Source organism: Thamnophis sirtalis, unplaced genomic scaffold, assembly GCF_051295495.1.
Source record: "Thamnophis sirtalis isolate CommonGarterSnake01/CBP01778 unplaced genomic scaffold, rThaSir2_p1.2 scaffold_3, whole genome shotgun sequence".
Lineage (NCBI taxonomy): Eukaryota > Metazoa > Chordata > Lepidosauria > Squamata > Natricidae > Thamnophis > Thamnophis sirtalis.
In genome coordinates, this window is record NW_028261383.1 from 176,597,638 (window position 1) to 176,885,995 (window position 288,358).

General features: G+C 42.7%; 7 protein-coding genes across 9 annotated transcripts in view; 4 read left to right on the plus strand and 3 right to left on the minus strand.

Moving 5' to 3' along the window:
• PLPPR2 (phospholipid phosphatase related 2) overlaps nucleotides 1-2,556 on the minus strand; it is a 26,120-nt gene extending 23,564 nt beyond the window's left edge. For both annotated transcript variants that reach the window (XM_087711060.1, XM_087711061.1), the window contains exon 1: nucleotides 2,358-2,556. The gene's annotated coding sequence lies outside the window, so the exon portion shown is untranslated. The remainder of the gene's footprint in view (nucleotides 1-2,357) is intronic.
• A 3,909-nt stretch (nucleotides 2,557-6,465) lies between these two features.
• Nucleotides 6,466-26,406, minus strand: CCDC159 (coiled-coil domain containing 159). Of its 2 annotated transcripts, XM_087711062.1 has the most exons (12): nucleotides 26,351-26,400; nucleotides 20,705-20,797; nucleotides 18,886-18,913; nucleotides 17,811-17,887; nucleotides 17,643-17,724; nucleotides 16,563-16,734; nucleotides 16,206-16,273; nucleotides 11,631-11,707; nucleotides 9,724-9,812; nucleotides 8,226-8,305; nucleotides 6,990-7,102; nucleotides 6,466-6,557 (listed from the first exon to the last, which is right to left on the minus strand). In XM_087711062.1, the coding sequence occupies exons 1-11, from the start codon at nucleotides 26,372-26,374 to the stop codon at nucleotides 6,999-7,001; spliced, it is 894 nt and encodes a 297-aa protein (XP_087567188.1). In that variant the 5' UTR covers nucleotides 26,375-26,400; the 3' UTR covers nucleotides 6,466-6,557; nucleotides 6,990-6,998. The 2 variants fall into 2 exon arrangements, with proteins under 2 accessions (XP_087567188.1, XP_087567189.1); XM_087711063.1 differs by lacking the exon at nucleotides 20,705-20,797 and having other exon boundaries at nucleotides 26,351-26,406.
• Nucleotides 26,407-28,028: 1,622 nt separating this feature from the next.
• TMEM205 (transmembrane protein 205) lies at nucleotides 28,029-32,813 on the plus strand. Its single transcript, XM_087711064.1, is given in 4 exon segments — nucleotides 28,029-28,059; nucleotides 28,062-28,136; nucleotides 28,993-29,156; nucleotides 32,447-32,813. Coding segments are annotated over 4 exon segments (564 nt in total). The 5' UTR covers nucleotides 28,029-28,037; the 3' UTR covers nucleotides 32,750-32,813.
• Nucleotides 32,814-44,005: 11,192 nt separating this feature from the next.
• On the plus strand, nucleotides 44,006-68,146 carry RAB3D (RAB3D, member RAS oncogene family). Its single transcript, XM_087711065.1, has 5 exons — nucleotides 44,006-44,241; nucleotides 59,309-59,536; nucleotides 61,171-61,289; nucleotides 66,172-66,296; nucleotides 67,411-68,146. The coding sequence occupies exons 2-5, from the start codon at nucleotides 59,309-59,311 to the stop codon at nucleotides 67,599-67,601; spliced, it is 663 nt and encodes a 220-aa protein (XP_087567191.1). The 5' UTR covers nucleotides 44,006-44,241; the 3' UTR covers nucleotides 67,602-68,146.
• A 9,232-nt stretch (nucleotides 68,147-77,378) lies between these two features.
• Nucleotides 77,379-89,435, minus strand: TSPAN16 (tetraspanin 16). Its single transcript, XM_087711066.1, has 8 exons — nucleotides 88,936-89,435; nucleotides 88,082-88,148; nucleotides 85,996-86,202; nucleotides 84,275-84,349; nucleotides 83,545-83,652; nucleotides 81,199-81,333; nucleotides 79,674-79,757; nucleotides 77,379-78,347 (listed from the first exon to the last, which is right to left on the minus strand). Exons 2-8 carry the CDS (start codon nucleotides 88,139-88,141, stop codon nucleotides 78,291-78,293), a joined length of 726 nt encoding a protein of 241 aa, XP_087567192.1. The 5' UTR covers nucleotides 88,142-88,148; nucleotides 88,936-89,435; the 3' UTR covers nucleotides 77,379-78,290.
• Nucleotides 89,436-101,464: 12,029 nt separating this feature from the next.
• On the plus strand, nucleotides 101,465-225,938 carry DOCK6 (dedicator of cytokinesis 6). Its single transcript, XM_087711072.1, has 51 exons — nucleotides 101,465-101,582; nucleotides 116,209-116,299; nucleotides 119,448-119,623; nucleotides 124,061-124,129; nucleotides 129,140-129,269; nucleotides 132,133-132,345; nucleotides 134,412-134,497; nucleotides 135,763-135,829; nucleotides 137,297-137,446; nucleotides 139,168-139,248; nucleotides 140,561-140,717; nucleotides 141,662-141,786; nucleotides 144,568-144,661; nucleotides 146,439-146,601; nucleotides 153,855-153,972; nucleotides 155,826-155,896; nucleotides 157,458-157,596; nucleotides 158,750-158,851; nucleotides 160,023-160,109; nucleotides 162,592-162,823; nucleotides 163,520-163,669; nucleotides 165,402-165,577; nucleotides 169,658-169,762; nucleotides 174,033-174,122; nucleotides 175,908-176,003; nucleotides 177,113-177,253; nucleotides 177,572-177,685; nucleotides 179,208-179,378; nucleotides 180,492-180,631; nucleotides 182,833-183,002; nucleotides 184,006-184,157; nucleotides 185,274-185,456; nucleotides 186,865-186,991; nucleotides 187,454-187,538; nucleotides 189,142-189,238; nucleotides 192,687-192,815; nucleotides 194,232-194,384; nucleotides 197,420-197,578; nucleotides 201,205-201,305; nucleotides 203,109-203,301; nucleotides 204,550-204,693; nucleotides 205,870-206,001; nucleotides 207,398-207,412; nucleotides 213,064-213,189; nucleotides 214,146-214,235; nucleotides 214,847-215,083; nucleotides 216,006-216,149; nucleotides 217,535-217,641; nucleotides 221,478-221,645; nucleotides 224,072-224,323; nucleotides 225,675-225,938. The coding sequence occupies exons 1-50, from the start codon at nucleotides 101,539-101,541 to the stop codon at nucleotides 224,112-224,114; spliced, it is 6,333 nt and encodes a 2,110-aa protein (XP_087567198.1). The 5' UTR covers nucleotides 101,465-101,538; the 3' UTR covers nucleotides 224,115-224,323; nucleotides 225,675-225,938.
• Nucleotides 225,939-244,231: 18,293 nt separating this feature from the next.
• KANK2 (KN motif and ankyrin repeat domains 2) overlaps nucleotides 244,232-288,358 on the plus strand; it is a 63,711-nt gene continuing 19,584 nt past the window's right edge. The window contains exons 1-3 of the mRNA XM_087711074.1: nucleotides 244,232-244,393; nucleotides 274,253-274,370; nucleotides 287,236-287,347. Of these exons, the coding sequence (XP_087567200.1) occupies nucleotides 287,311-287,347 (37 nt within the window). The 5' untranslated portion in view covers nucleotides 244,232-244,393; nucleotides 274,253-274,370; nucleotides 287,236-287,310. The remainder of the gene's footprint in view (nucleotides 244,394-274,252; nucleotides 274,371-287,235; nucleotides 287,348-288,358) is intronic.

Here is a 288,358-nt window from a genome sequence, read left to right on the forward strand (position 1 = left end):
TGCCCACCCAGTCACATGGCTGCCAAGCCACTCCCACCTGATCACATGACCACCGAGCCACTCTCACAAAACAGGCCACACCTACAGAATAGGTTCTAAAAAAATTGGAAACCCATCACTGCTGCAACCGTCATATATACAGTATATGTGTAAGTCAGTTGTCAAGCATCTGAATTTCAATCACATGACTATAGAGATGCTGCAATGGTTGAAAGTGAAAAATGACCATAAGCCACTTTTTTTCAGTAACCGAACAATCATTAAACAAACTGTTGTAAGTTGAAGACTACCTGTAAAATTGGGAAAAATGAATATTTTAAAATACATTTTTTGAAAAAGCAATACATAGACTATTTTTTTTTCCAAAGCTACCTTCCTGCCTTCAAATTTCCACTTCTCCTAAAATTATGTTGTAGAAACCTTGTGCGCATATTACTGTGAGCATGGATCAATGCAGGGATTTCTTCTGAATGAATATGCATTTTAATATCTAATATTCAAAACCAAACCATAAAAGATTCAAGGAACCAGCTAGCCAGCCAGCCAGCCAGCCTCTGATTCTGAGGAGTCAGGGAAAAAGACAAATTAAAGTAGGTATTTTAAACTTCTCTCTCTGAGGGAATATGTGCGGATGTCAGAGTAAGACAATTTTTGTGAATTAATGGAATCAAAGCAGGATTCAGCTCAAGAATTTGGTAAGTATCTTATAGTTCAAAGCAGAGAACAGACATTTTGCAGTCTATAGAAAGAACCGAGCAAACTTTTATCATGGCTGAGAATTTGAACTCCTAAGGAAATCGAAGAGGAACTTGTCCCATCAGTGGTCACTGCAGACCAGATTTATTCAGACTGGAATAAATCTCCTAGACTCAGTTGTCTAGCCAAATCTGTAAAGGATTGTGTTGCATCTTCACTTAAGATTGTGGTCTTGTTATAAAACACAAGCATCTCTGGGAATCCAGAAGCTCCAACCGTTTTCTCCCGCCAGCAGGAGTATGTTTTAATGCAAATTTCATCATAATAAGATGTTACTTAATCACTGATCCAACCATGTTAAGCATATTAATTAAAAAATAAGTACTGTGAATATTTGCTCATACTCAAGTAGCAGAAATAAAAATTGAATTTTACAGTCGATTTGTAGAGAAATTACTTAGCTATGCTTTTTTTTAAACAAATGTCAGCGCAATAGAAATAATACAGCTTTATGTTCATATATAATAAGAAAAAAAGATATGAGATATGAGCCGAGGTGGCGCAGTGGTTAAATGCAGCACTGCAGGCCACTTCAGCTGACTGTTATCTGCAGTTCAGCGGTTCAAATCTCACCGGCTCAAGGTTGACTCAGCCTTCCATCCTTCCGAGGTGGGTGAAATGAGGACCCGGATTGTTGTTGGGGGCAATATGCTGACTCTGTAAACCGCTTAGAGAGGGCTGAAAGCCCTATGAAGCGGTATATAAATCTAACTGCTATTGCTATTGCTATGTCTTTACTTAGTCACAGTCCCTCACTATTTCTCCTAATCTCTGCTCCTTTCTTAATTCTCCTTGCATCACATCCCTCTCTGGCCAAAGAACTGGAAAATTTGAATGCCCTACTTAGAAAGAAGCATGCAAACTCAACTCCAAACAACATGATTAGTACACGTTAATACTGTATTTTGTATTCCTCTATGAGAAAGCCAGCTCATCCCAAATCTGAGTCCCCATAAATGCAACAAGGATTCAAAACTCTCTTCCCTCAGGACAGAGGAGGGTTGAGAGCTGACTGCTCCCCCCCACACACACCTTCCTCTTTCCATGATTTCCTCTTCTTCCAGCACAGATTGCAAGACAGAACCATGCTGCTCGTGGGGCTAGCACAACTTCTCCAGCACTGCAACCCGTGTTGTCAGAATCCAGCGGCAATAAGATCTGTGGGCTGCCTGCCCCCTTTGGCAAGTGACCCACATCCATGGCAACTCATCAGCCCCCCCCCTGAGCCCAACTGAAGAGAAGTGGGGGACCCTCTGTCTCTGTGGCTTCGCCAATGGCATCAGTGACCATTTTGCTGCAAATAGCAATCAGGACAGCGAGAGTGTGTACATGTGTGTAGGCATGTGTGTGTGTGTTGAATTGATGCATTCAGCATTCTAAGAGTGTAGCTTAGCAACACAGTTTTTTAAAACATGCATGAGAGCGTGCACACACAGACACACACACACAGACACGCACGCACACCACTGCAATTGTCAAAACTGCAATAATGCTAGTGTGGATAGGCAATGGAGAAGCAGCAATGAAGAGCCCAGGCAGATATTGCAAGCTACCAGGACAATCCCCCCCCCCCCCCACAGCCCGGCCATTGCATCTCTCACCTTCTGTCTGTAGGAGTGGCTTTCTAGGCAGTAGCCATTGCTTCCTTGGCCCACCTCCTCTTTCTCTTCAGGAAGCAATTTTAACAGTCTGCCAGACGGAGCGAGGAATCCACGCTGATCACGCCAATATCGTAATTAGACCCCGGGTTGCTGGATGAAACGTTATTTTGCATTAGCAGCTGGAACGAGGGGGAGAGAGAGAGAGAGAAGGGGAGTGCAACACATACATATGAATGCACACACGCACGGGCACACACACACACACACACAAAGGGAGGAGATAGAGGGAAGGAGAATGCTTCAAGAGGGGATATTCAATGAAATGCTGGCTGTGTCTCTTCTGGTCAGATGGGTGACACCATCAGCTAAAATCAGTAAATCAAAGCTTCGCTTCCAATTCTTTCTTTTTTTTATCAATTTCATATATACATTCACAATTATATGATCTCATAACTGTTATTAATAATGTGTATTTATAACAATGTTCCCTACTGTTGTCAATATACTTGAAGATTGCTTTTTTATCATCCCATAGATCCATCTTATCTTACAACGGTCCTACTTCTTCTTCCCTCCCTCAAGAAACCAGCTTTGTTGCTGCGAGTCCCATCCGCTGGTCAATGCCGACTGGCAACCACGCGGAGGAGAGCCTTCTCGGTGGTAGCTCCGACCCTATGGAACGATCTCCCCGTGGAGATTCGTACCCTCACCACCCTCCAGACCTTCCGCACAGCCCTCAGAATCTGGCTATCCCGTCAGGCCTGGGGCTAAAGACTTTAACCCACCCGAATGGTATGAATGTTGTGTTTTAATTATGTATTGTCTTATATGGAAAAGTCTGTTTTCCCCCCTTTCCTTTTTGGATTGTGAGCCGCCCTGAGTCCGCCCAGGGAAAAGGGCGGCATATAAATAAACCTTCTAATCTAATCTAATCTAATCTAATCTAATCTAATCTAATCTAATCTAATCTAATCTAATCTAACTGAGCTTCCCTGTAATTCACTGGCCTCATATTTCTACCAATGATTAGTACTACAGGAAAAAATGAAGCCCTAACAATCCAAACGTGTCGCCTAACACGCTTTAACAACAATTATTGAGCGCACACGTTTCAAACTCACAGTCAATTTATACAGGAAAAAAACACGAATTACTAGTTACAGAAAATGTAACTCGGTGTTAACACTAACTTATTGAAATAATTGCAAGAAGAAAGAAATTTGGCTTGCATTTTTACTGTCGATTCTATCAGGAAAGATCTGTTATAAAATTGCTTGAAAGATCCTTGCGCAATTTCAAACATCTGCATTTCCCTCTGTTTATTTTGGCGACAATAAAAGCAAGAGTTTGGATGCTTCGTTGCAGAGGGAAATGGAAATATGGTGATCGTACTGTCAACACCACCAATAGCTTATGCCAGTGTTTCTCAACCTTGGCAACTTGAAGATGTCTGGACTTGAAGTCCCAGAATTCCCCAGCCAGCATTCGCTGGCTGGGGAATTCTGGGACTTCAAGTCCAGACATCTTCAAGTTGCCAAGGTTGAGAAACACTGGCTTATGGCATTTAAAAGCCATCCTTTACATCTGGGGAGAGCAAGTGATGGTCCCTGAATCCTCTTATTGTGGCCCTCAAACCCCTTGAACCTCCCTCAAAGGGGAAATTCATGAATACTGCAGCACAAGCCTTATAAAAGCAAAAACAATAGCAGACTTATATGCTATCCCATAGTATTTACATCACTCTCTGAGCAGTTTGCAAAGTCAGTGTATTGCCCCCAACAATCTGGGTCCAACCTTCAAACATAATTCAGTTCGATACTCAGAAAGTTCCCTCCATGTGAGTCATCCTGTTCACTCTGCAGCCTCCCAGTCCCCACCCACCCACCCATGAGAAATGTGGCCAGGGTCACATTTAGAGCATGTGAGACAAGGAGTACAGCTAAGCCATACCTCGGGGCCAATCAGCTTTTCGGGCCTTCCTTTTGTCTGCAGTCTGTCAGCATTGCCATCCTCTGTTATAGCATCTTTCTTCTTGGGCGTCCCCTGCTTCATCTGCCAAGGTTCAGTAGTCTCCTCTCCAGAGATGGTCTCATCCCCCTCACAGGCCAAGCCAGGCATCTCAAGGAAGCAAGCCAGAGGAGGTGAGAGTGAAGGTGGTATTTTTCTGCACTTCGTAGCAACAAAGGAAACAGGCGTATGGTTTGGAAAGCATCTACGACAGAACCTCTTAAATCAGTGTATCTCAACCTTAGAGACTTGAAGTCCTGTGGACTTCAACTCCCAGAATCCCCCAGCCAGCACAGCTGTGCTGGCTGGGGGATTCTGGGAGTTGAAGTCCACAGGACTTCAAGTCTCCAAGGTTGAGAAACACTGTCTTAAATAGAAAAGGAAAAGGCACCTACAAAGGGTGCCAATTCCCCCTGCTGCCCCCAGTTTGCCTTGGGAATTGTTCAGTAGACAGCTGCAGAATCTCCTGGATTTTATCAACCCTGATACTGGACCTAGAAGACACGCAGGGAAAGGAGGACGCAGCTTTTAATAAGATAATTTAATTACAGATAGTAGAAAAGCCTTTAGTACAAAGAACACCAGTGACTGCTAGACATTTTTTTTAATTAAAAAGGTTTTTTTTATTAAACATTAATTAAAACATTGGGCACAGTGTCAACCATACTGGCAGAATCTATGCCATACATGCTAAGATATTCAGTTATACACTGTAGCCACCCTGTTTTTTTTAACATTTGATCCATACCGTGTTTACAAAAAGGAAGAGAGTCACCTATTTCCAGCCGTTTTGGTTTGTGTTTATCTTGTACATTCTCGCATTTATCATTTCATACATAATTCTAGTCTGCGTTCTATGAATCTTGGCTCATGCCTATTTTGGGCTTTCCCTTTTATATTCCAACCCTCGATAAAATTTATCCCAGATCTTACAATATTCTGATTCATCTTTATTCTTCAATTTATCACATCAATTTATCCATTTCAGTGCATATCAAAATTTTCTTAATTATTTCCCATTTATTTGGAGTTTCCCTGTTTTTCCAATTTTGGGCAAAGACCATTCTTGCTGTTGTGATAATATGTATAGTTAAAAAGATAATCCCCCTGTTGTATTTCTTGTTTATAATTCCTAAGAGAAATAGTTCTGGTGTGAATTCTATTTCCTCTTTGGTTATCTCTGTCAACCATTTTTGGATATTCTGCCAGTATATTTTGGCTTTTTGGTATGACTACCACAGTAGTATGTGGTACGTGCCTGGTTCTTGGTCACATTTCCAGCAATTTGGCGATGAATTTCTAAACATTTTGGTGATTCTTGTGGGTGGAATGTGCCACCTATAAAACATCTTATATAGGTTTTCCTTATACGGTATTGACAAAGTTATTTTCCTGTCCCTTTCCCATAGTTCTTGCCATCTGTCCTGTAAAATGTAATATTTTCCATTTACTTGGTGTTGGTTATATCCTGCTCATACAATACAGAGGGGGGAATCATTGGTGTTCTATTTTTCATCTCTATTCTGTTGCTGCTATGTATCAAAAAAGATTAAAGCACCAAAATACAAAATCCACTCATTTGTCCGTGCTAATTTCCTACAGTATTGTTTTTCTCTGGGAAAGTTCTGTGTCATTTCATTATGATAATGTTAATAAATGATGAAAATGCCTTTTTCTGCCTGCTTTATACTGTTTTTGCCAGATAATTGCTATTTGTACTGATATTTAATAAATAAATGGGGGAGTGTTATTAGCTGAATTACATGGCACGTTTCTGTAGATGGGACTATATTGGGTGCCAAAGTAACAGGAATTGATTCCCAGTAATTGTCCGACATTGGCTGTTCTGGCAGGCCTGAGGCTGTTGAACTATCCAGCCCCATCCGATGTTATGACTGTTGCTGAATTTTTAATTGCTGTTTTTATTTTTGTACTCCCCTTCCCTTCTTATTGTTAGCCGCCCTGAGTCTTCCGGGAATAGGGCGGCATACAAGCTAAATAAATCAAATCAATCAATTAAATCAAATTATTCTAGAATAGATCTATGATCTGACTTAATCTAAGGCAGCTTTCTATCACAGTGATGACAAAAACAAGTGTCTTCCAAGCAGTTTGGTTTAATTTTATCTGCATTGTCAAAAATCCAGCTCCAAAGATGATCCAGCTTCTTTCTTCTTGATTCTCCATCCATACCTAAGAAAGAAACCATGAGGTTGCCTGATATACAGGTAGGTGTATGAGTGGGAGGGGGTCTGTTTGCTTTTATACTGGAAATGGGCAGTTTACAACCAAATGAACAAGGCCTTGCTCCACTCTTGTTGTCTCCAAGAGTAGCTACCCAAAATTCAGGAGCAAAATGAAGATACTTGGCAATGTTACCATTTCTTTCGACTGCTAGCATGAATATTACTCTTTACTTTTACCCCACCCTTCCCAAACCCCAAAATGTCTTGCTTCTTCTACTAACAGTGTCGTGTCTTTTCTGTGTCTTTTGACCCAGAAAGGATGAAAAAAAGGTGAGAGAAAATTCTGTGTAGTCTTCTATGTAATCTGTGTTGAGAATTTCAGGGTAGCCCTGCTCTCGAATGTGAGGAGCAAGAGAAAACAAAAGGGGGGGGGTCTCACCTTGGCCTTCTAGGAACTGTGCTTTGAGCTGCTACGGCGGTGCTGATGGAGAGCAGAGTCAGAGAAATTGGAATCAAACAAATTAGTTTTTGGCTGTTGTCGGCTCCCACGATCTGTAAAGAAGTCCCAGAGAGAGAGATTTCTGGAGGAGTTGAGCACATCATACCCTTCATTTATTTATCTTAAGTTCTCCCCTCCTTTCAGAAAGGTCACGTTAGGAGGCAGGCAAATTAGAAAACACAGTTTCCCATTTTGTCCCACCGCACTCAGCTGTGACCAAGCAAATCTTGCCACGGATATGGGATTCTGTTATGGGATGTCAGAATAATCTTGGAAGACAAGGGAAAAAGCAACAGCCTGCATCACAGTCTGATAAATGAACTCTTGAGTCCAAAGCAGTGGTTGGAATGGAGGAAATGTCTCAGAAGGGAACCCCTCTAATTCTCTGGAAAGTAAAGGAAGGGGAAAGGGGAGATCCTTCAGACTTACAGAATTCTGTTGCTGTAACCTTACCAAAAAGTAGTATTAATACTGATAGTTTTGTTTCCTGCCTGGACTATCCGAGTTCCATCCGCCAGTCAGTGCCGACTAGCGACTACGCGGAGGAGGGCCTTCTCAGTAGCAGCTCTGACCCTTTGGAACGATCTCCCCGTGGAGATTCGCACCCTCACCACCCTCCAGACCTTCCACACAGCCCTTAAGATCTGGCTATCCCGTCAGGCCTGGGGATAAGATTCTAATCCGCCCCACCCGAATGCTGAATGAAAGTTGTGTTTTATTGTTTTATTTTTATTTACGCACTGTCTTATGTTTTATCTTGCACCCCCCTTCCCATGAACTGTAAGCCGCCCTGAGTCCCCTCAGGGAAAAGGGCGGCCTATAAATAACAAATAAATTCAAATTCAAATTCAAATCTCGAAGGGCTGACATATTCACCCCAGAGGAATATTTTAGAGAAATTACGTATATTAGTTTTTCTCTGGTGGGTAACTTCACACAGCTCAACCCTGCACTCCAAATTAATTCCAGAAGTGATAAAATTGGGCTGCCTATAATTCCCAGTTATTTGGGACTTTGATGCTTGTACTTAATTACCTGGGATGGGAAGTTTGAGAAAACACACTGAATATTATTCTGAATCCCAAAGATTGGGAAGCAGGCCCAGTTTTCCATGCATGCCTATTGGTCCATTCCTGTATGCTTCTGTTCAGAGGTGGAGTAACTCGGCCTACTCACCTTTCATTCTTGAAGAATTCCTCTTCTCACTCCATGTGCTGTTGTTCATAATAGAGTTGCGCAAAGTCTTGACAGCTGACCTGTATCAGAAGAAAACCTTATGATTCCCTTTGTGGCTCTCCTGCTAGACTTATATAGACTTATATACCGCTTCATAGGGCTTTCAGCCCTCTCTAAGCGGTTTACAGAGTCAGCATATTGCCCCCAACAACAATCCGGGTCCTCATTTCACCCACCTCGGAAGGATGGAAGGCTGAGTCAACCCTGAGCCGGTGAGATTAGAACCACTGAACTGCAGATAACAGTCAGCTGAAGTGGCCTGCAGTACTGCACCCTAACCACTGTGCCACCTCGGCTATAGATAGATGATAGATAGATAGATAGATAGATAGATAGATAGATAGATAGATAGATAGATAGATAGATGATAGATAGATACATAGATAGATACATAGATGATAGATAGATACATAGATAGATGATAGATAAGAGATATGGATGGATGGATGGACGGACAGACAGACAGAGATATAGAGATAGATAGATGATAGATAGATAGGTAGATAGATAGATAGATAGATAGATAGATAGATAGATAGATAGATAGATAGATAGATAGATAGCAATAGCAGTTAGACTTATATACCGCTTCATAGGGCTTTCAGCCCTCTCTAAGCGGTTTACAGAGTTAGCATATCGCCCCCAACAACAATCCGGGTCCTCATTTTACCCACCTCGGAAGGATGGAAGGCTGAGTCAACCCTGAGCCGGTGAGATTTGAACAGCCGAACTGCAGAACTGCAGTCAGCTGAAGTAGCCTGCAGTGCTGCATTTAACCACTGCGCCACCTTGGCTCTTACCAAAGGAAAGAGACAGAAACAATATTTCCTTGCATCCTTTGATAATATTAAAAGTTAATTGTGCAGGATGAAAGTGTACCTCTGGAACCCTCACCTGGTGGATCTCATTTTACAACTTCATTCTCAGAGATCCAGAACAACGTAGGAGCAATTATATAGATTTATTTATTTTTTCTTTATTTATAATGGATCCAAACATGCTATCCTTTTATTTCCAGAGATAATAGTGCGGGATACAAGCATTTCCTTAGACTCAAATTTGAATCAACTATATCTACTAATACAGTGGTTCCCAAACTTGGCAACTTTAAGACTTGTGGACTTCAACTCCCAGAATTCTCCAGCCAGCTCTGCAGAGCTGGCTGGAGAATTCTGGGAGTTGAAGTCCACAAGTCTTAAAGTTGCCAAGTTTGGGAACCACTGTACTAATAGAAAAAAATGTGGCACAGCTTTAGAAGGTTGACCTTCCTGGTGCAGAAAGTTCAAGCCTCAAAGATTTCTATTCCAACATCCCATAAAATGGAAGAAGGCGCCTGATGCCACGTCCACTGGAGGGAAAGATGTCAAATTCAAAAAATCCCTTCCGCTAACTGAGACAGGAAGAAAGCCAGCAAGAGCTCCCAAGAAGCTGTTCTTACCAGATTTCATTCAGCTCTTCAGGCCCTGGTTTATGATCTTTCTCTTCTAGGGCCTCATCCGGGACTTTGCCCCTCAGCTTGGTCAGGAACTAGAGGAAAATCAAACGTCAAATAAATCCATTGGGGTGCAAAACAGCCTACGGCGGATATCTCCTAGAAAACTCTGGATGAATTGTTGAAACAGTGCCTAGATCAGCCCAAATCCAAGGGTTGCGCTCTACATGGGGCAGCCCCTGAAAAGTGTTTGGAGACTACAATTAGTCCAGAATGCAGCCGCACGAGCGATATTGGGTGTACCAAGGTACCCCCCGTACTACACCTATCCTCCGCGAGCTGCACTGGCTTCCTATTGGTCTCCGAGCACAATTCAAGGTGCTGGTTTAAAGCCCTACATGGCTCAGGACCCGGATATCTACGAGACCGTCTTCTGCCGCACACCTCCCTAAGACCGATAAGATCGCACAGGGTGGGCCTTCTCCAGGTGCCGTCGGCTGGCGGCGCCTCGGAGGAGGGCCTTCTCTGTTGCCGCTCCGGCCCTATGGAATGAACTATCCCCAGAGATCCGGGCCCTACCCACTCTCATGGCCTTCCGGAAAGCTCTTAAAGCCTGGCTATTCCGGCAGGCCTGGGGCTGTTGACCTCTTGACCGAGGTCCAGCCCCACTTAGACTGGGTGCATGGTGTGTTTCTTTTAATCTGTTCTCTTCTGTTTGTCTTTTTAACCTTTTTCTTAAAATTTTATTTCTGTAAGCCGCCCGGAGTCCTTGGGGATTGGGCGGCCTATAAATTTAATAAATAGAATGGAATGGAATGGAATAGAATAGAATAGAATAGAATAGAATAGAATAGAAGGCTTAGGTAAACAGACTACACAAGACCATGCAACCTGTTTACAGAAGATCACACAAGACAGGGAGTTGTCTAATCAGACCTCCTGTCAGCCCTGGGAGCCATCTTTTTCTTTGAATCTTCAGGGCTGCCACCCTTAGCGCTGTGGGAAACTGGGAGGAGGGGTTGCATGGAGTTGCAGGGATATCTAGCCATAACAACGTTCCTTTCTCTGAGAGCCAAGGACATTCAGCCTCCACCTGGAATGGCATGACTGAAAGGCATCTCCAGTTGGGACAGTGTGCATTGATTGGGCCATGTGATGGACATGTGGGTGCAGGGGAAGGGTCTTGGATTTTCTGCTGGGTGGGGGAAACCTGAGAACTTTCAGATTCAGCTTTTCCCAGATGTGCCAATATGACACCTCCTTAGACTCCTTAGAGCCGAGGTGGCGCAGTGGTTAGGGTGCAGTACTGCAGGCCACTTCAGCTGACTGTTATCTGCAGTTCAACGGTTCTAATCTCACCGGCTGAGGGTTGACTCAGCCTTCCATCCTTCCGAGGTGGGTGAAATGAGGACCCAGACTGTGGGGGCGATATGCTGACTCTCTGTAAACCGCTTAGAGAGAGCTGAAAGCCCTATGAAGCGGTATATAAGTCTAACATTGCTATTGCTATCATTACCTCTCTTGTGCCCACTTCTCCCCTGGCTGCCTGCCTCCACAACAACTGATTAGGATTCAGGAGTAGGATTGGCAGAAGGAAAACAACCCTCTGGCCTAGCGAACCCTTTTCTCCTTCTGCCTCCTGTTTCTGAGGTTTCTGACAAACCCCACCTTATTGTGCGGCAAAAGTCAGGGTAGAAATTTCCTAAAATATATATTCTGTCAGACAACAACCTTACGGGCAAGCGGGTGAGAGAGATTTATTTTAATGTGCAATGAGCTGAGTTTTTTAATTGATAAAGAATATGTACAGTTAAATAATGGTTCCTAGAAAAATTGCTAATATAGACGGGGATATATTATCCTCTTCTCATGGGGACTCCAACTCAAGAGTGAAACTGAGTGGAGGAGCTTACCTTGGTGTATTTCATTTGATTCTCTTGCATTTTCTTAATGCTGACAAGGTTTCTAGTGATATCAACCTCCTGGTCCTCTAAGATAAGAGCCAAGAACATCCCCAATCAGGATCCCAATCAGGACTACGCCCATCGTCATCTTTTAAACTCCAACTTCTAACGTCTTCTAATTTCTGTGAAGCACCAGGCACACATGGCTTCCTCTTAGCCTTTGGCTCTGCTGCAAACGTTTCCTTTAAGACCTTGCCTTCAGCAGACAATACTCACATCATTATTTATATCTTCCTTAGCAGATAAAGGAGCAAAAGCAATAACAAAGGGCATATTTATCACCAAAAAGGAGAACAGAGGGGACTATATCTGACACTTAACATGTGGAGTTCTTGGTGTTTTCTGAGCAAAGTTGTTTGCTTGCAGATGTTTCGTTACCCAACTAGATAACATAATCAGTGTACTGATACACTGATCATCAATGCACTGGTGAGGTTAGATATTCAGACATAGAGTAGAATAGAATTCTTTTTTTCCAGAATTTTTTTTTATTCTCTTACATACCATTTTAAGTATACATTCACATAATTATTTTTCTTCTTTACATTTATCATTCTTACACATTTGTTATTTCATTTTATAGGTTATAATATACGGTTTGGGTTGCTTTGTTTACCATCCCTTCCTCCTGTTGTAACACCACCTTATTTTCCCTTTCTTTTCTCCCTCCCTCCCTTCTCTACTTTCTTCCTTCCACCTCTCCTTTCCCTTCCTTCTTCCCTTCCCTTTCTCCTACTCCTACTCTTCCTCTCCCCCTACCTACCCTCTCTCCTTCTCTTCCTCTCCCTTCCATCTTCCTCTCCTTACCTCTTTCTTCTTCCCCCCATCTTCCTTTCATTCTCTCCTCCTCTCTCTCTTTCTTTTCTATTATTATAGGTTCTCTTTCGGGTCTATGTTTCCTTGGGATGGTATTTTGGCAAACCCAAATATAATTCTTCTTGTTCCCTTATCTTTGCTAATCTATCCTAATTATATTCCCCCCCCTTTGTGTCTCGCTCTTGTATATATACTTATATATTTAATATTTTCTTTTCTGATTTCCCCTTCCTCCCCGCCTTTTCCATTTAACAGTGCATCATCTGGGTTCTATATCTTCTCCCTATTTTCTTTTCTAGTTTCCTTTCTCTAGACAATCATAAAATCTTCCCCATGTCTTGAAGTACTCTGATTCTTCTTTATCCTTTATTTTCATTGTCAACCTGTTCATCTCTGCACAATCTAATATCTTTTTTACTATCTCTTCATTTGTTGGTAGCTTATTTAATTTCCAATTTTGGGCAAATATGATTCTTGTTGTTGTAGTTACATCTATAATCAAATAGGTATCCTCTTTCTTAAATGTCTCTGGGACCTAGTAAAAATATCTCTAGTCTTAGCGTCGTTTTGAGGGTAGGAGTTGAAACAATTTATGTCCAGGATGCGAGGGGTAAACATTTTCATGGCCCACTTTTCGACTCGTGCAGTGTCCAGGTCCTCAATGGAAGGCAGGTTGGCAGTAATTGTTTTTTTCTGCAGTTCTGATTGTCCTCTGAAGTCTCCGTCTGTCTTGTTGGGTTGCAGAACCAAACCAGAGTGTTATGGAGGTGCAGATGACAGATTCAATAATTCCTCTGTAGAACTGCATCAGCAGCTCCTTGGCCAGTTTGAGCTTCCTGAGTTGGTGCAGAAAGAACATTCTTTGTTGTGCTTTTTTGATGATATTTTTGATGTTAGGTGTCCATTTTAGGTCTTGAGATATGATCGAACCTAGAAATTTGAAGGTCTCTACTGTTCAGTGGTGGGTTTCAAAAATTTTTAGAACCTCTTCTGTGGGTGTGGCCATGTGACCAGATGGGAGTGGCTTGCCAGCCACGTGACCAAGTGGGAGTGGCTTGGTAGTCATGTGACTGGGTGGGCGTGACCAACTTGTAAAATGTGGTGAGGCTCACTTAACAATGCTCTTGGTTAGCAACCAAATGTTGGCTCAGAAACTCTGGCATTTGAAACATGCAAGTCTTAAAGCTATCAAGTTACAAGACCCTTGCACCCCTAACCCTTTAGAAAAAAAAACCCCAGAGGTGTTCAAACTTAACAGCTTTAAGACTTGTGGACTTCATCTCCCAGAATTCCTCCTCCAGTCATGTTGGCTCAGAAACTCTGGCATTTGAAGCACGCAAGTTTTAAAGCTGTCAAGTCACAAGACCCTTGCACCCCTAACCCTTTAGAAAAAAACCCAGGGGTGTCATACTTGACAACTTTAAGACTTTAAGGTTTAGATAGGACTCTTAGAGGTAGGCGGGGCAATTAGTGAGCCAGCCAATCAGTGAGCGGTGGGCGGTGCAAGCCTGGTGTGGACAGGCGGGGGGAGGGAGCTGGAACCGGTTCTAAATGGCATGGTAGATTTGTGGAACCTCTTCTATAGAAGAGGTTAGAATTGGCAGGAACCCACCCTTGCTACTGTTGATACTGTGTTGTCTAATATTGTAGGAGGTGGTAGTATGGTAGAGTTTCTCCTAAAGTCTTCCACCATTTCTACGGTTTTGAGTGTGTTCTGGTCACACCACGAGGGTAGTTGTTCAACCTCCCGTCTGTATGCGGTTTCATCATTGTCTCCAATGAGACCAATCCCTGTTGTATCATCTGCAAACTTCAGTAGTGTTAACAGATGGATCATTTGAGATGCAGCCATTGATATATAGAGAGAAGTGGAAAGAGCACACAGCCCCGGGGGGGGGGGGGTGTCCTGTGCTAATTATACAGGTATCTGGTGTGATTTTGCCTAGCTTGACCTGCTGCTTCCTGTCTGTTAGGAAGCTTGTGATCCACTTACAAGTGTGTTCAGGTACCGCTAGCTGATTTAGTTTAGTTAGAAGAATGTCCAGTATGATGGTACTGAATGCTGAACTGAAGTTTACAAAGAGGACCCTGGCACAGATCTTTGGAGATTCAAGATATTGTAGGATGTAGTGCCGAGCTTCATCTGTTGATCTATTTGCTCAGTATGTAAATTGCAGGAGATCTAACAGCGGATCTGTGATGGTTTTCAAGTGGGACATTACTAGCCTTTCAAAGGTTTTCATAACCACAGATGTTAGAGCAGCTGGTCTGTAGTCATTCAGTTCCTTGATGGTGGGCTTCTTCGGCACTGAAGTTATAGTAGAGTGTTTGAAGCAGGAAGGAGCGTAGCACATCTCTAGGGATTTATTGAAGATTTGGGTGAAGACGGGGGCCAATTGGACAGCACAGACTTTTAAGCAAGAAGGAGTCGTCTTGTCTGGGCCTGATGCTCTTTCTGGCTTCTGTCTGTGAAATAAATCTTGCACTTCCTTTTCTGTGGTCACCAGGGGTTGTGAACCCAATGGGATGGGGTCAGTTGTAGGAGGGTTGTTGGTGTGTCTGGGATAGGGGTTGTGGAGATAGGTGGCTGTAGTTTCCTTTCAAACCTGCAGTAAAACACATTCAGGTCACCTGCCAGATGTTGATGTCCTTCAGTCTGGAAAGGAGGTTTGCCGTAACCGGTGATATTTATAAGAGTTTTCCACATGTTTGCTGTGGATTCAATTCTTAAGAACTAATTCTTTAGCTTTTCAGAGCAGCTTCCTTTTGCTGCTCTGATTCCCTTGTTAATACATTTCTGGCCTGATTGTACAGCATTCTATCACATTTTCTGTAGGTTTCCTCTTTGGAATGACATAACTGCTTCAGTTTAGCTGCGAACCAAGGTTAATTGTTACTGTATATTCACAAGTTCCTGGTCGGTACACAAAGGTGTTCACAGAAGCTGACATATGAACAGTTCATCCAGGTCTGCAAAGATTTCTTCAAAAATATTCCAGCGAGTGTTTCTTCAAAAATATTCCAGCGAGTGTAGTCAACTTTTCAACTTTCAACTTTAATAACTTTCAACTGTAGCTTTAACTTTGCCTCCTCGGTCCAAGTCCTCACTGATTTAATTATTGGTTTCGTGGCTTTAAGTCTTTGTCTATTAGGTACAAAGTGAATCTTGCCAATTTCCAGGGTATGTGTTGGTGAACAACCTTTTCAGCAGGAGGAAGAAAAATTGGGCTAAATGCTGACAATAGCATGGATGCATATAGAACGTGTCCAGCCCTAGCTGACTGGGGACACCCCCCACCCCCACATTTCTCTGTGCTTCAATGAGAGTTAAATGATCAAGATAGAAACTCGGGAGGCTAATATTGACCTGACTCAAAAACTGATCCAATTTGAACTTGCTTAGTATTCAAGTGGAATTTTTCCAGGTAAGGTTAGAGCTCTAAGCTAATTTGGGCATCTGGAATTCTGACATCTTCAGAGTTCTCCAATTTGAAGGAGATATTGTCTTTTTACAAAGGAAGTTGAATTTGCCTTCAAATTGACGGGATGGTGGTTAAGAGTCTATTGCAGAGAAAAATTCAGAAGATTTGGAGAGCCATGACAATACTGAACATATGATAAATGGGCAAATACAGGTAGAAAAGAACTGCATGTTGGAAGTGAGTATGAACAAAATATTGCAAGGAAATAAAACTAGTAGCTACTTACTCAGTTTTTGATGGATGCGCCGCAGTTCAGCCTGAACTGATTCCAACTCTTCCCAAAGGAATTTTTTGCTGCCAGGGGAAGAAGAAACAGGACAGGAAGCTTTACAATATAGCCCTGGAAATTCAAATCCTAAGATTATTGTTATTAAGCAAAAACATAAAAACTCACTATTATTGTCCTTTAGCCTTTGGCTTCTACACCAGTTTATTACCCGAGACTTCTTCAGTCACAAGAGGAGTGGAAAGACAATTATAGTAAACATTGTAGAGACAAAGTCTATCTTAGCCATTTTTCTACCTATCCAAAATCCACAAGAAAGAGCTCATTTCTTTTTCTGCCCACTCAGCTTTCTCCTACCTCTCAAGGACATCTTGAGATAGATTCTCCACTGAACTTTGTTTCTGGACCATGGAATTCTGGAGCCCTTCCACTTCCTTGGTCATCGTTTTCCAAAGCTCTTGGACTTTTTTCTGTATTAGCTCATCAAACATCTCTCCATGGGGTAAGTGGGCAGCAAATTTTACTTCCTCTGGAACGATGGAAGATATGACATGTTCTTCAGTAATGGAGAGATAGGGATGGTACTCTGCATTCTTGGTTTACCAGTCCTAATTCTACGCAGGTGCTCCTGTACAATTCTTAAAATGGCACTCAAAACAGACCAGGGATTCTAAGATATAACCTCCTTAAAATTCTTCCAGACTGAGCTACATTGAAGATGTTAGAAAATGTCTTCCATTTCCTCTAATTCTGAGCCGAGGTGGCTCTGCAGTGGTTAAATGCAGCACTGCAGGCTACTTCAGCTGACTGCAGTTCTGCAGTTCGGCTGTTCAAATCTCACCTGCTCAGGGTTGACTCAGCCTTCCATCCTTCTGAGGTGGGTGAAATGAGGAGCCGGATTGTTGTTGGGGGCGATATGCTGACTCTGTAAACCGCTTAGAGAGGGCTGAAAGCCCTATGAAGCGGTATATAAGTCTAACTGCTATTGCTATTGCTATTGCTAATCTCACCGGCTCAAGGTTGACTCAGCCTTCCATCCTTCCGAGGTGGGTAAAATGGGGACCCGGATTGTTGTTGGGGGTGATATGCTGACTCTGTAAACCGCTTAGAGAGGGCCGAAAGCCCTATGAAGCGGTATATAAGTCTAACTGCTATTGCATTTGCTATTGCTTCTGCAAGCTGCTTAGGGGTGGGGATGATGTAACCTATCAATCTTGCATCTGCTATGTTTTCATAACCAGAAGAGTCAAAAATTCATAAGAAACCAAGGTCTCTATGGAATTTTGCATACAGACATTTCTATACGATTAATGCTCCAGAGATCCTCTTTTCCCTGCAGAAATTTAAATGCAGGGAGAGGGAAAGCCTTAAATGGTTTAAAGCAGATATGATGGGACTTGAAAATCCACAAAACAGAGCGGTGTTCATATTTCTCACCTTCCAGTGCATTGATCCTACCCTGCTGATAGTTGCTCTCTTGTTCTAACAAAGTAATTGAATGGCTCAGTGCTTGAAAAGCCTGGAAAGAAAATTTGGCACAAATGGGGTTAACGTCAATTATGATACCAAGATAACAAGATCTCCAGGTTTATGCCAGCTACATACCTCTGTTTGAGCAAGGAGCTGTGCTTTGATAAGCTCCACATCATTTTTCAGTACCAATTGGGACTCTGGAATTGAAGCTACAAGAGAGACAACGATTCACATACTTTTGCCACACACAAATGTGTAGCTTTGGATCTGTTTCCTCACTAGATAAATGAACAAGTTCAATGTTTCTGACTCATTTAATTGGGTTCTTTAGTTTTAAGACTTATGTGGAGAATAGATCACATTTTAGGTCATATTTATGCAAAAATACTGAAAATTGAAAAGGCTTCACAAAAGTACCACTCTAGTTCTTTTTTAAGTAAGCCTGTTATTAATAGCAAGCCTTAATTCTAAAAAATGAAAACGCTGAGCTTCATCTTCACGTCTACTTGGAGAATTAATCCCAGACACTACTTGGAAATCTTTTGCTTTAGCAGTTATTATTGCTCAAGCATTTTGAGGAAGAATCCTGCCCTGCAAAAGAAGGAACTGGGATCTATTCCATCTCTAAGGGGCAATAAACATCCCTTTCTAGTGAGTGCGGATTGGTAACTCCCAACAGAAGAGAAGACATTAAGAATTCAAGTGAGAGTAAATTCAAGGAGGGCAGTGAAGAAATCGGATATCTGAATTAATGGCTGGGCCAAGTTCTTTTGTTTAAGGATCTAATTTGACTTTAAAGAAACATTTCTTTGGGCAGTCTTTAGCAAAATAGAAAAAATACCTCACCAGATGGACTCACTTCTCTTTTCACTTCCTTCCTTCCGGAGTGTCCCGGTTTCATCAGCCTAGGGGCTGCCTGTTTACCGTGGGCTTGAAGCACTTCCCTTGGGTCTATCAGGGATTTTGTGATATCCCTGAGACCAGCAAGGCTTTGTCTTCCTGATCACCATCTCTACAGGACGGTTTAGGTCTCAATGGACACCCTCCCAGCAGCAAAAGTGTCAACGGCGGTCTCAGAGTATCGAGACCGCACGTTGTAACATCACGACGTAGCACCTCCCTACCTCTTTTTCAGTTATAATATAAATATTTTAAATAAATAAATTGGTAGATTTAGCAAAAGCTCAAAAAGGACCATGTCACCTACCTTGTGGCTCCAACCCAGCAAACTCCACCTGGAAAAGAAAATTCCCATCACTCAGTTCCAAATAAAGCAACGAGCTGTCCAAAAGTGAGGACTCTTATAGCATAAACTGCTTACTTTCAACAAAACCCCTTCTCATAAACTGTATTCCTTTACCCATACTTGTTTCATTCATGCCTGTTTGGGAATATCACCTTAAAAAAAAAACCCTAAGATCAGTGTTCTCTTTATTGCTCTGCCTGCCTGCAAAAGAAAGACTTCTGGAATTCTGACAGTGGATGATCCAATTCTCTTCAAAAGAACTGGATCATCCTCTGTCAGAATTTCAGAAGTCAGAGGGTAAACAGTCAGGAGTCTGGTAACCCCTTTTTGGACTAACAAATTCCATTAAAAGGTATAAATTTTCATGAGCTGCAGCTCAATTCTCAGCTGCACAGAGCACTACCAGTATTTCTCAACCTTGGCAACTTTAAGGTATATAGATTTCTATTCCCAGAATTCCCCAGCCATCGCAGTCTCCAACAAGGGCACCCATAAGATCAGAGTTGCCTTCATAGGCCCTTCTTCTAATAGGCTACATGCCATCATGTCCATTTGGATTGTACACAGAATAGCAATAGCAATAGCAGTTATACTTATATACTGCTTCATAGGGCTTTCAGCCCTCTCTAAGCGGTTTACAGAGTCAGCATATTGCCCCCAACAATCTGGGTCCTCATTTCACCCACCTCGGAAGGATGGAAGGCTGAGTCAACCCTGAGCCGGTGAGATTTGAACCGCTGAACTGCTGATCTAGCAGTAGCCTGCAGTGCTGCATTTAACCACTGCGCCACCTTGGCTCATTTGCATGTTGACTCTACCATTAGCATACTTCTTAAGCTCATGCATACTATAAAACAATACACTTATTTTGGGTTGTAATTTATTTATTTATTTATTTATTTATTAAATCGATTTATATGCCACCCAATCCCGAAGGACTCCGGGTGGCTTACAAAAAAAAGAGAGAAAAAAAGAGAAAAATTATCAGTTTAAAATCACAACACTACATACATTCATTCTAATCGGGGCTGGACCTTTCAATAAGGTCAACAGCCCCAGGCCTGCCGGAATAGCCAGGTTTTAACAGCTTTTCTGAAGGCCATGAGAGTGGGCAAGGTCCAGATTTCTGGGGGTAGCTCATTCCAAAGGGTCAGAGCAGCCACAGAGAAGGCTCTCCTCCGGGGAGACGCCAGCCGACACTGTCCGGCTGACGGTATCCGAAGGAGGCCCACCCTGTGGGATCTCACCAGCCGTTGGGAGGAGTGTGGCAGTAGGCGGTCTTGCAGGTACGCTGGCCCTAAGCCATGTAGCGCTTTAAAGGTAATAACCAACACCTTGAATTGCATCCGGAGACCAATAGGTAGCCAGTGCAGCTCGCAGAGGATCGGTGTGACGTGGGTGTACCTCGGTGCACCCAATATCACTCCCGCAGCTGCGTTCTGGACTAGTTGCAGTCTCCGAACACTTTTACTTGCTTACTTTTACTTTTACTTTGTAATAAGAGTAATCTGAGTATAAAATGGTATAAAATCAGGATCCAGGATATTAAAGCCTCCACCTCCCCTCACTGCAATCCACAAGATAAACAATTCAAATCGTTTTGATTTCAAGAGCTTAAGTGAGACTGGATGCTCAGAGGTCTGGCCATAGCGATGGATGGGTTGCTTGTCCATTTGGCAGGCTTTATGTTGAAGGAGTAAATATTTACCCCTCATGTCTCTTGAGCAAAACACAAACACTATTTCCTTGCTACACCCTTGTAGTCCAACAAGATACCTACTGCTGATGCTGGGCTCCTGGCCCGAGCTAAGCACCAGTTAGGAGAGTTGATGTGATTCTGTTCATCCTTGGCACGTGTCATTGTAACTGACCTCTAAGACAGAGAAACAGAGAGCTTAATTTAGAAGCAGAAGCAAATATATGAGAGCAACCTGGTGCAGAAAACTGGGGCTTGAAAATGGAGCCCAGCCTTCTTCCAAATCCTTTATTTTGGAAGACCAGCACAAGGTGCTTGTTCCTTTAAAGGGACAATATGAATCCCTTCCTGACTACGGTAGAAACCATCAGGCTATACTTGCAAATGCCCATCCCTTCCCATTAGCCCCTGTAGAGTTGGTCTGAGTGAATTAGGATCTTCAATTATTGACAAGATGTGAAAATATATTTAACCCATAGCTTCTGTTTATTAGCTGGCTATATCTCACATACATTCCGCTGTTAAGAATTTCACTGAGAACGTTAGAGGAATAATTACGTAGGGCACAATACTTTAATCTCACTTTTAAAAATTATTTTAACCCTTGTTGAACCTAAACAGGTATTATTTAGTTACATATTGTATTTTCCTTTTAACTTTCTCTGTGTTTAACTACTCTTGGAAAGGTATACACAATTGGATGGACCCTCTGAAACCATTCATATATATATAAATAAATAAAGGGAGACTAGTATAGATCTATTTCAAGCTATTTAGCTCTCATCAGCTAGCCATACCCTTACTGGGATTTGAACCTGTGCTGTATTACAAATCCCAGTAAGGGTATGGCTAGCTGATGAGAGCTGAATAGCTTGAAATAGATCTATACTAGTCTCCCTTTATTTATCAGCACAAATGCAACACAAATGTAACAAAGGCAACAATAAAAATAATGGCTTTCTGTCGTGATGGTCTCTTGTGACGAGCTGATAGACAGAGAATGGAAGCAGTCTGCTTCCTCCCATATTTGGGCATACCAGGGGTTGTGACACTAAATACATACATACATACATACATACATACATACATACATACATACATACATATAATTTTTGTTAGAGAAAATGTAAGAGAATAAAAACAATACAAATTTTGAAATAAAAAGTTAAAAATGTGAAAAAAATGGAAAATAAGGGGAGAAAAGAAAAGGTTATAAAGAAATAGCTTCTGATCTTGCATTTATATTTACCACCCCCTCTAAGACTACAAAAAAATTTCCTTCTTTCCATAGTCTACCCTTTCTAGTCATCAAACCCATAAATCACTAGTTCATGTTTTCTTTTCAGGAAAAAGTCCCGTAAGATGCTTCCAGTCACTAATAAATGTGGTTATTGCCCTTTCTCTAATCAGACAAGTAAATGTTGCCATTGTTCATTCTGTCATCTTCATCAATCATTCCTTCATTGTGGGTGTATTTGAGTCTTTCTGAAATATTGTTCAGAGTGCGTATACCATAATAACCACACAGCAGTTATCATGGTGTTTATAAAAACAGTGTTCCATAATTCTTTTCAAACTGTTTATCTAACTCTTTGTCCCAACGAAGTTATTAATATTAATATTTAAAACTCTTCTTATCATTGTATGTATATGGACTCAGAGTTTTCTAGCTATTTTACAAGTCCACCAGGCATGATAAAATGACCCTTTATGTTTGACCCTTATCATATACTCTTTACCTGTTCTTCAAATTTCAACAAGTTTAACATTTCAGCAATTACATGTTCATTATTTGTACATAATTCAATTTCAAATGTGCTCTTGTGCTATTCAATTCCAAATGTCCTCTTATCTGCCTTAAATATTTCTCTTAACTGTGCATATGAAAACCATTGAAAGTTAGATCCAGTCAACTGATTTATTGATTTCAACTTATATTCTCCATGTTCTTTTTCTAATAGCTCCCTATATGCTAACTATCCTTCTTTGCTGGCTATTCCTTTTACATAAAATGCCTCTTATGCTGAGATCCTTAAAGGCATTTTTGGCACAATCTGGGTTTATTCCATGTTCTCAATATGGCACTTCTAATGCTGTGATTTTTGAATCTACATTAACATTAACTTTATTCTACCATAGAATATTGTGCCATCCAGAGGTGGTATTCAGCAGGTTCTGACCAGTTCTGCAGAACCTGTAGCAGAAATTTTAAGTAGTTGGGACAGCCAGTAAATACCACCTCTGGTTGGCCCCACCCCCATCTATTCTCTGCCTCCCAAGTCCCAGCTGATTGGGAGGAAATGGGAATTTTGCAGTAACCTTCCCCTGCCATGCCCACCAAGCCACACCCATCAAGCCACGCCCACAGAACCAGTAGTAAAAAGAATTGAATCCCACCACTGGTGCAATCCAAACCTCAGGTCCTCTAAAATTATCTTATTTCTCAGCAGCACCCACTCTGTCATTCAAACTGAGCAGCAGACTGCAAAATATACTTTCTAGCCAGGCAGTTCTGATTCTCATTGTTTCTTTGTGTCTTTGTAGCACATTTTATATTTAACTTTGTCTTGTTCCCTTGCCATACAAACCTAGATGCTATGTAGCTTTTGGTTTTGCTTAAAGGGTCAAACCAAGTGTCATTCATTTTTATCACAGAAACTCCTTCCAACAATGACAATTGTAATTTTTTCCATCTTAGCATGTCCTACTTAATTTGATTATAGGCCTAAAATAATATGCAATTCATGTTAATCATACTAATATCAAGTATTTTACTTTTTTCTAAACATTAAAACAGCATTTTGCTCCTCCCACCCTCACGTTAATTAATATCTTTGTTTTCTCATTAATTTTAAATCCAATTAATCAATGCACCACATCCCTTATTTTTTTCTGTATTTCCATTTCTTCCAAATAATTTTTCAAAATTATCATCAAATATCAGCAAACACCCTTAATTTATATATTCCACTTTTAATCCTCACTCCAGCATTTTTTTTCATCATCTTATGTGTTTATTCAATACCATACTTGCAGAGCTAAGATGAATAATAAGGGGCATCCTTGCCTTGTCCCTTTCTATATCTCACAAGGTTAACTTCTCAATTTACAATTATCTCAATTTACAATTGTCTTTTGTGAAGTAGAAATCAATTTTATCAATTTAAAATCCACTCTCTTGAGATGATACTTCCTAGAATGCTAGCATCCATCCAAGGGTGTGAGGTAGGTATTACCTAGTTCCTCACTCATTATTCCAAAACTGAAAGCTAAGAACAGCATCATGAGAGTATAGGAATAGTATTGGGAGAGGACCAATTGAGGGCATTCAAAATCTTGGAACTGTTTTGCATGAGTTTAGCCTGTGCATTAGCTTCTGAGCCATCCTACAAGGAGTGAGTCCAGTGAATTTGAAATGCCAGTGTCTCTTCTTGGCTCCCCAAGCTAAGAAGGGGACACCCAAAGGTGTTTTTTTTTTCAAGAGGCAACTGAACTTTCTGGTTTTTCTTTGAAGATGTTTCCCTTCTCATCCAAGAAGCTTCTTCAGTTCTGACTGGATGGTGGGGAATGGAAGGATTTATACTCCTTGCAGACAGCTGGATATTTGCACTCTCTTAGCAAGTGGTTAAGATCACCTGGAGGTTTATCTGTGTCACCTGAGCAGTACAAATGGATGGGGAGCCTTCTTGGAACTGTGTTGTAGAGATACAAGATGTCGTATCCCTCCCCCTCTGTTGAGAGAGAGCTGTCCAGTTTTAACATAGATGGGCTCTTTGACCCCTCTTTCAAACCAGTAATTATCTCTCTCCAAAATATGGACTTTGCTGTCTTCCAAAGGGTGCCCTGTGTCTTTTAAATGCAGATGGACTGCTGAATCTAGTCCTGATGGGTTTGTTCTCCTATGTTGTGCCATGTGTTTGTGAAGTGGTTGTTTCGTTTCCCCAATGTAGACCTGCCTACCAGCAAGATGGGAAAGAAAAAGAACGCAAACATATCAAGGAAGCGCTCAGAATGTGTGGCTATCCCAAGTGGGACTTCATCAAAGCTCAAAAAAAGACTCTACAGGAGGAGCTCCTCCATAACAGAGGATGAGAGCAATAAATGAAGCAATGTTGTCATTCCATCTCTAGCGGCGTATCTGAAGAGAGCCAAGGTGGCGCAGTGGTTAAATGCAGCACTGCAGGCTACTGCTAGATCAGCAGGTCAGCGGTTCAAATCTCACCGGCTCAGGGTTGACTCAGCCTTCCATCCTTCCGAGGTGGGTAAAATGAGGACCCGGATTGTTGGGGGCAATATGCTGACTCTCTGTAAACCGCTTAGAGAGGCCTGAAAGGCCTATGAAGCGGTATATAAGTCTACTGCTATTGCTATTGCTATTGCTATTGCTATTGAAAAGCTTCAGTCAACATAACATGCGTGCACTAAATACACTAAGACAGAACCTTGTCCACCCCATGACACAGATTGAGCAATGTGGTATATGCAGTAGAATGCAGTGAGCCATGTGCAGGCCTGTACATCTCGGGAAACGAAACAACCACTTCATAAACACGTGGCACAACATAGGAGAACAAACCCATCAGGACTAGATTCAGCATTCCATCTGCATTTAAAAGACACAGGGCACCCTTTGGAAAGACAGCAAAGTCCATATTTTGGAGAGGAGATAATTACTGGTTTGAAAGAGGGGTTTAAAGAGGCCATCTATGTCAAAACTGGACAGTCCTCTCTCAACAGAGGGGGAGGGATACGACATCTTGTATCTCTACAACACAGTCCTTTCAACAGTTCCAAGAAGGCTCCCCATCCATTTGTACTGCCCAGGTGACACAGATAAACCTCCAGGTGATCTTAACCACTTGCTAAGAGAGTGCAAAGATCCAGCTGTCTGCAAGGAGTATAAATCCTTCTCCCACCATCCAGCCAGAACTGAATAGCAATAGCAGTAGACTTATATACCGCTTCATAGGCCTTCAGGTCTCTCTAAGCGGTTTACAGAGAGTCAGCATATTGCCCCCAACAATCTGGGTCCTCATTTTACCCACCTCGGAAGGATGGAAGGCTGAGTCAACCCTGAGCCGGTGAGATTTGAACCGCTGACCTGCTGATCTAGCAGTAGCCTGCAGTGCTGCATTTAACCACTGCGCCACCTTCTTGGAGGAGAAGGGAAACACCTTCAAAGAAAAACAAGGAGGTCCAGTTGCCTCTTGGGGGAAAAAGCCCCTTTGGGGACAGCCGGGACCTGGAGGACGGAGACTCTCCAGAGACGTTAAGAAGAGGACAGGCAGCAATAGGGTAACCAGAGATCCACTAGACCAGTGTTTCTCAACCTTGGCTACTTGAAGATGTCTGGACTTCAACTCCCAGAATTCCCCAGCCAGCGAATGCTGGCTGGGGAATTCTGGGAGTTGAAGTCCAGACATCTTCAAGTAGCCAAGGTTGAGAAACCCTGCACTAGACGTCTGTTTTCAGACTAAGTCCGCAGAGTTTCTTGCTGGGGGCGGCCTGTCATTCAGCACTCCGGGTTTTGCGCCCTGATTCAGGATCGGCACTTGGGCTTCCGAGGCGGGGAAAGAAGGAGCGGAAGGCTGCGGTGCTTAAAGGAGGCGTGGAGAAAGGTCTGCACCGATCGAAGAGGGGGAGCGGAGGGCTTCGGGGCAGCCCTTCCAGCCCGTCCTGCCTCCCTGTCCTTGGGGTGTCTCCCTCTCCACCACCCCGCGACTCCTTTACCGTTGGGACCATCTTCCCGTCCATCACCCGGCTCTGCTGAGGGTCTCCTGACTCAACCCAGACAGCGGGCAGGGGCGGGGCTGAGCGGCCAGGCAATGTGCGAACAAAGGGGCGTGGCCGGGCGTGGCCACGCCTCCCTTCATGACGCCTCCCCTTCTGAGGGCGGAGGGCGGGGCTTACCTGCTAAGGACCGGTGGGGGGCAAAGCTGCAGCGAAGAGGCGGCGGAGGTGGGTGATCGCGGGAGGAGCCGCGGTTGGGGCGGCGGGGCTTGGGGGGTCCCTTTCCGAGGCAGCGCAGGGAAGAGAGCCGCGTCTGCGCTGCTTGTGCTGGAGGTGGGGGAGCGCATGGGAATCCCGCGGTCTCCGGCCTTTCGGGGTTCAGGGCGAGGCTCGTGCGCGGAGTTGCCCCTTTGGGCTCAGCGCGGAAGGTCTCCCGTGCCAGCTTGGCCATTTCCCCCTTCCCGAGTTGGCCTTGAACCTTGTCCCTTCCTCCCTCCCTCCCTTCCCGGGACGAGAAGAGCCCCGTCGGCTTGTCTGGGCCAACATCTCCCTGCGGGAGGGTGACGGCAACGGGGAGGAGGAGGAGGAGGGGGAGACATGGCTAGGAAAGCGGGGCTGCTGGATTCGTTCCTCTTGCTTTGCCTTCAATCTCCTTGTCCTGATTTCTCTGCCCCGGGAAAGAAGCTCCGGAGGAGCCAGGCGCAAGCCAGCGGGCATTCGCGTGGTGCCCAATCTGTGGGATCTTCCTGGCCGCTGGGAGGTGTGTGGCAGCAGGCGGGCTCTTGGCAATTAAGGCGGCTGCCAGAGGAGCAGGCAGGATTTAGCAAGCGACTTCTTCTGCCTGGTGCCTGCTTGCTTAACTTCCCAACTCTTATCTCTGCCTGCCTGCTGCCCTTTTGAACTGTCTGGCAGTGGAGGTTCTTTGAGAGGGAGATTAATGTTTAGACCAGTGTTTCTCAACCTTGTCAACTTGAAGATGTCTGGACTTCAACTCCCAGAATTCCCCAGCCAGCGAATGCTGGCTGGGGAATTCTGGGAGTTGAAGTCCGGACATCTTCAAGTTGACAAGGTTGAGAAACACTGATTTAAAGCCTCAGATACCTTCATCCTCTTCAGTGGAAAGACAGTGGCTAGGACAGTGTTTCTCAACCTTGGCAACTTGAAGATGTCCGGACTTCAACTCCCAGCGAATGCTGGCTGGGGAATTCTGGGAGTTGAAGTCCAGACATCTTCAAGTTGACAAGGTTGAGAAACACTGGTTTAGACATTCGGTATAGCAAAAAATACGACTGGTTCCCATGATTTATACGTCCATTAGCAAAATGAGATGCATCTTGATAACGCTGTCAGAAGTAACATTGGTACATGTTTGAGGATTTGACATGATGAAACAAATTGTAGTAATTAATCAAAATAGATAGCAAAACAATTACTGTACTTTTTTTTATTTTTAAAAAAAGTCATTTATCTATACATATACAATTCAGGGCCTATACAAAAGTAAACATACTTTTGGTATGTTTTCCATCACAGAATTGTTGGTACCATATCAGGCATTTTCGAGCAATTATCAGATGGGACTTAGCAATATGGCTAAGACCAGGCCTTAGAACACCCACTCTTGAATATGCCTCCTTGTTCTTCCCTCTTCTCACTCCTTTTCTTCCCTAGGAATCTTGCTTCAGAGATGCTGATGGACGCTGAGCCAAGTGCCTCATCAGGATCACCCAGCTTTTTCTCCTCTCTACAGCCTGGGGAATGCAGATATGGGTAACATTCATCGCAGGTATGTCTGTGGAGCAGGAGGGGAGCTTGTTTAGAATGTTGTTGTGTATTTCAAAAGCTGGGTTAAAGGAAGGATGTGTTGGAAGGAGAGAAACGTCCATGTTTTCCAAATTTGCCGGTGCCTTCCTCTAAACATGGTTTTTCTGAACCCAGTACCCTTCAACACTCTTAGACTTCCAGCTCAGTCCACTGCTACCAACATCGTTCTATTGTTTTCTTAGCTGTTGTGGCCCAGCAGGAGCCGTTGGAGCTGCCACCAGACTCCGACAGCGAGGGGCCCTCTGAGTCGGCTCTGGAGGATGTGGAGGACCTTGGACAGGGTTCCGACTCCGAGCAGGGCGCAGAGAGGGTGGTTGGCCACCAGGAGGCGCCAGAGCCTTGGACCAGTGGGGAGGAGACAAGGGAGAGTGAGCCAGAAGCCAGTAGTGAGTTGTTCCTGGATGCACGGCATCAAAGAGCTAATAAGCGTCAGGAACAGTTGCACAGCTACAGGAGGTAATTGCACCCAGCTGGTGGTCATTAGGATCCTCTCCAGACTATAAAAGGACTGCTTGTGCACACGCCCCTTTTGCAGAAGTCAACGCAGGAACTAATGTCGGAGGACATTATTGTGAGCTTGGCAGGCTGGATTGTTGCCACGGCTTATCTATGCCGGTTTGCTGCCAAGGACCTGTCTGTCTGTTAATTAAATGCCATAACTTATCTTTGGCTCGGAGTGTGTTGGTGTGGGACGAGGGTGGGGGTCAGAACAGTTAGCTGTATGAAAGTCCAATGCCCAATTTTTATGTAGAAATCTGAACTCCCACTACTTAAAGGAAAAGGTGTGTTTTCCCACGTAACCCTTCCCTTGTCTCTAGGTTTTGTTCTTTTCCGAAGTGTGAGCCGGCACACCTTTGGCCTGGTACAGAGCAAATTGTTTCCCTTCTATTTCTACACCTTACTTGGCTGCACAATGCTTAATCTTGCCATATTTGCTGCGTACCATCCGTGGGAACTTCTCAGCACCAGAGAAACCGTTCAGGTAAGTAGCAATTAATGATCTGAAACCCTGAAGTTTTACATTCAGGGCAGATGTGCAGGCAGAAAGTATATGGGCATATTCTGAAAATGCCTTGAGCTTGTCATATTATCAGCATCCAAACTCCCTAACATATCTGAGGTTGAAAGAGGTCGTCTTATTCTTAAAAAAGAAATATATTCTTGGCTGTATTGACCTGGCAGTTTCACTGTTCAAATTAGATCTCTTAGGAGACTTCCATTATCTCCTATTTAATAGCGCCTAATAAATCCCTTTTTTTTCTATATCATTTTAATGCTCTGATCCTTTTTCATGTATATTCTTCCATGTTCTTCCCAACTGCTTCAGATTAAATATAGTCATAATGGCATATACTGGTAAATATATTTACATTACAGGTCATACAGACAAGCCATAATTACTTCTTAGCATTCAATTCTGTAGCTACACAAGCTAACTGATGGGGAAAGGCACTGATGCTTGCTTCTCTGGGTAGCAATTTTAGTTTCAGAATGCTTTACATCTATATACAAATGTCCATATGAGACGAACTGTTAGCAGCCTTCTTAGTTAAAGGATTTGGTAAGCAGAATGATAGTGACATAGAGACATTAAGGATGAACAGAGATAATACAATATCTCAAACTGAATAGGTCCCTATTTGTCTGGATCTAGTTGGCTTCTGAATAAACTGGTTTAGGATTGCAATTCTGCTTTTTCTCTCTCTCTCTCTCTGTATTACATTTCTAAATCTTCTACAATATTCCAACTCAGAGAGGATGTATTTAGAACACTATCATATTTGTTCATTCCTTGCATCTTTACTCCCACTTTCAAAGCTATATTTCAGAAGAAAAGCAAAGATTTGTGTAAAATGCTTTGTAATAAATTAATGAATAATTAAAGGGATAGTTATGTATAACCTTTATAGCAGAATATTTTGGGGCACTTTAAATACGCCTTTAATGAGCATATGCTATAATAAATTTGATTGTCTTTAAGATGCCATAAAGCCCTTTAGTATAATTTATCAACTAACCGAAAACTCTACCGAATTAACATATATTTTGTAGTATTTTACTACAGAAAGACATTACAATATTTAGCATGTAATGCTTTTTCATTTTGTCACCATTTCCCTGGGGAAATTGAGTAGCTACTTGAGCCTTACTGTAATTTCTTGCTCAGTGTAATTTTGGTGTGCAGAGTAGATCCCAGGATAATATATGCTACATTACAAGATCTTCCTAAGTCATTCTGGGCATATGTTTCAAATATAGAATGCAATAAATAAATAAATGTTTTTATTTCTTATAAAGCAGCCTTCCCTGTCATGCTAAGAACACAACAAGAGTAAGAACACTGAAAGGACTGTGATGTTATTATTTGAGCAAAGTTTACTGAATTAATCACAATTAACTGGATTCACATAATACATACTAAGTCATAACCCTAAATTTACAGCTTCAGTGGCTGTGTTCATGCAACATGCTAATCTAAAGCCAACCAAACCAGATTCTTGTCTAGCACATCTGAATTCTGGAGAGAAATTCTTAAGGGCAGGTAAGGTGGGGGCTTTCAAAGTACAACTGTAGAGCTGCCTCAAAAGATCCAGGTTTTATTTATATCTTTTCCTCTAAGAAGAACTTTTGGCTAAGAAAATACATGAGGTTGGGACATGAAGCAGAATAATTGCCTGGGGCTTTAAAAGTATTTAGTGAGTGGTGGGAGGTTAAATCAATTTTTTTCACAATCCAATCTGGGTTGGTCCCTGAGACCAGAGGTTTAACTCTTCTGAGCTTTTAGACTCATGCTGGAGGCCATCCCCGGGGACTTTCTCTCTCTTTTTACACCATTCACAGTAAAAAAAGGGTCAGTATAAATCTACTTCCCTGTTTGTTGCACATGACTATCTGAATGTTGTTCAGCACGGGAAAAACCTGTTTTGAGTGGTCATGTAATCACCTTATTGGCAGCTAATTGTACTCAAGATCAACAAAACAAATTGAAATGATAGGATCATAGTGGTTGAAAAAGATACTTAGCCATGCTATCATTTTCTTCTGCTTTTTTGCAGACTTTATCTAGAAAATCATTGCATTTAGCTCCCCAAAAGTTTCTTCTTTTGAAGAAATAAAATAGAAATCTTGGAGTAAGCATTCAGATATTATGTGTAGAGTATATGAACCACATATTTATCTGATAGTGTCCTTAAAGAATTAGTTGAAACATTGCTGAAAACCTACGATTCCTCCCCTTAATTTTTCACCACAATCTGAGAAATAATCTGTGTACTGAGCACAAATGTCAACACAAATGTCTGACAACTGTACAACTCTGCTGGCCAGCAGATTTCGCAATATTTCTGAAGCCCTGGTGTTTTGTTGGAGCTAATCCTAGGCATAGAAAAGCTAGCATTCATATTGCACTAGTTCCCTTAATACAGGGGTCTCCATCCTTGGCAACTTTAAGATTTGTGGACTTCAACTCCCAGAGTTCCTCAGCCAGCTTTGCTGGCTGAGGAACTCTGGGAGTTGAAGTCCACAAGTCTTAAAGTTGCCAAGGATGGAGACCCCTGCCTTAATATATATAGAATAAATAGGGTGTAATGCTGACTGGAGTGGTGGCCTAGAGGTGGAGCTCTCACTTCACAATCAGGAGGATGTGAGTTCGATCCTAGGTAGAGGCAGATATTTCTCTCTCTGGGTACAGTGAGAATGTATCTGCTGAAAACAACTCCGCACTGGAAACAGGAAGGGCATCCAGCCACTAAATACTCTGCTAGCTCCATTTAGTTGTTCAGAATCCACCCCACAAGGGATTATGGACCCCATAAGTTAAAAAAAGATGATGATGAGGAGGAGTAGGAGGAGTTAAAAGATGATGATGATGATGATGATGATGATGATGATGAAGAAGAAGAAGAAGAAGAAGAAGAAGAAGAAGAAGAAGAAGAAGAAGAATTGGAAAGCTGACTCTATCTTTAAGCCAATCACATTCTGTCAGCAACTTACCTCACAGAATTGTGGAGGAAAATTGGTGGGAAGTTAATTTAAAATAAATTTAAAATATATACATCATTTTCATTCATTCTTTTTGGGCTATGTAGCTAATTGACTCTTAAAAAATGAGGAAAACCAGGCTCATCAACTGCCCTTTCGTTTTTCCTAGAAATAAGAACGTGACTCTAAAACCTAAATAAAAAGACTCCCCAAAATATCAATTGGAATTGGAATACGAAAGTGAAAACTGGAATACAAAAGTGTTCATAATGCTTTGTTTCTTCCTTATAGATCGCGCTCTTTTCTATTTGCCTCATTTTGTTTGCCACAAATGCCTCTTGGTTGTCGAAAGTCACCACCGAGACCATGTTTAAGATGCAAGAGATTGAAAGAGAGCATGGGCTCGGACAGGAAGTGGGACATTCGGGTCAGCGAGAGGCTTACCAACTTCTGAAGGAGAAGGACGGCAAATATCAGCACCTGCGCCAGAAGTTCTTCAAGTTTCATGGCTTGTCTTCTCTCTGCAATCTGGCTTGTGTTATCTGCACCGGCGTGAACTTGGCATTCATTGCCTTGCAACTGAAAAGCCTGTAGACCAGTGTTTCTCAACCTTGGCAACTTGAAGATGTCTGGACCTCAACTCCCAGAATTCCCCAGCCAGCGAATGCTGGCTGGGGAATTCTGGGAGTTGAAGTCCGGACATCTTCAAGTTGCCAAGGTTGAGAAACACTGCTGTAGAATCTCCATTGCTCTAGCTGGTTCCCATGCTTTCTCCTAAAATGCTGATTTTGCTCTGAGGAGACGCTTGGAAATGACCAGAAACCAATCCTTTGGAGTGTGTACCGTTCCTCTAGAACAGTGGTTCCCAAACTTGGCAACTTTAAGACTTGTGGACTTCAACTCCCAGAGTTCTCCAGCCAGAAGAGCTGGCTGGAGAATTCTGGGAGTTGAAGTCCACAAGTCTTAAAAGTTGCCAAGTTTGTGAACCACTGCTCTAGAAACAACCAGATACAGAATGCCTTCTCGCAGTATAAATTAGATTGTCTGGTAACTGTGAAGGGATATTTAAATTAGAGCAGATTCTCTGCCTAAATTAATAACATTTCTGTTTTTAAATCTTGATGCACTATTACTTGGGTTGTGTTAAGTGAGGAGATCTTTATAACAATGTTTCATGGTTTGTCATTGTTAGCAGGCTGCCGTATTGTTAACGAGAGTCTAATACCAATTGTATACAAGACCTTAATGGGATTCACTTTTAGCGGTAAGGTACCGTGATTTTGCTACCTTGAAAGAAAATTTAAATATAGAATGCCTTCTTATATCCAAATTCTTATTTACCTGTTAGAATTCTGCTTTTGGAATAAAGAATGTTTATTATTAAAAATGTACCTACTTTGGTGGATTAATAGCCCTCTCCTTCGGTTGCTTATTGAGATACTTTGCGTCTTGCAGTTTCCGGTGGGAATTTTCAGGTTGACAAGTAAATTAATGCAGAACTCCTATTTTTGGATTCATAAACTGTTTAAGCTGCACTCATTTCAATAACTACCCTATTTCTTCTCTTACCTGTTGACTCTAGTTCATGCTACACCATTGTTTATTCCTAAAACGGTTGGTTGGTTTCATATAATACCATGGTTAGAAGGAAGTATTGCAGGCTGACTCTGTCCACTGTCAGAAGTTTGATCCTAACCGGTTCAGTATTAACTCAGTCTTCCATCCTTCAGAGGTCGGTAAAATGAGGACCCAGATTGTTGGGGGCAATATGCTGCTCAGAGAGTGCTGTGAAGCACTGTGGAGCAGTATATAGGTTTCAATCCTATTGCTGTAACATGCTAAAACATAAGCCATGATTCATGAACCACCGCTGTTGAGTTCACACAGGTTAAACTAAAATAGTTTGTATGATATTGGTGTAGTATGCTGCAATAGCAGTAGCAATAGCAGTTAGACTTATATACCGCTTCATAGGGCTTTCAGTCCTCTCTAAGCGGTTTACAGAGTCAGCATATCGCCCCCAACAATCAGATAGATAGATAGATAGATAGATAGATAGATAGATAGATAGATAGATAGACAGACAGACAGACAGACAGATATAGATAGATAGATAGATAGATAGATAGATAGATAGAGACAGACAGACAGACAGACAGACAGACAGGCAGACAGGCAGACAGAGATATAGATATAGATATAGATATAGATAGATAGATAGATAGATAGATAGATAGATAGATAGATAGATAGATAGATAGATAGATATAGACAGACAGACAGAGATATAGATATAGATAGATAGATAGATGATAGATAGATAGATAGATAGATAGATAGATAGATAGATAGATAGATAGATAGAGATAGATGATAGCAATAGCAATAGCAGTTAGATTTATATACCGCTTCATAGGGCTTTCAGCCCCCTCTAAGCGGTTTACAGAGTCAGCATATCGCCCCCAACAACAATCCGGGTCCTCATTTTACCTACCTCGGAAGGATGGAAGGCTGAGTCAACCTTGAGCCAGTGAGATTTGAACTGCCGAACTGCAGAACTGCAGTCAGCTGAAGTAGCCTGCAGTGCTGCACTCTAACCACTGAGCCACCTCGGCTGCATGAACCAGAGATTGTTTTCTTTCGTGATTTTATATGCAAGCTGTTTTATCGTATTATTAAGGAGACTAGGTCGATGGGTGGCAGTCATGTATAACTTGGCCCATCTCTTTGCGCTGTGCTTCCCAGGCCACCAGCCATAAATTAGGACCTAAAGCTTTTGTAAGCTATTGCTTTGAATGCAACAAAACATTTGCAGTTTTTGTTTTTAAAAAGGCCTAGTATTGGATAAATCAGGACAAATGGGTAAGGAGCCTGCTGAATAGCCCATTTAAACGTTAGGTGAACCTAGGGAATATTTAAAATTCTGCTCTGAATATCGAATCCTGAGCACCTCTGAACCTGAGAATACAATCCTGTTCCATCTCGCTGTGCTACTCCACCATCTAGACAACATACTAAAAAGAAAGCTTCATGAGAAAGTGAGTGCATTATTTGCTTTTAGAGAGGGCCTTCACTGCTATCCTCAGATAAATACAAAATTTGACCACTTCTGCCAGGAAGAGATGCAACATTAACAAATATTGGATATATGAGGAAGAAGATATATTTACATAATTCCTGGATGCTCTGGTAGGGATGATAATCCATCCCTAAAAGCACCTTATTGGCCATTTCAACCACAAGCTCTGATCTTAAGCATCATAATAAGATCATAATTTAAGCCACAACCTAAATCATCACATGTATCACTCTAAAGTAACCATGGTTTGCTAAAAACAGTAATTTAGTGAAGTTGACACAACATGCTAAAACATGACCCAAAGAAGCCACATTACCTTTTAATATGTGTGCATTCAACCAATGATCAAATATCAAACTCACTAATTCAAAACTATGACTTGGTCATATTTACTTCGCAGGTTTTACCCAGCTACTTCCTTCTAACACTACTAAAAGTTGTCCTTAGTCTCATCAAATGGCTCTGCTGGCTGGAGAATTCTGGGAGTTGAAATCCACAAGTCTTAAAGTTGCCAAGTTTGGGAACCACTGGTATAGAGGGGGCGGGAACCCTTTTTATCTTTCTGGAAAACTGTCTATGTCCATATATACACTTATATCTTGAGTTAGCCCAGGCTGGTCTGCACAGTGTGTTAAGCCATTGCTTAATTAAGCCCAGTGTGACTTGTAGATCTAGGTCATGGATTACACTGGGGTTGAGAAACATACCTTAATCGCAATTGATACTCGTGTTTAGAAGATTTACTTCTTCAATTATGCCTTTGTGTGTTATACAAACCTGTCAGGGGTGTTTAAGCCACTGTTAAATCCTCCTCCTGGCCTCCAGAATTAGGGATGGGAGACAAGAGAGGCTGCATAAAAAATCCTACTACAGCATTTATTTCAGCTGCTTCTCTGTTATTTGTACATGTTGTTCTTGTACACATTCAGCACATTTGATTAGACTAATATTTCTTATACTTGTGGATGTCCCCATGCAGGCCGGAGAATTCTCAGAGTTGAAATCCATTTATCTTAAAGCAGCCGAGGTTGAGGAAAAAATGGACTAGACTAGTAAATACAGTTCAACTTGTTCTTCCACAGCAACACTTAAAAGTCTTCCCCACTCACTCACTCACTCACTCACTCCTTCCTTCCTTCCTTCCTTCCTTCCTTCCTTCCTTCCTTCCTTCCTTCCTTCCTTCCTTCCTTCCTTCCTTCCTTCCTTCCTTCCTTTCCTCTGGACAAACTGCCACATGTCCCAGATTTTCACTGTGGGCAGAAGCAATCACCTCTGAAAACTTACTGTCATTAGTTGCCTGCTATAAAATCTGCTCACCAACAATACAAAAAAAAAATCTCCCTTTCCCGCAGCAGAATTGGCCTTATAGGGAGATTTTCACCTGTTTTTGGTTATATGGATATACCTATGATAAACTCATTAGATTACAGATTAACAGAGTTCCCTGAAGCCTCCAGAGCAGTGGTGGGTTTCCAAAATTTTTTGGAACCTCTTCTGTAGGTGTGGCCTGCTTTCCGGGTCCACTGGTGGGACCTCTTCTAACCGGTTCGGTAGATTTGACGAACCGGTTCTACCGAATAGGTGCGAACTGGTAGGAACCCACCTCTGCTCCAGAGTGTGAAAAATGGCCCAAACCGGAAGTCAATCCCTGAATTTCCGGTTTGTGCGTTGGGTTGTTTTTTGCCCTCCAGAGGATTTAGGGAAGCCTCTGGAGGGCAAAAAAGGCCTGAAAAAAAGGCCAAAGTCAACTGGCAGGCGTGCGCATGCGTGCTGGAGCTGACAGGGCAACCTCTCGCCGTCCCTAACAAATGGCTCCATGTGCCACCTGTGGCACGTGTGCCATAGGCTTGCCATCATGGTTTTTAGGGTGTTAGCTATTCCTGCCAGCTTAGTATCCCCTTCTGATCCCTCATCTAAGTCATTTATGCAGATGCCTTGTCAAGAAAGCCACAGTTTGATAGTTGGAGGGAGGAAGTGGTTCACACCATAATTCCCCCAAACAAATGGCAGCATAAGTCACCACAAAATGCCAGGCCAGACAGCCGACTGATCCCAGCCAGGATAAAGTGACCGCCACACTGAACGCAGCGCTGCCAACTCACCCCAGGATTACTGACAACAAAGACGTCTTAACAATGGCAGATTCAAAATATACCTTCCTGCCAGTTTGAGGTTAATCGTGTTAACAGCGGAGCCAGGATGCAAAACTAGGAGGCCCCTTTGGGTCCCTAAAAATTCTCCCCATCACCAGATGCCGATTTTGGTGGCCTAGGATGAAAGCAGAAGTGGAGGGCTACGTAAAAAGTTGTGCCACCTGCGCGGCCATGAAAATAAGACTAGACAAGCCCCCTGGGATGCTGCAACAGGTAGCCAGTCCCAGCCGAACCTGGGAAGAGATCGCAATGGACTTTATTGTAGAACTACATGGCTTAGGACCAGCATACCTGCGAGATCGCCTACTGCCACACTCCTCCCAGCGGCCGGTGAGATCCCACAGGGTGGGCCTCCTTCAGATGCCATCAGCCAGACAATGTCGGCTGGCGGCTCCCCGGAGGAGGGCCTTCTCTGTGGCTGCCCCGACCCTTTGGAACGAGCTACCCCCAGAAATCCGGACCTTGCCCACTCTCATGGCCTTCAGAAAAGCTGTCAAGACCTGGCTATTCCGGCAGGCCTGGGGCTGTTGACCTCATTGTTGAGGTCCAGCCCCGACTGAAATGAATGCATCTGTGTCGTTTTAACTTGTCTTATTTTTATTTTATTTTATTTTCTTTCTTTCCCTTCTGTAAGCCGCCCGGAGTCCTTCGGGATTGGGCGGCCTATAAATAAAATTAAACTAAACTAAACTAACTCTGCAACAGTGGCAGGAATTAAGTAATTTGGACACTCATTGACTCATTTTCCAATCAAGCCCACTTTATTGCTTGCTCAGGGTTACCATTAGCGAAGAAGCTAGCAAAGATGTTTGTCAAACACATCTACCACCTACACGGATGTACCCCCAACGGTGGGACTGCACAGTTCTTCTCCTTAGCTATCTACATGAAGGTTCTAGGTTCAAAAGGATCCTGAAAAACATGAACACTGGGTCTTTTTCCAGAAAAATCGAGTTTGATTGGAAGAAATGCAGAGTTATGCACTTAAGACATGAAAGATGTGGAAATGCAAGACAGGTGGCACCTGACTCAACAGTCACTGTATCTGTTTGCAGACAGAACCAGGTTCAAAATTAGGAGTAAATGAGTCATTTTTTGATTGTGGCTGCTATTAAGCAATGGAATAGGCATCATTCAAATAAAAGTTGGACAGCTACCGTATTTTTCGGAGTATAAGATGCACCTTTTCCCCTGCAAAAAAGAGGGTGAAAATCTGATGCGTCTTATACACTGAATACAGCATTTTTGGCCTACTGAAACCCCTCTTTAAAAAAATGGATGTGCAGAGGGCTTGGGAGGCTTGCAAAGTGCTTCTGGGGGCTGGGGAGGGCAAAAATAAGGAAAAAATGGGCCGTTTTTGTTCATTTTTGCCCCCCCGCAGCTCCAAGGAGCACTCTACAAGCCTCCCAAAGCTCTGCATGCCCCTCCCCTCTTTCTTTGCAAAAAAAGTGTGCAGAGGATTTGGGAGGACTGCAGAGTGCAAAAAACTTTTTTTTAAAAAAATTACCTCTTCAAAATCATAGTGTGCCTTATACTCCGGTGCGTCTTATAGTCTGAAAAATACGGTATTTGTGATGGTCAATGATCCCTGGTCAAGAGCACTGGGGGGGGGGGTGCAGTTAGAATGTAGTAATGCAGGCAAACTCTGCCCACAGTCTGGAATTTTATCCTGATGGGCTCAAGGTTGACTCAACTGTCCATCCTTCTGAAGTCGGCAAAATGAGGACCCAGATTGTTGGGAGCAAGATTCTGAGATTGTAAACCACCCGGGGGGGGGGGGGGGCTGTAAAGCATTCTGAAGCAGCATAAAAATCTAAGTGCTATTGTTATTCTTGCTTTCTAGACCTCCAAGCTCCTTTTCCAACATCTTCATGTAGATGTTAGACGACATCTTATATAGATCTGTGAATTGAGTCCTAAAATTGTGTTCAAACAATGGGTTTATCTAAGGGAAACAGAACCAGTTATCCAATTAACCTAATATTTTGAATTTGCCCAACAAAACTGAACCATAAACCCACCACATAGACCGAATTCACTGAACAAATTAGATTAAAATGCAGTTCATTAGTTATTCTGTATGACATGCATATGATCAGTTTTATATTTCTTACTAAAAATTAAAATGTTTTTCAGTCAAAAGAGCACTAGGTGGTGCTACTAGCACAGACTCTTCCAAATTGCTTGAGAGAGCAGCCAATCGTCTCCTTATATCAGTGTTTCTCAACCTTGGCTACTTGAAGATGTCTGGACTTCAACTCCCAGAATTCCCCAGCCAGCGAATGCTGGCTGGGGAATTCTGGGAGTTGAAGTCCGGACATCTTCAAGTAGCCAAGGTTGAGAAACACTGCCTTATATATATATATAAGCTTAGATATGGATATAGATTCCCCCCCCCCCCTCATCTCTTCCTTTCATGATTACCAACAAGGATATGGAGACCTTGGGCCCATTGCTCTCTCAGGCCAAGGAAGAATACATGAGAAAATCACTTCTAAAAAAATCTTGTCAAAAACATGCAGGAACTTATTCATTTAGTTGCCAAGGATCAATACTAACACAAAGGCACATGCGCGCACAGAAATGCCTGACTAAATAAACCACATTGGCATTTTCTGTACAATATATTAAGCCACGGCTAACTAAATGTACTGAATCCAACCAGTTGTCTGGATTCATGTGAATATACTGAACCCTAAATGAATCAACCTTTTAGTCTATTGTGCTGTACAAACTGTACTCTTGCTGCTTAGTGTGATATGTGACTCCAACCATAAAGTCACACCTGTCAACCAAATCTTTATTACAGGAGTAATAAGTAGACCAACAAAATTCAAGCCTAATTTTCTACCAATCACCTAAATCAGGTGTATGGCATGGTCAGATATAAGCTTCAGAGCAAGCACAATAAATTGCTACAACAAATACAAAAAGATTTGGACAATTGGACTAAACTACAGATATCACTATGGGCAGAATCTCAACAATTAAAATGAATGTACTACCCAAAATAATAAAAACATTCTCATGAACGATCTCCATCTAGATAATTTGGAGCAAAGTTGGCTGAAAATATTGCAGCTCGGGGAAAAAAGTTAGTTTGGCTTTTTATAACTCTGGAAGAAAAGGTATGATAAACGTGAAACTTTGTGCATAATAACTTAGCAACACAAGGTTTTCGAATATAAAATTTCATTCTCCCATTGCTTTCCAATAGTTTACAATTTGAGTCTAAAGTTGAGAGTTACAAGTTGAGTGTAAAAATAGGGTATTTTCAGCCCACTAAAAAAAAAAAAAGACGATGACCTTATGGAAACTCTTGTTAAATCACTCTCATTAGAAAGAGCATGCTTCAAACCCCCTAAAAAAGTAGGGTTGGTTTTTCATCGCTGATATATAAAGCCCTAAAAATAGGACAAAGTTGAGGATATTGCTATGGCAACATCACTTGCATTCTATTATTGTTTCATCTTGCTTGTTTTGTATAGACATCATCACTAATATTATATTGCTTTGGTCCATGGTGACATTGTCACTACCAGTTCAGGCACTTAACCCAGCAACCCAGTGGTGGGTTTCAAAAATTGTTCGAACCTACTCTGTGGGTGTGGCCTCCTTTGTGGGAGTGGCTTGGCGCCCATGTGACCGGATGGGAGTGGCTTGCCGCTGCGCAGTGGTTAAATGCAGCACTGCAGGCTTCTTCAGCTGACTGCAGTTCTGCAGTTCGGCTGTTCAAATCTCACCGGCTCAGGGTCGACTCAGCCTTCCATCCTTCCGAGGTGGGTGAAATGAGGACCCGGATTGTTGTTGGGGGCGATATGCTGACTCTGTAAACTGCTTAGAGAGGGCTGAAAGCCCTATGAAGCGGTATATAAGTCTAACTGCTATTGCTATGTGACCGGATAAGAAGATGCCGACGACACTTGTCAGAACCACCTTAAATTACTTCACACAGAGCACTGGCATGCATAAGAATAGGATGTAAGCTTGTTTTTTAAAAGGCATCTTTGGTTTGCGTTAAAACAACTTCAACAAACGCAATGTTCTGATTGCACCACAAACGCAGTAGTCATCCTTACCTTTCACAGAGGCACTGAGGTTTATAAATAGGAGCATGATAGTGTAGAATAATCATATCCAAGGACCAGTGGTGGGTTTCAAAAAAGTTTGGAGCCTCTTCTGTAGGTGTGGCCTGCTTTCCGAGTCCACTGGTGGAACCTCTTCTAAGCGGTTCGGTAGATTTGACGAACCGGTTCTACCGAATAGGTGCGAACTGGTAGGAACCCTCCTCTGCAGCAACCCCATCGCCATAGGGGGCACGCCCAATAGCTGTGCACTACCAGCCACAGGTGCGTTTCTTGGTTCAGGAATCCAAGCCTCTAGTTTGGTTTCTTCCTCGAGGTTCCAAAGCCTTGTGTGGGGTATCTGTCTGGTTTCCAAGCCAACAATTGGGGAGCTTGTCCTAGGTTTCCAAGCCTAAAATGTGCATCTTATATGGTTCCCAGGCTAAAGTCTGTACTGTTGGTATGAACTGCAAAATTCTAACAATCGCTTATTTATTATTGAATTTACATACCACGTTCATTAGTGTCACTTCTAGAATTGATACCGTCGGCCGAACAATGTAACTGAAGGCGCTGGAAGCACACAAATTAGATGTGGTTCTGGGACCCAACAAACATCTTGTCTTTCAGGCCAATAAAATGAAAAGCAGGGCCTCGCGGATAAATGTTCTTCGAAATCAGAAATGCTGAGATACATCGGGGATATAATTACTATTATTTAAATTTATGCGCCTTTCGACTTCCAGCGTATAAAAACAAATGCTTGACGAGTCCTGACTAGGAGCCGTCTTCCACAAAAGCTGGGATGTCACCGCGCAGTCTGCGTCAACGAGATTCTCTGCAAGGAGAAATCTGTTTTTTTTTTAAATAAATCTTTTATTTATTTATTTATTTATTTCCCAAAACAAACATATATTGTAAAAAGTATATCAGCTGGTTACAAAAAGCTTTTGTGCATCTCTTCCACCGTCATCAAATATAATTCATATCAATTCAAATATCTTAACTCAAATATTTACCATATTAACATCATCATGCCTCCACTTTTATTTGACTACAGTTATTTAAACATCCTTCATCCTTAAATATACCAAGGTTCAATACATAACCACATGCTGGCATTTCATTTACTTATTTATAAAATCCTCCATTAACATGAAGTCCTCATATCCTGTTTTAGCTAAACATCCATAATATTTAATACCCAAGTTTTCTAATCCTCCATGTATATAGGAGAAATCTTCATGTACATGTAAACTGGAGTGCAACCAGCTAGGATTTAAGAAACTTGAACAAGGATGTCCACAAGATCATTCTGCTCTTGCTACAATTACTGCACTCTTTACTATAGCTTCAGACTCGATTTCCTTAATCATGTGATGAAAAAAATGTCCTTCTGGGTTCAGCTCCAAGTGGGGGAAAAGACACTGGAGACATGGAGGCTGCTTGGAAAGATGGTTTATTAGTGGACAGGACCACATGGCTTGAGCCCTGAACAGAAAATGTGATCACATGCTTCAATGTTGTTGGAGAAGAGAAGGGAAGGCAAGGAAGGAAGAGAAGCTGAGTCCCTGGTTTTATGCCCTCTCTGGCCTTTGATCTTGATCTTGTATTCTGATTGGTTGTCAGACTCCCAGGGGCCCATGCAGGGGCAACTCTCTAGGCTGCGGTTTGAATCCAGGTTTGGTTGAGTTCTCAGATGCCATGTGGTCAGTTGGGGCCAATATTACCATGCTTTAATCCCATCCCTCTGTAGCTGAAGTGGAGAAGTCTTTATTATGTAAAGTGGCTCCAACTTGGCCTTCTTAATGGCCCATTGACAAAGTGGGGATGGGCAGGAAGCTCCAGGCAGCTGTTCTGTCTCTTAAAACACCTTTCTTCCTTTTCACATCCAGAGAAATATTCTGCTTTTTCAATGTTTCCTAGGGCAGTGTTTCTCAACCTTGGCAACTTGAAGATGTCCGGACTTCAACTCCCAGAATTCCCCAGCCAGCATTCGCTGGCTGGGGAATTCTGGGAGTTGAAGTCCGGACATCTTCAAGTTGCCAAGGTTGAGAAACACTGTCCTAGGGTATTTCATTTTTCTGGGAGAGGGCCGGGTGATAACTTCCTACACAGGTAAATCTAAAATAATAAGTTTGAGGTCCGCAGGATAAAAAGAATCCTAAAATGTATTTTGGAAGAACCTTTTAACCCCAGACGCGAACGAGGCCACCGAGTCCGACCAAACTTTCTCCGGAGCAAGAAGCGGCTACAGAGACTGCAGTCGGAAACCGGGTTATTGTGCTCCCAGCGAGGTCCCGCCACAAGGAAGGGAGGGAGGAAGGAAGGAAGGAAGGAAGGAAGGAAGGAAGGAAGGAAGGAAGGAAGGAAGGAGGGAGGGAGGGAGGGAAGGAGGGAGGTTCTCCCGTAAGAACTCGGGCGCAGCGCCCGGGAAGCCCTCTGCGGAGCTCCCGGCATGCGGCTTCCGCGTTCAGGCCAAGAACCGCCTTGCCATCCCCGGAGCCGGGCGGGGGTGGGGAGAGAGCAGGGCGGGCGGCGGGCGGGCGCTCCGGACCGGCTCCAGGTGGGAGTGGCTGGCTAACGCGGAGCGTCGATTGCTGCGGGAAGACGGCTCGAGCGCCCCTGCCTTTCTCGGGCGTAGCTCCGCTCTCCTCCCGCGCAGGTCCGGCGCTGCCAGGATCGCTGCTTCTCTGGAGCGACTAAATCAGCCCGAAAATCGCAGCCGCAGCAGCTTCCAGCCTGTGGGAGAAACCAGGCTCGGGTCCTTCCGCCCCGGAGCCAGGCGAAGTAAGTCCGTTTTAGTGATCCTGGCTTCTTCTGTAACTCTTTCGAAAGGAGCCCTGCGGGCAATTGCAGTGTCAGGTGGCTGTGCCAGCAGCTGGCGTTGCCCCGCGTGGGAGTCGCCTTTGCGCCTCTTGTTCGCTAAGCGAGGCTGCGACTCCAAATAGCCGGATGCGAACTTCTCCCTTTGAGACTTGGGGGGGGGGGGGCGTTGACGAGAGGGAAGGCGAAGGCGACTGTCTTGGGGTTGATTTATAGCAATAGCAATAGCAGTTAGACTTATATACCGCTTCATAGGGCTTTCAGCCCTCTCTAAGCGGTTTACAGAGAGTCAGCATATCGCCCCCAACAACAATCCGGGTCCTCATTTTACCCACCTCGGAAGGATGGAAGGCTGAGTCAACCCTGAGCCGGTGAGATTTGAACCGCTGAACTGCTGATCTAGCAGTAGCCTGCAGTGCTGCATTTAACCACTGCGCCACCTCGGCTCCTGATTTGACTCTCCTCCATTCCAGAGTCCCGAAGTTGGGTATTGAATTGAATTGAATTGAATTTATTGCATTTATATGCTGCCCTTTTCCCCGAAGGGGACTCAGGGCGGCTCACAATCCAAGTCAGGGAAGGGGGTACAGATAAGGGATAAAAAAAGACGAACAGAACAATACACAATTTAAAAACACACAACAACCATACCATTCGAGGAGGGGGGGGCAAAAGCTCTTTAGCCCCAGGCCTGTCGGAACAGCCAGGTTTTAAGGGCTTTGCGGAAGGCCTGGAGGGTGGTGAGGGTTCGAATCTCCACGGGGAGTTCGTTCCAGAGGGCCGGAGCAGCCACAGAGAAGGCTCTCCTCCGGGTAGTCGCCAGTCGGCATTGGCCGGCGGATGGAATTCGGAGGAGGCCTAATCTGTGGGATCTAATCAGTCTATTGGAGGTGATTGGCAGCAGGCGGTCTCTCAAGTACCCAGGTCCAATACCATGAAGGGCTTATTGGGGAACGACCAGGCATCCATTGCCTTCTCTGGCAACTGAGAACATCAGTTAGAGCTCCTCTTTGAAAAGGAGAGTAATAAAACTAATGGCATGGGATCACTTTCCTTCTTAATGATCGGGGTTTATGTATTTAAATCACGAAGGACTCGACCTCAGCAGAGTTCGGATGGTGAATTTACAACAGTGGTTCCCAAAGTTGGCAACTTTAAGACTTGTGGACTTCAACTCCCAGAATTCTCCAGCCAGCAGAGCTGGCTGGAGAATTCTGGGAGTTGAAGTCCACAAGTCTTAAAGTTGCCCACTTTGGGAACCACTGATTTACAAATCACAGTGTTTTTTCAAGAATGTGTCAAAATATTATTCTGCTCTTTCTCAGTAAAAATAGGGCGAGGGGAGAATTAGGGGACCATCCCTTCATTTGAAACTAGTGGCTATTCAGAAGAGCTATAGGACCCCCCAAAAAGCACCTGCACAGAGTCCCCAGCCTGGCACTTTCAGGATGTGTTTGACTATAATATTCATTATCCACAACTTGCGGGGGTCAATTGGTAAATGCATGTAATCCATTATTTGAAGATCACCAAGTCGGTGCAGACTAGTAGTAGCCTCTCTCATGCAGTTGGATAAGTCTGTGGGGATCTGGTACTGTTCCAACTGTTAAATCAAATGTAGGATATCTATGAAATCTATTCCTTCCACTGAAAGAATCTTTTGAGATCTGCTTAGCTCTGCTACGAGAACAAAACCAATGTGGGAAGTTCCTCCAGAATTAGGAGACGACCATTAAGAGAGCCACAACAATGATTCAAACTTTTTTCTTTCGACCAGTTTCTGTGCTTTTATCAGAACAGATATAGTGAGTCTGAACTCTTATGGCAACCTCAGCTGGCCTCCACATCTGTGTGATGGTCCCGGAATCTGTCAATATTTGCAGTCTTTCCATCCGTGATCATTAGAAGCAGACAGGGCACCTGCATACCTGAATGGCTCTTCCTGGTTTCTGAGCAATGAAACGTGGCATTCCTGGAGTCAAGACTGTTTGGGGTGGAGTGTACAGTTAAGCTGATGGAACAAGGCTTTTATTTTCTCCCACAATTTGTACAGTTGACATTTTCCTTCTGTGTTGTTTTTCTAATCTACCTTGATTTGGGGAACAGAAGAGCGGTATTAAAAAAGCAACCACAAAAGCTGGATTCACAAGTTGCGTGATTGTTTATTTTTGGCTTAGCGTGTTGTATGAAGCCAACTATTAAAAACTTGTGAATCATGGGTATTATAAAAACCTGTCAGTTTATAGTTGCTTAGCATAACATGATAAAGGATGGCTTCACATAAAGTGTAAATCCAAATCAAGTGTGTAAAACCATAGTAGGACTATCCCAATATTAATATAAACCCAATAAAATTATTAGAAACTAAGTTAAGGTCTATTTCTTACTGGAAAAGTAGAGCTGCATCTGAAGCATACTTCACGATGTAACAGGTCAGGATCTAAACAATCAATACTTTCTGTAAAAAAATAATTCCTTGCTTCTCTGCTGGCTAGGGAATTCTGGGAGTGGAGGTCCACACATCTTAAAATTGCTGAGGTTGAAAAAACGTTAGGTTTATGGTTTAGGTTTATTGGATTACGTATTAGCTCGATTTCTCTTTCTTGCATAAAGGAGAAAAATCCTTGCTGGTTCAAATAATATAGTTCAAATATAATTTTATCATGCCATAAGCCTGCTTTGAAACCTCACCTCCAAGCATCACCTGGTGCTGCCACCTGTGGTGCCTTCTTCTGGCTTTCAGGATGTTTGAATTTTACCTCGCCTAGAAACTGCTTGGTCTTACAAGAACTCCTCTGAGTCAGTCTATTTGGAAACATTGTGGTTATTTACAAAAGGAGGAAGAGAATTATAAACATGCTTAAGGGCAATCTTATTCATTATCCCACGTCCTAGCTAAGGACTCAGGGAATTGTATACCTCCTTGAAAGTTAGTTAACTCCTATTACCTCTAATCCTTCTCTTTTATCCCATTGTGCCCTTCCTCCCAAGCATCCTATGATACTTAAATCCCACTATCTTAAAGAAACAATTGATGATAGACAGCAGTCATATTCACTAGCACTTCACTCCTGACAACTATTGAAGTAATCTATAGATAGTAAAGAAGGCCTGAATACTGGTTAAACATTAGAAGGGCAGAGCAGTCCTTTTTTCCATTTTTTTATTCTCTTACGTACCATTTTAAGTATACATTCACATAACTGTTATTCTTCTTTACATTTGTCATTCTTATACATTTGTTATTCCATTTAATAGGTTATAATATAGAGTTTGGGTTGCTTTATTTACCATCCCTTCCACCTGTTGTTATAACACCTTATTTTCTCTTTCTTTTCTCCCTCCCTCCCTTCTCTACTTCCTTCCTTCCTCCTCTCCTTCCCCTTCCTTCTTCCCTTACCTCTCCCCTACTCCTACTCTTCCTCTTCCTCTTCCTACTCTCTCTGCTCTTTCTCTCCCTTCCAACCTCCTCTCCTTACCTCTTTCTTCTTTCCCCTCTCTTCCTCTCATTCTCTCCTCCTCTCTCCCTTTCTTTTCTGTTGTTATAGGTGTCTCTTTCAAATCTCAGTTTATGTTTTCTTTGGATGGTCTTTTAGCAAACCCAAATATAATTTAGTATCTTTTCTTATTCCCCTCCCTTTGCTAATCTATCCTAACTATGTTTCCCCCCCCGTACATCTCGCTCTTGAATATATGCTTCTATATTTAATATTTTCTTTTCTGTTTTCCCCCTCTTCCCTCCCTTTTCCATTTAATAGTCCATCATCTGGGTTCTATATCTTCTCCCTATTTTCTTTTATAGTTTCCTTTCTCTGATCAATCATAAAATCATCTCCATGTTTTGAAGTACACCGATTCATCTTTATCCTTTCTCTTCGGTGTTAGCCTATTCATCTCTGTACAATCTAGTATCCTTTTTTATTATGTCTTCATCTGTTGGTAACTTATTTAATTTCCAATTTTGGGCAAATACAATTCTCGCTGCTGTAGTTATATGTATAATCAAATAAGTATCCTCTTTCTTAAGTTCCTCTGGGATAATACCTAGTAAAATATCTCTAGTCTAAATTCTATTTCTTGTTGTAACATTTTTTTCTAGACATACTCTTATTTTAGTCCAATATTTCCTTGCTTCTGCTCATGTCCACCACATATGATAAGAAGAACCTGTTGCTTGTTGACTTTTCCAACATTTCGCTGACTTGTTTCTAGACATCTTTGCTAATTTTTCCAATGACATGTGCCATCTATAAAACATTTTGTATAAGTTTTCTTTGTAAGCTGTTGACATGGTAAGAGCCGAGGTGGCGCAGTGGTTAAATGCAGCACTGCAGGCTACTTCAGCTGACTGCAGTTCTGCAGTTCGGCTGTTCAAATCTCACCGGCTCAAGGTTGACTCAGCCTTCCATCCTCCCGAGGTGGGTAAAATGAGGACCCGGATTGTTGTTGGGGGCGATAGGCTGACTCTGTAAACAGCTTAGAGAAGGCTGAAACCCCTATGAAATGGTATATAAGTCTAACTGCTATTGCTTGAAGAGCCGAGGTGGCACAGTGGTTAGGGTGCAGTACTGCAGGCCACTTCAGCTGACTGCTATCTGCAGTTCGGCAGTTCAAATCTCACCGGCTTAAGGTTGACTCAGCCTTCCATCCTTCTGAGGTGGGTAAAATGAGGACCCGGATTGTTGTTGGGGGCAATATGCTGACTCTGTAAACTGCTTAGAGAGAGCTGAAAGCCCTATGAAGCGGTATATAAGTCTAACTGCTATTGCTATTAATTTATAGTTGCTTTCCCAGAGTTGTTGCCACTTTTCTAGCTCAATTGTGTAGCCAAAGTTCTTTGCCCAAGTTAACATTGTATCTTTAACCACTTCTTCTTCTAACCTAGTTCTTAATAGATGGCTAGATAGTTTCTTGATTATTATTTCTTCCATTCCCATAAGTATCTTATCCAACTCCGAACTTCCTAAGTTAAAACCATATTCCCTTTTATCTTTTTCATATCTTGATTGTATTTGCAATTGTGAAAACCATCCTATATCAATCCCTTGTTCTTCTGGTTCTTGTTTTTGTTTTAGTTCCCCCTTTTCTGTTAAGATATCTTTGTATCTAATAATATTTTTCATACTGCTAATATTTGAATGTGTCAGTGCTTCCATTGTTGAAAGCCACATTTCTGAATAGTGTTTCCCTTTCACTCTTCCCCATATGGTTAATAACTAAATCTATTCTTTACATAATGTCTTTGGAAATAGCCACGTGCCTTACTTTTACCATACCACAAAAAAGCATGCCAACCTAGTTGCAAATCATGGCCCTCTAATTTTGTAATTTTGTTAATAATTTTGTATTTCTCAATAAAATCCATTCTTTCATCCGTTAGTCCGGCTGCTTCATAATACAGTTCCCAGTTTGGTAATCCAAATCCACCTCGAACTCTTGCATCTTGCAACATTTTATATTAATTCTTGCTTTTTTCCCTTGCCATATATATTTCCCCACTATTTTATTCATACTTTCAAAGTATTTTTTCTCTAATTTTATTGGTATTGTTTGGAATAGGTATAGCAATCTTGGTAATATATTCATCTTTACTATTGCTATTCTTCCCATTAATGATAATTGTAGGTTTTTCCATCTTCCCAAATTTATTTCTATTTTATTTTCTCACCTTATAATAGTTATCCTCCTTTAATGTTACACACCTTGATGTCAATTGGATACCCAAATATTTTACTTTTTCCACCACCTGTGTGTCCAGTTTCCCCATCAGCTCTCTTTTCTGCTTTTCTGTCATATTTTTCACCAAAATTTTGTTTTATCTTTATTAATCTTTAAACCTGTTACTTCTCCATATTCCTCTATTATTTCAATTAGTTTTGGCCCTGTTTCTATTGGATCCTCCATAATAAACACCAAATCATCCGCAAATGCTTGTAATTTATATTCTTCTTTCTTGAGATGTATCCTTTTTAAAATAATTTCTTAGATAAACTATCCTTTAAATCCCTTAGTCACAGTACTACAAATACTAGCTTGATATTGGTAACTCAGCAAAAATGTATGAAAACAATTGTTTTCATATTGGTACTCACTGAAAAAAAGTGAAATTCATTTATTATAATATGACAAATCTATGATTTGTCAACATTTCAGTGCTGATGCTAATATTGCTGAAATTTCTGTTAAGAGAACCCTACATCAATCTATCTTTTATTCCTTAAGCCTACAGTAGAAAGGCTTAATTTGTTGTTATTTATGCTCTAGTTACAATGTTTTGGCATTTTTTCAATTATTCTAATTAGGTTGGAAAGGGAATATCCTAAGAAGACTCAGCAATCAAAAGTTTGATTGACCCTCCATAAAACCCCTCTCAGACAATAAATATGCATTTTTATGACTGCCCATTTTAGTTCCCTTTGTCTGGCTGCCTAGTTGTGGGATAGGGGGAATTGAAGTTTTTCTTCCCATATTTTTATTGCTAGATTAATATATTGTCTACTGCTCTGGAACTTCACTGAGATTGAAGAAAGATTACTTCTATCTACAGTAGAATTACTGTAGTGTTGGAATAAAATCTTAGTTCAGATTTCCACAAAACCTCATTGGATGACTTTAGGTTAATCTTTAACTCAAGCTACAGGTCCACAGGATTCTTGAGAGGATTCAGAGGCTGGGAAGGGAAGGAGAATCTTGGGTACCTTCTAGAGAGCCAGAAGATTAATGTACTTGATGGATCTACATATCCTCCAGAATAACTCACAAATGCATATTTAACATTAAAATATTAGCATCCATTTATTATTGTCAGTGGAGGCTGGTACGTTAAAAGAAAAGTTGGTACTTTAAAGCTTTGAAATGTTATTTTGATGAAGTATCATTTCTATTGAGGCATTTTGTAGAAATGAGACTGCTATGTTTGAGAATTCCAAGTTTTCCAAGAAACCTTTTTTTAAAAAATTGAGAAGAAGAAAACAATATCGTATGGTTTATTATCAAAATGAAGGGAAAGCTTCCTCTTTGGTTTCATGCACCAAGAATCCCGTGCAAGTCTCCCAGACTGTTTGAAGTCTGTAAGATCTGGATGGCAACATGCTAAGTCATGATTTGCCTTTGGGATAGCAATAGCAATAGCAGTTAGACTTATATACCGCTTAATAGGGCTTTCAGCCCTCTCTAAGAAGTTTACAGAATCAGCATATCGCACCCACAGTCTGGGTCCTCATTTCACCCACCTCGGAAGGATGGAAGGCTGAGTCAACCCTGAGCCGGTGAGATTTGAACAGCCGAACTGCAGAGCTGCAGTCAATAGCAATAGCAATAGCAGTTAGAATTATATACCGCTTCATAGGGCTTTCAGCCCTCTCTAAGCGGTTTACAGAGTCAGCATATCGCCCCCCACAGTCTGGGTCCTCATTTCACCCACCTCGGAAGGATGGAAGGCTGAGTCAACCCTGAGCCAGTGAGATTAGAACCGCTGAACTGCAGATAGCAGTCAGCTGAAGTGCTCTGCAGTACTGCACCCTAACCACTGCGCCACCATAATTGCATAGAATTCTGAGGATCCGGTGATAGGACAAGCTGCCAGATACAGAAGTCCTCTCCAGAGCAGGCCTTCTATCAGGTCACACCCTGCTGATGAAGGCCCAGAGATGCTGGGCAGCCTATGCTGCAAGGATGCCAGGCTATTGCATCCCCATCAGCTCCTCTGTGGTGAGCTGTCTCAAAGAAAGCGATCTCACGGGGGAGAAAGGAAGAGATAGAAATAGCAGTAGACTTATATACCGCTTCATAGGGCTTTCAGCCCTCTCTAAGCGGTTTACAGAGAGTCAGCATATTGCCCCCAACAATCTGGGTCCTCATTTTACCCACCTCGGAAGGATGGAAGGCTGAGTCAACCCTGAGCCGGTGAGATTTGAACCGCTGAACTGCTGATCTAGCAGTAGCCTGCAGTGCTGCATTTAACCACTGCGCCACATGTTGAAAGCCTTCTTCCTGGGAAACCCTGGCACAAGACCAACTGACATGGCGCACGCTGATCCGCCAAGGCTGCCAGACATCTGAGGACAGAAGAACAACCACAACACAAGAATAGAGAGCTGCAAATGCTGCAACAGTGCTGCCCACACGTGTCTGTCCAACACATGGCAGAACATTTCCTGCCCGTATAGGCCTTACTAGCCACCTGCGGTGTTGCATTAGGGTCCTGAGGCTGAAGATGAATGAAAGTAAACCAATCCACGGATAGCTGAACCAACAGAAGTTTATTGAGCATCCAGAGTTAACAGAAGAATCAACAGCATTAAGCATTCCATGGATAACAGAATCAACAGCATCTTATTAATTATGAGACATCATTTTTATAGTTTCTCAGATTCTTAGTCCTCAGCTACTTTACGTGTTAGAACAGGTTTGTATTAGCCAATGTAAAAAAAAAACATTTTTCTGTCAGAGAAAGACACTGATAAGATGCTTCTGGTTTCCTTGACATCTCTGTAATACAAGTAGTCCTCAATTTACCATCTCAGTCGGGACCAGAACGTCCATCACTAAAAGATGAGGTTCCTAAGTGAGTCATCATGTGACTGATTTTATAATCTTTTTTCCCTTATAAGCAAATAATGTGGTTGTTAGGTGAATTAGATGCTGTGATGTAATGTGTTAGTCACCATAGTACAGTGTTTCTCAACCTTGGCAACTTGAAGACGTCCGGACTTCAACTCCCAGAATTCCCCAGCCAGCGAATGCATTCGCTGGCTGGGGAATTCTGGGAGTTGAAGTCCAGACATCTTGAAGTTGCCAAGGTTGAGAAACACTGGTTTAGAGAGATTAAGTTGGACTTCAACTCCCAGAATTCCCCAGCCAGCATTCGCTGGGAGTTGAAGTCCGGACATCTTCAAGTTGCCAAGGTTGAGAAACACTGCCATAGTAACTTCATAAAGTCAATAAATGGATGGCTGTAAGCCAAAGATTACCTACACAAGGGAAGTGGTGAGGAAAACTACCAAAGAGCTTAGTCAAGGTTGAGAAACACTGTACTAATGTATATTTGAGATCAGTTTACGTGGAACAATTACATGTTAACGTGACTGAAATATCTCTCTGAAAGCAAAACTTTCTGGGACATTCTAGTGGCTGACATTCAGCAAAAATTAAAGCAATTTGGTTGCACATCAACACAAAAAAAGAGTATATCCTTGTCAGCGTGTTGGGAAATGTGGATATGTGCCTATATATGGTTCCACCACAAATGCGCGAATGACAAAAGCGCGCCTGACTAAACCGCAGTGACAAAACCGCGCCGACAAAACCGTGCAACTAATGAGCGCCGACTACAGCGCGCCGACAGAAGCGCGCTGTAACCTAACTCTAAACCTAACCCTAGCACTGCGGTTTTAGCACTGCGGTTTTGTCGGTGCGCTTTTGACGTACGCGCTTTTGTCGGGTCACGCCTAAATATACTTCACTGGAAGAGAGAGATGGGTGGATTTGTGGAAGTAGTCCTACTTGCCAATTAGGAAAGCATTTGTGGTAGGATTAGTTGTAAATGGCTTCTTTTGAGGGCTGGAGGTATAAGGCAATGGGACCCCGACTAGAGAAAGCAATTGTGCCACAGTTTTCTCTAAGGCCAGCAGGAGACTCACTATGTGATATGTTTAATTGAGAAAGGTGGAAGCAGAAAGTCTGTAGAGTTTAAACCCCAGAACATCAGTATTGTTTTAAATGTTGCTTCCTTGTTTGTCAGGGAAATTTAGACATTCATAGCCCACTAGGCACAGAATATAGATTTCCAAAGAAAAGCTTCATCACTGGAAGCTTTCAAGAAGAGACTGGCGTGCCATCTGTCAGGAATGATGTGGGGTCTCCTGCTTAGGGGGGAGTTGGACTAGATGACCTCCAAGGTCTCTTTTCAACTCTGTTAATCTGTAATCTGTCACATACACGCAGATTAAGATTAAACAGCCCCCTTTGGTTATAGAGACAGATGTTGCTACTTATAAGGCTTTACTCAGCCTGAGACTTTCTGCAACTTGGTTCCACTTGTGTAACCAAGAAATACCTTTCTGGATTTCAATGCTTTGTTCTGCTCTGCTTTGGCCTCAGCGGTGGTCTGTTGTTTCATCTGCACTTGGTCTCCTGCAGCCCTTGATGGATGGATTCCCTTGCTTCTTTTATCTCTTCTGGGCTGATTTAAAAATGTAACAATAAAACTCAGTTCTATCATTGTCACTTGAAAGAGAACTTGGCAGAATTTCAACCAAGCTTAGGTTGTTAGGTTTCTTTTAACAAAATAGTCCACCTCCGCATGTTCCATCAATCAACTTCTAGGAAAAAATGTGGCAGTGCCTGGTCAGGAAATTGCGTTCCCACCATTGTAGTAAGTTGGAGTGGAGGGAATGGCTTGAAGCCCAGCGTCCCAGTGCAAGACGGAAAAGGCTACGTTTGAAATGAAGCCAGAAGACAAGGGTGGAGGGTGAGGATGGGTGGAGGATTGATTGATTGATTGATTGATTGATTACATTTATATGCCGCCCTTTTCCCCGAAGGGGACTCAGGGCAGCTCACAATTCAATCAGGGAAGGAGGTACAGACAGGGGATAAAAAAGACGAACATAACAATACACAATTTAAAAACATACAACAGTCATACCATTCGAGGAGGGGGGCAAAAGCTCTTTAGCCCCAGGCCTGTCGGAACAGCCAGGTTTTAAGGGCTATGCGGAAGGCCTGGAGGGTGGTGAGGGTTCGAATCTCCACGGGGAGCTCGTTCCAAAGGGCCGGAGCAGCCACAGAGAAGGCTCTCCTCCGGGTGGTCGCCAGTCGGCATTGGCCAGTGGATGGAATTCGGAGGAGGCCTAATCTGTGGGATCTAATCGGTCTAGTGGAGGTAATTGGCAGCAGGCGGTCTCTCAAGTACCCAGGTCCAATACCATGAAGGGCTTTATAAGTGACGAGTAGCGCCTTGAAGCGTATCCGGAGACCAATTGGTAGCCAGTGCAGCTCGCGGAGGATAGGTGTTACGTGGGTGAACCGAGGATAACGTCGTTGGTCCCTGCACTCCTGGGTGGCTCGTGCCCATCACTCCAGACTAAGCTGGAAGTGTAGATCTGGAAGCAGAACAGCAGCAGGAATTCTCTCCCTCTCTCTGCCTCGGAAGTTCGTAACATTGGAATTCCCAGAAGGTGGCAAGTCCAGGAAAACTGAACATTTTGGGTAGTCTGATTTCTAGTGGGGGGGAAAGGAGTTTAAAGGTCTAGAAGAATTTGTGTTAGATTTTTTTTTTCTCTGTGATATAAATTGTTCCTCTTTCTGTACAAATTAGGAAATTGTGTGCTTTATATCAGCCGGGTAGCGTGAAGGTATAGAGCAGTGGTGGGTTTCAAAGTTTTTTGGAACCTACTCTGTGGGTGTGGCCTCCTTTGTGGGAGTGGCTTGCCGGCTATGTGGCCTGATGGGAGTGGCTTGCCAGCCATGTGTTTTCTTTCTTTCTTTCTTTCTTTCTTTCTTTCTTTCTTTCTTTCTTTCTTTCTTTCTTTCTTTCTTTCTTTTTTCTCTCTCTCTATCAGTCTGTCTGTCTTTCTCTCTGTGTGAGTGTGGGGGGCAGTGGTGGGTTTCAAAATTTTTTGGAACCTCTTCTGTAGGTGTGTCCTGCTTTCCGGGTCCACTGGTGGAACCTCTTCTAAATGGTTAGGTAGATTTGACAAACCGGTTTTACCGAATAGGTGCGAATTGGTAGAAACCCACCTCTGGTATAGTGCCTGCCTGATGATCCATAATTTACAACAGTATTTGAAGCCTGGCAGTGTTGGCATCTGCATTCCTTACCAAGTGTGTTAAGACTGGGATGTGGAGATATCTCCCTTAGTTTCCTCCTAAAAATGCCACGCATCACACAGCAAAGTGAATATTCCTGATGCTGCGGAAGAGGGGAAGGTTTTCTTTTAGAACACTTTGTGATAATAATATAGCAGTTTCTCCTCTCTTTGTACTCAAATTAACTTATACTCTGCCCTTTTCCAAAGTGCCCGGAGTAACTATACCGGATCTCACCCTGTCTCCATGTCATCTTTTCTTTAATCCTTCGGAGTAGATTAGATTGAGAAACAGGAATGGGCAGGGCTACCTAGTAAATATTTGAGGCTGGGTTTCTTTATTCTTTATCAGGCACTAAATAGACATATAATCCTATGCCTTAACAGGATCTTGCAAGACTAAAAGACTCACCTTTTGGGGAGATGAGCAATAAACAAATGTAATAAATAAACAATAAATTTCTTCCCTCCTTTCCTTTTATTCCCCAGAAAATTAGGGAGGGTCCGTTCCAAAATGCTTTCCGTGCTCTAAATCTTTTTCTGTGGACTGAAATAGTAATCGGGCAGCTCCTTAGGTATATGGATCTCTCTTTCATGTGCAAATTATGCCTATTTCTCCTGGGATGTTTTCAAACTGAAGCTGGTTCCTTCATAGTGAAGTGGAGTCTGGAAAATGTGGCATTTTGTTGGCTGACTCAAGTAACCACTCAACTTTCTTTATAATGTGCTAGAACAGTGTTTCTCAACCTTGGCAACTTGAAGATGTCTGGACTTGCAACTCCCAGAATTCCCCAGCCAGCATTCGCTGGCTGGGGAATTCTAGGAGTTGAAGTCCAGACATCTTCAAGTTGCCAAGGTTGAGAAACACTGTCCTAGAAACTGTTCAGGTTATAAAATGTATAACTGAGGAAGAAATCATCAAAACTTTCCAATGATGGGAACTAAACTAATCAGCTATTTCCCCCCCATGAGATGCCAAATTTTGGAAAACGCTTTCCTGCACTTTGATATAATAAATCTCTAGATGCCAGAGATTCTTTCTGCCACTGTTTCCATAGGTGTTCCAACAAGACTACTGCTTCAATCTGATTCATCATCTTGAATATGCCCTGTTATTGTATCTGATTGAGATCTAATAGAAAAGAGACAATGGCAATTTAAAGTCTCATTGGCTGAGGGGAGACACAATTTGGTAGAGAATTTACTCCCAACATTTCTCTTTCAGCGTTCCTTTGATCTTTGCTTTTGTTCAGCGCCTAGAAATTAATAGGCATGTTTGCTGATAAAGCCGAGGAAACCAGAAAAGTGGCTTTTTTTTTAAAGAAGCTTTTTATCGCAGAGAACCAAACTAGTTTGGCTGGTTGTATTAGAGCCTCTGCTGTGAGTATCTTGCCAAGAAAGGAGAGATCAAGTACAACCAGGCCTGTACACTCAGGTGTGTACATTCGCACAAGCACGCAGGTTGGTTAATCTCACGTCAGACCTGTAAATAGTATTAATAACTCAGTTGTATAACCTCCTTGTAAATAAACCTCAAAAATGTCTATTATGCTTTTTTTTTTAAAAACGAGCCTTCCTTAGCAAACTGGGAGAAATATAGATACTTTTCCTCTTCTCCAGCAGCTTCTGCCAACAGAAAATGCCAACTCTCCTCTTGTATATTCTCCTATGGGCCCAAAGGAAGGAGGCACATTGTTAGATTGGGTAACGGAGAGGCACACAAAGGCCCTGAGTCCCCTTCGGGGGAAAAGGGCAGCATATAAATACAATAAACTGAACTTAATGGTAACAACAGCTCTTTATTGAATGCAACAAGTGAGAATAGCAATAGCAATAGCAGTTAGACTTATATACCGCTTCATAGGGCTTTCAGCCCTCTCTAAGCGGTTTACAGAGTCAGCATATCGCCCCCAACAACAATCCGGGTCCTCATTTTACCCACCTCGGAAGGATGGAAGGCTGAGTCAACCCTGAGCCTAGTGGGATTTGAACAGCTGAAGTGCAGAACTGCAGTCAGCTGAAGTAGCCTGCAGTGCTGCATTTAACCACTGCGCCACCTCGAAGGTTGAGTCTGACAGCAGCCCTTTGATAGGGAGCTGTCAGACCCTTCGACCAATAGGATTAAACCGCCAGAACAGAGGACCTTGGTGGAAACCACTGTAGATAGGGTGAATATCTAACAAACTTATCGCCAACATGGAATTCCACCTCAATTACAGCTGCATGGAGAGAAGTCCAAACTGTAACATGCTGTTCTCAGTAGCCCAAAATCCTAATCACCAAGTCATTGCATAGAATAATGATACAATGACCAATTGGTGTCTTGGCTGGCAAGAGATTTGGTTGTTAATTTTATGGAAAGGGGGTGGGGAAGACTATAACTGATAATAACAGAATAACAGAGTAGGAAGGGTCCTTACAGGTCATCTAGTCCAACCCCCTGCACAGGTAGGAAACCCTACCATTTCAGACAAGTGGCTGTCCAGTCTCTTCTTGAAAGCCTCCATCCACAACTTCATAAGGCAACTTCTGTTTCATTGGTTTGATTGCTCCCACTGTCAGAAAATTTCTCCTTATTTCCAGGTTGAACCAACCCTTGTTCAGTATCCATCCATTATTCCTTGTCTGGCCTTCAAATGCTTTGGAAAATAGCTTGACCCCCCCCTCCTCTCTGTGACAGTCCCTCAAATATTGGAAGGCTGCTATCATGTCTCCCCTGGTTCTTCTCTTCACTAGGCTAGCCATGCCCAGTTCCTGCAACCATTCATCCTATGTTATAGCCTTTAGTGCCCTAAATATCTTGATTGCTCTTCTCTGCATTCTTTCTAAATTCCAAATTTAATGAATTTATATGCCGCCCAATCCCGAAGGACTCTGGGCGGCTAGAGTCTTTCTAGAGACTTTCTAGAGTCTCAACATCTTTTTTATAGTGTGGTGACCAAAACTGGATGCCGTACTCTAGGTGTGTGTAGCCTTACTAAGGCTTTGTAGAGCCTCACTTGATCTTGATTGTATCCCTCTGTTAATGCAGCTTAGGGGTTCATTTGGTTTTTTGGCTGCTGCATCACACTGCTGGCTCGCATTCGCTGGCTGGGGAATTCTGGGAGTTGAAGTCCGGACATCTTCAAGTGGCCAAGGTTGAGAAACACTGACTCTAGGATGAGCCTTGAGATTCTACTCTGACCTCGAGTCCACTAGGGATATTCCTTTCTCTCCCTTAGATGGCCTCTGCCAACGACACCCGGCAGATGCCCAAGGATGCCGCTGACCAAAACTTCGATTACATGTTCAAGCTTTTGATCATTGGCAACAGCAGCGTGGGCAAGACTTCGTTTCTCTTCCGATATGCCGATGATTCCTTTACTCCAGACTTCGTTAGCACCGTCGGCATCGATTTCAAGGTGAAGACCGTCTACAGGAATGAAAAAAGAGTCAAGCTGCAGATTTGGGTGAGATGCTTTACCGTTCACGGGAAGCAGAGTATAGGGACTGAAAAGAGAAGTTGGCAGAGCTCTAGAGAGCTCTAGCAGAGCTGGTTGGAGAATTCTGGGAGTTGAAGTCCACAAGTCTTAAAGTTGCCAAGTTTGGGAACCACTGTCTTAGATTAACCACACCAAGTTTATCCCCATTGGGGATCACTATTGTAAGATATGTGGTATCTAGCTGCATGGGGACAGGGCACTTGGTCTGTAGTTTTTTTTAATTGCTTTTAAAATAATACAAGAAAAAGGGGGGAGCAGAAAGAACAAAACCCCAAAATACATTATTACATTATTAAACTGCAGAACAAGTGTTTTAAAAATACAAGAAAATTAAGATAGAGAGTATAATACATTGAGACAATAAACAATTACAATTCTATATATAATTATCTAATGCAAACATTATTCAAGAATATACATATATCCAAATCTTATAAACTGGGGGAAAATTGTACGTTACAAGGATATTTTAGATGAAAGGGGTGATCTTAAATCCAGACAACAATTGCAGAGTCAGGGGATGGCCTTATCCTGGTGGCCGTATTTTCAGATCCAATCAAGGCACAAAAAAGATGTTAAATTATGGGGTGTAAATAAAGAACAAAGAGCATTGGATAAAATTTTAATGGGGACGGATGAAAAATCGATTCAAAATATATATAATTATTTACGGAACTATAAAACGGAGGACGAGCATTTGCAGTTTCTGAGACATCCTAGATATCAAAACAACTGGTTAAATTTTTTAAAATTAGAAACTATTAACCCCCTCTGTCTCGTTTTCAGCTTGAACGGCCTCCTGCAGCACTCGGCCGGCTCAAAATGGGCCATGTGGACGCCTCCCAAGGCCCTGCACCGCCCATTTTCAGCCTCCCCAGCCTCCAGCTTCACTGTTCCAGCCCAAAACAGGCTGTGCTGGGGATTCACGAGGCCCCCGCGTGGCTCATTTTTGGCTGCCAGAGTGCTGCAGGAGGCCAGGAAGGCCGAAAATGTACCATGGGGCCGCCACACATGGCCCGTTTTGGCCATCAAAGGCGCCACAGGCCAGTCCTTTAATATTTCCAGGCGTGCTCCGTGGATCTGACCTGCGGACTTCATGTTTGACACCCCTGCTTTAGATTATGGCTTTCCCCTGGAGGGATTTCTGAATGTTTGAGATTGAATGAGGTTTGGCATACTTTGCATCCGTTGGCCACACGTCAATCTGAAAAATGGAAAGGCTCTTGTATCAATGCAGCAAGAGCTATGCTGAGCTAGAGGTGCTGTTTGATAGGTTGGTTGATTGTAAAAATAAGCAAGATGGGAGGTCATGGAGAAATTTCTGATGATAATGAAAAAAGAGGATAGATCAGTGTTTCTCAACCTTGGCCACTTGAAGATGTCTGGACTTCAACTCCCAGCGAATGCTGGCTGGGGAATTCTGGGAGTTGAAGTCCAGACATCTTCAAGTGGCCAAGGTTGAGAAACACTGGGTTAGATGAAGTTGACTTTAAGGCTTGACAAAGCAAGTAGTTAAATAAGGAGCTCTATATGGGGCCTTTGTCTGAAAGGGGAAGTCGTTTAATTGATCCGTGTCCTTTTTCTGTTTCTGTCTTTCTAAGGACACAGCTGGCCAAGAGCGGTATCGAACCATCACAACAGCCTACTACAGGGGAGCAATGGGTTTTTTACTCATGTATGACATTTCCAACCAGGAGTCTTTCAATGCTGTACAAGACTGGTAAGCTCAGTGCAGAACCCTGAGTTGGAACGGGGACTTCTTCTGTCAAGGGGGCGATTTCCAGTTATGGACTAGGAAAACAGATTTTGAAATGTGCTCAGTTGGTATTATGTACCCTTTACAGGTGCAACCGTCTTGCTATTTAGGAACTTGCTTGGGGCCAGAATTTCTCACCAATACACTAAAGGGCCAAAACTGAGTTAGAGAGCAGCGTCTCATGTGCACAGCAGGTTATTGGCATCTCCAATTAAAGGATTTTGACAACAGGGCTAGGAAATATCAGGGCCCAAAATAACACTGCCAGCCGCCGCGGCTGCTGTGCTCCGAGCATAACGTCTTCTCCGGTTCCAAACTCCCAAACTTGGTTGCCGAGTCTTCCAGCGGTGGCCGCTCTAGGAGTGCGCTCTATGGTTGTGGACTGGCTGCTGGAAGACTCTCTGTTACGCCGGCGGCTGCTGCAGGGAGAGCTGGGCCTGCACATGTTGAGGCTAGGAGGCATGCCTGCTGGAGGCGGAACAGGCGCTCGCACAACCCCCTTCTCTAGCCAGGTAGAGTTATAGTTATAGTTATAGTTTATTATACTTGTATGCTGCCCTATTCCCGAGGGACTCAGGAGGGAGCTCCATGCACTGACCCAGCAGGTATCCCTAATGTGCCAAGCCGTGGGAGCTGGGGAGCGAGCAGAGCGCCATGTGACTTGGCGCCTTAGGGATACCCCTTAGGTCAGTGAATGGCGCTCTGTCCAGCTGGAGAGGGGGGTTGCCGGGGGGTTGCTAATGAGCTTGGCTGAGGTGGCGCAGTGGTTAGGGTGCAGTACTGCAGGCCACTTCAGCTGACTGTTAACTGCAGTTCAGCGGTTCTAATCCAACTGGCTCAAGGTTGACTCAGCCTTCCATCCTTCCGAGGTGGGTGAAATGAGGACCCAGACTGTGGGGGGGCAATATGCTGACTCTGTAAACCGCTTAGAGAGGGCTGAAAGCCCTATGAAGCGGTATATAAGTCTAACTGCTAATGCTATTGCTATTGGTCGCCCCTGAGGTTGTGCCCAGCTCTTCGGGAGCCCGTTCGCAAGGGAGCAGCCACCTGGCAACCCCAAAACAATAAGCTCTCCCCTATAATAAGCCCAAGGCCATATTTTGTAAGTAAAAAGAAAATAAGTCCCTGTCGTATTTTCAGGGAAACACGGTAGTCCCAAGAAGCATAAGGGCAGACTGATCTAACAACAAAGGCCAAGCAGGTTTGTTAGCTTCCTCCTAAAGCTTCCTCGTCAAGGGGCTTTCCAACAATGACTATGAGCAACTTTGTGGAGAAATCAGCAACACTTTCCCATTTAGTTATAATGATCCAAGATGCATCAGCCCCATCCAGAACAGCTCCCTTAAGTGACTATCACCAGACTCAGTGGATCCAGGGATCTCTTTCCCTGATACACCTTAGCTTTTTCAAGGAATGTTTAAGCTGTACTTAGTCATATTTGCTTTTAGGTATGACCCAGCCATTCTAGAAGTTCTATCAAAACCAGGGATAATTGATAATTTCAGGTAGTCCCCATGGCCTCCTCTGCTGAAGCGCTTGGCATATTAACCAGCTTTCAGAGCAGTAGCTTCTGGAACTTAAGCCAATCTGGAAAACGTGGCAAATGGATTCTGAATGCTGGCCCAGCAGCCCTGCTAATCAATGCAGTCTGATCAGGTAGTGACTGCTCCATAACAAAGGAGTCACAACAGGGTCTCCCAATCACAGATGATTATTGGTACCTGCCGTCTGGCCCAAGATGTGCCTGTTTGATGAGTGATATTTATTTATTTAAATTTATATGCATCCTGATTCCCAATGACATCAGGATCAGTTCACAGAGAGAAGCAGCAGAGACTTCAGACCCCACCCATACTAGACAGCAGTGGTGGGATTCAATTTTTTTTCAACCGGTTCTATGGACGTGGCTTGGTGGGCGTGGCAGGGAAAAATACTGCAAAATCCCCATTCCCTCTCCAACCTGGGGAAGGTTACTGCAAAATCCCCATTTCCTCCAGATCAGCTGGGACTCGAGAGGCAGATGAAGAAATGCATGGACACACACAGAAAGACACTGTTGGTTTCCGCGACTAGAGAGGAAATGTTCATTATGCCAGGCCTGCGCCAGAGCCAAATGCTGTGGGCAAGCGAGCACCTCCACACATATACCCCCTCCTCATCTAGCTGCTTTGTGTGGCCGGGAGGGTGCGCGCACGTGGAGACACCCCTCAAGCAAATGCCAAAGTGCAACAAAGGCATGCGTGGGGCGGGTGGCCATGGACCATCCAGTGGCAAAAGTGTCAACGGCGGTCTCAGAGTATCGAGACAGCACATTGTGACATCGCTACGTGGCTCCTCCTTCTCCAGGAGGAGGCAGTTCTTTGCATGCACATGGCGAAGGAGAGGCAGGGCAAGTGTCGGAGTGGCTTGGTTCGGGGGCGTGGCCAGCCAGTGCAATAAAAATTGCTCTGTGCATACGCAGAAGTAAAAATCAAGATTGGAGAACTGGTTTGGGGGCGTGGCAGGCCTGGGTCGCTGCCGCTTCCAGTGACCCAGCCTGCCAAACCACTACCAGTTCATCCAAACTGGTAGAAACCCACCTCTGGGCCAGTCAGAGATGGTATTTACTGGTTCTCCAAACTACTCAAATTTTTCGCTACTGGTTCTCCAGAACTGATCAGAACTTTCTGAATGCCATCTCTGATAGGCAGTGACTGAGGCCTTGGCCAAACTGCCCATCCGATCCTCAGGGAGAACCCTAAGCATGCTGACCGGGCACTTTGGGAGCTGAAGTCCATGCAACCGAAAGTTGCTGAGGTTGCAGAACACTGCTGTACTCGCCACACTGGGCCTCAGTGAAACACTGTCCCTAGCTGTCTGGGCACATCTCCTGAAATGACTGTCACTGGTCCCAGAATATTCCCCCCAAACAATTCTCTGATCTGTCTCCTGAATATGTAATCCATAAATAAGGCGAAGGCCCACCCGCTAATAATCTCCTTAATATCTAACAAGAGCAAAACAAACTAAATAAAAATGCACACCTACTAACTGAATTCCAATCTTTTTCTTTTTCATATTATAATAAACCACATTCCTCAACCACCCATCAAACAAGAACAGCCTTGAGGCTGTTAAAGACTGGATGAGAGCTAACAAACTGGTACTCAACCCGGAAAAGACCGAGTGGCTGTTGTGTTTTCCTCCCAAAAATTTGGCTAACGTTCCATCAATCAGGCTGGGGGGGCAAAATTTATACCCCTCAGACAGGGTCCGCAACTTGGGAGTCCTCCTGGATCCACAGCTGAGTTTTGACCACCACTTGTCGGCTGTGACCAGGGGGGCATTTGCCCAGGTTCGCCTGGTGCGCCAGTTGCGGCCCTACCTGAACCGGGAGGCTCTCACAACAGTCACTCGAGCCCTTGTGATCTCTAGGCTGGAATACTGCAATGTGCTCTACATGGGGCTGCCCTTGAAGAGCATCCGGCGACTTCAGCTAGTTCAGAACGCGGCCGCGCGAGTGATCATGGGCGCACCACGGTTCGCCCATATAACACCAATCCTCCGTGAGCTGCGCTGGCTACCTGTTGATCGTCGGGTGCACTTCAAGGTCCTACTTACCACCTATAAAGCGCTCCATGGTAGTGGATCTGACTATTTGAGAGACCGCCTCCTGCCAATTACCTCCCTGCGTCCCATCAGATCGCACAGAGTAGGCCTCCTCCGAATTCCATCTGCCAGTCAGTGCCGACTGGCGACTACGCGGAGGAGAGCCTTCTCAGTTGCAGCTCCGACATTATGGAACAACCTCCCCGTGGAGATCCGTACCCTCACCACAGTCCAGGCCTTCCGCACAGCCCTCAAGATCTGGCTATCCCGTCAGGCCTGGGGATAGGATTACTCTCACCCCGCCCGAATGTTGAGTGAATGTTGTGTTTTTATGGATAATTTTCTTTTATTCACGATTTTTTTTCTTTTAAGTCTTGTCTTGCACTCCCTTCCCCTCATTGTTGTAAGCCGCCCTGAGTCCCCTCAGGGAAAAGGGCGGCATATAAATCCTCAATAAAATCCTAAATCCTAAAAAAAACAAGAACAGCCACAATTCTTCTGCAAACTACTCCACACAATCAGAAATGGTTTGCAACAATGACAAGAATATCTCCAGTCATTGCTTACAGAAGTTACCCTAACAAAATACAACTTTCCAAAAATTCTTCAAACTCCAAATTATGACTTTGTTTTAGAAGTCATTCTATTTCTTCTTTTCTTAGAACTTGTCTTTTCTGTCATATTACCTTCCTTCTGATATGTCCACCACCATATCTTCCTCAGCTGCCTGATCACTGGAAGCTCCACAGTTTTTTCTCCCTAGTCCGCTACAGTTCTAAAAAGAGCTTCCAGAATTATTGTAACTCATATACTCAAAAGCTCATTTTAAAAAGTGGCACTGGCAGTTGAATGCTGTTTTCTACTGACTGGTAGTTTCTGCTGTGAGGGACACCATCATGTGATGAGGCCAGTGGGGATGGTTGCAGAAGATGTTAAGAGAGTTAAGACCTTCCTGTCTGAATAGTGAACCAAGTGATGGATTTGTATTGGTATCTCATTCTGGGTGTGTGCAGACAATAAAGGTTCTGATTTCCCTTTCCCCATTCCTGTCAATTAGGGAAAGAGCAACCACCATTCAAATCAACACAGTTGATTGTTTTTTTCCAAAAGGTGGAAATAATAACGTATATGAACTGATGAAACGAGGATGATTCTTCTGCCTTGTGAGTGTCACTGGCTGTTCTTTTTAGGTAACTGGGAAATTACAAGCCCAATAATAGCAAACCCATTCCAGAATTTTTCTGTATCCCTCTCTTAGGGCAACTCAGATCAAGACTTACTCCTGGGATAATGCTCAAGTGATTTTGGTTGGGAACAAGTGTGACCTGGAGGATAACCGAGTAATATCCCCTGAAGATGGCAAGAGACTTGCTGATGAACTAGGTTTGTTGGTCTCTCATACGGGAACATCTCCAGATTAGATGGCTCTCAAATCTCATACCCAGCAAAACGAGAAATGCCTCCCACTCTTTCTCCCCTCCCACCTTTGGGCTTCGAGGTGGCGCAGTGGTTAGGAGTGCAGTACTGCAGGCCACTTCAGCTGACTGTTATCTGCAGTTCAGCGGTTCAAATCTCACCGGCTCAGGGTTGAATCAGTCTTCCATCCTTCCGAGGTGGGTGAAATGAGGACCCGGATTGTTGTTGGGGGCAATATGCTGACTCTGTAAACCGCTTAGAGAGGGCTGAAAGCACTTTGAAGTGGTATATAAGTCTAACTGCTATGGCTATCTATCTATCTATCTATCTATCTATCTATCTATCTATCTATCTATCTATCTATCTATCTATCTATCTATCTATCATCTATCCATCCATCCATCCATCCATCCATCCATCCATCCATCCATCCATATCTATATCTATATCTATATCTATATCTATATCTATATCTATATCTATCTATCTATCTATCTATCTATCTATCTATCTATCTATCTATCTATCTATCTATCTATCTATCTATCTATCTATCTATCTATCCATCCATCCATCCATCCATCCATCCATCCATCCATCCATCCATCCATCCATCCATCTCTATATCTATATCTATATCTATATCTATATCTATATCTATATCTATATCTATATCTATATCTATATCTATATCTATATCTATATCTATATCTATCTATCTATCTATCTATCTATCTATCTATCTATCTATCTATCTATCTATCTATCTATCTATCTATCTATCTATCTATCTATCTATCTATAGCCAAGGTGGCGCAGTGGTTAGGGTGCAGTACTGCAGGCCACTTCAGCTGACTGCTATCTGCAATTCGGTGGTTCAAATCTCACCGGCTCAAGGTTGACTCAGCCTTCCATCCTTCCGAGGTGGGTGAAATGAGGACCCGGATTGTTGTTGGGGACAATATGCTGACTCTGTAAACCGCTTAGAGAGGGCTGGAAGCCCTATGAAGCGGTATATAAGTCTGACTGCTATTGCTACTGCTATTCTTTTTTTTTTTTTTAACATTTCTTCTCCTTCCAGGTTTAGAATTCTTTGAAGCCAGTGCCAAGGATAATATCAACGTTAAGCAGGTCTTTGAACGCTTGGTGGACATAATCTGTGAGAAGATGAACGAGAGCCTGGATGCGAGCTCTGGCATGAACAGCACCAATCACAAGAACGCTGCCCTGAAGGATGCATCGGCTTCACAGTCCAACAGTTGTTCCTGCTAGGCAGGAATTTGGCCGACCACTGAGACCCGCAGTGCCTCGCTGCTCTACGTAAATGAGGAGGAAGGTTCAGCAAATGGCACATCTCCTTTGACCGCTGGTTGACTCATCTCTCTGTTTGCCTCTGGCTGCGCCTGTTTGGCCTCTTGACAGCATGCATCCGTTTCCTCCCCTCCTTTTCTCTGCAGAATAATTGTGCTTTTCTGGCAAAGGAGTATGATTTCTTTTGCATATATGCACTTCGGTTTACACTCCCAATGACAACATGCCTTTGCAATCCAGACAAATTGGGCCTCTCTCTCTCTCTGGCCCTGGGCCCAACTCTGTCTCCACTCTTTTCAAGATTCTAGTGCCAGTTCTCTGATTTGACTGCTCTCGCTTAATGACGAGGGATTGAACAACTTGTTTCATATGAAACCTGGATCTGCATAAAGCATCCTTCCTTCCCACCTTGCCCCCTTTAACTGCTCCGTGCATTTGATGAAGTCAGCTGCAGTTCACGAAATTTCATGCCTTTTAATAAAAAGTTTTTTTTGTTTTAATTGGAAAGGGGCTACGTTATTCCTTTGGATTTTCTGCCAAATTCAGCCTTCTGCAATTTTCTCTTATCTAAAAAAAGTAATCCCATGGCGCTTTGAAGTTGGATATTCTCATTCTGCAAGCCCTTAAGAACTAGATGTAGGTGAGAGGAATAGGTGTGGATAATTGGGTAACCTCTGGAACGAGCTCCCCGTGGAGATTCGGACCCTCGCCACCCTCCAGGCTTTCCGCAAAGCCCTTAAAACCTGGCTGTTCCGACAGGCCTGGGGCTGATGAGTTCCTGTCCCCGCTCGAATGGCGTGTCTGTTGAGTTGTTTTTAAAATTGTGGTATTGCTTGTCCATGTCTTTTTTCCCTATTTGTATCCCCTATCCCCCCACCCCCTGACTTGGGTTGTGAGCCACCCTGAGTCCCTTTAGGGAAAAGGGCGGCATAGAAATATAATAAATTCAATTCAATTCAATTCTGACAGTACATTTTTCTTCAGAAATGTTTACCATAATTTATTTATTTATGTGTTTTATTTTACTTATTTTGTCAAGCGTGTGTAAGATAACAGATATAGGTATAAACATGATTATGAATACAGGAAATGGGGACAGTAGGAGAGGGAGGGTAGGCACATTGGTGCGCTTAGGCAAGCCCCTTACAGACCTCTTAGGAAATGGAGTGAGGTCAACAGTAGACAGTTTAAGGTTAAAGTTATGGGGGGTTTGGGGATGAAGCCACAGAGCCAGGTAGTGTATTCCTGGCATTGACCAAACTCTTGCTGAATTTTCTGCAGTTGAGTTTGGAGTTATTGTGTGCTCATGTATTGTTGCGGTTGAAGCTGAAGTAGCCATTGACAGGCAGGGCGTTGTAGCAGATAAGTTTGTGTACTCCGCTGAGGTCAGAATGAAGGCGGCATAATTCTAAGTTGTCTAAGCCCAAAATTTCAAGCCTGGTGGTATAAGGCATTCCGCTGTATTCTGCAGAGGAGTGGAGGACTCTTCTTGTGAAATATCTCCGGCAGGCCTAGGGCTGTTGACTCCAAAATATGGTCCAGCCCCATTTAGAACGGAGTGCATGGTGTGCTGTTTTTAAATCTATCTTTGTTTTTCCTCTGTATTTTATTTTTTATTTATTTCTGTACCGTAAGCCGCCCGGAGTCCTACGGGATTGGGCGGCATATAAATGTTGTTAAACTTGCAAACTAAACTTGCAAACTCTGGAGTCGCTCTGGTATGCAGTGCAGGTTCCAGACAGATGAGCTGTATCCGAGAATAGGTCTAGCAAAGGTTTTATATGCCCTAGTTTGCAATACAACATTACTGGAGAAGCAGCTTCACAAGATTAGGTTAACAACTCTTAATGCCTTTTTGGCAATGCTGTTACACTGAGCTCCGGCACTTACATCATTAGAAGAACCGAGGTGGCGCAGTGGTTAAATGCAGCACTGCAGGCCACTTCAGCTGACTGCAGTTCTGCAGTTCGGCTGTTCAAATCTCACCGGCTCAAGGGTTGACTCAGCCTTCCATCCTTCCGAGGTGGGTAAAATGAGGACCCGGATTGGTGTTGGGGGCAATATGCTGACTCTGTAAACTGCTTAGAGAGGGCTGAAAGCCCTATGAAGCGGTATATAAGTCTTAACTGCTATTGCTACTGCTATAAGTGAGTACTCCCAGGTCCTTGGCAGAGTGCGGGTCAGCCACGAGGTTGTGTGGATGGAACGTGCTTTATCAGAAAGCATCCATTGATTCAGTCTCTTGGGTGTATAGAAATACCAAAAGGAGTGGGGAAAAGTAACCTTTTAGACCTGGGAGATCAACTTGCTCTTTCTGCTACCTCTGGCTAATAAGGCTGCAATGTCATCAGATAAGGCAGGGCTGAAATCTAACTCCACCAGGGGGGAATGTTTAGAGCAATGAAGCTTTTAAATGGCCCTCTCCTGTTTTAAGGTTCACCAAATCTTGAGTTTAACATAGAACATAGAATCACAGGGCTGGAAAGGGTCTTGGTGGTTCTCTAATCCCACTCTCTGCTCAAGGCAGGAGTCTTAGGCCATCCCAGTCTAACGGTTGATGGTTAATCTGTCAGCCTCTGCTTTGCTGTTGCTTTCAGCTGCCCTGAAACGGGGAGGGAGGGCATGGTATTTGGGAGGGGTTACTCATTGTGCTGGAGGAAGGTTCTGGAGTTCAGCTGCCTGTCGGACTACGCATGCGTAGGAGATTCCCGAGATTCCCGCCAGGACTAACGGCACTGACATTCCATCTGGGTGATGCCTTTTGAAGTTATCTCACACCTGACACTTGGGAGAATTATGATTGGACTGTAACTGTGATGCCAAGGGGAGGGGAATGGGCTATTCTATATATCCATCGCTTTCGCGCCTAAATAATAAGACTTCGCTTCGCTATGCCTTTAATCATTTATAATTAGTAAAAGTACACTTGATTTCCACACATGGAGTCTCGTGGTCTTCTTTCCTAATTATCTAATCGAGAGGTTCTAAAACGCCTCCCAATTAAAAAGTGTCTAAACGTTTTGGCTATAAATGAGATACTATAGCCCTGATAGTGAACCTACGGCATGCGTGCCAAAGGTGGCACACAGAGCCATATCTACCGGCACGTGAGCTGTCAGCTCCAGCACGCATGTGCATGCTGACCAGCTGGTTTTTTTGCCCTCCCCAGGCTCTGGAGACTTTCTTGGAGCAAAAATGGCCTTCCCTGGCTCCCCGGAAGCCAGGAACGGATCGTTTCCAAACTTCCGGTTGGCCTGTTGGGTTTGTTTTTCACCCTTCCCAGGCTCTGGAGGTTTTCCTGGAGCCTGGGGAGGGCGGAAACAGCCTCCCCCGGCCCACAGAGGAAATACCAAGCTCAGCTTGGAGGCGAGCAGTGCGGCGTGTGTGTGTGGAGCGTGGGGGGGGGAGGGTGTTGTGCGCACATGCAGGTAGGTATACTTTGGTTAGCCATCACTGTCCTAGATAATAACAATCACTTTTTAGAAGAGCCGTAGACTTCCTATTTTCTTTAACTGGATTCCTTTATGTTAGCTCTGTTTTTTAGCAAAGTGGTGATGAATAAAAGCCAAGTTAGCTTAGGGTTGCCATATTGCAGATTTCAGTCCCTGAACGCCATATACAATTATTTTCTCAGTACAGGTAAATGGTTGGGAAGCGAGAGCTAAATGCCAGCTATAGTACGTCCCAAGCTCATCATCAAATGCAATAATATGAAAAAATGAAATTCGAGAATCTTGCAAATTGTATGATTTTAAGAGGAGAATTGAATTGAATTGAATTTATTGCATTTATATGCCGCCCTTTTCCCCGAAGGGGACTCAGGGCGGCTCACAATCCAAGTCAGGGAAGGGGGTACAGACAGGGGATAAAAAAGACAAACAGGACAATACACAATTTAAAAAACACACAACAACCATACCATTCGAGGGAGGAGGGGCAAAAGCTCTTTAGCCCCAGGCCTGTCTGAACAGCCAGGTTTTAAGGGCTTTGCGGAAGGCCTGGAGGGTGGTGAGGGTTCGAATCTCCACGGGGAGCTCGTTCTAGAGGGTCGGAGCAGCCACAGAGAAGGCTCTCCTCTGGGTAGTCGCCAGTCGACACTGGCCGGCGGATGGAATTCGGAGGAGGCCTAATCTGTTGGATCTAATCGGTCTATTGGAGGTAACTCTTAGAGCTCTTATCTGTAATAACGGTTCCCACCCACTCCAGGAAAAATAATTGGGGGTGTGTGTGTGTCTAAAAATCCCTTCTGATTGATTAAACTATTTCTGTTCTCTGTCTCACTGGAATATTGTGCATTGCAAGTTGTGCGGCATGCCACCAGAGTTGCGTCCTCTCTCTTGTTTCAGAAGATTATGATGATAATTAAGAGAAAGTCCAAGGCCTAAGAACTCTCCCTCTGCTCACTTCAGAATAGAAATCAGATGCTCTGGAAGAGAATAATTCAGCCCTGAGACTTTGCCTTCTTGGAAAACTTAGCTTGGGCCTTGCATTATTATGGGATCAGCAATGCAACTGTCATCAGAGCAACACAGCGTGCTTGTAGTGGTAAAGAACACAACAGAACTCCCAAGGAAATAACACATACAAACCTTTATGGAAATGTTGACAATAAATCAGAAAACTAAATATAAAGAACATCTCAGCACGGTGAAAACTTTCAAGGAATATTTCTTGAAGAGAGTTTTGAGTGTTGTTGTATAATCTTTGACACACTGATGGATAGAATAAAGCACTAAGAAATGCCAAGCAAAGCCTTCATTTGGATTTAGTTAATAGAACTTAGCAATAGCAATAGCAGTTCGACATATACCATAGGGCTTTCAGCCCTCTCTAAGCGGTTTACAGAGTCAGCATATTGTCCCCAACAACAATCCGGGTCCTCATTTCACCCACCTGGGAAGGATGGAAGGCTGAGTCAACTCTAAGCCGGTGAGATTAGAACCGCTGAACTGCAGATAACAGTCAGCTGAAGTGGCCTTCAGTACTGCACCCTAACCACTGCGCCACCTCGGCTCTTGTCTTTGTACAGATGTTTCCTGCTAAATCTTTGTGAAATCAATTTGCTTCTCCTGGATAGCAGGATGTTCTAATATGTCCTTGTGGGATTTTGGCTCCTCATATGGGGTTAATTCTTCTGACATATCTCACACGGATCCATTACTAGCTTGCACAACCTTCTCACCTTCTCAATCCTGTACCTCCTTTCTAACCATCTCTTCATTACTCTTGGACCTGCATGAGTGGCCTGGTGGAGACTTCTCATTATTGGCCAAGTCAGCTGTCTAGGCAGTTGTACTTCATCCTTTATCATCCACCAGCCATCTTTCATAAGGAATGAACCATCTGGCCAGAGTGCCAGATTTCCATCCATCCATGGCTCAGTATTTAGGTCGCATCTGGAACCTGCGATGCACTCTAACATATCTAAACAATCGTGGGATGTGTCTTCTTTGGGCCATTGTAAAAAAGTAACAGGGTTTAAAAGTTGGCATGCGGATAATTGAACATTTTCTTGCTCCACTATAGTACTCTCATATTGGGAAATCCTATTGGATGCTGCCCAAGCAGGAAGCTTTTGTTCTAACAGAGCTTGAACTGCGTGGGGTGTGAAAACATGGAGAGGGTTTCCAAAAATAATTTCCTGTGATTCTGCAATCAGGACAGCTGTAGCTGCGACTGCTTTTAAGCGTGCAGGCCATCCTTTAATAACGTCATCTACACCAGTGTTTCTCAACCTTGGCAACTTGAAGATGTCCGGACTTCAACTCCCAGAATTCTCCAGCCAGCGAATGCTGGCTGGGGAATTCTGGGAGTTGAAGTCCGGACATCTTCAAGTTGCCAAGGTTGAGAAACACTGTTATAGAATGATTCTTTTCCTAAACATGGGCTTTGGTTGTTTACCATTTCTTATTTTCTTATGGCTGTAAACCAGAGTCATTTCTGGAAATAAAGAGTATCTGTTTCTGCACCCTACTGATTCCTGTATTTAAATTGAAAGCGAATGCTGGCTTGGGAATTCTGGGAGTTGAAGTCCGGACATCTTCAGATTGCCAAGGTTGGGAAACACTGATCTACACCTTTTGACAAGTAGGCCACTGGGAGCTGTTCTGGACCCACTTTTTGTAGCGAGACTCCCCCAGCACAGCCTTGGTGTTCTGTGAGGTACAAGTCAAATCCTTGGGACTGATCTGGAAGAGCCAAACAAATTGCTCTCACTAGACTTTCCCTTAAGGTCTTCCCGGCTTGAGTATGTCCCAAGCCATATCCTTTTCGGTCAGTTGGTACAATGGTTTGGCTGTTACAGAATAGAGGGGGATCCAAAGTCTGGCATATCCTCTAATACCCAAGAAGGACCTAAGTTGTTTCACATTGGTTGGCATTGGTAGGGCCATCAGTGCTTGGAGCCTACTTTCATGTAAGCGTCAAGTTCCTTTGTCTAGCACATAACCTAAATAATTTACAGTTTGCTTAGTCCATTGGATTTTCTTTTGGGACACTGTGTATCCCCTTTTAGCCAGATGATTCAGTTACTCAATTGATTTTTCTTCCAGCACTGTTCTTCATTTTCGGCTGCCAATAACAAATCATCTACATATTGTAAAAGTGTGATGGGTGGAGCATCAAAGTCTTTTAAATCTGCAGAAAGGGCAGCCGCAAAGGCTGTAAGGCTGTTTTTATATCCCTGGGGTAATCTAGTCCATCTCAGCTGGCAGCAACGTCTTATTATCTGGATCGGACCATTCGAAAGCAAATCAATCTTGGCACTCTGTGTCCAAGGAGATACAGGAAAAGGCATCTTTTAGGTCTATTACAGTGTACCACACTTGACAGTGTGATAGGGTGGTCAAAAGGGTGTAAGGATTGGCTACTACAGGGTGTAAAGCTTGAATCCCGTAATTTGCCTCTCTCAAATCCTGGACCGCTCTCCAAGTCCCGTCTGGTTTTGGGACTGGAAAAATTGGGGCAGACCATGGAGACCGAGAGACTCTCAGAATGGCAAAATTCAAAAAGGTTTGAATATCTTCTTTTATGCCAATGCGAGCCTCCCTTTTTACTGGACACTGCTTTATTGAAACGGGGGCTGCATCATGTTTCAGTTTTGCCAAATGGGGGGCAGCAAGTTTAGCATATCCAGGCGTTCCCTGCTACCACACGGAAGGGTTAATGCAAGAATCTGAAGGTGACTTAAAGAGCTGCAGACTCAGAAAACACAAATATGCTTGATCAGGGGAAAATTTTTAGCTGTGCTCCCTCTGGAGAGCACTTAAGAGTTGCTCCAAGTTTTCCTAATCGATCCCTTCCTAACAAGTTAATAGGGCATTGAGGCAGAATGAGAAATGAATGGGTTACACAGGGACATTGGATTCCTTTGACTTCAAAGCTTCCACTTTGGCAATTTCCATTCTCCCTGTAACGCCTACTACGGGGGTACTTTGAGTGGCCAGGCATGACACAGTAGGGTCATTGAGAACACTGTGGGTTGCCTGTAGGATTCCCCCCCTCCACACCGGCTCTCTCAATAGCCCTCCAGGTGATTTTCATACACACAGAGACAGAGAAAGAGGAATGGGGAGAGAGGGGGGAGATGGAGAGGGGGAGAATGAGAGAGGGACGGAGAAAGAGAGACGGAGAGAGAGAGAGAGAAAGAGAAAGAGAGCTGCAATGGCCTAAAGGTGGAGCTCTTGCCTCACAATCAGGAGGTTGTGAGTTCAATCCTAGGTAGAGGCAGATACAGGGCCTCCTGCTTGGGCAGGGGGTTGGACTAGATGACCTGCAAGATCCCTTCCATCTCTGTTAATCTGTTAGATCTGAGTTGCAGGCAAACAAACTTTGGCACCCCGTAAGAAAGATTTTTCACATTTGTCATGGTCCCGGCATCAACTACCTCTCCCCACCACCACCACCCTGTGTCTTTACTGCCCAATCATTATTTTACAACAAAATATTATGGAATTTTATTTGGCTTACATTCACGTGGCCCATGAGCATTGCTCCACAATGCAAATTGCTCCCCCTGCCCCCCTCTGGAGCACTTTCCTTGAGCCTTGAAACACGTGGGCCAGTTGGGGGCTTTGCATGCAGAACTGCCACTCCGCCATCCCCTTCCCAGGCACCCAAGGCTGCGCAATGGGAAGGTAGGAGCCCCTCCCTCAGCATGAAAATTGGTTGGTGCTTCCAATTCCTGTGTTTTGATCTTGACATGAGTATCGTCCACATACCTATACCAGTGAGTGGGTGGGATTCCTATACTAGTGAGTGGGTGGTATAGGTATGTGGACAATACATGCGCACACATTTTCAGTGAACCAATGGTGGCATTATTTGAATCCCACCACTGAGTGAAAGCAATTAACTAACGGAAAAGCTTGCCTCAAGGAGTTGTAGGTACAGCGTTGCTATGATTTCCAAGAAAAGATTCCTGCCTTGGGCAGATATTGGATTGGGTTCCACCACAAAACCGCGAAGCCCTTATCCGCGCCGACATAAGTGCAGAGGCAAATCCGCGTCATCCGAAGTGCTAAGAAAAATACGACCCTACTGCGATGACATAACCGCGGAGGGCAAATCCGCGCCTACCCTAACCCTAAACCTAACCCTAAACCTCCAAAATCCCTTCCAGCCCTATGATTTTATGATTCTAATGGTTCTATGATTGCAAACTCAGCTATTGCAGAACAATCTCCTGTTAATCATATGGTGTCTTAGTACGACGTATGAACCATACTTCTTTTCCGTTTTTATTTTATGTAGATATGGCTCTATACAGGCTTCTGAGGCTTTCTGGTAGGAAATGGGAGAATGAAGAAAAAAATTCTTCATCCTCCTTCAACAAGAGCACAAACGCCAACCTCGTCCATCTAATCTCTACAGCACTGCCGTTCTTTTGCACTTCAGCCATACGTGAGCATTACTGGGATCATCATTGAGCTGTAATGGGGGTTAATTGTGTTCGGCAACTGCTGCAAAAGTTTTAGTGGTTAATCACAATACTTAATAACGTCACGAGTCTTTGGTTTTTATCAATTAAGCATTGGCCTAAATACTATCAGTCCCTGCCCACTTCCTTCAGACCTCTGGGTTTTTCCTTCTCTAATATTGATTGGGCTCCAACAACCAGTTCACAGAACCGGTCCGAACCAGCTGAATACCACCCCTCAATTTATGGTATTCTCTATGCATCCTTGGTGGATCTTCGCTTTCAAATTCATATGACTTGTTGAGAGACTGAACAGGCTGATACAAAAGTGCCCCATGATGAGATATTTCATTGGTATATTAGAAAAATTTAGCAATTAACTATTTATTATTATTATTATTATTATAATCTTGCTTAATTGCGCTTGGTTGCACTTGATTTTATTTCTTCTTATTCTATTTATGTTTTTGTTTTAATCATAAATTATATTCTATAAGTTGCCCAGAGTCCACTGAAGCGGGAAGCTATATGAAATCTAATAAATAATAAAAATATTAATGAATTGCAAAAGGCAGCGTTACAGAGAACAACACATCCTTTGACAATACCTTCAACATCCCCAAACAACAATATCAGTCTATTCCAGTCCTTGGGAAGGACTCGATGGATGGATAAAAATGCCAAATCCAGTCTAAATAGATTTGTTGCTGACTTGCAGCAAACCATAATAATAAGGAAAGTTGATTTCCTTTTTTCATTCCCTATCATGCCGTATCAAAAAAAAAAATCAAAAAAAATCTCATAGCTCATGGCTTCATTAATTAAAATTGTCCACTAATTCATCTAATACAGTGCTAGCTTTTGTTACTTAAATCAAACTCTGAAATCTTAGCTACATAATGAAATCAAAATAACTCCTAAAGATTAATCACTTCGTGACATAAAAAATATTGCACATGTTTCTTTAATTTGAAGTTACAATATATTTTATCTTTCAGAATAAAGAATCACTAAAAGCTTGCATCAACATTGGAGAAATAATTATGGCAAAATCAGATTATAATAAAAAGTGCTTGAGGATTAGATTTTTATTAATGACACAATGCCTGCATCAGCAAATTTGCCTATCCTACATATAAGTTGCTATCTCATACAGTATATTTTCAAACCATTGTATGAGCCAGCACTAAAGCAACTCATGCTTTGACACCACTGGGCTATTAACTGTGTCACTTCTGGGGAATCAATTCTTTCTGGCCCTCATTCAAAGTTTCCAAATTACGGACACTTTATACAGCTGCATTCTTGATCTGCTTTAGGAATGGTACTATTTTCCTGTCTCCACTCTCATCAGGTCTGCTAAGCCTGTGCACATATCCTTACAACTGACATTCAAACATATTTAATGTTCTGTTTTTCAAAATAAATGTTCCTTCTAAAAAATAATCCCTGGGCTTCCCACCGCATAGAACGAATAGCAATAGACGAAGCCTATTTATTTTCTTGGCATGTCTGACTACGTAATGATTTTTACAATAGTAAGGGGAAATTAATGGTTGATCAATAACATTATCAAAGAGGTTCAAGATGTGGTAGCTCTGTAGCGATACAGAGCCACTGAAAGATACTGTGGTTTTTTTCCATTTATGAACAAGGACAATTGTCTTGTCCTTCACTGCAGGCACAGACTGACTTGGCTGGTGCTTGATTGGGCCAAGGAATGGCATTTTCCTTCAGACCTTCGTACCAATATGAAAATAGAGGGTCAAGGACACAACCATCGCAGCCAGCTGCAAAACCAAAGAAAAAGTGAAATGAGATTGACATAGTTTGCATGCTATTTTACTAATCTGGCACAACCTCTGACGTATAATGGACTTAAAATGTCCTCAAAGCCTGCAGAAACTATTCACTTACTCTTTTTCTAGATTTCAGAAGGATTATGATAACATTTCGGAGTAAAAGTTTGACTCGTTTTCTATGACAGTATAATCCGACAGCATCTAGGCCAGTGTTTCTCAACCTTGGCAACTTGAAGATGTCTGGACTTCAACTCCCAGAATTCCCCAGCCAGCGAATGCGAACACTGATCTAGGCAATTTCTACAAATGATATAGGTGAATGAAAGAATCTTGCCTAAAATTAATATAAGTGGGAAGATTTATTCGCTTTAAGAGATGTTTTTTTCTGAACCTATTATCAATTCCACTATAGAAATGAAGTAAAGATAGCAACTTCTGCAAATTAATCAGCATACTGGTATATCTTTGAAGACCAGGATACATTGTGCTGTAATGGACAAGAAACCTGTTGCTCCTGCCCTCAAGAAGTGAGGTCAGTTCCCATCTTCCTGGAGACTTGACTCTGCCAGTTATTCTGGAGTCCCAAGGTAGGAACATCACACTGGCGGTGATTAATCGATTAATAACAGATTCACCTGCTCCGCCTTCTCCCTCCCCCTATCTTTTAGCTTTATTTATTCCTGATAATTCTTATTTTTATAGTGTTTTACTCTTACTGTATACATATTGTTGCATAAGCTGCACAGAGTCACCTAGTGGTTAAGATGGGGGCAAAAAATAATAATAATAAAATAATAAATGATAAAAAACCGCACATGGAGTATAATTTTAAATCTGCTAGTGAGATTTAGTTTTGGTATTATGATTACCAGAGTCTTTTAGTAGCAATAAAGCATTTGGCAGTAAATATATAAAGGAAAAAGATTGGAGAAGGTTGTTAAAAATACCCAAACTAGAACTGATCAAAGCAAATTCATCAAAGATGAATGATACAGTTTTTCTAAAGCAGTGTTTCTCAACCTTGGCAACTTGAAGATGTCTGGACTTCAACTCCCAGAATTCCCCAGCCAGCATTCGCTGGCTGGGGAATTCTGGGAGTTGAAGTCCAGACATCTTCAAGTTGCCAAGGTTGAGAAACACTATTCTAAAGTCTCTATTAAACAAAACAGTGAACATACATTAGCCACACTGTCTGGGCTTTTGCAATAGATTTAATCAAAAGTTGCTTTTGGAAAGCAAATTCTGGGGTCTATGACTCTAGGTTAATGGTGTCATGAATCTTGAGATCAGGAGAAGGAGCCTGTGTAAGCCTACCTCAACCATCCCAATCGCTAGAGCCACTCCTCCGACGATCTTCCCATTGTGCTTCAGAAACATCTCAAATTGAAACAGGCAGCCCTGGAAGATGAAGGTATGTGATGTAGTGGAGAGAATTTGTTATCGCTTTCCTCTATGTGACTGAAATTTCTTGATTTCAGTATCAGTACTGATACAAGAGTCCTGGATCATTTTGCCAATTTAATGAATTCTTTGGGACCCGAATAAAGTAGGATGCCTGGTGGGGAAAAAGCAGGCAGGGATTGCCATAGCCTATTGCCACCTCCACACACCCTGTTTTCAGCCTCTGTGCACCCCATTTTCCGCCCATTCCGAGCGATGGGGGATCGGAATGGGTGGGAAATGGAGCGCGCAGAGGTCGAAAAAGGGGCACGTGGAGGCAGCAATTGGCTATGGCAATCCCTGCAGCCTGAAACAGCTGATGGTCGGGAGGCCGATCCAACCGACAATCAGCTTCTTGTGCTGATCAGGCTGTGCTGAAGCTGAAACTGAAATAGGCTGTTTGCTGTTTGCTGCAAGGAGGCAAATAGCTGGGAGGCAGAGGCCAAAGGGTGGGGGCTGGTGGGTGGGTGGGACTAGATTTCAGATTTCAGATTTAGTTTATTTGTATGCCGCCCTTCTCCGGGAGGGACTCAAGGCGGCGAACAACTCAAAGGGGGGAAAAGGGAACATAAAACACAATACACGTGATTAAAATAAACAAGAATCATACAACCATACAAGTCGAGAGGGGAGGGGAAACTCATCAGTCTTATACACTGACTACATTCAGTGTATAAGACACACCCAAATTTTCACCCTCTTTTAGGGAGGAGAAAGTGCTCTTATACTCTGAAAAATATGGTATTTTCGTTCCTTATTTAAGGGACTTGGTTCACATGTTTCCTGTAATTCAGGAGTAGCTTGAGTCAGAAAATGCCATAGTTCAAACAGCTTGCTTTTCTGGTGAAGAGCTCCAATTTGTCAACCCACCCAAATGTTTCTTTCCAATGGTGGTATTCTGGTTTGCCTGACTTACAGGGTCCAAACGGAGTGATTTGAAAGGGACTGATGTAATTTATTTCTTTTACTTTGATTTTTTTTAAAGAGGGGAGGGATGTTTTGGGGTGAACCTAACAGTGCAGGGAACAATGCAGTCAATCACAGGCCAACAGCTAAACACTGACTAGATGGCAGTTCTGGGTGCTCGGCTATTGAGCCAAATTAAGGAGTTCCCTGCCTACATAAACATATTTTTGTCGTGCCTTGAATCCTGGCAGGAACTGAAAATTATCAGAGTTGCCTTGAGCAATATCAAGTAGGCTTTGAATTGGGATTAGAATGGTTTGGGGGGGTGAGAAGGTTGGCGGCCCCTCAATTAACTAGATTTTACCTACAGACTGGGCGGGGTGTCATTTCCTCTAACAAAGATTAGATGGGCCGCTTTTGGTCTTAAAAGTGATCCTTGTCACAACCCTGAAAAGCAACCAGCCTTTTTGTGATCTTTAGGAAAGAAAGTTACCTGCTTATTATGGTCTATTTGAAACTGCTGGCATTCGATGTTAGACAGGCAGCAAAGAGGAGGGTATTTCTCATGAGCTTGATAGAAGTAGGAACTGTTGAAATCTGCATAGTTGTTGAATCCACAGCATTTCAGCTAGAACAGAAAGATGCACGGGGTTTACAGTTGCCAAAAGACAGGGAAGCAGCCAGAAAATACATTGGACTATCCCAAAGCTGCTAAGATGTAAATCCAGTACCAACATTTGGGGTTTTTATATTACCCAATTCATTATGCCAGTGTTTCTCAACCTTGGGGACTTTAAGTCCTGTGGACTTCAACTCCCAGAATTAAAGTCCCCAAGGTTGAGAAACACTGCATTATGCTTAATGTCTCACAAACTAAGTAGGCCATTTCCCAAGGTTTTTCCGGAGTTAATAGAAGGATAAAATCGAGATCACGTAAAGTAATAGAACTGCTTTATAAAGCCTTAGTGCAAGGAGAGAAGGGAAAGGAGAGGTGGGAAGAAAGAAGGAGAGAAGAAAGAGAAGAAACCGGGGGAGGCAGGAGGGAGGGAAGAGGAGAGGATAGTAAGGAGGGGGAAGAGGGAGGGAAAGAAGGAGAGAAGGAGAGTAGAAGGGAAGGAAGGAAGGAGGAAAGAAAGGAGGGAAATTAAGAGAAAAGGAAGGAGGGAGGGAAGGAGGAAAGGAAGGAAGAAAGGTATGTGAGAAGGAGGGTGGGATTGAGAGAGGAAAAGGCCGGGGAAGGAAAGGAGAAAAAGAGGAAAGAAAGGAGGGAAGGAAGGAGAGAAGGAGGCAAGGGGGGAGGGATGAAAGGGGTATGGAAAAAAAGAAACGAGGGAAGGAAAGAGGGAGGGAGGGAATAAGATACCTAATCTTTGATGTTTATAATGATTTGATATTATGGGAATATCTCGAAATGTAGTCAAATGTAAAGCAAAACAGTAGTGGATGTTGTATTGTCTTTTACAAATTATGGATGTTGTATTTTTTTTTACTAATAAATTTTTTTAAAAATTAAAAAAAATATATAAAGCCTTAGTGCAGCCACACTTGGAATACGGCATCCATTTTTGGTCACCACAATATAAAAAAAAGATGTTGACATTCTGGAAAGAGTACAGAGAAGAGCAACAAAGATGATTAGGGGGCTGGAGGTTAAACATATGAAGAACGGTTGCAGGAATTGAGCCTGGTTAGTTTAGTGACAAGAAGGAAAGAAGGACTATGGGAGACCTGATCACAGCATTTCAATATTTGAGCAGCTGCCACAAAGATGGGGGACGGGACTATTTCCCAAAGCCACAGAAAACAGGACAAGAACCAATGGATGGAAACTAATCAGGGAGAGAAGCAACCTAGAACTTAGGAGAAATTTCCTAATGGTGAGAATAATCAACCAGTGGAATGGCTTGCCTTCAGAAGTTGTGGGTAGAGGCTTTCAAGAAGAGGCTGGACAACCATTTGTCTGAAATGAGTCTCCTGTCAATGCTGGGGGTTGGATTAGAGGACTTCCAAGGTCCCTTCTAACTATTATTCTGTTACTCTGTTATTCAGTTGGCTCTTCAGATTGCTGCACATATACAATTCTTTATATTTTCTCAGTCTTTCTATACCTTCCTGCAGTTTATTGATGCATACAGAGATTACTCTAGATGCAAGTTAAATCATAAATGAAAAAAGAGACTTTCCCCACACATACCTTGGTATTTATTTAAAATGCAGCTGTATTTGAACAAAACTCTAGCAGATTTCAAAATCAAACTTAGAATCTCACCGGCTCAAGGTTGACTCAGCCTTCCATCCTTCCGAGGTGGGTGAAATGAGGACCCAGACTGTGGGGGCGATATGCTGACTCTGTAAACGGCTTAGAGTCTGACTTCCACTTTAACTCAGAGAAATTAGCAATAGCAATAGCAGTTAGACTTATATACCGCTTCATAGGGCTTTCAGCCCTCTCTAAGCGATTCAAGTCAACCTTGAGCCGGTGAGATTAGAACCGCTGAACCGCTGAACTGCAGATAACAGTCAGCTGAAGTGGCCTGCAGTACTGCACCCTAACCACTGCACCACCTCGGCTCTTAATAACCAATCTAACCAATAACCAATCTAAACCAATCTAAGGAGGAATTTCCTGACAGGAGAACAATCGGTCAGTGGAAAAGCTTGCCTCCCAGAGCTGTGGGCACTCCATTGCTGGAGCTTTTCCAAAAAGATCGAACATTAATTTGTCCAGGATGGTATAAGGACTCCTGCCTTGTGTGGATTGGACTAGAAAACCTCCAAGGTCCCTTCCAGCCCCATGAGTCTATGGTCTTATAAAACTGGTCTTTGCCAGCTGAATTACCTGTTTCATTGTAGTGTCCCAAATGGCTGTGAGGTCTTCTTGCCTCCCATAGTCTTCTTTTAAAGTCTTCAGGGCCCAGTTTTTCAAGTGTTCAACAAATATATTTGCCTGAAGTCAAGAGGCAGGGTAATGGTAAACGATAATATTACAATTTGTCACCTCACTTCCATATAATACTGTTTAAATTGCCTTATCAGCTGTTCAAAATCCTTCACTATAGTTGGATGAACTGTGTCATCAACATGCTAAATCAGCCCACCTAAATTTGGTGTTCTTTAGACCTATCGGGGATGCGGTGGCTCAGTGGCTAATATGCTGAGCTTGTCGATCAGAAAGGTCGGCAGTTCGAATCCCTAGCACCGCGTAATGGAGTGAGTTGCCATTACTTGTCCCCCTTCTGCCAACCTAGCAGTTCGAAAGCATGTAAAAATGCAAGTAGAAAAATAGGGACCATCTTTGGTGGGAAAGTAACAGCGTTCCGTGCGCCTTCGGCGTTTAGTCATGCCAGCCACATGACCACGGAGACGTCTTTGGACAGCGCTGGCTCTTTGGCTTTGAAACGGAGATGAGCATCGCCCCCTAGAGTCGGGAACGACTAGCACATATGTGCAAGGGGAACATTTACCTTTACCTTTAGACCTACTGGGCTATACTTCCAGATATCCTAGTAGGATGGCTATTGAGTAGCATGTGAAAAAATGGGGGCGGGGGATTGTTAGCCATGACTTACCACAGTGGAGAAAATCAGCACCATGGCAGCACACACCACTTCTGCTGTGAACATTACCAGTATAGCTGCAAAAAACTAGAAACAGAGAAATGTGCTGTTCACTACCAGCAAACTAGAAATGCCAGTTAAAGCTCAGGATTTAGGCAAAATCTAAATAGTGACGTTCCAATGTTTTTAAATAGAGAGATTCAATATTGTACCATATAATTGGTTTTAGTTGTCAGAAAGAGAAACAGACATACTACAATGAGTAGACAAGGAGTGCTATTATTATTTTTGTTGTTGAGTTTGTTAGCAATAGCATTAGACTTATATACTGCTTCACGGTGCTTTCCAGCCCTTTCCAAGAGGTTTACAGAGTCAGCCTCTTGCCCCCCAACAATCTGGGCCCTCATTTTACCCACCTTGGAAAGATGGAAAGCTGAGTCAACCTTTGAGCCTGGTGGGATTCGAACTGCCAAACTGTAGGCAGCCGGCAGTCAGCAGAAGTAGCCTGCAGTACTGCTCTCTAACCACTGCACCACTGCAGCTCATAGTATGTTCTTATAGTATTAATCATATCTATAGGACAACCCAATTTTAGGCATACTATATTTATACTGACTATAAATGATGTCCATGTGGATTATAAGGGGGGTGGATGGAAGGCAACATTCTGCCAAAAGTGAAGATGGCCTGAGACTGCCCCCACCACCACCACATATAAGGAAGAACCTAGTTGACAGAATGAAGCAGCCAGATCTGAGGTGGCACAGTGGTTAGGGTGCAGTACTGCAGGCCACTTCAGCTGACTGTTATCTGCAGTTCAGCGGTTCTAATCTCACCGGCTCAAGGTTGACTCAGCCTTCCATCCTTCCGAGGTGGGTGAAATGAGGACCCAGATTGTTGTTGGGGGCGATATGCTGACTCTGCAAACCGCTTAGAGAGGGCTGAAAGCCCTATGAAGCGGTATATAAGTCTAACTGCTATTGCTATTGCTAGAGATCATTTAACTAAGCTGTTTCTAAACTAGGCAGTCTATCTCTCAGAGAGAGAGAGATTTTAAGGCACTTCTCCGGTGCTTTATAATGATGTTTGGGTATAAGAAGGGGAAACTATATTAGGCTTTCAAGATTCTATTATTAAAACCTATTTCAATAAAGTAATCTATTGTTTGTGATATTTGTTTTCTGACTTCATCTGCCTTAAAGAGCTGGCAGATTATTTCAAACGTCAAATATCAACCAATACTAGGGCTGTGCAACATTCTGAATTTGAAAGCACTTAGGTGCTTCAAAGCACGTATGGATATGTCCTTGGGACCTATCTACAACTCCTTTAACCTTTCATCAGTCTTTTACTGATAAAGAATCTAAGTAGAATAATTCTTTGTACCGTCTATTAACATTTTAAGAGAATTTTAAGTAACAGAAAATCATATTCTTGCCCACCTAACTGGAGTTTTTGAGTAATACCAATATCGAGAACTGACTTCAATCTAGCTCCATAAAATAAATAGGAATCAAAAATGCTTGAAAAAGAGCCTGGTGATCCTTTCATGATGGGAGATTTATTTTTGGGAGTCTACCAGCATATCAAGATTCAGAAGAATTTGAAGGCAGAAAAGGTCTAGGAGCAGAAGTTAAATCAAGACGGGAGTAGCCATGTGTAAACTTTACAGGTTAGCAAATTCGTAACACCCACATTCGGTCTACGGCAAGATCTTTCTGCAAATCACTTACCACCAGCAGGAGACATCTGCTTTCTTTCACAGCTCCCCAGCATCCCAAAAAGCCCATGATGAAAAGGATGCTGCCAACTGTGATGCACAGGTAACCCACATGGAGCAGAAGCATCATTTGTGGTGCAGCAACTCCAAGGATCTTCTCAAAGGAATCACCGTCTACCTTCACCCAGATACCAATGCCCAGCAAAGCCAGGCCCCCTAACTGGGAGGAAAATGGAGAGAAAGCAGAAGGTATCATTTCTGCATAAGAAAGTTCTAATTCTGCAATAAAAACGTTTGAGCAAAAAGGACTGTTTGCTATAGCTCCAACATTTCATTCCTAACAAATTGAACCAGTATCAATTGACTGGTTAGAAACATTCATAAATCTCCCCCTTACCACAATGGATCCTCAAGGCAATGTACAATCTGTACAGATAGTCCTTGACTTACAACTATAATTGAGCTCAGAATTACAGTCATAAGTTGTTGCAATTGTAAGTTGTGGTATTCAGCAGTTTCTGACCAGTTCTAGACAACCGATAGTGGAAATTTTGAGTAGCTTGGAGAACCAGTAAATGCCACCTCTGACTGGCCTCACCCCCATCTATTCTCTGCCTCCCAAGTCCTAGCTGATCGGGAGGAAATGGAGATTTTACACTACCCTTCCCCTGCTATGCCCACCAAGCCACACCCACAGAACCAGTAGTAAAAAAAAAAATTGAATCCCACCACTGGGCTGGAAGTAAATTTCCAGCCATTTTTGCAACAGTCATTAAACAAATACTGAAGTTATTAAGTAAAGGCTCCAGTTGTTAAGCCAACCCATTCATTTGAATGAGTGTTTTTTTTAATCGAAATCAGCATAAAATGCTGGAAACTGACAACAGAAATTGCAAATTGTGATCAGGTGATCATGGTAGGCTGCAAACAGTTATAAAGTTGACTCCCCTGACGTGTAGTCAGTGAGTATGGGAGCAGTGTGACCATTTATGACAGCTGGAGGTGCTTACAGGCTGTAAGGCACCCATTCTATAGCCACTGCAACTTTAAATGGGCATAAAACAACCGGTTGTTAAGCTAGAACTATCTGTAATAAAATAGGTTTTATATATACTGTATATAAAACCTATAAAAATCTGGTTGGTAGAATCAACATGTGTCTTTCTTGGTTTCTGGGACCTGATACTAACTAGATCAGTGTTTCTCAACCTTGGCGACTTTAAGTCCTGTGGACTTCAACTCCCAGAATCCCCCAGCCAGCTGGTACATAATGCAGTGAGCATCCAGTGTGGGGGCAGCAAGCAGGGCTGTGTGGCAGCAGCAACAGCTAGCAACAATGGTTATAAAGGTGGCCAAAATAGCAGAAATGTGAGAAACAGGTGAACAGGGAAAGTTGAAGTGAAAGCAGTCCCCTTATCTTTTTCCAACAGTGGCTTAGGTTCTTGCCTAACGACTGTGTGGTATTCACTCAAAAACCACAACTGGGAATGCCAAAATGGCTGCTGCTGAGTGGAGCAGTCATGTGATATTTCATTCAGCCGCAGGGTTGCCAGTCCCAATTATGGTCGTTAAGTGATGACTACTTATACTGAGAATGGAACTATTTGTTGGTGAGCAAATCCACATAATAAACAAACTTGCAGAGAAGAATAATACTTAATCCTTCAAATTATCCCATGCAATTATTTCTATCAGACAATGTTGGACAGAATGTTAGCCGCTCTGAGTCCCGCTGGGAATAGGGCGGCATATAAATGAAATAAACCTAATAAATAAACCTATAACCTACAATTTGTTAAGGATTGGAGGATAGAGGAAATTGGGACCATTTCCAATTCATACCATTACATTATAAGAGAACTACGGTGGGAAACCATTTTTTCTTTTCATATTTGTTCTGTTGTATGAACAATGGGACATATTAAGATTGCTTTCCCATGCTGAGTATTTCCACATATCAGGCTCGTGCTGCTCTTAAACCTCTCACATCTGCACATCACAGATATTTTGCAAAAGTATACTTTGTGCATCTGTTCAACTTCCTGACCTATTTATCCAGCTCTCTGCCACAACCAGTTGTGTAAGTAGCACATACTTACAAAGATCACTCCATTAAATACAAACATCATCATCTTCAGGAATGAGAAACAGATATTCATTTTGTACCTGCAGTCAAGAGAACGATAATTGTCATTTTGGTGAGAAAACCATAGAAGGCAAACAGTGGTAGTGCAGGATTTGGCCATATCTTTGGCCATAAAACAAAGACATTGAAATTAATGACAAATTTATGGTAGAACCGGTTCATCAAATCTACCGAACCGGTTAGAAGAGGTTCCACCAGTGGACCCGGAAAGCAGGCCACACCTACAGAAGAGGCTCCAAAATTTTTGGAAACCCACCACTGGTCCTTGGATGTGATTATTCTACACTATCATGCTCATATAAAACTCAGGGCCTCTGTGAAAGGGAAGGATGACTACTGCGTTTGTGGTGCAATCAGAACATTGCGTGTGTTGAAGTTGTTTTAACGCAAACCAAAGATGCCTTTTAAAAAAGAAGTTTGCATCCTATTCTCATGTATGCCAGTGCTGTGTGTGTGGTAATTTAAGGTGGTTCTGACAAGTGTCATCGGCATCTTCATATCCGGTCACATGGGTGGCAAGCCACTCCCATCCGGTCACATGGGCGGCAAGCCACTCCCACAAAGGAGGCCACACCCACAGAGTCAGTTTGAACAATTTTTGAAACCCACCACTGGAATGAACCTTGTAACATTAATCCCACTTGCCTCTCTCAACCAATGGGTCAAGATAAATGGCTCCAAAGATAAAGCTAGAGAAACACACCTATCGTTTTTCTTAGCTACCAAGGACATTTTCAACCTTTCCTCCACGCTACTTCCTGTCCCCACTGAGCCTATTGTTCAGAAATTAGCTCTGATCCCACTTACTCTGGCCGTCCACATCAGATTCCCTAAACATCTGTTTCTTAGAAGTGAGAAGAGAATGGGAAGTAGTCCTCTTCCCTCTTCAAGTCCTCAATGTTGTGTTTTCATTACAAACAGTACGTTCCAGAAGAACTGCCATCAACCTGTAGTCAATGAGTCGGGCCCATTTTGCCAACATCCTTGAGTTGATAACTCAGGCCTTGTTTTCTTGGCTGCTACTGGATTCAAGCTGAAGCCGTTGCTTAGCAGCACTCCAGCAGCTGTTGTTTTCTTGCAACTGCCACGCTCTGCTTTCTGGTAGGCAAAGGGATCTCCACCAGCGCCTTCGCATCGTGCATTGAGATCAGGGAGGCAAGAAAATGTCAACGTCTTTTCAACTTAATCGTGGGAATGGACTTGTGACGCCAAGGTGCTTTTTTTTTTGGAGGGGAGAGCTACTTGGTATCCTCTGTGCTGTGATCCTTCTGTTAAGAACCAGATTAAATCTTACTCTCGGAGATTATTCTCATTATCATTAACTAGTTGTTGGATTTGCACTTCTTCCCCTTCAGACCCTTGGCTTCCTGCTGAGTTACTTCCACAGATTCCGACATAAAATTTCATTTCCTAAATTTCACAGCCTCCACTCTCTGTTGATGAACGTGATACGTTTTCCTTAAACCCACTGAAATGCCCACCTGAAAATCAGTGCCATGGATGGAAGACTGCAGACCATCCTTTGACAAACAAGATTGTAGCTCATTCTGGATTTGGGCTACGTTAACGTTATATAGATGAGTTTGTTGGGAAGGTAAAGAGAATAATTTCATGTTGAGGCATGAGACTTAACTTCATGGTCCAATATTTCATGTTGTACACCAGTGATGCCCACTACTGAATAGGGAGGCTCTCCATCCGGTCCCTTGTGCCCTGGTCAACCCCTCTTTGAAAGATTGCAATACATTCTTTATGAGCAGTGTTTCTCAACCTTGGCAACTTGAAGATGTCCAGACTTCAACTCCCAGAATTCCCCAGCCAGCAAATGCTGGCTGGGGAATTCTGGGAGTTGAAGTCAGGACATCTTCAAGTTGTCAAGGTTGAGAAACACTGTGTATAAGGCTACCCTTGAAAAATATCTGGAAGCTTCAGTTGATATAAAATGTGGCTGCACAGGCAATCTTGGGTGTCCCAAGAATGACGCCTGTAACACCTCTCCTGCGTGATCTGCATTAGATGCTGGTTTGCTTCCAAGCCCAGTGTTGGTTATGACCTTTAAAGTCCTATATGAGCATGTGGTCAGAACTGTCTTCATCCTGTTACGTTACTCCATCCCAACCCTTTCCAGACCTTTATGCAGAGAAGGTATGTTTTGGACCCTATCAGTCAAAGAATTCCAACTGGTGGAATCCAGAAAGAGAGTTTTTTTCTGCTCTGGTTCCTACCCCGTGAAGCACGCTCTCCCCACAGAAGTAGGGCTGTGCTCAGAGATGAGGTGAGTCCACACATACTCCTAGCTTTCTGTGAAACCATAAAAAACTGTGCATGGGATGCACAGGTGAGCCCGCAGCTGTGGGCTTAGTTGGTGCTCTGAATAAGCCCTCTCCCCATCTTTGGATTAATTCTTCTCTTCCCTCTTTTAAATTTTATATACTTTTTTAATGCGTTTGTTTTTTATTACACACCATCCAGACTCCCTTTGTAAGGGAGAAGGGCGGTTGTAAATATGACAAATAAATAAATAAACATATTCATCAGGACTTGGGATATATGAAAAAAGGTTAGAGCTACTACCCTCCAGTTATTTTGATAAAATTTTGTTAAGCATTTACACATTTCTTCAAAGGGTCTGGACCTGTGGTAACAGACATTTTGTCAAAAGCTTCACAATGCAATCCTTGTGGTTCTTGTATATAACACATAAAAGTTGAATTTTACATCTACTATATATAACAACAGAAATAATACACTGTAGTTGAAGGAAAACGTATCGTTGTGGGCTGATGTCTCTATAGCTGTCCTTGAAATATTATATACACAATAGTTTATTTTGGATTTTTTAAGCATTATAGTACTTTATGTGGCAGATACAGAGAGTCTCATGGGCTTTGTGAGAGCTTGACAATGACGTAATACTGTGCAAAGTCCCACTGTATTCACAGGTCATTAGAAATTATAGACAATTTAACATTCAATACACTTTGATATGGCCCAAGGGCTAATCAATAAAGTAAATTGATCTAAACTGAAACATTCAATAAACTATTCCAGAAGCAGGTTGCTTGTTCAGCCTTATAGTTATCTCTAGGACACACAGGCGATTATCCAGTTTCTGATGAGATTCCATCTTTCAGAATGAATGCCAGTGGGACAACTATTTAGACCACTTTAGATTTAGGGGTATGAGAAGTAAAGTTAGACAACTTTAATATCTTGACTCATTATTTTCGTGCAATTTAGGCATTATTAATCCTGACAGGATATAACATACATTCTGGTTTTTATTTATTTGCATATTTCTGTCATAACATTGGAGCTTCTCAGCCCCTTAGTTTTTTCTTAAACTGGTTACCACATCTCTCAAAATTTTGTATCCAGACCACAATACTTTGCATTCTGTTCAATGCATCCAGTGAAACTATTACTCCGGTCTCAAAAAGTTCTTACCTTTAGGAGACTTTCAATCAAGAAACATGTCCCTGTAGCCCCTGTACCGCCTATGCGCTTGGTTTGTGGGGTATCATGAGTTACTAAACCCAAGATCTCCCTACGGCTGTGGGTTCTCTCTTTGCCTCACACCTGATGGTTTTGAAGCTTCTCACTCTCCATCTTTGCTCTTCACCTTAGTTTAGAAAGAGGGAGGAGAAAATACAAGGTCCCTTGAGAAAATGCTAGTTCTTTAACCCTTTATTTCCAGAGAGGAATGTAGACTTGAAATGTAGCTGAAGGGCTTGTGTCTTCCTCTGGAAGTACTACTGTTAGCTCTGCCACCTTCTCTCTGTTCTGCTAAGCTGCTGGCATCCTGCCATAAATGGCGGGAGGGAGCACAGCAATTTGTGGAAGAATTTCCTCCGGTCCTTCCGACGTGCCCTAAAAAGTTGGCTTTTCCAGCAAGCCAGCCTGGCCTGAACAAAACAAAATAAATTATTGATCATTGTTAATTTTAATTCGAATTTTAAAAAAAATGTTATTGTTAATTCTAATTGGGTTTGTTTGGGACATTCTATTTAATTTTTTAAAAACTTTTGTATTATGTGTGTTTTTTTTAATGTTGTACGCCGCCCTGAGTCCTTGGGAGAAGGGCGGCATATAAACCCAATAAACCAAACCAAGTTCAGGAGGAAGTAGGAGGCAAAGTGGGGAGAGATTGGCACTGACAGAAACCAGATGTGTGAACTGAATTAATCCAGTTGCCCAAGGATGCCTGGCCTCAGAAAGAATGTGAAGCCTCTCTCTACATGGGGCTGCCCTTGAAGAGTGTTCGAAGACTTCAGCTTCTCCAGAATGCAGCCGCACGAGCGATTGTGGGTGCACCTCGGTACACCCACGTTACACCTATCCTCCGCGAGCTGCACTGGCTGCCCATTGGTCTCCGGACACGCTTTATTTTATTCTGTTTCCAGGCTTGCTGGAAAAGCCAACTTTTCAGGCAATAACATAGAATAATAGGGTTGGAAGGGACCTTGGATGCAGCATTCCAAGTGTGGTTTCACTAGTGCAGTATAAAGCGGCTCTATCATAACTCATGATCTACATTCAAGATTCATGATCTTGAGGTGGCGCAGTGGTTAGGGTGCAGTACTGCAGGCCACTTTAGCTGACTATGATCTGCAGTTCAGCGGTTCAAATCTCACCGGCTCAAGGTCGACTCAGCCTTCCATCCTTCCGAGGTGGGTGAAATGAGGACCCGGACTGTGGGGGCAAGTTGCTGACTCAATTTGCTAAAAAAATTGTAAACCGCTTAAAGAGGTCTGAAAGCCCTATGAAGCGGTATATGTCTAATAAATAAATAAATATTCAATATACCATTAGATGCATTTTGATTATCAAGTTAATTTTTTTTAATGGGAATAAAACATGGGAGTAAAATAATTAGCTATTAGAGATATAATTCCTCTCAATTCCAGTTGCTTGTAAATTATAGCAGGAGAGAGAACGAATTGCCTTAGACATGCTTGCAGATTTCCCATGGGCACCTGTCTGGCCACTGAAAGAAGCAGGATGCTGGATGAATAACCTCTGGTTTGATTTGATAAGGCTCTTCATAGAGTCTGACAATCTTCCCCACATCTACTTCCCTGCCAAACTGTAATCACAAATCCCTCAGGCACAAATATGAGATTTGCCAAATCTGATATTCAAGTTATTAACTGCTGTGCAAAAGGAGGACATTTGCTCAGCTGAATGATTTTTTCCACCAAGCCCATAAAAAGGTCCAAAAACCACTTTTATGGCTCAGAAGGAAAATTACTTTTGTGCTGCTTTCTATAATTTATCTTCTAGCTAAAGCATGTGGGTAGAGAATTAAAGGGCTTGAATATTAACAAGGAAGGGATGCAGTATTTCCTCCATTGTTCTCTTAGTAACTACCGCTGTTTTTAGCCTGCAAATTTAGATAGAAGGGAATAATAAACAATAGTGACCTCGGTGGCAATTTATTTTGTGAATTTGTAGCAGGGAATCAGCATTTCCCCCACTTGCAGTATTAGAGAGAAAATTAATTGAGTGCTATTATCTAACAGCACCTTTTCACAATGTAATTAAAAAAAACAACAAATGAATAATCTAGGAGGACCACTGCATTGTACTCTTCCTAATCCCATGATAAAGAGCTTGCTTGGCAGAGGGAGGACGCCTCTTCCCATTTAGCATTTGGTGTCATATACCTTTTAAGATCTCCACTTCCAATCATATCTTCCATACAAAAAATTTGAAAAAGATGGTGAAATCTTAATTCCAAAAAGAATTTCATCATTCTGAAATTTGGTCAGCAAAAACATTCTCCATGCCAATTACTTTAATATTTCTTCTTCCCAGGACAGAGTCAAAATAAAAGTCCTGTATTGTAAGCACTGCTCTTGTTTCTGCAAAAAACACAAAATTATTAATTAACATCTTGGCGGAAAATAATAGCACAGAAGGATGTAGAATTAAAAAATGTCCAGATATCACCAGAAACCCAATTTTGACCTCTAGGACTAGATGTATTGCAGAGATGTGCGAAGGAAACAGCAAGTCATTCATTAATATGAAGCTAAAACTCAAAAGAATTATATTTTACCTCCATATTTCCCTTTATTTGTTTGCAAACCGTCATTCTAGAAGTTCCTTATAGAGCAAACGTTGCCTAATTACATTTCCACTTTCCTGAAATACTTTGGATAATCACTGTACAGCTTACATGGCCCAGCCTAAGGGAAGGGCTTGCTCGAGTTGTGTTAAAAACAGTTTTATCTATTTATTTTTCTATATAAAATTTAGAGGCCCCTCATCTCTCTCATAGAGCAACTCTGTGATATATACATAAATAAAAATAGTTTATGCTACTACCGGTAGCTTTCAGTCAAAGGAGAACAATTCACAGGAATAAATTTACATTTAGCAATAGCAATAGCACTTAGACTTCTATTCTGCTTTATAGTGTTTTACAGCGCTCTCTAAGCGGTTTACAGAGTCAGCATATTATCCCCAACAATCTGGGTCCTGCTACAAACTTATTTTTTTGGCTATTCATCCTTATGTAAGCAAAATAACATCAATTCCATAAGCAAAAGGAGAGGTCGGCAGATTTGATATGCTACTAATGGGCAAGAAAAACTTAGGTGAGGAAGTGGAAACAAGTTGGAGCATTGGGGGAAAGTGACCATTTAATAAATACTAGGGGAAAATAAGCTAAAAGTTCTAAAAAGTTGATGTTATAAAATGCAGAACAACGATAAAAAAAGGAATCTAAAGCAGTAGAAATGGAAGACGTTGAAGAGAAGTTGAAATTTCCTAAGAATGCAATATTAAAAGCACAATTGCAAACACTTCTAATTTAGAGAGAAATATGGAGGACAGCCAAGGAAGCCAATGGAGCTATGTAAACAATCTGGAAACAAAAAAAGGACATGCAGGAAATGGAAACTGGACCACGTCACAAAGGGAAGGTCAGAAGACACACGAGATAATCTGGAGCTAAGGACCGGAAAATAAAAGCAAGAAGCAGCTGAAGTTAGCAAAGGTACTTCAAATAAAATAGATATGCTCACAATAAAAAAAATGTATTTATTTATTTCTCAGAATTATAACTCACTGCTGGAAGGGAGGGGAAAAGGAAAGGGAAAGGAGGGGATGGTGGAAGGGAGAGAAAGAGAAGGAGAGAGGGTGGGAAGAGGAACAGTAGGAGTAGGGGAGAGGTAAGGGAAGAAGGAAGTAGAAGGAGAGGAGGAAGGAGGAAAGTAGAGGAGGGAGGGAGAGAGAAAAGAAAGGGAAAACAAGGTGGTGTTACAACAGGAGGAAGGGATGGTAAACAAAGCAACCCAAACTGTATATGTATATTATAACCTATAAAATGGAATAACAAATGTATAAGAATGATAAATGTAAAGAAGAAAAATAATTATGTGAATGTATACTTAAAATGGTATGTAAGAGAATAAAATAAAATAAAAAAAGAATTATAACGCACTGCAATTACAGGTCTCTCAATGGCACACAATACAAAATTGAAGGAAGACAGATCAATGTATAGAGGTAATCCTTGAGTTACGGCCACAATTGAACTTTTGCCTCAACTGTCTGAAATGGCAGCTTGAATAATTCTGCAGATCATTTACTTTCTAAGCAGATCTTTCCTAATCTTCTCTTCCTCGCTAACAAGAATTTGAACCAGAAATCTTTTGTCAACTTCTTCCCCTCCTCCATGTTATGCAATCTATTGGCAATAGTAAGTCCAGCTGCTCAGCGGAGCGTCGCACAGGCGCCGTACGTGCCATGCGCAGGCACTGTATGCGCCATGCGCAGGTGTGTGGAAGTGCCAAAGGCTTAAAGGACAGATAAGGAGCTCGGGCAGGTGGGTGGGCCCTCCGGAGCACTGTACTGGAATGGTACCCAATGCTCCAGGCAGGCTTTGGTACGCCCCTCCTGGGACATACCGCCTGCAACCCACAACTGGAAAGATCCCAAACAATGGAAATGTGCCTTTAAAGCACCAACTTCTCAAATGTTGACGACACCTCCATTTTTTTATGTGCAATTCTTCTGCTTCACTTTTGTAATTTTATAGGCTATTTATTACTAAAATAGCCAAGGTGGCGCAGTGGTTAAATGCAGCACTGCAGGCTACTGCTAGATCAGCAGGTCAGCGGTTCAAATCTCACCGGCTCAGGGTTGACTCAGCCTTCCATCCTTCCGAGGTGGGTAAAATGAGGACCCAGATTGTTGGGGGCAATATGCTGACTCTCTGTAAACCGCTTAGAGAGGCCTGAAAGGCCTATGAAGCGGTATATAAGTCTACTGCTATTGCTATTACTATACCATCTTGCACTTGTTTTCTTGGGATTGTTTTTTTTTTTTTTTTTTTTGCTTTTTAAAAATCACAACAAAGATATTAAAAATAGAAGGCATGTTTCACTGGACTATTGCGCAGTGGAACTTACAGTGTGTGGAAAGAAAAATCTGGCCTGGTTCCAGCCGCCCGGAGTCCTTCGGGATTGGGCAGCCTATAAATCTAATAAATTAAATTAAATTAAATTCCAACCTGGGAGAGAGAGGCTGGGAATAAAATGGAGGCCGGCTGAAAGGGAAGAAGGTCTTTGATCATTTGGAAGCGAGAAACATCAGTGACAACAGCATATTTCTGGGGTGCTGAACAAATGGGGTTGGGATAGATTTGGCTTTTATACGTTCTTTGGGGCTTTGAGAGTGAGATGCCTGTTCCTGTGTAACAATGTCATATTTTAATGCCTGTTTGCCAGATTTCTATAGGGTCATGTAGGGGTCATGGCTGACTCTACAGGCAAAGTGGAAAATACAAATCCTGGGTGGGTTTTTCTGAGCTAACTTTGTCAGTTCTGGCTTGTCTAATTGTGCTGCTTATTTGGAGTCTATTGTTTATGAATAAATTGCCCCACTGTTTCTGAATGGATACAAAAATCTCTGAAGGGACATAATAATAGTAGAACGTGTAGAATTACTGGGACATAATAATAACTTGCTGTTCTGCTTCTGTAAGAATCGCTTTGATCCTGTAAGAATAAGAATTGCCTCTGCCATTTGCTTCTTCCAGGGATCTAATTCCGGCTATCTGGTTTCTGTATAAAACAATGCCTGGTGCAGGGTGTGGCATGGCCTGGCAGGGTTCCATTGGGCAAGTACCTGTGTTGCTAAACCCCCAGCCCTCCGCATCTTAAGCGGGCTCTGTGGGGACTCCTGGAAGGGGAGGAGTGGGCTGGACGTAGCCAGCCAGGAGTGGGATTTGGGGATTCTACAAACTGCACAGAATCTTAGCTAGAGATTCTCCCCCAAAACCCTGCGAACCCCCAGCAGCAGCCGACTCCTGAAATGAGTGGTTTTGATACGAGGTTTCTCTTTCTTTTCCAGCGATTCTGTTTAAAATCCTTTCCCATGGCAAAAGGCCAGAGATCTGGTAGCACATTACTCAAGGTAGAAATCTTATTGCCTTCTTTATCGGCAAAACTGTTCTGATCAGAGCATTTATTTCCTCTTCCAGAGATCACCTTAAAACATCCAGCCTACCCACAATTAAAAAAACCCAATTATGTGTGAAAATTCAAAAATATTCTGGTAAGATCCTTTTTTTTTTTAACAAATTGCAAAAATAACATTTAACTGGGACTTTTAATTTTTCTCACATGTAGCCGGCATCTGCACAATCACTTTGCCTACCTTCCCTCCCTCCAGGCAACCTCAACCCATTTTTTTTTTGTTGTTGTTGTTGTTTTGGCTTGTATTTGTATGCTGCCCTTCTCCGGGAGGACTCAGGGCGGCGAACAATTCAAGGGGGAAAAAGGGGAACATAAAAAGACAAAATACAAGTAATAAAAGTAGGCAACAGTCGCACAACCATACATGTCGAGAGGGGAGGGAACTCATCACCCCCAGGCCTGCCGGCACAGCCAGGTTTTGACGGCTTTTCGGAAGGCCTGGAGAGAGGTGAGGGTCCGAATCCCTGCGGGGAGCTCGTTCCAGAGGTCCGGAGCTGCCACAGAGAAGGCCCTCCCCCGGGTAATAGCCAGGTGGCATTGGCTGGTAGATGGCACCCGGAGGAGGCCAACCCTGTGAGATCTAATGGGTCTGTGGGAGGTAATTGGCAGCAGGCGGTCTCTCAAGTACCCAGATCCAATACCATTTAAATCTTACATCGGTCTAGCTAAGGCGTGTTCAACCTTTTGGCTTGCCTGAACCGCACTGCAGAGGTGGGGTGCTCCCGGATCGGCCTGGATCAGCCGAACCGGTAGTGATGGCAACGGGATGCTCGGCCCACCTGCCCGGATGCTTCTGTGCTGAACCGGTAGTAAAAAAAAATGGAATGTTCATTGAGTGAACGGGCCACAAATAATATATATATATAACATTATAGGATGCTGTGAGGTCATAACTGCAAGCAGTTGCCAAGGATCCAGATTGCCATCACTTAACCGCAGGGATGGTATGATAGCCACAAGCATGAAGGTGCAGAATAAGCATCCTTGTACCCCAGAGATGGGTTGCTGCTGGTTTACCAGGATCGGGCGAACTGGTAGTAGCGGCAGCAGGAGGCTTTTCCCAGCCGCCCGGAAGGTTCTGCGCATGCACCGAAGTAGTAACCCTATAGGTGTAGGCTTAAAGACAATTTTCAGGGTTTTTTCTTTGCAATTTTTGTCACAGATATCACAAAAGTTGAAGAGTTAGTGCAGTGTTTCTCAACCTTGGCCACTTGAAGATGTCCGGGACTTCAACTCCCAGAATTCCCCAGCCAGCATTCGCTGGCTGGGGAATTCTGGGAGTTGAAGTCCGGACATCTTCAAGTGGCCAAGGTTGAGAAACACTGAGTTAGTGTCTCCCTCCCTACCCCATCTGTATTTCTTTCCAATTGTCCCTTTGCTTGTTCAAGTATCTGGTAACCCTTGGGCTGCACAAATCCAGACCAGGCCTAGATGGCAGTAGAATTAGTTTTATTTATTTTTCTCTTTTCTGCCATCGAGGCCGTTTTCAGGACAACTTCAAGACAACTTTTTCCTGTGGCTGTTGGTTTTTTTCTCTCCATCAGCATTTAGTGTAGTGTTGGACTTCAACTTCCCAACTTCCCAACTTCCCCAGTCCATGCATCTTGACCTCACTGAGGTTGAGAAAAAAGTTGATTGGAGGGGAGTTACTGAAGGCAGGATCATATGCGAATGTACAAAGTTCCACATACCGGGCTCCTTCATCTGACTTCTTCTAGCAAATTGTTAGTCTCCCACCTTTTATCTAAAGCTGAGACTTATTGATCTTTTCCATTGATACTAATCAGAATCAACTGTATACCTTTTTTTTATTTTTTTTTCAGTGATAAATTTTATTATTTTAAACACATAAGCATGTCAACAAAAACAAACACATAACTTAAGAAACAACATAGGAACAATAAGTTCCATCGTATATCATACCGCAGTTCCGAATTGGTTTCTTTGCAGTTAGTGTTTTCCCTACTATACATTTCTATCTTGCGTTCGTAATCTCCTTATTCGTTATCCATTTTTATGTACATTTCTTTATTTATTTAAACTTAGCTACTTGTGACCAAATATTATTTACCTATATTGTGCTTTATATTTTGACTGTCCTTTATTCTCTTACATACAGATTATAGATATACATTCACATAATTATTCTTTTTCTTTGCCATTCTTATATTATTATTATTCCATTTGGAAGGTTATAAGGTATAGTTTGAAATGCTTTGTTTACCATCCTTCACACCTGCTAAGACACCACCTTATTTTCTCTTTCTTTTCTTTTCTCCCCCCCTTCCTTCTCTACTTCCTTCCTTCCTTGTCTCCATCCCCTTCTTCCTTCCCTTATCTCTTCCCTACTCCTACCCTTTTTCTTCTCCTTCCTACCTTCTCTCCTTCTCTTTCTTTCTCTTCCTCCTTCCCCTTCTTGTTGTTCTCTCCCCTCTACCCACCTTCCCTTACCTCATTCTTCTTCCTGTATACATTTTAACAGGCTTTGATTTAATAGCAGCCCTACGCAGAATGCTCCACTTTCCAAGCCATGAGCTCCCAAATGAATACAAATAAGATTGTTGTCTCTATCTATCTATCTATCTATCTATCTATCTATCTATCTATCTATCTATCTATCTATCTATCATCTATCTATCAATCATCTATCTATCTATCTATCTATCTATCATCTATCTATCAATCATCTATCTATCAATCATCCATCTATCTATCTATCTATCTATCTATCTATCATCTATCTATCAATCATCTATCTATCTATCTATCTATCTATCTATCTATCTATCTATCTATCATCTATCTATCAATCATCTATCTATCAATCATCCATCTATCTATCTATCTATCTATCTATCTATCTATCTATCTATCTATCTATCTATCTATCTATCTATCTATCATCTATCTATCATCTATCTATCAATCATCTATCTATCTATCTATCTATCTATCTATCTATCTATCTATCTATCTATCTATCATCTATCTATCAATCATCTATCTATCAATCATCCATCTATCTATCTATCTATCTATCTATCTATCTATCTATCTATCTATCTATCTATCTATCTATCTATCTATCTATCTATCTATCTATCTATCTATCTATCTATCTATCTATCTATCTATCTATCTATCTATCTATCTATCTATCTATCTATCTATCTATCTATCTATCTATCTATCTATCTATCTATCTATCTCTATCTCTAGTTGAAGATCTTTTATAAAACCCACCAACTATTTTCCTTGTTTTTAAACGATGCAAATTCGTCTTCCAACAGAAATAGCCTGAGGCGTTCCCTGGCAGGAAGAAATGTCGTTTCCGATGTAGTTTTTGGCATCTACTCAGGACTTAATTCCTCGTGGGAGAAACTATCCGGCCAGAAGTTTGTTTGTTGGCATATCACTAGGCAGAGAAGTGGGTCCGTGTGCCCGGAGGGGGGGAGATCAGAAACGGAGAGACAGCCTCTGCCCATGTGCAGAGGGATCCGCCTTCCTCCTTATTTAATACGCGTTTGAAGCCTAATCTTTTCTCTAAAGCGGAGACTTATTGATACTAATCAGAATCAACTGTATACATTTTAACAGGCTCCGGAGAGAGATTCTCCTGCAGCCGCAGCTTCCGATTGCTTTTTCCCATCCCCGCCGAGCAACCACCAATCCGGGAAACGCGCCTGGGAACCGGAGAGGCGAGGCGAGGGCGGGCGTGAAAGAAGAGACCGCGGCCGTAGCAGCGCGGAGACGGCAGGGAGCGCTTTCGGCCTTGGCACCGAGGGCTCCGCCTGGGCGCCGCCCCGTTGCTGGCTCGCTCGCCGCCTTCGGCTCGTCCGCCCGGGCGTTGGGTCCCGCCGAGTTCCGCCCTTCCGCGCGCCGGGAACTCCCGGGCCAGAGATCGGCGGCGTGGGAAGAGGGCATGGCGGCTCCGGAGCGAAGGGCCTTCGCGCATCGCATTAACCGGTGAGCGAAGGGACGGACGGACGCCCCCCCGCATGCAGGCGTGCGAGCAAGGGCAGCCCTCTCGAGGGGGACGGGCGGAGGAGGGGAGGCGAAGAAGCGTTTTCCCGGGCAGCTATAAGACCCTCGGCCCCCGAGGAGCAATCTCTCCCCCCCCCGCTGCCCCTAATCCTTCCCCCGGTCTCCTCCTCCTGCTTCTCCTCCTGCCTAGTTGAGCTCCCTTTGCAGCTCCCAAGGGCATCTTGCAAGAAGTCCTATCAAAGTCCATCTCCTGCGTGGACTTTTCTCACCTGCAACCTGGAAGAAAAAGGATCCAGACTCAGGGTTTCTCAACCTTGGGGACTTTAAGTCCTGTGGACTTCAACTCCCAGAATTCCCCCAGCCAGCTATGCTGGCTGGGGGATTCTGGGAGTTGAAGTCCATAGGACTTAAAAGTCCACCAAGGTTGAGAAACACTGATCCAGAGGAAGGGAAGACCCCCGCCTTCCCCAATGGCTATGCTGGCTGGGGGATTCTGGGAGTTGAAGTCCACAGGACTTAAAGTCCACCAAGGTTGAGAAACACTGATCCAGAGGAAGGGAAGATCCCCCCCCCTTCCCCAATGACCTGAACCCAACGTTTAGGCATCATGTTGACCCCCAAATACGGCCCAGCCCCATTTAGAACGGAGCGCATGGCGTGTTGTATTTTTAAACCTATCTTTTTCCTTCCCTATATTTTATTTTTTTGATTTATTCTTGTACTGTAAGCCGCCCGGGATTGGGAGGCATATAAATGTTTATTAAACTTGCAAACTTGCAAACAAATTATTGGTTATTCAGATGCTTGTTCAAATGTGGACTTCCGCAGTAGTAGAATTGATTTTCCCACTTTTCTTTTCCCCCCGTATTCAGCGCATCGTTTAATAACAGCTCCTGGGTTCCTTACTAAGGCAAGGGAAAGAGGAAACACTTCCTTGGCTTCTTTCATTGAGCATGGATAGGACTTTCGCCACTTGAAGATGTCTGGATTTCAACTCCCAGAATTCCCCAGCCAGCATTTGGGAAAACACATTCAACTGAATCTAAGGCAGTGTTTCTCCACCTTGGCCACTTGAAGATGTCCGGACTTCAACTCCCAGAATTCCCCAGCCAGCGAATGCTTCTGGGAGTTGAAGTCCAGACATCTTCAAGGGGCCAAGGTTGAGAAACACTGGGCTAAATGGTTGCCCCCACCCTTTGAGGCAGATTTGGAGACAGTGCCCAACATTTAATGGCTGTTCTAGGTAATACTATGGTAGTTCTCTCGTTGGCATCTAAATTGGCCCATCCGTAACTTACTTTATTTTTTAATTATTCTTGCATTGTTATCTGTAGAATCAACAGGCAGATTTTTTTTTAAGAGAATTATAGTCCATAATGAAGGGTGGAGGAAAATGGAATTGAAAATAGAAGAAAACTGTACTATATTGTCAATGATGTGCATTGTAAGATCCATTTTCAGAGAATGGCTATTCAATCCTTTTCTGTGTGGTACCAGGATAGGCGTAAAGAAGGGGGCACCTAACCAGCCTTTACAAATTGTGTGCTGCATGAAGAGGAGGAAGAGGAGAACTTCGAATGTGTCCCTCCTGGTCTTGGCCTTCACAGAGAAATCCCTTAGATCAGTGTTTCTCAACCTTGGCAACTTGAAGATGTCCGGACTTTAACTCCCAGAATTCCCCAGCCAGCATTCGCTGGCTGGGGAATTCTGGGAGTTGAAGTCCGGACATCTTCAAGTTGCCAAGGTTGAGAAACACTGCCTTAGATCCAGTTGAATGTGTTTTCCCGCAGGGAGGGTGTGAAGCCGTGAAGGAGCAGACTGCATGCCCCCTTTGAAATCTCAGTAATACTGTGCACCAATTTCCGACCCTTTATTTTGGTGACGTAAAGTGAGATGTGGATGAATTGGAATAAACTTCTCTGGCGTGGATTTTATTTATTTGTTATATTTCCATTCCCGCTTCCACTCAGGAGTTCAAGGCAGTGCACATAATGCTCTGTCATCCTGATTTTTCCCCCACAGCCATCTGTGTGGGTAGATGGAGCTGAGAATGATTGAGCTATAACCTCAATCACCCATTGTTTTAAAGAGAGTTTTTACTCTGTGCTTCAGAGAGCAGGGCTAATATCTTCCTTGCAAGCAGTTTTCATGAAAGTGACAGTTTAGAAAGTACTACTGTGCAATTAATTAATTAATTAAGACAATCAATTTGTATTACTGTACAAATTAAGGGTAAACCTACTTGTGGCGTAGTCAATAATAAGGAACTAGTAATGCATGTTATATCTTTGCAAGTCTCTTAATGGTGTATTTATGGTTTGTAAAGAAAGAAAACATGAGTTTTTCTTGTTGTGGCTAGGAAGGAACTTAAGCAGTTATGCTAGGTTTTCTTTCTCTTTTGCTTTTTGTTTCATTCTTTTGCTTTCTTTTGAACGATCAGTGCAAAGTTCAGGCAATTGTTTTTGGAATGAAACATTAAAGTTAATTATTGCTGTTATCTGAATAGGTCTCATTTTGATATTTTCCTCTTGTGGATTATTTTTACTCTTCTTTCACAGTTCATTTACAGTTCTAAACAATTAATTATTATTAGCAGGCAGGTACATAAGTTCATTCTTCCCCTTGGAAGGCAAAAGAGAGGGTTCCACCACAAAACCGCGCTCGACAAAAGCGCGTACGTGACGTCATCACAGCGCGACGAAAAAATTGCACTGTGAGCGGTAAATTTAAAATTAAAGCGAAAACCTTACCCTAACCCCCCCAAACCTAACCCTAAACCTAACCCTAAACCTAACCCTTAACCTAACCCTAAACCTAACCCTAAACCTAACCCTTAACCTAACCCTAACCCTAAACCTAACCCTTAACCTAACCCTAAACCTAACCCTAAACCTAACCCTAAACCTAACCCTAAACCTAACCCTAAACCTAACCCTTAACCTAACCCTAAACCTAACCCTAAACCTAACCCTTAACCTAACCCTAACCCTAACCCTAACACTAAACCTAACCCTTACCTTTATGTGAATCGGCTTGCTTTAATTTTAATTTTAATTTAATTTATTTTTTAATTTTTTTCGTCGCGCTGCTGATGACGTCAGGTACGCGCTTTCGTCGAGCGCGGTTTTGTCGACCGCGGTTTTGACGGGTCACGAAAGAGAGAGAAAGAAAGTGCATATGAATGAAGCTCTTGTCCTCCTCAACTTTATTTGGAAATGCAGGTGCTTATAAATTTACTTCAACTGCGACCTTAAGTACAGTATTGGAAACCATGCTTAATGTTGGAGAGGTCTCTGAATCTATAATGTGAAAATAATTATTTTGGCTTTGTGGTAAGCTGTGAATAAAAAAAAATCTCCAGTCCTTCAGCTAAAAATGTTAGGTTTCAGAAAAATGGTCTTTTGAGCTCTTTAGAAAAAAATTGTAGGATATAGAGGTAAGTAATGATTTTAAGAAGAGTTTAATATCTGATGTTCTCAGTAAAGTAAAAATTAAAAATAAAGGTTTCCCTGCCTGTCGTGTTTGAGTCTAGGTCATGGTGCTTATCTTGTCCACTAGAAAAAGGATTTCTAGTTAAAATGTTCAGCAATAGGAAAATGGATTAAGGGTGAAGGTTGTGGGTTCAAGAGTTGCAAGGCTGATGGTTGCATATACACTGGAAAGTTACAAGGAGGGGATTGTCAACTATTAGCATTTGTGGATGATCTTTGTTTCATTTCAAAGGAAGGTACCACAATAAAAAGGATTCTTAGGTATTTGAAGGAAATTGTGAGTGGGGGTCTTCAAATACAGGTTTCTGAGGAATATTAAGGTTGTTTGATTTTTGTCTCTTCCAGTCATGAAGGGAGGAATGTTAAAATATTCATGACTGGGAGAGATATGGGAACAAGTTAAGCCAATGAATAGACATAGCAACTACTGTCTTTTTCGGACTATAAGATGCACTGGAGTATAAGACGCACCAAGATTTTGAAGAGGTAAATTTTAAAAAAAGTTTTTACCCTCCCTGGCTCCCAGGAGAACTCTGCAGGCCTCCCAAACCCTCGTGCACGTCCCATTTTTGTCGTTATTATTATTATTTCTACAGCTGATGTTAAGCTCCCTCTTCTAATGCAAGGCTTCTGCAGAACATTGGAGAGGACCATGGAGTATCCATATCAGTCTTTTTTTCCCTGTCCTTTTCCAGATTTAAATTTTGTCTCCTGCTGGCTGTTATTGTTCAGTTCAGTTCAACTTTCTAGTAAAACCTCGTGTGTCTAGACATCATTTGATCTACAATGCTGCCACTGCCAACTTGGGAAAGTACTAAGTCGACCGAACAATGCCAGTTGGCGACTACCCGAGGGAGGTCTTTCTCTGTAGCTGCACCGGCCCTGTGGAACGATCTTCCCGCAGAGATCCGGACCCTTCCCACTCTCCCGGCCTTCCGTAAAGCCATTAAAACCTGGCTATTCTGGCAGGCCTGGGGCTGTTGACCCCAAAATATGGTCCAGCCCCACTCAGAATGGAGTGCATGTTGTGTTTTTTTAAATCTATCTTTTCTTTCCTCTTCTTCTTTTTTGATTTACTGTATTGCTAGCCGCCCGGAGTCCCACGGGATTGGGCGGCATACAAATGTTATTAAAACTTAAACTTAAAAACGTATGTTTCTATGCAGGCAGATACCCTGTCATATAGAAAGGATTTCATTTTTCGTGTGACAGTTCCCAATGTTTTGATATTACTCTGCTATACCCACACATGCACACACATATGTATACAGTGTACAGCCGGAGTTATATGCGCTGTGCGGATTTAAGATAAGCAACTTCCTTAGCTAAAGGAAAGGATGAAGTAGCTTCCTGGATCAGGTCCAAAGAATCCCAGGTTTTGTCTGTTTCCTCCCAGGCTATAAAGCTATTCTTAATTGCAGGTTGTTGACAGCCACAGGCTTCCTCTGCCTCTTGCTCCAAATCCCTTTGATCTTGTAACTGAATTCAGTCTGCAGCTCTCTGTTCTGCTAAGGCAGTGGTTCCCAAACTTGGCAACTTTAAGACTTGTGGATTTCAACTCCCAGAATTCTCCAGCCAGCTCTGCAGAGCTGGCTGGAGAATTCTGGGAGTTGAAGTCCACAAGTCTTAAAGTTGCCAAGTTTGGGAACCACTGTGCTAAGGAGTCCAGATGGAAACAAATATATGGAAGAAGATCTTGGTTCATTTCTCTGCCCTTCCTCATTCTATTCAGAAATATGTATTTCTCAACGAACTCCTAATTTTAAGCTAGGGATATCAAACTTGTTCTAAGCTGAAGGCTTGGGCCGAGGTGGCGCAGTGGTTAGAGTGCAGCACTGCAGGCTACTTCAGCTGACTGCAGTTCTGCAGTTCGGCGGTTCAAATCTCACCGGCTCAAGGTTGACTCAGCCTTCCATCCTTCCGAGGTGGGTGAAATGAGGACCCAGACTGTGGGGGCGATATGCTGACTCTGTAAACCGCTTAAAAAGAGCCGAGGTGGCGCAGTGGTTAAATGCAGCACTGCAGGCCACTTCAGCTGACTTTAGTTCTGCAGTTTGGCTGTTCAAATCTCACCGGCTCAAGGTTGACTCAGCCTTCCATCCTTCCGAGGTGGGTGAAATGAGGACCCAGATTGTTGTTGGCGGCGATATGCTGACTCTGTAAACCGCTTAGAGAGGGCTGAGAGCCCTATGAAGCGGTATATAAGTCTAACTGCTATTGCTACTGCTATTGGTGCTCAAGGAGTGAGGCAAACAAAAAAACCCTAATTCATTTTAATTAAAATATAGTTACAGGTAGCCCTTGATTTACCATTCACTCAGCGATAGTTCAGCGTTATATTGTTGTTGTAATTTTTTCTGACTCTTGGCAACTTTAGAGGCAAGTGCTCTCCATGCTATCCTGTCAGGCACAATTTCTTTCAGTTGTTGAATGTTCATTTTTGAGGTTATCAGGCCAGTGTGTTCTACACGTGCCCTTTCTTCTTATTCCAGTAAGCATTCCTAGCATCATTGCCTTCTCCAATGTTTTTGCATGCATGGCATAACTAAAGTAAATCAGACAGTCTTATGATTTTAGTTTCTACTGACATGTCTGGTTTTAGACGATTTAACACCTCTCTGTTATTTACATGATATGTAATAATTTACGCCAGCACCGCCGTTCAAAGGTGCCAATTTTTCGATCAGCCACCTCTCACACCCATACATCATTACAGGGAAGGTTATTGTTCTAACTAGCCTGCTTTTTGCATTTATATCATTGCTTTTCCAGATCTTATTCATGTTAACCATTGCAGTGCAGCCTAAGATTACCCTGCATTTGAATTCAGGAGCAGAACTATCACCATGAACAATTTTAGACCCACGGAAGATAAATCCCTTGGATTCATTCATTGTTATGATGGCGCAGAATTAAGGGACTCATGAGCAATCTATGAAGTTGCCACCTTTGCAGTGCCCCCGTGATATGTGATCAAAACCTGGATGCTTGGCAGCCATCCGCACTTAACAGGGGTGTTTCAGCTCCCCCACCTCCCTGTCTCTCTCCTTCCCCCTGTCATTTATGCCCTCATGGCTGCCTGTTGCCTAGGCTCCATTGTCCCAATTGACCTTTCAATCTTCTTGCTCCCATTGCTGGCCGGAGTCTGGCCTGACCTCTCGGGTGGCAGCTGCTGGCCACATAAGCCTTTATTTCCCAGATCTCACACAGTAGCTCCATGTAAAACATGTTTGCTCAGTTGCCTTCTCTTCAGCTGCATAATTTTATGTTTTGTGTGCAAAACCAGTGACAGTTTATGTTATATTTATATGGGAATATTGAAAACTCAAAAAAGTTCACAATTTTAAGCACTGCTATAAATATAGGTAAGAGTAACACATGGCAGATTGTGGAGTCTTTGGAGAAAGTATGTAGCATCAGTTTTTCCAGCTCTTATAAAAATCAGACTATCTGGCTCTACTTTCTGGTTTATAGTAAGTTTACAGTTTGTGTGTTTGTGAGTTTGCTTTCATTGGGTGTTGACTTTATGACTTTTAGTATATAATTCATACAAATTAGGAGAGGTATAATAGCTGCATGATGGGACCTGATTTGAAAGATTTCCATACATATTTGTAAGTTTAGGAAAGCTAAAAAAATAGTTGCATGTGTGGAAAAGGTTAATTTTAAACTATTAATTGTTATGCACCAGTTCTCCTTTCAACCCTTGAAACTGTTCTGCAATTTATTTCAGCAACCTTTATAAGTTATTTTAATTAGAGTGATAATTACTGCTCTTAAAGCCATCCAAAGTGTCAAGAATCAAAACATAGAATTAATCTGTCAGAAGTGCAAGGAGAAAAGCAACATGAATATTTAAATTGGTGTATTATTTTGGATAAGCATGAGTTTGGCTCAAATACAAAATTCAGCTCATATCATGATGGCAGTGGCTCTGAATCTGTAGCTCTGCAAAGTAACATCAGTTTGACTGTATTGATTTTCATTATTTTATTTTATAGCATGCAAAAATTCCAATTCCAATTGAACAGTGTGTTCTCTGGGTACAAATCATTTTAGGAAATAATAAAGTGTTTACAGCAATATTCGTTGCATTAATATCCATTATATTAACATACTATTTGCTTAACCAAGTTATCTTCTTATATCCCCGATCCTTCCATATATTTTCCTGTTTTTAGCTCCTATTTTTGTCAGCTAGCCACTGATAAAATAAATCCCAAGTCAAAAAGTATTCAGTTTTTTTTTCTTTTCCTTAATTGTTGGTGTTAGCTTATCCAGTTCTGCACATTCTAATATTTTTCTAATCACATCTTCATCTGTTGGGATCACTTTACTTTTCTGTTGGGCTTTCCCCCCCCACATTGCGTGCCTTAGTGTGATTACATTTCACCAGAATTATGCTTTTATGTAAGCTGCCTTGAAATAATTTAGCTCTAAAATGCGATTGGTTAATCCTTAAAATAATTCAATATGTGTAGAGCTTCCAAGATATAGAGTTGAACTTTTAATTTTAATTGGGAGGCTAAAATAATCGCATTCTGTTTTTAATCACAGGCAATTTGTTTTCTGCCTGAGGGGTTTTGTTAGGTGTATAAACTTCAGAAAGGAAGCTTTATTGATGAGTCGGTGAGTCAGATCTGTTAGTAAATGAAAACTATAAAATGCCAAACAGGAACATCCTCCATTTTCAAGAGTCCAGTTCACAGAAAATGATAAAAATTAGGCATTTATTTTACTTTTCGATTCATTGTGATGTACAAGCTCACATTTATGACTCATTTATAAAGGTGTTAACAAACTATGATTTAAGAAACCTTTATGTGGATTAATATGCAGAAACAACTTTTCTTCTTGTACAGTTTTTTAAAAAAAAATAAGAATGCAGGGGATTCTGATTTGTGTTTTAAAATTATAACACCTGGTTCATTGTGGAGCTATGGTACATAATCACTTGTTTTTCTGCATTCCATCTCTTTACATGGTTAGATAGTTTTGGTTTTTTTTAGTTTTTATGTCATATCAATTTAGTAATCCGCTAAATTAGTTAAACAGTCTGGGGAAGGAAGACCAAAATTGGATATGTTATGGATCTAGCAAATGTTGGTCTTCAAGATCTCACTCTCTTTTGGTAGAATGTGTGATTAGGTGGAGTTAAAAAAAAAAGTGTAGAATTTCTGCCCTGCTCAAAATGATGGCTTGAGACTTTTTGTGTCTGGGTAAATGTTTAGTGTTGGGTCTCTAGAAAACTTTCACAAGGGCAGAGAGGTTGGCTGAGCAGAAAAAGGTTTGCCAGTTTCATAGGGAAGAGAAGACAAGGCCGCCTGTTCTATTTCACAGGAGGAAGAGCCGGAGAGCTGAAATCGGTCCAAAGACCTTTGCAGCCCAGCCTTCTTCTCTTCCTGCAAAGGCCCGTCCTACAGTGGTTGGGAATTATGCCTGTAGCAGCATCATTTTCTCTTTCAGGCCCCACTACTAGTAGTATCATCTTTGATCTTCTGCAGGGCTCTTCTGCTTTGCTTTATAGCCAGAGACTAGCAACAGCAGTTAGACTTATATACCGCTTCATAGAGCTTTCAGCCCTCTCTAAGCGGTTTACAGAGTCAGCATTATTGCCCCCACAGTCTGGGTCCTCATTTTACCCACCTCGGAAGGATGGAAGGCTGAGTCAACCTTGAGCCGGTGAGATTTGAACCGCCGAACTGCAGATAGCAGTCAGCTGAAGTGGCCTGCAGTACTGCACCCTAACCACTGCGCCACCTCGGCTCTTAACAATGTCGTTCCTTCCTAACTACCTCCCTAAGGGATCTTTTAGACAAGATTCCTGGTCTATGTCCATGCTATTACATGCCTGCTTCATCTTTAGCGATGGCAGTTTCAGCATAGTCTCTCAGATGAAGAACTACAATTGTTTAGAGTTGGTAATTGTATTGTTAGGAAACTGCATTAAAATCAAATGTGTGTCAGGGTTCCGGGTTTTCCCCACCCAAAAGAAAGTCAAAGACCCATCCCCTGCACCCACAATAGCCATAGCAATAGCAGTTAGACTTATATACCGCTTCATAGGGCTTTCAGCCCTCTCTAAGCGGTTTACAGAGTCAGCATATCGCCCCCAACAACAATCCGGGTCCTCATTTCACCCACCTCGGAAGGATGGAAGGCTGAGTCAACCTTGAGCCGGTGAGATTTGAACCGCCGAACTGCAGATAACAGTCAGCTGAAGTGGCCTGCAGTACTGCACCCTAACCACTGCACCACCTCGGCTTGGCAATATTTTACGGAAACTACAGTTTAAAAAGCTGGGGGGGAGTGTTCTCTTACAATATTATGGGAAAAATATGCTCCTCATAAGTAGTATGAACTTTTGCACCCTGGCTTCTTCCTTTGCAGCTGTGAAGGTCATGTGAAATTGTTGGATCGTATGAGATTATGCTGATTTACTCGGGGGGAAAAGGATAAGAGCTTCCCGTGATTTCCACAAAAAGAGTTCCAGTGGCTGTTGAGGTTGAGGTTTGCTTTATTTATATGCCGCCCTTTTCCGGGAGGGACTCAGGGCGGCGAACAACTCAAGGGGGAAAGGGAACACAAAGTACAATACACGTAATTAAAACAACCAAGAATCACACAGCCACACAAGTCGAGGGGGGAGGGGAAGTCATCATCCCCAGGCTGTTGAATTGCTTGGTTTTTTATACTCATATGTTGCCTTCCTTTGGGAGATGGAAAGATCCGAGTTAGCAAAGTAAACTGAATTCGGCAGAAAAGAGGGCAGTTAAAAAATCCCTCATCGGTGTAAGTCACTGAATGGAAAGCTATAATTTGAATATGTAATTATATTGTAGAAAAGCTGCTTTGCCACTTCGGCCTCTTTTAAAGCATTTTACACCTCACTGTGTTGCATCAAATAGTCACTGGATCAGTGTTTCCCAAACTTTTGACATATGTGTACCCCTTCTATAATTTCCGTAATGCTGAGTACCCCTCATAAAAAATGCTGAGTACCCCCCATAACTGCATAAAAAAATGTAGTTAATGATTTTCACGCTTTCACCCAGAACTTTCTGTAGATCAGCGGGCATCTTACGTGTTGCCAAAGCCTCTCTGTGTATGCAACAATGTGTGGATATGACGTTTGGAGCAACATTTTGAATTCTTGCAACGAGTCCTTTATTAATTCCGACCGTACTTTTTGCTCCATCCGTGCTTATTCCAACACATCTATTCCAATCAATTTTGTTCTCTTGCATAAATGTATTCATAGTGTTAAAGATTATCTTCTCCTGTTGTGATATTCCCACGTGATCCCCACCAAACTCCGGTGCAATGCGTACCCCCATCAAACTCTCCCCATACCTCTGGGGGTACGCGTACCACACTTTGGGAAACACTGCACTAGATCAGTGTTTCTCAACCTTGGCAACTTGAAGATGTCTGGACTTCAACTCCCAGAATTCCCCAGCCAGCATTCGCTGGCTGGGGAATTCTGGGAGTTGAAGTCCAGACATCTTCAAGTTGCCAAGGTTGAGAAACACTGTGCTAGAATGTGCGGAAATGGATAAATTAATGATGGAACTAAGGGATAGAGAGGAAACAGTATTACAAGACATGGAATAGGTGGTATAATTGGCTAGAAAAGAGATGTAAAATTAATGCATAATGAATACATAGAAAGTATAACAAAAGGAAGTGGTGTATACTTAGAGATTTAAAGCCTCAGATACCTTCATCCTCTTCAGTGGAAAGACAGTGGCTAGGACAGTGTTTCTCAACCTTGGCAACTTGAAGATGTCCGGACTTCAACTCCCAGCGAATGCTGGCTGAGGAATTCTGGGAGTTGAAGTCCGGACATCTTCAAGTTGCCAAGGTTGAGAAACACTGCACTAGATATTTATAAATAGTACAAGGAGTGTTTTTTTCGGTAATTGCTGTTACAATGAGGTACTGTACTAAGATACTTTTCCTCTCATTCCGTCTGCTTTACAACCAGCTTTCCGAACACAATAAACAATATATGTCAGTCTTTACAACAGCTTCCTCATTGTAGGAAAGAGTCCTCCTTGCTCTTTCCCACTTTCCTTCTAGTCTGTGTCCGTACCGAGTACATCATGATACAACTTTCACTTCCTGATTCACTGGATGGAGCCAGAGGATTGAAAGCACACCCATTTTGTGTAGTAAATTTTCACAGAGTCCAACAGTAGGAATTTATTGGAGTATTTCACCGAAGCCAATGTGTAGCTTATTCAAGAAATCAAGAGTTCTGTACTAGCAGATTCACTACTTTATCTAATCCTGTTCTAGCAGTTAAAGTAGCGTAAACCTGGTCTTCATTCACCAATTTTGTTGTATTTAAGTACAACGACAATAAAGATTATACTTACTTACTTACCTTGGGCCATAGGACATAAAAACATAAATTCGCAACTGGCCATAAATATTTATTACACAAACGCATATATACGTATACAAAAAAACATTTTGGGAGTTTGCACTGGGAGTTAGTGGAAGTTTTTATAAAGGTCCACCAGGTCTTCTAGAGCCAAGAAGCAGAAGAAGCTCATTTGTAATACCCCAAAGAAGAAGTCCAAGTTAATTCCCACTGTGCTCCTTTCTGTTGCCAAAACAGCAATTGAAGAATCTCTCTCTCTCTCACTTGAGAGACCGCCTACTGCCGATCACCTCCACGCGACCCATTAGATCTCATCGTTTAGGCCTCCGAGTTCCAGCCGCTGGCCAATGCCGACTGGCCACCACGTGGAGGAGAGCCTTCTCGGTGGTAGCCCCGATCCAATGGAACGATCTCCCCGTGGAGATTCGTACCCTCACCACCCTCCAGACCTTCCGCACAGCCCTTAGAACCTGGCTGTCCCGTCAGGCCTGGGGATAAAGATTGTAACCCGCCCGAATGGTATGAATGTTGCGTTTTAATCATGTACTGTCTTATATGTAAAAGTCTGTCCCCCCCACCTTCCTTTTGATTGTGAGCCGCCCTGAGTCCCCCCAGGGAAAAGGGCGGCATACAAATAAACAATCTAATCTAATCTCTCCCTCCTTTCTTGCTATTGGAAACTGGCTGGAATGACCTTTCCTTAGCTTTATTAAAAGCTTACTTAAGTTGTCTTCTCACTTTCCTGATCATTTGTTTTTCAGATTCTTCTGCCACAGTGGTGTGGAAAAACCCTCATTTGTGCTGGCCTTTTGTGTTTGAGCAAAGGACACGGAGTTGATGGCTCTGTTCTTTGCTTGAAACAAAAAAGAAAAAGCATATTTAATATCTGGGGATTTTTTTTTGTGGCAAAATGGCCTGTATACCACCAAAGTGTTGTCGTCCAACATCTCTGTGACTCTCTAAACCTGATCCTTTTTTCCTCCAACACAACTGCATTTACCCTAGCTGCCTGGAGATTGGTTAAAGTGTATGTATGTAAGAGCCGAGGTGGCGCAGTGGTTAGGGTGCAGTACTGAAGGCCACTTCAGCTGACTGTTATCTGCAGTTCAGCGGTTCAAATCTCACCACCTCAGGGTTGACTCAGCCTTCCATCCTTCCGAGGTGGGTGAAATGAGGACCCAGACTGTGGGGGCGATATGCTGACTCTGTAAACCGCTTAGAGAGGGCTGAAAGCCCTATGAAGCGGTATATAAGTCTAACTGCTATTGCTATTGCTATATTGTGTGAATGCAAGTAAGGTGTGGATTTGATGGCAAAGTGGATTGAAAGGCAGGAAGTAGGGGGTGCAGCATCTGCAGACATCAGGAAGGGCAGGAGGGAAAAAGGCTACATGGCACATGGCTGATGGGGAGAAGAGATTCAAGTTCTTCCTAAGAGAGGAAAAGGACATGATGGCAAGCTTACCAGTTTGGGCAACCGCTGGTAAAAATGGCACTCCGTTGCTTCTGCTGCAGTGACCAGGCAGAGGCTACAACACAACATGGAATGGGCAAGTCCTGGAGTTTTCAAAGAAGAGGGAAAGCCTGGTAGCCTGTTTGTACTCGAGGTGGGCAGACAAGGTCAGCCACTTCTTGGGAGGTGACTTTGCCAACTTCTATGCCACTAGAGGCCACTTGGTCTTGGCAGGAGGAAAAGGCAGTTGTTGGGGTATTTCTGGATGAGGAGAGGTTCAGATTCCCCAGCAGTTACCCAGACTGGTAACTTTGGCATCATGTCCTTTTCCTATCTTAAGAAGAACTTGAGTCTTCTGCTCATCTTACATCTCAGCTACCTGACTTGGAAGCTTGAGCTTCTAGAATGTGGTGAAAAAAGTCTCTCACAATTGGAGAACCTTCTTCTTCTTCTTCTTCTTCTTCTTCTTCTTCTTCTTCTTCTTCTTCTTCTTCTTCTTCTTCTTCTTCGATTGATGGTTTTGTTAATCTTGGTTCATGGGCATCATCCAAATGTATTTTGGTGGAGAGGAGCATCATCACAACACTACAACACTTAAACATTCCTCTGGTAATAGATATATTTTGTTGCTCCCTGGGATTATCATCCTACACTGTACGCATTATATTTGGTAAAATGTGACTTTTGACTTGGTATACTATTATTATTATTCACGAAATAATGATTATATAAAGGAAGCAGAATTATTTTGTTGCTCTGTCTGTTCATATAAACTGTCTGATTCAGGAACATCTAATTTTCACTCATACATTTTCTGCTTACTACAGAGGAATGTCTGTCATAGTGAATGGAAGATTACTTTGAACTATTAACCCCTAAATGGTTATGTCTTACTGTAAATATGCTATTTTCTTGTATCGGGATGCTGTTGGGATTGGTTCTGTTTGAAGAAAAAAACAGAGTAAGGATCAATTTCTAAATGATGTTTATCTCTTCTGCGTTGTTGCCATTGAATGAGATCTGGGAAGGTTTGGACTCTGTGGAACTGAGCCTAGAATAAATGGAGATAATGCCTGCAGATAGTTTAAAATTCAGAATTATAGTTTGGGGTTTACTATTAATTGATTGTGCTGATTCAGAATAAATATACTCTTTGCCAATGAAGAGGTTGCACTCTTCATAATATTTCCGGTGGAGTGAGAAAAGGTTGAGACTATGGATAGTACAGAAACGAAGAGAAAAGTGGATGCTTCACTATTATCTTCTTATCTCACAGGACTGTGGCAGCTGAAGTGAGGAAACACATGTGTCGAGAATATGGCAACTCACCACAGCTCTCCAAGAAACGTGGTGGCACCCTGCAGTCGGTGAGTTATCTGGCACTATATTATGGTGGGCAGTGTCAGTAAACACATCTGGTTATTAAAACAGCAAAGAAAGAAACTCCAGAACAGCAGATAACTTCTTTGGCAGAAAGTAAGGATAGGAGTGTTCAGTATTGCTGATTAACAGACAAAAGTAGCTGCCTCTTGAATGTTGGCTAAATTTCTTTGTCCTTTGTAAGGACAAAGCCGAGGTGGCGCAGTGGTTAAATGCAGCACTGCAGGCCACTTCAGCTGGCTGTTATCTGCAGTTCAGCGGTTCAAATCTCACCGGCTCAAGGTTGACTCAGCCTTCCATCCTTCCGAGGTGGGTGAAATGAGGACCCAGACTGTGGGGGCGATATGCTGACTCTGTAAACCGCTTAGAGAGGGCTGAAAGCCCTGTGAAGCGCTATATAAGTCTAACTGCTATTGCTAAATGTGCTAAGAACAGGAGCTGAACACTGCTGATTTTGTGTTTGGGTATTTTTATGGTATTTATTTCCCTTCTTTCAAATTATTGTTACTCTCCTTTGGATTCTTTGAAAATATTTCCGTGTCCCTGAGAATTTATTAGAATAAAATTTGATCTCTTGGTTAGCATATAGCTCAACCATAGAGGGCATTTGGTAGCCAGATTCCATGGCAGAAATTTCCCAAAAGCCTTTTATGTTTCTGCTTTTGCTATTTATCATGAGAACAAATGCTTTATTTAGGCACTTTCCAAGTGACCTGTGCAAACGTTTTTGTCTCTCAGGGGAATGATGAATCCAGCAGTTGCTTCTTTTATTCTGTTCTGGTAATATTAACCGATCCACAGCACAGTAATTATCTGAATTCTGTTGTAGCTTCATTTATTAAGGGAAAAATAATTGCATATTGTATCAGACTTCAGCATACGTGTTTGGGGCTGGGAGTGTGCAATTGTTAACAGCAGTTGGGCCCTTATGGTCCTTCTCATGGTGTTTTTCTAGACTTCATTGAAGCTCCATGAAGCCTCAAGAGTGGGGAGGATTGCTAGTTGTTAAGTGAATCACACTGTAGTTGTTAATTTGGTAACACTAACCTTCACTACAAGAAAGGTCGTAAAATGGGGAAAAATTCACTTAACAACAATCTCACTTAGCAGCAGAAGTGTTGGGCTCAATTGTCGTAAGTCAAAAGACTATATACTTGGAGCAGATGATGAAGAGCAGCACTTTTAATTGACTTCATATTTACAAGTTATTAGAGAGCTCTTGGTAGATCTTCTCCTTAGTCACATCGACCCACACACTACAAGACAAATATTTTTATTTGTGTCGTAATATTTTATATATTTGTCCCACTAATTTGTATTATTTCATAGCTTGTGTGTTTAGAAGTTAGGAATGAGTGCTGCTGTAAGGGCTTCTCTCCTAAGTTAAGAAAGTGAAGACTCTTGAAACTGAATATTATTAAGTAGAAAGGAAACCATTGAATTCAAAGCAACGTCTGAATCCCCTTAAGCAGTGCAAGGAGAATTAAAGCAGTAGAGACCCCTCCCATTAGTTAGAATGCAGAGTTTAGCCAATACACAGATGTTTCCTATATCAACTGCCCTGAGAGCCAAATAAACATACATTCCCATGGCTAGCTTCCTTTAGACATTAAAGTGAAGCGTCCCACATGGCCATCATAAACATTCCCCCCAAAAGGTGAGGGGATCTCAAGGCACTTCAGTGCCAGGAAACCAGTTGTAAAATATCAGTCGTCCCAGGCACTGCTAATAAATTGACTCCAAGGCTCCCCTCCTCCCAACTGAATGGCAGTATCACTTTTAGGGATCTGACAGCTGCTATTTTTTATGTTCTTTAATATCTTCTTCATAACCTGCTTGGATCTAATCCTAACGGAAGACGACTGATGAACATCGGATTCTATGCCATGTCAGACATTATAATTGCCAGGCATTTTTCATCCCTCCGTCTTCCGGCTTTGTGTTCATAAGCCCATCCATAACTTCTATAAACCTCTATAAAATTATCAGTTATTAGACCCGAATAATAGAATGCTTTACACTAATATGGAATTGAAGAATGATTTCTGAATGTGGTATGTGGTGCAGTGCATGCAATATGTGACTGACATGTGAAAGTAAACAGAATACTTAGCAAATGATTCAGCCTTGTGTAAGAAACAAGACAAGGATGAGTGATGTATTTTGCTTATGTATTTATATTCATAAAAATTTTAAACCCATAAAAATGTTTGTAGTGCCTTTAGCGGTGTGCGATTAGCAGTTAACAATAGCACTTAGACTTATATACCGTTTCATAGGGCTTTCAGCCCTCTCTAAGCGGTTTACAGAGTCAGCATATCGCCGCCAACAACAATCCGGGTCCTCATTTCACCCACCTCGGAAGGATGGAAGGCTGAGTCAACCCTGAGCCGGTGAGATTTGAACAGCCGAACTGCAGAACTGCAGTCAGCTGAAGTAGCCTGCAGTGCTGCATTTAACCACTGCGCCACCTCGGCTCTCTAGACATGGACATGTATATGATTTTGTGTGCAGATGATTTTGTGTTGCTAAAAATCAACATGATTTTTAGCAAATACTAGATAACTTGTACAGTGTATCGAGGAGTATGCATTTGAATGTGAAACACCAAGGTAAACTGTGTTTGAAAGAGAAAAGGAAGGAAATAATTGCATGATATATACATATATGGTCAAAAATGAGAACTAGTTGCTAATTTTACACACCTTTCTTCAGTAACTATTACCTTTAGCTATAATAATGTATTAAATCTAATAGACTTTGACCTTCTATTGAGAAAATCATAGTTGGGTAGAGTTGATCAGTTAGTTTTGTTTGAAAAAGAGAGGAGTTGTCTAAGGGACAACAGCCAGTATATGAATCAGTGTCTGGCTATAGAGGAAGTAAGTCATAATTTTTGCTCAATCACTGAGATTCTTGGCCCAATTGTGGTCGTAAGCGGAGAACTGTGGCATTCAAAAGTTCTAAATTTGGGCAAAACGATCAAGGACTCATCTTATCCTAATCACATCAAGTATGGCATAGGAGTGGTTCAGGACTTTTAGGTAATTTCAAATGAATCTGCTGCATCTTGTGTTCCTTTTTGCCTGTAATTTTCTCTGTTTTTCTTTCTTTTCTTGTTCCCCTGCCCTTCAGTTACCTCTGACAGAAGTGGTAGAACCAGTTGACTTTGAGAAATATCTTAGCACCCACTTGCCAGATGCTGAGCCAGGCCCACTTAGTGACCTGATTGAGTTTCCTGCAGATGACCTGGAAGTGTCCCATGAGCCCCGGGACTGTCGGACCTTAGAACCTGGTGTCCCTGAGGACGGGTAAGTGGTATGATGGACAGTTACTGAGATAGTTCTATCATATACTACTCGGAGGAGGGCCTTCTCTATGGCTGCCCCCGGCCCTTTGGAACGAGCTCCCCATGGAGATTCGGACCCTCTCCACCCTTCAGGCCTTCCGGATGGCCGTGAAGACCCCCCCCACTCGAATTTGCTGTGTCTGTTGTGCTTTTAAACTGTTTGTATTGTCCGTTTGTCTTTGTCTCACTTTTTGTAATTTCCCCTCCCTTGGCTTTGTTCAGCTGCCCTGAGTCCCTTCGGGGAATAGGGCAGCCTACAAATTGAATAAAATCCAAATCCAAATCCAAATATAGTTCCTCACTCCTTTTACCCCATAAGAGACAAGGCTACAAGCATTATGTCAGCGTTCCAAATATCATGCAGAGTTAAATCAGAGTCCAAGGCAGAGCTATCCTTAAAGTTCCAATTTAATAAGTCAGACATGTTGGCACATCTGTGGAAAATCCCAAATCTGAAAACTTCCTAGGATTCCCACCCAGTTGAAAGTTCATGATCTTATCCCCACACCCATAAATCCATCACATGGTCCAATCTTCTTCGGCCACGCTGGCATCTCCACCCAGCTGGTTCCGGTCAGGTGCAGAGGTGCGGAGACAAAAGATGACCTTGGGCTTCTAGAAAGGAATGACAACAACACATTCCACAATTCTACTCCTTTCTATTCCCCCCTCCCAATTACTACACTAATGAAACAGCACAGTGAAATAAGAGAGAGTGTGGCAGGCCAAAGATCCTAAAAGGAACAGACTCACAGGCCAGACACATAACCAGTGCAAAGAATTTGACAGCATGCTTGCATTTTCTGAATTAAAACTTTTTAATTTTGTGCTTTTGAGCAGTGGAAATATGTTAAAATGAAAGTGGGTTTTAAAGAGGAAATCAATAGTTAATTTCAAAATATCCCTACATGCAATTTTATGCTATTTGAGAGCTTTTGGATTGTATAAGTATGTATAATACAACTACCAGATGTACTTCTATTGGGTATTACAAGATGATTTTGAATGGATTTCCCTTGGAGACTTTCCCTAGAACGATTTGGTGATATCATTTATTTAATAATATACATGTATCACCCCAATCAACATATTCTGGGTAGTACCCAATACAAAACAGAATCATGACTAACTCAAGCTCTTACATTCAGATATCAAATCTAATAAGAACAATCCAGTTATCTTTGCAGCCGCCGCCTCTCAGTTGCATTCCAATATGCCTCATGTTCTGCAAATAAAATTAGGGGGAACCCTATATGTTTCCATGGTTCTCAGAAGAAAGGTAAAATATACTATGGTACCTTGGTACTTTTCATTACCGGTAATCGGTTCCGAGAGGTGTGACAAGTACCAAATTTTTCCCATAAGGAATAAGATAAATAAATTTAATGCATTCCCAAAGGCAATAGCAATAGCAGTTAGACTTATAAACCGCTTCATAGGGCTTTCAGCCCTCTCTAAGCGGGTTTACAGAGTCAGCGTATCGCCCCCAACAACAATCCGGGTCCTCATTTCACCCACCTTGGAAGGATGGAAGGCTGAGTCAACCTTGAGCCGGTGAGATTAGAACCGCTGAACTGCAGATAACAGTCAGCTGAAGTGGCCTGCAGTACTGCACCCTAACCACTGCGCCACCTCGGCTCTTGCACATTTTTAAGGCAATATGTAAAAAGATAGCGTTGTATATCATTACATGAGAAATAAGCATAAAAATTAACAAATACTTAGATTAAATAAAATAAAAACTTCACTTTACCTGTACTGTTGAGAAAAAAAGTGCAAAAACACACAAAATGACTACAGAAGTTAAAGTAAGACCACAAAGGGTTGTGCACAGAGCAAGAGCTACCACATGGCTAATGTATCGCCTTTTGGTTCAGCTGGAAAGTGTAGAGAGTCCTGAGGCGACCAACACCAGCAAGTTCCACCTTGTGCGTTGAGTACCAAACAATGAGTTACAGGGACAAAACCTTATTTTCAAAATGCACTGAGTGCCAAATTCAATGAGTTTCAAAGCAATCAAGTACCAAAGTATGACCGTAAGCAGTAATAACGCTAATAAAAATTTGAAGTTGACAAGAAGCATGTCCAGAAGAAGATATCAGGGTTTTTTTTAATTACGTAGAGAGAAGCTTGATTTTAATTGGTCTTTGAAATAAATTTGTGAAAGTTCAGAATTGTATTAATTCAGACACGGCTGCCTCCATTCAATCCCTAGGAAAGGAAAATCCTTGACTCCATATTTAGAAAAAAGGTACTTTTACTAGGAATTAGGAATGAACTGAATGCAACAATAGTCAGGCAAGATCTGAAGCAAAATTCGTGCGAAGCAAATCCCAGAGCCCAACTCCCCAGTAGCCAAGCAACCAGAGTTCAAACTATGCCCAAGAAGATGTTTTGGGAAAGTATTTTCAGAGACACCAGGTGAGAGATGCCTTAGTAGAGATTTGGATGAAAATTAAAATAATTTTTTATACAAAAATTCCTAGGTGGATATCAAGCATGGTAGCAATGATTTATCCCAACGTAATAGATTTGAACAGGATAGTGATCTACAAAGAGTTATTGGATGAGCAAGGGAAACTAAAATCAAATCAAGAGTTAAAATTGGAAGGGAATTGAAATAGCCCGGTGGCCATAGATACAGATTCAAACAAGATACAAAAAGGAATTGGAACAATATGGGTTTCAAAATGAGGAACAAGAATTGGACAAAAAAGTAACAGGGACAGAACAAAAAAAATGATTAGTAAAATGTATAACTAACTTTTAAAATTCAAAACGGAGCAGGAAACTGAAGAAAACAGTGGCAATCTGGGCTAAAAATTTGGGGTACAACTTTGAATTGGAGCATTGGGAAAAATTGTGGGGGGGGGGGAATTATAAATTGACGATGTCAGCTACATACAAGGGGAATATCTACAAAATGTTTTATAGGTGGCATTTACACCTGGCGAGATTGACCAAAATGTTCCCCGATAGACCCCCAAATTGCTGGAAATGCAACCATCAACAAGGGACCTTCTACAACATGTGGTGGGCATGTCCCAAAGCTAGGGAGTACTGGGAAAAAGTCCTAAAATGGTTGGAGGAAATAACAGAACAAAAAATGGATATGAAGCCAGAGCTGTTCCGTCTGGGAATAATAAAAGGAAATACAAGTAAAGAAATTCAATATATTATTCTCCACATTATTATCACCGCCAGAATCACATTTGCCCAAAATTGGAAACAAGAAAATGTCCCCTCAAATGCCGAGATCATAAAAAAGGTGCTAGAACAGTGTTTCTCAACCTTGGCAACTTGAAGATGTCTGGACTTCATTCGCTGGCTGGGGAATTCTGGGAGTTGAAGTCCAGACATCTTCAAGTTGCCAAGGTTGAGAAACACTGTGCTGGAATGTGCGGAAATGGATAAATTAACGATGGAACTAAGGGATAGAGAGGAAACAGAGTATTATAAGACATGGAATAGGTGGTATAATTGGCTAGAAAAGAGATGTAAAATTAATGCATAATGAATACATAGAAAGTATAACAAAAGGAAGTGGTCTATACTTAGAGAGTAACAGAGGTATAAATGTTGTATATATTATATAAATGAGTGTTGTGACTCAGCAGCAGTCTTCTGTGAATCTTTTCGGGATGCAAGATTACCAATGCAGCTGGGGCTCGTTAGTGGGTCTTCTGGTGATAAAAGGACGGATGGTGCCACGTCCTGGTTGCAGGAGTCAACGTTCCTTCGTTCGTTCAACATTCATTGATCATCGGTCGTGGTTTATTTGAGAGCACTTGGAGAAGTGATTTGCTTTCTGTAACCCTGATTCAAGGAGGCACTTGGAGAAGTGCATTGCTTTGTAAGAGTTTTTGTTTTGTATTCTGTTATCTTCTTGAAAGAGACTTTATTTCTGTTTATTTTTGGGCTCGCAGCCAGTCTGAGCCGAGGACTGATAAAGTGAATTCCTTTTAAGTTTGTTTGCCTGTCGTCTGTTAACAAGCGGAGAAGGGGGGACAGAACAAATGAGTAACTATGAAATAGATATATGTACAAAACAATACACCTTAGAATGGAAAATTAGAAATTAGAAAATAAATACCGATAACGGAAAGCTGTAAAAGTGTAATTGTGATTTTAATGTTTAAAAAATGTTGAATAAAAATTATTTTTTTAAAAAAAGAAAATGTTAAACAGCCCAAGCTGGCCTCCCTGACACCAGGCCTCCTCATTGCTTCTCAGAAATTTCATTTCCACCTCCTGCATTCTTCCCCTCCCAAATACTCAGTGCTTCCTTCCACACACCGTTTCCATGGTAGCTGGCAGCAAACTTGAATGAAGATGCAGGCTGACATTAAGCCAGCTTGTTGTTTTTACAAAGTATTTTTTCACATATGTTTTTCTTTAGGAAACAAGATTCCCGGGTAAGAGATGCTGTCCAAGTCTACACAGAAGATTGGGTCATCGTCAAGAGGAAGTAAGTTTAGTAACATTTGTTTATCATTTACGATGGGTCACCAACCTTTTGGACCTCAGGGACCACTAAAATCATAATTTTAAATCCCATAGACCACTAATATGATCTGTCTAATGACTGGCTGAGTTGGCGTCGCTAGGTGGTCAAGTGACTGGGTGGGCATGGCCAACTCGATATCACTCATGTCTAGAGGTGCCTTGTCGGCCTCTACTTGCCCCTCCCCTCCCAGCCACTCCTTGCCTGCCCACCCAGGATGCTTAGGGCCCCAACAGGAAGCAGTTGTTGGAACTAAGCTGCCACTTCTAAGCAGGAGTGCAAGGCCAGGTGCCAGTGCCTGGGAGCTCAGCAGGCTGAGATGGTCAGCCAATTCTAGGCCATGATGCAGTCCCACAGGAAGACTCTACATGGGGCTGCCCCTGAAGAGTGTTCGAAGACTACATTTGGTCCAGAATGCAGCCGCGCGAGCGATATGGTGTTTATCTCGATACACCCATGTTACACCTATCCTCCGCGAGCTGCACTGGCTCCCCATTGGTCTCCGGACGCGCTTCAAGGTGCTAATTGTTACTTTTAAAGCCCTACATGGTTTAGGACCTGGCTACCTGAGAGACTGCCTCCTGCCATTCATCTCCCAACGACCAATAAGATCCCACAGGTTGGGCCTCCTCTGGGTGCCGTCGACTGGACAATGCCGGCTGGCAGCCCCCCCGAGGGAGGGCCTTCTCTGTAGCTGCACCGGCCCTGTGGAACGATCTACCCGTAGAGATCCGGACCCTTCCCACTCTCTCGGCCTTCCGTAAAGCCACCAAGACCTGGCTGTTCCGGCAGGCCTGGGGCTGTTGATTATATCCAACCCCCACTTAGACTGAATGGATGGTGTATTATTTTAATAATTGTATCTTTTCTTAAATTTTTTAAATGCTTTTATCTTGCTTGTGAGCCGCCCAGAGTCCCAATGGGAGCGGGCGGCATACAAATTTCATTAAACTGAAACTGAACGAGTCCCTCCGGCTCTTGGCCACCAGCCGCGCTTCCCTCCAGCCTTCGCCCAAAGCCCCACACCAGGAGGATGAAGCAGACTCCAAGTCGGATTTTCTGCCCCCCCCCCCCCCCCGATCCGCAGAAAAAGACCCTGAAGGGGGAGACTCTGCAGCAATCTCGGCATGGGCGACTGCAAGGAGCTGGCGTGGGCCAAGGTGGGACTGCTGCAGCTCATCCTACAGCAGTAGAACAAACTGCAAGGGAGCTCAGGGCCCCGTCACGAGAAGTCCCATGCTCCTGGGAAGACGGAGAAGAAGCTCTCTGGTTCGCTGGGCTCCCACTCTGGCGTACCTTGGCAACTGGGCTGTTTCTCTCTGCAACCCTTTCCTGTTTTGTCTGCTGGATCGATGCAGGGGTATGTCAACCTAGTTTGACACTGGGGTGCTGTGCGCCCGGACCAGGTGCTTTCTCTCGGCCCCCCTTCCCATCTCTGCTTCTGCGAGGCCTCTGAGCAGGAGGCCCGAGAGAAAGCACCTGGTCTGGGCACACAGCCTTCCAGCAACCTCTTTTGTCTTCCTTCTCTCAAGGAGAAGCTCTGTGGTCAATCTGCACGAAGGAAAAAGAAGATGGGCAGACTGATAGTAGCTTGCTGACATCGGTGGGAAAATTGGTCCCATATTCCAGAGCCTCTAGTCACAGGGACTGGCCCATTGGTCATCCCGGAGCAGCTTCTACCTCCCAGGTGCACTGGCCTGCCTGGATGACTAGCCCAGGAGCAGGAGAGGCACTCAGTGTAGCGACATCCCCATCCACGCACAGGCGCTTTTGCACTTGCAACTAAAGCTATAACTGCGCTCATCCAAGGATTGGTCGCTGTCCGCCCCCATCCTGCTTGCTGTGATCTCTGCTGAGGTTCTCCGCCCGCTCCAGAGTCTGCAAAGGAAGAAAGAGGGCTGCTCCTTCGAGGTCTTCCACAGCCTTGGAAGAGGGGAGGGAGGGGGGGTCCTAGCTGGACACCAGTCACAACATGCAGTGACTGTCAACTAAGTTTAGCACGCAAATGACCTGGTCACACCTGTTGTGTGAATGCAGCCTCCGTGATGCCCTCCTCAGGCCCAGCTGCGGTGGCCAGGTAGACGGGTGGAGCGAATAACCCAGGGATTTGGACAACTTTTACATAGACGGGATGCCTGCAGGATCCCTGGCTTCTGACGCCGGCAAGGCCCAGCATTTGGGCTCTGGTGCGTTCTTTTCCTCCCTGGCAACGGGAGTTTCGTGCGCTGCTCGCTGAGGCAGCTGATCTCCTGTGACAAAGGGGAGGGGCTAGAGCTACTATATAGGAGGCCAAGCTAAGTGCCTGAAGTGCCCATCCCATCACTGTGAGTCCAGGTGCTTCAGAGAGCAGCGTGTGAAACTTCAGCCAGGCTCGAGTGACAGGCTGTCCTACAACACAAGCATTCATTGCACGTCTCTGGCCATAGTTTGAGTATATAAAAAATACAAATAATTCTTCTGTGGACGATCAAATTTTTCTTGCGGACCACCGGTTGGGGGCTACTGATTTACGGTGTCTCCATTATAGCAATCTTTTTAAGAAACATTAAAAAGTGGTTTTATTGTAGGTGATGGTGATGATATGTTTTAAACACATGAAGCAGCTTACCCTTTTGGATCTGGGAATACATGAATTTGTATTCACTTTTTAGGTGATTGACTATTTGATACATAAGAGTCACTATATTCAAAGTCATATGAATATATTCAAAGTTTTAACAATGATCCAGTAATGATTCAGTGAGATGTGTCACAATTGCCAACTAACCTTGATTCTTGTGAATCTTTGACACGGAGGTCACGTTATGGAAGACGAGTACCCTCAGCTTCTATGCGATAGCGGTATATTTTATTTTCCTGCAGCATGTTTTGCCTTATTAAATTTCAGTTCTTGTTGATTTTTTGGCATGTCTCCCATATTCCTCCCCTGGGATTTTGTATCTTCATGCATCATTCATATTTGATCGAAGTATTTCATCTGTCTCTACATCTACCTCCCGCTGCCAAACCTTCAATATGCCTATCAGTGACTCTATCCTCACTTGAGAAATGTCTTTCTATTTATCCAGTTCTATTTTTTGATCTCTTAACGTGTAATCTGCCTGATCTTTTTCATAATTTTTTATTATCTCTTTCTTCTCCTTGTCTTCTTGTTTCATTTGTTGTTTGAGCTGCTCTATCCTTTCCTCTGTTTTTTTATTTATTTTCTCCTCTTTTTCTTGGGTTTCTTGTTCATTTTTCATTGTCATTTGCTGAGAGTTTTCTGGTCTCACAACTATATACCTTTATCTTCCTATGGTTCCTTGTTATAATTTCATGCATACTTTGAAACATCAATAATATTTCTTTTTGAAATACACTTATTTTTCCTCTGTTGAAGCATTTTACCTTATTTTAATGGATCAAAAAATTACTCCATAATCTACCAAAATCCCAAAATCTCAGTTATATGTAACACCCAAAAACCAATATTGGAACAGTCCCAAAATTATTCCTCGGGATACACAATATTTATAGTTCTTTACAGTCCTCAACAGGCCAGTTTACTCCCCTCCCCCCAATTTTTTTAAAACATTTTTTTCTTTTGCCTCTTAAGCAGTTTATCAGACAAGATTTATGATCCTAGGTGATCCATCAGATTTCACCCTGCCTTTTTTTCCCCTCCAAGATTTTTATTTTTTATTGCAAATGTTTACATATTTTATGAACGAAGTGTTGTCCATATATTTTCTTTTACATCCTCTCATATACATAGTCCATTTTACATCATATCTCTGTTTCCAATCTCAGCCATATTATTCTCTTTTCATATTTTTTATCTTAAATTTATTTTCTTCTTAGTACATAAACAATATCACTAATCACCCTTAATTCTAATATCTTACAATAACATCAACTCCATTGCTAAATATGTTTCTCAAATTCCCCATCCCATTCTTTAACATTTCATCTTCATCTCTTAATTTAAATTATCTTCAAAGTTAAATCAAATTGCCATTTCACATTTCATCTGTTGGTCTGTTTTGCTGTAAGCAACATACATAATCAAAATCAATTTTTTACATATAGAACATTTAACTTAATTAACTATCCGCCATTAATAATATTAATACAGTTCCCTTTAATCTACTAATAGATTATTTCCCTTCCACCTCCTCTTTAACCATTTTCTCTTGGTCTCTCAGAGATTCCACTTCTTATTAATTTTCTTTTATCCCATTCTCTTAGCTTCTTTTTCTTCTTTTTCTTTTTATAATTATTGTATCTTTTCTTCTGAATCCTTTTTTTCACTTTTAATTTTATTGTTCAAATAGTTTTTCCCAGGGTTTTTCCTAGTCTCTTCCAACTATTTCCCTCTTTGCTGTTTGATTGGGGGGGGGGAACGTGTCCCCCCCATTTACCCTTTTTGTGCCACTGTAAATCCCAGTGAAATAATCTGTTTTTTTACTTTCAGTTCCTTTTTCTTCAATATTATTTTCTTGTTCTTCATATTTTCTCTCTTTTACCCCCTTCTCTCCTGTTCCCTGATCTGTGTGCTCCAGCCGAATTTCTGATTTTTTATTGCCTTTTAAAGTTTCACGCGCATTTTTTAGCATCTCATATAATTCATCATACATCCAAGGCTTCACCGACGGAGTGACGAGGCAATTAACTGGGCCACGTGGCGAAGGAAACATATATAGGGTGGGGGTAGGTAGGTGGGGTGGCAGCCAGAAGGGGTAACTGAGCCCCCGGAAGGGGTGACCGAGTGGCCGGAAGGGGTGAGTGGCAGCTGAGTGGGCGTGGGTGGGGCCAACCAGGGGTGATTTTAACAGTTCAGTGAACCGATTCAAATCATCCCTACCGGTTTGTCCGATCCGGTCCAATGTGGTCGAATTTCACCCCTGATTTAATGCCTTTAAATCTTTTCTGCATGCGTGCTATCCATTGTTTTCCAACAGGAGTAACATCATTGCTTTTTCTGTCTTTGTTTAGGTACCAGAAATTGAGTACCATGTATAATGCTACTGCTGCTGAGAGGCAAAGAAAAAGGCAGAAAGGATTATCTAGGCAAGTCTTTGAATTAGATGAAGTAGTTGAAGAGAGGAGCAATCAAGGGGATACGGTAAGTCAAGTGAGAATGTAAAGCAACTCGTTTGGCAACCTTCCATTTTTTTTAATGTAATGTGGGTGAGAGGATGGTGTCCATAAGAACATAGAGCCGAGATGGCGCAGTGGTTAGGGTGCAGTACTGCAGGCCCTTCAGCTGACTGCTATCTGCAGTACGGTGGTTCTAATCTCACCGGCTCAAGGTTGACTCAGCCTTCCATCCTTCCAAGGTGGGTGAAATGAGGACCCAGACTGTGGGGGCGATATGCTGACTCTGTAAACCGCTTAGAGAGGGCTGAAAGCCCTATGAAGCAGTATATAAGTCTGCTATTGCTATTGCTATAGAGGATAAGATTCAAAGTAGAATGTTTAGCAAGTGTGTATCTTGATTCACAGAAAAATTCCACTGTGCTCTCTTGGATTTATGTACAGTCTCTATACAGTAGTCCTTGATTTAAGAACACAATTGACTCCAAAATTTCTATTGCTAAGCAAGAGTTAAGGGAGTTTTGCTCCATTTTACAACCTTTCTTCCCATATTTGTTAAGTGAATCTCTGCAGTTGTTAAATTAGTAACACGGTTGTTAAGTGATTTCTCCGTTGACTTCGCTCGTCAGAAGGTTGCAAAAAGTGATCACATGACAATCGGGACACAGCAACTGTCATAAATATATGCCAGTTGCCAAGTGCCTGGATTTTGACCATGTGACTCTGTGGATGTTGCACTGATCGTAAGTGTGAAAAATGGTCATAAGTAACTTTTTCATTATCACTGCAACTTTGAATGTTCATTGAGCAAATGGTTGTAAGTCATGGACTAACTGTACTATCATTTCTCTGAATGGCTTTGCCAGCTTTCTTAACCTTCAAGGAGTAAATTGGGAAATTAACCCACACCGGTTGAAAGCAGATACCAAAATACTTTAATCTATTTCCCCCCAGTTCTTTTGAAGAAAGGCCAAATCCTTAACACACACACCCTTTGAATACCAGAGTCACATTTTTTGTAAAAGTAAAACAAAGGTGTAGAAGCAGAAAATGCAGGGAGTGTGACCAAAACTATGTTCACATTTGAATTGAATTCATTAGCCTTGGAGTCTAGGAGCTGAGGTGGCGCAGTGGTTAGGGTGCAGTACTGCAGGCCACTTTAGCTGACTGCGATCTGCAGTTCAGCGGTTCAAATCTCACCGGCTCAAGGTTGACTCAGCCTTCCATCCTTCCGAGGTGGGTGAAATGAGGACCCGGATTGTTGTTGGGGGAGATATGCTGACTCTGTAAACCGCTTAGAGAGGGCTGAAAGCCCTATGAAGTGGTATATAAGTCTAATAAATAAATAAATAAATAAATAAATAAATAAATAAATAAATAAATAAATAATAAATAATTGGACTTTTGAGTTGGAAAACAACCTCAATACTAGTCTGGTTTATGGAAATCTTCATAAATATAGTTCTTACAATTATAGGTTTAATGTATTTAATGTACATTCAAATTCAAAATATGGAATTTAGCCATTGACAGGTAAGATACGGTACGGAAGTAGTTCCATAACAAGAGGCAACAATTGAAAGAGAAGCCGAGGGATGGGATGGGACAACTTGCAATGGCCAACTTGCCATGGGACAACTCACCTCCAGACAATCCAACAATTGGATTTAATTATTTAAAATAATTTAAAATTTATTTTAATTTTTGTCGTTCACATTTCATTTTGTTCTTCCTTTTGCACCCTTTATTTAATGAATATAGTACCGTTTCTTTGATACTAGTGTAACTTTTGCCCCATGGTGAATTATCCCTCAGGGAAGTGGCCGTGGCAAGTTGTCCCGTGGCAAGTTGGCTGTAGTGAATTGGCTGTAGGGAGTTGGCCATGTCAAGTGACCTTTAAACATCTTTGCACAAGTGCTTCCCCACGATTTGTCACTATCACTTTAATGATCCCATTACCACTCATAATGTGTCTTGAATCATGTAGATGCAGTTGCTTTTGAGTGGATGATACCCTAACCCTCACCTTCTCTTAATTCATAATTTAACTTTCAAGATACAGTAGGATCCAGATAATATATACAGCTATGTTGACTAAATCTTTGCCTTGTTTACTTTTAGCATGTAATATTACGTTCAAAGAAGCTTTTCAAAGCCATATTTTTTTCAAACTCACAAGGGTAGCATTTGATATTTGCAAAGTCTAAGGTGCACAATTAGGGGGGGGGAATTACTAGATTGCATCAAAGGATTGCATCAAATTAACCCCTAAACCTAAACCTAACCCCCCTAAACCTAATCCTAAACCTAACCCTAAACCTAACCCTTAACCTAACCCTAAACCTAACCCTAAACCTAACCCTTAACCTAACCCTAAACCTAACCCTAACCCTTAACCTAACCCTAAAGCTAACCCTAAAGCTAACCCTAAAGCTAACCCTTACCTTAAGTTGAATCGGCTTGCTTTCAAAGCGCTATTTAAAGCGCCCTTCTTTCTCCGCGCTGGCTGTTGTCGCCCTGTTGATGACGTCAGCGACGCGGTTTAATCGGGCGCGGCTTAGCCGAGCGCGGTTTTGACGGGTCACGAGAGAAGAGACCCTGTCTTTTACCTGTCCTCAGTATTGTAGTATGAACTCTTGCCTCACTTCATATATGCTGGTAGTCTGCTCTAATATTGGAAGCTATAAGCAATGCTAGCTTGGCTAGGATGTCTCCATGCAAAAAGGCAACACTTGGCATATATTCCGAGCAGCGAACTCTCTGGATTGGTGCTCATCTGCTGCTTTAAATTTGCTGTCAGCCGCAATACTGCTACGCGTTGTCCTCTGTAGGGCTGTCCATAGATATCTCCCCTTGCCTGAAGGACAAATGCTGCTCCATCTATCTTTCAGGATGACATCAAGCAGTGCTCTGGTTCCTTGGAAGATGTGCCCCGAGGCAGTTGGACATCCAGTATCTTTGACCTGAAGAATTCTGCAGCTGACTTCTTACTGTGTTCACTCTTGGTGCGCACTGCCATCGAGGAGACTGACCGCCGTAATGAGGAGCTGCGCAAGAAGGACCGGCATCAGGAGATCCTGGCCCTTTGCTCAGCCCCGGATGAAGTGAGTGGGGAGACCGAGATTCCCTTTGGCCTTCTAGGGCAGTGTTTCTCAACCTTGGCAACTTGAAGATGTCCGGACTTCAACTCCCAGAATTCCCCAGCCAGCATTCGCTGGCTGGGGAATTCTGGGAGTTGAAGTCCGGACATCTTCAAGTTGCCAAGGTTGAGAAACACTGTTCTAGGGAGCCTGGTAGGATACAGCAGATGGTAGCAACATGAGCCTTACAAATGGACCTGTTTGCACAAAAGGAACAGGCAGCGGTTTATGCAGATTATTTTTCCCTGCTGTGGTCTTTGCTGCGTTTTGACAAAAGATTTAAGGGGTTCTACTTCCATTGATTCCGACAACAAAGGGAAGCAACCTTCACTAAGTCTTGGTGGGCAGCACTAGTGGTGGTAACTGGCTTTGCGTGGCTTTACATTTTCTCTTTATGAAACCTTGGATTGATCGATTTTTGCGCCCCAAGGTCCTGCTTGCTTATTTTTAGTTGCTTGTTTGTTATTATAACCCCTTCAAGTAATAATTAACTAACCAACCAATCTTTATTCAGTCATAACCAGAAGATAAAACAAAACACTAATTAAGAGGCTAAAGAGCTGTTGCCCCCGTCTCGAATGGTATGACTGTTGTGTGTTTTTAAATTATGTATTGTTATGTTTCGTCTTTTATTTTTTGTCTGTACCCCCCTTCCCTGATTTGAATTGTGAGCCGCCCTGAGTCCCCTTCGGGGGAAAAGGGCGGCATATAAATATAATCAAATCAAATCAATCAAATCAATCAAGATAAAAAGCATATTGTAAAAACTATAGAGCAGTACTTAGCTACAGTCAACCAAGTGAGATCAGATTGATTAGATAGTAACAATTTAAGAAAGAGTTGAGTTGAGTTGAGTTTATTATATTTCTATGCCACCCTATTCCCCGGAGGGGACTCAGGGCGGCTCACAACCAAGTCAGGGCGGGGGGTTACAAATAAGGAAAAAAGAACATGAACAAAACAATACCACAATTTAAAACACTCAACAACCATACCATTCGAGGGGGCACAAAAAACTCATCAGTCCCAGGCCTGTCGGAACAGCCAGGTTTTAAGGGCTTTGCGGAAGGCCTAGAGGGTGGTGAGGGTTCGAATCTCCACGGGGAGCCCGTTCCAGAGGGTCGGAGCAGCCACAGAGAAGGCTCTCCTCCGGGTAGTCGCCAGTCGACACTGGCCGGCGGATGGAATTCGGAGGAGGCCTAATCTGTGGGATCTAATCGGTCTATTGGAGGTAATTGGCAGCAGGCGGTCTCTCAAGTACCCAGAAGGGGTGAGAATGACTAGGATGCTTAGTGAAAAATGAAGACAATAATTCCTGATGGGGAAGACAATAAGAAATAACATGATCCATCATTCCAATTATTTCTCCATCACATGGACTGTGTGTATCACTCTTCAGTAACAACTGTTGGGAGGGCATTAAATCTAGCCACAAATAAATCCCTTCTAAATTTCAGAATTGTTAGGTAGTTTAGGTATCTGACTGGTGGGAGAAAATCTGCAGAATGCCTCAAGATTAGGCTTCTGGGTAGAACTGATGGATTTGGTTGCAGTTCTAAATTGATGCCCCATTGTTTGAGATCGGCTAGTGCACGTTCATAGTGCACCAGTATGAGAGTTGCTCAAGTAAAGCTATAAAATGGCAATTTAATATGTAATGCCTGGCACCAAGAACACTGAAAGCTATCAGTCATAGTTAAAGGGGTCAAGCGAACAAGGAGGGTGGGGGAGAGCACTTAAGCCAGTAGGAGAAGATATAACTCCAAGCAGAAGTTTTGATATTAAGTAGGCCACAATGAAGCACCACATTTTAAAAGCAGTGAGATGCTTGAAAAATAAATCTGATAAACATGGTTTGCCCTCTTTCAAGGGAAATAAATGATCTAAGCAAATAAAGGAGGAGAAATTTTGGAATGTTGTACAAATAAATGCAAAGGCTAATACAGAATAACAACATAATGTTTTATGAGCTTTCAAAGTCTCCATCTCTCACAATTGGGTCCATGATATATGTTACTTTGGCTTCCCAGGAAGAGGCCATAGAACGGTGCAGCATCCCAGATGTTCCAAAGGAGCAGTTCGGGCAGAGGATCTTAGTCAAATGCTTGTCTCTGAAGTAAGTCACAATTTCTTGGCAACATACAGCTGCCAAATGCCAGGTAGAAAAAAAATGATTGAATGTAGAATAAAATGGGTTTTTTTTAAACACTTGTTTTTGCTTAATGGTGCTGTGCAAGAAAGGGGGCCAGAGGGTGGCATCCAAGGAACAGCTTCACATGTACTGGTTTTGCCCGAGGATGCACATGTGTGCATTTGCTGCCATAGTGGGAAGGAGCTACATTATCACTCAGTGCGGTTAACACAGCAGACTTCTGTGATACATTGCAAACAGGCAGATGGCAGAGTTATCTGAGAAGAAGTTACTTTGGGTTTGGATTCATATTCCTGAGCATTGGAAGCTGCAGGCTCCTGGCAGCCCAGCCTGCCAAACCGATGCGCCGAAATGCAGTTTGTACTGCCCAGATACTTAAGATGGAGACAGAAGGAGACTTCTGGTATGACCAGTCAGAAGACATTTCCCCCTCTAATGGATTTTGATTGAATGTGGGGAAATGCAAGATGCTACCTCACTCCATCACTACTCTTCTCAAGTTTGAACAGTCATTAACTTCTGAATGTTGTGTGGGATTTCCCACAACTTGATTATCTACAGATTTCCATTGTCAGATGACTGCAAAAGCCTCTCTTTGGTAGAAACCCAATTTATCTTAAAACCATCTATACTTGTTTAATAGTAAACTGCATTGAAATCTTGTTGAAGTATTTGATAAGGAAATGGTGGAAGAATGCTTTATGAACAATTATTGCTAGTTCTGATTCATACTCTGAGGACCTCAGCTGTGAGAGAGGAGAAATGGGAAGGGCCCCATGTTTCTTTGATGCATCAAAGTCCACCATAATAAAGAAACAAAATAGTGTGAAAATGCTTTGTAGGGAGATTTATCTTGGGATTTCTAAGAGGTACCAGTACTTAATATAAGAAAAGTTCATTTATCCAATGGCAGGTGAGCATTTTGTTTCATTTAAACGAGGTATTAAAAGAATCCGGTCATATTTTGCTTATCAAGGATAGAGGAGTGTCAATGGGGTTGATTGTTCATGATTCCTTTTGATGTAGACCAGTGGTTCCCAAACTTGGCAACTTTAAGACTTGTGGACTTCAACTCCCAGAATTCTCCAGCCAGAAGAGTCTTAAAGTTGCCAAGTTTGGGAACCCCTGATGTAGAGCTCCAGATTCTTAACCATTGTATTTTCTAGAGCAGAACAAGATACTCAACCTTTTGCAATGTCTTTCCTTTCATAATCCTTTCCATGGATTAGGTTTGAAATAGAAGTTGAACCCATCTTTGGATCACTGGCACTTTACGATGTGAAAGAGAAGAAAAAGGTACTTCTTGTTTCTGATTCCTCTTGGGTAATGAGAAGAAGTGCAAGTTCTGACTGAAAGATCACCCGCCAGTTAAGCACAGCAGAATGGCCTTGACAGTTGCAGATTTTATATTATGTTCTTTCTGATATCCTAATTTGATAGACATGGAGAGCATTAACAGGATTGCTCTGAGGAATCATGCAGGATGGATGGCTAATTAGCACTTTCTTAAGACAACATGATGTAGGTTCATTTCTTCCCCTAAATCTGTAGCTATTTATATTTCCTATCTTCTCATGGAGAAGCAGAAACATCCAGACTTTTGAAAGAGAGAGTTTGTCTCTTTAGTTTCAAGCACCAAGTTCCCTAAGATCCTTTTTTCAATTACAAATTTCAAAGAAGGAAGGATGGATCATCTGATCTAAGTAGATGATGCACGGGAAATAGCAGAGAACAGAGAACTTCCCTTCCTTGTAGATTTCATCTTATTTGATCGCCTTTCAAATTCCCAGGGACTTCAGACACAATAAGAAACTTAGTGGGCTCCATGTCCTGCTAACTTTATCATCCACGTTTCTTTCTTTCTTCAACTGCTCTCCAGCCCTACAGGGCTTCCCATTAAAATAGTTTTGATTTTTTTTAATTCAATGTGATGTATTATTTCTTGTTGTAATAATTTTTCTGAAATCACTAAATAATGTATAGGTCCCTGACCTGCTAATGAAAACGTAGTCTCAAAAAACCCATTTGAGATTTCCATAGTCCTACAAAATGTGATATCACCAATATAATTGTGGTAGAATTTTCACTTCTGGTTTTCCCACATTGAAGGGCAAAATATGTGCCTTAGGTCTTACTGAGTTTTGGGCATCCTTTAATTTCCTCATCAAATTGGTCATTTTTCATGGCTTGAGAAAGGTTGAGTGAGAAAATGGTCACCTGAAGTCTCTGCAATGGTTAAAATAAGAAAGACAGATGCAAAAATTTCATCTGGCTGAATGCCATTGGCTATTCCTGTTGCTCTAGGCAGGGCACAGGAAACAAACGTAGCTCCAAGGCCAAACCCATTATTTCTTCCTATGCTAAAACATCCTCTGAAAATTAAGCAGATCTAGCAGAAAACAAAGGGAATTGCTTGTGTTCCCCTGTTGTTATATTAAGAGTAGACCCAAGTATCTACTAAGACAGTGGTTCCCAAACTTGGCAACTTTAAGACTTGTGGACTTCAACTCCCAGAATTCTCCAGCCAGCTCTGCTGGCAATTCTGGGAATTGAAGTCCACAAGTCTTAAAGTTGCCAAGTTTGGGAACCACTGTACTAAGAATAAGCCAGATTTCAATATTATGTTCACCAGAGTTGCAGTTAAAAGTTTCTCTTATCTGGATACTGAGATATTGACTTTTGTATTGTTCTGATTGCTGTGAAGGTCATGAGGAGATTTTGATAGCATTTTTTTTGACTGCTGCCCTTCTCTCTATTTTGTAGATCTCTGAAAATTTTTATTTTGATCTCAATTCGGAACATATGAAATCCCTTCTCCGATCTCACAGCACTCATCCTGCCATCTCCACACTAGCTCGCTCAGCTGTGTTCTCTCTTACACATCCTTCTCCAGAAATATTCCTGGTGATCAAGGTGAGATGTTTGTTGTTGTTTTTTAATAGTCACATTTGCAGCCATTCCAACAAATGCTGGAGAGAAAAGATGACTATATATACCCTTATTTTACATGAATGCAAAATAGGATCAATGTTCATGCATCTGTTGTATTTTGGAGTCTCTGAAACTAATGGATCTCAATAAAGTTTGATTCTCTGAAACTGATGGATCTCAATAAAGTTGAAAGTCAACAGGATGCAGCTTTATTTTTTTCCAATTATTTGTATGGAGAGGAGAGACTCTTTTTATCTGCTCAGAAAATAGAAAGTCAAATAGATTAGCTAGCCATACAATGTACTTTCCAAGGAAACATCTCCCCTGTTCTTCTAATTATTCCCTAAGAGCAACAGCAGACAAAAAACCCTTTTTTTTGTTAAGTAGAAGGTAAAAGATGCACCCACCTCCTCTGATATGCCATGCTCCCTGTCTTTAAAATGTAAGGAAAAGATATGCATTTTGTTAAATCAGTTTGATTTTGACTTTCTCAAAAACATTTGGCATTGAGATGTTACTTCTGATCCTAGCTGTATGCTTTTCAAAAACAAGGGGTAAATTCACATAACCTATTTAATCCTTATAGTTGTTAAATGTATTATACCTTTCTTCTTCAGCTGGGAAAATAGGAATTGGGTAGAACTCACAGTGGGAACACTTATTTCTAGGCTTTTTTAAAAAAAAGAATGTTTCCTCCTTTCCCCCCAAGATAAATTGTTCCTTGGGTTTTTCATTTGTCCACTCAATGCTTTCTGCTTCCAATTTTTAAAGTGATTACATGGATTTATTTCATGAAATACTCAAATTAGGATACAATTAAAAGTAAGAAAGCATGGCATGTTCTGAAGCTGAAGTCTAGTTAAAGTTCCTCTCAAGATTCCCTGACAATGAAAAAAGAATTAAATACTTTATAAATTAAGAAATTGTATGTAATATCCTGTCTTCTGAATATGTTAATCCACTTGAGATTCCAACATAAAGTCAGCATTTTACAACAGAGTTAATGCCTATGTTATTTTTTACATTCTTTTGAGTTGCTTAGTATAAAATGAACTTCGTTAATAATTCACACTTTTCATTTCAGATTTGTTCCCTTAGTATTGAAAAAAGCCATTTCTGAATATAGGACTAGTTTCAGTTTTGGTTTTCAAAGTCATTAAAAGTTGACTTTCTTGTCTTGTAATGAATAACACTTGATGTCAGGCCTGCAATAATATTCCTGTTAGGATCTTTGGCCTGCCACACTTTCTCTTATTTCATTATGCTGTTTCATTAGTGTAGTAGTTGGGAGGGGGGAATAGACAGGAGTAGGATTGTGGAATGTATTGTTGTCATTCTTTTCTAGAAGACCAAGGTCAACTTTTGTCTCCGCACCAATACACCTGACCGGAAGAAGCTGGGTGTGGATGCCAGCACGGAAGAAGAAGATTGGACCATGTGATGGATTGTGGTTGTGGGGAGAAGATCATGAACTTTTAACTGGATGGGATTCTGATGTCATTTCCAGAATTGGGATTAACACAGATGTGCTAAGATGTCTGATTTATTAAATTGGAACTTCAAGGATCGTTTTGCCTTGGACTCTGATTTAATTCTACATGGAATGCTAACACTTGAGATGGTGATCAAAATATCTTGATTTTATTCTTAGGAACTTCAGGATGTCTGTTAGATTTTGTAATATGTTTTCTCTTCCATTATAGTTGGAGAAAGTGCTACAGCAAGGGGACATCGGTGAATGCTGTGAACCTTACATGGTTATGAAGGAAAGCGATGCTTTGAAGGTAAATAAAATCCAGCACAAATAAACTGACTGCTATGTTTGTAATTCTAATAGAAGAGAGCATAGGTAGTTCAGGGTTGAACTATGGATAAGGTGACCAGATTTTCAGATTGGTAAAGAGGGACACCATTGACCGGGGGGGGGGGGGGGTCTTGATTAAAAATTTTTTATGGAGCAACAAAAATTTTCATGCAGCGCAAAAATAGTATTGTAATATATTTTTTTATTTCAACGTAACTACAATTTACAATATAATACATTTATTTACACTTATATTTATTAAATATATTTACAAAAATTATGTACAGTATTATTTAATTCTTTGGCATATTTCTCACTTGAGTGAATTTTTTTTAGTAGATTGCTGTCGTTGTTTAAAAGGTCATGAAATTTTTCACTAGAATTTGTTAAATTATATTTCACACATAAAACGGCTTTCAAAATCTCAACACTTAATTGTGATTTTTCTGATGTCCACACTTTATTTACCGTAGAAAAAAACATGTTCAGTCGCAGCAGACTATTTAAAAAAAGATTCTATACAAAATACAAAATACCAGCTGCAGTTATTCACTTAAGAACTGTGGCAAGAAAGGTGGTATAATGGGCTTATAAGCGAGCTGCAACGTGGCAAAAATGGGGGAGCAAGTGAGTGAGCGAGAAGGGGCCAAAATTAAAAATGAAAAATCGGGACATTTTGATAACGATAGCGGGACCCGGGACAAATTGTAGAAAATCGTGACTGTCCAGCGAAAATCGGGACGTCTGGTCACCTTAACTATGGAATTCTTGCTTCTCTGAGTCTGGGAGTTTATTGCAGACATTTCATTCCAGGCTTGGTAACATTATTAGTGTGAGTGTGAGGTTTACTGCATGTAATAGTAGCTTGCTCTGCCAGGGTTTTGATTTTTTTTGGGGGGGGGGTGTATTTTGAAAATGGATAGTTTGTTATGTAGGACAGATCTGTTAATTTAGCTCCCAAACTTGGCAACTTTAAGACTTGTGGACTTCAACTCCCAGAATTCTCCAGCCAGCTCTGTCCACAAGTCTTAAAGTTGCCAAGTTTGGGAACCACTGATTTAGCTTAATTGCATCTGAATCACTCCCCTTCCTCCAGTCATTTTCACTGGGATAACAATAGTTTGCCATTCAGAATGATTATTTAGGCAGTTTTTCCTAACACAGAATTTCCTGCCGTTTTGCCTTCTGAAGCCCAGCTACACCTACAGAGCACAAGTTTGGTTAAAACTGCGATAAGGATCAAACAATTAGAATTGAAACCCAGTGACGGTGTTTTCTGCTTGTGCTTTCAGAACAAGGAGAAGCTGGAGAAGCTGCGAGTGGCAGGAGAGCAATTTTGCACCCGGTTGGGGCGATACCGCATGCCATTTGCCTGGACTGCCATCCACCTCATGAACATAATTAGCACTACTGGGATCCTTGAGAGGGATGCTTCAGACTCTGAAAACGGTTAGTCATTTGAAGCTGGGTTCAGCGTAGAAGAATTATCTGCATTCGCATCATAATTTCTTATTGAGTTCTGTTCTATTTGTTTTGGTATTTAGGTCTTGGCCCCAAGATAGGATAGGAGCGGGCCTCTTCAGATCAAGCATTTATTTTTAAAAGCTTCTTCATTTTGTTAAGTTGTCTAGAACAATAATAAAGCAGTCTTTAAAAAATAAGTCTAATAATTTGAACTTTCCATAGGCATTTATAGTTATTGACTTACCTCCTTGCAGCAAACAGCTTGTTCCAATTTATCCTGATTAGCACAAGAAAAAAAAAATCTGCCTATGCTTCCCACCAATTTGCCTTCTTGCAGCAAATAGTCGGTTTCACTTTGAACCGACTAGATCAGCAGGTCAGCGGTTCAAATCTCACCGGCTCAGGGTTGACTCAGCCTTCCATCCTTCCGAGGTGGGTAAAATGAGGACCCGGATTGTTGGGGGCAATATGCTGACTCTCTGTAAACCGCTTAGAGAGGCCTGAAAGGCCTATGAAGCGGTATATAAGTCTACTGCTATTGCTATTGCTATATTCAATTTCAATTTCAGTTTCAGCACCGGGCTCCCAATGATCAGCTGTTTCAGGCTGCAAGGATTGCCATAGCCTATTGCTGCCTCAAGCCCCATTTTCCCCGTTTGCTGTAAGGAGGTAAATTGCTGGGAGGCAGAGGAGAAAGGGTGGGGGCCGATGGGTATAGGACGCACCCAAATTTTCACCCTCTTTTACAGGGGGGGGGGGAAGGTCCGTCTTATACTTTGAAAAATATGGTACTCTCTTTTTTTTCTGTGCTGGAGATAAGGAATTCGAATATTATAATAGTAACATATCTAACTGTTGGGTTATTTCTTGCTTATGACCTCTGAGGACATATGCGTGACTTTCCTATTGAACACTCTCTCCTTTTGCAGAGCGCAAAGGTACCTGGAATGAGCGCAAGAGGAAAGCCTATGGACGGCTGAGTGTTGGGGAGGAGATGTGCAGCTTTAGCAACTTCCGTCCAGCCACCCTCACAATCACCAATTTTTTCAAACAGGTTAGAATGTTTTTTGTATTAGCCTCACCCAGAGCATCATGTAGGTTTAACGTTTCTGCGAGAATGCAGATATAGAATCGGGGGGGGGGGCTGTTTGTAGGGCACTATTTGTTTCCTCACTTGATGCATCTGTGAAGCGAGTGAAGCATGGACTTCCAGAATCTCTTCTGGAAAAAATGATAACTAGCCTGCCATGAAAGAGGGAGAAATCACTTTTCTGTAGCTTCCAAAATGAAAATATGTCAGTGGGGTGGACGCAGCATTCTTGCTTAACGGAATGGGGTAAGTCCCAAGGTCTTAAAGGAAGATGGCTGGGAGAAGCAAAGCCTTCAAGATGCCCTTGTCTCCATATCTCTTGGCATGCTGGATTTGTAAAGAGTCTGTTTTTAAAAAAATTCTGTTTAATCAACATTAAAAATATTACAGTTAACATCTCTTTAAAAAGTTTAATCAATTTGCAATGCTAGATTTTAATTAACTATAATATAATATAACTATATGAGTTATATTATTATTTTATAGATGTCTACATACTTTAGAAAAAAAATCTAATGTACTACAGGTAGTCCTTGCCTTATGCCCATGATTGAGACCACAGAACAACACACACAATATAAAATTTATGTTGTTAAGTGAACATTTGTTAAGTGAGTTTTGCCCCATTTTATGACCTAATTATGACACAATTATCTTCCATAATTGTTGAGCATTTCCCTGTCAGCCAAATTCCTAAATATTTTACTTTTTTTACCATTTGCATTCCCATGTTTCCCTCTAATTCTTGCTCCTGTTTTTTTGGTAAAGTTCTTCATGATGATCTTCGTTTTGTTCTTACTAGTTTTACATCCCGCTATCTTACCAAATTCCTCTATTTTTTGAATTAATTTAATTCCTGATTTTACTGGACCCTCTAATATGAATACCATATCGTCCGCAAATGCCTGTGTTTTATATTCCTCTTTTTATAAAAATTTTAATCCCTTTATTTCTTGCTTGTTTCTAATTTCTGTTAATAGAACTTCCAGTGTTAGTATAAATAATGAAGGTAATAATGGACAAGCCTGTCTCACTCCTTTCCATATTTTAAATTCTTCTGTAGTGTCACTATTTATTATTATTTTTGCTGTCTGGGCCGAATAAATTGATTCTTATCATTTTTATAAATTTTTCTCCAAATCTCATCATTTTTAACTGTGTGATTATGAAATGCCAATTCAAGTTATCAAAGGCCTTTTGGGCACCTAAAAAGACCAGTGCAACTTGTTTTCCCGGATTCTCTTCATAATATTCTAGTGTGTTTATAATTATCCTCATATTATTTTTTTAATTGGCATTTTGGTAAGGAGCCATTTTGACCTGTGTGAATGATTTCATTTAATATTTTTTTAAATTCACTCTGCCATTATTGATGTAAAGATTTTATTTACAAATACAGGCAAGGTATAAGAAAGACAGAGAAAGGGATGGATTTTATAAGGAGCCACAAGAGCTGGATAAAATTTTACAGGGAACTGAAGAAAAATCGATTAAAAAAAAATATCACTTATTAAAATTCAAAATGGAAGAAGAAACTGTGAAAGAAACGATGATAACATTGGCGATAAATTTTGGGTATAGTATAGAATTGGCGGAATGGGAAGAAAATTGGGAAATAAACTACAAATTAACGATGGCAACGGCTTATAGCGAGAACATGTACAAGATGTTCTACAGATGGCACCTTCCACAGCGAGAAATGCAAAAATGTTCCCGGAGTGTTCACCTATCTGCAGGAAATGCAACAAACAACATGGAACATACTACCATATGTGGTGGACGTGCACAGCTGTGAAAAAGTATTGGAAAAAAATAAAATCTTGGCTAGAGGAGATTACTACACATCAAATTGCACTAAAACCCGAATTATTTTTGTTAGGGATTATAAAAGGAAATTATGAAAAAAATATTAGATACTTAATTCTACACATAATTACGGGAGCGAAAATTACATTCGCTCAGAACTGGAAAAATAATTATACACCAACAGAAGAAAATGTAATTAAAAAAATATTGGAATGTGCAGAGATAGATAGGCTCACGAAAGAACTAAAAGAGAAAGAAGAATCTGAATGCTACTCCGTATGGGATTTATTGTACAATTGGCTAGAGGAAGGGGGGGGGGGAAGCAGGAAAGCAAAAAAGGAAGGAAGAAGGATCAACAAATCAATAAACAACTACAAAACCGGAAAATGACTAAAGGATAGAAATATGAGATATCTTCCATCCCTCTGCCATGACAGGGAGGCACCGCAGAGAGGTGAAAGAGCCACATGGGTCACATTGTGGCTTCATGCGATAACGGGCTTCAGGAGGAGGACGGGATGCCACCTCCCCCATTGTGAAGTGCACAAGTGAAAAAGTTCATTCAATCTATTCCAACTTCTCGAGATCTTTACTTTTACGAGAAGTTGGAATTGATTGAGTGAAATGTGATGGGAGAAATGCGATTGGAGCTGGGCTGGGGTGACGGCGTGCATGTGTGCACACCAAGAGGGCTCTGTGTGCCAGATCTGGCACATATGCCATAGGTTCGCCATCACATCATTAGGCTATTTTGAGTACAAACCAGATTTGAAGGATGAGAGTCTTGGCATGTTGTCTGTCTTGATTTTTGAATACCGAAACTCTGCATAGACATTTGTGGATGTAGTAGAGGACACTCATAAGAGGCTTTATTCACTACACTGGTGAATGCCACCTTCTTCACCTTCTGTCTCTCTTCATTGTCACCTTCTTTGTCAGGAAGGCGATCGTCTCAGTGATGAGGACTTGTATAAATTCCTAGCAGATATGAGGCGCCCATCTTCTGTCCTGAGAAGACTCCGTCCAGTTACAGGTAAAGTTCAAAGTTTAATAAATTTATATCCTGCCCAAACCCGAAGGACTCCGGGCGGCTTACATAAAACAATTCTAAAAAAAAATACTAAAAAATTTAAAATAGAGAGAAAACAAATTAAAAAGACACATCATGCACTCAACCTTAGTGGGGCTGGACCTCGTTCATGAGGTCAACAGCCCCAGGCCTGCCGGAACAGCCAGGTCTTAGTAGACTTTCGGAAGGCCGAGAGAATGGGGAGGGCCCGGATCTCTGGGGGTAGATCGTTCCATAGGGCTGGGGCAGCTACGGAGAAGGCCCTCCCCTGAGGAGCCGCCAGACGACATTGTCTAGTCGACGGCACCCGGAGAAGGCCCAAACTGTGAGATCTTATCGGACGCTGGGAGGTATGTGGCAGAAGACGGTCTCGTAGATATCCAGGTCCTAAGCCATGTAGGGCCTAGACCAGATTAAAACTCACTGTCTCTCGCTTTCTAGCCTGGTGCCAATTTGGTGACTAGACCAAATTAACTCTCTTTCCAAATTGACTATGTAGGCACCCATCCACAAAACATGGGCTGAAGCTATCGGCCATGCAGAGTCACTGCGTTTATTTGTTTGTTTGTTCAATCCATTCATTCATTTTCCATGTCCACCCATCTCAGGCAATGATTTTTGTCATTTAAATCCCACTACTCTATGGATGGCTCTCAGAATTCCCTTGACTCTTCACTCATAGAATTGACCCTTCACACATAGATCTCCCTGCTCAATGCCAAGATATAATATGCTTTGTTTTGTTATAGTGTGGAAATACTATTACAAAACAAAGCCTATTATCCCTTACATTGTACATGAAGATCTATATGTTGACGAGGGGTGTTAGATTTTAATGTAATATGATTGCACATGTATACTGTCTTCTCTTTTTTTTTCTTTAAAACTAGGATATATTAAGTATATTGATATGGAAGCATAAATACCATTAATATAGATTGGAGTTTGCTCAGAAGCGGAAATACACCAATGAGAGGAAGAGTGGGAAACAGAAGGTAGAAGAGAGATGGAAGAGAGGGATAGGAGAGAGGGTAAGGGGGGAAGATGAGGAGGATAAGGAGGAGTGGAATGAAGAGAGAGGAGAAGGAGAAAGGAAGGGGAAGTAGAGTAGTATGGAAGCTGAAATACACCAATGAGAGGAAGAGTGGGAAACAGAGGAGAGAAGAAAGATGGGAAGAGAGGGATAGGAGAGAGAGTAAGGGGGGAAGATGAGGAGGATAAGGAGGAGTGGAATGAAGAGAGAGGAGAAGGAGAAAGGAAGGGGAAGTAGATTAGAAAAGGATGATGGAGGGAAGAAAGAAGGTAGGAGAGAGGTAGAAGAAAGAGGTGTATGGAGAGCAGAAGAGCTAATAATGGGTTTTTATCTTTCTGGGAGTTGACGACGAGGAACTGATATAATTACTACTTAACACAATAGGATATTGGCTATGTAATAGTATACATGTGATTGTATGTCATGAAAATGGAAAATAAAAAAGTATATTTAAAAAAAAAAAGATCTGTGTGTGAAGGGTCAATTCTATATCTGCTGTTGACTTCCAGGAGTCTGGCTCTTGCTCCAGCACCTTCTAGTGCTCGTCCTTCAGCTTCAGAATGGCTTCACATGGGATAAAGATGGATTCCAGTATCCCCCCATCGTCCAGCTGTCCATGGTCACTCTTGGTGCTTGATGCATGGGTAGACATGTTGCTCTGTATGTGCAGTAAATCATTCCTATATTCCTCTTGTTTTTGCATCACAGCTCAATTCAAGATTGATATTTCACCAGTGCCAGAAAATCCTCATTATTGCCTCTCACCTGAACTGCTGCATGTCCAGCCTTACCCTGATTTGCGTGTCCGACCCACCAAGGAGATCCTTGGATTCCCAGTTCGAGAAGTCTACATCCCTCATACGGCATATCGGTGAGCACACATCTTGTGACATTGCAAGGGTAGTTCCCTTAGAGGAAAGAAGCTCTCTTTGGGGTGTTTTCTTACTTTCTTACTTGAAACTTTCAAGAAAACGCTTTCCTCCTTTCTCCTTTTTCCATTTTGTGTGTTAAAATATAATCCTTATTTAAAAGTCTGCAGGAGAACCTAATAGTACTTATATACCACTTCATAGTGCTCTACAACCCCCTCTAAGCAGTTTATAAGTCACCACATTGTCCCCGACAATCTGGGTCCTCATTTTACTGACCTTGGAAGGATGGAAGGCTGACTTTGAGCCAGTGGGAATCGAACTGCCGAATTTCTGGCAGTTGCCAGAAATAGCCTGCAATACTGCATTTAACCACTGTGCCACCATGGCTCGTATGATGATGTCTCTGCCATCAACCAGCATAATGGAACCCAACAGGGATAAATATGCTGACTGCCTATCTGGATTACTTTCTTCTGCTGATCTCTTACTCGTTCACCTCTATGGCTACAGGGATAGTCATAGTTAACTGCAATGTACATTTGTTCAGGGTTCAAATCACCCCATTCAGTCCTCTGTGGTTCTTCATCTGAAAAGGGGCATATGAAGTTGCATTGGGTAGGTATACTGTCCAGCCTTTATAGAATAGGGAGGATAGGTCTTGTTAAATATAACCTCATGTTTGTTATAATAGTCCAGTGGTATGAAAGAAGTAGAAGTCCTCCACTAAGGCAGTGGTTCCCAAACTTGGCAACTTTAAGACTTGTGGACTTCAACTCCCAGAATTCTCCAGCCAGCTCTGCAGAGCTGGCTGGAGAATTCTGGGAGTTGAAGTCCACAAGTCTTAAAGTTGCCAAGTTTGGGAACCACTGTAAAATAGTCAATAGGAGATAAATATCTCCTTTGTCAGTGATCTGAGACTTTACTTTCACAATCTGTTGTTCCATATGGCAGCCAGTTACCTCTGCCAGAGTCACTGGTCACATCACTTGATAGGTGTAATAGTATCCTCCCTAAGGAATATCTTTTCCTCCTGTCTCGCCTGCTTCTTGAATCCAGAGCAGCTTTTTCCCCCTGTCCAGCCATCTGCTGCTTGGCTGCTTCCAGTAAGAACCAGATGGTGAAATTCTGTTGTTGCCCGTGGGCCTCGGGGAGAGAAGAGATTGGCTCTCACAGAAGTGTTTCTCTGTCTCTGCTGTTGGATGGTAGCACTTGAGACCCCAAACACTGAAGAACTTTCACTTCTTTCACTGCATGTCCTCTACTTACTTTCCATAGACTGACGTCCCTCAGTCCTTTCCCCCATCCATTCTCCTAAGGCAAGCCTTCTTAGGAAAGAGCTTTGTATTTGTATTTTATTATTTGTATGCGGCCCTTCTCCGGGAGGACTCAGGGCGGCGAACAATTCAAGGGGGAAAAAAAGTGGAACATAAAAGACAAAATACAAATAATAAAAGTAGACAACAGTCGCACAACCATACAAGTCGAGAGGGGAGGGGAACTCATCAACCCCAGGCCTGCCGGCAAAGCCAGGTTTTGACGGCTTTTCGGAAGGCCTGGAGAGAGGTGAGGGTCCGAATCCCTGTGGGGAGTTCGTTCCAGAGGGCCGGAGCTGCCACAGAGAAGGCCCTCCCCCGGGTAATAGCCAGGTGGCATTGGCTGGTAGATGGCACCCGGAGGAGGCCAACCCTGTGAGATCTAATGGGTCTGTGGGAGGTAATTGGCAGCAGGCGGTCTCTCAAGTACCCAGGTCCAATACCATGAAGGGCTTTATAAGTGACGACTAGCACCATGAAGCGTATCCGGAGACTGATCGGTAACCAGTGCAGCTCGCGGAGGATAGGTGTAACGTGGGTGTACCGAGGTACACCCACAATTGCTCGCGCGGCTGCATTCTGGACGAGTTGAAGTCTCCGAATACTCTTCAAGGGCTGCCCCATGTAGAGTGCATTGCAGTAGTCCAGTCATGTGGATGCTTTCTAATACGCCTGGCAAGGTCTTACAGTGTCACTGATTAAATCGCAATTGCAAACTGGGTCTTTAGAAAAGGAAAAGCATGCCAGAAAGCTCTTATTATTATTGTTTGTTAAATTTCTAGGCCGCCCAATCCCGGAGGACTCCGGGCGGCTTACAAAGAAAGAAAGAAAAAAAGCAAAATAAAAGAATAATTTAAAAATTCCCAACACACATAACATTTCTAATCGGGGCTGGACCTTAACAATAAAGTCAACAGTCCCAGGCCTGCCGGAACAGCCAGGTTTTAACAGCTTTCCTGAAGGCCATGAGGGTGGGTGAAGTCCGGACCTCTGGGGGTAGCTGGTTCCACAGGGTCAGAGCAGCCACAGAGAAGGCTCTCCTCCGGGGGCCCGCCAGCCGACATTGTCCGGCTGACGGCATCCAAAGGAGGCCCACCCTGTGGGAACTTATCGGCCGCTGGGAGGTGTGTGGCAGTAGGCGGTCCCGTAGATACGCTGGTCCTGAGCCATGTCGGGCTTTAAAGGTGATAACCAAACCAGGGTATAGCAGATACCCTGTTTATTCTCTCCATCAGCTTTGCTAGTGAAATAAGTTGGTGCACTGAAGAAAAGCTGTGAGAATTGGGGAGAATTGGGGTGGAATTGCTACAGCTGACCAGTATATCCCTATAATGCTCTTGGTACTGAAGAAATGCCAGCTAATAACTGAGACAACTTTAATCCTTGCCCTAAGACCTCTGCTGCACAGACTGTTAAATCAGGCGTCACCTTAAAAGAGATCTGGGTAAGCTGAAAAGAAGCTTATAAGATTGAAGCAGCTGTGATTGTCATTGCTGAAACTTGGCCGTATGTTGCTTGAAAGAGATGCTTATTTATGCTTGGTCCTGTCTGAGGTGTGCTGTGGGATTCTTATTAGTTAACAGCCATACATCATAAAGAGCTTTATGCCACTCCTTCCCTGGAGCAGAGAGACAGGCTGGTGAAGCTTACCCAGCTGGGTCTGGAGATGAGTTTGGGAACTCTTCTCAGAGAGCAAATGGCATATGGGAGTCCATCTCCAATTTGGAAGCTAATATGATTAACAATTTTTTTATTCCCCTTAATAACTCGGACAGGCTTTCACTAGTCATTGAAAACTTTCGCAGAGAGAGACATGAATTCCTCCAAGCTTTCATATATTCTCCCTTTGCACTCTAGCGTGCCATGTGGTCCAAAGGGTTTCGTATAACTTGCCCTAGGGAGTGGGGTTTGCTGTCACACAGAGTTATGTTACCTAGTAATGAAATATCTGCAAGAAAACAGTTCACACAGCACCAAGGACCCCTCATTTCAACTCTGAGCTACAAATATTCTCCTTTATAGAGTGGAGCTCTCAACATAGTGGAAATAGGAAAGTCTCCATGATCCCTGATTGCCTGCAAAAGTTAGGGCATGGCAGTGCCTCCCTATATCAGTAAGGGCCTCCCTTCTGGTTGCTTGTATTGGTCGGGCAAGTGAACTCTAAAGAGATGCAGTAAATAGAATTAGGAAGGGGGTTTGGTAGCAATAGCAATAGCGGTTAGACTTATATACCGCTTCATAGGGCTCTCAGCCCTCTCTAAGCGGGTTACAGAGTCAGCATAACGCCCCCAACAATCCGGGTCCTCATTTTACCCACCTCAGAAGGATGGAAGGCTGAGTCAACCTTGAGCCGGTGAGATTTGAACCGCCGAACTGCAGATAGCAGTCAGCTGAAGTGGCCTGCAGTGCTGCACCCTAACCACTGTGCCACCTCGGCTCTAGATAGATAGATAGATAGATAGATAGATAGATAGATAGATAGATAGATAGATAGATAGATAGATAGATAGATAGATAGATAGATAGATAGATAGATAGATAGATAGATAGATAGATAGATAGCAGTAGCAGTTAGACTTATATGCCGCTTCATAGGGCTCTCAGCCCTCTCTAAGCGGTTTACAGAGTCAGCATAATGGCCCCAACAATCCGGGTCCTTATTTTACCCACCTCAGAAGGATGAAAGGCTGAGTCAACCTTGAGCTGGTGAGATTAGAACCACTGAACTGCAGATAACAGTCAGCTGAAGTGGCCTGCAGTGCTGCACCCTAACCACTGTGCCACCTCGGCTCTAGATAGATAGATAGATAGATAGATAGATAGATAGATAGATAGGTAGGTAGGTAGGTAGGTAGGTAGGTAGGTAGGTAGGTAGGTAGGTAGGTAGGTAGGTAGGTAGATAGATAGATAGATAGATAGATAGATAGATAGATAGATAGATAGATAGATAGATAGATAGATAGACAGATATAGAGATAGATAGATAGATAGATAGATAGATAGATAGATAGATAGATGATAGATAGATAGATAGATAGATAGATAGATAGATAGATAGATAGATAGATAGATAGCAGTAGCAGTTAGACTTATATACCGCTTCATAGGGCTTTCAGCCCTCTCTAAGCGGTTTACAGAGTCAGCATATCGCCCCCACAGTCTGGGTCCTCATTTCACCCACCTCGGAAGGATGGAAGGCTGAGTCAACCTTGAGCCGGTGAGATTTGAACTGCAGAACTGCAGTCAGCTGAAGTAGCCTGCACTACTGCACTCTAACCACTGCACCACCTCAGCTCTAGATAGATAGATGATATAGATAGATAGATAGATAGATAGATAGATAGATAGATAGATAGATAGATAGATAGATAGATAGATAGACAGATATAGAGATAGATAGATAGATAGATAGATAGATAGATAGATAGATAGATAGATAGATAGATAGATGATAGATAGATAGATAGATAGATAGCAGTAGCAGTTAGATTTATATACCGCTTCATAGGGTTTTCAGCCCTCTCTAAACGGTTTACAGAGTCAGCATATCGCCCCCAACAACAATCCGGGTCCTCATTTCACATAGATAGATAGATAGATAGATAGATAGATAGATAGATAGATAGATAGATAGATAGATAGATAGATAGATAGATAGATAGATAGATAGATAGATAGATAGCAATAGCAGTTAGACTTATATACCGCTTCATATGGCTTTCAGCCCACTCTAAGCGGTTTACAGAGTCTGCATATCGCCCCAACAATCCGGGTCCTCATTTCACCCACCTCGGAAGGATGGAAGGCTGAGTCAACCTTGAGCCCGTGAGATTAGAACCGCTGAACTGCAGATAACAGTCAGCTGAAGTGACCGGCAGTGCTGCACCCTAACCACTGCGCCACCTCGGCTCAACTGTAATGATCTTAAGCTAAGAAGTGTCAGAATGGATATTCTTAGATCATCAGGAAATTGCAAGGTTATTGACTAGACTGGGAAGTTGAGTAAACATTCCAGAAAAGTGGGGGTTGGGTGGCAAATCAATTTCATAATAGTGCCTAGAAAACAGAATGGCTTTGTCAGTGTAATCAGTTCAGTTCAAGGGAGGGAATGAATAGTTTTGGAAACAAAATAGAGAAAAGAGGCTATTGTTTTCCCCGTGCCTATTCTGTAGGTAAGCTTTGTAGTTTCTGGGAATTTTACATAGTGGAGCTGTGAAAAGCACAAAGCATAGCCTTATAGAGCAGTGTTTCTCAACCTTGGTGACTTTAAGTCCTATGGACTTCAACTCCCAGAATCCCCCAGCCAGCATAGCTGGCTGGGGAATTCTGGGAGTTGAAGTCCACAGGACTTAAAGTCGCCAAGGTTGAGAAACACTGTTATTGTCAGCTCCTCTCCATTAATTAATTAGGAAAGAAAGACCACGAGACTCTATGTGTAGAAATCAAGTGTACTTTTACTAATTAAGAATGGTTAAAGGCATAGTGAAGCGAAGTCTGAATATTTAGGCGCGAAAGCGATTGATATATAGAATAGCCCATTCCCCTCCCCTTGGCATCACAGCTACAGTCCAATCATAAGTCTTCCAAGTGTCAGGTGTGAGATAACTTCAAAAGGCATCACGAAGATGGAATGTCGGTGCCGTTAGTCCTGGCGGGAAACACCCACGCATGCGTAGTCCGATCAGCCAGGGAACTCCAGAACCTTCCTCCAGCACAATGAGTAACCCCTCCCAAATACCATGCCCTCCCTCCCCGTTTCATGGCAGCCGAAGCAGCAGCAAAGCAGAGGCTGACACTGCTGTTTTCCTCCAGCACAATTCCTTTTATATTAAGGCACTACTTCCTCTCTTTAAAACCCAGTTACTTTCAGTCCTTTAATCCTCTCTCTGCTCTCATTCCGGTCCAACTGGAAACTCTGAATCTGATGATATCATAACTTAAAGCCCTGCTGATAGAAGCCCGTGTGTTGCCTGATCCTGTCCAGCTTCTGTGCCGTGGAGTTGTAGAGGTTGTGCAGTGCCTGGCTGAATTGTATCACTCCATAGACCACTGTTTTTGGGAATTGCACAGGTTGAGTGTAGACTCAATGTATTTATCTTGGCTGGCCTGGCCTGAAGGGGCAGTGCTATGTAATTTGCTGCTATTTGTGGGGCTGGGATGATTTGCATGTCTGTACATCAGAGTTGTGCATGCCATGTCTCTGGTTCTTTCTGTGTGATCAGTCTCTTTCTTCCACCTTTCCAGGAAAACAAATCACATCTTTTTTAAGATGGCAAACAATACTGGGGATCAGATAGGCTGACAACAAACAAATAGAGCCGAGGTGGCGCAGTGGTTAAATGCAGCACTGCAGGCTACTTCAGCTGACTGCAGTTCTGCAGTTCGGCTGTTCAAATCTCACCGGCTCAAGGTTGACTCAGCCTTCCATCCTTCCGAGGTGTGTAAAATGAGGACCCGGATAGTTGTTGGGGGCGATATGGTGACTCTGTAAACTGCTTAGAGAGGGCTGAAAGCCCTATGAAGCGGTATATAAGTCTAACTGCTATTGCTATTGCTAACTTATTCTAAAGTGTATGGATCCTTATTCTCAAAACAGCATCTCCTAATTATGAAAGGCACATATCTTATGAAAGAATCCAGATATTTACAGAAGTATAAAGAATGACGGGTACAGAAGAAGCCACAAAAAATATCAAGAAGAACTGAGTATGTGTTATTGTGAGCACATAAAAGATTGAGAGGAAAAATGAAAAAACTTGGGAAGCAAAGAATAATGGGATAATTCTGAAAAACAGCAAAGCTAGCAGCGGAACAGGGGCATTCAATGCGAAAACATTCTGATTTGGAAGAAAACATTTTCTGCTTCTACGGCTTCAAGAATATACATTCCTCCTTTCTCCTCTCGTGACAAACATTTTTCTTCTCGTTTTCCCCCCCAGGAATCTACTCTACGTTTATCCACAGAGCCTGAATTTCAGCAGCCGCCAAGGCTCGGTGCGAAACATTGCAGTGAAAGTGCAGTTTATGGCTGGAGAGGATCCTAGCCAAGCCCTTCCTGTGAGTGAGACCCTCCCTCAACTGCTTTCTCCTGCCTCCTTTCATCCACCACTGGATTGTGGAGCAGAAGGGCGCCCCAGAAGAGATTGCCCCAAATATTCTCTCTTGAATCAGTTTTCACCTTTGAGCTCTCCCCATTTAGGGTGGGTGAGGGGCTTCATTTATGACAAGACCCACAACTTATATTCCTATAATTTCTATTTCCATTTTTAAAAATGTAGGGATTTTGAGTTTAGAAAAGAAACTCAAAAGTCCTACGTTTTCCCATATGACAATTGTACTATATCTGCAGCAGATTTAATACTCAAACCATGGGCTGGGCTTTTTATACTAAAGGCTGTCTGCTGTTTGCCAGCCGATTTAATAGCCAGTCAGGGTTTATCACTACAGCAGTGGTTCCCAAACTTGGCAACTTTAAGACTTCTGGACTTTAACTCCCAGAATTCTCCAGCCAGCTCTGCTGAAGTTGAAGTCCAGAAGTCTTAAAGTTGCCAAGTTTGGGAACCACTGCACTACAGGATGACCTGCCAAAAAGTTTGATAATCTCAGAAGAAATCGTGCTGGGTAACCAATTTAAGGGAGAATGACCTGTTCGCTGCCAGCAGGAATTTGCTTCAGATGCATTCAGTTCAGTTTTCCTTAAGAAATGATCCTGCAAAATAGGAACTTGTTCATGGTTTCAATCATGTTACAGAGCCTGAATCTGCAGCCAGGGTTTATGAAAGTTCTTAAGGGAGAGTGTCTGAAAGGCCATGTCTGTGTTTCTTGGTGGAGCTGGGAAAGTATTGGGTTTTGTTGCCTTGACTGTAAATGAGAATGTGAGAAGGGGGCTAGGGAGGGGGGTTTACTGGGGGGAGGGGGGAGGGGAAAAATATAGTTTCAATTTCCAAAACAATAAGAACGCACTTGTATACTGCTGCTCCTTTTTCTTTTTTTTTTCTTTTCCTTTTCTTTTCCTTTTTTTTCCTTTTCTTTCAATTTTAGTATAAAATACAAATCGAACAGATTAATGAATAGTAGAAATACACCGAAGCGAGGAGTAGAGGGAAAGAAGAGGGAGGAGTAGAGAGGGAGGGAGAGGGGAATGTAAGGAGGGTGAGATGGAGGGAAGGGGAGAAAGGAATGTCTGAGGGGGAGGGGAAGTAGAAGAGGGGAATGCTGGAGGGGAGAAATGAAAGTTGGAGGGGGAGAAGAAAGGGTGTATGGAGGATTGAAGTGTTATGTTGGTTTTCTATGGTGGAATAGAAGATGAGTTGTTTACTGTTTTCTTAATTGCACAGTATATAAGTGATTGTACAAAATGAAAATGAAAATGAAATAAAACAGTCTTCATGAGAAAGAGAATGTTATAATAGCAATTGAAAATACTTGAAAAGTGTAGCAGTAGGTTATCCTCATGGTATTTCTGGCCTTGAATAATCCGTTCCCAGAAGTGCCAGAATGGAAAGTATTGAAATATAGCAATAACAATAGCGCTTAGACTTATATACTGCTTCATAATAACTTTACAGCTCCAACAATCTGGGTCCTCATTTTACCGACCTCAGAAGGCTGAGTTGATCTTGGGCTGGTGAGAATTGAATTGCTGGCAGTTAGCAGCAGTTCGAGTCTCACCGGCTCAAGGTCAACTCAGCCTTCCAAGGTGGGTCAAATGAGGACCCAGATTGTTGGAAGGCAATATGTTGACTCTGTAAATTGGCATATGCGGTATTTGTGAGCAAATAGTGAAAATCATGTGGCCTTTCTAAGTGCTTGTTTCACTGGTTTATCTCTCATGCTCCCTCCCTTGGCCAGATGAGTTTCATGCTCTGTGCTCCTTACTGATACTGTTTTTCTTTCTCCTTATGCTCCAGGTTATCTTTGGGAAATCAAGTTGCAGTGAGTTTGCCAAAGAGGCTTACACAGCTGTTGTGTATCATAACAAGTGAGTCGTAAGAATTGAAGCAGGGGTGGGTTTAATTTTTTTTTACTACTGGTTCTGTGGGTGTGGGTAGGTGGGGGAGGGATGTGGCTGAGTGGGCGTGGCCAACTTGACATCACTCACGCACACTCAGTCACATGACCCACCACCACCAAGCCACACCTACCTAAACTGTGACGAAAATTTGTGGGACTGCGACGGAGGGAGGGGGGAAGAGATGGGAAAAACTCCCCAAAATAGACTGCCAGAGGATTTAGGGTGTGGAAAAGCCACACGTTTCCTAGAGGGAATCAATTTGAAGCATTCAACTTTGCAGCCTGGAGGCCACAACTGTGTTTATAAATCCAGTGGGCGAGTGGGGGGGGGGAGAGAGAGCAATGGGAAGAAAAGGCTTTGAGATAGGAAAAAATGCAGGCAGAGATGTTGAACTGTGCAAGCAGGGAGGGAAGAACGGAGGAAAGCTCACCCAGGGCCCTTCATCCGCTCCGGTGCCTGGAGAAAGCAGTGATGCCGGCCTGGGCCCCTCTCCGGCTAGCAAGTCCCCGGCCCAACTCTCCTCCCCAAAAGATTGTGGTCACCCGGGAGGACTCGTTTACTCGCTTACATCCAGCCAAGCTGCGGCCGAGGGGTGGAGAGTCCGGTGGTGCTCGGGGCACTTCTTTGCCGCTGTCCAGGATGCCAGACGACTCATCCCCTGCCGCACCTGCCACCCCCAAATTGTGCCCCACCACGAGACGTGCATCTTACCAGAATCTGGCAGCTCCGTTGCATCTCCGTTGCAGCCGGGGGGGGGGGGTTCTGCCTTTGCAGAAACGGGGCAGGCGCATGTGTAGCAGCTTTGTGATGTCTGCTTGCCGTCCCAGAGCACCACGGTCCCTCTCAGCCCCAGCACAGCATTTCTACCAAGGGCCGCCAGGCCGGGCTGGATGCCAACCTCGGAAGGCAAGCAGGCGTGGGGGACCGCGGGGAAGGCCATGTGGAAGGCAGGGAAGGATGCCAGGGCTGCGGGGAAGGGAGACATCTGTCAGAATCTTCACAGACTGTGAAACTTTGCGGACTGTTAATGATCACAATTTACAGCTGTATAAATAAAAGAGGATTTGGGGGGGTCTAGGATTGTGATTTATGCGTTCTCTGCAAGCCTAGGTCACAACAGAAGGAGCCGAGGTGGCGCAGTGCTTAAATGCAGCACTGCAGGCCACTTCAGCTGACTGCAGTTCTGCAGTTCAGCGGTTCTAATCTCACCGGCTCAAGGTTGACTCAGCCTTCCATCCTTCCAAGGTGGGTGAAATGAGGACCCGGACTGTGGGGGCGATATGCTGACTCTGTAAACCGCTTAGAGAGGGCTGAAAGCCCTATGAAGCGGTATATAAGTCTAACTGCTATTGCTGTTGCTAACAGGTGGCTCTAAATAGCTTACAGATACTTGTTTGGTTAGTCTATACTGAACTATGCAAACTTTGCCAGAAAAACGGTATTTGATTTCCTGTGTAAATCTTTACCGCAAATACGTAAACACGAAATTTTGTGTTGAATGGCAACTTCCCACCATCCCTGTCCACAGGTCACCTGAGTTCTATGAAGAGTTCAAGCTGAAGATCCCAGCCAATTTGACAGACAATCATCACTTGCTTTTCACCTTTTATCACATTAGCTGTCAACAGAAGCAGAACACACCTCTGGAGACTCCTGTTGGTTACACCGTGAGTTAGAAAAGAAATGCTGAGTTATGTGGGTACAAGGTGGGGGACTGTGATCCATTGTAAAGGGCCCCCAGTTTAAATTTCCACTATCCTCCATTGCAAAGGAACTCAGATAAAGGGACAGGGAGAATCCCCTGCTTTAAGACTATCCGTAAATCCGTGCACGAATCAAGAGTATGATCTGTCATTATATATACAGTATTTATATTTGACCAGTTTTCCTGGAATGCCCTTTACAGACACTCCTCAACTTACAACCATTTGTTCAGTGGCCATTCAAAGTTACAACAGCTTTGAAAAAAAGTGACTTATGGCCATTTTTCACACTTAGACCATCACAGCATGATCAAAATTCAGATGCTCATATTTATGACACTTGTAATACCCTGGGATCACATGATCACCTTTTGTGATCTTCTGACAAAGTCAACGGGAAACCAGGTTCAGTTAGTAACAGCCATGTTATTAAGTTAACGATTGAAGTAATTCCCTTAATAACTCTGGCAGGGAAGGTTATAATATGGGGCAAAATAAGGATGCCCTTCCAAATGTTGCTCAGTGGAATTTACTGTTGTCAATACCAATAGTAAATTGCCTTAAATGTGGAAAGTGGGATGGTTGGAGAAGAAGAATCCTTTTGTAATCCTTTTGTAATAAGATCACACAGGATGGACCTTCTCCAGGTACCTTCAGCGGGACAATGCCGGCTGGCGGTGCCTAGGAGTAGGGCCTTCTCTGTTGCCGCTCCAGCCCTATGGAATGAGCTGCCCCCAGAGATCCGGGCCCTACCCACTCTCATGGCCTTTCGCAAAGCCATTAAAACCTGGCTTTTCCAGCAGGCCTGGGGCTGTTGACCCCTTGATGGAGGTCCAGCCCCGTCTGATTGGGTGTCTGTTGTGTTCCTTTTTAACTCTGTTGTGTCCCGTTGTTTTTAATAATTCTTTTTAATTCTTAAGTCCTCCGGGATTGGGCGGCCTACAAATTCAATAAATGAAATGAAATTGTTCTATGTTCTATGTGTGATTGTCGATCTTTTTCTTAACAAAACTGATCTGTGGGACAGAAAGAGGAGAGGGTTGGGTTGCAGAGGGAAAGTGGCCGGGGAAGATGCCAAACCAGCAAGGATTTAACTCTGTCCGTCTTCTCTTCCTAGTGGATTCCTCTCATGCAACACGGACGGCTGAGAACGGGGCAGTTTTGCCTGCCGGTGTCACTCGACAAGCCTCCCCCCAGCTACTCCGTGCTCACCCCTGATGTAAGTAAGGAGCGGCTTCGTTTTCCTAGAGAGCCTTTCCTTACCTAGGCGGCCTTGTGAGAGATGCCTCCTTTCCCACTTCCTAGCCCCACTGCCCCCCCTCTCAGGTGGCGCAGTGGTTAGGGTGCAGGCCACTTCAGCTGACTGCTAACTGCAGTTCGGCGGTTCAAATCTCACCGGCTCAAGGTTGACTCAGCCTTCCATCCTTCCGAGGTGGGTGAAATGAGGACCCAGACTGTGGGGGCGAAATGCTGACTCTGTAAACCGCTTAGAGAGGGCTGAAAGCCCTAGGAAGTGGTATATAAGTCTAACTGCTATTGCTATTGCTATTGCTACTGCTATCTATCTATCTATCTATCTATCTATCTATCTATCTATCTATCTATCTATATCTATATCTATATCTATATCTCTGTCTATCTATCTATCTATCTATCTATCATCTATCGGATTGTTGGGGGCGGTATGCTGACTCTGTAAACCGCTTAGAGAGGGCTGAAAGCCCTATGAAGCGGTATATAAGTCTAACTGCTATTGCTATGGCTATTGTGGGTGCAGGGGATGGGTCTTTGACTTTCTTTTGGGTGGGGAAAACCCGGAACCCTGACACACATTTGATTTTAATGCAGTTTCCTAACAATACAATTATATTAAAAAATATTAAAAATATTAAACAATTGTAGTTCTTCATCTGAGAGACGATGCTGAAACTGCCAAACCGCTAAAGATGAAGCAGGCATGTAGTAGCATGGACATAGACCAGGAATCTTGTCTAAAAGATCCCTTAGGGAGGTAGTTAGGAAGGAACGACATTGTTAAGAGCCGAGGTGGCGCAGTGGTTAGGGTGCAGTACTGCAGGCCACTTCAGCTGACTGTTATCTGCAGTTCAGTGGTTCAAATCTCACTGGCTCAGGGTTGACTCAGCCTTCCATCCTTCCGAGGTGGGTGAAATGAGGACCCAGACTGTGGGGGCAATATGCTGACTCTGTAAACCGCTTAGAGAGGGTTGAAAGCCCTATGAGGCAGTATATAAGTCTAACCGCTATTGCTATTGCTAATTTGTGCTAGGATTTTTTTTTTCATTTTTTCAGAATTGTAGCCTATTTCACAATGACTACTAGACTTTCCATGCATTTGTTTATCACTCTTTTTCTGGGTTGCTTCTCTGTAGGTGCCGCTACCTGGCATGAAGTGGGTGGATAATCACAAAGGGGTCTTCAGTGTGGAGGTTCTGGCTGTCTCCTCTGTCCACACCCAGGTGAGAAGATAAATCAGTGGTTGATCTTCCACGTTGCCCCAGAAAAACAAAGAACAAACCAACACTTAGTTGCATAGTCAAGTTGTTTTTCAACTAGGAGTTTGCGTTAGTTTTTTGCATTGTTTTTGCCCCCCCCCCCCAAATCTAAAACAGAAATCTTAGTCCACATATAAATTAATTTTCTTTTTACAAAATACATGCCAAACATGTTTCCAAATTCATAATGTATTTCTTTTTTGGCAGCCTATTAGGCAAAATTGTAAGGACCTGTCCCAGCTGGTCCCTCGGGAAAGTAAGACTATCGAATCCATGAAGTTGAATCAAAAGAGCTTTTACTGAGAGAAAGTGATTGCAGGAAAGCAAGGAGGCATTTGAAAAATCCCGCGCAAAGCAAGCCCCTTGACCAATGCTGCCAGGTTGTTTTGAGAACACTGAATGTACCAGGCAAATAACAGTTTACCCTCAGGGCAGGACGGCCTTGGAACCAGGCTGGGACCAGCTGGGAAGGGAGTGTGCTCTGTCTCCAAAAACAACCCCCCTCCCTAATTCCCAAACAGTTACGGCAAAAGCAAAAGCATGTGAAAATGCCAGCAAGCCTCCTCCCCACCCCTTCCAACAGAATGGCAGGACACAATGGCGGACCTGACATGCCGCCCCCCCTGAACAGAAAGGTTAGTCCTGGAGAATATAATAAAACAGACAGGGAGAGAAGAAACGTAAAACAAGAGAAACGTCATTTGGGTTTTTCAGGATATTTATTATGGAAGCGTTTGATGAGTTTCGGGCTCTAATGTGCCGATGGTCAACCCATTCATTCTGGTTCACCGACAAAAGGGCGAACAACAAAACCGCGCCCGACTAAACCGCGTCGCTGATGTCATCAACAGGGCGACAACAGCGCGGAGAAAGAAGCACGCTGTAAACCCTAAACCTAACCCTAAACCTAACCCTTACCTTAAGTTAAATCGGCTTTCTTTCGACGCGCTCTTTAAAGCGCCCTTCTTTCTCCGCGCTGGCTGTTGTCGCCGCGTTGATGACGTCAGCAACGCGGTTTAGTCGGGCGCGGCTTAGTCGTTCGCCCTTTTGGCGGGTCACGACTCATTCTGAGCTCTTTGGAAGTCTTTCCAGGCCACTAAGTACCTTATGCTTATGGGAATCTAGAATTTCCAGGATTTCAAAGTGCGGCTCCCCTTCTATAATTAAAGGCTCCAGGATTGGTGGAAGTTTAGATCTAAGGGGAAAAATAACCTCTGTAATTATGTATGTTTGTATGTTTGTATGTATATGTACACACACACACACACACACCAGTGGTGGGATTCAAATAATTTAACAACCGGTTCTCTGCCCTAATGACTATCTGGGTAGGTGGGGCTCGGTGGTCATGTGACTGGGTGGGCGTGGCCAACTCAAGGCCACTCAGGTCGATGGGCGCTTCTCCTTAGATGTGACAATGTCATAAGGGTTAAGCGGAGAGGCAGTTTCTGTAAGCAGGTCAATAAAGATGAGGCTAGAAACAACACCAGAATGTTTCCTTCCTGCCTTCCTTACAGGATTAGCCCTGTAAAGTGGGGAAAAACCAAAAGGAGATTTCTTCCAACAACCGGTTCGCTGAACTGCTTAGAAAGTTAACAACCGGTTCTCCCGAATAGGTGTGAACTGGCTGAATCCCACCACTGGTGCACGCGTGCGCGCGCGCACACACACACACACACACATTATACATTTATATTGTCTGTGGATAGAGTTGGTTCTGGGTATCATTCATATTAATCCAGTTCACAATAATAATATTAGTAATCTATCACATTTCTCAAATTTAAGTAATTCTTATTCCACAGAATGGCAGGACACGATGGTGGACTTGAGATCCATTGAGAACAACAGAATGTTCTTAGTGACCCTTAAGTGGATAAAATAGTCTGTATTAGAGACCAAATTTATGAAACATCTGTCTCGCTAAGACAATAAAGGTGATTATTACAGCAGGCTTGGCAGTTCCTGAGGTTCTTACAATGAAAAACGACCAACATTTGATAAAGGGAACTAAAAACAGACCGTAATCTTCCTTCATATAGGGTTGGGTATTATCACACACACACACAAACGCACACACACAAACACACGTGTTGTTAGACTATAATCCCTTCATTCCTGGTCATGATAGTTGGAGATTATGGGCATTACAATTCAGCTGTATCTGGAGAACCATAAATTCTTATCCATCCTTAATATTTGGTATGCATTTTTATCTCTTATCACATCACATTATTGGTACAGATCAGTGTTTCTCAACCTTGGCAACTTGAAGATGTCCGGACTTCAACTCCCAGAATTCCCCAGCCAGCGAATGCTGGCTGGGGAATTCTGGGAGTTGAAGTCCGGACATCTTCAAGTTGCCAAGGTTGAGAAACACTGGTATAGATAAATGATGCTAAAGCCTAATAGATATTCTACACACAGCTATTCTTTATTCTGGCAGGATCCATTCTTGGACAAGTTCTTCGCCTTGATACACGTGCTAGAAGAATACACCTTTCCCTTTCGACTGAAAGATGTGATTCTAACAGAGAGCAACATAGAGTCGGAATTGAAATCTAGTGTGGGCAACTTACGAGTGGCTGGCCTGGAACCCTTGGTGGCCTTCAGTCATCAGATTCTCAACAAGCTGATCCAACTCATTGTGTACCCACCTGTCATTGCAGGGCAGATTGGTGAGTGTTGTATCTGTGGTAATCTCCATTTCCTCTGAAAGGGTTTTCTTGTTATCTGAAACAAGTAGAATAACCTAAAGCAGTGTTTCTCAACCTTGGCAACTTGAAGATGTCTGGACTTCAACTCCCAGAATTCCCCAGCCAGCATTTGCAGAGCTGGCTGGAGGATTCTGGGAGTTGAAGTCCACAAGTCTTAAAGTTGCCAAGTTTGGGAACCACTGCCATACACTGATACCACCATGTCATTACCTGCCACCTGCAGTTTCTGCCTGCTGAAAAGTTTCCCATCCCTGCATGAAAGAGATGATGCTTTGAAGCAGGTGAAATAGAAAAAGGGCAGGAGAAATTCTTCCTTTGTCTTTGTGTGCTTAAAGTAAAAGAAAAGCCCTAGGCATCCATCCTCTGATAGTTTAATTAAAACACATTCAATGTCCACACTGAACTTGTGGCAGCCTCTTCTGGTTTTTCATTCTGCACCACTTTTTTTCATTAGAAGAGGGGGAAACAGCAAATTTTACAGGTGACCGTAGATCTTAAACACACTAAGAACTCCTAATATCAGTTAGAATGCCATAGTTGATGTTTATTGTCAATAAAATGCCCATTTGTTGATGCATGCAATTTCTCTTCCATAACTAATGGAAGAGACTCTGTTTAGTCTCACCTTTTCCCCATTTCTCTTCTTGCTTCTTCCAGTCAACATGGGCCGTGCGGCGTTTGAAGCCATTGCTGTGATGGTGAACCAGATCCACAAGAGCCTGGAGAGCAGCCAAGATCAGCATGGCCACAATCATCTGTTGGCCTCTTATATCTTCTACGTTTTCCGTCTGCCTGTGATGGAGCCAGGTTTGCCAGGGGCCACAAATGCTTGGCATATGTATGGGCAAGCAAAGAGCTGTGTGATCATCTTTCTTATAGGCTGTGAGCCATTTTCATGGCCTGCAGCTCAGCAGTGGAACCATTCCAAGTATTCAGCAAAAAAACTCCTTCACTTCTGGCATTATTGCTATATATCTCTATTAAAATGGAGGAAGCAATTAGCACCATTTATCAATTTAATGCAGAGAACAAAGACTTGTTTACATTTGGCATCTTTAGCTGAACGATTATAAACCTGGGATGACGGATTTAGGTGCTGCTGAGTGGTTCAAAAAGGGATTGCTAAACCAAATTTCAAGGATCAAGAACAGCTTAATGGTTTTTGCGGAGGAGAATATCCTGAGCAGAAATCCTGTCCTATTTGGGATTTTCCCTTTCCCAATTTGAAATTAAAAGTAGAATTTCAGAGGTTCCGACTATAGGTAGCTGTCAGGCACACTTCATTTAATAATCAGGAAAGAAACCACTCAAAAACCACTCATTTGTTTGAAATCAAGTGTACTTTTACTAATTATAAACGAACAGTAGCGAAGCTAAGCTGAATCTGGTTAATTAGGCGTGAAAGCAAAGAATATCATGTATAGGTCAATCCCCTCCCCTTGGCACCCCGGTCCATAGTCCAATTATAATTCACCCAACTGTCAGGTGGGAGATATCTTCAAAAAACATCATCAGGGTGGAATGCCGGACAGTTAACCTTGGCGGGAAACTCCCTTCCTCCACATGCGCAATGAGGTGCTCAGGACAGCTTCTAGAATATTCCTCCAGCACATCATGATTCCCCTCCCAAATACCATGCCCCCCCTCCCCGTTACAATGGCAGCCGAAGCAGCAGCAAAGCAGAGGCTGACAGTAGCCTTTACTTAATGACCACAATTGGGACCAGCTGCGTCACTAAGTGATGAGACATTAACAAAAATATCAGCCGATCAGACGTACATTGTCACTTCTGCTGCGAGTATCAAGCAAATCACCACAGATTATTAAGTGAGACATGTGGCTCACCGTGGATTACAGTTTTACTATCAATTTCTCCATCAGCTTTGCTTGTTGGTATCCAGCTGTGAAGAGTGGCATGGTGCCCATGGGACATCGCAACAGTTGTAAAGGTCCATTGGTTGCAAAGTGCCCAAATGTCACCCACAAGATTTGCAAGGATATTATCATAAGTGTTGGGACTGATCATAAAGTTACCATTGTAATTTCTAATGGTCACTAAACAGGGCAGTCATTAAGTGAGGTTTTACATTAAGTGTAATGTGGTTGCTTACCCAATCTCTCCACTTCCTCCCATTGCAAGCAGCCAAGATTGAGAACAGCACAACATGCTCCGTTATAAGTAGCAGGAGGACGAGGGTTAAAATAGTACTCATATAACATACAGCGTTAAAGGAACATCCTGTAATAGCTTTTTAACAGTATTTTGACACAAAATTAAATCCAAGAAGTTCTAGTAGTGAAATTGCAGTAGAAAAATATTTTAATGAGTTTTCTGAAAAGAAGGAGCTGGAGCACCCTAATGGAAAAGAGGAGAGATTAGTCTCAAATTTGTGACAATTTCCCCTCTGCTTGAATGAAAGAGAATCTAATAATGGACAGCTCAGTCACAACATGAGAGATTCATAGACATTTTTAAACATCTGCACAAGGGATAGAAGAAGTCACTCTCCCAGTCTGACTCACTCTGTATTTCTTCCAGAGTCCGGAGTGCCACCACACAGTGGTGCCCTCCAATATGCTACCTTGTCCCGGGCAACTGGGCGCCCGGTCAGCCTTAACCTCTCCCACTCCAAAAGTATCAGCAACAGCAATCCTGACCTGACCACCACACCAACTTCCCCCGATGAAGAGGTTCAGAAGATTATCGGCAGCAAGGTTGGTACAACACCCCTCTGACCCTGTCCTTCCCAAGAAGAAGGAGGTTTAGTTGCCAAGCAGTCTGCTAAAATCGCGGTCTTTGAAGTGCCAGGTGATAATCAGGCATTTTGGTTTTTCACAGTTCCAACACTGTGTTCTTGTGATTGTATTTTACTGTGCTGTTCTTTATGTATGTTTCTGTTCTTATAATTAGTACTCTGCTGCTTTTGTACAGTTTTAATAGTTTGTTCCCTACCCAGAAAAAAAATACTAATAGGCAATTTATAATAAATACATTCTACCACACAGAATGATTGCAAAATGGATATGTGAAGATTTGTAGACCTAGAAATGTTTTCTGGCTTTTCAAAGTGTGTGTATGCTCATCAGATTAGCCTGGGCATCTGCTTCACAGAGTGGGCTAGTCCTAGATTCTAATCTGGACATAGAGAAATTTTGTTTTCTGTATCAAATGTGACCTGAAGGGATTTATTATCCTCTGTACAAAGTCCCTCTCTCTCCATTTCTCCTACCCAGCACAGAGAAAAAAACAAAATAGTGAATTATAATGTATGTTTTCCTCCCCCAGCTCTAAGGCAACGTCCTTCTCTTAGTGCTAAGTTATAAACAGTCCCTGCTTCAGTTGACTTGCATTGATCGCCTGGGGAGATGGGACTGGGAAGTGTGTATGTATGTGAATGCGTGTGTCTGTGTGGGGTGGGCATATTTGTGTAAATTTGGGGAAAGGCATGCCAACATTGGCTCCACCAACCTCCATTGTTGGCACTTTTGAAGCGATCAGATATTTTCCTCCAATCTTTATGCTTCGGGCTTCCTAGAGAAAGGTTTTTCGTAGTTCACTTCTTAAATAGAGTCCATTGCCCTGCATACGTTTGGATTTATAGGAGAATCTGATCTTAGCTTTCCATGGAAGCAGCATTTACAGGACTTAGTGTAACATTTGTCTTACATGCAATTATTATCATTCTTACTTTTTTTCTTTCTCCCTTTCTTTCCAAAGCCTTAAGTTCGAATGTTCTTTTTTTTAAATGCAACCACTGAACCGTAAAACCACCAAAAGATTTCTTTGGAAGTAGCAACTTTAGAACAGTTCTCAGTGAAATTGCACCAGCAATTTGATTCTGCCCAACATCTGTGCTATATGAAAAGCAAATCTCAATTTGATAGAAAAACATTGGCTGTGCTACTAAAGGGAAATGATTCTGTTGCCTGGCAATTCGGGCTGCCCTATGTGGCCCAGAGTTATTACTGGCAAACATTTATCTACATAATTCTATTAATTGGACTCAGATGGAATTATTAACAGACTGTAATTAATAAAGCAATCTGAGAGAGTCTCTCTGTGAGGGCCATTCTTTATGATGGATACTATAAAATGGCACCTTAGTGGGCAGGGCAGCTGAGACGGATAGCTAACTTCCCAGAAGACACGCTCAGGAGCCAAAACGATCTTGACAGACTTGAACAATGGACCATATCCAACAACATGAAATTTAATGTGAGGAAAGCAAGGTTTTACACTTCAATCAAATGTACAAATACAGATTATGTGAAACCTGGCTCAAAAACAGGAACTGTGAGAAGGACCTTGGAGTCCTAGTGGATGATAACTTAAATATGAACAAGCGGTGTGCGGTACCAGTAGTAGCCAAAATAGCTAATGCAATCCTTGGTTGTATAAACAGAGGCATAGAATCAAAACCACTTGAAGTATTAGTATCACTTTATAAAACTTTAGTAAGACCACGCCTGGAATACTACATCCAGTTTTGGTCACCACATTACAAAAAAAAGATATTGAGATTGGAAAAAGTGCAGAGAAGAGCAACTAAAGTGATTAAGGTCCTCCTGGAGACCAAAACATGAAGAATGGTTGCAAGATTTGGGTTTGGCTGTTCTAGAAAAAAGAAGGACTAGGGGTGACTTGATAGCAGCCTTCCAGTATTTAAAAGGATGCCACAAAGGTGGTGTCAACTTATTTTCCAAAGCACCTATATAGGCAGGACAAGAAACAATGGATGAAAACTCATTAAGAAGAGAAGCAAACTGGAATTGAGAAGAAATTTCATAACATTGAGAACAATTAACCAGTGGAACAGCTGGCCTTCAGAAGTTGTGGGTGCTGGAGGTTTTTAAGAAGAAGCTGGACAGTCACTTGTCTGAAATGGCATAGGGCAGTGTTTCTCAACCTTGGCTACTTGAAGATGTCCGGACTTCAACTCCCAGAATTCCCCAGCCAGCATTCGCTGGCTGGGGAATTCTGGGAGTTGAAGTCCAGACATCTTCAAGTAGCCAAGGTTGAGAAACACTGGTATAGGATCTTCTGCTTGAGCAGAGGGTTGGACTAGAAGACTTCCAAAGTCCCTTCCAGCTCTATTTTGATTGATTATTGATTATTATGGAATCTGGACAATATTTGATTTAGAACCACCTCCTCCAGCCTATTTCCCTCAGATGCATTAGTGCAGAGGTGTCAAACTTGCAGCCCGCGGGCCAGACACACACTGCCGTGCCCACCCCTGTTTTAGTGAAGGGGAAAACAGTTGAGATATGTCACGTGACAACGGCAGGTTTGACACCCCTGTATTAGAGAATAACTCCTGGGATTCCTTCCTCAGGCTGTCTTGAAGTGCTGTTGATCATAGATGCTTGCCTCTTGTCCCACACCACCAGCAAAGTCAGAGGGCTGCTGAGGAGAGATGCGTGAGGACTAGAGTGTTGTCGTTCTCACTGTTGGAAGGAGAAAGCTTCACTTAATGCAGCAAAAATTGGATGATGTGTCATGCAAGTGGGAAATACTGAGTCCCCCCTCCCCCCCTTGTTTTGGCTTTCTATTGTGGCAATTTATGGCGTGCTAAGCGCTTTTAAAGGCTTCAAGTGTCTTATTTTTTCCTACCAAACGTTGGAAAGAAATCATGCTGATTCTCACCAATTTTTAGTAAATGTGTTTTTATTTTCCATTTTCATTTTTGTACAGTCACATATATACTGTGCACAACCGGGGCCATATAACATTAAACAATAAACACAGCCATTCCTCTTGTCAACAATACCCCCCAAAATAGAAACCCAATGTACCTCTTCGACCCTCCATACACCCTTTCTTTCGCCCCCCTCCAACTTTCCATCTTCCCTCCATCATTCCCCTCTACCCTACTTCCCCTCCCCCTCTACCACTCCTCTCTCCCGATACACTCCCTCCCTTCCTTCTCACCCTCCCTCCCATCCTCTCTCCCACCCTCTCTACCCCTCTTTCTTCTATCCCTCTACTCCTCCCTTCGGTGTATTTCTACAATCTATTAATAGATTCTCACCAATTTTGTAGACGAAGAAACAACTCTAGAAGTGGTTGTGGACCTGCAGTTCGTGCTTCTGAATAGCAGATCAAATAGCAAATTGAAATCCAAGGAGAGTCTTCTCATCGGAAAAGCAGAAGCAGCCATGCCAGTAATGTGGAGGAAAAGAATCTATATTAAAATAATAATTTATTAGGCCAACTGCAGGTTTTCCAAACTACATGCAAGCATTTAAGATTTCAGAAACAATTTTCTCAGGCAAGATGAAGAAAGAGACAGAGAGAGACAGAGACATATATATCAAGAGCCGAGGTGGCACAGTGGTTAAATGCAGCACTGCAGGCTACTTCAGCTGACTGCAGTTCTGCAGTTCGGCTGTTCAAATCTCACCGGCTCAGGGTTGACTCAGCCTTCCATCCTTCCGAGGTGGGTGAAATGAGGACCCGGATTGTTATTGGGGGCGATATGCTGACTCTGTAAACCGCTTAGAGAGGGCTGAAAGCCCTAGGAAGCGGTATATAAGTCTAACTGCTATTGCTATTGCTATCAAGGAAAGAGGCCTAGACAGTTCCAGATTCCCTTCTGGCTTAACAGAATAATAGCACTAAAATTCCTCTCTCTTTTTTGCTACCACTAAACCATCAAAATTTATCTTCTTTTAAACTACAGCAGGAGTGGTTGTGGCTTTTTTCTGAAGCAGCCAATGTGGTTCTTTTGCCCTGATCATTGTATCTGTTGTGATTATTTTTCCTTTCATGCTGTTTTTCTACATATCGCCTAGGGGATCGACCGCTCTCACTCTTGGGTCAACTCTGCCTATGCCCCCGGAGGCCCCAAGTCCGTGTTTCGCAGGAACCATCCGAACTCCAGCACGGACCTGAAGCAGGTGCCTTTCCTCTCCCTTCAATTGTAGTGCTTGTAGCTTCTTCCTTTGGCTTGTCCAAGTCCATCTGCAGTCGCGGCCAGGTTCAGATGGAGAATAAAGCCTCCCAAAGGGCTGAAGAGGGGGGCTGCTGAGCCCTTTCCCTGGCCATCCACTGTATTTTCACAGTGAATGAGTTTCCCTTATTGAACATTCCAATGTTCTCCTCTTTCCCTTTGCCACACTGAACGTTTAATGGGATGCAGAGGAACATGGCATGCCTTCTAGAAAAAAGAGCAGTGGCATGACGGGATGCGCGCAAAGCTTTCTTGCTAGGACAGAGCATGCTGTCTTTTTTTATTCTGGAAGCACTTGAGCTGGGCTCAGAGAAAGAACTTGTCTGTAATGGCATTTGGGAAATCTTGAATACTTCCATGGATAATTTAGATTTGTGCTTACTGATTTGTGCTTGCTGTACATTCTGGTTCCCAGCATCAGCATGGCCAGGCTATTTGATGCTTGCTGCAGGTAGCCAGATGAATACGAAGGGATGCTGGTAGGCAGAGGCAGAATTTCCTTTTCTTATTTTCTTCCCCAAGAACTACTCTGCGTCTTATAGTCCAAAAAGTAGGTAATACTTAATTCAGACTTTCTGAGTTCTCAAGATATCAAGAAAGATTGTGGCTGTGCAATTCATTCCTTTATCCTTTGCTGCTTGCCTAGCCAATAAGAGGCTCCTAATTTTACCTGTGCATTTTGGTCCTTTTTCTACACTGAATGTAGAAGCGTTTGGGCTTCAACCCCCAAGCTGCAATCATAGATGGGTGGTAGATGTTGGTTTGGTTACTGCTCTTAGCCAGTTAGGAAAAGCTCAGTTTTCTGTTTTAACTTTGATTATAACATTGTTCTCTGAGCATTTGCTGTAGCCCTGGAAAGAAATGGTTAATTCTTTTGATCCTTCGAGGAATCCGAGGAAAGAAGGCATTGATGTTATTTGTTGAAAACATCCTTAATAGGTTGTCTTCCCGAAATATTTTATTTTATTTCACATCCCAAATTCCTACTCAGCATAGTGAAGGCTGCTGTTGTGAGGTGTACGTCCTAAATATGGTGGGGTCGAGAGTTGGATTTCTGTCCTTCAGGAAAAGATAACACTCTACTAAACATACTTGCTCTGCGAGCAATGTAAATCTCGTGCTTTTACTGAAGTGCACATATATATTTGGAGATGTGTGTGTGTGTGTGTTTGTGTGTACATGTCTGTGCACATGCTGAAGAACCACAAGTTTGAATTGTAGTTCTGATACAAGATGGTTTGTTTTCTAGATTTCATTACATAGGACGGTATTTGAGGTATATAACACGAGTTATATTTTTTGAGTTCAGTTTTTTTCATACGTTCTTCTTGAATTTGACTAACAGATCTATAAAATTTGACTAGTTTGCAGATCAGGAGTGAAGTTCCTGTAATCATAAAGAGGTGAATTTACAATTGCAAATTTACCTCTTTATGGTTACAACATAACTCTCTTCTTTCTATAATTTATCCTATTCAACATATTGAAGAGCACTGGGCCTAAAACAGAACTTTGTGGTAGTCCCCTGCTTACTTCTCTCCATGTAGATGTTACACCGTTAACGACAACTCATTGAGTAAGGTTTATCAGCCAGTTACAAATCCATCTGGTGGTGATGCTGTCTATCTCACATTTTTCTAGCATACCAAGAAGTGAGCGGGGTCTTCTTTGTTGAATCCTTTGCTGAAGTCTACATATACTCCGTCCACTGCATTTCACTTTTAGTAGACTAAATTAGTCTACTAATATAATCACTTGGTCGAAGAATGAAAAAAGATTGGTTTGGCATGGTCTGTTTTTAACAAGCCCATGCTGACTTTTAGTTATAACTTTATTTGTTTCTAGACGTTCTAGATTTTTTTTAATCTTATCTTTTACAGTATCTTCCCAGGTATTGATGTTAGGCTGATTGGTTTCCTGGGTCTGTTTTTCTTTTTCTTTTCTGAAGATGGAGGCCACATCAAGTCTTTTCTAGCCCACTGGTAGTTCCCCAGTGTTCCAGGATTTTTGAAAGACATGGTACAATATTTCTGAGATGACATCTACTAGCTCTTTCAGAAATCTGGGATGTAAACCATCAGGTCCGGGGATTTATATTTGTCAAGATCAAATAGGTGTTCTCTAACCATTTTCTTGTTTATTTTAATTTTTATTTCTAGTCAATTTTTTTACAGTTATGTTTTTGGTAAGTTGGGCCGTCGTTTCCTTTTGCGTGAAGAATGATGCAAAGTGTGTGTTAAAGCAGCTCTGCTTTCTCTCTACTGACTGTTACTTCCTTGTCATCTTTTCTCTTAAGTGGATTTGCTGTTTCCTTGACTTCTTTCTTGTTATTTATATGTTTATAAATATAAATTAAATTTAAATTAAGAAGTCTATAAGGTATTTCCAATCAGCAATAAACATAGTTACTGATTTTTCTCTGATCAAAATAGTCACCAATTAGGAGTGAAGTTGATGGGTGATTTTCTAAGGCTCGTGGCAAGATAGAAGATTAAGGATAATAACTAACACCCCAGATAAGTCATAACATGTTATTTAAAACACGGAATCAAAAGTGAGATCTGCTTTTGATCAAATACAGTTATATATTCAAGTCACGGTTGGTGTGGATCTGTGTGTTTGAAAAACAGAGAGAGAGAAAGAGTTGGAAAAATATTTTGAAAATATTGAACTTATCTTTGCGAGCTGCTATAAATTTCAGAAGTTATGATTTCTTTGCCATTGCATGATTGCCATTGTGCTGGTTTTCTTACTGTCTTTTCATTCTTGCTCATACTATTTACTTTAAACAAGCCATGGTTTCATCCACAAGAGTAAACAGTTAAATTTTCTAAGCTGGCGAGTTAATCATTCCCAGTGATTTATTTGCATAACTTTTAATTTCGTAAAACACATTATTATTTTTTTGCTCCGTTGGACAGCTTTACAGCTTCTACCATTTCAAGCACAGTGTTGACTCTTGGAACTCATTTACGATGTGAATGAACCTTGAGCTTGAAAGTTCCTCTTGTCCTCTGCCCTTGAAAGTGAAAATTTTCTTTTTTAAAATATTAAGGTACCACAGTTTTAGCTTATTTCCAAACCCGGACGAATTGTACCAGTCAAAGGTGGTGTTATGAAACAAGCCAGCTTAAAACCATGATTTTGTTAGCTTATTTCAGTCTGCAGTTAAAATGAACAGGCATTTAAATTTCATATATAATGTTAAATTAACTGTTTGGTAACAGGAACAATGCTATTGACCTTTTCTTTACAGTCACTGGAATTTAAGAAGCGAAGCGTGTAATACTAAACCATAGTTAGTTCTATATCCAAACTAAGCCTCGGCATAGTTAGATTATGATTATATATTTGTAATGCTGGCGCAGAAGCAAAGACAGACTCTACTGCCCATCCTGTCCACCTCCCAGATTGTGCTGTTCGGATTTGAGATGCAAACATATACAGTAAGAGAGATTGGAGCCGAGGGTTCCTTTTTCCCTAATCCCAAATAGGTAAATGGACCAAAAATAAGCAGAGTTCCTGCCATTATAATGCCTTTTCTCAGTCATCTCCATTGCAGCACAATGGATAAACAGAGTTTCTGCATATGGGGAAGATGAATCTGATAGCAATAGCAGTTAGACTTATATACCGCTTCATAGGGCTTTCAGCCCTCTCTAAGCGGTTTACAGAGTCAGCCTATCGCCCCCAACAACAATCCGGGTCCTCATTTCACCCACCTCGGAAGGATGGAAGGCTGAGTCAACCTTGAGCCGGTGAGATTAGAATCACTGAACTGCAGAACTGCAGTCAGCTGAAGTAGCCTGCAGTGCTGCATTTAACCACTGCGCCACCTCGGCTCTTCTATGATGCCAGGACAACTGTAAGATAGGCCAGTTTTAGAGGTGGGCAAAGGCAGTGCTGCCCTAAAAGAAAAGAAAAAGGGAAATATCAGCTTCACCCATTTACGCTAACTTTGCAGTAAGTCCCTTTGAGTTGTTTGACCATCTTGAAGCAGCTTCAGAATGAGTAAGTCCCCCAGTTCTTATAACTTTCTGCTTCCTGGCAAAATGTAGCTGGCTTTCGAATTCTAAGCAGCTTTTCCTCAGGTAAGGAAGTTAGGTTCTTTTTCCTTAACCATCATTTCACCATTTCTTCCATTCTGGGTAACACCTCTTCACCATCGCTGTTTCCTCTCTCTTTTTTCTCTCCTGCTGCTCCTCCTCCTCTCACAGGCTGCAGAGTGTGCACCTAATCGTATCTCCTCCTATCTCGAGGGCTCCACTTTTGTGCCGGCAGCTCCGATGAGACCAGCCACCAAAAAGGTAGAGAAGGATTGTTAACCCTGAAATGTTCTCTGTCACACACCGAAATTTGAATTTGAATTTAAAGTTTATTTATATGCCGCCCTTTTCCCTGGGGGGACTCAGGGCGGCTTACAACTTAAAAAGGGGGGGGGGACAAACTTTTAACATATAAGACCAAATACATAATTAAAACACAACATTCATACCATTCGGGCGGGTTGTAGTCTTAACCCCAGGCCTGACGGGATAGCCAGGTTCTGAGGGCTGTGCGGAAGGTCTGGAGGGTGGTGAGGGTACGAATTTCCACGGGGAGATCGTTCCACAGGGTCGGAGCTGCCACCGAGAAGGCTCTCCTCCGCATAGTTGCCAGTCGACATACGAAATGTTGATCCTCGGCACCCTTGGGAGGGAGATGCAGTGAGGCAAACTTAGAATTTAGCCAAAAGACATTTTAATCAGAAACTCTGTTGAAAACTGAAAGTAATAATATGATATTACAGGAATGAATGCATGGAATGTGGTAACATAAGCTCTGCAGATTGGCATAGGTTTGGCTGATGCTCATCTTTCCTTTGGTCGGGAATATTCCAGAACCTGCTGACTGCAAGAACCCAACAACGCTACAGTAGTAAATTATGATCAGCCGATCCCTTATAGTAGTTCAGTTTCCTGGGTCCTTCTGTTTTCACTCTTCACTTCTGTTCTAACTGAAGATCATGTTGGACTTTCCCACTTCCTCCTTGACTTATGACTTTGGTTTTTCCATACGTGATATGTAACACCTCAGACTTTCTTCTCAAGCCAATCTTCTCAATTGCTCTTGGAGTCCAGAAAATTTACCAGGACAGTGTGTGTAGACTTGGCTGTTCATGGCTATTTGACTTAAGCTGCCTGAAGTAGGAGCTCTTGCAAGTTGGAGCTTGGAGAGGGAGAACCACTATCATTTGTTGGCTACTTCAGTCAGTGTCCTGTGATTGAAGATTTTTTCCTTTTATCTCCTTGATGGATGAATAATGGCTGACCTTTTTCAATTAAAAAAGCCAGCACAGAAGGAAGCACTTCTGGAAGTATATCTGTTTCCAAGTGTGCAACTGGTTCTGGTGGATAGACGCTGCTGTTATCTCTAGATACAGTATTTAGAGAACTCAAAAATGCAAAATTATAGCCACGTAGACTCAGTAATATTAGTATGTATGTCCCAAATGCTTGGAATGTCAGCCCAAGTTGTTTAAGGCATTTTCTTTAAAGATTGGAACGTATTGTATCGTTTTAAAGCATTTGGTACCCAGCCATGAATGTAGATCAGGCAGGTCGTGATGGATAATTTGGACAATACCTATGTAATTTGATAGGGGGATAACAATGCCACAAAAATCTGATATTTTCTATCAATCTAGCTGGCTTTCAGAAAGTTGTCTCTTCTTGTGGGTCTTGCAGTAGGAAACAGAAAGCCTTGGGGCCACAATGTTATAATTTGAGTTGGAGGGCATTTCCAGATAAGATTTTTATTTTATGATGGATCAGTGTTATTTACAGACTTTTATGCAAGGAGTCCAGACACCCTCATCCGGCGTAGTTCTCCCAGATTTATGCTAGTCCCACCACTCTTCCTGTTATATTTCTTCTGTGGAAAATCTGTTCCGGGGGGGACGGGACCAGTAGAGGTGCAGTATGCCTTTTGCTTTACAGTAGAGTACTAGGAGTTTGTGGGAAAACAAAAATAGGGATGATTCTGAATAGTTCAGTACAGCATGCCATGACCTTTTTTCTTTGTAACTCTCTTCTTGCTGTCTGGGCCCGCAGCTACTTCATGAAGAACTGATCCTCCAGTGGGTGGTGAGCACCAGTTCTGTGCGGGAAGCTGCTTTGCATCAATCCTGGTTCTTCTTCCAGCTGATGGTATGTTCAGACTGCCAGTCTTTAGCGTCAGAAACATTGGATTCTCTTCACTTGTTTACTTAAAAATAGGCAACCTTCTTGCTGTCAATGAAGAAATTTTTGTTTTGTACAATACAAACGTTTCCAACTCCCTGCTTTGTCCTTCTGTGTATTTAGATATAGTTCAGTTCAGTTCAGTTTATTGTATTTATATGCCGTCCTTTTCCCCCGAAGGGGACTCAGGGCAGCTCACAACTCGAAGGGGGGGATACAGACAAAAATTTAAAAAACAAGCATAACAATATATAATTTAAAACTCACAACAGTCATACCATTCGAGACGGGGGGGCAACAGCTCTTTAGCCCCAGGCCTGTCGGAACAGCCAGGTTTTGAGGGCTTTGCGGAAGGCCTGGAGGGTGGTGAGGGTTCGAATCTCCACGGGGAGTTCGTTCCAAAGGGTCGGAGCAGCCACAGAGAAGGCTCTCCTCCGGGTAATTGTCCTACCATTTGTATTTGGGAGTATAGGATTGGCAATCAGTCATGATCAATCATGCTTTCCAGATTTGAAACGAAGCCCTTGTTCACACATTTTGTTCTGTTTAACTGTCTCTAGGTCTCCAGTAAAGAGGGCGAAAGATCCCTTCTCTAAGGAAAATGGCAAAACTAGTCAGTGATGAAATAAGAGTCCTTATTGGAGATACAATTCTTAAGTTTACTAAAGCACAGGCTTAAGTACACTCCCGTGACCCGCCAAATGCGCGGTAGACATATGCGCGTGTGACAAAATGGCGCTGATCAAAACGCAACGACAAAATCGCAACGGCAAAAGCACGATGACAAGCACAATAAAGGGTTAGGGTTGTTGATGGCGCGATTTTGTCGTCGCGCATTTGTCGGTGCGCATTTGTCGAAAACCAATTAGCGGTTTTGACGGCGCTCGTTCGTCCGTCGCGGTTTTGTCGGCGGGCATATGCCTATCGTGCATTTGTCGGTGAACCGTACGCTACTCTAGGAGGAGTCACCCGGCCTGAATGGCACCCGAAATTGCTTTGAGGCTGAGATTGGGATTTACTGGCTGGATTATTCGGGCTGATGCATCTCCATTGACAGGGACTTGTGCTTCTTGCAGGTGAAGAGTATGGTGCACCATCTGTTCCTGTGTGACAAACTGGACGCCCCGCGCAAGACTCGCTTCCCTGTCCGTTTCATGGATGATATCTCAGCCCTGGTATACACGGTTAGCGGTGAAATTGCTAGCCGTTGTCAGAAGGTTCGTGAAAAATTCTGAGGGAAAGTTCAGTGTTCTGGAGCTTCTAGAACAGTGTTTCTCAACCTTGGCCACTTGAAGATGTCTGGACTTCAACTCCCAGAATTCCCCAGCTGGTTTAGGGGGGTTAGGTTTAGGTTTAGGGGTTAATTTTAGGTTTAGCGTTTACAGCGTGCTTTTTTCTCCACGCTGTTGTCGTGCTGTGATGACGTCAGCTACGCGATTTCGTCGAGCGCCCTTTAGTCGAACGCGGTTTTGTGGTGGAACCAAAAAGGCATTTCAGGTGGGGCCAATTCATAAACAGTTATTCTGTTTCCATAGGATGTGGAACTGGTGGAGCATCTCAACTGCAGCCTGGCCTTTTTTCTCAATGACCTGCTGTCCTTCATGAATCGTGGCTTCGTCTTTGAGCTTCTGCGGTCTTATTATAAGCAGGTAATAAGTCTGTGTGTCTTTTCCCCAGAGTTATGAGCTCCCTGTTGGGAAGAGGAGACATTATTAGACTCAAAGGGCCAGAATGACCATGGGAATCATTTTGCATTGCAGATGCAAAAGTCTTAGAAAGTAGCCAGGATTGTAATTTATACTAGTTCGCTTGAGAGAACATTTTTCATTTCTGTAAGCTGCCCGGAGTCCTCTGGGATTGGGCGGCCTACAAATTCAATAAATGAAATGAAATGAATGAAGAACATGTATGTCTAAAAATGGGATATAGCAATAGCAATAGCAGTTAGACTTATATACCGCTTCACAGGGCTTTCAGCCCTCTCTAAGCGGGTTTACAGAGTCAGCATATGGCCCCCAACAACAATCCGGGTCCTCATTTTATAGCAGTAGACTTAGCAGTAGACTTATATACCGCTTCATAGGCCTTTCAGGCCTCTCTAAGCGGTTTACAGAGAGTCAGCATATTGCCCCCAACAATCTGGGTCCTCATTTTACCCACCTCGGAAGGATGGAAGGCTGAGTCAACCTTGAGCCGGTGAGATTTGAACCGCTGAACTGCAGATCACAGTCAGCTGAAGTGACCTGCAGTACTGCACCCTAACCACTGCACCATCTCCGCTCTTGAATACTTTCTTCCAGATTCTTAAAACTATGATTATGTGAACTAATGCACCTCTTTCTTCATTAGTCATTTCAGAGAAGGGCAAGAAAAAAATAATCAACACAGATTCATTAATATGGTTAATTATCGTATTTCTCCAAAAATAAGAACCGGTCTTATATTGGGGTTTTTTTGGGGGGGGCTCCAAAATAAGCTTTAGGGCTTATTTTTGGGGAAACTAAAACAGGGAGAAGGGCAATAACCAGGAAGCTTAGAATAGAACATTAATAGTTCAACAGTTTTACTATGAATGGCTGCTGAGGTTCAGTCATTCTGTTGCTTATTTGTGTATTCATGATCAGGTAGAAGTCCTTTCACCAAAATTGCTTTTTTGAGTTCTTCTAACTTCATGTTTGTGATACGTATATGCTGTCCAACCATCTTCATCTGGTCTCTTTTCTAAGGCTGCTGATACTAATAGGAGATCTTCATGGTAGAAGAAGAATCCTGTATAAAGTCCAGCTGTGCCTTTCTCGTTTTGCTCTGCACTTGTTTACTTCATTCAACTGTCCTAACTTCATTTTTAAAAAAAAATATAGCTGTGAAATTGCCCAATTGTGAAGTGGTACTGTTTTTGCACAGAATATTTGGGACCTCATTCTGTGTTTCTTCTCATTCAGCCTTTTTACATCTTGCAGAAAAAGTTTGTTTACTTGTGTTTTATGGCTGCACCTGGAGATAGAGATAGGCCTGTCCCTTACATATTTTTGAGCTTCTAATTTAATGGAAAAACTCTTGAATACTGTATGGATTGCTGGGATAATGTTTTTCTGAGCCTAGAAGATGTTAGCTGCATCGCTACATTAAGGCTAGGATAATTCAAGGTGTTTTTTTCCCCTACTTCTCCAGATCAATAACTGGCTATTGACCACACAAAACCCCAATGCCCTCATTGCGCTCAGGATGGACTTGATCCGTATCGTCTGCAGCCATGAACATTATGTCACCCTAAATCTTCCCTGCAGTGGCCTCTCCCCTCCTGCTTCCCCTTCTCCCTCCGTCTCATCAGCAACGTCCCAGGTAGGTAGAACAGCGTGAAATAAAAGGATGAGAGACAAGAGTTTGTTGTTGAAAATCAGCTTCTCCCCTTCAGTACTCTCATCAGAAGTCTCACTGAGAAGTTGCCACTCTGATTACTAAGGAGGTTCCAGTGAGCTGCCAGGTTTTAGGATTTGGATGGATCTGTGAATTTTTCCAGACAGACAGACAGACAGACAGACAGACAGACAGACGATAGATAGATGATAGATAGATAGATAGATAGATAGATAGATAGATAGATAGATAGATAGATAGATAGATAGATAGATAGATGATAGATAGATAGATGATAGATAGATAGATAGATAGATAGATAGATAGATAGATAGATAGATAAATAGATAGATAGATAGCGATAGCGATAGGAATAGGAATAGGAATAGGAAGAGCAGTTAGACTTATATACCGCTTCATAGGGCTTTCAGCCCTCTCTAAGCAGTTTACAAAGTCAGCATTATTGCCCCCAACAACAATCCGGGTCCTCATTTTACCCACCTCGGAAGGATGGAAGGCTGAGTCAACCCTGAGCCGGTGAGATTAGAACCGCTGAACTGCAGATAGCAGTCAGCTGAAGTGGCCTGCACTCTAACCACTGTGCCACCTCGGCTCTATATGTTGTAATACTTGCATGCCTTAGAGAAAAAGCAAGATATAAAGCAATAGTGTATAAAAAAGGCAAGTAAGGAGCAGGCTAAGGACAGGAATTAACAGAATTGCTTTGGATAAGACAAACAGTGACATGAGGTGACAGCAGGATTTTCTTTCCTGGGAAAAGAAAGTTATTCTCATATGATGGAAAAGAAGCATTTCCCACTATTGGGGAATGTCTACTACTGAGTTATCTCTTCTGGTTTACTGACACTGCTGCAATCTTCCACCTCCTCTCTCTGTTTCCCTCTACATCCCACTCAATATGGCAAATGACCTCTAAAGGGAGGTGGGAAGTCCCTGAGACGTTCAGACTGAAGTCAGAGATAGTAACTGCTGCAAAGGGGGGACTTGGATTGCCGCCTTTTGCTTTGCATTCATGAGAACGGGAATTACTCAAGGTGTAGCTTTACCTGGCTTTTCATTGGCTCCTCCTCTTTGCAGAGTTCAGCATTCTCCAGCCACACACAGGACCAGCGCGTGGCCAACATGTTTGAGCTCTCTACAGCTTTTCGCCAACAGCACTTCCTGGCAGGCTTGGTGTTGATGGAGCTGGCACTCATCCTGGAACCTGATGCGGAGGGGTAGGTATGATCCCATGGGGAAAACAGAAGTGGAATGGTGCATTTGTCCTCCTCCATTCCCTGACCACAATGGCCCGAAATGGGATTTATTATCTTTCACTCCTTCAAACTAGGAATTAGTGTAAAACGATGTGTCTTAACTTTGTTTATGGAGGTTCTCCGTCCTCCAGGTCATGGTGGTCCCAAAGGTGCTTTTTCAAGAGGCAACTTGACATTCTGTTTTGTCTTTGAAGACAATTGAAGACATCCAAGAAGCTTCTCCAGCTTCAGTGTTTGAACTTCGTTAATTTTGATGTGTGTGGACTACAATTACCAGCATGCTAATTAGGAAATTCTGTGGGTTGAAATTTCATGCATCTTAAAATTGCCAAGGTTGAGAAACCCCCTCCTCTGAAACCATCAAGGCAGATAACAGAAGTATCCCTGATGCCCTGCCTCCCTGGAGTCTTCATTTTGCCCTTCCTCTGAAGTGTAACCCAGGGCCACTAAAAGACTATCCCTCTTTGGCCAATGAGAGAATTTGCACTGAAATGAGCTGAAGAGGATTCTTGGATGAGAAGTGAAAAACCAGAAAGTCCAGTTGTCTTGAAAAAGCACCTTTGGGACAGTGAAATGTGTGTGTTTTATCTCTTCCTGCAAACGTCAAAGTCCCGTCTGAGGCATCACTGAATAAAACAAATCGCAGAAAAGAGGCATTGAAATAGAAAACAAGCTTTTGTCTCCTTTTGCCTTCTGCTCACAGCTTAGGACAGATTTCCTGCCAGAGAGGCTGCTTATGCTCTGAGATTAGGGCTGGCTGGCTCAGCCTCTCCAGACTACAAACTAGAACCTTCAAAGGGATTTCTGGAGGGGATGAGCTCTATTCTCCAGACCAGAAACTGCAGCTTACTTGAATTGAGCTTACATTTAATTTAATTTATTAGATTTATAGGCTGCCGAATCCCGGATTTAGCCAGTAACTTGTTATGACATTAGTGAAGTAATGCTGAAAGAGCCATTCCACGGATATGTGCAGGAGGCCATTCCCATTAAAATCTTCTGAATTGTGTGTGACCCCAGCCATGCGGTTTTTGGGGCAGGCCCCGTTGAGATCCGGACCCTCACTACCCTTCCGGCCTTCCGCAAAGCAACTAAGACCTGGCTGTTCCGGCAGGCCTGGGGCTGTTGAATTATCCAGCCCCATCCGATGTTATGACTGTTGTGAATTTTTAATTGTTGTTTTTATTTTTGTACCCCCTTCCCTTCTTATTGTTAGCCGCCCTGAGTCTCCCGGGAGTAGGGCGGCATACAAGCTAAATAAATCAAATCAATCAATTAAATCAAATTATTCTAGAATAGATCTATGATCTGACTTAATCTAAGGCAGCTTTCTATCACAGTGATGACAAAAACAAGTGTCTTCCAAGCAGTGTCGCCCTGAGTCTTTCGAGAGTGGGCGGCATACAAACTAATAAAATAAACTAAAATAAATAAATAAACCTTACGGAAGTGGTTTTGATTTCCGAAGCTGACTGTAGCCTGGCTTTCCTTGATAGTTGCCTCTTCGCAGTTGATCCAGGCCTGACACTGCTTAGCTTCCTACTTCAGAAAGGGTCAGCTGGAGGTCTGTGAATATATTTTTATTACTTCCTTATGGCAATTGGCCTTCTGGAATGAAGGAAGGTCTCGAATTCTTCTTTATTACCCTATGGACAATGACCAGCATTTTCCTCTGGGTTCCACCACAAAACCGCGTTCGACTAAAGCGCGCTCAACATAACCGCGTAGCTGACGTCATCACAGTGCGACAACAGCGCAGAGAAAAAAGCACGCTGTAAACGCTAAACCTAAAATTAACCCCTAAACCTAAACCTAACCCCCCTAAACCTAATCCTAAACCTAACCCTAAACCTAACCCTTAACCTAACCCTAACCCTAACCCTAAACCTAACCCTTAACCTAACGCTAAACCTAATCCTAACCCTAACCCTAACCCTTACCTTAACTTGAATCAGCTTGCTTTCAAAGCGCTATTTAAAGCGCCCTTCTTTCTCAGCACTCGCTGTTGTCGCCCTGTTGATGATGTCAGCGACGGGGTTTAATCGGGCGCGCTTTAGTCGAGTGCGGTTTTGTCGTGCCACGTTTCCTCTGTCCGTGGAGGAGTGAAATAAATAGCAGCATTTCGTGTTTCTGTTCTAAAAACCTTTCCCTCCCTCCATCAGGGCCTTCTTCCTCCACAAGAAAGCCATCTGCACTCTGCACAACCTGCTGTGCAGCCACGACTCTGATTCCCGCTACAGGGACCCTGCGGTGCGAGCCCAAGTGGCTCAGCTCTATTTGCCTCTGGTTGGCATCATCATGGATGCTCTACCGCAGCTCTATGACTTCACAGGTAAGGCCAGGAGGGAGGGGTGGATGGTAACCCATGAAGCTGCCAGTGTGCGCGGACTCTGCCAAAGGAGACCACTTTTCTCGGCCATTGTTGCCAGTGGCAAGTCTGCGGTCCTCAGCTCTTTAAGTAGTCCGCAGCGTTTCTCAACCTTGGCAACTTGAAGATGTCCGGACTTCCCCAGAATTCCCCAGCCAGCATTCGCTGGGAGTTGAAGTCCGGACATCTTCAAGTTGCCAAGGTTGAGAAACACTGTCCTAGCCACTGTCTTTCCACTGAAGAGGATGAAGGTATCTGAGGCTTTAAATCAGTGTTTCTCAACCTTGGCAACTTGAAGATGTCCGGACTTCAACTCCCAGAATTCCTCAGCCAGGCTGAGTCAACCTTGAGCTGGTGAGATTTGAACCGCTGAACTGCAGATAACAGTCAGCTGAAGTGGCCTGCAGTACTGCACCCTAACCACTGTGCCACCTTAAAAAAACCTGGTTCTACCCATTGGCCATGGCAATTTATGGACGTGTGCATTTGAGATCTAATTATTTTAACTTGCTGTAGTGGGATATGATACTTTTTGCACAGTTTCCTGAGTCATTCGTCAACTGAGCAGTCTTCTAAATAGAACAAATCAATAAAGGAAACATTGAATTTGCTTGCCTGGGTGTACTTGGTCAGCATTGTAGAACTTCTTGATGATTGAGTTTGCTTTCATCCAGATTCTAGCAGTCCCAGGCTAGTACCTTTTCTTCCAAACACCAATTTATTGTTCTAACAACTATGTTTGGCCTTTACTTAATTTTGGTGTACAATTTTGTTGCGTTTTTACAATATTTAAATCAGCAGATGGTGATTTGTTAATTTTTGTTAGCTGCTTTCGGTATGTAAAGACAGTAAAGTTTTGTTTCTGTCTTATTTTCATAGATGGAACCCAGTTAAAGTGGCTGATTGGGTGGGGAAAAGAATTACTTTTCCTTCTACCACTCAAACGCTAGTCAATTCTGTTTTACAGAGAACCATCTCCAGAGAGGCCGGCTTGCTTCTGTGATGGCTGAGGATGGAGATGGAGATGGCAGCACCATTAGCCAGTCAGTTGCCATGGCCATTGCGGGCTCTCCTTTGCCTCATACCCATCGGTCTACGGTCTTCCAAATGCCATCAGTGGTGAGTGCCTATTGATCTTGGGAAGTGGGAGCATACGGTAGAACAGAATCCAGGTTTAGGAGGGTGGAGAATTCCTGCACATCTGGATTTGAAGCTTTACAACTTCCACCTTTGAGGAAATTTTCTCTCAGAGATGAGACCGTGTGCATCTCAGATTTCTACCTCTCCAGTGCCTTGAATCCAACCACACAAGGACCCTTTATATCCACAGGTCTCAGGAAAAAATCCAACAGACAGATAGGAACATGCCCCCTCAGCAGCCTTCTTATACTCACCCGCACATGCTGAATATTGTGGGACAACCCAGAATAAAAGGCTCTCAAATGCCAAGCGAGAGAGCAGCCCCTGAGAATACATCTTACTGTGCTTATCCTTTGATTAAAAACAGTATCTTGAGCAAACTTGAACCAAGCTTCAGAAAAAGCATTATAAGCAAAAAAAAAGGGGGGGAGGGCATTGAGGATCATTTATTCTGGATGGCATCTAAAAGCTGTAGAAGAGATATGAAGCTGCCAGGTACCATGTTAGTTATAGCAATAGCAATAGCAGTTAGACTTATATACCGCTTCATAGGGCTTTCAGCCCTCTCTAAGCGGTTTACAAATTTTTTAGCAAATTGAGTCAGCATATCGCCCCCAACAATCCGGGTCCTCATTTCACCCACCTCGGAAGGATGGAAGGCTGAGTCAACCTTGAGCCGGTGAGATTTGAACAGCCGAACTGCAGATAACAGTCAGCTGAAGTGGCCTGCAGTACTGCACTCCTAACCACTGCGCCACCTCGGCTCTAAAAGTTGATGCGAGCTAGTCTCTTCTTTTGGGTTGTGACTGGCAGGTAGACTTCAGGTTCCAGCCAGGAGTTTTCTGTTCTAACTGGAGATGCCAGGGATTGAACCGGAGTCTTCTTCACTTGACCACCAAGCTATAACTCTTGCCTGCAGATATAACTCTTCCCCTCCCCCCTTCCTTTGGATGGCAGCACTTCTTCCAATTAGAATAGATTAGATCCATGAAATCCTATCGTGCATGTACATCTACAATCTACAAAAGTGCACAGCGTGAAACATGTTTGGAGTTTGTTCGTAAACTGTTTGTGGGGCCTTTTCTTCATCTGCAGCCTCCCCGCCAGCACAGCATGTTGTCCGCTGAGGCAAGTCGCAACCTGCTGGTGTGTCTTCTGTGGGTACTGAAGAATGCGGATGGGGCTCTGCTGCATCGCTGGCTGGCTGACCTCTCGGCTTTCCATGTGAACCGTCTCCTTGATTTACTCTACCTCTGCGTCTCCTGCTTTGAGTACAAGGTTGGAAGAAGCTTGAGAATTGCAATGTTTCGATTCTCTCCCTCTCCTTTAAAGGTTGAGAGCAAACAAGAATTCTGTCTTCGGCTCCTATGCTATTTCCCCAGAAGTTGGTATGAAAGCCAAAAATATAATTCATAGACATTTTTGTCGCAAGCCTCCTAACCTGACTATAAGAAATCTTTGCCTAAATGCCACACGGTGCTTAGGAAAAGCTGAAAAAAATATAATAATGTATTGATATTTTTTTTAATCAAAACGTAACTCTAGAGCAGTGTTTCTCAACCTTAGCAACTTGAAGATGTCCGGACTTCAACTCCCAGAATTCCCCAGCCAGCATTCGCTGGCTGGGGAATTCTGGGAGTTGAAGTCCGGACATCTTCAAGTTGCTAAGGTTGAGAAACACTGCTCTAGACTGTGGAGTGGTTTAGCCAATAAATAAGTAGTTGAATGAATATCAATTACTTAATCAATTAATTAATCCCCCTGAGTCAAATAGCAGGATATCAAAACTGAATTTGGAAAGACAATTATTCTCGTGCTATGCTTTAGTAAAGTCTCAGCAGAAGAGTTTGGTTATAGTTAGGGACAGGAAAGACTAATGTTGTATCTTCCCAAAGTCAGGAAATTTCTTCTTAGAGTCTTCTGTGTGGAACTGGATGGAAGACAAATGCAAGAAAAAATAAATAAACTCAGTGACTTAAAAATACTTTAATTTGGCCTCCATGTTATCGGCATTTCCATAAAACATTGAGAAATCTCTTGATTTAAAAAAAGACGAATGGTTAATAGCAGCGAGTGGAAATGGGGAGGGAATACAGCAGGGGTGGGTTTCAACCGGTTCGCGGCGGTCCCTGCGAACCGGTTGGTCGGCGAACCCGGAAGTAAGTAACTTTTGGGAACGGCGAAGGGCCCACCCACCCGCACGCGCTCCTTACCTGGTTTTGACGAGTTCTGCGCTTCCACACATGTGCAGGACGCATACAGCGCCTGCGCGATCCTCCAGGAGCAGCTGGAGCATCGCACAGACGCTAGTACGCATGCGTGCGCCGCGCGCGTGCACGAGGACGCTGCCGGCCTCGTTCCAACCGAACCGGTTGGAATGGGGCGAGAAACCCACCCCTGGAATACGGGGTTATTAATGGAAATTTGAAGTGGGCTTTGTGAAACTGAGATGTGACAATTTCTACAGTATCTGGTGCTGGGATTGTAAGATGATTCAGCTTCAGCACCAACACCTTCAGTGGAGCCAGCAAACCATGATGTTCACCGCTGAACTCCTTCTGAATAGGCCTTTGATTACTTTGTTCCATGGGAAGCTATTTCTCCTATTTCTGAAGAATTGTGGGCAATTGGTTGGCAGATCTCATTCCTGCAGTCATGTATCTCCTTCTTTCTTAATCCCAAAAAGGGCAAAAAGGCCTTTGAACGCATCAATAGCCTGACCTTCAAGAAATCTCTGGACATGAAGGCGCGACTGGAGGAAGCCATCTTGGGCACTATTGGGGCACGTCAAGAAATGGTTCGACGCAGCCGAGGTGAGACAAGCGAAAGTTCATGGGGCAACGTAGGACACCAGCACAATTTTGCTTCTACAGTTCCTTCTCCTCACAAGAAGGACCATTTCTGGGCCACATTTACTGAAAATTTAGTCAGTGGTGGTAAAAACTTTGAAGGAAATAAACACATTGGACTTGATTTTCTTCAGTTTTTAGATCAGTTCAAATGGAAAGAATTAAGAAAGAAGTTTCTATCTGTTGTAGTGCTATGGAAATGGATCCATAATTAAAGACATACTGCTTTTTAAGCGTTGCTCCGTGATAAAGTCCTATTTGTAGTAAGGAAGTTCTGTTTGAAGTAAAATCAAGAACCCAGGTGGATCTTCCATCCTTGGACGGAAGGGAGAAGCTGCTCATTTAAGCATTTTTCCCTTCAAAACACATTTTGTATTTATGCAATTGTGAAAGCCAGATCCTTTCCCCCTTTTTTTTCCCCAGCAGAGCGGGGTCCCTTTGCAAACCAAGAAAATGTTCGCTGGAGGAAGAATATTGCCCACTGGAGACAGAATTCGGACAAGGTGGACAAGTGCGTTTGTGGGCATTTCTGGCATATCTGCACATTGGTTGGAAACATGCAGAAGTGGCCTTCATCCTGTGGTGGATAGATAATAGCTAGAATGATGACGATGATCATCATGGATGAGGAGTCAGCGGTGATACATATTGGGCGGCCACGTGTAGTTTGGAAAAGCAGGGGTGGGTGGGGGGTTTGTCTCCTTTTTATTTATTAGTTACATGTGTACATTTGTTCCAAAGAAGAAAGAATTGATTTGACGATTGCATGTTACCTTTCAGAGCAACTTCATTGCTTTTCTTATTCTAGCAGCTGTGTGAACGGAAGCCTCTGGGAGTAACTCAAAACAAATTAAATAATGCACTTCTCACGTCAGTTCAGAAATTGGGAGTTCCTAGTCTTAGCTTCATTCTCAGTGTTTCTCAACCTTGGCAACTTGAAGATGTCTGGACTTCAACTCCCAGAATTCCCCAGCCAGCGAATGCTGGCTGGGGGATTCTGGGAGTTGAAGTCCAGACATCTTCAAGTTGAAAAGGTTGAGAAACACTGTCCTAGACACTGAATTGTTTATACGCGAATGCTGGCTGGGGAATTCTGGGAATTGAAGTCCAGACATCTTCAAGTTGCCAAGGTTGAGAAACACTGTTCATTCTCTTTCTGAAAATTTCAGAGGTTTCCTTCAGATCCAAATGGCAGTAATGCAGCCTTTACTCTTTGAATTCTTCCATTGTAATGCAAATTTTACCTTTCCCAAAATGAATTAATTTATAGTACGTAGTATAGAATTAATTTATACTATAACTTGGTTCAGTAGTACAATGGTAATCTTTCACTGCACCTAAATATGCAGTCATAAGAAAAGCCCTGCTGGGCCAGGCCATGTGCCTATTGATTACAGCATCCTGCATCCTATGCTATCTGATATCATTCTATATTACCCAGCATTCCATATCCTACCACCAAATAGATGCATTTGGGGAGTTTCCATCCGAGGCTGGAAAGCTATGGTCCTTTTCTACAATCACACATACCAGTCATGTCCCAGCAAGCAGTACTGAAGTTTTTTTTTTTTTAATTTCTGCTTCTCTGTCCATTGCCTTCCATTAACTCAACAGCCTAATTTTATTCCCATTTGGTCATATATTTTTTCTTGGGGAAGGAAAAGCCCAAAAGTTTTGGGCTGGCCAGTTACTTTCACATGACGTGTCCTGTGGGGAAGATTCCCCGTGGAGGTTCGTACCCTCACCACCCTCCAGGCCTTCCGCATAGCCCTTAAGACCTGGCTGTTCCGACAGGCCCGGGGCTAAAGATTCGCTGCCCCTATCTCGAATGGTATGATTGTTGTGCTTTTTAACCATGTATTGTTTGTGTTGTTGTCAAACTGTCTGTATCCCCCCCTTCCCTTGAGTTGTGAGCCGCCCTGAGTCCCCTTAGGGAAAAGGGCGGCATACAAATGAAATAAAACTCAAACTTTTAGGAAAAGTCACCCTGCTTTTTGCTCCAGAGGCAAATGGGGTGGCCCAATGATGAGAAAGCAACTAAATAACTGCAAATGTGAGACATTTTTCATGACTAGGTAGTAATCTAATGTTCACTTGCTTTATCACTTACGTAGGTCAAAGGAAGAAATGGAACATGATTCTTTGGTAGATGGAAATTTGGCTACAGAGGCCAACATGGTAGTGCTGGATACCCTGGAAATTATTGTGCAAGTAAGATCTAGCCTTTCTCATTACAATAAAGCTTTGAGTTTCAGTAAATCTGTCTCGTCCTCTAAATGTGAGGTTTTCTATTATCTCTCTTGTGGAGGATTCAGAACTGGATTCAGAGAAAGGATTCTGCTTTCCAAAATGTATCTGATGAGTTTAGACTTAGACTTACAATAACTTTATTGTCACTTTGAATATACACTAATCAGCATACAATAAAATGAAACTTCGTTGCATACAGCTCTGAAAGGGTCACACCTTCAATATACAGTACCCCAGTGGTTCCCGAACTTGGCAACTTTAAGACTTGTGGACTTCAACTCCCAGAATTCTCCAGTCAGCAGAAGAAAAGATGAGAAATATAAGCAGAGCTGGCTGGAGAATTCTGGGAGTTGAAGTCCACAAGTCTTAAAGTTGCCAAGTTTGGGAACCACTGCAGTACACAAAACACGACTAAATAAATAAATAAATACAGAATTATGCACATACTGACATATATTATATGACACAAAGAAACACCAGGGTCTAGCTCAGAAAGTATAAGTGAACATGGCAAGAGAAATGAATCTTGGGAGTTTACCAGATGGATGGCATGGGGAACAAAGCTGTTAATCTGGTAGTCCTCCTAGTAATACTTCAAAACTCCTCTTCCCAGAGGGGAGCAACAGAAACAGACGGTGATGTGGGTATGTGGGGGTCTCTAACAATGCTTTGAGCTCTAAGCAAATAGCACTTATAAGCAGTATCCTGAATGACAGGAAGCGAGCTTCCAATAATCTTCTCAGGTGTCCTCACCACTCTCTGTATGAACTTTCTCTCTGAGGCACTGCAGCCACCAAAGCAAACAGTAATGCAGTTTGTTAAAATGCTCTCAATTGTGCCTCTGTAAAAAGTGGCCAGGATAGAAGGAGAAAGATGTGTTTTCCTCATCTGATGCAGGAAATGCAGACGCTGGTTTGCATGCTTCACTAAGGATGATGTGTGGAGAGACCAGTTCAGATTGTTAGTTATTTGCACTCCCAAACACTTAAGACAGTTGACCATCTCTACAGCTGCATCCTTGATTGTGGGGTTACTAATAACACCAATCATTAACAATGTTCAATCCATCATGGGAATACAATATATTTTAACACACTATTAATATTAATAATACAGTTATATTATCTAATCTTAGATTACCACCTACCAATCTGCACTTATTGGGATTATGGTATTTTCCCATTTTATTAATATATTTTCTCATTATCCATCATCTCTTAATCTTTCTAGAATTCCATCATTTATTGATTTTTTTGGACAACCTTTCTCTCTCTCTCTCTCTCTCTCTCTCTCTCTCTCTCTCTCTCTCTCTCTCTCTCTCTCTCTCTCTCTCCATCCACCCATCCATCCATCCATCCATCCATCCATCTATCCATCTATCTATCTATCTATCTATCTATCTATCTATCTATCTATCTATCTATCTATGTATCTATCTATGTATCTATCTCTATCTTTCTCTGTCTCTTGAGTTCTTATAACTCTTTTTAATGTTTTTGTATCTACTAACTTTCCCTCCTGCATGCCTTTTATCTCTTTTTGTTGTATTATTTGAACACCCATCTCCAAGACTTCCTTTTGTTATTGTTTTTAGCAAGGTTTTTCTCTCTTCCCTCTGTACTGTTATAGATTGGGGGGTTTCTTGCTTCTCATTCTATTTTCCCCTTCCCCTGCTTTTTCTAATTTCTCATCTATTTCCTGCGTATCATGTTTCTCTTTTCCCCTCAATTGTTGAGTAGCTTCTACATTCATTTCTGTATCTTTAAACCATCTCTTTGTCTCTTTACTTTTTAACATCAACAATATTTCTAATGTCTCTTGTGAATCTATTTTATGGTGATTATAAATTATAAAAAATATATTTCTATTGTTCCAATGTTTCAGTATTTAAAATTTTTCATCATCCCAAACTCCTCTCTTTATACTACAATAATTTACAGCCTTATAGTTCTCCAAATATGTATCTCCCAATTATCCAGGTTTTAAAATCTTATTTTCCTTCTTCTCTCTTTTCTTCTGGCCCATTCCTTCTTTTGAGTTGTCAAAATCCAAATTAGTCCACATTAATCCACTAGGTTCTTCCGATCTTTCTAATCCTTAGTCCGAGAGTCAATTTTAGTAAAATTAGCTGTTTGCAAATTAATTCCTTTTATAACTCTTCAAAAGGAAAAAGAAAGACCATTAAATGTTCTCAGATTTTCCCAGTCGTCTTCTCACAATAGAGTCAAGGTCAGGCCATTCTCCAGATGAAACTGCTTCTATTCTGTGTATTAATCTTTGTATATATTAGGTTAACTTCCCTTGAATCTCCTGCTGTAGTGTTGCAATACTTCTCCTTCACCAGTAGATGGCTCTCTTATTCTCAAATCCAATGTTAAACAGTCTGTTTAAAGCAGCTGATTGTCGGTAAGTCCGAAAAATCTAAAAATGCAAATAAACAAATAACAAATAATTTTCCCCTGAAGTCACTTTCAAAATATTTGAGGGTTTTTTCCCCAAATCTTTCTGTATTTTATAGTTTCCTTTGGATTTTTTCCGCTCTTCTCTTCCAGTTTTTTCCCTTTTTCTCTGTGTGATTGGTACATGGCTAATTTAAGCTTAGGAATGTTCTTTTCATATTCTTTTTGTTACTGCAAGACATTAGAGTAAAAGTTGGTAATTATCTCACCCAGTTTCAAAGCTCTGTCCATACACCCCTGCTGCACAATCTTGGTTCCCGGTTGCCCCAGCTTTGTGACTGCCAGCAATGGCAGTCGTGTCTGCTGCGTTCGGGTGAGCTTGCTTCGGACCAAATGAGGAATTTGCTGATTCCTCATGGTCAGTGAAGTGCCTCACCTTCCTTCACCTCCCCTCCAAGGAGGCTATCACCCCGAAGGGTTTCCCAGCAGCGGTTACCAGCTGGATTTTGCTGAGCTCAGCTGAGCCCGCTGTTTTCCAACTGTTCTCGCCGAGACTGCAACCGGAAGGGAGCAGACTTCACATCTTGATGTAAAAATCCTAGACATAAACTCTATAAAGAGACCCCACAATTTAGCAGGGACTTAATTGGTCTCCATTGCATTTCAAGGAGGTTCTGTATCAAAAGAAATACAGTGCTTCTCAAATATTGTGCCAAATAGTTTTATTTATCATCGACTTTGTATAAGGAATTTGTGGATAACAAGGTAGGAAATAGCTTTCTTTTAAATTTAAGAAATATTACATTCTTTGTGATAAAAACATTTCCTTAAAACACATTGGGGGTTTCATTTACTTGTGCAGTTATCATTTTTGTTCTTTGCTCTACTCCTACGTTGTAATAAAGTGTGTGATAGCATGAAACACTCCTCCTTTGCTCTTATGGAGCTTCCTTCATTCTGCAGTGATCTCTAATGAATTCATTTTTTTCCTTCCTTCCCCTCTCCTGCAGACAGTGTCTGAAACCAAGGAGAGCGTCCTGGGTGGGGTGCTGAGGGTGCTCCTCCACAGCATGGGCTGTACACCTAGTGCTGCCTTCTTGGAACACTGCTTTGCCACTCAGAGAGCACTAGTGAGCAAGGTGAGTCTTCTTGGGGAGGGAAGTTTTGCCAAGCGCAGATCCTCCCAGTCAATTTGCAACTTTTGCAAGGATCATGATCCCCTAGCACAGTGGTTCCCAAACTTGGCAACTTTAAGACTTGTGGACTTCAACTCCCAGAATTCTCCAGCCAGCATGACGGTATCTGAAGGAGGCCCACCCTTTGGGAACTTATCGGCCATTGGGAGGTGTATGGCAGTAGGCGATCTCGCAGATAGGCTGGTCCTGCAACCTGCAGAGAAAGTGACCCGTGTTCTGAAAAGGCAAAGCCCTTTGTGTTCTCCCTCCCCCCCCCTCTCTCCATGATTACTTGCACCTCACAAGTCCTCCGTTAATGATCATAATTGGGAGCAGGAGCTCCGAAATTACTAAGCAACGCAAAATGTGTAAAATGTGATATCATATGACTGCCCTGACTCACAACAGGTTTACCGCAGTTCTGCAGTTTTCCCTCGGGGGGTCCTTATTTGAATCCTGCTGTGGCTTTAGGAATGACATCCTGTGATCACCATAATGCAGTGGTTCCCAAACTTGGCAACTTTAAGACTTGTGGACTTCAACTCCCAGAATTCTCCAGCCAGCTCTGCAGAGCTGGCTGGAGAATTCTGGGAGTTGAAGTCCACAAGTCTTAAAGGTGCCAAGTTTGGGAACCACTGTGCTAGGGGATCTCTTGGTTGCCCAGGTGCTTCCTCGTCTGAGATTTGCCTGCTGTTGTTCAGAGCAGTTTTCCTCAGCCAGTATACTCCAGATGTGGAACAGCCCACATAAAAAGGCTGCCACATTCTTCAAGGTCCAGTGGGAAGCGTGGGTGAGATTTTACTGTTCTGGGTGTTTTAATAGCTTAAGTTTTAGAAATGATACCCGCTTGGGTTGTATATCTCACTAATATGAATTGGGTGGACTCTCCAATACTTTCTGCCCATCCTTTACAACAGAGGGGGTCTACTCTAGCCCCCTTGATTAAAGAATGATATTGCCTTTTCTGCTGCAGCACCTGCCTTTAGAATAATATCCTTCTAAAACAGTGTTTCCCACCTTAGCCATTTCAGGATATATGGGCTTTTCATGTCTTCAGTTGTGGGAGTCCACACGTCTCAAAATAGCTAAGGTTGGGAAATGCTGCTCTAGAGATTTGTATCACTTTTACTCTGCTTTATGTTCAAAAAGTCCCTGAAAACCCGCCTGTTGCCTCAAGCCTTGACCCTATTTGTTTAAAGGATTATCTTTTCAGATATATTTAATGGGTGTTTCGTATCATTTTTATTATGTTTTAATGCTGTAATCTGCCCAGAGTCTTGTAGAATTTGGTGGCCTTCCACATCTATTGAATAAATAACAAATTAGAGAAAAATTTTTTTATCATTGTCAAATCGGATAACTTGAATCCCATGCCTACAGTTTCCCGAAATGCTTTTTGAAGAAGACACCGAACTGTGTGCTGATCTGTGCCTGCGTCTCCTGCGCCACTGTAGTAGCCGAGTAGCCATCATTCGCACCCATGCCAGCACCTCCCTCTACCTTCTCATGAGGCAGAACTTCGAGATTGGCAACGTAAGTGATGTTGGGAAAAGGGGTGTGTGTGGGGGGGGGAGCATTAAGGGATAGGACAGTTCCTCCATAGCAATAGCAATAGCAGTTAGACTTATATACCGCTTCATAGGGCTTTCAGCCCTCTCTAAGCGGTTTACAGAGTCAGCATATCGCCCCCAACAATCCGGGTCCTCATTTCACCCACCTCGGAAGGATGGAAGGCTGAGTCAACCTTGAGCCGGTGAGATTAGAACCGCTGAACTGCAGATAACAGTCAGCTGAAGTGGCCTGCAGTACTGCACTCTAACCACTGCGCCACCTCGGCTCTAGATAGATAAGAGATATGGATGGATGGATGGATGGATGGATGGATGGACAGACAGACAGAGATATAGAGATATAGAGATATAGAGATAGATAGATAGATAGATAGATAGATAGATAGATAGATAGATAGATGATAGATAGATAGATAGATAGATAGATAGATAGATAGATAGATAGATAGATAGATGATAGATAGATAGATAGATGATAGATAGATAAATAGATAGATAGATAGATGATAGATAGATAGATAGATAGATAGATGATAGATAGATAGATAGATAGATAGATAGATAGATAGATAGATAGATAGATAGATAGATAGCAATAGCAGTTAGACTTATATACCGCTTCAAAGGGCTTTCAGCCCTCTCTAAGCGGTTTACAGAGTCAGCATATCGCCCCCACAGTCTGGGTCCTCATTTCACCCACCTCGGAAGGATGAAAGGCTGAGTCAACCCTGAGCCAGTGAGATTAGAACCGCTGAACTGCAGATAACAGTCAGCTGAAGTGGCCTGCAGTACTGCACTCTAACCACTGCACCACCTCGGCTCTAGATAGATAAGAGATATGGATGGATGGATGGATGGATGGATGGATGGATGGACAGACAGACAGAGATATAGAGATATAGAGATAGATAGATAGATAGATAGATAGATAGATAGATAGATAGATAGATAGATAGATGATAGATAGATAGATAGATAGATAGATAGATAGATAGATGATAGATAGATAGATAGATAGATAGATGATAGATAGATAAATAGATAGATAGATAGATAGATAGATAGATAGATAGATAGATGATAGATAGATGATAGATAGATAGATAGATAGATAGATAGATAGATAGATAGATAGATAGATAGATAGATAGCAATAGCAGTTAGACTTATATACCGCTTCAAAGGGCTTTCAGGCCTCTCTAAGCGGTTTACAGAGTCAGCATATTGCCCCCAACAACAATCCGGGTCCTCATTTCACCCACCTCGGAAGGATGGAAGGCTGAGTCAACCCTGAGCCAGTGAGATTAGAACCGCTGAACTGCAGATAACAGTCAGCTGAAGTGGCCTGCAGTACTGCACTCTAACCACTGCACCACCTCGGCTCTAGATAGATAAGAGATATGGATGGATGGATGGATGGATGGATGGATGGATGGATGGATGGACAGACAGACAGAGATATAGAGATATAGAGATAGATAGATAGATAGATAGATAGATAGATAGATAGATAGATAGATAGATAGATAGATAGATGATAGATAGATAGATAGATAGATAGATAGATAGATAGATAGATAGATGATTGATAGATAGATAGATAGATAGATAGATAGATGATAGATAGATAGATAGATAGATAGATAGATAGATAGATAGATAGATAGCAATAGCAGTTAGACTTATATACCGCTTCAAAGGGCTTTCAGCCCTCTCTAAGCGGTTTTACAGAGTCAGCATATCGCCCCCACAGTCTGGGTCCTCATTTCACCCACCTCGAAAGGATGGAAGGCTGAGTCAACCTTGAGCCGGTGAGATTTGAACCGCCGAACTGCAGAACTAGCAGTCAGCTGAAGTGGCCTGCAGTGCTGCACTCTAACCACTGCACCACCTCAGCTCTTGCATCATGTCTTCAGTTGTGGGAGTGCATCTGCTGTGCTGAGGGCAGATTGGCTGCCTTTTTCTCCCTTCCAATTTTCAACGTTTTAGGCCCAGGGCCCATTTTACATTACTTTACAATGTATTATGGACATTGTTTATTTATGTGGCTGCTTACTGCATTTATAATGCATTTCGTCCTTTTCCCATGTTGTGTCGTTCTATTTTGTTGTCCCCCAACTCCAATCTTTATTATTTTGTTATTAAGATCGATTGGGCTAAAATATACTGCTTGATCCCACAGTGTGTGTGTGTGTGAGAGAGGGAGGGAGGGAGGGAGGGAGGGAGGGAGGGAGGGAGAGAGAGAGAGAGAGAGAGAGAGAGAGAGAGAGAGAGAGAGAGAACACCAAGGCCTTATAGAAACTGAAAATGCAGCATATCTTAAAGATCACTCAAATGAGAGATATAAACGAGACTGGAAAAAATGGATTGACTATATACAAAATAAATACGGGACCAAGAAATTCCAGTTAGCCTATGCTTAAGATCAGAAATGATTTAAATTGTTTAAAGTTAGTTCAGCAAGAAGAAGCTAAGGTCAATGTAGAATGTCATTAATTTCTTTATTTCTTTTTTCTCAATAGATTTTAGACTGTGTTTGTTAAAAATCCATACCGTGTACGGGTTCTGGGAAGTCGGGGGGGGGGAGGAGGGGGGTTGGGGGGTGGAGGGAGGAAGGGGTATGCATTAGGCTAAATTAGAACTATTTTGACACACAAAAAATTGTACTTCCATGTCTTACTGATTGAGGAATGATGAAATGTTTGTTTTAAAAGAAATAAAACTTTTGAACCTAAAAAAAAAAGAAGAAAGAAACTGAAAATGCCACTTTTTTCACAACGCAATGACACCCATCACCATTTCCATTGTGCTTCTTTGCAAAGTACTTAGCACCCCTGGGCATTTGCCTGATAAGTTTTTGCCTTGCGTTGGTTTGTCTAAAGCCGCTAGATACGATGAAGAAAGGAGGGGTTTTCTTTTCTATGTATGTCTGGAATTTTGCTAATGCCGAAGAGAAATAATCTTCCAAGCGCCCTTTTTGAAAAATCTCTTGTAAAGAACTTTGCCCGGGTGAAGATGCAAGTCACCATGTCTCTCTCCTCGCTTGTGGGAACATCTCAAACCTTCAATGAGGAGCACTTGAGGCGTTCACTGAAGACCATCCTCACCTACGCTGAAGAAGACCCAGAGTTGCGAGAGACAACCTTTGCTGAGCAGGTATTGTGCACAGGCTGATGAATCGCCTGCAAGAGATTTGGGGCAAGACCTGGGCCTTGTCTGGGTTTGCCCTCACCCAGCTAGAAATGTTACCTTTTTCTTTAAGACCCAAATAACTTAAAAGGTTGCATTTGTCTACTTTCTTTCTTCTTTCCTTCCTTCCCTCCCTCCCGCCCTCTCTTATTTTATCCTTTTATTATTTTTATAAATCTCTCAAGGCAGCAGATATACAGTAACTAATACTCCGTCCGTCTCCTACTTCCCCCACAATGACAATCCTGTGAAGTGAGTTGGGCTGTGAGAAAGTGATTGACCCAAAGTCACACAGCCAACATTTCTGCCTAAGGCTGAAGGAGAACTCATAATCTCCTGGTTTCTAGCATGATACTTTAACCCAGTGGTTCCCAAACTTGGCAACTTTAAGACTTGTGGACTTCAACTCCCAGAATTCTCCAGCCAGCAGACAAGCCATCTTAGCAATAGCAATAGCAGTTAGACTTGTATACCGCTTCATAGGGCTTTCAGCCCTCTCTAAGCGGTTTACAGAGTCAGCATATTGCCCCCAACAACAATCCGGGTCCTCATTTTACCCACCTCGGAAGGACGGAAGGCTGAGTCAACCTTGAGCCAGTGAGATTAGAACCGCCGAACTGCAGAACTAGCAGTCAGCTGAAGTAGCCTGCAGTGCTGCATTTAACCACTGCGCCACCTCGGCTCCTCTTGCATTATACATTCAGCCTTGTGCATTTGGAAGCATTTGTCTTCCTTCACAGCTCGCGCACTGCACCTCGGCCCCCTTGGTGGCTCTTCCTGGACCAGACTCTTGCAAGTATGTCCAAACATGCGCCAGGAAGAACCCCAACTGCTTTGGGTCTCCACTGAACTTTACACCCAGGGTGTCTCTCTGCTGCACTGGCACTGCTCCTGTAGCTGGGCTGCGGGGCCAGGGCCAGGGGCCGCTGGCATTGTGGTGGGGGCTACTTATTCTGCCATTGCGGCAACAGAGGTGACTGTTCCATTGCTTGCTATGGCTGGAGTCAGCTGGGGGGGGGGTGCCTCCTGGGCCAGGGCTTTTCGTGCTTTGAGGTTGTCAAAAGCCCCCCTCAGGAACTTCATGGCTTGCTCCATCATCCAGTCCTCTCGATCCAACTCACCTGTGGTTGGTTCTTGCATGGCTCCCACAGGTAGATGTCACTCCCATAGGCACACTCTTCACGCTCTTCGCTCTTCCTGACCCCGAGGGCAATCCGGATCTTGGCTGGTTGCCCTCTTCCAGCCACTTGGACAGATCCAGCCCTCCAGGAGTGGGTTTTGAGGATGCTTTTCCCCAGCCTTTGACCTCCTCCTTGTCGCTCCCTTGAGTCGATGTCATTTGCACAGTCCTCCTAGTAGAGGCAATTTCCTGTCCAAGTTGAGCACAATTGCCAAACTCTCCTAATGTCAAATCTGCCCCAATCTGATCCCTTCGGAAAGAAAAACTCTGGTCCCCATTTGATGGACGCGAAAGATTCTTTTACCTTCCATAAGTCTGTTAAAACCTGGCTGTTTCGGCAGGCCTGGGGCTGTTGAGCTTGACTGAACTTCAGCCCCATTATCACTTGAGTGCATGTTGTGTTTTCCTGTTTTAAATTGTATTGTTTTGTGTTTTTGATCTTTTTAATCTTTTAATTGTTTTTATGTAAGCCGCCCAGAGTCCTTCGGGATTGGGCGGCATACAAATCTATTAAAATTCAAATTCAAATACTAAGAAGATGATGCTGTCTGCAGTAAAGTCAGGGAAGCTCTGTGTTTTCCATGCTCAAAAGATACAGAAAAGTTTCCCCTCATCCCAACCTTTCCCCCATGACCAGTCTTTCTTCAGCCAATCAGAACTCGCTGAAGTGTTTTGAGAATTCTAAGAGGTTTTGGGGTAATCCACATTCCTTCTCAGGGGGTCTGGCCTTAGATGCTGATGCAAACTGGTTGCTGGCATCTGAGGCCTTGATCACCTGTTTTTCCCATCATATATACACACGGCTTTATTGCCCATCTATTCTTTCTGGCCTTTGATCCCAGGATGCCCGTGAGGTGCCAAGCAGAGCCTGGCAGACCTGACTGTCCAGGTGGTCCCCAACTTACGATCACAGTTGAACCCAAAATTTATTTGTTAATTGGGAAATTCATGAGTTTGGGAGAGAAAATGCTTCATTTTACGGCTTTTCTCGCTTCAGTTGGTAAGTGACCACTGCAGTTCTTGAATCCGGCTTCCCCATTGCTGGTCAGAACGTTGCAAAAGGAGATCACACAACTCCAGGGCAATGTGAATCAGTTGTCAATCACCCGAATGTCAACCACCTGACCATGCGGATGCTGCAAAGGGTCATAAGTGTGAAAAATGTCATAAATCACTTTTTCAGTGCCGTTGTAACTTTGAACAGTGCACTGTTGTAAGTCAAGGACTGCCTGTAGCTTTAAGTGAAGGAAACCCAAAGGAAAAACTATGGAAAGGAGAGACAGAGAATGAAATGTCAATTTTAATAAAGAAAAAGAATGAAACTGCGGGTGAAGAGGAAGAGGATGTGTAGTAGGCACACCTCATACAGATAAAATGCCGATAGGAAATGTGAACTGGGGAGAAATTGAAGGAAGGAAGAGTTACCTGAACAAACTCCATACATTTGCAATAGCAATAGCAATAGCAGTTAGACTTATATACCGCTTCATAGGGCTTTCAGCCCTCTCTAAGCGGTTTACAGAATCAGCATATTGCCCCCAACAACAATCCGGGTCCTCATTTCACCCACCTCGGAAGGATGGAAGGCTGAGTCAACCCTGAGCCGGTGAGATTTGAACAGCCGAACTGCAGATAACAGTCAGCTGAAGTGGCCTTCAGTACTGCACCCTAACCACTGCGCCACCTCGGCTCTAGATAGATAGATAGATAAGAGATATGGATAAATAGATAGATAGATAGATAGATAGATAGATAGATAGATAGATAGATAGATAATAGATAGATAGATAGATAGATAGATAGATAGATAGATAGATAGATGATAGATAGATAGATAGATAGATAGATAGATAGATAGATAGATAGATAGATAGATAGATAGCAATAGCAGTTAGACTTATCTACCGCTTCATAGATCTTTCAGCCCTCTCTAAGCGGTTTACAGAGTCAGCATATCGCCCCCATCAACAATCTGGGTCCTCATTTTACCCACCTCGGAAGGATGGAAGGCTGAGTCAACCCTGAGCCGGTGAGATTAGAACCGCTGAACTGCAGATAACAGTCAGCTGAAGTGGCCTTCAGTACTGCACCCTAACCACTGCGCCACCTCGGCTCTTGATTTGCAGCATTTCTGATTGGTGTGCATAGTAGTCATAGTAGGCATGGCAAAAGGAAGGGCTTGACTGTCTAAACATTTAGTATTATTACAATGGAGATACGTGTTTCTGTTTATACCAGACATGAAATAAAAATATTTTGCATGATAACAGTACGATTTCCCTGACTAAATTTTTAAAAAAAGAAAATGGTTTCCTTGCAAGCCTAAGTCAATCTCTATCAAAATGTGGATTTTTACAAATATTTTTTTCATTATTGCTCATATGGAAAATGTTTCCCTTCTTTTCCTGCCCAGGTACAAGATCTTGTCTTTAACTTGCACATGATCCTGACAGATACGGTGAAGATGAAGGAGCATCAGGAGGATCCAGAGATGCTGATAGACCTTATGTATCGGTAGGTCATGTGCCTTAATAGAAGAGGAAGCAATAGGAAAACTCCAGAATAGTTTACTTTCACAGCCTTCATTCCTTGCTAGATATTTCCCAGAGAACCAAGGAAAAGGAAGAAGTCCCAGATGCAGATATCCTGATTTCCTGGTCTTCTTCCCAGTCCTTTTAGGGAATGTTCAGAAATCACTTTCGGCATTAGGTTCATTAGTCGGATATTGGTAGCCACTAGGAGCCTTCACCAAAAATAGCTTACTTCAGTGTTTCTCAACCTTGGCAACTTCAAGATGTCTGGACTTCAACCAGAATTCCCCAGCCAGCATTCGCTGGGAGTTAAAGTCCGGACATCTTCAAGTTGCCAAGGTTGAGAAACACTGTCCTAGCCACTGTCTTTCCACTGAAGAGGATGAAGGTATCTGAGGGTTTAAATCAGTGTTTCTCAACCTTGGCAACTTGAAGATGTCCGGACTACAACTCCCAGAATTCCCCAGCCAGTGAATGCTGGCTGGGGAATTCTGGGAGTTGAAGTCTGGACATCTTCAAGTTGCCAAGGTTGAGAAACATTGGCTTACTTAGTAAAAAATAAAATAAAATAAATGTTATTCAGTACTGGTTTTATTGATATCAGCCTCTGTCCAAGCCAATAAGCAGTATAAAAAGAAAGAGGGAGCCTTGAGTTTTCATAACTTATTGCGAAGGCATCAGGCATTTTGAGCCTGGACAAGAAGGAGTGCGTAGCTGTTAAGGAATATCAAAGGAGAAAATGATTAGAAGGAGTTGGCAATGTCTTTTCTCATTTCATCCTATATGAATTCCCAGGCTGTAACTCCACTTAGAGGTTCGGAGCTAGAACTCCTATTGTTTCTGCGGATGGGGAATTTCAACCTAAGATGGGCAAATAGTTGGGGAAAACCAATATGAGCAGAAAGGTACTTGTCCTTCATTTAAAACACTGAATGTGTCTGCTTTTAAGAGGTAGAAAAAGTAGGGAAGGAACAAAATGGAATTAAGAAACAGCAATGTCACTAGAGCAGTGTTTCTCAACCTTGGCAACTTGAAGATGTCCAGACTTCAACTCACAGAATTCCCCAGCCAGTATTCGCTGGGAGTTGAAGTCCGGACATCTTCAAGTTGCCAAGGTTGAGAAACACTGTCCTAGCCACTGTCTTTCCACTGAAGAGGATGAAGGTATCTGAGGCTTTAAATCAGTGTTTTTCAACCTTGGCAACTTGAAGATGTGCGGACTTCAACTCCCAGAATTCCCCAGCCAGCATTCGCTGGGAGTTGAAGTCCAGACATCTTCAAGTTGCCAAGGTTGAGAAACACTGTCCTAGCCACTGTCTTTCCACTGAAGAGGATGAAGGTATCTGAGGCTTTAAATCAGTGTTTTTCAACCTTGGCAACTTGAAGATGTGCGGACTTCAACTCCCAGAATTCCCCAGCCAGCATTCGCTGGGAGTTGAAGTCCGGACATCTTCAAGTTGCCAAGGTTGAGAAACACTGTCCTAGCCACTGTCTTTCCACTGAAGAGGATGAAGGTATCTGAGGCTTTAAATCAGTGTTTTTCAACCTTGGCAACTTGAAGATGTGCGGACTTCAACTCCCAGAATTCCCCAGCCAGCGAATGCTGGCTGGGGAATTCTGGGAGTTGTAGTCCAGACATCTTCAAGTTGCCAAGGTTGAGAAACACTGCACTAGAGGTATATTCATGGCAAAAACCTTACATAACGTGAGTGGGAGACAGAGGCACATTGTAATAGATGTGCATAAAAGTTAAGGCTTTTGTCCCTGATCATAATTTCCTTCTCAGGATAGCCAAGGGATACCAGGCCTCACCAGATCTGAGGCTGACCTGGCTGCAGAACATGGCGGCGAAGCATTCCGAACGTGGGAACCATGCAGAGGCCGCCCAGTGCTTGGTGCATTCTGCTGCGCTGGTAGCTGAATATCTGAGTATGTTGGAAGACTGCCGGTATCTACCGGTGGGCTGCGTCACTTTCCAGGTAAGAGAAGATCCAGTTGCTGTAAGTTGTTTCAGCCAAGATACCTGGAAAAGTTGCCTGTGTCGGTTCTAGATTGAGTTATCGCTCTCCCTCTGAGCGGCTTTGGGAGGACAAGACAGTCAGAAGAGTTTCACAGATTACAGAATAACAGAGTTGGAAGGGGGCAATGCCATTCCAGAGAAATGGCTGCACAGTCTCTTCTTAAAAACATCCATTGATGGAGCACCCACAACCTCTGGAGGCTAATTAGTCTCACTGTCAGGAAATTTCTCCTTAGTTCTAGGTTGAATTGAATTGAATTGAATTTATTGCACTTATATGCGCCCTTTTCCCCGGAGGGGACTCAGGGCGGCTCACAATCCAAGTCAGGGAAGGGGATACAGATAAGGGATAAAAAGACAAACAAAACAATACACAATTTAAAAGCACACAACAGTCATACCATTCGAGGAGGGGGGCAAAAGCTCTTTAGCCCCAGGCCTGTCAGAACAGCCAGGTTTTAAGGGCTTTGCGGAAGGCCTGGAGGGTGGTGAGGGTGCGAATCTCCACGGGGAGTTCGTTCCAGAGGGTCGGAGCAGCCACAGAGAAGGCCCTCCTCCGGGTAGTCGCCAGTCGGCATTGGCCGGCGGATGGAATTCGGAGGAGGCCTAATCTGTGGGATCTAATCGGTCTAGTGGAGGTAATTGGCAGCAGGCAGTCTCTCAAGTACCCAGGTCCAATACCATGAAGGGCTTTATAAGTGACGACTAGCGCCTTGAAGCGTATCCGAAGACCAATAGGCAGCCAGTGCAGCTCGCGGAGGATAGGTGTTACGTGGGTGAACCGAGGTGCACCCACGATCGCTCGCGCGGCTGCATTCTGGACAAGCTGAAGTCTCCGAATGCTCTTCAAGGGCTGCCCCATGTAGAGCACATTGCAGTAGGTTGCTTCTCTCCTTGGTAAGTTTTCATCTGTTGCCTTCTTGTCCTGCTCTCAGATGTTTTGGAGAGTAGATTGAGTGACAGCCCCTCAGATATTGGAAGACTGCTATCATGTCATCCCTTTCCCTTCTCTTCATTAGACTAGACATATCCGGTCCCTACAATTGCTCATCGTACACTTTGTTTTAGCATCTAGCTCCCTAATCATCTGTGTTGCTCTTCTCTGCACTCTTTCTAAAGTTCAGTATCATGTTCACCAAAATTGGACTGTTTCCAAGTTCCGTTTCTCTCTGACTCAGTCTCTCCATAATTTACCTCTCTTTCCAAGAACATATCTTCCAACGTGCTAGAAGAGTCCGCTGTTTCAGATGACATATTGTCCCCAGATGAAGAGGGCATCTGCTCTGGAAAATACTTCACAGAACAAGGACTGGTGGGCTTGCTGGAGCAAGCAGCTTCTTCCTTTACTTTGGTAAGAACTTCAAATGCGGCATGACGGGGGCTTGCGTGAACTTATTTCCAACATACAAAAGCATTCTGTATTGCCTCGATGATACCTGGCTGATTTAGTAGTGGGAAAATAGACAAGGAAACAGCTTGGTTTCCTATGCAAGGGGGGGGGGCTCACGTCATGGTTTCAAATGCTCAAATTGAGCCATTTTGCACGCTAATCATTTAGAACGATGTCTGAAGGAGTTCAAATGGCCCGAGAATGGCACAATTTCTGACCTTCCTTATCAGCAGTTCTTGTCTGTATTAGCATAACAGATAAAAAGCACTCATGAAGAATGTACATCACATGAACCACACCAAATCCGGGATAGAATCCAGGAGTTATCAATATTTTGGACAGCTTATAGCTGGACATTATTCTTAGAGCTGTTTTCCTCGGAAAAGACTCCTGGCATCTGAGCTCATCAAAAGGCTGGCATGCTTTCCTACTAGTTGAGGATTTCAGTACTTAAAGAGTCTATGGTAGCCCCCCACAAGTCCTGGATTCCTATACAAGGGAGACTAGTTGAGGGAAGACTTGGTAAAACCCCTTTTAGACACGTCAGCCCAATTGATTTCAGGGAATGCATGCAATTGTGGATAATCCATTTTATTCCTAAAGCATGCCTTAAAATAAATTTTAAAATAACAAAAAAATCTCACATTTCCATTAATTATACTTTGCACAATACATTTCCAGCATCAGGACAGAAAATGGTTGTATAATAATAACAATTAGATGTTTTCTTCTATGGGTCAGCAAATTATTCCTCAAGTAGCCTTTATTAGTCTTGGTACATTCCTTAGAAAAGAAGCATTGCCAGTCTTCTGCAAAATACTATTTTTGGCATACCTGCTGCCTATCCAGGTATTTGATTTTGATTTGATTTGGTTTGGTTTGTCTTGTATGCCGCCCACTCCCGAAGGACTCCGGGCGGCTCACAATAGACAAGGGAAAGGGGGGAACGAGACAAAGACAACATATTAAAAACAAAACCACAACATTCACAATTTCCGTGGGGTAGTTCAAACACTGACTGCTACTACATACCAGATGTCCCTCATTTCCTCTCTTGGCACACCTTGCTGCTTAGTTCTCAGAGCCGTCCCGATGGGAAGTTCCAAGGCCTCTGAATTCTTGCTTCATTCTTCCCAGGGTGGACTTTATGAGGCTGTCAATGAAACCTATAAGATCCTCATTCCCATCCATGAAGCCAGCCGGGACTTCAGGAAGTTGGCAGTTCTGCATGGCAAACTGCAAGATGCTTTTAGCAAGATCACTAGCCAGGTAAGAACGTTCTGCAGCGGGATTCGTTGCAGTATCTCATTTTAGGAGATGAATTAGGAAGATGGTCAAAAGAAGCATCAACTTCTCTCCTTCCCAAACATTCTTGTGGTCCGTTTTATATTGTCTATCAGAAAAAAATAAACACAGAGTAGGTTGGCACGTCATTGAAGCTGTAGTTTGTTCATTGTTATAATGAAAGGCCAATGTAATCTCGAAATACATTAATAGAGGTTTTGCATGCAGACAATCGGAAATAGTTCCATTGCACTGGTAAGATTACGGTTGGTTTGTTATATTCAGTTCTAAGCATTGCACTTTTAAAAGGTCATGGAAAAGGTGGAGCAGGTTCAAAAAAGAGACTAAAGGTGATGAGAGTTCTGGAAAGGACCAACATTTAAAGGAGCTGAATACATTCAGCTGGCAAAGTAGAAATCTTGTGATTTACACATACACGAGAGTTAGCCGTGTGCAAGAGCGGTGTCAGGTTTTCTATTAAAACTTAAAGAAGGATAGGAACCAGCAGGTTGAAATGAAAACCTAGGTTGGATATTTGGATTAGTTTTCTGATGGTAAGAGCTGTTAATTGGAGTTTCTGCTTCCTTATACCGTAGCTCTACCTGTTAGGATATAAAAAAGCCACACCATAATTTAGTTGGTGTGAGTTGAGGACCAAAGTATTGAATCCATTTGGGTAACTTATAAATTTAATAAAATACAAATACAAAAATAACTTCATTAAAAGTTTTCACAGCCAACGTTATGCGGCAGTAGTTTGAATATCAGGACTAAAAGAGTTCCTTGAAGGGGAAATGAGCCATATGGCTTCACCGGGATATCCCTGTTTCATATCATAGTTTTCATAAAGGAAAATGGATGGGGAGGAAAATAAACACTTGTAGGTCTCAATTTTTCATAAATATGCCATTTATTTCTATATATTTTGTTGTATAAACACGGATGAGGGTAGAAAATGCAGCTAGGAATTTATGAAGACCTCTCAGGTAGCTTCTTCAGGCAATATGGTTTTTTTTCCCCTGAGCCAACATCTCGGGATAAATATTTCAGTGTCTCAAATTGGTAATCATTGTGTTAATTATATGGTGCAATTGATTTTCCTTCATTGTTGAGATCTTGGGGATGGACAGAATGAAGCTAGGTATAAACAGCCAATTTCTAGCTGCCCCATTAAGAAGGGGAGGGGATTTTGCATTGGGGGATTAACCCTCCCCCCAGCCCTAGGCCTAAAGAACAGGTATTGTATGTTCGGTTCAGACACACCCTTGGGACTAGCCGGTGATCAGTGGGAGACGAAAGGATACTGAGGTTCAAAAACAATTAACTACCTTTCTTCTACCTGTTTTTTTCTGTTTCCCTTCCCCTTCGTTTTGTCAATCAGGCCTCTGGCTGGGAGGTAGGCTATGACGTGTCTTGCTTCTTCTTGTGTGTTTGTGTGAATCTGCATGCGGCTTTACTGCTATAATCTCCAACCTTTCTCTGTTCATTCATCATTAAACTATACTGCAGCTCTTTTATTACAATTACACAGCAAAAGAATAAAATATCTTATTTATCTTGACCAAACTGTCCGTGTGTGTGTGTGTGTGTGTGTGTGGCCTGTGTATACCTAAATGTCACTAATCTGCAGTTAAAATGAAAACAGTGCAGGGAAACCTCTCTGGATCTCATTTCAACACCCACATTGTTGTTTTCAGTGTCCCAACTACAAACAGTCCTTGGTTCACAGCTGCAAATGGGATTGGGGTTGCCGTTATTAACTCACAGAGTTATAAAGCACAATTTCCCCAAGAGTGCTGCTCAGGGATGGCAATTCTGACAGTTTTGGTCGCTGACATTAAGCAAAGATGCCTGTATTCACACACCACCCTTTCTTATAATAAGGAACACTCCATTTTAAATGGGACATTTTATGACTTTGTTTGAATAACCTGCGTTATTCTATATTGTAGAGCAGTGTTTCTCAACCTTGGCAACTTGAAGATGTCCGGACTTCAACTCCCAGAATTCCCCAGCCAGCATTCGCTGGCTGGGGAATTCTGGGAGTTGAAGTCCGGACATCTTCAAGTTGCCAAGGTTGAGAAACACTGTTGTAGAGGACCCTACAGCCTGGGCAATTCCCATTGCAGCTTCCTCCCTTTTTAAAAAGCTTAAAAAGATGAGCTCCTTGTTCATCTTCCCCACTCATGGTGCTGCAGTGGGAAAGAGCATAACATCATCTGTGGGAGGGTATGAAGTGTGACCTATTACTTAAGAGTTGGGGAGACAAGGTGTGCCTTCTTGCTGGGAAACTCCCAACCACAGACAAAGCCACCAACAGCTGAGTTGATGAATCTGCCACAGTCCCTCTGTCCCAGCTTTCCCTGCATTGTTCTGCCTCCTCATCTTCCTTATTCTCCGTCTTGCTATTGTCCTTGTTCTATTGCTTGAGAGCCCTTGTCTTGTGTCTCTGAAACTTCACAAAAGTGGCCACTTTGAATTGTAGAGCATGGCTCTCGTGGCCATTCTCCTCCTGTTCTCCCTTGCCTTGTTCCTTCTGCTTCTCAAATTAAAAAACAAATACCTTTGGGATGCAAACCTGCCTCGGAAGGATGCCTTTTGTCCTACAGCCTACCCAAATGTTTTAGGATTTTCCATGATCTCTCTGGGAGTTGCAGTGTGTGTGCTTCAAAACTATTATTTTCATAATGAAATCCAGAAGTACATCATTCAATTCTTAAGTACCCACAGCTTCTGAATTTATTTTGTGGAAAAAAAATATCTAGTCTAAAATAAGAAAAGCTCAGGAATATTGTAATGCATGAACAGTAGGGAACACCCTAAAATTACTAATACTAATATCTGTGTGCTTTCATCATTTTAGTTTCAGAATCAATTTTAAATAGAAGAGCCGAGGTGGCGCAGTGGTTAAGGTGCAGTACTGCAGGCCACTTCAGCTGACTGCTATCTGCAGTTCAGCGGTTCAAATCTCACTGGCTCAAGGTTGACTCAGCCTTCCATCCTTCCGAGGTGGGTGAAATGAGGACCCGGATTGTTGTTGGGGGCAACATGCTGACTCTGTAAACCGCTTAGAGAGGGCTGAAAGCCCTATGAAGCGGTATATAAGTCTAACTGCTATTGCTATTGCTATTGCTAATCTCACCGGCTCAAGGTTGACTCAGCCTTCCGTCCTTCCGAGGTGGGTGAAATGAGGACCCGGATTGTTGTTGGGGGCGATATGCTGACTCTGTAAACCGCTTAGAGAGGGCTGAAAGCCCTATGAAGCGGTATATAAGTCTAACTGCTTTTGCTATTGCTATCATCTGGCCAAAGAGAGGGGTGTGTGTATGTGTGTGTGTCTATATGTGTTCCAATTTGCTAATTAAGAAAGCATTGCACTAGAAATGCTTCAAAAGATGCCCTGCTAGAAGTTATTTTACAACGAAACAGTCCTTTCTTGACAAAGAATAGAGGTTTCAGAAACAGCCTCCAAGTTCTGCTTTGGCAAAGGAAGTGGAACAGCTCAATTGTGGCCCTACGTTTATCTCAGTCTGCTAAGGGGCAGCTGGGATCGGTGCCAATGCTTTTGGGTTCTTCTGCGTAGCATTACTAAGGCTCCTCCTCCTCCTCCTTCCTCCCACTCTGGGCAACATGGCAGGAAAACCAGGTATAGAAATTCTCAAGATGAAGCCTGTTGGCATTTAGGGTCAGGATCTCTGAACGTTGCCTTAATTTCTTTGGGTTGAGTCTTTTGATAGTACATATACCACGAGGCCAGCCAAATACCTCAAATCTTCGGCTATTGCATCGGGAATGTTTATCTGTGTTTTTCCCGAAAGTGCTGAACTTCAGTGGTTTTATAGTTGTCTGTTCTGTTTTTCCTTTTCTTCTATCATTTCATCTCTTCCTTGATGTTTTTACATTGGAAGGATGTCCAATTTCCATTGGACATCCTTCATCAAAATGAATCAAGTTATGGCTGTTACCAAATGTATTTTTGACCAAAGCTGTGATAAAATTGACGACAGAGAAAGTTTATAAGTGTCAAATAGCTGTTGAAAAATGGGTGGAGTATGAGTTACATTACCGCAAGGGATCACTTGATCAAGTTCTGGGCTGTGCATAGAAGACCTGCAAAACCATGAAAGTTGTTTCCTCCTTACAATTATAGCAGTGCATTAAAAACAATGTGTTCAATAGACAGTGAACATGCACAGGTACATCTGGATATCTCATATAACAGTGTTTCTCAACCTTGTCAACTTGAAGATGTCTGGACTTCAACTCCCAGAATTCCCCAGCCAGCGAATGCTGGCTGGGGAATTCTGGGAGTTGAAGTCCAGACATCTTCAAGTTGACAAGGTTGAGAAACGCTGTCATATAACAATAGCAACTTATGTTACAATAAAAAAAGGATCTCAGTACAGATAATCCTCGATTTACAGCCACGTTTGGGACCAGAATTTTGATCACTAAGTAATGTGGTTGTTAAGCAAATCATGTGACCAGACCCGATTTTACGACCACTTTACCACAGTCATTCAGCGAATCTCATAGTCATTAAATCAATCATGCAGTCAAGCAAATTCAACTTCCCCAATTGACTTTTCTGGTCAGAAGCTACGTAGCTGAGAAGGTTGCAAATCATAATCATGCAACGGCGAGACACAGTAACCGTCATAAATGTCCACAGATTGACAAGTGTCTAAATTGCAATTATGAGATTGGGGGGGGGGAGGAGGGCGGGTTGCGACAGTCAGAACTTTGAGGGTAGATTATGTCACCTTTTCTGAGGCCGTTTGAACAATTGTCAAACTAGCGGTCGTAAGTCAAGGACTATTTGTAGTATAAGGGCCTTTATGAATAAATCCCTGAGACAAGACTCCTGTTCTGTTAAGAGCCGAGGTGGCGCAGTGATTAGGGTGCAGTACTGCAGGCCACTTCAGCTGACTGTTATCTGCAGTTCGGCTGTTCAAATCTCACCGGCTCAAGGTTGACTCAGCCTTCCATCCTTCCGAGGTGGGTGAAATGAGGACCCAGACGGTGGGGGCGATATGCTGACTCTGTAAACCGCTTAGAGAGGGCTGAAAGCCCTATGAAGCGGTATATAAGTCTAACTGCTATTGCTACTGCTATTGTCCTCATCCCCACTCTCTCCATCTGGAGAATTGAATTGGTTGGAGAATTACCATTCTCTTGCTAACTTCTTTCTTTTTTTTCCCTTTCCCACTCAACTTCTCTGCTCTTGATGCGGCCCGGTCATGATTCGGTGAGTTGGCACATGTTTTTGGAAATGTAGTGAGCAGCTGACCTGATTAGTTTTCATGCTTTTAAAGGAACTGCTGAAGATTTGGGTAAAAGGTTGAAGAAACGAAAGTGTAAATCTCACCAACCCATTTGTAATTACATTGACAAGTACATTTGCAATCATACTAATAAGTACAAAACATTTGTGGACAGGAAGGAAAGGGATAAACTTCCAAGGCAGGGAGTAGAGGGTTAAGAGCAAAGCATCTCCTAGAAAACAATGTGAGATTTCTAACAAAATAAGTACAGATTACTTCATAAAGGGCCAAGAACTGGCAACTTTGCCATCCGAAAGGTAGAGAAATGATAGTGTTTCTCAACCTTGGCAACTTGAAGATGTCCGGACTTCAACTCCCAGAATTCCCCAGCCAGCAAATGCTGGCTGGGGAATTCTGGGAGTTGAAGTCCGGACATCTTCAAGTTGCCAAGGTTGAGAAACACTGTGATAGAGGGATTTGAAGTCGCCAGAATCTTGGACGAGAGTGATCATAAATATGAGCCAACAATGTGCAGCAGCAGCCAAAAAAGCTGATACAATCATTGGTTGAATAAACAGGCATAGAATCAAAATCACATGAAACATTAGTACCACCTTATAAAACTTTATTAAGACCACGCCTGGAACATTGCATCTAGTTTTGGTCACCACAGTCCAAAAAACATCTTGGTAAAAATGAGATTTCGGGAAAAGTGCGAAGGAGAGCTACTAAGACGATTAGGAGTGTGGAGGCAAAAGCATATGAAGAACAGTTTAAGAATTGGGTGTTCTAGAGAAAAGGAGGACTGGGGGTGACATTATAGCAACATTCCAGTGTTTAAGGGGCTGCCACAAAGACGGGGTCAACTCATTTTCCAAAGCACTGGAAGGCAAGGGAAGAAACAATGGGTGGAAACTAACAAAGGAGGGAAGCAACCCGGAATTAAGGAGAAACTTCCTAACCAACTTAGCTGGTTAACCAGTGGAACAGAAGTTGCCTTCAGAAGTTGTGGGTGCTCCATCACCGGAGGTTCTTAAGAAAAGACTGGACAGCCACCTGTCTGAGATGGTTGTAAGAATCTCTGAGATGGTATAAGATGGTGTAAGCAGGGGATTGGATGAGAAAACCTCCAAAGTCCCTTCTAGCTATATTCTCTATTCATTTCTGCTGTTGCAGGAAGAGATTGGCCTTTATTGGCAAATGATGGTCCCTGAATGTATCTTCAAGATCCAAGATTACCTGGATTGTTCAAACAGAAGCAAGCAAGAATACAAATTCAGACTTAATTGTAGATGCACATCAGAGGTGGATTGCTGCCGGTTCGGCCGAACTGGTAGTGGAATTGAGGCCTGGGTCACAGAACTGGAAGCGACCCAGGCCTGACACGCCCCTAAATCGGTTCCCTCACTGCCATTTGGATGACACCATTTTTAATTTTAGTGACTGCGTGTGCGCGGTTCACTGTAAATTGTTCTGCACATGCATGCGGAACAATTTACATTGAACCACGCATGCACTTTGCGCGCGGGTTGTGAACCAGCAGTAATGCCGGCGGGAACCCACCCCTGATGCATATGTTATTGCTTATTAACTGCCCAGAGTTCTTCTTAAAATGAGTAGCTAAATAAATGTGTTAAATAAATAAAAAAAAGCTGGATTCAAGGAAATAATTCCTGAGAGGGGATAGGTAGCCAGGTTAGTGAGACACGTTATAGTTAGCTTAAAGTGACAGATCTAACTTTGCTGTTTTAATTTCTCACTCTATTCTTTTAGATTGTTTTAGAGAATGTTTGGAACGTATTTCCGGGTTGGGTTTTTTGGCAGCAAATTTGGAGACTTGGATGAACAAGAGTTTGTCTACAAAGAACCTTCTATTACTAAATTAGCCGAAATTTCTCATCGACTTGAGGTAAGAGTTAAGATATCCTCAAATGAGATATAGAAGAAGCAATTTAATAATGATTGAATATGTAAGAGGCAACAGAGATTGAATTGTGAATGGGAAAACTGCATTAATTGTGTCACTTTACAGCCTTTGAATGCACAGCCTTGATCATTTGGCTTGTAAGAACTTTCTGAAAAGAAAATTCCATTCTTTCAGAAACCTGTACGGATAATGTTTAAAGACAAATCAGCTAAAGGTTGGAAATATCACCAGTTATCTAGATCTTACTATCATATGTTCTGGACACGTGGAGACGGAAAGAAGTACTGGACTAAGATAAAGATATGGTTGGAAAAGATGATAAAACAACATATTGAGTTAAAACCAGAAATATTTCTGTTGGGGATATTACCTGAAACTTATAATAAAAAGTCTACATATTTAATTTTTCATATATTAACCCCAGCTAGAATTGTATTTGCACAACATTGGAATAGACTAACATTGGCAATTAAGAAGAAAGAACAATCTGATTATTATATGATATGGGAGGTGTGTTTTTTAGCAATTGCTAGAGAACAAAAAAGAAAGAAATTGGAAATAATAGAAGAGAAAAAGAAGAAGGATGGCCAAGGCTCATGATCTTGCTTAATTCTCTTAGCATCTGCTGCTACTTCTGATCCTGGGTGGGGCAATGCCCGTGAGAGGGTATATATTTCTTAATTGTTGTAGATTTGAGATAACCTGTCACTAAGCCTACTGCTTCATTGACAGCGATATCAATTGGTTTCACGTGTGCAGATGTGCCCCACTCTGTAGCAGCAAGCCTGGGAAAGCTAGGGATAAGAAAAACACAGGAAGTATTCAACTATTTTGTCACTAAACATGTGGTTAATCCTCATTCTGATGGCCTGAGGTATCCACAATGATCTCGGACCTTTTCGCCTTGGCAAAATTGTCCTGTTTTGTTTTCCATTCAGGAATTTTATGCTGAACGTTTTGGGCATGAAATGGTGGAAATCATCAAAGGTTCCAATCCTGTAGACAAGACCAAACTGGATCCTAATAAGGTAGATTCTACTATGCATAGTATTAGACGTTGCTGTTTTACAGTGGATTGTATATTTAAATCAAGAAAGCATGAACAGAAAAAAAGCTGTTAATCTCTAGGCCAGTGTTTCTCAACCTTGGCAACTTGAAGATGCCTGGACTTCAACTCACATTCGCTGGCTGGTGAATTCTGGGAGTTGAAGTCCAGACATCTTCAAGTTGCCAAGGTTGAGAAACACTGCTCTAGGCATAGCAATTCCTAAATATTCCTAGGTAAGAAGTGATTTGCCACATTTCTTCTTCCACACTACATGTACCCAAGTGGAAATGCATGTAAGATTTCTCCTCTCATCCCATAAGCTACGTATCTTGTCCATAGATTACTGAAATGGCAAGGTGATCAGGACACTAGTCCTGTTTCCTCCCTCCAAGAATCCAATGCTGGTTTTGGGGGAGCTGCTGTCTTCTCTGCTTATTCGTCCTTGTTCAAATTATAGTCTGAACTCCCAGCAAGCAACTGCCTGGTGCAACGGAGTCCTTCGGGATTGGGCGGCATATAAATTTAGATAATTAAATTAAATTAAATTAAACAGTGCTCAGAGGATGCTGATCCTTTCTTGTCTTGCCACAGGCATACATCCAGTTAACCTACGTGGAGCCTTTCTTTGACACATATGAACTGAAGGACCGTGTCACATATTTTGACAAGAACTACAACCTGCGCACCTTCATGTTTTGTACCCCTTTCACATTGGATGGACGAGCACACGGGGATCTGCATGAGCAATTCAAGCGGAAGACTCTCCTCACCACTTCTCATGCTTTCCCCTACATCAAAACCCGCATTAATGTCATCCACAAGGAAGAGGTAATCAGCTCATGGAGCTTGTAGGGCAGTGTTTCTCAACCTTGGCCACTTGAAGATGTCCGGACTTCAACTCCCAGAATTCCCCAGCCAGCATTTGCTGGCTGGGGAATTCTGGGAGTTGAAGTCCGGACATCTTCAAGTGGCCAAGGTTGAGAAACAACGTTGTAGGGAATCAAAATTACTGGGAGTGAAAAAAATTGTAGAATATTATTTGTCTGCAAAATTTAGATGACTGTAATTTATGACATATGGAAGTAAGCTTGAAAGTATTTTTTCAGCAGTACATTTTTATAACCTCAGAAAAGTTAAAGTCAGGCAGAGAAATGGCTAGAAAATATTGCACTGTGTGAATGCAATGCAGAATTCTGCAAACTGTAGCATTCCCAGGCTACACTTTGCAATAGGTCAATTGAGAATAAATTATGCAAAATAGTAAAGGTAACAAACATATCATTGTAAATTAAACTATTAGAGGTCAGACAATTATAACCATTATAGCAATAGCAATAGCAGTTAGACTTATATACCGCTTCATAGGCCTTTCAGCCCTCTCTAAGCGGTTTACAGAGTCAGCATATCGCCCCCACAGTCTGGGTCCTCATTTCACCCACCTCGGAAGGATGGAAGGCTGAGTCAACCCTGAGCCGGTGAGATTTGAACCGCCGAACTGCAGATAGCAGTCAGCTGAAGTGGCCTGTAGTACTGCACCCTAACCACTGCGCCACCTCGGCTCTTAATATAACATACTGTATATTAATATAACATACTGTATGTAGAACACATGAATCCATCTTTTCCTGATGCAAGACCTGGATTGGAACTAGTTTTATGTAGGGTTTTTTTGCATTTATACTCATTGTTTTAAGCACAAGGAAATAATCTCCTGACAGTTTTGCTTGCGTTTCCCTTGCCTTGTCTCCAGATTATTCTTATTCCTATTGAAGTAGCCATAGAGGATATGCAGAAGAAGACCCAGGAATTGGCTTTTGCCACCCACCAGGACCCAGCTGATGCCAAGATGCTGCAGATGGTGCTTCAGGGATGTGTTGGAACCATAGTCAACCAGGTAGCCAACCATCGAATGGGAATGACTGTTTTATTTCAGACAGAGAGACTTCAGACCTGGTTAGCAAAGTGGGGTTGAGTGAGAGCGGAATTGACTCCTCTTGGCAGAGATGATAGCCGAGGAACAAAGATGTGGCACAATGAAGGAACATGAGCTATTGCATAATGATAGTTATGTGATACACAGCAATCGCAGAAGACCTTGGAATTTAAGTTTGGGGATATGTAAGCATTGAGCAGCATTGATTGTGTTTGTCAGTGACCTATGGAAGAACCTGTATAGCGGTTATAGGGGAACTGTTATCACTGTAGGAGAACTGTTGTGACTCAGCAGAAGTTTGCTGTGAGTTGAGTCGGGATGCAGGAATAACAATGCAGCTGGGGCTCGTTAGTGTGGTCTTCTGGAGGACTGATGGTGCCACGCCCTGGTTGCAGAAGTCAACGTTCGTCGTTCGTTCATGGTTCATTGTTCATCGGTTGTGGTTTGTGAGAGACACTTGGAGAAGTGATTTGCTTTCTTTCCATACACCTGGTTTGGCCGTAAGAGATCTTTGTTTTTGCATTCTGTTATCTTCTTGCCAGAGACTTTATTTATGTTTATTTTGGGCTCGCAGCCAGTCTGAGCCGAGGACTGATAAAGTTATTTCCTTTTAAGTCTGTCTGCCTGTCATCTTTGAACGAGCGAAGAAGTGGGGGTCAGAACAGAGAACTATGTTATCAGATGCTGTGGAGTGGCTAGCATGAAGAGGACTATGATGAGGCAGGGGAAACAAGGTTGTCTCCCCTGCAACATGTCGATGCAGGGACTCCCAGGTACAATTCAGTGTAAATCCCTTCATGTCTTAGGCTCAGGCTTTGGTTACCTACATGACTGCCTCTCTTCTGAGGGCAAGACCAAGTAGAATTGACGTATTCCAGGTCATGGTTATAAAACAATGTCATTTAAAGGGTCCTAGCAGACAGGTCTTCTCTGTAGCTGTGCCTGCCCTTTGGAAAAGCATTTTCTCTGAGGTCCAGATGGCCTTATTCCTGCTGTAGTTTCATAAAGGAATATTCCTCTTTCAGTAGGTTCTGAGACAGGATGAAATGATCAGCTCTCTTAATAGGGCGTCTTGGATTTAAGATGGTTTGAGTTTGGTGTATGGTCTATGTGTTACTATTTTCTTGGTTCTTGTTTAATTTAATTTTATGTAAAGATATGCCAGTGAACGAGGCGTCATTCAGATTAATAATTGAATAAAAACAACAATGTCTAAGAGTGGCCTAAAATTGAGTTTGATAGAGATGGAATGGCAAGGGAAGGAAGTCTTCCCACTTGCGTCCCAGATCCTGGCTCCAGCTCGGGCATTTTTACCATACTACACCTCCACGCCCTTTCGTTTGCAGGGTCCTCTGGAAGTGGCACAGGTATTTTTGACTGAGATCCCTGATGACCCCAAGCTGTATCGGCACCACAACAAACTCCGACTTTGCTTCAAAGATTTCACTAAGAGGTAATGCACAAATGCTCCTAAAGTAAAGGCTTGGGTGGGAAAATAAGGTGGGCTCTACCCAAGGAGACCTCTGGGCAAAACTCTCAATATAGATAGCTGTTCTGACCCCTCCTCGGCCCACACCAAAGCACTCCGAGGCAAAGATACTTTGCGGAATTTATTAACAGACAGACAGGTCCTTGGCAGCAATCCAGCCTGCCAAGCTAACACTACAGTTCTCCAACATTAGTTAATGTGTTGACTCCTCCAAAAGGGGCATGTGCACAAGCATTCCTTTTATAGTCTGGAGAGCAGCCTAATTACCACCAGCTGAGTGCAATTACTTCCTGTAAGGGCGTAATTGTTCCTTACGCCTATTAGCTCTCCGGTGCCGGGCATCTAGGAACAACTCCCTTAGCTCCTCCCCACTGCTGACATCCGGATCACTCTCCCTTGTCTCCTCCCCACTGGTCTAAGGCTCAGGCGCCTCCTGGTGGCCAACCAGCCTCTCTGCACCCTGCTTGGAGTTGGAACCCTGTCCAGGGTCCTCCACATCCTCCAGAGCCGACTCATAGGGCCCCTCGCTGTCGGAGTCTGGTGGCAGCTCCAATGGCTCCTGCTGGGCCACAACAGATAGCCATCCAAGTATGATGTCTTAGATCCAATATGACCCTTAAAACTTGCAAACTTCTCACATTAATCCAGATGCAACTCTTTTATCGCAGAGCATCATTGCTGGGATTAACATGAGGCTGAGATAGAGAGAGAGAGAGCAATAGCAGTTAGACTTATATACCGCTTCATAGGGCTTTCAGCCCTCTCTAAGCGGTTTACAGAGTCAGCATATCATCCCCACAGTCTGGGTCCTCATTTCACCCACCTCGGAAGGATGGAAGGCTGAGTCAACCCTGAGCCGGTGAGATTAGAACCGCTGAACTGCAGATAACAGTCAGCTGAAGTGGCCTGCAGTGCTGCACTCTAACCACTGCGCCACCTCGGCTCTCGGATTAAATTGCAAAGAACCATTTAAATGATATGAATCTTCTTCATAGTCAGGAAATGTCTTTTGGGGCAGCATAAAAAGCAACTCCAAGTTGATATATCAGAAATGCCCTTAGGGATTTCTTTTGCAAGCAATATTGGGAAGGTCAGTGAAAAGAGATATACAGAATTAGTGCAGGACAGGAAAAGTTTTCTTAGATAATAATTTTAGAAAGCTTGCTTCTTAGACACAGATTTACCTGATTCACATTATAATTAAAATAACTTCCAACTATGCTAAAGGAAGATGAACTAGAATTCTCTTTTGCAAAACTAGCCTTCCAGAACGATTCTGCTTTCCGGAATAGCAGCTCTGTGGGGGGGAGGTTCTTATGCGGACTGGAGCATGGAGATGGAGGATGCCTCTGCCAGGTGCTCCTTAGAAGAGCTAAGGGAATTCTCTGCTTTAACTGTGTTGACCCACATTCTGCTTCTACACACAAAATATATCAAAGTAATACATATCCAGGTTAATAGAACTGTTGTGAGGATCCCAAAAAACCAGCAGAGTACAGTGCTCCAAGGGATGGACTGTGGTTGGGGAGAGGTAGGTTCCTTTAATGGACTGAGGAGAGCCAAGTAAAAGGTCCTTTTCAAACATGGGGCTCACCAATGACTTCGGACTCTCTCTGTTAGATGTTCTGGAGGCAAAATGAGAAGAGACTCCTGTGTATAGTTTCAGCAGGTGGCAGCATCTCACCAACCATATCTGAGCTCAGTAGCTAAGCAAAGATGTTCTGGTTAGTACTTAGAAAGTATGTGGACATGTTCACCAACATTCAAGTTCAGGTCACAGGCCCTACATGGTTTAGGACCTGCCTACCTGAGAGACCGCCTCCTGCCATTTACCTCCCAAAGACTTATAAGATCCCACAGACTAGGCCTCCTCCGGATTCCATCGGCCGGTCAATGTTGGCTGGCGACTCTCCGGGGGAGGGCCTTCTCTGTAGCTGCTCCAGCCCTATGGAACAATCTCCCCGTGGAGATCCGGACCCTTACTACCCTTCCGGCCTTCCACAAAGCGATTAAGACCTGGCTGTTCCGGCAGGCTGGGGGCTGTTGATTTATCCAGCCCCATTCTAGGCTATATGAACGTTGTGAAATTTTAATGTCTGTTCTTTTTAATTTTTATATGTTCCCCTTTCCTGCCTTTATCTGTAAGCCGCCCTGAGTCTCTCGAGAGTGGGCGGCATACAAATCCTAATAAACTGCAAACTGCAAGTCAGCATAAATGCAGTATTTTCTCTTGAGAGCTGGGGAGTGGGATTCCCCTAATTTTATGCCTACAACAGCAACTGTATGGAGTTAGGCTGAGTGATTAAAAAAAGTAGGACTGGCTCAGAGAGCTTCATGAGTGGGGGGTGGACTTTTATCTGGCTCTTCCTGGTCCAGTCAAAGAAGATAAACGAAGGAGCCCCTTCACACAACCACTTGTCAAGTAACAAAGCTGCCTCACTTCATTTGTGTCAGTGTCTCTTTTTTTTAAATATTTGATAGAGCTGAGTATTCTTTTCCACTCCTACTCTGACCCACGATCATTTCAAACTGGGTAAAAGTTTATGAAAAATTCTTGTGACGTTCTCTTAGAAGCATCTAACGCAGTGTTTCTCAACCTTGGCAACTTGGAGATGTCTGGACTTCAACTCCCAGAATTCCCCAGCCAGCATTCGCTGGCTGGGGAATTCTGGGAGTTAAAGTCCAGACATCTTCAAGTTGCCAAGGTTGAGAAACACTGATTTAACGTTTCATTATGTTAATTAAAGCAACTTCGTTCACATACTGGCTGTAACAATCTCTCTTGACAATTTTGTCTTAAGGTACATAGGAAAGGTAAGGAAAGGAAGATGCAGCACCTCTAGAAAGGTGGGCTAATGCTAAATAATTCACTGCTGTCCATCCCTCAGACACTGGGCTCTCTGCCCCATTGGGTATCTTGTCTTTTGTGTTGAGTTTTGCAAAAAAAACAGAAAAAGGAAATTGTTTCAGTTCTTAGTGGACCAAAGACTATTCAGCTTTTCCTCTAAAAACTTCCAGACAACTTTAGAAGTTTAGAAGTTTAATAACATTTATATGCCGCCCAATCCCGTAGGACTCCGGGCGGCTGACAATACAATAAATCAAAAAGAAGAGAAGAAAAGAAAAGATAGATTTAAAAACACACCATGCACTCCATTTTGAGGGGGGCAGGACCATATTTTGGGGTCAACAGCCCCAGGCCTGCCGGAACAGCCAGGTTTTAGTGGCTTTACAGAAGGCCGAGAGAGTGGAAAGGGTCCGGATCTCTGCGGGAAGATCATTCCACAGGGCAACTAAAAGTAAAGCCAGTCTTTTGAAAGGCTGTCTTCAAAGGAGTACATTTTGCAGCACATGAGTTCGTTGCCAAGGCCTTCTGCAGTTCAGGAAGGGTAATCTGAGGAGAAACATTTGTCCCCAGAACCTTATAGCAATAGCAATAGCAGTTAGACTTATATACCGCTTCATAGGGCTTTCAGCCCTCTCTAAGCGGTTTACAGAGTCAGCATATCGCCCCCAACAACAATCCGGGTCCTCATTTCACCCACCTCGGAAGGATGGAAGGCTAAGTCAACCTTGAGCCGGTGAGATTTGAACAGCCGAACTGCAGATAACAGTCAGCTGAAGAGGCCTGCAGTACAGCACCCTAACCACTGCGCCACCTCAGCTCTAGGCTAGAATCTGGTAGCAATCACATCAAGGTTGGGACACTTAGACATCAGTAAGTAGCCCAAAGGAGGAGACAGAAAACCCTCTGAGACTTCCCTAAGCCATCACGCATATCCACCTGACTGTTTTCTTAGATGTGAAGATGCCCTTTGTAGAAGCAAGACCCTGATTGGACCAGACCAACGCGAGTTCTTGCGAGAACTAGAGAGGAATTACCGGCGCCTAAAAGAAGCCCTGCACCCGCTACTCAACCGCAAAATCCCTCAACTCTACACACCAGTTGCCCCTCATTCTGCACACAGGTGAGGCGTGTATGCCCAGCTTCCCTCCGGTGTAAGTGAACACTTGGAAACGGAGGCCCAGAATCAAAGTGCGTTGCACGGGGGAAGTTTATTGGTACAATCCCATCGCTATTACACTGAGGGGCCTTTCGTAATTCGTTGCTTTCGTTTTCATCTTTTGTTCTTTAGGACATAAATCAGTGTTTCCCAACCTTGGCAACTTGAAGATGTCCGGACTTCAACTTCCAGAATTCCCCAGCCACCATGATCATCATTGCAAAGGATTCTGGGAGTCGAAGTCCACACATAAAGAATGATCTAGGCCAGTGTTTCTCAACCTTGGCAACTTGAAGATGTCCGGACTTCAACTCCCAGAATTCCCCAGCCAGCATTCGCTGGCTGGGGAATTCTGGGAGTTGAAGTCTGGACATCTTCAAGTTGCCAAGGTTGAGAAACACTGGCCTAGATCATTCTTTATGTGTGGACTTCGACTCCCAGAATCCTTTGCAATGATGATCATGGTGGCTGGGGAATTCTGGAAGTTGAAGTCCGGACATCTTCAAGTTGCCAAGGTTGAGAAACACTGACATAAATGAATCCCACTTAATTCTTCTAGGAATTCTGCTCCCCAAAACCAGGGGATATAACCGTATGAGGCTACCCAACACAAGGCGCTATGCTGTTGGATTATACCCGAATGTTCAGAATGTCATAAGTGGCCCAGGGGCATTTGAGTTGCCCGCTGCTGATTTTGAACCAGTTTGGTAAAGTCTATTAAGTGACATTTGTGCCTGTTAGGGCTTTTTATTTATTTTTATTTATTTTTTCTTAACATAATACATATTTTGTGGACTATATTGACTGGGTCAAATCTCTTTAAAACAATGCTAACAGTAATAATGCAAATAAGTATGCATAATTCTGATCTTCCAGCTTCAACAATGCCATTCTCTCTTTCTAATTCTTTATCATTTTTTCTCATTAATTCATTTGAACATAAATACCATTTCTCTGCACCATGCATTTGTTATCCCCTACTAAGTTACTAATATTTAATATTTTGAAAATTATTCGTTATTCCACCATAATTTCAATATACCAAATGTCTCGGTCTACTAATAAAGCCAAAATATTAACAAAATTTAATCAATCCCGGGAATATATCTCAGAATCCCCACAATTTCTAATCCTTAAAAGTTTAAATTAACAATATAGCTTATTTTTCAGAGTGTACGACGCACTTCTTCCCCTCCCAAGAGTGGGTGGAAATGTCTCTGCATCTTATACTCAGAATGTTGCTGAAGCCCCACCCACCCACTGGCCCACCATCCTTTGGCTATTTTCGGCCTCCATGTGTCACATCTTTGGCCTCATGCACCATTTTAGACCTGTTCCAGGCTGCAGGGATCACTACAGCACATCAGTGCCATTCACCACCTTTGCGCATCACGTTTTTGGCCTCCTCTGTGCATTGTGTTTCCAGCCTGTTCCAGGCGGTGAGGATCGCAGTCGCCGATCTCTACCATCTGGAACAACCAAAAAAATGCAACGTGCGGAGGCCAAAAATGCGATGCACAGAGGGTCAAAATGCGATGTGCAGAGGCGGCAATTGGCACCAATGTGCTCTGGCAATCCCAGCAACCTGGAACAGATCTAAAATGGAGCATGCACAGGTCGAAAACACAACACATGAAGGACAAAAACATGACGCACGGAGGTGGCAATGGGCTTTGACGATCCCCACAGCTTAGAACAGCTGATTGGCGGTATTCCAGGAGGCTGATCCAACCGCCAATCAGCGGCTCATGCTGAATCAGGTTGCGATAACGTGCTGAAGCTGACCAGGCAGTTTGTTGTAAGGATGGTAGACAGATTAATACCAATGGATGAATACCAATGGTAGGCAGAGGCAGAATTTTTTTTCTTGTTTTCCTCCCCAAAAACGAATGTGTGTTTAATATGGCACCATATATGGTGTATGGTACTTTAACACACTATTAATATTAATAATACAATTAGATTGGCCATCGTCCCTGCTGCCGTTCAGAAGAGCTTGCTTCAGACCTAATGAGGAAATTGCAAGTTCCTTGTGGTCCTTCTCTTTTCTTCACTCTCCCTACAAGGCAGCTTTGACTCCGTAGGGTCCCCCCGACAGCAGTTACTGGCTGGATTTCGCAAGGCTCAGCATAGCCCACTAATTTCCAAGCCATTCTCGCCCCAATATCAACTGGAAGTCTGGCTTCTTTCAATCTTATAATGACTCCCATTGTGCCAGTTGCTTTAGAGAGATCCTGCTTCAAAATCCGACCCAAATATAATGCAGTTCCTTTTTTTTTTATTCGGTAGACTTATACATTTCTGCTTTTGCTGTTTCACTCTTTCCCCACATAATGCAAATTCATTTCCAATATTTCTTAGAAATAGAAATCTCCTATTTCTCCCCCCAGAAACTCCTTCAACAAATTGTGTCTGCAGAAGATGGAAGCCTAACCTGGATTTCTTGAATTATAAAGAGCCTAATTTATGAGAGCAAGTACTGAACTTTGCAGCCACCGGAGTTTCAGTCTTAATGAAGGATTGTGCACTTACTTTGCACTGGAAGACAATATTGGGATTCCTGCCCTGTTTTTTTCCTGACATTGTTCAAGATTTGAAGACAGAGTTTCAATCAAATGGAAGGAGAATATTTGTTGAAGACGGTAGTAGGCAGGATCTGCCTCCCACACTCTGCCTTGTTGAAGTCTGAGCTCCACCCTCAGGAAACTTCTCGGCACGTGGCCATCTGACTTGGGAAGGCTGGGTGAGATTCCTGCAGATCTTCTTGATCCAAAGGGAGATTTGTGTCACAGAGACTGGCCTTGAATTTCCATACACAGCAGGTAGATGTAACTCTAGATCAGTGTTTCTCAACCTTGGCAACTTGAAGATGTCTGGACTTCAACTCTCAGAATTCCCCAGCCAGCGAATGCTGGCTGGGGAATTCTGGGAGTTGAAGTCCGGACATCTTCAAGTTGCCAAGGTTGAGAAACACTGCTGTAGATGGACTTGGAGGTTCTTTCATTGTGGTTTCTCTGCTGCTTTCCCTTCGAAAGCTGAGATTATCTGAATAATTTGAAACCCCCGCTGTTTGTCCAATTTCTTCTTTTGTTCTGTTCTTTTCATACTTTTTTGGCTTTTGATCACTTGAAATATCCAGTTATTTATGGATCCATAAGAATGACTGGCTTAGTTTCTGGATCTCATTCCTAACTCAGGGAAGAGCATAGTGATATCTAGGTTAAGGTTAGACGATTGGAACCTTATAATACAGTGTTTCTCAACCTTGGCGACTTTAAGTCCTGTGGACTTCAACTCCCAGAATCCCCCAGTCAGGGATTCTGGGAGTTGAAGTCCACAGGACTTAAAGTCGCCAACGTTGAGAAATACTGTTATAATACCTGGATTTGATTCCTGCATATTCCTTCATCTTCCTACCCAGAGTTTGGGCTGAAACCCAGGAATTATCATTTTTAATCTCTGTTGCTCTTTGTCCTGTCTCTCAGGTTTTTATTAAGAGCTCCTAAACTACTTTTTGGAATCCTCATTATCTGTTTTTGCTACATGGACCAAAAACTTTTAAAAGTCTTTCCCAGAAGAGGCACATTGTCACTCACTCTCTCCTTCCCTCTCACACATGCGAACAAACTACACCAGTGCCTTCCGCAGAAGGATGAGGAGGGAGGATAGCTTGAGGGACACCAAATACACAGGTGGTTTTGTGCATTTTTCCTAAGAAAATTAGCCTATTTTCATTGTTGTATGTTTTTCCTCTCTTTTCCCCCCTCCCTCCCATGCTTCCCCAGAAAACGATGCAAGCTAAACTTGAATTCTAAATGATATATGTATTCTTGTCAGAAATATTTCCCTGGGCAGAGCCCTTGACTCTCTGTAAGGTAGGATGAAGGATTTCTGGCAAGATAGATGGAATATGCCTGAAGAGTACTCTGATTTAATAGGAAAAAGGATGAAGTTACATTCCAGAATGCTCCAGATTGCCTTTTTAATTTTCAGGAACATACAGAAACACTGTGCCATTTAAGTACAAGAACGTCCTGACTCTTATGATCCAACCCAGCCCTTTAAACTGACGTCTTCAATAACAGTAGGAAGCAAAAACTAAAGCTGCTCCTCTTTGCAATCGAAATACACCTCCAACGTTTTCTCTAGATCAGAATTCTGTCTTGTTCCAAAGTCTACGATGGATAGCTGAGCCTTGATTTTTGTCTTGAGGAAATTGTAATAAACTTTATTTATAATCCAATTATTAAAATGAAATGTCTGGGCCCATTATTTTTTCCATGGATACCAAAGCCTTTTTTTTTTGTATTTGTCCGATATCAGAATGAAATCAGCCATGTGATGGTACCTGCGTCCCATGAATTAACGTTTTTGAGAAGATCAAATTCCCAGCCGCGTTGCTGAAACAAAAGCTGAAGATTCTGTGTAATATTTGAAAATTATAAGGGGAGATAGTGTTGAGATAGTGCTATTACTGCCTTGTGGTCCTTTTTCTTGCCTTTGCCTTGATATGATAGTTTATCTCTTCCTTACTAGGCGGCTAGTGATTATCTTTTCTTTGTCGTTGGCAAAGACTGCGGTTCTAAAAACATATTCAGTTGTTACTGTAAACTGTTAGCCAGAATGACCTGTATTTGGAGAAGTATGGCGTGACTTCAGCGTTATTTCCAGAGCTGGCATATCAGGGGAGAGGGGCCCAGTTTGGCTTTATTTCTGGCATAGAATGACTGAAGAAAAGTGTTTGCTATGAAAGAGGTAAACTTTCCAAGTCAACCTATTGCTGAAGATTTTATGGAATTCATCCACATGATTTTCTTCTAACCGTATAGCAATAGCCCTTATATGCTGCTTCCCAGTGCTTTACGGCCCTGTCTAAGCAGTTCACAGAGTCAGCATCTCTTTCCCCCAACAATCTGTGTCCTCATTTTCCCCGCCTTGGGAAAATAGATAGCTAAGTCAATATGGAAATGGTGAGTCATTGTCGTCTTTTGGGGTAGTTTTCAACTTATTAGTTGGGCCTCCCATCCATGCACTGCCCAGGTGTGATCCTTTGTAGATTTTCAAAATCAGGAAAAGCCAATTGATGGGGGTGGGGGGGAGCTTATGGAAAGTGCAGCTAGCTGTCCTTGCTCAGGCTAAGCTGATCGAGAGTGGAGCTCTAAGAATGCCAGATGATCAATGGGCATGTTCTCAGTTTCAAAACATCTGGCTTTCCTTCCTCCTTCCAAAGACCTGGGCTCTTCACAGGAAGGGAGGGAGGGAGGGAAGGGAAAGTGAATATGGATGGATAGAGGGAGGGAGGAAGAGAGAGAAAAAGGAGAGGAAGGAAGGACCGCAAACCTGGTACCAGACGTAGCTTCAGAGGATGCTTTGAAACAGCACAGCAATCCAGTGCTAGAAGGCACCTCAGAGGTCATCTAGTCCAACCCCCTGCTTCAGCAGGAGATCTTATATCATCTTGATTATTTTGGTGCTCTAACACAGAGGAGAAATTCCCAGAAACCCCTAGGCATTGCCAATCTCTCCCCCCTAGTAAAAAAAAAAACTTAGAGCAAAAACTTCATACAGTATTAAAAAGAATAGAAAAGGGGGCTGCTGTGTATTGTTTAATGGACAGCTAAATTGGTAAAACGGACAGCTAAATTGGCCACTCCCACCCAGTCACATGACAGCCAAGTCACTCCTACCCAGTCACATGACTGTTGAGCCACGCCCACAAAATAAGCCACACCCACAGAACCGGTAGTAAAAAAAAAATGAAACCCACCAGTGGAATGCACTCAGTTGTGGGGGAGGCAGCTTGAGTGACATAGAGATTTGCTTGGAATTTTATCCCAGTAATGAGATTCCTATGAGATCTTTATAGCAGCAGCAGCAGAAAATAGTAACCTGTGTTCCTCTAATTTATCAAAGTAGCAATAGAAAGGAAGAAGGGTTCTGTTGAAGCATCTTAGAACACAAGGATTATTTCACCTCCTTGCCTGTCTTAAGCCACTAAAAACACCACCGGTTATTTATTTAGGTAAGATAAATGGATCTGCTGAAGTGCGGCCTGTGTGAAGAGACCCTCTCCTCTCACTTGTACTGTATCAAGGCCCAAGGTGGGAAAAGGAATCGTGTTCTGTTTCCTGAACACGTTATTGGCATGAGAAAAGCAAAGTTGGTTCTCTTGGAAGTAGCACACATGTTAAGTGTTCGATAGTAAAACAGCCTAGCTTTCTCCACATGGCGTGCCAGCAAGTTTTCTATCAGAAGCATTGGATGCATTGGAATATTAGCAGGTGCAGACTAAACTTTGCAATATTTGTAGAGCCCAGCCTGTGTTCTTCTGGCTAGCAACAAATTGAAGGCAAACGTGTTTGGAAATGATATTCTGGCATTAGTGATCTGTGATCTGCAAAGAAACACTTCGTCTAAGCAATATGTTTCAACCCTTGATTATGCAATGCCTCCAAACGTTCAGACTTCTACCCCAACTAGTGTGCTATAAATACGTTTTTTCATTTAGGAGGAATATGGGTTTCTTTCTGCCCTTAGGCCCATCAACAAACCTGATGTTGCCAGATGAGTCAATTCATTTGAGCATGCTGTAAATTTTGATAGCGTATTTTGAAAAAGTGCTGAACAGTAATTGAGTAATCATTAAAAGACAGCAAATAAACATTGAGTCATTAAAATAAATCCCCTTAAGTACTGTTACAAGTGTTTTAAAACGATTCTGGTAAAAAGTATTTTAGTTAACGTAAACCTAATGAAGTCCAATAGAAGATAAAGTTGCATTTTGCAAATTAAAAACTTAAAAGGTAACAGGGAAAAGGTGTTGAAAGATAAATGCAGAGAACAGACTTATCTCCCATCACTCCAGACCTTTCCTATAACTCCAGACCTGTGTTCTGATCTGTTTAAAAACGGAACAGAAAGTACTAAACTGATTCTCAACTTCAGGAGCTACCGGTATACCGTTTCATTCATTTAAAAGATTGTTTGAAAATTAAGACCAGAGGTTGCACAGGAAAAAACAGAATATTTTAATGACATAGATTTATAGGAAAATATTGAAATCCATATTTCATGCCGGAGTGTTTGTCAGCCTTGCCTGAACATGCCAAGAACTGAACGTGGCATCTTGGGCATGTGAACATTAGCACAGAACTTGTGACTTTTCATTAAGACTGTTATCAGAACACAGAATCACAAGGCTGGAAGGGGCCTTAGAGTTCAACTCCAGCTCAAGGCAGGAGTCCTTATGTCATTTTGAAAACCTCCAACAATGGAGCTCTCAAAACTCCAGGAAGAAAGCAATTCCATTGGTTAATTGGTCTCACTTCGGGGAAAAGGGCGGCATATAAATGTAATAAATCCAATCCTCACCATCAGGAATGTTTCCCCTTAGTATCAGGTAGGATCACTCTTATTGACATGATGCACACTGGACTTTCTACGCACAAGACTCTGCCTTATGTGATTGTACATATATGTTAGATCAGTGTTTCTCAACCTTGGCAACTTGAAGTCCTGTGGACTTCAACTCCCAGAATTCCCCAGCCAGGACTTCAAGTTGTCAAGGTTGAGAAACACGGTGTTAGATTGTTTTGATTAAGAAGGATGGAAAAATAGCATTCTGCAAAGGAAACCACCAGTTTCCAGCAAAATACGTTTAGGTTTTCAAACAATCTTTCTAAGCCCTTGTATAGCAATAGCAATAGCAGTTAGACTTATATACCGCTTCACATGGCTTCCAGCCCTCTCTAAGCGGTTTACAGAGTCAGCATATCACCCCCCACAGTCTGGGTCCTCATTTCACCCACCTCAGAAGGATGGAAGGCTGATATATCGGGAGATGTGCTTAGAAAATAAAGCAGTGAATGGATTGGAACCCAGCACTCTGCTTGGATGGGTTTCCATCTGCTCAGGAGAAAGGAGAAAGAGAAGGGACGGGAGAGTCCTAGGAGGCATGGCCGCATTGTTAGGAGGAACCTAGCAGACTGCTTTCTGGGAAATGAATATTTTATGATTGCACATGGCTTCCATCCTTTTCATTTTGTGAGAGAGCCCATAACATGATCACCAGATTCCAAAAGTCTCCCCTGTTCCAAAAGGTCTGGATACCTCTCCGTTTGAATCCTCAAGTCTTAGCAATAGCAGTTAGACTTATATAGTGCTTCACAGGGCTTTCAGCCCTCTCTAAGCGGTTTACAGAGTCAGCATATCGCCCCCACAGTCTGGGTCCTCATTTCACCCACCTCGGAAGGATGGAAGGCTGAGTCAACCTTGAGCAGGTGAGATTAGAACCGCTGAACTGCAGATAACAGTCAGCTGAAGTGGCCTGCAGTACTGCACCCTAACCACTGTGCCACCTTGGCTCTTCAAGCAATAGCAGTTAGACTTATATACCGCTTCATAGGGCTTTCAGTCCTCTCTAAGCGGTTTACAGAGTCAGCATATCGCCCCCACAGTCCGGGTCCTCATTTTACCCACCTCGGAAGGATGGAAGGCTGAGTCAACCCTGAGCCGGTGAGATTTGAACCGCCGAACTGCAGATACCAGTCAGCTGAAGTGGCCTGCAGTGCTGCACCCTAACCACTGCGCCACCTTGGCTTCTGCCGCCATGCATGTGATTCTGTAACATGCAGATGTCCAGTGAAGAAACAAAGCTTAGTCATGAATAGCAAACAGAGATTCGTATTTCTTTGTATTCAGCAAGACTAAGGACAGTTGAAAAACAGTGACGGAAAGGATGAAAGTGACAAAGAAAAATATGTTCTGGAGGAAGCCAGCTTTGGAGATTCTCTGCAGAGTGAATACAAGTCTCAGCTTTGCAAAAACAGTGACATCCTAGGAGCAGGGAAAGCTAGGAGAGAGCACTGTTGCAAAAAACTGAAAGTTGTACGGGTGGGGCAAATGATCAAGGCCAAGATGAGACATTTGCTTTGGCCATGAAAGGGAATTTGGAAGCACTTGAGTCCAGAAGGGAAGGGCAGAGGAGAACTGGCAGTTATGAGAGCAAAGCAAGACATGAAATAGGCAAAAAAAAAGAATTAAGAAGTAGCCGCCCCTCTACAAAAAAGGCAAGAGGACAGATCAGCAGGAAGTCTGAATTATCTTGCTGATTTCACTCCTTTGGATCTCAAGTAGTTGAGATGAATCCTGACCAAAGGCAGGGCTGGAAATGTTAGATTTCAGGGCTTTGTTTCTCTTGAAAGTGTTGCCAGCAGAGGGTGGAACTGGTTGTCAGATGTCCAACTAGTGAATCCAAAAAAAAAAGGAACTCGGGGGGGCATCGTTTCTCCCAAAAAATGAAACATTATTGAATACACCATATTGGCACAGAAGAAGCAAAACCAGTTCTGAGTTTCCCACGCAAAAGCCCACATAGGTAGACTTGATTTTCCCCTTCTTGGCCAACCCCTCAGTTCACTGCGTTGTCCAATCGAATGTGCTCCTTTTGTTATGAGAATGCCCTGCCTCATTCGAAGACCTGCAAGGGGTGACCTTGGGGGAGGAAGCTTGGTGTCACGGTCGATCTGCAGACGGAGTCTTGGTATTCCATTCCCGCCCCAGACATTCCAACTCTCCTGTCCCGATTGTTGTCAAGCTGAGAGCAAAGAAATAATTAGGTGGAAGAGCAAATCACTCTTGACCTGCCAACCCCACCCCAAAAGAAGGATACATCTGGAATAAATATACATACATGTGAACAATTCCTCTTCTTATAACAACATGGATCTTACTTTGGTCGTTTAGGGTTTCTGGAATGAAATCTCTTTACTAAATTAACTGCTTTAACATACCCTTACCCACTCTGCATCCATTACAGCAGTGGTTCCCAAACTTGGCAACTTTAAGACTTGTGGACTTCAACTCCCAGAATTCTCCAGCCAGCTCTGCAGAGTTTCATGTGCATATTGTAGAATGTGCTGCTTTCTGGACCAACCATAGTTTTCAGGTGCTCTTCAAGGGCAACCTCATGTAAAGCGCATTGCTGTCAGCCAGGAGCTGCCTGAGGTCTCCTGATCCAAAAATGGATGCAATTGTTGTACAAAGCAAAGCTGTGAAAAGGCCCTCCAAGCCATGATTGCCACCTTCAGTTGTGAGACCAAGAAGACCCCAAAGTTGTGCACCAATGTCATCTGGGGGAGCGCAACCCCATTCAGACACGTATAGCCCACAGCTACTCCATTGACCATAGTTGGATCAGCGCCTGTTTTTCCCCGTCTGGGCCCAGACAACGTCCAGATTCTACTAAAGATCTTGGATGGTATTACTTGTTTGGCCTGGGATAGATGTGTATAAGGCCGTACCCATATCATCAGGTTTATCTAAATAATTTATACGGCTGCTCACTTCACAATTGTGACTCTGGGTGGTGTACAAAAGTTAAAGCCACCAAAAGCAGCCACCCTTAATGGCCGAGGGGAATGGTACCTTCTGATCACAAATCACACTTACATTGCCTAACCTTTTGGCCCAAATGCCAAAGAGTCAAGAGCCAAGTCCAATATGGTGATGGCATCTGGTGGGATGCTGTTCCACGAGACAGAAACGGCCACAAAGAAGCTCTTTGGTCTCACAAGATGGTTTGACAGAGAGACCAGGAAAATGGCGCCTCTGCTATATCTGGTGGGTTCAACAGAAACAGTGGGAGATAAGGAATCTCAAATAACCTGGCCGTACGATCTCCCCTGGCAGCTTCCTGAAGATATTAGAGTGAGGAGAGGGTAGAATGTTGAGGAAGCCTACCTAGTAGGGTCTTGGGCTTGATCCAGTGGTGGGTTTCAAAAAAAATGTGGAACCTACTCTGTGGGTGTGGCCTCCTTTGTGGGAGTGGCTTGCAGGCCATGTGTTTTCTTTCTTTCTCTCTCTCTCTCCTTCCTTTTGTCTCTCTGTCCCTTTTTTCTTTTTTTCTTTCAACTCTCTCTCACTCTTTTTCTTTCTTTTTTCTTTCTTTCTTTCTTTCTTCCTTTCTTTCTTTCTCTCTCTCTCTCTCTCTGTCAGTCTGTGTGTCTGTGTGTGTGTGTGTGTGTCAATGGTGGGTTTCAAAATTTTTTGGAACCTCTTCTGTAGGTGTGGCCTGCTTTCCGGGTCCACTAGTGGAATCTCTTCTAACCAGTTCAGTAGATTTGATGAACCGGTTCCACCGAATAGGTGCGAACTGGTAGGAACCCACCTCTGGCTTGATCTCTCCCCACCCACCAGTCCTGGATAAAAGAGAACAACTGGAACACTAGGCCTCCCAGTCCCAATCCTCTGAGTTAATCTGGAAAGATCCCACAGTCAGTAACATCAAATGTTGGGACATGGAGGAGAGTGAAGTTGGATAAGCCACCCACTTCCCAAGCTCGCCAAAGGTCAACAGCACATAGAATCAATGCCATCTCAGCATTGTAACCATCTCTGAATCCCAAATGAAAGGGATCCAGATAATCTTCCAGGGGCCTGTTGACCTGCAGGTTGACTACCTGCCCAACTCTTTGCCAAGATAGAGAAGGTTGGAGACGGGATAAAAGCTATTCAGATCCACCACTAGCCTTTTGAGAAGAGGGAAGATGACGCTGACCTTTCCTGCCAGGATGCATTAACCGCTATATGTCATCTCAAGCGACCAGGAGGGACATCGAGCGGAGGGTGTCCTCTCTGCTTTCAACTCTCCTGAGTCAGTCTTACTCCTAGACGTTCACATGACAGCTATAAATGAGCGCATCTACTGTTCTTCCTTTGGGATTCCAAAGGGAGCTGATTGTCTGCTTCTGTCGGGAAGACATGCCACGCTCAAGCCCACCCTATAGACTAGAGCAGTGTTTCTCAACCTTGGCCACTTGAAGATGTCTGGACTTCAACTCCCAGAATTCCCCAGCCAGCGAATGCTGGCTGGGGAATTCTGGGAGTTGAAGTCCAGACATCTTCAAGTAGCCAAGGTTGAGAAACACTGGACTAGAGCAATGTTCAAATTTATAATTATGTCATTAAAAGAAGAAAATGTGTTAAACTTTGCTAAACAGGCTCAATACTGAGGGTGGGGAAATTTTTGAGGAACTCAAAGCTTATGAAGCAGCAGGGTGGGGTGATGGAAGCATGCGCTTGGAGTCAGAATTATCAATGTTAGAACGAGAAGTAAATGGGTGGGAAATAACATTCTTTACCCTGCAGACAAACTTCTTCCTGTTCCAGTAAGAAAAATATCCCTCTTCATCTGACTATATGGACTGATAGACAGATCTCTGAACAATTGGCAATAGATCAACAAGGAACTCTGTCTCCTTAAATATGAACAAGAGTCCTTACAATAACTCTTTTATTTACCTTTTGAAGCAGGAGAGTTTATTTTCTGTGAAAAGTCCGTTCTTTTGCGCAAACTCCAGTTCCACTATTGAAAGTGAAACCCAAGACAGAGCAATTGCTTGGAGAGACCTCGTGCTCAGGAGGCACCCAGTTTGATGCCTGTCTTCCTCTTTTGCATCTGATGGTAGATTTCTGTCCACTCTGCAAAAGCAAAAGTTGATTCACACAAACTTTGATGCTACCCACGGCTGCCTTCAAATAGAAGGAATGAGGATATGTGTTCTTCTCATTATCTTCCTTAATGTACTTCTTTAACTTTGATTCAAATTCCATGTAACTCCTCCTCAATTTCTTTCGGTCTTAACTACCATCTTTCTTAATGTTTAACATAATTGCACCAGCAGAATGAATGCACACTGTTGGTTTCTAAGAAATATCTTGAAAGGATCATTGGAGTTAAACAATCTAAAGTAGTTTTGGTCATCTGCAGCTGTACTGGACTACGCCATTTCTTAATTTATGTAATATAACCGTGATGTTGGGTAAGTATAATGGCAACATTTCTGGATAGGAAAAAAATGAGAAAATGACATATCCTCTCAATATAGTTGAATTGCAGCATTTGAGTCTGGTGGCTGGGGCTGAAGGTCAACCCTATGGGAAAAAACAAAGCACCAGATTGCACATCCTAGTGATGAAAGAAATGTCCTTCTGGGTTCAGCTCCAAGTGGGGAAAAAGACACTGGAACCATGGAGGCTGCTTGGAAAGATGGTTTATTGGTGGACAGGACCAGATGGCTTGAGCCCTGAACAGAAAAGGCAATAAAGTTTATTTATAGGCCGCCCTTTTCCCTGGGGGGGACTCAGGGCGGCTTACAATTCATGGGGAGGGGAATACAAACAGTGAGACATAAAACAATACATAATTAAAAATAGAACACAACATTCATCATTCGGGAGGGGATGGATTACAATCTAACCCCAGGCCTGACGGGATAGCCAGATCTTAAGGGCTGTGCGGAAGGTCTGAGGGGTATAGTGTTTGACCCCCCAGCCTGAGTGATAGAACACTTGCCAAATTATTGGGAGGGAAACACAACAGCCACTCGGTCTTATCCGGGTTGAGTACCAGTTTGTTAGCCCTCATCCAGTCCCTAACGGCTTCAAGGCCCCGGCTCATCACGTCCACCGCTTCATTGAGTTGGCACGGGGCGAACAGATACAACTGGGTATCGTCCGCGTATAGATGGTATCTTATCCCGTGCCTCCGAATGAACTCGCCCAGCGGTTTCATGTAGAAGTTGAATAGTAGGGGGGATAAGACCGAACCCTGTGGCACCCCATATGTTAGGGGTGCCTATAGGGCGGCCTATAAATAAACTTTCCAATTCCAATTCCAATTCCAATCACATGCTTCAATGTTGGTGGAGAAGAAGAGAAGGGCCGAGGGAGGGGCTTGCTAGGCTTTTTATACCCTGTTTAGTCCCACCTCTCTGTTTCCTGTTCCTGTGTAAGAAATGTATTCTGATTGGTTGTCAGACTCTCATGGGGCCATGCAGGGGGCTACTCTCTGGGTTGTGTTTTGAATCCAGGTTTAGTTGAGTTCTCAGATGCCATGTGGTCAGTTGAGTAAAGGGCCAATATTATCATGCCTTTACTTCCATCCCCCCTGAGGCTGCAGTGGAGAAGTCTTTATTATGTAAAAGGGACTAGCTTGGCCTTCTTAATGGCCCATTAACAGTGGGGATGGGCAGGAAGCTACAGGCAACTATTCTGTCTTTTAAAACATGTTTCTTTCTTTTCACATCCAGAGAAATATTCTGCCTTTTCAATATTTCCTAGGATATTTCATTTTTCTGGGAGCGGGCTGGATGATAACTTCCCACACTAGTTAAAGGGCATTGAAATTCCATTACTACCACCCCCACACCATTTCTACTTTAGCAACTGATTCATATGTCCATATGTAACCTGATTTGTTGAATAAACCACAGTTGGGGGGGAGGGTTCAGAACATGCTTAATTATACAAGACATGTTTACGAGTCAAAATAGCTGAATGCACAGAACACTCTAGTCTAAAGTCATTTTATGGCCCAAGTGAATACACTGACAATGTTGAACCTGAGCAAGATTAGTAATGGCAAAAATAGCAGGTACAGAACAATGATGCAGTCCAGATCTCCCACAAACACATTCATGCAACATAAATTATTTATATTACGCTGTCTACAATTTACAAAAATATGGATCTTGTGGACGAGGCTTGGTTCTACTTGTTCCCACCTTTGTAACATTTTCAATAAATATTCTGTTTTTTTCCTCCAGCAATGAGTGATTGTCCCTTCATGGCACATCAAATTGGGGAGGGGTCACTACAACGTATTTGGATGAGAACAACAGTACTCCAGCTCATTTAAAAGAGGTCACAGTTACTGAGGAGCTGCAGGCAGCACTAACTAGAGTTTGTCAGGGGAGTTCGGAAGGGGGAAGAGGGGAGAGGCAGCAGAGAAGCTGTTCATTTTGAGGGCTTGTGTGCTTAGCTCTGAAGAGCTGCTGATTGCAAGGAATGTGTCTTGAGTGTCCAGGACCAGCAATAAAACAACTTTCTCTCTGCTCATAGGCAAAGTCTGAGTGGGGAAAAGTTACCTTATAAAGTAAGCAAGAAAGGCTCCCTGAGCAAGTGAACAAAATGTCAGTGGGATACGGCAATGGTGCTTAAGAGAAATTTGGCTAATTTGGAAAGCCTATAAAGAAAAGATGAGAAATATAAACCTGTCTAGTAGTATATTTTAAGAAAGAAAAGAGGCCTCGCCTGGTGTGAACTGTCACGGGTGTGTCCTTCAGCAAGTATTACCTGCTCCATATTGAGAGAGGGAAGGGCAACTTAATGGCCAGCGGTCTCCAAGCTACTGTGGTGTCATTGTGCAAATGTCATCATTTACCTAGGTACCTGCAGCCTGACACCTGAGACAAGTCCATGTTATGGCAGTTGTGTGATGATCTCATCATACAACTATCACTATTTAGCATCATCCTTGACCTCCCATGTTTAAAACAAAAATCAAAACAAGGACCAGCAAACAGGCACCGTTCAACTGATGAGGGTCAACAAAGATTTACGGTGGAAAGAAAGGAGGCACACTATGATAGAAACTACTAGAACAGTGTTTCTCAACCTTGGCAACTTGAAGATGTCCGGACTTCAACTCCCAGAATTCCCCAGCCAGCATTTGCTGGCTGGGGAATTCTAGGAGTTGAAGTCCGGATATCTTCAAGTTGCCAAGGTTGAGAAACACTGTTATATGAGATATCCAGATATATCTGTGCATGTTCACTGTCTATTGAACACATTGTTTTTAATGCACTGCTATAATTATAAGGAGGAAACAACTTTCATGGTTTTGCAGGTCTTCTATGCACAGCCCAGAACTTGATCAAGTGATCCCTTGCGGTAATGTAACTCATACTCCACCCATTTTTCAACAGCTATTTGACACTTATAAACTTTCTCTGTCGTCAATTTTATCACAGCTTTGGTCAAAAATACATTTGGTAACAGCCATAACTTGATTAATTTTGATGAAGGATGTCCAATGGAAATAAAAACATCAAGGAAGAGATGAAATGATAGAAGAAAAGGAAAAAACAGTTGCCAATGTTGAGAAACACTAGAAGAAACTCTCTACAGGGATAGCAGTCAAACAAAAGAGAAGGCCCAGTGGACAAGAATAACAACCAGATGCCAGAGGCATAGAAGATATTCTGCAAAAGTTGAACTGGGGAATTGTCTCCAGGCCCTGAGAGAACAAACAGGTTCTGTGTGTTCTAGGAAAAGAAAGAAAAAACTGTGGAACATGGAACAGGACAGGGATCCCTGAAGGGCAACGGGGATGTATCTGTATCTCACAAAACAACAAAATAGAAATGTCAAGAGTAATCACTAACTCATTGCTATGGGGAATCACAGCAAATAGATACCAAACAGACCCATCTATCAAGTGAGCCAAATCAAGGATTTGACGGAGCAACTTCAAAGATTTATCTACTTGCAATACTCCGTACCTACCAAATCTATGACAGAAAACAATATTAGGAAAAAAATAGTTTGTTTCATGACTTTGAGAGATTAAGAAGGAAGAGCAAGTTCTTTGAAATGAAATTAGGTTGGTTCTTCTAATCCACAGAGGAGAACCAATAAGGGAAGGAAGACTAGAACAGTGTTTCTCAACGTTGGCAACTTGAAGATGTCTGGACTTCAACTCCCAGAATTGAATGAATGATGTCAACAGAAGATATTTGGTTTGGGACCACGGACTGAGTTATTTAGGTGATAGACTTCTGGCTCACGAGAAATTGCACCTGTGGGATCAGTAAAATATGTTTACATGATTCAGCTTGATTAAGAAGCCTCTCAACTGAATCTAGTGGGGATTTGGAGACAAAGTCCCTGAAGTGTGGGCCTCGGAGAAAGGCACTGCTTGTGCATTACGGCCAAAACAAGCAAATAAACAAGGAAGCTAAGATGGATCATTGGTGCAAAAACTACAGTCTTTATAGTCTAGACCAGTGGTTCCCAAACTTGGCAACTTTAAGACTTGTGGACTTCAACTCCCAGAATTCTCCAGCCAGCAAAAGAAAAGATGAGAAATATAAGCAGAGCTGGCTGGAGAATTCTGGGAGTTGAAGTCCACAAGTCTTAAAGTTGCCAAGTTTGGGAACCACTGGTCTAGACCAGCAGTTGTCAGAATGGGGATTGGAGATGGCTGGGTTTCCCAAGAACCTTTCAGGACTGTCTGCAAAATCAAAGAAGTAAATATTTTAAAATGTCTCGATTTTAATTTATGACACAGAATACACAGACAATAGAGGCACAACCCATATAAACAACAGCTCTTTGGGGTCTTCAGTCATTTTTTAAGAATACAAAGAGGTCCTAATGTTGAAAGCAATGTCCTGGGTTCAGCTCCAAGTGGGGGAAAAGACACTTTTGTGGCTGCTTGGAAAGATGGTTTTAATGGTGGACAGGACCACATGGCTTGAGCCCTGAACAGAAAAGGCGATCACATGCTTCAATGTTGGTGGAGAAGAAGAGAAGGGCTGAGGGAGGGGCTTGCTAGGCTTTTTATAACCTGTTCAGTCCCACCTCTCTGTTTCCTGTTCCTGTGTAAGAAATGTATTCTGACTGGTTGTCAGACTCCCATGGGGCCATGCAGGGGGCTACTCTCTAGGCTGTGATGAGTTCTCAGTTGCCTTGTGGTCAGTTGAGTAATATCCCTTCCCCCTACAGCTGCAGTGAGGAGAAGTCTTTATTATGTAAAGTGGGCTAGCCTGGCCATCTTAATGGCCCATTAGCTGGGGATGGGCAGAAAGCTATAGGCAACTATTCTGTCTTTTAAAACATGTTTCTTTTCACATCCAGAGAAATATTCTACCTTTTCAATATTTCCTAGGATATTTCATTTTTCTGGGAGCGGGCTGGGTGATAACTTCCCACACTAAGACCAAAATATTTGAGACCTGCTGGTCTCTAGAATTCTAATGCTGGAACTATAAGGGGGGGGGGGACCCAAAAATGCAAACATGACTTAACAAAAACTTAGCAGAATATATTTTGTGCCAGAAAGACATCAATATAAAGGTTATATTTGTTCAAAAAGGACAGAAATAATAGAAAGGGAGAAGGGACAAATAAAAGCAACACTGTGGTTTGGGTTGATCCCCCTGCCAAACAAGGAGAAGAAGATGGTGCCTTTTGAAAGCACTTTGCAGGTCTTTCAAGCCTGAAGTAGCAGGGATAGGAAACTTGTATTACCCCAACATCTGTTGGGAGAGAAACTCTGCCAAGCATCGTCCTTCCCAAAAATTCTTGACTCACGGACAACTTTCTGTTTCAGGGAGTTGAGACAGGCAGAATAATATCTGTTACTCTCAACGATACTAATAGGCAAAGCTTACTTAGAATAGTGAAAGTAGCAGGAACACTGGATATAAGTGAGCACCAGATGTTGGTATGATTGATTTTAAGGAAAATTGAATTCAAGAGTAACACACAGCTTGGATTTTTTTTAAAAAGTGTACACATTGGACAAACTCAGAAGAATTAATATGAGTATCCCATGGCAGGAAAAGCTCAACATGAATGGGAGTTTCTTTAAAAGGACACGTAAAAACCACAATTGCCAACAGTTTCAATGTGATGCACCAGGAATTTGAGCCAGGTAAAGGACATAACTGAAGCTGGTGACTGGTAACTAGGGAATACTCCTTATTCAGAATGATTTCAATCTCCCCAGTCAGATGAACGGTATCATGGGGTACTAAAGAAACTAGCCAATGGTCTGGCTGAACTTTTATCTTTGGAGGGCTAGATGAACAAACTGGAGAACAAACTTTGTCCTTAGGTTTTAATGTTTGTTTTTAAAGGAGGGAGTAGTCGGCTTCATATCCTTATCTAATAAGAGTCCAGAGCAGATAGGAATCATTCAGTTTGCATATAAAAACAAAATACAAACATTACCAGGTCTGGGTGGATTGGATTGCTATAGATCGGGGTGTCAAACTCGATTTCGTTGAAGGCCGCGTCAAGGTTGTGTTTGGGGGGCGGGATGGGTGTGGCTGGGGTGGGCATGGCCAGCTGAACATCCCTTATGTCGGGGGCCCTGTGGCAGCCCAAGTGCTCTTCCAGTGAAAACAGGCTCCCCAGCTCCATTTTCACCTGCGACAGCCTCCTGCAACCCTCGTCTGGCAAAAACAGAGCTCAGGAGGGCTGCCCACAGCCCTCATAAGCTCCATTTTTGCTGGCAGTGGCAGTGTGGCAGTGGTGGGATTCAGCCGGTTTGCACCTATTCGGGAGAACCAGTTGTTAACTTTCTAAGTAGTTCGGAGAACCGATTGTTGGAAGAAATCTCCTTTTGGTTTTTCCCACTTTACAGGGCTAATCCTGTATGGAAGGCAGGAAGGAAACATTCTGGTGTTGTTTCCAGCCTAATTTTGATTGCCCTGCTTACAGAAACTGCCTCTCCGGTTAACCCTAATTACATTGTCACAGTTAAGGCGAAGCGCCCATCGACATGAGTGACGTTGAGTTGGCCATGCCCACATGGTCACATGACCACCAAGCCATGCCTACCCAGCTGGTCTTTAGGGCAGAGAACCGGTTGTTAAATTATTTGAATCTCACCACTGCAATTTATTAGTACTGTGGCCGTTTCAATTGAATATATTGTTTCCACCATCTTCACAAATTTCTCTCCAAATTTCTTTTTTTTTTAAATTGTGTAGTAATGAATTGCCAATTCAAGTTCTTGAAGGCCTTTGGGGCATCTAAAAAAAATCAATGCCATTTGTTTTCCGGGATGTGCTTCTACTAAGAATTCTAATCCATTTGTAATTATTCTCATATTATTTTTCAATTGCCTTTTTTCACCAAAACCTTTCATTCACAACAATCAAATGGGTGCATAAGTGGCCACGAAAATGTTACTTGGAAGGTCCTAATCCATGATGTACCCTAAGATTCGGTTCTGAGCCTTCTATTTTTCAAGAATGTGATGGGCTGGATGCTAAAGCAAGGTCGTGGCACACACTTGAAAGTAAATCAGGACGACTGTAATTGTGGGGGTCCATCTGAGTACTTGAGAGACCGCCTCCTGCTGATTACCTCCCTTCGACCTATTAGATCGCACAGATTAGGCCTCCTCCGAGTTCCATCCGCCAGTCAGTGCCGACTGGTGAATACGCGGAGGAGAGCCTTCTCAGTAGCAGCTCCGACCCTTTGGAACGATCTCCCCGTGGAGATTCGCACCCTCACCACCGTCCAGACCTTCCGCACAGCCCTTAAGATCTGGCTATCCCGTCAGGCCTGGGGATAAGATTCTAATTCGCCCCCACCCGAATGTTGAATGAAAGTTGTGTTTTATTGCTTTATTTTTTCTTATTCACGTATTGTCTTATGTTTTGTCTTGCACTCCCCCTCCCATGAATTGTAAGCCGCCCTGAGTCCCCTCAGGGAAAAGGGCGGCCTATAAATCACAAATAAAATCTAAATAAATAAAATCTAAAATCTAAATCTGGAAAGAACAAAGAATGCTTATCAACAGGAAATATGCATGTTTAAAGCGTGTAGCAATTATGGGTAGTTAGACAACTTGCAGATCTCAGCTAAAAGTTAGGGATGGCCTGCAGCAAATGAAATGTGTATTAGATCAGTGTTTTTCAACCTTTTTTGTGCAAAGGCACACTTTTTTCATGAAAAAAATCACGAGGCACACCACCATTAGAAAATGTTAAAAAAATTTAACTCTGTGCCTATATTGACTATATATAAAGTGTTTTTCCCACGGCACACCTTACACTATGTCACGGCACACTAGTGTGCCGCGGCACAGTGGTTGAAAAACACTGTATTAGATAACTCCAGGGGGCATTGATTAGCCAAGGCTTAGGAATGGGGACAGCTAGAGATCAATAGAACGAATTGTAGAATTATTGCTAACATGTTTATTAGAGAGGATATCTCGTATTATTTCACCTCCTCCCGCCTTCTCCTTTAGTGAAAATGTATAAAGTTTTCTTAATCCTTTGTTCTTGGTTCTCTTGGCCTTTTGGCCAGGAACCCTTTTCCTTGGAGTCCTCCAATAAAAAAAGCAATCGGAAAGCCTGCACCTCGTCTCTGGCGTCCCTCATTGGCTTCGGCCCCAGGCTCAGACCCGAATTGGGAGCAACAATTGTTATCAGCGATTTGGGTGAAAAGATGGAAGAAATGCTTGTCTGAAGATGTCACAAACCTGTCACGGGATAACGAATGCAGAAGAAACTGGCCACGTGGAGCTCATGCTTCATCTTCGGAATGACGTAAGGAGGATTTTTTCGAGGGCTTTGACACGGGTGGCGCAGTGGTTAAATGGCGCAGTGGTTAAATGCAGCACTGCAGGCTGACTGCTAGATCAGCAGTTCAGCGGTTCAAATCTCACCGGCTCAGGGTTGACTCAGCCTTCCATCCTTCCGAGGTGGGTGAAATGAGGACCCGGATTGTTGTTGGGGGCGATATGCTGACTCTGTAAACCGCTTAGAGAGGCCTGAAAGGCCTATGAAGCGGTATATAAGTCTACTGTTATTGCTATTATTGCTATTGCTGAAAGGAGGATGCTCAGAAGGTCCCTGGACAGCCTGGGATGCTTTAATCTCAAGCGCTACTTAAATAGCACAGTGGACTCAAAGACACAAACGGCCCTTTCCATTCTGATTTTATGGGGAGGGGTTGGGGGGGCGACAACAATCTGCAATAGACCCGTCTCCGCTACCTACTAAGAAGCGCTGAAAAGCTACTAGGACAGAGAATGTTTTCCTCGTTTCCAAAGGAAGAGCGGTTTTTCCAAGCCCCCTTTTGAGAGACAACATTTCCACTAAGACAGTGTTTCTCAGCCTTGGCAACTTGAAGATGTCCGGACTTCAACACCCAGAATTCCCCAGCCAGCATTCGCTGGCTGGGGAATTCTGGGCGTTGAAGTCCGGACATCTTCAAGTTGCCAAGGTTGAGAAACACTGTGATAGACATTTGCAGTCCAGATATAGTGCAACTAATACATTGGTGGCACATATTCCATTAATATAAGTATTAACATTTATTAGAGTAATTAGCATTCGCTGGCTGGGGAATTCTGGGCGTTGAAGTCCGGACATCTTCAAGTGGCCAAGGTTGAGAAACACTGATTTAAAGCCTCAGATACCTTCATCCTCTTCAGTGGAAAGACAGTGGCTAGGACAGTGTTTCTCAACCTTGACCACTTGAAGATGTCCGGACTTCAACTCCCAGCGAATGCTGGCTGGGGAATTCTGGGAGTTGAAGTCCAGACATCTTCAAGTTGCCAAGGTTGAGAAACACTGCACTAAGAATGCAACCGATGGGGGGGGGGGAGAACATGGAACCCCCCAGGACTTCTTCGGGTAAAATGCAACGGTCGGAAGACGGGAGGCTCTTCTGGGGGGGGGGGGGTTAGCAACGGGGACCCTCCCGCCGCTCGGAGCCCGCGGAGGGTGGAGTCAGGCAGACCCGCTACTTCTCCCCCCCCCCCATCTCGCTTGGCCCAGGCAACGGAGGGGGCGCGGCCTGATCGGGCGGGGGCGGAGTCTCCGCCAGCCGCGGGGTCCCTGCTGGGCAAGTCCGCTTCGTTGGCGAGGAGCTCGGCTGGAGCTGGGAGCGGCGCACCGCCGGCGGGAGCGGCCGTTAAGGTACGCCGGCCCTGTTGACCGGTCCTGCCCGATCGCGGAGATGCTCGGCCGCTTCGCTTCTTGCCCGCGGGCTCCCTCCTCCCCTCTCCCAGCTTAGCGCCGCTTCTCCCGAGGCTTCCCCCGCCTTTGCCTTGCTCTCCCTCCCGCTCGAGCCCGGGAAATGCCTCCGCGGACCGAGGGTCCCAAAGCGCCCCGCGAAAGGTAAGCCCGGACCCCTCCTCCTCCTCCTCCTCCCGCTGGTCCCGCTGGCTCGCTTGCGCCTCTGCTCCGCTCATCCCGGCCGCCCTTTCCCTGCGCTCCGGCCTCGAGCGGCGTTGGAGAAAGCGGAGCCCCTCGGAACTCCCGGGGAAACTTCTCCGCTCGCCTAAACCCTGTGCAAACTCCCTCGGCCGCCTTTGGCTTTGCGCTTAATGGAAGGACGTCGCTGCTCCTCCCCGCTGCCTCCCCCCCCCCCGTCTGGGCTGGAGAAAGAGCCGAAAAGGACCGACATCATCTGTACATCCCCCCCCCCCGTCCGCCTCCTCCTTCCAGTCGCCTCTCCGCGCCTGTTTTGAGGCTGGAGAAAGGCGGGGCGGCGGTCATCTACAGCTGTTTGCCATTAGACTGCAGTGTTTCTCAACCTGGGAGACTTGAAGTCCTGTGGACTTCAACTCCCAGAATTCCCCCAGCCAGCTATGCTGGCTGGGGGATTCTGGGAGTTGAAGTCCACAGGACTTCAAGTCTCCCAGGTTGAGAAACACTGCATTAGAATGAGGCGCTGCGAATTGGGACGCTGGGGGTTGCAAACGGTCTTCTCCCCTTTTCCTGCTCTGCCTGTCAGGCTGACCTCGATAACGTCGCCTTTGGGACGTCCCAGGGTGGAGGGGAATCTTGGATTTCTCGGAGTTGGCTTGCCCACAAGCGGTGGGGCAGGAAGACCACCATGAGCTCTGCGGGTGGAGGGAAAGGCGTAAAATAAGGAGGGAGGGGAGCAACAGGCCAGGTTCCTTTTAACCTTGCTCGGGGCAGTGAAGGAGAGGGGGGGTGCCTGCTGGATCCCCCTCCCCAAACGCCAGCTGGGCAATAGGAGCCACTTGGGAAGACTGTGGCTTTTGGTTCTGGGTTAATTTTGGGTAGCCCGTCTTGAAGGCAAGCATTTGCCCCATCCAGTGTGTGACAACCATGATATTAAATACCTACCTTTGTCCCCGAACCTGGCAAAGCTGCCCAAGGATGGCTTCCTTTTCTAGAGCAGGGATGTCTTGAGCCAGAGCTCTAAAGCTTAGCTATTACTGTAACGCGCTCTACATGGGGCTGCCCTTGAAGAGTGTTCGAAGACTTCAGCTTGTCCAGAATGCAGCCGCGCGAGCAATTGTGGGTGCAATAGCAATAGCAGTTAGACTTCTATACCGCTTCATAGGGCTTTCAGCCCTCTCTAAGCGGTTTACAGAGTCAGCATATTGCCCCCAACAATCCGGGTCCTCATTTTACCCACCTCGGAAGGATGGAAGGCTGAGTCAACCTTGAGCCGGTGAGATTTGAACAGCCGAACTGCAGAACTGCAGTCAGCTGAAGTAGCCTGCAGTGCTGCGTTTAACCACTGTGCCACCTTGGCTCCGTACACCCACGTTACACCTATCCTCCATGAGCTGCACTGGCTGCCCATTGGTCTCCGGACACGCTTCAAGGTGCTAGTCGTTACTTTTAAAGCCCTCCATGGTATCGGACCTGGTTACTTGAGAGACCGCATCCTGCCAGTCACCTCCCAAAGACCTATTAGATCCCACAGACTAGGCCTCCTCCGAATTCCATCTGCCGGCCAATGTTGGCTGGCGACCCCCCGGGGGAGGGCCTTCTTTGTGGCTGCTCTGGCCCTCTGGAACGAGCTCCCCGTGGAGATCCGGGCCCTTACTACCCTCCCGGCCTTCCGCAAAGCAACTAAGACCTGGCTGTTCCGGCAGGCCTGGGGCTGTTGAATTATCCAGCCCCATCCTAAGTTATGAATGTTGTCAAATTTTTAAAGTGTTGTTTTTATTTTGTACCCCCTTCACCTCTTATTGTTAGCCGCCCTGAGTCTTCCGGGAATAGGGTGGCATACAAGCCAAATCAATCAAATAAATCAAATCAAATCAAGTGTGAGCCCCCCCCCTACAAGGACGAGTCCATTAGCCAGACACCTACAGTTCTGTAATCCTTTCAGATGTTAATCATGAAAAGCACCCTGGTTTGCCTTTAAATATGACTTTGAAAAAAAAAATGTAAACAGCAGCAACACCCATACTGTGTAATAGAGATACTTTTCTCCCTCCAGTGCAAATTTTTCTCGCAATATTTTTTCATTAAGCAGAACACCAATATTTGGTTTGAATTGGATAACAACATAAAGCCTTTGAACCTAATCATCTGAAACTTACCAGGATTTATACCCACAGCAGATAAAATTGTGTTGCAAATTATTTCCAATTCTGCCAAGAAATTAAAAACATTAGCAGTTTACTTCATGGGACCAGAAGGATCCTGTTTTCAATATGATATGTACCACCCGATCATAAAAGGCTGTGATTTCTTCAAATTTTAGCTTAATTTCAGGTTACTCTTAATGGAAAGCAGGCTAAACTTTACTAAAAACGTGTCGCATGGAAGAACAACAATTGCTGTTTGGTGTTTTCTAATTATAGTTAAGAGGGACGTTTGGGATTTAGAATTGTAAGGAACACACAACCGCCTGTCCACAACCTTCTAAGCGTGCGACAGATAGAAAGCAGACAGTCGGAGCCAGAGATTGGGTCTTGCCTCTTAGAAATGTGTGAAATGAGGAGGCCAGGTATGGAATGGGAGAATCTGGCCTGTGTGGAGGTCCCCTTCAGGTGCAACTCCTGGGCGACAGGTGTGAGAGAGCTCTAAAAATGAGTAAAAAGGTGGCATCTCTTGGCCCCAGAGAACCAACTAGCAAAGACTGTCACACACCCCCAGGCTGGCCTCAGGTTCTGCCCTCCTATGTGTTGGGAGCATCCTCTTCTTCTGGCCACAGTTCTTGCTTTCCTCGAGTGATCAGTCTCTGCTATTGGCCTCCTATTTTCTAGCTGGGGTGGGGAACCAAGCTGGGGGGTGAGTTTAAAGGCACCAAGTTGGGGTCAAGTGAGATTCCTGCTCTCTTCAGTATTAGAATTAAGCTGACTGGTTCTGGCTAGGCCTATGACAGCGTCTTAGTGCAGATGTAGAAATACAGACACTCCTTGGCCTGCCCAGGTGTGCAGATCCACACACTTCCACAGGATTGGATAGTTTCTGCCCTGATCTGGTCACCCTTCTCTTAACTGAAGGAGTGAAGCACAAGCCACACCAAATAGGCTGAGGTGGCGCAGTGGTCAGGGTGCAGTACTGCAGGCCACTTCAGCTGTCTGTTATCTGCAGTTCGGCAATTCTAATCTCACCGGCTCAAGGTCGACTCAGCCTTCCATCCTTCCGAGGTGGGTGAAATGAGGACCCAGACTGTGGGGGACGATATGCTGACTCAATTTGCTAAAAATCTGTAAACCGCTTAGAGAGGGCTGAAAGCCCTATGAAGCGGTATATAAGTCTAATTAATAAATAAAATAAATAAAATAAATAAAATAAATAAATAAATAAAAAAACAAATAAAACAAATAAAACAAATAAAAAATAAATAAAATAAATAAAATAAATAAAATAAATAAAATAAATAAAATAAATAAAATAAATAAAATAAATAAAATAAATAAAATAAATAAAATAAATAAAATAATAAATAAATAAATAAATAAATAAATAAATAAAATAAAATAAATAAATAACAGGGGAGGCTGGAAGTAGCTGTGAGTTTGAGATCCTCCTAGAGGTATTTCTTATCATTGAAATAATAGAAAATACTTGTAACTTGGGTTTTAGATTTTGGCAATGGTTTGCTCTCCAAGCTTATTTCAATTTGGTTCCTGGATGTTTCATTCAGGACTAGGTAACATCATGGAGCAACTCCAAGTGAACAACTATCACACAACCCACTGACCAGATTGACACACAAGACATTTCTAAGCTAAGGAAAATAGGACAAGAAAATCCTGTTGTAGATGTTACTACGTCTGGTAACAAAACATTCAGAAACTAAATTGAAATAGGCTTGGAGAGCAGACCAATTTCTTACCACTCTTTGTCATAAAGGTTCTGGAGCAGAGAGTCTTGGGATCTGTTTCTATGCAAGAGAATTTCCTTTCTAATCTCTAGGGCAATGCCACCGAGGTCTTCTTCTCCTCCTGGGTTTATAGTGATTTCATGAAAAGGCTTGCCATCTGAATAAGGCTACTTGCTTATTTTGTAGAGACCAGTCAAAATGGTAGTGCCTGCCAAGTATGGAGTGGAGTCTTGTCTCACTCCCTGGTGGAAACAAGTTCCTTCAATGCATTTTGAAGTGACCTATGTGACCATCTCCATACTGAGATTTATCTGTAGGGAGAGTTAAAAAACTAGATATAGTTGTTGCAACCGTATGAATGAAGTTGCAGCCCCTTTCATGAGATTTTGGTTGCATTGCCATGACCGCCATCTTGACCCTCTGCTCAATAGACCATGCCACGAGAGCAGTGTTTCTCAACCTTGGCCACTTGAAGATGTCCGGACTTCAACTCCCAGAATTCCCCAGCCAGCGAATGCTGGCTGGGGAATTCTGGGAGTTGAAGTCCGGACATCTTCAAGTTGACAAGGTTGAGAAACACTGCACTAGAAAGTGCAGCTAGAAACCACTAGAGATCAACCAGTGCTTTATCCAACAGACCCAAAAGAAAAACCATTCCTTAAATGTCTGTCTAACTGAGTAAGGAGTTACAAAAATTCCCAGAACCAAAGGGAAGAGTACAGTGCTCTCATCCCCCTGCTCCCTGTGCTTTCAATACACGGCACGTGCGTTTGGTCATTTTCAGGGAAACTGAATCATCGTATGCATAAAAGGAAAACTGGCTATCAGGATTGCAATTTTCCTATATATAATTTCCCACTGGAAACTGGGGGGGGGGGGGTGTGGCAGGACAGGTAGTTTTGCAGGTGAGTGCTCTTCCCAACACTTGCAACCACAGTACAGGTTTCATGCGGTGTTGCTGAAAGTAATCACTTGCCTAAAGGCAGAAATAAATAGCAATAGCAATAGCAGTTAGACTTATATACCGCTTCATAGGGCTTTCAGCCCCCTCTAAGCGGTTTACAGAGTCAGCATGTCGCCCCCACAGTCTGGGTCCTCATTTCACCCAGATAGATAGATAGATGATAGATAGATAGATAGATAGATAGATAGATAGATAGATAGATAGATAGATAGATAGATAGATAGATATAGAGAGAGGGAGGGAGGGAGAGATAGATATAGTTAGATATAGTTAGATATAGATAGAATAGATAGATAGATAGATAGATAGATAGATAGATAGATGATAGATAGATAGATAGATAGATAGATAGATAGATGATAGATAGATAGATAGATAGATAGATAGATAGATAGATAGATAGATAGATAGATAGATATAGAGAGAGGGAGGGAGGGAGAGATAGATATAGTTAGATATAGATAGAATAGATAGATAGATAGATAGATAGATAGATAGATAGATGATAGATAGATAGATAGATAGATAGATAGATAGATAGATAGATAGATAGATAGATAGATGATAGATAGCAATAGCAATAGCAGTTAGACTTATATACCGCTTCATAGGGCTTCCAGCCCTCTCTAAGCGGTTTACAGAGTCAGCATATATTTCCCCCACAGTCTGGGTCCTCATTTCACCCACCTCGGAAGGATGGAAGGCTGAGTCCACCTTGAGCCGGTGAGATTAGAACCGCTGAACTGCAGATAACAGTCAGCTGAAGTGGCCTGCAGTGCTGCATCCCTAACCACTGCACCACCTCGGCTCTAAGTCTGATTGTGCTTGCTGCACAGTTTTGTTTTGTTTTGCAAGGATTGTGAAATTATCTAGAAGAATTAAGATTGTGTTGCTGATCAAAGTTCCCCGTGAAATCCACCCGGGAGCTTCAAATTCATATTATAACGCAAGGGAGGAGTTGCAGGAGTTGTTGTGAATGGAAAAATGGCCCCATCCCAAGCCCACAAGGCTCCACCATCACAAATTGCTAAATTGAAGAGTTGCTGTGTGAGCTGTATTATGTCAGAGCTGGAAGAATGTTGGCTTGCTTGCCCAAGGAGGACAATGTTGTAGGAATATAGCAAGGCCATGCGGATGCCGGATTAGGGCAAACTGCTCCTTATTGAGGGGTCCTTGCTAAAGGGTGCGAGATTTTGTAACACTGCGGTTTTCCCTAAATGGCAGCTTACAGAGTTATAAAAACTTTTACAGAGTTAAAAAAAATAAAGTAAAAAACCCATTCAGGGATAATTGTCACAATGAGTCTAAACCAGTGTTTCTCAACCTTGGCCACTTGAAGATGTCTGGACTTCAACTCCCAGAATTCCCCAGCCAGCATTCGCTGGCTGGGGAATTCTGGGAGTTGAAGTCCAGACATCTTCAAGTGGCCAAGGTTGAGAAACACTGTCCTAGACACTGAATTGTTTATACGCGAATGCTGGCTGGGGAATTCTGGGAGTTGAAGTCCAGACATCTTCAAGTTGCCAAGGTTGAGAAACACTGGTCTAAACCTTTCTCCTTTCCTTGTAAATTGTGTTTGTGGAACAAAGTTACTTTCCTTCTTCAGGATTTCACGTTCTTGAAATCTTTGAAAAGAAAACTGGCTGTGCCTGAATTTCAATCTCTCCTCTTCAACCCACAGCATCTGATGTTATAATATATTAAATTTATCAGGTAAATTAACAAACAATTATGTGGCTTCATGTGGCTGTAAGATTGTAATTGGACCCCCGATATATTTACGTTAGCAGGAATTTCAGTTATAGATATGCAATCTTCCACCAAAGATTATAACACAGAAAGAAAACAAAAGATTCTCAAGCAATTTTCAACTTAGGTGTTTGCAGAATATTTGACAAGATGATAATAACAAATTCGCAGGGCAATAGCAATAGCAGTAGACTTATATACCGCTTCATAGGCCTTTCAGGCCTCTCTAAGCGGTTTACAGAGAGTCAGCATATTGCCCCCAACAATCTGGGTCCTCATTTTACCCACCTCGGAAGGATGGAAGGCTGAGTCAACCCTGAGCCGGTGAGATTTGAACCGCTGAACTGCTGATCTAGCAGTCAGCCTGCAGTGCTGCATTTAACCACTGCGCCACCTTCCCCAATAAGTTTCCTAAGAAGGAGATGGTGGGACCTCAGAATGACATTTGTTCATCTCTGGTAACAACACAGGTCTTGTCCCATTTGTAGCCAAGAAGAACCTTAGTGTTGGGAGAGAAGTAGAAAGTTTTCAACCTACTGCTTAGAGTAGTGGTTCCCAAACTTGGCAACTTTAAGACTTGTGGACTTCAAGTCCCAGAATTCTCCAGCCAGCTCTGGGAGTTGAAGTCCACAAGTCTTAAAGTTGCCAAGTTTGGGAACCACTGGCTTAGAGGATAGTAAATATCTCACTAACAGAATAGAAGGGAAGAAAAGACAGCAAACTCAAGGCTGTGTTTGGGAAGGATGCAAACAAGATACAGGGGAATTGATCATGCTCCACCTCCAGCGGGGCATTATAATAATCAGAGGTCCACCACCACGAATGGCTTCAGGCAACAGCAATTGACCTTCAAATAACATTGTGGGACACACTTTTATTCCATTTCTGCTCAGTATTCAATTATCTTCTGAGGTGCTTGCTTGGTCTAAGGCAGTGGTTCCCAAACTTGGCAACTTTAAGACTTGTGGACTTCAACTCCCAGAATTCAACTTTAAGACTTGTGGACTTCAACTCCCAGAATTCAACTTTAAGACTTGTGGACTTCAACTCCCAGAATTCAACTTGCTGGCTGGAGAATTCTGGGAGTTGAAGTCCACAAGTCTTAAAGTTGCCAAGTTTGGGAGCCACTGGTCTAAGGCCTGACTTTCCAAAGTTTGCTGCTATTATTCTCCAGGATGTCACACCTCTTTCTCCTAAAACCACAAAGGGAAAACCTCAATTCTTTAGGTAATGCACAATCTCCATCTGCAGAGCTCCTTCCCCAAGCCTCCCCATGGACAAAGCAGGGCCTGCAGTTCCAAAGTTGTTGGCTGAAGGGCCTCATTGTATAAATGAACTCTGGGAGTTCAGCAAGATCAAACAATTCACTCTTTCAAGCCAGATGGAGCCACTTCTTCAAATCCAATCCTCCCCCTCCTTCGGCCCTTCAGCGTGGGAAGAAGTTGGGGGTGTGGCCAGCATAATTTAACCTTTGCTAAATTTAAATTAGCACTTAATCTCACATATCCACTTTAGTAACTTGAAGCATAGAGAAAGAAACATAATGAAAAATTCCAAGTAAACCAAATTCAAACCTTTATTGTCAGTGCACAACATGTGTATGAGATTAGTTGAGCCTCCCTTTGTGCAACATAATACACAATACGACTCACAGTGAAGACAGAAAATCCCTAACCCAATAAATCATATTAACAAACACATAGTCCTATTACACCAATGCAGTGGTGGGTTTCAAAAATTGTTCGAACCTACTCTGTGGGTGTGGCCTCCTTCATGGGAGTGGCTTGCCACCCATGTGACCGGATGGGAGTGGCTTGCCGCCCATGTGCCCGGATATGAAGATGCCGACGACACTTGTCAGAACCACCTTAAATTGCCCCCCACACAGCCCTGGCATGCATAAGAATAGGATGCAAACTTGTTTTTTAAAAGGCATCTTTGGTTTGCGTTAAAACAACTTCAACAACTGATTGCACCACAAACGCAGTAGTCATCCTTACCTTTCACAGAGGCCCTGAGTTTTATAAATAGGAGCATGACAGTGTAGAATAATCATATCCAAGGACCAGTGGTGGGTTTCAAAAAAAAATTTGGAGCCTCTTCTGTAGGTGTGGCCTGCTTTCCGGGTCCACTGGTGGAACCTCTTCTAACCGGTTTGGTACATTTGACGAACCGGTTCTACCGAATAGGTGCAAACTGGTAGGAACCCCCCACCTCTGCACCAATGTAATCGTATTACGCATTGTGCCAGCCCTTCAAGTCCATCGTACAACCGAGTTATGATGTTATTTTGCATTCAGGATTCTGACAGCTGATGAATGAAACCTGTTCTTTAGCCTCCTTTCGCAGCTGGCTGTGCTTCTGTATCTCCTTCCCGATGGTAGGAGGGTAAAGAAGTGGTGACCAGGGGGGTCAGTCGTCCCTGAGGATTTTCCTCGCTCTTCTAAGGCAGCGAGCCCTAGCGATCTTGCCTAGTGGTATCAGGGGACACAACGTTTTGTGCTGTGCTCACCACCCTCTGTAATGTCTTTCTATCCGTGGCTGTCAGGCCGGCATGCAATAAGTGAGGACACTTTGTATTGTGGACCGGTAAAAGGAGGCCATCATCAGTTGTTGTTGCGCCTTGTTTTTATGTAAGACGCTAAGGAAATGGAGTCTCTGTTGGGCCTATCTGGCAACCTGGATTGTGTTGTTCTTCCAGGTGAGGTGGATCTGGGTACTTGAGAGACCGCCTACTGCCAATTACCTCCACTCGACTAATTAGATCCCATAGATTAGGCCTCCTCCGAGTTCCATCTGCCAGTCAATGTTGACTGGCAACCACGCGGAGGAGAGCCTTCTCTGTGGCTGCTCTGACCCTCTGGAATGAACTCCCCGTGGAGCTTCGTACCCTCACCACCCTCCAGACCTTCCGCACAGCCCTCAAAACCTGGCTATCCCGTCAGGCCTGGGGCTAAAGACCGTAACCCACCCGAATTTTATGAATGTTGTGCTTTTAATGATGTACTGTTCTTATGTGTTAATCTGTTTGTTTTCCCCTCCTTTCGAATTGTAAGCCGCCCTGAGTCCCCCCAGGGAAAAGGGCGGCATATAAATAAACTACTCCAACTCCAACTCCACTGAGATGGACTCCCAGGAATTTAAAGGAGGAGGAGACTCTCTCCACACAGCCCCCCCACTCAATGTAAAGTAGGGCAGGTTCCTCTGAGAGCCGAGGTGGCGCAGTGGTTAAATGCAGCACTGCAGGCTACTTCAGCTGACTGCTAGTTCGGCAGTTCGGCAGTTCAAATCTCACCGGCTCAGGGTTGACTCAGCCTTCCATCCTTCCGAGGTGGGTGAAATGAGGACCCGGATTGTTGATGGGGGCAATATGCTGACTCTGTAAACCGCTTAGAGAGGGCTGAAAGCCCTATGAAGCGGTATATAAGTCTAACTGCTATTGCTATTGCTCTCTCTTCTTCCAGAAGCACCATCTCTTTTCTCTTGCTGATATTCAGGTGCAAGTTGTTTCCTGTGCACCATGTGGATACTTTCTGAACCTGCCCGCTATACACTGATGTGTCTCCACCTGTAATAAGGCCCAATACGGTGGTATCATTTGTGAACTTGATGATCACAGTGGAAGGGTCAGAAGATACACAATTCTGCATGTACAGGTAGGGACTGAGCACATAGCTCTGAGGAGGGTCAGTGCTAAGCTTCAGGGAGGTGGATATGAATGACCAAACCCTCCCTGGGGCTTCTCCGTCAGAAAGTCTTTAATCCAGTCGCAGGTGGAAGGGGGGGGGGGAATTCAAGTCAACCTGCACAACACCTTCCGTGTCAAGCACCGTTAGACAGTTACTTCTTCCTAGTCTTGCAAAACATTGGTGCAGTGGTTGTGGCAAAAAAAAATGGGAATTCTTTTACCCATTCTTTCAGTTATTGCTCTGAGCTTTAATCATTTAATTATGGCTGATCAATTAATGCTTGAATTTCAGATGAGGTGGGTCTTCAGAAAGTTGTTCCTTTCATGCCCAGCTACATAGTGCAGATTGTCTATTTTCCCAAATGGCCTCTTACCTAGGAAAGTCACAGAGTCACCAGTGCTTTAGAAATCACGTGCAGCCTGATTTGTAAGTGACTTTTTGGGGAGAAGGCTATGAGCAGCAGAGCTAAATGTAATTAACAATTGTGTTTGTGGTTTTTTTAAAAAGCATAAGTGCTAGGAGAGTAAAGGAAAAAATGTCTTTAACTGTGTTGCCCTTGCAATTCCAATCTAGAGCAAATCCTTGTTTTGTTTTGTTTTTAATTACAAAAATTATCAGTTGTCTGAATGACATTGTACCTAGTTTGGCTGTGAGGAACAGAGCCTATGCATTCTTTCTGAGATTCATTACTGTGTGTATCAACACCAGCCTAGCAAGAAGCTGCCCTCTTCTGACTTGGCATAGTGTTCTGAACATCTAACCATCTTAACCACAAGCCAGAAAATCATTGGCATCCAACATCCAGCCTGTAAGGAAAGACTGACTTTCTGGAAGACCGCAGAGACTTGAACTGTAAAGCTCTTTTAATTTCTGCTTCTTCTTATATCCCACTGAACTGCAATATAAAATTTATGCAATGTTTTATTTGCCATCTATCTTAACAGATCAGCACTGATAGGATATACTGAACTTCTGTACATCTGATTTTTCATCCTCATTTCCCCCTCTCCACTCCTATTCATTTTCCTGACCGTAACAGATCATTTCTTTTTTTAACCACAGGATTCTGGAACTCCAGAAATCCTAGGCTCCAAGTTGTTTTCTAATAGCAAAGAAGCATTGTTCATATATTCGTGTTTTGTTAGTTTTAAAAATAAAAAAACTGCTTGTATTAATTATCATGGTTCAGTAAATTAGGTAAGGCAGATTAATTCGTGAAATAAGAAAGAGAAGAAAGAGAGCGAGCGAAGTCTTTATTTTCTTCAGAATTTGGGCTCATACACAGCATGGAGACGATGAGAAGACAACAAGAATTGTGTATGCAGATACCGAGGTGCATGTCTGTCTTAGTAGGTCTCTCTCTGTTTTGAAAGCAAAAGGATTTACAATTAGGCAGAGGAGAGACGGACAGTTTCTCTCTGTTAGAGGGTCCTACGGTATTTTCTGTTTCCCCTGCCAATGTGTACATCTCATGTTAAGGTCCTGCTGGGTCCGACTGAAGTGTGTTTATGCCCATAGACTAGCTATGAAAGTTGTCCTATATTGTCCTGGTGTTTGTTGGGGGGTAAAACTGACTTGCAGGCTCTCCCCCATTTGTTCATATATATTATATGTATGTATCTATAAGTAGAGGAGCAGGGAAGCTTCAGTTGAATGTTCTCTGTTGATGCTGAAGGTCCCATTGGAAGACTGTAGCTGGGCGTGTTTTAGCAAGAGCTCTTTAGCTCTTGAGAATAATCCTGTTTCATTAAGAATATTAAATGGCTTATTTTCTATCTCTAGCACTTAGCTTCAGACTAGCATCCCCAACCCTAAGAACCAGACAGCTTTAGCAAATGTTTTTGAAATAATTCTCAGTATTATTCAGTATAATAATGAAATAATCTCAGTATATGAAAGCGGGGGGGGGGGGTGGCTTATGCCGTGATCTGAAAGGATAGGAGGAGGCTGATTGAGAAGGGCGGATTTTTAAGGGGAATCCACCTAAACTGCTGGGCTTCCAGATAAGACCTAATTTCATCCATGTGTATGAGTGGAGCTGGATAAAGCTGCCTTTAAAGAGGCTAATACTTCTGCATAGATTTCGAAGTGCAGAGCTGTGCAGGCCAGAATAGCAAAAGTGTGGTAGATGAACTATTTATCTCTTCGTGCATGCCTTCTAAGCGCTTACCCAAGCCCCCCTTTCAGATTAATTGGGAGTTTAAAAAAGCGTAAGCTATTGATGTTCTTTTCGATAACAGAGCTGTACTGATAAGTCTAATAAACAGATAAGTCTGTTTAAGCATTTAAAGGAAATAGAGGAATTGATGCCTTTAGCATACCCATCTTGCATAATGTCCTGCTTCTCTATTTAAAAGAATTCACTGAAACACGTGGGAGGGATAATATTCCCATGATATGTATATATCAACTTTTTGTCCTATCATTTGCATATTGCATCAAAATGCAAATTTATGTAAATATTTAAAATAGATCTTATCTCACCCATTCCCCAATAAACAAACTGCATGCAAGTAGTAGCAGAGAAATTTCCCCTTTCCACTTTACCTCTGGAGTAGAGGTGGACCCTATGGTAGCGCTTCCTCTTCCAAAGTTGAGCATAGGAGCATGGAAAAAGTCAGAGCTATAGTCGCTCAAGTTCGGGAAAACAGCAAGGAGAGATGGGGAAATCTTCTGAGTCCCATAATGCTGTCAGCTTTCATCTGACTATGAGCAGAGTCCAAGGATGAGGAAGACAGAAGTAAATGCTGTTTTCTTTTTTTAACCAGGAGCTCTTCTTAAACGTCCTTTTAAAGTTTAGATCCTTTTTTTTAAAGTTTGTTTGAAGAAGTATTAATATAAATGAAAAAGGAAAAGCAAATCAGGTTCAACAAGTAGATAATGTAGACCAGTTAAGGTCAGTTTTGTTTATTTTTTAAAATTATTTCTGAGATAATTGGAATCCTAGATCTAGAATATCCAAAAGCTGAAGACCAAAACCTCTGGCCTAATAATGGGATGCGTTGAGTCTCTTTCATTATTATCAATCTCTGCTTTTTTTAGTTCCGGCAGGCTGGGGGCTGTTGAAGTATCCGGCCCCACTTCAATTGTGAATGTTGCTGTATTTTTAAATTGTTGTATTGTCTTGTATTGTCTTATTTATCTCCTGTCCCTGTTTTATTGTAAGCCGCCCAGAGTCCTTCGGGAGTGGGCGGCATACAAAACCAATAAAACTCAAACTCAAACTTTAGATCAGCACTAGGGACACTGGCTTCTCTTCTGTTCTGGAAAGTCATCCTGGATGGCAAGCACAATGCTCTCTCCTCATGGAATTCCTAAAGCTTCTTCTTTTTCGGAATCTTCAAAATTCGGAAATCAAAGCTAAAACCGATTACAGCAGTTTGCGGTATATCTCCTTTCAAATGTTCAAGGTTTTTTTGTGCTGGAAAAGTGATTGCATGCATATTCAGAGAACGTTTTTGTCATATAGAAGTTTGTCTGTTTGTTGGTTTCTTTATATATTTTAGTATTCAGTTTTTATAGCTAGCCAATGACTGTGGGTGGCTTGCAGTTCTAAACTTATGAAACTGTAACTCTAAACTTATATCAATACATATATTTTGTAAAAAAAACCAGAGACAAAACCATGGAGATATAGACTTGAATATCATTTTAGAAGCAGACTGGAAACTGGACAAGGCAGACTGCAGCTGACTACTCCAATTCTTCCACTGCATTGTACGGCTTCTTGTAACAGAAAGCCACATCCATTGCATAAAATAATGTTCTAGCCTCAGTCTCAGACATTAGCCAAATCAATCCTACCCCAGCAAAACAACTAACATGAAGAAAGAAGTCGTGGCTTTTGCATCCCTGGCCTAATAAAAGGTTTGCTAATTGAATTAAGTTCAGCTTCTTTGCATAGCAATAGCAGTTAGCAATAGCAGTTAGACTTATATACCGCTTCCTAGGGCTTTCAGCCCTCTCTAAGCGGTTTACAGAGTCAGCATATCGCCCCCACAGTCCGGGTCCTCATTTCACCCACCTCGGGAGGATGGAAGGCTGAGTCAACCCTGAGCCGGTGGGATTTGAACAGCCGAACTGCAGATAGCAGCCAGCTGAAGTGGCCTGCAGTACTGCACCCTAACCACTGCGCCACCTCGGCTCTTATGGAGCCTAAGAGTGCAGAGGACCCTTGCCTTGGCTCTGAGGCATCCTGCTTGCTACTGTGCTTGGAGGAGCTGTGCGTGGAGCCTCCATCTCAGGTCCAGTCCTGTGCAAACACTTTTATGCCATATAGAGAAGGAACCTGAGGAAGATAAGTCACCCGTCTGGCCCCAATTGCCCCGCTGCTTCCCATCTGCCTCTTGGCTCTGTGCCTGTCTGTGAGGAGGAGGAAAGAAAATAGGTATCATCACCCCTGGGGCCCAAGCATGAACCCTCACTTTGTCCCGTGGGCTGTGGTCCCTCAATAATGCCTCTTATCATATATCCCGTGTTTTTCGAAGTATAAGACACACCTTTCCACCAAAAAAAGAGGGTGAAAATCTGGGTGTGTTTTATACACTGAATACAACATTTTTGGCCTACCAAAATCCCATCCCCTTTGCAAAAATGGATGTGCAGAGGGTTTAGGAGGCTTGCAAAGTACTCCTAGGGGCTGGGGAGGGCAAAAATGAGCAAAATGGGCCTTTTTTGCCCCCCCCCAGCCCCCAGGAGCACCCTACAAGCCTCCCAAAGCTCTGCATGCCCTCCCCCTTTTTAAAAAAAATGTGTGCAGAGGGTTTGGGGGGCCTGCAGAGTGCAAAAACTTTTTAAAAAATTAACCTCTTCAAAATCATGGTGCATCTTATACTCCGGTGCGTCTTATAGTCCGAAAAATATGGAGCTGTGGCTATTGCTAAGTATGGTGGCAATGCTGTTCAGTGAAAACCTCTGCAATGCCCAGGGGAACAGTAAAGGAGAGAGGAACACAGCACCCTGCAAGCCGATCAGTCGGGAGAGGAGAATCCCCTGGCCTTCCCCCCTCCTCGCTTTGCCTTCTCTGACACCCACAGCCGCAAATAACAATCACCCGGGATTATTGTGAGGGCAGTGATGTCAACACAGCATACATTCTTCCTGTGCTGAGGAGGGGAATTAAACCTACCTTGTGAACAAGCCTTTATTCTTACTAAAAAGAATGATTTGCTGGAATCTCTGGAAATGCAGAGTTACTTGCGTCTCTTAAATGCAATATTTGGCACAGCTTTTTTCAGGCACAAGGCTTAACCTCCACTGGATGAAGATGATGCCTGAATAAGATAATTTGGTTCCACCACAAAACCGCGTTCGACTAAAGTGCGCTCGACGAAACCGCGTAGCTGACGTCATCACAGCGCGACAACAGCACGGAGACAGAAGCACGCTGTAAACGCTAAAGCTAAAATTAACCCCTAAACCTAACCCCCCTAAACCTAATCCTAAACTTAACCCTAACCCTAACCCTAACCCTAACCCTTAACCTAACCCTAAACCTAACCCTAAAGCTAACCCTTACCTTAACTTGAATCGGCTTGCTTTCAAAGCGCTATTTAAAGCGTCCTTTTTTCTCCGCGGTCGCTGTTGTCGCCCTGCTGATGACGTCAGCGACGCGGTTTAATCGGGCGCGCTTTAGTGGAGCGCGGTTTTGTCGTGCCACGAGATAATTTGGTGCAGATAACAGCAAACATGGCACGTTGTAAGATAAAGTCCAGCCCAGCAGTCACAGTGAATATCAATGTGGCTTCAGGGACACTTTTTCACCTCATTGGACTGCCTCAATTCTTGCTATTTATCTGACAGCTGCCTAGTGCTGGATTTCCTGTGATCTATATATGCACTTACCCTTCCTCATTCCAAAGGGATGATGGGGAATTTCGGGGAACTGGGGAATTAGATCTTGCTTCTTCAGTTATTTGTCCTCCAGCATCTGACGGAGCAAACACATATTTTTACATCTGACGTCGGCTCTCACAACCATCTCTTTTCCCCAAGGACTCCCAATGCTGCCAGTAGAGAGTTCTTCCATCCTGTTGTGATGGAACAATCTGATGAAGGAAGATGCTCGGTGGCAAAGATTCTTTGGGAATGGGTTGGAATTCATTGTCCAAAATGTTGTACCTACAACATGTCTCAGTTGCCATAATGATGCAATATAGGAAAGCATGGCTGCGTTTCAGGTGGAAATGACTGGAGTTTAGATGCTGGGAAAATGCAAAATCTGAGTAAACCTTCCAGGCTTATTTTTAAGGAATGGCTTTCCAGATTAAGCTTCTTAGGCAAAGCGGACATACGTGAGGGAGAAAGGCAGCTCAAAAGTGTGATAAATAAAATAAGTAAAATATGAACATGGAATTACTGCTGCCCATCATAAGATTTCACCTTATGAAAATTTTAGTTTCATTTGCTCATTAGAAAGCATCCAGCTGCCAATTTATCACAATTAAATTGAAAACAAATCAAATCAAATTATATCTAGTAGGTTTTGGGGCTGAATCTTACCTCAGATTCTGTCTTTTAATTTTTCACTTTTGCATTTCATTTCATTATATTTTTGTTTCTTGGCCAAAGGAGAAATTAGCATTTCAGGACGACTGTTCATTGATTTTTGGCTGCATGAGACTTGCAACTGCTTCCCTCCCAGACCCACAAAGCTTTCCTGTCTGCTATTAGCCAACTTCAGTATGTTCATCCAGAGAACGACTGAATCTTTTATGTTTTTTCAAGATCTTCTAAGATTAATAGAAAAATCTGTTTCAGTCAAGAGAGGTTCTGAGTGGCATCTTCACAGGAATAGAACATTGTGTCACACAATGAATTTGGATTGTGAAGTTATAACAATTCCATAAGGGCACCTCATTTCTCCCCTTTGCTTTTGGGAAGAAAATTTGGCTTAATAAAGGGATGCATTACGGTTGCTGATTAATCAGCACAGTGGCGCAGTGGTTAAATGCAGCACTGCAGGCCACTTCAGCTGACTGCAGTTCTGCAGTTTGGCGGTTCTAATCTCATTAGGCTCAGGGTTGACTCAGCCTTCCATCCTTCCGAGGTGGGTAAAATGAGGATCCTGATTGTTGTTTGGGGTGATATGCTGACTCTGTAAACCGCTTAGAGAGGGCTGAAAGCCCTAGGAAGCGGTATATAAGTCTAACTGCTATTGCTATTCTTGAAATCTCACTTGAGCTTTGTTATATCCTGGAGATGCCCTGAAATAGATGACCAAATTAGGAACAGGGTCGGAGCGGACTAGGAGTCTGATGCTCACTAGATGCTGTGGATTTAGAATATCCATACTCCCTTGTCCATTGGCTATGCCACCCAGAGTTGCTGAGAGCTAAGTGGCATACAAGTTTAATTTATTATGGTTGGTCATACAGTCAGCCAGACGTTTCACCCATTTATTAAGTTCTTCCAAAATGTAAAAAACAAGAAAAAAGTCAAAGAAACAAGTGGATCACTAATGGGAGGTGATGACAAGAAGGTGACAGGCAGCAGGGAGAAAGTGGAATTGCTTAATTCATTCTTTGCCTTTGCACAAAGGGAAAACCATTGTCCAATTTATTATACCTGTACTGTAAAAGACAGATTAGGAATACAAATCAAAATAGGTAAGAAAATGCTAAGAGACAGCCTATCCACTCTAGACGAATTCAAATCACTAGGATCCATCTCAGGCTTCTGAAGGAACTGGCAGAAATGATCTCAAAACCACTAAACATATATTTCAAAGATCCTTGAACATGTGGGAACTACCAGAAGACTGGAAAAGAGCTGATGTGGTTCCCATCTTCAAAAAAAGGGAAAAAATGGATCCAGGAAATCAGCCTGACATCAATATTTGGGAAGATCTTGGAAAAGATAATTAAGCCACATTAAGAAACAAGCAGAGCTATTATTAGAAGTCAATATGGGTTTGTCAAAAACAAATCATGCCAGACAAATCTTTACATTCTTTAACAAAATGTCTAAATTAGTGGACCAGCAAAATGTTTTGGACATAGTATAATTGGACGTCAGTAAGGCATTTGGCAAAGTATACCACAACCTTCTTCTAGATAAGATAGAAAAATGTGAAATGGACGGGACCATCAGCAGATGGATTACAATTGGCTAGATAAAGGGGGAACTCTAGTATAACAAAGAAAAGGACTAGAGATGACATTAACGGTCTTCTAATATCTGAGTGGCTGCCACAGAATAGAGGGAGGTCAACTTATTCTCCAAAGCAGCTGAGGGCAGGACAAAAAGCAATAGATGGAAGCTAATCAAGGTGAGATCCAACTTAGAACTAAGACGAAATTTCTGATAGTGAGAACCAGAGGTGGGTTCCTACTGGTTCTGCACAACCGGTAGTGGTTTGGCAGCCTGGATCGCTGGAACCACGCTCCAAACCAGTTCTCCCGGCATTGTCATAGGCGCTGCAATCTTGGTTTTTGCTTCTGTGTATGCACAGAGCAATTTTTATTGCACTGGCTGGCCACGCCCAGGAACTGGCCTGCTCCAACACTCGCCCTCCCTCACCTTCGCCATGTGGATTCACAGAACTGCCGCCTCCTGTCTACACACAGGTAAGCAGCATTCACACTAGCCTATCCCCCTCCCTCCCTGCTGGCTGCAACCCGGGCACCGTCTGGTCAACTGGGCAGCCAGCAGGGAAAGTGGCGAGCGGGTGGGTGGGCGGGGCCACCCTGGCTTTCAACGCTCCATCCGGCATGGGTGGTGGCAGCAAGCAGTAAGGGAAGTGAGCCCCGGGCTGGCATCCCTGCCTCTTTCCTCTGAGAGGAGGAGGAGAAGCAGGGCGGGCCAACCCAGCCAACCACAAGCGGCTGCTGAGAGGAAGAGCGGCACTCACTGAGGCAACCTGACTCACTTTCCCGTCTCCCTAGCAGAAGCTCGGTCTTCTCCTCCTCCTCCTCCCCCTCATTTCTCCCTGGCCCTGCTCTCCTTGTGCTGGTTCTGCTGCTGAGGCTCCCTGTCCCATCACTGACTGACCCCGCCCCTCCCTCACCTGGCCTGAGAAGGGGATGGAGAAGCAGCCAGGGCTGATTCTCCAGCGTCTCGCTTTTGTGAAGCTTCTTCTGGCCCTTGTTTGTGCTGGGCATGCCTCAGTCACTTGGGGGGACGTGCAGCCTGCTTTCCACCCAGAAACACTGGCCTGACTCAGCTGGGACCAACGCCGGCCTTCACACACAAGGGCTGGCGGGGTGGGAATGGAATCGGAGTGGGGGAGATGTTGAAAAGGGGGACAGGCCAGCAGCGCCCAGCCACAGCTTTAAAAGGTTCAGGGCAGCGGAAAAGGGAGCTGGCCCTGCCGAATCTCGCACGCCCATCCCGGGTGTCAGACTCGGAGTAAGCCCTCACTTGTCAGCCAATCTCTCCCCCGCCCCGCCAATCTCTCTGTGTCTGTCTGTGTGTATCTCTCTCTCTCTCTTTCTCTCTCAGTCTCTCTCTGTCTCTGTCTCTGTCTCTCTCTCTCTCTCTTTCTGAGTCTCTTCTCTCCCTTTCGAAAAGGCATGGATGGGCCAAGCCAGAAAGCTCGCCTTGGGCTGCTTTCCTACTTTTATTTCTTCTTTTTGGAAATTGATTGTCAGTTGTGGCAGAGGCTTCCTTTCGGGCAGCCCTCCTCCTTTTCCTCTTGCAACCCCCTGGCTGACTGTGGCAGGGCCAGGAGGGTGCCCGCGCATGGAGACCCCCCTCAAGCGAGCGCCAAAGCACAGCAAAGGCGTGTGCGGGGCAAGTGGCTGTTGACTTAAAGGTATTGTTGCAGAATATAAAATGTACCAAGTAAATGCCTCTTGCAATTGACCAATCATGATTTTTGTCAATGCCAATGGTGTTCAATGGGTGCTCCAGATATTTTAGATTTGCACCCAAAGCACCTATTACCATTGGCATTTCCTTGGGCCATAATCATTTTATTTCTATTTGCATATCTTTATATTTTGTTACTTTGTCCTGTTCTTTCTCTTCTATGGTGGCGCAGTGGTTAAATGCAGCACTGCAGGCTACTGCTAGATCAGCAGGTCAGCGGTTCAAATCTCACCGGCTCAGGGTTGACTCAGCCTTCCATCCTTCCGAGGTGGGTGAAATGAGGACCCGGATTGTTGGGGGCAATATGCTGACTCTCTGTAAACCGCTTAGAGAGGCCTGAAAGGCCTATGAAGCGGTATATAAGTCTACTGCTATTACTGCTTTTGCTATTTTGCCAACTCCAGATATTGCAATGTCCAGAGTTTTTGCCTTTCTTGTCACACAGTCTACCAGGTGTTCTGAGTAGATTTATCGTTTTTATTATAGCTTGGAATCATGATATCAAAGTCTCAAGTATTTGGAGGATGCCAGGATGCCTGATCCATGCTTACGTTTCTTGTAATGCTAATTTTTGTTTAAAGTCACTTATAATAATATGGATTCAGTGAGAGAAGCATAGTAAAGGAGCCAGAATGGTATTAATTCAGGAGAGATAAATGAGCACTGACAGCTACTTACAGGTACCAGTCCTAGATACAAAGATGGCCAACAATAGTAAAGTATCAAATGGACTATCTCTCCAATGGGCCTGTCTTTCTGAACAACAAGAGAAGCAGCTGTCAAAATAGCAAAGGGTATAATTGTTAGGAAAGGTGTGTAAAGGAATTTCCTGAACGTTAATGCTTTCCAGCCCAGGAAAGCACTTCTAATTTAGAAACAAGGCAAAACATCTGGAGATGTGGAAGTTCTTATTATCGGACATTCCAAAAACACAAAGATTCTGAGCCTGCTTTATTTATACTTTTGCTCCTTAGAGCTATTGGCCACAGATAGGAATGGATTTTCTTGCAGAGTTCCATCAAGTTGCTTAAGGTCCAAATCAGCATCATAAAATGTATACATGGCTGTTACCGTGTACAGATCTTGTTTCTGAATTAGGTCAAGAGAATTTCCATTTAGGGATCTCCGTTAAATACAGAGTGGGAATTGCAAAAATGTTAATGCCTCTATCTGTTCATAACGAATGTGCATCTCTGCACTTCTGCAGCTTTAATATTGTGCTGTATTAAGAAACCATGAAAAGAGTGGAGATTTTTTTCAAAATCATAGTATGTCTGAATAAGGCCAATTCTTTTTGAGAGACATCAAAACAGAGCACGTAGGATAGTCTCAAAGATTAATTGAGGCATGGAAGTAGTTGTGTAAGAAGTTTAAAAGTCATATTTTAAGAAATGCTTTACTGTGGGTCTGGAAATAATACCAATATAAATTAAATGATAAGATACCCATGTGGGCAATTCCTAGACATGCAATTGAAAATATGAACATAGCACAAAAACAGGATAGAACTACCTATAGACAGCTTCTCATTTTGGAAAGGGGGGTACTACAACTAAAATCTTTAGAGGTATTAAAAGAGGAGAAGGTAGTTCAAACATGGTTCCAGAATGGGCAATTACAGGCCAGGTGGAAAATAGATCAAAAAATTGGTTTTATCCAAGCTGAAGATAATTTGTTTAAACAAATAAGAGATCAAAGCTTAATGCATATAAAGAGGATATATAATGTATTAATACAGATGGATTCGGAAACAGAATTGGAAGTAGTTGTGTAGTTATAATCATGCTACAGATTTTAAAAAATCATGATGGAAACTTAAGTATGGTTTCCAATATAATTTTCTCTCCCAGTCTGACTGCCCTCTGGGTACGTGCTCGTATTAGTTCTATGTCTTTACCCACGCAAACAAGGCTGGAAACCTCCAAGAACAGCTTTTGTCCAAAACAGAAATTCTATTAAAGCAAAAGGAGCTCTTTTTCATATGTAACTCTGCATACAAACAAAGTTAAAGTTTCAAAGCAGCTAGGAGCGAATGGAGTTTCTTTAAAAAAAAACAGGATTAAAAGCAGAAGAAAAAAGGGAGAAAGGAAAAGAGGCTGGGAGTGGCTTGAAACTGATCCCTTGGCGATTCTATGAGGTTTCGTTCTTAATGTAGTGGTAGCTTTTCTACATGAACAGCAACTGGATCCTGGTGGGGCAGAATCAGACTCTGTTTCCCTCTTTCGTAGTGAGGATCTAATGCGACTCCTTTTTTAGAGGCCTTTGGGCAAGTCCCGTCTCCAGAAATGAGCCAGAAATGATTCAGAGGAAGTATCTGGATCAGGGAGACTTTTTGTTGGGATCCTTAGAGTGAGACTGCTCTTGATCTCTGCTTTTTTAGAGAATTGGTTCTTGATCACCTCCTCCCTTCCCGGGTCTTTCTTCTGTTTTTCTCTCCCATTGTTCCTGAGTTCCAAGCTGTTTCTCATCCCCTCCTCCCCATACAAACAGGCCTTTGTACTTGAAAATACTGGCTTCGTTCCACCCCGAGTTCCAGATGCTAAGAATAGCCCTGAGTTCCTGCTGCTGCAGAAGCTACTAACTCTCAAGACTTGTGAAGTCTGAAGATCTGGTCAGAGTATTATTCTCCATTCCAGGGGATAAGGATGCCGCTAAAAAAACAGAATGCCATTTTCCAAGGGGTTCTCTACAGCAGTGTTTCTCAACCTTGGCAACTTGAAGATGTCCGGACTTCAACTCCCAGAATTCCCCAGCCAGCGAATGCATTCGCTGGCTGGGGAATTCTGGGAGTTGAAGTCCAGACATCTTGAAGTTGCCAAGGTTGAGAAACACTGTGATAGACATTTGCAGTCCAGATATAGTGGAACTAATACATTGGTGGCACATATTCCATTAATATAAGTATGAACATTTATTAAAGTAATTAGCATTCGCTGGCTGGGGAATTCTGGGCGTTGAAGTCCAGACATCTTCAAGTTACCAAGGTTGAGAAACACTGATTTAAAGCCTCAGATACCTTCATCCTCTTCAGTGGAAAGACAGTGGCTAGGACAGTGTTTCTCAACCTTGGCAACTTGAAGATGTCCGGACTTCAACTCCCAGCGAATGCTGGCTGGGGGATTCTGGGAGTTGAAGTCCAACTTAATCTCTCTAAACCAGTGTTTCTCAACCTTGGCAACTTCAAGATGTCTGGACTTCATCTCCCAGAATTCCCCAGCCAGCGAATGCATTCGCTGGCTGGGGAATTCTGGGAGTTGAAGTCCGGACATCTTCAAGTTGCCAAGGTTGAGAAACACTGCTCTACAGTTCCAAATAGGAATGATCAGGACCGTCAGAAATGTAGCTAACAATCATGGAGGTTATATTCCAAAAGCATCTCGCCGTTACTTCCTCCCTCTTATATTTTGTGTCTTATATATTTTTGTGAAAGGAGACTGGGGATCCTTGGGGGGGATATTTTGTTGTTCTGATGTGTGAATGAGCTTTTAATACACCTACCGCTATGAGTGCCACAAAGTGTAGGGAAATGGATGGGTAGAAAAATTTGGATGAATTCACCAGAGCTGATAGTATCTCCATTTTTCTCATAATACAGGATTATTTTATGGCTAAAGCTGCAAGCATAGGTAGATTCGACTTGTGGTGTTGGTAAGTGCTTCCAAGAAGGGGAAAAAATGTAGATTTGAGTGTGCTACAAGGAAAATTATTGCTCCTTATGAAGCGCTGTTGACAGTTGCTTTCTATAGTGATTTATGTGCAATGCTCATTTATATTATCTTTTATAAATATATGAAAGGTACTCCAGAAGACTTTTGCTGTTTTCATCCATCTACATGTTTGCTATATAATTTCACTGATACCTCAATTGAAATCAGTAATAATGATCAATAAACCAGAAAGCTTATGAAGGCATTGGAAAGATTCCCATAGACAAAGTATACCAAGCTAGAAACCAGGGGACTGAGTTCTAGTCCTGCCTTTACGACTTTATGCAATTTGGAAGTGGTGATTACACTGGTGCATGGGTTACCAGTCTGCTTCTGAGTGCAATTCAAGATGTTCAAGATCACCTTTAAAGCCCTTCATGGCATGGGTCCAGGTTACTTGAGGGACCGTCTTACCCCACTGGGATTGGCCCATACCACTTGTGCCAACAGAGAAGGCATGCTGTGGGTTCCATCAGCCTGATTATTGCAGCTGGTGGGGTCTAGGAGGGGGGCCTTCTCTGCTGCTTCTCTTGCCCTGGAACATCTTGCTCCCCCCCCCACCCTGATGTGATGTTGGCCCCAGCCCTCCTACCTTTTTATAAGGGCCTGAAGATGTGGCTGTGCCAGTCGGCTTGGGGCTCCAGTAGGGGATCAGCTCAATGCAGGTGGTTGATTAACAACAGATCTCCCCTCAACCCCCCCCTCTGCCTCTGCCCGCCCCATGTGTCTCTGGTTTTAAGGTTTGATTTAACATTTTTGTTTTAACTAACAGGTAACTGTTACCTAACTATTACCTTATCTGTAACTGTTAACTAGCTAACTGTAACAGGCCAATACATTTTATAAATAAATAAATCTTTAGCTCAAATTTTCTTTTCTCCTACATTATGCATTTCCACATAATTTCGATTCTAAATGTTAGCCTTTATTCAGTTCTTTTTAAAATGTCAACTCTGCCCTGCTTTGGGGTATAAAACTATCCCTCCCCCCCCCCTACACTCTTCCAACAAAGAAGAATAAATGGCTGTCTAAGCTGGAATCGTGGGTGAATTCTGAACTTGGTTGCTTGCTTACAGATGTTTCATTAGCCAACAAGATAACATAATCAGTGCAAATTGCCTTAACAATTGCATTACTCTATAAATTATGAATAATAGTACCATGTAGAGGAAGAGGATATCTATTAGTACAAGGAGAAAATGTTAAAGCATTTTCTAAATCAGGATTTCTTAAACTCTGAATATACATTTTAAAACATATCAGTACATGAACAGATTTATTAAAGAAGTAAATTGAATTTGTGTTCCGTATGAAGCAGTAAAATGAAGATAGCAAATTAGTAAAGTATCGCGAGAGAAGACGTGAACAGCACTTGACTTTTATTCCAAAAGAAACATCACTCCCATAATCTTAAATATTTCTGCAATTTTAGCAAAGACCTCACACACTATCTTATTGTAAACCCTGCACAAGGTGGGAATTATTCACTGCGTAGTGCAAAAAGGGGCAGTAACTGATATTTTATTTCTCTTAATCAACTGGAGAGTATGGAGAACAGACTTTCTGCAAAATCACAGGGTTATTAGATTGATATTAATTGAAAAAATGGTGGTTTTGCATATGATTTATGGTTTATCATAACAGGAAGAGGGACATCTCTTATTATATCTCCGTGTGATAGATATTTCTAAGAAAACGGACATCTAAAAAAACAAATGGGAGCATAATTTGGTGCACGAGATGAAGAGTGGCCAGATTTCCTTACTAGTCTTCTAAATATCATGTGTAAGATCGTGGTTTTATAGATTACGCTGAATTCAAACCAGAGGTGGGCTCCTACCAGTTCGGACTGGTTCAGCCAAGTAGGTAGTAACTCGGCCTGCCACGCCCCCAAACCGGTTCTATCTTATTTTTTGCTTCTGCGCATGCGTGTGCAGTGCGCATCAAGTGCCCGCACGCCCAAAGCGCGTCCCTGAGTGAACCGGCAGTAGCAGAAACCGGAACCCACCCCTGATTCAGACCTATGAGAAAAGTTGATTGGATTCAGATATATGACAGTCCTATGGACTTCCGACATCAAAAAGAGAGGCTTCGGTTATTAATTGTGCCTTGCACAAGTGGTTTACCATGACACCCAAACAACATTTGCATTGTTTTTGCTTCCATCTCCCCTTCTAATACAAATGCTGCCTCCCAAGCTCCAGAAGATGATTTTCATATAAAGGATAAAATCCACTTTAGGTTGAGTTCCTGATAACTTAGTGAATAGGACCATGGAACATTCTCACTGTATTTATTGGTGGAGACCCTCTTTTTTTTTAATTGAACATTTTTGGAAAAAAACACAATTTTTTACAAATGTTTAGTTCCCAACCCCCCCCAACCCCCCCCCCAACCTTCCCCCTCCCCCCGACTTCCCAAAACCAATACAGGGTATAAATCTTTAACAAAGAGAATCTAAGGTACAGTTAAAAGAAAAAAACAACAACAAGGATATTTAACTACGTATTTCCATTGAACTCTAGCTTCTCCTTGCTGGACTGACTCTAGATAATTTATAATTCTTGATCTCTAATCATAAACTATCTGTAATTTCTTAGTCCCATATTTGTTTTGAGTATAATCAATCCATCTTTTCCACTCCAGTTTCTATCTCTCGTTTGAATGGTCCTTAAGATATGCAGATATTTTGGCCATCTCGGCTAGGTTTGTTACTTTCAATGTCCATTCTTGGATAGTAGGCAAATCTTCCTTCTTCCAGTATTGCGCTACCAACAATCTAGCTGCAGTTATTAAATGCAAAATCAGATTAGTCTCTACAACTGTACAATCAGTAATTATGCCTAACAAAAATAACTGAGGGGTAAACTTTATCCTTTTTTTAAGAACGTTTTGCATAATCCACCATATTTTTTATCCAAAATGCTTTAACCTTTTTGCAAGTCCACCATATATGAAAATATGTAGCGTCCATACAATCACATCTCCAGCATTTAGGTTGTAAGTTCAGATACATAGAAGCCATTTTTTAAGGATCTAAATGCCCATCAATATCACTGTATTTATTTAATCAGTTTATTAGCTGCTTTAATTAACAAAGGAAAGTGTGTAGCTGATAAGTCTCTTGAGATCAGGTGTCAGATAAGTTCAGGTAGCTGATGCCATTCAACTGGGTGGCCTTCATACAGGTCCAAGTAAGCAAGATATTCAAATAATGTCCATTATGCTTGCTCATAGTAGAGAATCGTATGTTGCCCCATTGAGGGGAAAGCTTTGAGGGCACATTACAAGTTTGATGGGTGAAAACGTAAAAGAGAACAAAAATTAAAAGACTTTCAAATTAAGTATCAATTGAAAAGTAGAATTGTGTAATATGTTATGATTGTTAATACATCATTTGTACCATTATTAGGTTGCTTTTGGCTTGAATTTTCTGCAAAAAGATCCCGTCTTTGGCAACAGAAGGAAAATCAGGCGGTTGTTGGGGAAAAAAGGGGGGAGGGGGCTTTGAATGAATGTAGCAAAATGAAAATCTTGAGCAGGACAAGAGGAAGAGTAAAACCAAATGGGATCTCTGAGAAACACAATGAAGCTGTTTAATAATTTCAGCCAGGGTTTTCCCAGGGTGGGATTTTGCTGTGGAACTACACTTTGGAAAGCAGTCCTATCCCTTCCTGTGATCTTTTTCCTTCAATATTTTTTATTTTATTCAGAACAAATGCAAAACTAAATAAAAATCCAAGAAGAGAAAAAAAGGAAAAGAGAAAGAAAAAGAAACACATGCATTTAGAACATTAAAAGGGTGCATCAATGCAACCACATATTATACTCATATTATCCCCTCTCACTGAACACTTGCGAAACAGGCACTCATAAAAATTTTAATCCAGTAAATCTATTAACAACTTGTTGACCCGTCTTCTATATGTTATATTAGTGACAAAGTAGTTAACAGTAAAAACAATAATAGTAAAACAGAACAAAATTAAAGTTTCAAAATGCTCAAATCCTAGAAAATTTACCACGGCATCTTGACTATCCCTTATCATCCCAAAAGTTATAAAGAGTTTTCTTGGGTCCGAAATCCATGTTGGTTTCTTAATATCCTCTTGCAAGTTGTTTAATTAACTGTAATAAATTCAGTCTCCAGAATGACTCAGTCTTGACTCAGAGTGCAAGCAGAAGTACAATAGTTACCAGTTAATAGTAATAAATCAATACAATACAATAGCAGAGTTGGAAGGGACCTTGGAGGTCTTCTAGTCCAACCCCCTGCCTAGGCAGGAAACCCTATACTCTTCCAGACAAATGGCTATCCAACATCTTCTTAAAGACTTCCAATCTGGTGTCCCTCCATCTTTGTAGATGAAAGGATTTTGTCTCCCTTCCTTCTAGCTATAATGCTGGAGACTCAAATTTCAGAACAACAAATGAAATCCATTTGCTGGTTCTTCTGTTTGATCTGGAGCTGGATCAAAATCCTTCTGTATACCTTTACCCAAAGATAAAACTTCAGATTCTACCATTCTTTGAATAAATATTAAAGTTTTATTATATTTTGTTCCAAATACTCCAGGTATTTTCCAAATTCAAAAAAAATATAGAATCCAGTGATGAGAGTCTGATGTCTTTTCTACCACCCTGAACGTTGCCATGGTTTCCATATGAAAGAGAGAAAGGTTATCCAGAACAACACATATCAAAAGGAAGAAAGGAAAAAGCAATTAGAATCCAGTGTGGGGTTGTTCAATCGCTAATCAACTTTTAAAGCAAAGTCAAAAAGTAAAAAGTAAAATTCTTGCATGCTTAGAAAATGAAGCTGCTTAACAGGAAGGCAGATATGCCCAGTGACTTTTCAATTACTTCCGGAGGGAATTGGATTCTTCAAGACCTCCTTCCCTACTGGCTCCACCATCATCCAGAAGTCATCCTGGGTCACTCCTGAGTGCTCTCATTCGAAACCAGGGAGCAGCAGTGCCAAAGAACCAGCTTTAGCAGTGAAATCAGCAGATCGTGTGCAAGAGAGAGAAAAAAGAAACTCTTATCGTTCAGCAGTCATCTTGAAAGGGAAAGCCCTCACTTCTTTTGATACAGCCCAAAATTTCACTGGTTCTTTGGCAACTGTGGCACATTGATGGTTGATGCCATGTCTGTGGTCCACCGGGATGGCCCAATTCTTCTCCCAAGTGTTACTGCTGAGCCAGCTATTACTTGACTGTTGCCTTTAAGTTTTGCTGTCTTACATTTCTCCCTACAGAAATGCATATTGTCAGATAGGACCCAATATTCAAGTGTACCAAGACCTGTTTAAATCTTGAGCTTGTCAATATCCCCCTCATCCCCAACGCCTCCTTTGCAGCGTTGACATCCCTTCTGTCTCCTCATCCAAGTCATTTAGGAAAATGTCAGAGCAATAGGCCCATGAGAGATCTCTGGCGTACCACACTGTATACCACCTCCATGTTGGATCGTTCCACTAAGGAGCACCTGTTGGCATGGTTACTCTACTGCAAATGCATGTAGTAGTGAGACAATCCTATTTCTCACAAGAAGAAAAGAGTGGTCAGTTTGAGACATGGTTTTCCTGCCTCTAAATAAAGGAAATAGATTTAGGAACATAATAAGCAAGTAGAGGGTGGTATTATTTGTTATGCAGTATTAAAAGTCTGAGGCTTGCAAGAGACTCAGGAAGAAGATTTGGATGCAATTGTGTAGACAAGGAATGCTAATTTTCACAGTACAAGTACTGGAAGAGTATTATGTAAATTGGGGCGATTCAGACTCGAATTTCTTGTTCTGCCCTCTTTTTTGTATATGGCAGCATAGGCAGAATGACTAACAGCTTGGTAATAATTTGAATCTGAATATTCTAAGGTAAATTCATGTATTCTTGAGTGTGTGTGTGTGTGTGTGTGTGTGTGTGTCTGTGTGTGTATCTCCTTTCACACAATAAAATGGAAATTTGGTGGGAAAATGGAAGATCACGTTGCCCTCTTAAATTTTGTTTTGCAGGGTCATAGTTCCAGTTGGACTGTTGGATGGAAAAGAAGGGGAAACAAAAGAGAGACAAGCATGTGGATTCAGCCTTCTCTCTCCAGGCCACAGTGATAGGAATGGAGGTCTGATCCAGGTGAGAAAAAAAAACTGTATTATTATTTGTATCTTACAAGCATGTGTGTGTAGACATGTGCAGCCACACGCACATTCAGGCACACACAAGCACACATTTAATATGAGCTGATAAAAATTAACAAACCCGGGTAGAAAATTACAGTAGAGTATCCATGATGACAGACCTCCATCTGCTTTGGCAGTAATTATTCCCTGTGATCCTTTTGAAGTCCCTAGCCATCTGTTAAAATATTCATGACTGGGAGAGACATGGGAACAAGGTCAGCCAATGAATAGGCATAGCAATTAAGTCAGCCAATGGGAGCTTAAACAGATCTGAGTCTGTGCAGAGAATTGAAACAGAAACTGAAGCTTGGAATCTGGGCGTGGCTTAGCTGAAAATTGAAACTTAAGCAATCTGCTCCTCTGAGAAGTAAACAGTCTATCTGGACTTGTCTGCTGAAATGAAACTGATTGTGTTTGCCTGTAACTCTCCTGCCTTGTGTTTACTTGGAAGAACCACCTGTTGGTATTGTACATTTATTCATCTATTCTTTTATGCGTATAAAGAAGTTAATGAATCCGGATGAATCAGTTATCTATGTGTGCTTCTGGATTTGAATTTATGCAACAAACTCTTTCCTCCTTGGACACCGAATCTTGTCAGAATTGAATTATTGGAAGAGATGCAACAAATTCCCATTTGTTTTCCTCACTACTGCAAAATCCCTCTCCTTCCTTAGCGTTAATTCCAGGACAAAAAGACATTTAACATTTTACATGGACATTGGGATGACGTCTTGCCAAAGTGATAGCTTTATCAAATTACTGTTGACCCATGCACAAACTACACTTACTATGCTATAAAATTCAGTTGTGAAATGCTTGTGAAAAGAAACTGGGCACTGTTTTGTCAGCATTGTAAAAATAAGAGATTATGAAATTGTCAATAGCAGATTTTTAAAATTCAGATTGAATTATTAAAGCAGTGTTTCTCAACCTTGTCAACTTGAAGATGTCCGGACTTCAACTCCCAGAATTCCCCAGCCAGCGAATGCGAATGCTGGCTGGGGAATTCTGGGAGTTGAAGTCCGGACATCTTCAAGTTGACAAGGTTGAGAAACACTGTATTAAAGTGTCAAAAGGGGAAAAGAGGATATTTCATAACCTTTGCTTCCCTTCAGTGGGGAGGCTGGATTAATCTCTTAATACAGTATTAAAAAGTAATTTCCTCACCCATTAGGATAGTAGTGGTGAGATACTGAATTTATGGCAACTGTAGAGAATAGGTAAAAGAACTTTACAGGACCTAATTCAGATAACTCCGTGAACTCCGAAAACCACTTCTAATCTACAGTAGTCAAGAAGGTGTCATCTGGACAGGAGGCAGGCTTGCAGAAGTATAACATTAAGCACTATGGGGAGAGATTTAAGAAGGTTCTGATTGACTTACTATCTATCCTCAGTCATTGCAAGGATCCAGTGAGCCTGCCCTCTGCCATCATGTTCCTACTGACCAGTGGAAGGGACACCAAAATTTCCACTTTCCCAAATTGCTTTTTGCTGCCTCAGTTATATTTCAACTGCGAACCCTTTGTTCCCCTCACCACTTCCTGCTCCAGGAAAATCCTGACTGCCAAAATTCTTGATCCTTGCTATCCCGTTAAGTTGGTGTTTTAGTTTCTACTCCCCCACATCATTGTGAAGATCTCTCTGTGGGTAAGAGGAAGTTCTCATATAACAGCCTACAAAACTGTTTATTTTTGGAGAAAATTGCTTCCATATAGGGGGAAAAGGCCAGTACTGTGTTCTGTCTGTCTGAAGAATTCTCTCATCCTGCTGTTTTTACATAAAGCATCCACCCTGGGCTAAAATTCAATTTCCTCTTGTCCCTCATCAGCCGCTCTTGAATTTACTATGTCATTAGTCCGTGGCTCTTATTCTTGTAACTGTAATTGGCACATGCAATTTTTGGTAACTTTAGAATGCACATGCAATTATCTTTGAAGATGCGAAGAAACCAAACTTAGCCCACAATACAGCTTTGGGAACAGTCAACATTCGGAAATGCTTCCCTGATGTTATACCCATTTCCACGTTCAGTCCACAGCTGAACTTGGAAATTCTTATTTTAAAACCTGAACGACTGAATTTGGCTGCCTTATGGCTTGTGTTTTCCATACTAGCAATAGCAATAGCAGTTAGACTTATATACCGCTTCATAGGGCTTTCAGCCCTCTCTAAGCAGTTTACAGAGTCAGCATATCGCCCCCAACAACAATCCGGGTCCTCATTTTACCCACCTCGGAAGGATGGAAGGCTGAGTCAACCTTGAGCCGGTGAGATTTGAACCGCTGAACTGCAGATAACAGTCAGCTGAAGTGGCCTGCAGTACTGCACCCTAACCACTGCGCCACCTCGGCTCTAAGCCTGCTTTCACCTTTGTTGCAAGGTTTAGAGCAGTGTTTCTCAACCTTGGCAACTTGAAGATGTCCGGACTTCAACTCCCAGAATTCCCCAGCCAGCGAATGCTGGCTGGGGAATTCTGGGAGTTGAAGTCCGGACATCTTCAAGTTGCCACGGTTGAGAAACACTGGTTTAGAGCTATTAAGTTGGATTAAATAAGGCATTACTTGAAAAGTCTTTCAATTGTGCCATCCTCCCTTTTGGAATGTCCTCACCAGGAGCAAATCCTCAAAATTGGAGCTAGGCAAAAATGTTTTTATTTCCTCTGGTAGGTGTGGGGGTGGCTATATTTGGCTGCATATTCCGTTTTTGTAAACTTGTGTATTTACTGATTTATACTCTCTGATAAAACTATTCCTAGTTTTTTTCAACAAATATTATTTTTTAATCCATTCTGAAGATTTCATTGAAAACCAATGTATTATACTTGTTAATAATGTTAGTCGTATATCTCCAACAATGTGATTCGTAGTTTTATATATCTTACAGAAGCAGATAAATGAATTAGATTTGCTTTAGTCTATTAAAGCCTGTAAAATCCTCATGTCATTTCTAATGTTCCCCTGTTTCTCTCTTTCCATTATCTTTGACATAAAAACAGGGTCAGAAGGGACCTTGGGGGTCTTCTATTCCAACCCTGCACAAGTAGGAGAGCCTATACCATTTCAGATAAATGGCTGTCCCAACTCTTCTTAAAAACCTCCAGTGATGGAGCACCCACAACCTCTGAAGGCAAGCCCTTCCACCGGTTAATTGTTTTGTCAGGAAAGTTCTCCTTAGTTCTAAGTTGCTTCTCTCCTCGATTAGATCCATTACTTCTTGTCCTTCCTTCTGGTGCTTTGGAGAATAGGTTGACCTCCTTTTCTTTGTGGCAGCCCCTCAATTATTGGAACTCTGCTACCTTGTCACCCCTAGTCCTTATTTTCACTAAACATACCCAATTCCTGCAACTATTCTCTCCTTCTGTTAATGCAACTTAGGATAGCATTGGATTTTTTTTTGAAATTTTTTTTATTTTAATTGAACAAAAACACAAAAAAAGAATCATCCTTCATTACTCCTTGTAGAAAGCGTTTCGATTGGTTACAGATAACTTCCGTGCAGGACAATGACACCACCCAAACTTTTAAATAAGCTTTGGCCACCGATGAATGGTTTTTGAGCCACAAATCAAGCTGCCTGATGAATGATAACTTAACTTGGGTGGGAGGGAAGGCTAAAGACTGCCCGTAATTGCAAGGTGCCACAACTCTAAATTAGCTGGACACTTTGGTTTTGTGAAAACTTTACACCTAATTAAGACAATTTTGGTGGCCATCACTATAAAAGGACATAGAGAGCTATGCAGTTAGCTGCCCTATTTGTGCAACAGTTAAAAGACGTCAAGGGAAAATCCCAGGACTCTTACAGAAGGTAGCCGAACCTTCAGCACCCTGGAAGGTGATTGCTATGGACTTTGTTGTAGAACTGCCAGAAAGTGCGGGGAATACTGTCATTTGGGTTGTAACAGAGCTGTTTTCAAAAAAGGCACACTTTATACCTTGCCAAATGATCCCAACTGCCAAAAGTTTAGCCAAGTTATTCCTGATACACATTTATCGTCTTCATGGAGCCCCACAAGGAATCATCTCCAACAGAGTGTTCCAATTTACCTCCAAATTTTGGAAGGCATTTTTAAACTTACTTGGTACCGCCCAGGGATTGAGCTCTTCGCACCACGCCCAAACTAACAGAAATTGTGAAAGAACTAATGCAGTACAAGAACAATATCTAAGATGTTTTATTAATTTTCAACAGGATAACTGGACTGAACTTTTACCTTTTTCAGAAGTAGCATTCAATAACTCTGTACACTCAACTACTGATTTTACCCCTTTTAGAGTAGCAACAGGCCAGGATTTCAGCCCCATGCCTGAACTACCCACAGAAGAACCCACTATCCCCTCACTTAAAGAATGGATAGACACTTTACGAGACACATGGCCAGTAGTTAGATTAGCTTTAGAGAAAGCTACAGAGGCTCTTAACATTCAAGCTAACAAGAATGGAACCCAAACCTTTCCATGTTGGAGATAGAGTATACTTATCTATAAAATTCCTGAGGTCATTGCAGCCATCAAAGAAATTAGGGCCAAATTTCATTGGACATTTCTCTATCACTAGGGTCATCAATCTAGTAACAGTAGAACTAATCCTTCCAAAGACACTCAGGCAAGTCCACCCAGTATTTCACCTTAGTTTACACAAACAAGAGGTAATCTCACTACTCAGACCACCTTCACCTACACCACCTGTTCCCATCATGATAGAAGGTGAACAACACTTTGAAATCAAGGAAATCCTTGACTCTAGGATCCACAGGGGGAAAACCCAATACTTTGTTGCTTGGAAGAATTTACCTTCATCCCAAAATGAATGGGTAGAGAAACACCACGTTACGTCCCCTGCCCTATTGAAAAAAATTCACTTCCAATACCCTGACAAACCTTGTTAAAATACTATGATGGAATTTTTGGTTCTATCTTTTCATAGGTGGATCCCTCCTTTTTCTAAGGAAGGCAGCATGTCAGATCCCTAAAAGTGATACTGCCATTCAATTGGGAGGAGGGGGGCCTTGGAGTCGATTTATTAGCAGTGCCTGGGACAACTGATATTTTACAACTGGTTTCCTGGTGGCGAAGCACCTTGAGATCCCCACACCTTTTGGGGAATGTTTATGATGCCCTATGGGATGGTTTACTTTAATGTCTAATGGAAGATAGCCATGGGAATGTATGCTTATCTGGTTGTCAGGGCAGCTGGTAAAGGAATCACCTTCACACTTGTGTATTGGCTAAAGTCTGCATTCTGACTAATGGGAGGGGTCTCTATCACTTCAATCCCATTTGTATTGCCTAAGGGGATTCAGATGTTGCTTTCAACTGGATGTTTCACTTCTACTTATTAAAAGCTTTCTTTTGAAATACTTTGTTTCAAGAGTCTTCACTTTCTGAAGCAGAAGGAGAGGCACTCCTTACGGATTGTTTTTTCCCTTTGTGTAAGGACAGATGCAAAAACTGAGTTAAGTAGTTCTACTTTCTCCCTGTTTCTTGTCACCATCTTGCCACTTTCTGCCAGCAATCAATTGTTTCCTTGATTTTTTTTCTTGTTTTTAACATGTTGGAAGAAGTTTTTTGTTTTGGTTGTATTTTACTTTTGTTGCAAGACTTTGTTCATTGTGAACCTTAGCTTTCCTCACTTCATCTTTGCAGGCTTGGGCTATTTGCTGATATTATTCCTTAGTTATGTGGCCCTCTTTCCACTTTTTATACTTACCCTTTTTGTCTTTCAATTTGTCAGAGAGTTCTTTATGCAGCCATAGTGGTTTCTTTTGAGAGCTGTTATTTTTCTCCTTCATTGGTATTGTGCTAGACTGGGCTTTTATAATCTCACTTTTCAAAATTTCCCAAGCTTCTTGAGTTGTTTTCCCCTTGAGGAGTCTCCTCCATGGAATCCTTCCCAAGCTTTCTCTAAATTTATTGAAATTAGCTCTCTTAAAATCCAAGACTCTAGTTTGACTTTATTCTATTGCTTGTGCTTGCATAATGTTGAATTCAAATATTGCATGATTACTTATCCCCAAGATTCCTGTAGCTTCAACACCTTCTATCATTTCATCTCTGTTAGTGAGAATTGGCTGATCTTCTTGTTCCCTTCTCTACTTTTTGGGAAACAAAGTTGTCTGCTAGGTTTGTTAGGAACCTGTTGGATCTTCCGCTTGGTGCAGAGTTGTCTCCCGGTTGATATTAGGGTAGTTAAAATCCCCAATTACTATTGTGATGTGCTTCCTACACATCTTAGTTAGTTGACTAGCAAAAAGTTCATCTATTTCCTCTGGTTCGATGGCTTATAATATACACCTATGGCAATGTTGTTTTACCCCTCCTTTAATATTGACTGAAATGCATTCAATTTTCATCATTGTTGTGCTCTATTTATTTCTTATTGTGCTCTAGTTATTTCTTATATATAGTGCAACTCCACCTGCTCTTTTATTTAGTCTATTTCTTTTAAATAATTTAAATTCTGTATGTCCCATATGTGGGTTTCATCCCACCAAATTTCTGTAATGGCAACAGTATCATATCTGCGCTCATTTACGTGAATTTCTAATTTACCCTGTTTATTCTTCATACTGTGCATTGGTGGATAGACATTTGAGTCCATTTTGATTGACCCTCTGTTCATTGTCTACATAACCTGTGTTGTGCCTGACTATCCCTACTTTCTTTCCACCTGTTTGGTTAGTGCACATGGTATGGCACACACTATTAACAGGGTATGGCACACACCTTAACAGCAAGGTTGATAATCTTACCCACACAAACATCTGTTAAATGCACTGATAACCCTATTAACTTTAGATTGCTGGGGACAGAATTGTTCTGTATCAATTAATTCTCTGTCCACGTTGTTCAGTTTAAATTTCTATCCAGAAAATCTGTGAATTTAATGCCAAGTAACTCAGTCCCTTTCCTTGATGAATGCAAACTATTTCTTTTGTACAGTTTTTCATTGGACCAGCTGCAGATATCATGACTAATAAAACCAAAGCCTTCCTTTTTACATCATGCCTTTAGCCACACATTAAACTCCACTACATGCTGACCTTTCCCTTTTTGCTCCTTATATACTGGTAAAATCTTGAAAAGATACAACCTATACCCAAGTGTCTCTGCTAGACAGATTATCTCACAATTTCCTTGCCAGCTTTGCATTCAGAGCACTTAGGAGGGGCGGGGGTGGGGGGGTGAAGAGAACCTTCTCAAAGATTGAAGGTGAGCCAGAAAGTTTCCGAAAATGTCTCATATCCAGATTAGTCCTTTCCTAATCTGGGCCATCTCCTTGCTTGCAAACAATTATTTGTATGGATATAAGGACTGGCAGCTTCCCAAATTATTTTTTCATTAAAGCTAATCTCGTTCTGAAGAGCCTAAGAATATTTTTTGCTAACCTCAGAAAGGCAAATTGAAAGGATCACAAATGTTTTCTTTAAAAAGAATGGTCTTGCTTGTCCCAGCAGAGTCATTCCAACCAGATCCTTAGATTGAAGCCCCAGCACAGCGATGTTCTTTTCCTCAATTCCCAAGAGAATTGACTCTGGAATCTGGCTTCTTTCTGGTGTAAATAGTGAACTTATACTTCCAGCTGTTTCCATTGCAGTGCTAATGAAATGAACCAGCTGTTCCTTGCAAAGAAGAGCCGTTGAATCAAAACAGTGATCCTATTGAGAATTATTTTCTTTTTCGTGATATGCCTCGTTTCAGCTTTGTAGCAAGAGCAAAGTATATGTTAGCGCAGGGGCTCAAAACACCTTAAAAAGTGCACATTGCTATCAAGTAAGAGTTACGATGCATATAAATTTAGCACCTATGACTGCAACATGGCTGAAAATAAACATTGGAATGTTTGCTAAAACATCATCTTAGAATAGTGAAAACTGACTTTTGCTAAGGCATTATTATATTTGAACTGGCAGGTTGAATCCCAAGTTATGTCTTTGAAATGATTTTCTGAATTGTAGCAGTGACTACAATTTAATGATTACTTGACTTGTTGGATTTTAAAACCCATGCCAAGCACCAACTATGGAAATGATTTTGGTTTCTAAACAACTATATATCTATCTTTCTCCCATAGGTAGAGCTTAGTTAAGGTTATGTCCACACAATATATTTTGCCATTTCAAAAAATAGTTCTGCACCTGTGGGATGGATCTCCTATTCTACTTTTAGGATCTCTGCTGATTTGTTTCTGGCTCAGATGCAATACTTCTAGAATCGCAGGAAGATTTTTCATTTCCAAACTGATCTTATGGAAGGTGGTTTTCCCCTTTGACACAGAGATGCTTGTTTCAATCCAATCCTGAATATCTTAGTCACTAGGAAGCATTAACAATAGCAATAGCAATAGCAGTTAGACTTATATACCGCTTCATAGGGCTTTCAGCCCTCTCTAAGCGGTTTACAGAGTCAGCATATTGCCCCCAACAACAATCCGGGTCCTCATTTTACCCACCTTGGAAGGATGGAAGGCTGAGTCAACTTTTGAGCTGGTGAGATTTGAACAGCCAAACTATAGAACTGCAGTCAGCTGAAGTAGCCTGCAGTGCTGCATTTAACCACTGCGCCACCTCGGCTCTTCCATTAGTCTTCCTTATCTGCTTTCATAGAGCAATACCATTTTTCCCTGAAGTCTGTCCCTGGCATTTGAAATAAGCCTTTATTTTTCTCCACCCCAGCATATTTTCCTTCAAAACAACCTTCTCCCCAACCTTTCTCTTCCAGACAGCAAAGCAGATCCTATTCTATTGAGTAACATTGAAAGGACTTTTGTATTGATATCTAACTGCCCTGTATTAATTGGTAGTACCTATGACTTATACATGATAAAACCCCAAAGTACTACAATTTGCTTTGGCATAAATGCTGGTAAAACCTTGTGTGCACTGTTTTAAAAAGACAACAGGAAAAACCCCTGTGGATCAACAGCTGGTTGTAGCATCCTGTTTTCCACAGACACCTAAAGAGATCCAACTCGGGGCAGGAAGGCAACAGCAACTGACATTTGGGGCTTCCCAGCAGGGCCTTCCATATGACTTCAGCCTTCTTTGACACTGAACATTTTAAAACAAGGCTGAAAAGGAAGCTCTCTAGAGTAGCAATCCTGTCACTTACATGTGCAGGTGAAATAATAAGTCTTCAGGAAATTAAGGCATTGCTTGTTTCACAGAAGCTTACTGCATATGAGCTTAACTTCATGTAGATCAGTGTTTCTCAACCTTGTCAACTTGAAGATGTCTGGACTTCAACTCCCAGAATTCCCCAGCCAGCATTCGCTGGCTGGGGAATTCTGGGAGTTGAAGTCCGGACATCTTCAAGTTGACAAGGTTGAGAAACACTGTCCTAGACACTGAATTGTTTATACGCGAATGCTGGCTGGGGAATTCTGGGAGTTGAAGTCCAGACATCTTCAAGTGGCCAAGGTTGAGAAACACGGAGTTGGAGCTTCTGGAGCAGTGTGTGTCGAAATTGCAAGGCAGACCCAAGGCCAGAAAAGTTATTTAAGGATTCAACCCTGGCCAGTTCCCTGCAGAGGGAGTCACCATGCTTCACACTCCTCTTCATATTCATTTTGCGCCACTCCTCTCCTCTGGCCCAGGCATTCTTCCAGAAAGGGCTTTTGCAATCCTGCTGCTGCCAGGCCTCGGCCGCAGTTGTTGAGGGAGTGTGGTGTTAGAAGCAGGCTGAGGCAGCAGCCCTGTCTCGAGGATTGAGGCTTTGGAGAGAGAAAACCCCAAACTTATCTGCTGACCCAGCGCTGGGGAATCTGAAGTGGGTAGGTGGGGGCAAGAGCCAGTGAGTAAGGAGGAAGTGTCCTAACCATCTGATTTTCCCCGTGACTCTGCTTTGCAGCCAAAGAATGTGGAACCCTCAATGAGAAAACGGATAAGGAGACAAGAATGTTTAGGGCTTTGCCATAATTTACCCATATATTTGAGAGGTTCTCCATGGGAAACAAAGTCCCATTCAGTTCCTCTGCTCCTCGTTCTCCAGCACTCAGGCTCTCTGCCGGGTGGAGACCCAGATAGTCTCCATTCTCAGCATTTGCCCAGCAGGATTCAGCATCTGCTTCTGTCCGGGTCCCCTGATTGTTAAGCAGGCGCTAAACATGGCATTTTAAAGGCAACCCGTTGTGACAAAGGCTGCAGCGGTGGGCCAGCCTGAGAGACAGTTGAAGGCAACGGCCTCAGGTTGGGATTTAAGGAGGGGTGGGAAGAGAGAAAGAACAGCAACAGCTGTCCTGTTCTTCTTGGCTGAGCTATTTGGTTCTCCTGGAGAAGAGAGGGATGCATTCTTCCCAGCTTCTGCCTCTCCAAACCAAGTTTACCTCATCTGGATGCTATGGAGAATGATTCTCCCCAGTCCAAACTCTGTGACTTCCCTAAAAACTTGCCTGAGCCATTTTGGTAGATGATTCGAGGTGAAAAGAGACATGTTACGTGTCCTGGGAGTTTCCTTCTATGGGAAGAATCTAATCAATTCTTAGATGTGTGAGGGTGGGGGGGGACTTTTTGTTCCCAATTCCCCATTGTTTCCTCCAGCTGCTATTTCTCCATAATATGTTAATAGCAAATTTAGGTAAATTGATTGAGTTGCTGAGGCTGAATATGTAGCCCTCCTGGTCAAAATTCTATCCTCTTCCACTAAATGTAGAAGAGACATTTTAAAAACCATTCTAGGCCCTGATAGGAATCCTAGTTAAGTAAATTTATTTGTTTGTTTGTTTAACAAATTTATATAGCTATCAAAGCCACATAGAGGTGACTCTGGGCAACCCTTAAAAAGTCCACTGCATAATAAACCCACCCCCAACTTCATAAAAGATTGTTCTTTTACTAACTGAATAATCCGACCAATTACATATTTGGTAGATTAAAAACATAATAAACATATACTTTTATATACCATACTAAGTATATATACTAAGCACAAGGATGCATAGATCGAATTAAGAGGCAATATAGGTAATGCATTATGTAATTGTGACCATGTAGAAGAGGTTAAGTATGTATATATAATTAGTAAGTGGTAAAGGGGTATTGAATACACAAGAGATCTTTGTTATACGCTGTGTGGCAGAGAGATGGCCAAGATGGTTTCACCATGTCCAACGATTTTTTAAATTTTTCTTTTAATGATAAATTTTTTTTTTTAAAAAAAGGCCTTGCATGTTGACCTAATTTGGGAAGTGTTCATTATGAGTAAAATCACACCCCTGTCAATATGACCAAGATTTAGACTTGCATTTTTTAACTTATGTGGAATGATTTTTTCAAAAAGCCAGTGAGGCTTATAACATGCCATAGCATACATTTTCTGTATTCTGAACAATTCTCAATTGTTTAATTTTGCATTTAGAATTTTTATTTTATAACTATACTCTTGTAGCCCCAGAACTGAACCTTAGGATGAAAGGTTGGGGGTCTCAACTTGCCTCTCCCAGAAACCCTCAACCCCCCCCCCCAAGGTGGGTGGCTGCCGGTTGTGCCCATTTTGGCCGAACCAGTAGTAGAATTCATGCCTGGGTTGCAGAACCAGCAGTGACCCAGGCCTCACACACCCCTTCCCCAAAACCGGTTCTTTAGTGTTTTCTGCCATTGCCAGCATGGTTCTGCGTATGCACAGAACAATTTTTAGTCAAATGCGCAAGCAATGCGTGGCCAGTGTGCGCGCGAGCGGTGCATGAACAACGAACCGGTACTACGCGGTTCAGGAACCCAACCCTCCCTCAAACCTACAGTCTCTACTCCTGGTCTTGGTGCATAGCCTGTGAATTATTGCTGTCACTAATTATCTTCTAGGAAACCCCTTACTTGCTATCCTCCCCCTAACCTGAGAGAGAGAGAGAGAGAGAGAAGGAGAGAAAGAGAGAGAAAGAAGGAGAGAGAGAGAGAGAGAGAGAAGGAGGGAGGGAGGGAGAGAGAGAGTTGTTTTCTGGCAAATAAGAAAAAAAGAGAGGGGGATCGAATACATTAAATAGTGCCACCTCCTGGTTGGATATTGTCAAGGCATGTGACTAGCAGAATCCCCGTCCCTTGGGAGGTGAACAAGATTGCAGTATTAAGAAGGAAAGAGAGAATGTTAAACTCTTTTTAGCTTTCAGTTATACAAGCAAGACCCTGAATGGGAAAAAGAAAAATAATATAATATAGAGAGACATGCAAATCAGAGACTCTGAAAAGTACAAGTTGTCCTTTAAGCCAGTTAGACCCCAATGGCGGTGAACTATACTTTAAATATTTAAAACATTTTCCACCATATAAGTAAGAACATGAGAAATACAGTCCTTTAAATAAAAGAGGCAATATTATTGAAGATGAAGGGTGGAATGGTATGAAAGTTGTGTTTTAATATTTCTTCTTAGTAGCAAGCAAGCAACATACGAACAGTTTTAGACAGGATGTATTTTTATGGATGAGCTATTAATCATTTGAACTACATTCAGTTTTGCACATTTTTATTGCATAGCCTTTAAAACGTAACAAATCTATTGCAACATTTGTTCTCTGTAACTTGAAGATAATTATAGTGGGAATAACCTTCTTGGGATTTGTAAACACTCAAATCAAGAATTGTTGTGCCACTTTGAAGTTCAATGTGACACCTACCTTGTGCGACAAAATTGGTGGTGATTACTCGCTTAAAAGTGGAAGCAATTATCCCAGAGGGAAGTATCCTGGTTTCGGAAAGTACTGTCGAATTCCTATCAGTCATTCTCACAAACTTTTGAAGCAGCAAGCAGAACCACACTCCTTTATTGTGGACTGGTTGTTTTAAGAATATGTGAATTAAGATGGCATTGATTTCTATTTTCAGGCAAAGTGGGCTTCCTATGAGCTGTGAGAAGGCTCCCGGGCTGTTTTGAATGTGCATATTGATCGAGTGGAAAGAATGGCCCAGGTTCTGCATATGGGGACTGCTTTCCCAGGTAGGTCTGTATGAACAGAGAGCATCAGCAGATGGCACTGGGCATCCTTTGTGCCAATGCAGATAGTCATCTTAGATCACATTGCCCCATTCAGTTTCCGAATTATTCTCACTGAAAGTTCTTTTTATTTCGTATCATGGGAAGGATTCAGTGGGATACAGCTCTCTTTCTTGTGTATGCAAACATGTTTCCACTTGATGCCTGTAAATACAGTTGGGATTTAGTCATATAATACAGTATTTATAAAATACAGGCAGTCCTCTCTTAGTGACCACAGTTGGAGCTGCTAATCAATTGTTAAGCGAAACTTCTACTGTGCTTTGGATCTCACTTCAGCTTTCCTTTACCTTACACACCTGAAAAGGTTGTAAATACAAGAATTGATCACAGAGTTACTTTTCATCATCATCATCATCGTTGTAACTGAACAGTTACTAAATTATTAAATGAAAACTACCTGTGTATTAGTAGTTGCAAGATATAAGTTGGGAATCAAAGTATTTCCTGATGAAAAGCAAAAACAGGGGAGAGACACAAGTGGAAATAATTCTGGCCACACCACTAAATTAAGATTTCTTAGACAATAAAAATCTCATTCTAGGAACCCCTAAACGCTACATAGATTTGGCAACTAAAGTGTAGTATTGCAGGCTAACTCAGCTCACAGCCTGGAGTTCCGATCTTGGTGAGGCTCAAGGTTGATTCAGCCTTCCATCCTTCCAAGTCAGTAAAATGAGGACCCGGATTGCTGGGAGGCAATGTGCAAATAATGCTTCTGCGTTGTAAACCACCCAGAGAATGTTGTAAATCGCTATGGGGCGGTATATAAAATTAAATGCTATTGCTACTGCTACCTGTTGACTTCATGAATGAGGTCCAGCCCCACCCAGATTGAGCGTATGGTGCGTTGTTTTTAAATTGTTTCTTTTTAAATTGTTTCTTTATTTTAACTCCTTATTTTAACTTGCTTCTGTAAGCCTCCCGGAGTCCTACAGGATTGGACGGCATATA

What these genes read in the sequence shown, in the direction of transcription:
- CCDC159 (XM_087711062.1), bottom strand. Translation starts at nt 26,374, where the DNA reads ATGGACGGGAAGATGGTCCCAACG. An exon ending in TCTCAAGATGTCCTTGAGAG is followed by an intron (nt 16,274 to 16,562) that starts GTAGGAGAAAGC and finishes TTCCCCTGGCAG; the next exon opens with CAAAAAATTCCTTTGGGAAG. An exon ending in GCGCATCCATCAAAAACTGA is followed by an intron (nt 11,708 to 16,205) that starts GTAAGTAGCTAC and finishes CTCTTATCTTAG; the next exon opens with AGGACCAGGAGGTTGATATC.
- RAB3D (XM_087711065.1), top strand. Translation starts at nt 59,309, where the DNA reads ATGGCCTCTGCCAACGACACCCGGCAGATGCCCAAGGATGCCGCTGAC. An exon ending in GAGTCAAGCTGCAGATTTGG is followed by an intron (nt 59,537 to 61,170) that starts GTGAGATGCTTT and finishes TGTCTTTCTAAG; the next exon opens with GACACAGCTGGCCAAGAGCG. An exon ending in TTCAATGCTGTACAAGACTG is followed by an intron (nt 61,290 to 66,171) that starts GTAAGCTCAGTG and finishes TCCCTCTCTTAG; the next exon opens with GGCAACTCAGATCAAGACTT.
- TSPAN16 (XM_087711066.1), bottom strand. Translation starts at nt 88,141, where the DNA reads ATGAATATCTGTTTCTCATTCCTGAAGATGATGATGTTTGTATTTAAT. An exon ending in GCAGATGTCTCCTGCTGGTG is followed by an intron (nt 84,350 to 85,995) that starts GTAAGTGATTTG and finishes CTCTGTTTCTAG; the next exon opens with TTTTTTGCAGCTATACTGGT. An exon ending in GGGACACTACAATGAAACAG is followed by an intron (nt 81,334 to 83,544) that starts GTAATTCAGCTG and finishes TTTCTGTTCTAG; the next exon opens with CTGAAATGCTGTGGATTCAA.
- DOCK6 (XM_087711072.1), top strand. Translation starts at nt 101,539, where the DNA reads ATGGCGGCTCCGGAGCGAAGGGCCTTCGCGCATCGCATTAACCG. An exon ending in AGACTCCTGTTGGTTACACC is followed by an intron (nt 157,597 to 158,749) that starts GTGAGTTAGAAA and finishes TTCTCTTCCTAG; the next exon opens with TGGATTCCTCTCATGCAACA. An exon ending in AAATTTCTCATCGACTTGAG is followed by an intron (nt 213,190 to 214,145) that starts GTAAGAGTTAAG and finishes TTTTCCATTCAG; the next exon opens with GAATTTTATGCTGAACGTTT.